The 223,193-nt window shown below is 42.5% G+C and overlaps 28 protein-coding genes, 1 long non-coding RNA gene, 12 other non-coding genes and 3 pseudogenes across 54 annotated transcripts; 22 read left to right on the top strand and 22 right to left on the bottom strand.

Annotated features, from left to right (window-relative positions):
* Window positions 1-4,390: 4,390 nt before the first annotated feature.
* LOC115866073 (histone H4) lies at window positions 4,391-4,702 on the top strand. The gene has a single exon (XM_030881243.3). The coding sequence runs from the start codon at window positions 4,391-4,393 to the stop codon at window positions 4,700-4,702; it is 312 nt and encodes a 103-aa protein (XP_030737103.2).
* A 1,541-nt stretch (window positions 4,703-6,243) lies between these two features.
* Window positions 6,244-11,010, bottom strand: H1-6 (H1.6 linker histone, cluster member). Its single transcript, XM_070046772.1, has 2 exons — window positions 10,911-11,010; window positions 6,244-7,574 (listed from the first exon to the last, which is right to left on the bottom strand). Exon 2 carries the CDS (start codon window positions 7,405-7,407, stop codon window positions 6,727-6,729), a length of 681 nt encoding a protein of 226 aa, XP_069902873.1. The 5' UTR covers window positions 7,408-7,574; window positions 10,911-11,010; the 3' UTR covers window positions 6,244-6,726.
* Window positions 10,882-21,570, bottom strand: LOC115866062 (histone H2B type 1-C/E/F/G/I-like). The gene is made up of 2 exons (XM_030881231.2): window positions 21,178-21,570; window positions 10,882-11,021 (listed from the first exon to the last, which is right to left on the bottom strand). The coding sequence occupies exon 1, from the start codon at window positions 21,565-21,567 to the stop codon at window positions 21,187-21,189; it is 381 nt and encodes a 126-aa protein (XP_030737091.1). The 5' UTR covers window positions 21,568-21,570; the 3' UTR covers window positions 10,882-11,021; window positions 21,178-21,186.
* Window positions 21,571-21,854: 284 nt separating this feature from the next.
* Window positions 21,855-29,890, top strand: LOC115866051 (histone H2A type 1-C). Of its 2 annotated transcripts, none has more exons than XM_030881216.2 (2): window positions 21,855-22,410; window positions 29,735-29,890. In XM_030881216.2, the coding sequence occupies exon 1, from the start codon at window positions 21,903-21,905 to the stop codon at window positions 22,293-22,295; it is 393 nt and encodes a 130-aa protein (XP_030737076.1). In that variant the 5' UTR covers window positions 21,855-21,902; the 3' UTR covers window positions 22,296-22,410; window positions 29,735-29,890. The 2 variants fall into 2 exon arrangements, with proteins under 2 accessions (XP_030737076.1, XP_060164199.1); XM_060308216.1 differs by having other exon boundaries at window positions 26,981-29,890.
* An 18,344-nt stretch (window positions 29,891-48,234) lies between these two features.
* H1-4 (H1.4 linker histone, cluster member) lies at window positions 48,235-49,892 on the top strand. Its single transcript, XM_030881210.2, has one exon. It carries the CDS (start codon window positions 48,235-48,237, stop codon window positions 48,892-48,894), a length of 660 nt encoding a protein of 219 aa, XP_030737070.1. The 3' UTR covers window positions 48,895-49,892.
* A 91-nt stretch (window positions 49,893-49,983) lies between these two features.
* LOC115866061 (histone H2B type 1-M) lies at window positions 49,984-58,953 on the top strand. Its single transcript, XM_030881230.3, has 2 exons — window positions 49,984-50,435; window positions 58,560-58,953. Exon 1 carries the CDS (start codon window positions 50,046-50,048, stop codon window positions 50,424-50,426), a length of 381 nt encoding a protein of 126 aa, XP_030737090.1. The 5' UTR covers window positions 49,984-50,045; the 3' UTR covers window positions 50,427-50,435; window positions 58,560-58,953.
* An 874-nt stretch (window positions 58,954-59,827) lies between these two features.
* LOC115866068 (histone H2B type 1-L-like) lies at window positions 59,828-70,165 on the top strand. The gene is made up of 3 exons (XM_030881237.2): window positions 59,828-60,026; window positions 61,974-61,999; window positions 64,816-70,165. The coding sequence occupies exon 3, from the start codon at window positions 64,833-64,835 to the stop codon at window positions 65,208-65,210; it is 378 nt and encodes a 125-aa protein (XP_030737097.1). The 5' UTR covers window positions 59,828-60,026; window positions 61,974-61,999; window positions 64,816-64,832; the 3' UTR covers window positions 65,211-70,165.
* Window positions 70,166-71,796: 1,631 nt separating this feature from the next.
* LOC138842897 (histone H4) lies at window positions 71,797-72,699 on the bottom strand. Its single transcript, XM_070046801.1, has one exon. The coding sequence runs from the start codon at window positions 72,429-72,431 to the stop codon at window positions 72,120-72,122; it is 312 nt and encodes a 103-aa protein (XP_069902902.1). The 5' UTR covers window positions 72,432-72,699; the 3' UTR covers window positions 71,797-72,119.
* A 2,479-nt stretch (window positions 72,700-75,178) lies between these two features.
* On the top strand, window positions 75,179-76,419 carry LOC115866049 (histone H1.4-like). The gene has a single exon (XM_030881215.2). The coding sequence runs from the start codon at window positions 75,285-75,287 to the stop codon at window positions 75,918-75,920; it is 636 nt and encodes a 211-aa protein (XP_030737075.1). The 5' UTR covers window positions 75,179-75,284; the 3' UTR covers window positions 75,921-76,419.
* Window positions 75,876-76,558, bottom strand: LOC115866054 (histone H3.1). Its single transcript, XM_030881222.2, has one exon. The coding sequence runs from the start codon at window positions 76,556-76,558 to the stop codon at window positions 76,148-76,150; it is 411 nt and encodes a 136-aa protein (XP_030737082.1). The 3' UTR covers window positions 75,876-76,147.
* Window positions 76,559-78,224: 1,666 nt separating this feature from the next.
* Window positions 78,225-79,742, bottom strand: LOC115866058 (histone H2A type 1). The gene has a single exon (XM_030881226.3). It carries the CDS (start codon window positions 79,708-79,710, stop codon window positions 79,318-79,320), a length of 393 nt encoding a protein of 130 aa, XP_030737086.1. The 5' UTR covers window positions 79,711-79,742; the 3' UTR covers window positions 78,225-79,317.
* A 277-nt stretch (window positions 79,743-80,019) lies between these two features.
* LOC115866066 (histone H2B type 1-C/E/F/G/I-like) lies at window positions 80,020-80,516 on the top strand. Its single transcript, XM_030881235.2, has one exon. The coding sequence runs from the start codon at window positions 80,028-80,030 to the stop codon at window positions 80,406-80,408; it is 381 nt and encodes a 126-aa protein (XP_030737095.1). The 5' UTR covers window positions 80,020-80,027; the 3' UTR covers window positions 80,409-80,516.
* A 2,400-nt stretch (window positions 80,517-82,916) lies between these two features.
* Window positions 82,917-107,501, bottom strand: LOC115866069 (histone H4). Of its 2 annotated transcripts, none has more exons than XM_060308229.1 (2): window positions 107,077-107,501; window positions 82,917-82,996 (listed from the first exon to the last, which is right to left on the bottom strand). In XM_060308229.1, exon 1 carries the CDS (start codon window positions 107,499-107,501, stop codon window positions 107,190-107,192), a length of 312 nt encoding a protein of 103 aa, XP_060164212.1. In that variant the 3' UTR covers window positions 82,917-82,996; window positions 107,077-107,189. The 2 variants fall into 2 exon arrangements, with proteins under 2 accessions (XP_060164212.1, XP_030737098.1); XM_030881238.2 differs by lacking the exon at window positions 82,917-82,996 and adding an exon at window positions 105,320-105,809.
* LOC115866063 (histone H2B type 1-C/E/F/G/I-like) lies at window positions 85,018-85,398 on the bottom strand. The gene has a single exon (XM_030881232.2). The coding sequence runs from the start codon at window positions 85,396-85,398 to the stop codon at window positions 85,018-85,020; it is 381 nt and encodes a 126-aa protein (XP_030737092.1).
* On the top strand, window positions 85,637-86,117 carry LOC115866060 (histone H2A type 1-B). The gene has a single exon (XM_060308221.2). It carries the CDS (start codon window positions 85,725-85,727, stop codon window positions 86,115-86,117), a length of 393 nt encoding a protein of 130 aa, XP_060164204.1. The 5' UTR covers window positions 85,637-85,724.
* On the top strand, window positions 87,045-87,631 carry LOC138842879 (histone H3.1-like). Its single transcript, XM_070046771.1, has one exon. It carries the CDS (start codon window positions 87,045-87,047, stop codon window positions 87,453-87,455), a length of 411 nt encoding a protein of 136 aa, XP_069902872.1. The 3' UTR covers window positions 87,456-87,631.
* LOC115865991 (histone H4) lies at window positions 92,751-93,062 on the top strand. The gene has a single exon (XM_060308240.2). The coding sequence runs from the start codon at window positions 92,751-92,753 to the stop codon at window positions 93,060-93,062; it is 312 nt and encodes a 103-aa protein (XP_060164223.1).
* Window positions 95,867-96,249, bottom strand: LOC132598133 (histone H2B type 2-E-like; annotated as a pseudogene).
* On the top strand, window positions 97,653-98,063 carry LOC115866056 (histone H3.1). The gene has a single exon (XM_060307809.2). It carries the CDS (start codon window positions 97,653-97,655, stop codon window positions 98,061-98,063), a length of 411 nt encoding a protein of 136 aa, XP_060163792.2.
* Window positions 101,759-102,070, top strand: LOC132598135 (histone H4). Its single transcript, XM_060308238.2, has one exon. It carries the CDS (start codon window positions 101,759-101,761, stop codon window positions 102,068-102,070), a length of 312 nt encoding a protein of 103 aa, XP_060164221.1.
* A 297-nt stretch (window positions 107,502-107,798) lies between the features above and the next one.
* LOC115866045 (histone H1.3) lies at window positions 107,799-118,393 on the top strand. The gene is made up of 2 exons (XM_030881209.2): window positions 107,799-107,902; window positions 112,044-118,393. The coding sequence occupies exon 2, from the start codon at window positions 112,223-112,225 to the stop codon at window positions 112,886-112,888; it is 666 nt and encodes a 221-aa protein (XP_030737069.1). The 5' UTR covers window positions 107,799-107,902; window positions 112,044-112,222; the 3' UTR covers window positions 112,889-118,393.
* Window positions 112,029-114,053, bottom strand: LOC115866050 (histone H2A type 1-H-like; annotated as a pseudogene).
* Window positions 118,394-120,203: 1,810 nt separating the features above from the next.
* LOC115865990 (histone H3.1) lies at window positions 120,204-121,022 on the bottom strand. Its single transcript, XM_030881160.3, has one exon. It carries the CDS (start codon window positions 120,781-120,783, stop codon window positions 120,373-120,375), a length of 411 nt encoding a protein of 136 aa, XP_030737020.3. The 5' UTR covers window positions 120,784-121,022; the 3' UTR covers window positions 120,204-120,372.
* A 734-nt stretch (window positions 121,023-121,756) lies between these two features.
* LOC138842896 (histone H2B type 1-L-like) lies at window positions 121,757-122,201 on the top strand. Its single transcript, XM_070046800.1, has one exon. The coding sequence runs from the start codon at window positions 121,821-121,823 to the stop codon at window positions 122,199-122,201; it is 381 nt and encodes a 126-aa protein (XP_069902901.1). The 5' UTR covers window positions 121,757-121,820.
* A 2,442-nt stretch (window positions 122,202-124,643) lies between these two features.
* Window positions 124,644-131,599, bottom strand: LOC138842878 (histone H3.1). Its single transcript, XM_070046770.1, has one exon. The coding sequence runs from the start codon at window positions 131,596-131,598 to the stop codon at window positions 131,188-131,190; it is 411 nt and encodes a 136-aa protein (XP_069902871.1). The 5' UTR covers window position 131,599; the 3' UTR covers window positions 124,644-131,187.
* On the bottom strand, window positions 131,441-133,631 carry LOC115866052 (histone H2A type 1-like). 2 transcript variants are annotated; one of them, XM_060308219.1, is made up of 2 exons: window positions 133,118-133,631; window positions 131,441-131,576 (listed from the first exon to the last, which is right to left on the bottom strand). In XM_060308219.1, exon 1 carries the CDS (start codon window positions 133,524-133,526, stop codon window positions 133,134-133,136), a length of 393 nt encoding a protein of 130 aa, XP_060164202.1. In that variant the 5' UTR covers window positions 133,527-133,631; the 3' UTR covers window positions 131,441-131,576; window positions 133,118-133,133. The 2 variants fall into 2 exon arrangements, with proteins under 2 accessions (XP_060164202.1, XP_030737078.1); XM_030881218.3 differs by lacking the exon at window positions 131,441-131,576 and adding an exon at window positions 132,305-132,439.
* A 292-nt stretch (window positions 133,632-133,923) lies between these two features.
* LOC115866067 (histone H2B type 1-C/E/F/G/I-like) lies at window positions 133,924-134,304 on the top strand. Its single transcript, XM_030881236.2, has one exon. The coding sequence runs from the start codon at window positions 133,924-133,926 to the stop codon at window positions 134,302-134,304; it is 381 nt and encodes a 126-aa protein (XP_030737096.1).
* Window positions 134,305-137,482: 3,178 nt separating this feature from the next.
* Window positions 137,483-137,831, bottom strand: LOC115866071 (histone H4). The gene has a single exon (XM_030881240.3). It carries the CDS (start codon window positions 137,829-137,831, stop codon window positions 137,520-137,522), a length of 312 nt encoding a protein of 103 aa, XP_030737100.1. The 3' UTR covers window positions 137,483-137,519.
* A 911-nt stretch (window positions 137,832-138,742) lies between these two features.
* On the top strand, window positions 138,743-138,814 carry TRNAM-CAU (transfer RNA methionine (anticodon CAU)). The gene has a single exon. It is a non-coding gene; the product is annotated as a tRNA-Met (tRNA).
* A 2,688-nt stretch (window positions 138,815-141,502) lies between these two features.
* On the top strand, window positions 141,503-141,575 carry TRNAR-UCG (transfer RNA arginine (anticodon UCG)). The gene has a single exon. It is a non-coding gene; the product is annotated as a tRNA-Arg (tRNA).
* Window positions 141,576-144,366: 2,791 nt separating this feature from the next.
* Window positions 144,367-144,448, bottom strand: TRNAS-GCU (transfer RNA serine (anticodon GCU)). Its single transcript has one exon. It is a non-coding gene; the product is annotated as a tRNA-Ser (tRNA).
* A 2,808-nt stretch (window positions 144,449-147,256) lies between these two features.
* TRNAQ-UUG (transfer RNA glutamine (anticodon UUG)) lies at window positions 147,257-147,328 on the bottom strand. The gene has a single exon. It is a non-coding gene; the product is annotated as a tRNA-Gln (tRNA).
* A 494-nt stretch (window positions 147,329-147,822) lies between these two features.
* TRNAQ-UUG (transfer RNA glutamine (anticodon UUG)) lies at window positions 147,823-147,894 on the bottom strand. The gene has a single exon. It is a non-coding gene; the product is annotated as a tRNA-Gln (tRNA).
* A 1,078-nt stretch (window positions 147,895-148,972) lies between these two features.
* Window positions 148,973-149,054, bottom strand: TRNAS-UGA (transfer RNA serine (anticodon UGA)). The gene has a single exon. It is a non-coding gene; the product is annotated as a tRNA-Ser (tRNA).
* Window positions 149,055-149,489: 435 nt separating this feature from the next.
* Window positions 149,490-149,561, bottom strand: TRNAM-CAU (transfer RNA methionine (anticodon CAU)). Its single transcript has one exon. It is a non-coding gene; the product is annotated as a tRNA-Met (tRNA).
* A 411-nt stretch (window positions 149,562-149,972) lies between these two features.
* Window positions 149,973-150,043, bottom strand: TRNAG-GCC (transfer RNA glycine (anticodon GCC)). Its single transcript has one exon. It is a non-coding gene; the product is annotated as a tRNA-Gly (tRNA).
* A 2,082-nt stretch (window positions 150,044-152,125) lies between these two features.
* On the bottom strand, window positions 152,126-153,139 carry LOC115865989 (histone PARylation factor 1 pseudogene; annotated as a pseudogene).
* A 2,350-nt stretch (window positions 153,140-155,489) lies between these two features.
* On the bottom strand, window positions 155,490-155,561 carry TRNAW-CCA (transfer RNA tryptophan (anticodon CCA)). The gene has a single exon. It is a non-coding gene; the product is annotated as a tRNA-Trp (tRNA).
* A 6,169-nt stretch (window positions 155,562-161,730) lies between these two features.
* TRNAS-AGA (transfer RNA serine (anticodon AGA)) lies at window positions 161,731-161,812 on the top strand. The gene has a single exon. It is a non-coding gene; the product is annotated as a tRNA-Ser (tRNA).
* A 314-nt stretch (window positions 161,813-162,126) lies between these two features.
* On the top strand, window positions 162,127-162,199 carry TRNAR-ACG (transfer RNA arginine (anticodon ACG)). The gene has a single exon. It is a non-coding gene; the product is annotated as a tRNA-Arg (tRNA).
* A 2,594-nt stretch (window positions 162,200-164,793) lies between these two features.
* On the bottom strand, window positions 164,794-164,865 carry TRNAW-CCA (transfer RNA tryptophan (anticodon CCA)). The gene has a single exon. It is a non-coding gene; the product is annotated as a tRNA-Trp (tRNA).
* A 13,396-nt stretch (window positions 164,866-178,261) lies between these two features.
* LOC138842895 (uncharacterized) lies at window positions 178,262-185,146 on the top strand. Of its 3 annotated transcripts, XR_011377861.1 has the most exons (4): window positions 178,262-178,459; window positions 178,789-178,815; window positions 182,905-183,084; window positions 184,942-185,146. It is a non-coding gene; the product is annotated as an uncharacterized lncRNA (long non-coding RNA). The 3 variants fall into 3 exon arrangements; XR_011377859.1 differs by lacking the exon at window positions 184,942-185,146 and having other exon boundaries at window positions 182,905-183,672; XR_011377860.1 differs by lacking the exon at window positions 184,942-185,146 and having other exon boundaries at window positions 178,679-178,815; window positions 182,905-183,672.
* A 5,479-nt stretch (window positions 185,147-190,625) lies between these two features.
* Window positions 190,626-203,314, top strand: BTN3A3 (butyrophilin subfamily 3 member A3). Of its 3 annotated transcripts, none has more exons than XM_060308186.1 (10): window positions 190,626-190,751; window positions 195,171-195,260; window positions 195,498-195,845; window positions 197,284-197,565; window positions 199,396-199,596; window positions 199,778-199,798; window positions 199,886-199,912; window positions 200,315-200,341; window positions 200,790-200,816; window positions 202,346-203,314. In XM_060308186.1, exons 2-10 carry the CDS (start codon window positions 195,176-195,178, stop codon window positions 203,047-203,049), a joined length of 1,722 nt encoding a protein of 573 aa, XP_060164169.1. In that variant the 5' UTR covers window positions 190,626-190,751; window positions 195,171-195,175; the 3' UTR covers window positions 203,050-203,314. The 3 variants fall into 3 exon arrangements, with proteins under 3 accessions (XP_060164169.1, XP_069902870.1, XP_060164170.1); XM_060308187.1 differs by having other exon boundaries at window positions 190,632-190,751; window positions 195,176-195,260; XM_070046769.1 differs by lacking the exon at window positions 195,498-195,845.
* Window positions 203,315-205,905: 2,591 nt separating this feature from the next.
* Window positions 205,906-218,511, top strand: LOC115866038 (butyrophilin subfamily 2 member A2-like). 7 transcript variants are annotated; one of them, XM_070046768.1, is made up of 8 exons: window positions 205,906-206,272; window positions 206,771-206,885; window positions 207,637-207,984; window positions 212,672-212,953; window positions 214,371-214,538; window positions 215,002-215,022; window positions 215,117-215,143; window positions 217,143-218,511. In XM_070046768.1, exons 2-8 carry the CDS (start codon window positions 206,801-206,803, stop codon window positions 217,250-217,252), a joined length of 1,041 nt encoding a protein of 346 aa, XP_069902869.1. In that variant the 5' UTR covers window positions 205,906-206,272; window positions 206,771-206,800; the 3' UTR covers window positions 217,253-218,511. The 7 variants fall into 7 exon arrangements, with proteins under 7 accessions (XP_069902869.1, XP_030737051.1, XP_069902868.1 ...); XM_030881191.3 differs by having other exon boundaries at window positions 216,630-218,511; XM_070046767.1 differs by having other exon boundaries at window positions 214,371-214,592.
* Window positions 218,512-223,193: the final 4,682 nt, after the last annotated feature.

Below are 223,193 nucleotides of genomic sequence, written 5' to 3'. Positions count from 1 at the left end.
AAGGCTGCTGGGCGGTACAGGCAAAACTTCGGCTTCAGTTATAATAATATAGTCTTAGAGTACCGTGTACTTGATACATTCTTCAGGTACACACACACACTTAAAAACAAAAGACCTTCTCTAAAATGCTGCAAGTTTCTTATAAATTACACACTCTAATAATAACTAGAATTTTAAAATGCATGACTTTAATCATGGAAGATTTTCACATGCGTGGAGTGATATTTTTAATTTTGATTTCTTTCTGTGGACTTTGGGTCATCATATTTTCTTCTCCCTTTTGGAATCAGTGATTAACATGTAGAATATTAATACAATATTAAATCATTTCATGTGACAATTTGATTAAAAAGCCTGGGTTGCCTTGACATCCTGCGTGCATTTGTTACTTGGCCTGGCATGCATGCTGGTATCTCACATATGCTGATTCTGAGTAATTCTCTAAGGTGTTTACTCATGTGTGAGAGATACATATGATGTGTTTTAAGCAGATGCTTCTGTAGCTTCTATTTCTTGGCTGAATGAATTTTCATTCTCAGAAAAATCTTCTTAGGCTTAAATATTTTCTAAAACTAATTTTTTTCAGCTAATAATTATCAAGTACTTACTAGATGCCAGGCCCTTCTCTAAATATTAATTTAATTCTTCGGAAGAATCCTGTGAGGTAGAAACTCTTGTTATTCTGCTACCCTTATTTTGCTGTATGGAAACCAAGGCACAGAGAGGTTGGTTAACTTGCTGAAGGTTACACAGCTGGAAAATGATTGTATTGATTTTTTTCCCAGCTAGCCTGGCTCATCTTCATAGCCACTACACAATCCCTCTCTCTGAATCAAGAAAACGTGTGGTTGGCATTGTTCCATCTTTTTAGGATGCTCCTTTGAGTATCCATTCTGCTGCCTAGTGGCAGCACCTCTGATTATTTCCTGAGTGAGGAGAGAACCTGTTTTAACATTTCAGAATATACTCTATAGTTATTTCATAAATATTTGAAACATTTGGGAATTCTTTTTTCTGTTCACACACAAAATTCTAACTATCAAATTCACATTTTTATTAATTCTATTTATCATTCAGGGAGGTATTATGGGATAGGTAGCATTGAAGCGCCTGTGAATCATTTTTCACCAGATTTGCATAGAAAGTATTGTAAATAAAGTAATTAAGTAAAAAAAAAAATTCTGGCTTTTGACCCAAAGATTCTAAAATAGAATTTTGGAGCTTTCAGTGCATTTGTGTGTGGAGGGGGAGGTGAGGATAATACCAATATTTGCATAAACTTCAGTGAAAGTCTTGTCAGTTAACGTTACCCTATGAGTTGATGAAATATCCTGGATCTTATTCTGTAAACAGAGTGACCACAATGGCATTTTCATAAGATAGTCAGCAAGCAACTTGGATACTGCCAAAGGAGCCTCGCTATGTGTGCAAGAAAGCACCTGTTTTAAACATGGATGTAACAGTTAATGATCTTTGCTTTGCGTACTTTTGTGTTCAGTTTTCACCATTAAAACAAATGCAAAATCCTTTCTTTGGGCTTTGTGTGTGTGATTAAGGAAGTATTCAATGGAACTTTGAGAATCAAATTTAACTACAAACGTGTTTATAAAAATTTTGAAGCAAATGTTTAAGAAAGGATACTGTTAGAAATTCTCTTTCCAAATAACATTTTCTTTAGTAGGTCAAAATATATTACGAATATTTAAGGGAGAAAACCCACACAAGGACAGCAGGCCTAGAAAGTGCAAGTGCCAAAAACTTTTAGTAAAAGAGTTTGAACTAAAGAGAAAAAGCAGGGAGTTCCCTGGTGGCCTAGTGGTCAGGATTCAGCACTTTCACTGCTGTGGCCCGGGTTCAATCCCTGGATGGGGAACTGAGATCGCGCAAGCTGCATGGCACAGCCAAAATTAAAAAATAAAATAAAATAAGGAGAAAAAGCAGGAACGTTTTCCTAGAAGGATAAGGAGAGGAAATGAGAAAAATATGGAGAGACACAGTATATGTATGTTATGGAAGCAAAAACATGCCAGTGGGAATGACAGTTTAATTCAGGAAAAATGAATAAGAAAATAGATCATACCAAAGTAAAGATTAGGTGGCTGAAAAAGAGAAATGCATTTAAGACTTAGATGGGAAGGAGATAAATCAGCCAGGGGTCAGAAGAGCTGTCTGCCCCAGACCAGGATTGGTGTCCCCAAATGCCCAGAGTAACTACTGTCATGTTATAAATCCCTGTCAGGCTAAGTGGGGCGAGATTGTACTTATGTATTTCTGCAACTATAATATTGCTCAAAAGTATTTCTACCCTGGGATTTCTTTTTCCTAAAGTACAACTGTACCCTGAAAAGTGTTGGTATATTCTGGTAGTTTTCAACCCTGGCTAAGTATCGGAATTGTCTTTTGAATACATATATATTCCATGGGATGATATGTGTACATATATTCTATATATATATATATATTCCTCAACGGTGATATTCTGATTGAGTTAGTTTGTGGAGAGTGGTTCTGGGCATTTTATATTTTTAGAAGACTTTTGTTTAACATCACAGTTTTATTTGTGTGAATATTTCATGTGTCCATTTAGCCACAACTTGTTTGCAGGGTTTTTATTTGAAGAGCCTCACTCACATGAATGGGGCTCTGTGAAGCCAGGTTCACTCTGAGAATGAGAGTTCTAGGGTGACCCACCCTTTCCCAAGCTACAGGACCAAGGAATACCTGAACTCTTCCTAGAGTGGAAGAATCCATTTTTAATATAAATCTATAATTGTATACCTCTTAAATATTCCTGTTTTGACATTCATGATTTTTGAGTCAATGTCATTGAGAAAAAATTAGAAAAGAAGAAATTAGGAGAAGGGAATAAGAAAAAAAGAACCATGTCATACACATTATTTTAAATTTATTTTCATGAATTAAAAAGCATGTTGAGATTTCATGTTTACCTGTGAACGCTGACCTTGCACTTTTCCTCTGTAATGAATGGCATTTCTTCCTAGCTAAGTCTCTGCTTATAAGGTGCATGTTTGTGGTGGGAAAGGGTAGTGAAAGTCAGGAGCCTAAAAACACTCACTTTGGGGCAGAAGAATATAACCGTCTAATTATTTCAGAAGTGATACAAACCATATGTCATCCAGAGCTTTCCTGCCCTCTCCTGGGTCTTTTGTCTCCATCTTTGGGTCTCTTCTCCCTTTTTACCTAAGTCTGAGGTTATTATATGAGGTCTCTCTCAGACCATAATCTCATTCTAAATCTCTCCAACAGACATTTATTTATTAACCAGGATGGGGGGGAGGGGTGTCTTTTTTTTTTTTTTTCAATTTAACTAGAGTGACTCTTACTGTGGAAATTTTTTAAAGTTGTCAGGAAGCCAGAGAAACTTTTTGATTTGAGAAATCCTTCTCTTCAAACCATATTCAGATCCAGTTCTGTTCTATTCGGCTTTTTTTAAACAAAGAATGAAAACAAAAATGGGATTAACCTGTTCAAAACACCCATAATCTCATCATAGGCCTCCCAGGGGAGGGCCCTGTAGACTTTGTAATGACCTTAATCAAGTATTAGCCCTATCTTACTATTAATCCTGGACTCTACAAAACAAACGTATGTTCTTGTCTCTAAAACTAGAGAAGGTTGAGAAAGGATTAATGAAAGAAGGAAAGGAGCTTTTAGGAAATGCAGGCCAATCAGGCGCAGGCCAGGAAGAGGGTCCAGAGGTAACTGATTACCCAAGCCTAGTTTTAAATTCCTTCTCTCACGTGCATTTGCAGAAAAAGGAGTCACCCAGTACATGTTTGAATTGAGGAAGAGAAGAAAAGGAAGAAGTTTTAATTTGCAGTCGTTTGTCTACCTTTTTGTCTTTCCAAACACAGGTCTTTTAGGACGAGAGCCTCTTCATGGCCAGGCTTATATTTCGCCCCATCAAAATGCGTCCTTTAAAACTGAAACATTAAAAGGACTGAAAGGGAAAGTCCCTTGACCTATAACTCTATCTTCCTTTACACATTATTTTTACCTTCCCCAAGGAACCATTATCTAACATTAGTTACCAAGTTACCAAAAGGAAATGTGGAGTGAAGCTCTTTGCTCCGTGTCCTTGAGCTGAATATACTCAACTTGCAAACGCGCACAGAAGAAAAATAGTGCAGGGCAAAAGAGAAACTAAAGCTCTTCAGCTGATTGAAGGCCACCTCACATTACGGCCCGCCAGACGAAGAGCTAGGTATTCCGACCAATCAAAACATTGAAATGTTAATAAGCCCCTCCTTGCCCCACCCCTTGATGACCTAATGTGGAAAAGCCACCAGGGCTCTCGTTTTCAATCAGGTCCGCAAGAATGCTATTTAAAGAGCAGTGCTAAGTTCAAAAAGTTACTGTGACAGCAGCCATGTCTGGTCGCGGAAAGGGTGGTAAGGGCCTCGGCAAAGGCGGCGCTAAGCGTCACCGCAAGGTCTTACGGGACAACATCCAGGGCATCACCAAGCCAGCTATTCGTCGCCTGGCCCGCCGTGGTGGTGTCAAGCGCATTTCTGGGCTAATTTACGAGGAGACTCGCGGGGTGTTGAAAGTGTTTTTGGAGAACGTGATTCGGGACGCTGTTACCTACACCGAGCACGCCAAGCGGAAGACTGTCACCGCTATGGACGTGGTTTACGCACTCAAACGCCAGGGCCGCACCCTTTACGGCTTCGGTGGTTGATCACGGTATCGGCCGAGACAGACTTCGACATCTTCTAAAAAAACCAAAAAGGCCCTTTTCAGGGCCGCCCACAAACTCGCTGAAGGGCTGTTGGACGTTGCGGAGGTGTGTGAAAGCCAAATGTCAGAGCTAATTTAACATGCGAAGTATGGTCGGAAGCTGCATTAACACGGCAGTTATGTAACTAAATACTTAGGGCCTTGCGCTTCACTAAGGTGTTAAAACTTGGGTCTTTATGAAGAAAGGCTTTCACAAACGGTGAAACGCGAAGTGATGTATAAGATTGGACCCATGAGAGAAATGTGCCTATTTTATGCATCTGGAAATATTAGAACTGTCCTTAAGTGGACGGCTGGAGGCATCCATGGCACAAAAGTTCACAGTATCACCCACACAACAGAGAGCTATGCAAATGAAGGCTCTTTGGGGACAAGCTTTCATTGGCCGGTTCTCAGTGTGGCGAAGAAACCACTGTTTAATTGCGGAGGGTGGTGTTACAAGGCTGTTTTCCTATTGGCCAAAACAAGGGGTTTCATACCGGTACCCGGAACTTAAGGGAAAACCTTCATTGGTTAACTTTTTAATCCGATGCAATCCAGGCGCTAATGGGCCCGAGGAACAAAGGCGCAGAGTGGCCGAGCCGCTTCTACACAGGTTGGAGTAGTGCCGGGAGGTCGGCTGGCTTCTGGACGGGATGAAGCCAGTTGTTCCTCCTTTCTCTTTGCGGTGATAGTCTGGGGTCAGTCCACTGATGGACACAGAGAAGTAGCTCACTGCCTTGTCCAGCAAGTGAAGAATTTTCCTGCACTATCCCAACTCCAGCCTCAGAGGGAAACAGTGGCCACCTTATCCAAGCAAAGCAGGGCTGTGGCTGATTCTGTACAAATTGAAACCATTGTATTTAGTCATTTTCCATATAGGATACAATTAATTTTTTTTTCTGTGGCCCGATTATACAAATGAATTCAGACAGGATATAGAACATGTTTGTATGTGTGACTGCATTAATTACGTAGTTTTGCAATGGGCTTTGTTCGAAGTCGCCCCCAATACCAAGGCCCAAAATAAGATTAACAGTATAAATTTATTTTATGAGGATCTTTAAGAACGCTAAATTACAAACTAAGTGAAAACAAACAACTGTTTAAAGCGGAAAAGATGCTTTAACTCCGACCCTAAGCGTTTCCTAGTACAAGCAGGTTTGTGATTTAAAGGTCACACCCTAATATTTGAACCTCCAACATCTCCACACGTTTTAGAGTTAACGTTTTTCAGCCTGTGTAGCACAATCTGAACAAGCCTATCATTCTCTTCATAGAGAACAATTATATCAAGACTAATATTATCAAACCAAATTTTAATGTAACAGTATGTGCTTAATATATAGTCACCTGGTAACCACTTGCAAACTAATGAAGGTGAAAGGCATTTCAATATTCTTGCAAATGTAAAACGGAAACATCTGTGATTTATGCAACTAATCACTCATAGTGGAAAGAAATCTGTTTAACGAGAGGTAAACTTCTCACTAATCCAAACTGAGACCTTGGTTTCTGTATATTAACCCCTGTAAAGTCCATGGAGACTGAGTTCAGAAATCTTACATGGAAAGGCACATTAAGTCATATACTAGAGTATCATTAGGTGAAAAAACATGGTCAGGTATGGTTGGGCACGGAGCTGATCTCCTCTCCTCTCTCGGCTTAAAATCCAGCACTTTTCTAAGCATTTAGGAACTTACATACAAGGAATGTGCCTTATTTTTATTAGGATGGACAACCTAACTTTCTGGAACTGGGCAGTCAGCATACCATTAAGTATCCAAAGCTCTTCAGAGTCTGTACCGTTTGTCTGACAAGACACTTATCACCACATCACAATCTTGCTTATTGTCAAGTGATAAAGTTGACTAATAGTCTTTTCTTCCGGGGTCTTCTGAAAATGCAATGTCACACCCTCAAAATCATTTGAGTGGCTCTTAAAAGAGCCGTTGGGTTCTATGAAAACTGGCCGTTGCCGAAATGTTACTTCTTGGTTGTTGCTTTCCTAGGATTAGTCTTCAGCTGGATCAGTTTAGAATTCCCAGCCTTGGGCTTCCCTGCTCTGGCCTTCGCTGGACTTTGCCGTTGTTGTTTGCCCTTGGCGCCTTTAGCTTTTCTGCCACTCGAACCTGCTTTCTCAGCCATTGTTTTCCTCGGCGTCCTTGCTTTTTTGTTGGTCTTAGCTTTCTGCGGAGATTTGGAGTCTCCGGCCAAGACCTGCTTCTTCGTCTTGGTAGAAACAGGCTTCTTGACCTTTCCCTTGGTGGGCTCAGCAGCAACCTTCTTGCTGAGCTTGAAAGAGCCGGAAGCACCGGTACCCCTGGTCTGCACCAGAATTCCTTTGCTAACCAGGCTCTTGAGACCCAGCTTGATGCGGCTGTTGTTCTTCTCCACGTCATAGCCCACGGCTGCTAGCGCCTTTTTCAGTGCTACCACAGACATGCCAGCTCTGTCTTGAGAAATGGAAAGGGCCTCGATGATCAACTTGGACAATGAGGCGCTTGTGGTCTTGCGACTTTCACCCGTCAAACCAACCGGCTTCTTGCCCCTTTTTTGGGGGGGAGGTTTTTCCATGGACGGTGGAACCTGGTCCGCTAGAGCGACGGGCACCATCTCAGACATTACATTAGAGTAGAGCAATACGTACCACCTAGCAAATAGCATAAACTACTGCACGGGCCTCAGGGCCTTATATAGGGCAGGGCGCGCTGTGATTGGTGCGTCGCTCAGGCACCGCCCCCGCCCTTGGGGAAGGAGCATTTGTGTTTGTTTCACGGCCAAAAGTTGAATGCCTCGAATACCCTCTGCACGGAATCGCCCAGGTTCCACTGCTGAATAAACCATAGAGATACAGATTTCAGATGCCTTTTTGCCTTTTAATGAAAAATGACCCTGCATGCCAAAACTGTTCAATAAAGCCCTCGATTTTCAACAAAATTCAAAGGGAAGCACAAAACTTCCTCTTTTCCGTGTAAATATAAAAGTAATTTTTAACGAATGACTTATCTCATCTCTTCTAACTGGTCTTCCAAATGGTTGGCTTTCAGTTGGTGGAGAAAATAAATTATTCACGCCCTGATTTTTATTGAAAATTATTTATGTATATGAGGGAAGTAACACAGATATCTTAGATGTCTCACTGCAGAGTTGGAAGATGCTTTTAGAATTGTCAAAAAACTTCAGGATAACACCTTATTTGAGCAAACAATCTAATAAACAATGATCTACAGGCATGTGGATTGCTTGTGACTAAAACCACTTCTCAGTCCCTAAGGCTTGATAGCAGACCCTCAAGCATGGAGTAAATTACCTGGATTTCACACATGATATCTGCTTGGCCAAAATCAGGTCCCCCTTGTAGAGGGCATCTTGAACTGAGTTTTGCTTCTGGTTTCATTAGTTCAAACCTTACCCCTATACCCACACCCACCCCCTTCACCCTCCACCCTCAAAAAGAATATGTAAGGAAACAGATACAATCCCTGCACTTAATTAACTATAAAATATGAGGCAGGAACCCTGGTCTGAAGAGCTCAGTGGAAACGACAGACCCAGATCTCTAACAGGACTGGGCTGGCAGGTGTCCTGCAGAGCTGTGGGAAAAGAGTTATTGGAATAATGTCTAGGATGTTTCTCTGGGCTTGTTCTAGGACTCAGCTTTCTCAGAGGTGTATAAGAGTTTCAAGGCCTGGCCTTCCAGGAGGATGTTGAGGGAACGGTGTAATATGACCAGAGTCCAGGGTTCAGCAAAGGAAAATCCCATAAAGACCATCTTGCAAAGATCCGCAAATGCCTGCGTGAGAAATTTGGTGACATTCTACAGACTGGGCAACCACTGGAGGCTTTTAAGGAGAGAGCTTGTGTATTTTTGTAGTAGTTGTCTTCTTGTATGGTTGTTGTAGTTGCCTTGATTTTCGATTTTTCACATAAACAATTATTGTGGAAAGCCTAATGTCAGAGGTTGGTAGTCTGTTGTAATAGTCTCAGAAGAAAGACAAGAGCTTCATTTGAGGAGAGAGTGTGGGAAAAGAGAGAGTCTACATTTGAAATCTTCTGAAGAGGAAATGAGATGATGAGACTTTCAAACTTCTGATTGCAAAGTGAGGTAGAAAAGTCTCTTTCACTCTCTCTGTCTCACATACATGCTCACATGTGCACTTACACACACATTTGAAACATAAATTCTGAAAACAATACTACCTTAAGTGCATTCTGATATATTTTCATCTAGTTTATTTTATTTTTTAAAAAATGCTGGTTGCAAATCATGAGATTGATTTCACAGCCTACTAATACATTGTGACCCTCAGTTTGAAAATTCTTTTCTCCTTAGAGATATTACGGGTGCATCTTACCAAGGGCTCTGTTTTAACGTGTATTTGGTTTCTCTGAACCTCGGTGATCCTGAGAGGTCGTACCATTAAACGTCAGTGGCTTAGGGTCGGGTATGAGTGGATTGATACTTATATTTACAGGTTGACAGAACATATCACTCATTGCTGTAAAAGTAACAGAGAATTGGCTAGTTTTCTAAAATTCTTAGATTCCATAATTTAAGATCCAGAGAAAACACCATGATTCATATTTTGCATTATAATTCGAAAAGATACCATAAAAACAAGCTCACACACATATACACCATATATATGTGCCAGTCATTGTCCCAAGTATTTTCCCCTCAAAAAATTTTTTTAAAAAATGTATGAAATCATTTTATAGATGAGGAAACTGAGTCACAGAAAGTCACACAACTTGCCCAAAGTCTTAGAGCTAGTGAGCAGGAAGGCTGGGCTTTGATTTCAAGAAGTCTGGCTTCAAAAGTCTCTCCTTCTCCCATCTCACACTTAGTCTGCTCAGGCAACTCAAACAAAATACTCTAGAGTGCATGGCTTAAACAATAGAAATTTATTTCCTCAAAGCTCTGGAGTCTAGAAATCCGAGGTCAGGGTGCCAGAATGGTCAGGTTCTGGTGAGACATCTTTTCCTACCCTATAGACGGCTGCCTTCTTGCTGTGTCCTTACATGGCCTTTCATGAGTGCATGCACACCAGGAGAGTGATGGCTCTCTCTTTCTCTTCTTATAAGGCCATGAATCCTATTGGATTAGGGCCCCACCTCTATGACCTCTGTAGCCTAAATTACCTCCTAAAAGCCCTGTCTCCAAATATAGTCACATTGGGGATTAGGGCTTCAGCATATGAATTTTGGAGGAGGGGTGGGCATAAATCAATCCATAGCAGATACTTTTCTCATGGAATGATTAGGAGGCTTATTAGAGACAACCTAGATAAAAGTAGTTTTAGTTACACATAGCAAACATGGTTCATTATTCCAACACAGTCCTGGGCAAAGGAGGCACCTGATAAATATTCCCTTTTTTGGTCTTAACCTAAGATCCTACTTATTCTTTACAGAGTGCTTTCCCGTGGAACTGTTGCAATCCTGTTCATTGTTTTGCAGCAGTTTATTTCTTATGGGATCATGGCTAATAAAAATATGGGGAAAAAACTACCTTCACTCATGATGAAGGAAATTACATTTCAATATTTTTTTGGTCTCTCTGATTAAGTGTTTTAAAAATATTCTCAGTAAATATGACTGCCGTAAAATAGGAATTATTGTATTATGTTGGTGTTATAAGTTGGCATGGTCCTTCTGAATAGCAATTTGATGAATGTATACATTAAGGGCCTTAAAAAATGGTTTTACCTTGTGATTTAGGATTTCTACTTCTAGAAGTCCGTCCCAAGGAAATAATCAAATATTTAAACAAAGATTTATGTAAAAAGAAGTGTGATCTGTATGATTTATAATGCATAAAAATGGAACTCCTTCTAAATAGCCAGTAACAGGACTAATTAATAAGTAATCATACATCTATAAAAAATGTGCATTTCTAGGCATGTTACCTAGAAAATTAGCTGTGTATATGTAGCATGATACCTAAATTTGCTTGATATATGATATATACTTATTAAAGATGGATCTCATATATATGTTCATATTCATATATACATATAGAAAAGAGATACTAAGATTTATTTTAATTTTCTTTGTTATATATTTCTCTTCTTACAAATTTCTGCAATTATCATTTAATATTTTTATACTCAAAATAAATGTTTTAGCCAAGTTCTTATTGATCCTTCCGTGATTGTTAAAAATACCTCCTTTTATCTTCTTCTAGTATCATTTTCATTGACTTATTTGTGAGATGCAACAGTGTCCAGCAGTGACCAGTGGTGAGAAAATACATTTCTAAAGCCCATTTGCTCCTCCTGTAAAAAGAGAGATTGATTGATTAATTCACTTCTATAATTCATCAAATATCTGATATTGTACTTGATTCTGAGAACAGTAATTATGGCGATGGCTAATGTTCATTGGTGTTTGTTCTGTGCCAGGCAGTGCTCTAAGCACTGTAGATACCAATGCATTTAATCTTGCAACAACCTTCTGAGGTACGTATGATGGTCCTCCTTGCTTTATACATGAGGAAATTAAGGCTCAGAGAGACTGAGTTTCCCAGATGGCACAGCTGTTGGATGGTGAACCATCCTCTACAGTAAAACCACACCGTCTAGCATTTGAGTCTACGTGCACTTGTAAATAAAAGATGAGCATGATCTAGTCAGTGTCCTATAAATTACATTTGAGCTACGTCTTGAAGGGCGGGTAGGAATTTGTCAGGTGAGGAAAGGGTATTAGGGCTTTTCACAAAGGAGACATAGTGACAAAGGCCAGGTGGTGGGGATTGTCTAGGGTGAGGTGCTTGGGGGTAAGCCTTGTAGAACCGGTTGTGAAGGATGAGGAAGGCCCTTGCATGACGACAGGTTGAAGAGTTCAGCTTGTTATTCCCACATGAAGCAGTTTTAACAGATCCCAGAAGCCTCCCTTCTCTTACATGCTCATCTCTCTGGGCTGCTGGCAGATGAAATCATTCCCCATTTTCAAATAAACAAAATCAAACATCTAATGGAAATGTACCCAAATAAATGCTTAGTCTTTTTCCTGGGTTGTTTTGAAATGCATTTTTCCAACTCTTCTTCACAGGTAGGCAGAGGCAAACCTAATTTTATGCTCTCTTGGTGTCCAGATTCAGTGCAAGGAAATAGGGTTTGCTTACTAAGGAGTCCTCTTTACTACCTGTGGGCTGACACATTAGTGGGGCGGGGACATATGGGTTTCTGTGAAAATTGGTCGCACGTTTGCGTAATATGAATACTCGTAATTATAAGCCACGCTTGACACAGCTTACACTCAGGCCGTCACTCCACTTTACAGAGAGAGGTTCTTGCTACATGGTTTGTGTGTGCTTGTAAAAATATAGTCACAATTACATAGTTATTTAAGTTTTGAGAAAGCTCTGCCTGGAAGCAGATCCTGGTGGTAGTGGCGGGTGGGCAAGGGGGAAGCAGTCCTCTCTTTAGCTGCTGAAGGCCACAGTCTCCCACACAAGCCATTGACCATCTCTACTGACTCATGGTGTGATCTCTGATGTTCCAGTAGTTTAACAAACTCACTGTTGCTTCAGATGTAGCAGCCTTAACAATTGCAAGTGGCACATGTTATCTTAAACACTGTTGAAAATGCACCAGATTGAAGGACTGTGCTGGAGGGAAGCACAGCTCTTCTCACCAGCTCACGCCCAGAATGAGGGCAGTGATGGTGGTGCTAGAAAAAGAGGGACAGGTACTCAAGGTAGAACCAATAGGGCTTTGATTTCTCTTCTTTTCTTCATTGCTGGGTCTTCCTCCAAGAGTTTTGTATGTGCTTTCCAACTAACATTTTATTGTCTGAGAATAAATTGAGTTAATAGTGTAAAGCACTCAGAACAGTACCTGGCCCATACTGAGTGCTACACTAGTGTTAGCTACTCTTGTTATATTAAGCATTTTAATTAGTGCTAATGTGAAAATTATATCTACCACTCCTCTTGATCCCCCCCTTTCCTGTTTTCCATTTTCCCTTTCCATAGCATTTATTCCTTTCTCATATTCTATGTAATTACTCATAGTAACGATTGTTTGTTGTCTCTCTTCCCCAGCTGAGATGTAAGCTCCAAGAGGATAGTGACTTTGTCCTTTTCCAAGGAGACAGTCACTGAAGATAGCTGGAGGAACAAGAACCAGAAGGTGGTCCTTAGGACCAGAGGAGAAAGGGCAGAAATCCCCTCCTTAGACCATCCCAAAACTCTGTCTTCATTCCCTCTGTGGTGAAAATATCAAAGACGAGGTCCAGCATATATGGGAGGATGAAAACCAGGAAAAGCAGAGTGTGTGCAAATCTGGCTGCAGTACAGAACATGAGAGAAAGAGGCCACAGACAGTGGGCAGGGGAAGAGTCCGTCAAACCGTGTTTCAGGTCTTTGGAGTATCCTAAAGGAAGATACAGCTCTTTCAGACCCATTCCAGACCATCCATGATGCCCCAGCTCACATGCGAGAAGGATAAAGACCCCACAGCCCCTTCCCCTCATTTCCAGCTTATTAAAATTTCCGATCATTTTAGGACAGTAAAAAATTCTGTATGATATTATAACAATGAATATAAGTCATTATACATTTGACCAAACTCATAGAATGTACAACATCAAGAATGAACCCTAAGGTCAACTATGGACTTTGGGTGATTATGCTGTGTCAATATAGGTTCATCCTTGGTTTAAAAAAAAAAAAAAAAAGTACCATTCTGGTGAGTGATGCTGGTAATGCGAAAGGCTATGCATGTGTGGGTGTGTGGGTGTAGGGAGTATTTGAGGAATCTCCGTACCTCCCTCTCAATTTTGTTGTAAACCTAAAACTGCTCTAAAAAAAAAAAAACATAAAAAATGTATATAGGAAAAACAATTCCAATCCACTCAGCATTATTTATGTCTAGAATCGATGCAGCCAGGCTCAGTCTCTGATGCTTAGAGTCAGGGAGGCCAAGCGCTTTCCAAAACCTCCAAAAAGCTCTTACCCTGGTGCTTGCTGAGTATCCTTGACCCACCTTTGAGGCTAGCAGCCTTTCTTCCATTCAAGATCTCAGAACTTGCATCTTCTCTGTAGAATTCTTAAACACACAATCATATTTGTTTGTTTATTTCAATTTTAAAAAATATATGTATTTCAGTGCATTAAAGCCCAAATGCATGTGTTTAAAAATCTAGTGACCAGCATCTAACACCTCAATTGTTTAAGCAAATCTAACAATAAAAGGGGCACATTTTTTTTTTTTTAATGTGGACCATTTTTTAAAGTCTTTATTGAATTTGTTACAATATTGCTTCTGTCTCTTGTTTTGTTTTTTTGGCCACGAGGCATGTGGGATCTTAGCTCCCTGACCAGGGATCGAACCAACACCCCCTGCATTGGAAGGCGAAGTCTTAACCACTGGACCACCAGGGGAGTCCCAAAACAGGCACATTTTAATCTTTGATATTTTTATATCCTGTCCTACAGCTGAGTTTGGGCCAATTATAGTAGGGAAAAAAAAGTGAAAAGAAAATAAAGGAAAAAAAGAAAAGAAAAGAAGGGAGGAGGGGAGGAGAGGAGAGAGAAAAGAAAATGAGAACAAAGTTTCTTCCTTATTGCTTTTGAAGCCAATTCTTTTACTGTTGGAGAACTCGATCTTGTCGGAAGACAAGTTTAGAGCTATAAGTGATGAAGTCAAGGTTTTACCCCAGTGTTGCCTCCTCTAAGTATATCAGTCTCCTCATAGAATGAGACAAGTCCCATCATTTCTGTTCCTTCATCCCTTGGAGCCTGCAGCTGGGGAGATCTAATACCATGAATACCCATAGCAAGATGAAGCCAGCTCTTTCCATTAATTACTATACAAATTGCTTATTGGATGATAAGGTTATGTAAGTCTTTAAATGAGCAAACCAAAGCTTCATTTTCCTTCCTCAGAACTGAGGTGGGACAATAAGAAAGTGGTTGATTCTCTAAATTTACTCTAAATTTATAAATTCCTAATTTATAATAAACCCATAGTACTTGAAGATATGTCAAGCTGATTTTCAGAGTCCAAAGAGTTTAGTCAGAGCCTAGAACGTCTTGCTGGCAAGGTCAAAGGCAACTGTGTATTTGGCCCAATTAATTTTACGCTTAGTCATCCAGGATTGCACAGGGTGAAATTTTGGAAAAGCTAAATAATTTTTAATACCTTTTAAATTTAGGACTGTTGGACTGCAAAGTACTGAATCTACACACCCTTCGAAATCTGGACGCTTCAAGACAAGTGATAGCTATCATGTCCTTAGGTATACGCCTAGAGAGCTAATTAAGTACAAGTATGGGAAAAATAATGCACTTTCTGTCAACCTGTTGGACCAATGTAAATGCAAAGGAATCCGTTGGCAATCTTTTTATATCACTTGTGAAATTCCTATCATTTAAGAAAGACCAGCTCCTACCGACTGAGGTCTTCAGTCACAAGCTGCCTTAGTTCCCTTTAGGGCATAAAGAAGGTTATAAATGAAACTTGTCAAACATCACACAAAAACTGAGTACCTACCATGTACCAGGCACCCTTCAAAGTGTGTTCTATGCATTAAAGGTCTTTGATCATCACAAACATCTAGAAGGTAGGTGCTATTACCATCATCCTCAAGATATAGAAGAGGCACAGAGAGATTAATGACTTGCATCAGTCTTACAGCTAATAGGTGGCAAGCTGAGCGTCAAACCGAGAGGTTTTATCTCCAGGGGCTCCACTTCTGTCAACAGGGAGCAATGCTGTGCAGCCATTTTACTGGCACCCATACCATTTCTAGGACAAATATTTTATATTTTCTATTTCATTTAATCCTCACCCCATCTTCTCAAGTAGGTAATTACTATCACCCCACAGGCTCAGAGTACTACGTTTGTCAAACAGTAACTCAAAGACATTTAGTTAATTATTAGCACACTGTTAACTTGTGTATAAGGTATGCCAAGCAATAGATTGATTTCATCCAAGTCAAAAAAGATGACTATGAAAGAGAAAGAGGGGAGGAAATACCTTTGGACTGTCTAGGAACAGGATATCATGTTTGTACATTATTTTCAGTAGGAAAGAGTTCAGTGTGGACAATCTGTTCTTACACAGACCAAAGAGGATTAAAAAAAAAAGAAAAATAGTGATTGTCTAAAAACTCTCAAGATTGGCTGTGAAGAATATGTGACAGGCTGCCTCTGTATAATATGGTCCACTGACTCTCAGTCAGCATTTCCATCTTAGGTAGGTCATATCTTCACCATTTCTGGCATCAGAGTCTCTCAACTTCACCACTTTGGTCAAGACTCTCATAATAGAGTAGCAGGTTTTAGTCTCCTGTTTGTAACACTTGGTCATCTGCATATTAGACAGAGGAGGAAGACAAAAACGTTATGAGGACAATCACAAACATAATAAGAAATATTTGAAACCTCTATTATCTTCAAGTACTTAATTGGCATGTCTTAATTAGAAGAACAGGCCTCAAAGATTACCTTGATGGATTTAAGTTAAATAAGTGTCATTTTTCCTAACCATAGTTGTAACCCTAATTTGAGCCATACTCAGAAAGAAATTATGTAGTACACATTCTTTTGTTCAGGAACTTTTAGTCAAGGGATAGATAGAGGGCTAGGCTCTGAGGATTTTTAATTTTTTTCTAATACTTGAGAAGAACAAATCTGAGATCTAATCATTGGAAAAACTGATAATGGAGAAAAGGACAAAGAATAACACAACGGGAAGGAGAAGGAAAAAGCTATCTCTCTAGATCTCATCTTGATCTGTAGAATCTTAGGAGGAAGCTTCCTACTTCCAAAATTCTGGAAATCTTTTAATGTGTCACGATTGGCTTTCCAATGAGAGTGTATATCCAAGTGGTAGGATTCTAAACATGTTTATGCTGTGAAAAAAAAGAAAAAATCCATTTGTCCTGAACTACAACCTTTGTAGTTAAAAATACTGGAAATGGCCTTTTCTAGCATTGTTAAAAGTTGACACTTTGGGGAGTCTCTTTTAATACAATCTTTAATTGTATATTATGTAGAGGTGTGTCTGTTGAAGTCTTTTTTTGAAATGTAGATTGCATTTGTTGTATATATGACAGTGTAGCCTACATTAGTTTTAGATAATATCTGACACCTGAAAATGTCAAAAGAGAAGAAAAGTCACATGGATCTTGTGGTACAATTTCAAATGATGAGAATTTATGGGAATATTTAGATGTAGGTCATATTATCATTATTATTAAGGTTAGAAGTAAAATTTTTGCACAGTAAGTTTATGTTCTTTTGGGAATTTTACTTTAAATTATTTGTATTATCTTCTCAGCAGTTAGGGGGTGATATAGATTGATATGTTTTGATAAGAATAGTTTTATATTTTATCCATGATCTCATTTTTTATTATTTAAAACTATTACAAGTATTCCCAGGTGGCAAAAAAGATCCATATATTTCAAAACAATAACATGAAATTGATTTGTTAATGCTGTGGTTTTTGAGATATGGTTGAAGCACTGTCCCACCTTTATTATTTTTCAATTTGTACTAATTGGATATATAGCAAGATTCAATCACTTGCCAAGTTTTTGAGATAATCAACATCTTTGTAAAACTTGAACTAGTTTGTGCTTATGTTGGAGTTATTTTTTGTTACATGACCATTAAGTCTGGAGGTGGTTGGGCTACAGAGAGATGAGAGATTTGGATAGTCAATTTTTATTGAGGGGTGGTTGATAAATTAATATAGTTATAAATTCAGACTTTAATGGCAGCTCTAAAGTATTATTACCTTGTCAGCATAAATAAGACAATACATATAAAATTGAATTTACTACATTAATGAACAGTAACAACTTTCTAATAAATAAACAGACCAAACATAGCCATTGCTTGTGTACATATTTGTGTTTCTCTGCAGCTATAGTACTTGGTAGAGTCAGAGCCGTTTGTATTAACGACAGCCCTTTAGAAAAACAGGCAACTGTGTTCCCTCATAGGCATAAGGAAACCAGGAGGCTGTCCAAAACCTGCCTTGTCCTCTGGGCCCACATATACACTTTACATATCCCTTCTACATATATAAAGTAGCAAAAACAAGCATAGCTATTTCTATTCTCCTACGGCATCTATATGTTTTCTAACCTGTTAATCTATGGTCATTCTCAACTGTGTGAAAATAAAAGACTTGCATAGATCTGTTTTTAGTGATGTGTATTTTGTACCCTCCAACTTATTTAATTTACCCAATTTAATATTTATCTAAATTTTTAAAGTTATCTATAGACTTTGAACTCAGTATTTAAGCTGACACAATGAGTCCTTATGATTTGTAACATTAGAAAAATTAATTCCATTTTAAAAATGACATTACCTATCTACCTTATCACTATTTTGTGATAATTTAGTTCAATGCATAATTTACGTAATGTAAAATTTTAAATAAAGTGATGATAACTCATCTAATCAGTAGAGTTAAAGAAATTTTGTAATTTTAACTTAGTTTTTTTTTTAAAGAAAATAACTTGTGTAAACTAGAATACTATACTAACATTATTCTTACATTATAACAATAATAAAGAAAAAGATGTAGAGCCAGTTTGTAAGGCAGAATTGTTAAGCCAGCAAATTTATCCAAAGGGTTAACTTGATTAGAAATATGTGATTTTTAAATTTCCTATAGAATTACATGCCATGTATTAAAATATTTAAGTTGTTCAAAAATAATGGAGTAGTTCTGTTTTGTTTCTTACCTTGTAATGTGTTAACTAAGACCACTAATTAAATTCAGTTAAACTTTCTTTTCTGTCTGAGTTACAACTTAAAGAGGTAGCACGTTTAAAGCATCTGGAGAATTTGATTTTGCTCTTATTTTAAATTGATGTATGTTTTTTAGTCTTTATATAAGCTATTTAAGTTTACATTATAACTTTTAAAATTTTCTGCTGAGGTAGATAATTTGCTCAAAATTATTTGTATTCATAAAGCAGAAAACATTCTCAATCATTTTACAAGTTAGAGGAGCTAATTGTGAAACTGGAACAAAACTTAAAGAGATTTAATTTAAAAGCAACCAAGATTTAAGTATGTTGATCAGTTAAAGAAACAAATGTGATTAAGATCAGAGATCCCTCAGGGTACACCACTGCTGGGAATATGAGTAAATTCTCTGATATCCTTCTAAGTTTGGTAGGAAATTCTAGTTTCCAGTGCCATATCCCTCACAATGAACTCATTAAGGTTAATAAACTATTTAACGTTTGTTCTGTACAGGTATTGGAAGCCCTCTCTTTTTTCTGACTCAATAGCTTTATTTATAATGACATATTTCTTCTCTCTCCTCTCTGACCTTACTTAAAGAGCAAGAAGGGACAATATTTTTTTGGAATTATTGAATAATAAACTTTAGAGGCTTCGGCATAGCAAGAGACAGGCCAATTGTAGGCTGGAGATGCTGTTTCCTTGTTTTCTTTCTTGTCTTAAGTCTCCTGTTAGGTCTAACGCTTTATTAAAGTTAAAAGTTTTAGGCGGCCATTTTATATTCATTTATCTTTGAAGCAGGAATGTTATTTTTGCAGATACTGACAATTATTTGGACTTATACTGAGTAATCACGATAACAGACAGTTTTGAAAGGAAGAAAGAAACTCTGATTTTTAGTTAAAAGAACCCACAGTATACAAACACCAAACACCAAACACAGTGGATCCCATCAAAGGCCAGAAAGAAAAACACCAACTTCCTCGTCCTGTGTTCTCAAATGCCAGAGATGACCAGAATCCTCAGACAAACACAAGCAACCAAAAAAAGATGAACAGATGAACAGATTCCAGATACCCTGTCCTCTGCCACCAACTAATTAATGATCTAGCGATAAAACCACTAATGTGTATCCAATCGACAAAGTACAATCTAAGAACCAAAATAAGAAGCAGACTTGGGCAAAAATAAATTTTAGCATACAAGAGCCAAGGGAAGATGAACAGAAAACTCAAAGTGCCCAGGGCTAGACAAGGTACATTTTCAGTTCACTTTTCTATTGATTCCTAAGGTAGGGCTCGGGTAAACAATGTTTTGGTGGAATCTTCAGAAATAAATGGTCCAAGGTGTTAATGATTAGGCAGCCTGCTCTTGTATTGAAGAGAAATCAAGCAATAGTTGTTATTTCATCCAACAAAGGCAAACCAGAATTTATATGTGAGGAAAAGAGGGGAAGAGAAGGAGAAAACAAAAACAAAACAAAACCTTGTAGTCAGCCTGGGATAGTGAATGTTTGCACATTTTTGGAGTAAACTGATCAGTTGGCAGTGAGGAGAGGTTAGTCTGCTTTGGATCATCAGTCCTTGCGCAGGCTCACTAGGGGTATAGAAAAAAATCCAATTTCAGTTGTTGAAGGACTTGGGAAACTTTATAGTTTGGCTGAAGAGCTTGTGTGATAAGCATGTGCCATTGTCCTATATTTGCACTTCTACCTTAATTAAGCCAGGGCTGCACCTCATTTCTCAGGTAACTTCCAGGTTAGGCAGCCAGTAACTGTGGAGCCGTGTTCCAATGGACGCCTGTCTAGCGCCAGACAGGCCTTAGTATTTTTCCCAGGATCAAAGAAAACTGCACATTTCGAATCACGGGGTCTTAATGTTAAGTAATCTAAATCACATTGTATCTTACCTCAAATCGTTAAACAACAACAAAAAAACCTGTTTTCCTTGTAACATAAATTTTATTCCTGTAGTCTCCCACTTTTTTACAGAGAAAGCAAAGTTTACTCCTAGGTGCTGACAATGTGTTCTAGACTTGGATAAATTAAATGGAAAATGCGTTTCTTTCACCTTAAAATCTTCCCCTGGAACAAAGATTAAACTGCTTAAGGGAAGGTGGAACTTGCCAGCTCCCCCCACCCCCTCCCCGCCGCGCGACTACCTGGTTTGGGAAGGTTCTCTCCTAGAGACTCTGTATGCCAAGTTCAATAGCCTCCTTTCTCTTCCCGCCTAGTTTCCCCGCCTTTCGGTGCCAGCCCTCGGTTCAACCTCCATGGAAACTTGCCAAGTTGCAAGCATCTCTTAAAGCAGTTCGTCAACCCCGACTACGTATTACAAACCACCAGCCGCCTACGCAGTTAATTTTCATGTTCAGATAGCTGTAGGCCAATTACAGTACATTGATCACTGGGACTCAAAAAATAGCTGACTTTATACTTGCGGTGACCCCCTAACTGCAACGGGCAATGGATAACATTTGACACAACAATGCCAAAACCCAACAACCTGGCAATGCTTTTAACGGCTTCACTTGTCATTCCTTAGACCCATTAATAGGACTTACAAATTTTTCTACCTTTGTTTTCCAATTAATGCACAGTACTTTTGGCCAAACTTCAACTTATAGAAAATAAGCAGCAGGTTACAACTCTCTTTGTGGACATGTGGGTGGCTCTTAAAAGAGCCTTTGGGGTTAGGTGTAAAGACGCTTACTTGGCAAGTTTACTTGGAGCTAGTGTACTTGGTGACAGCCTTGGTGCCCTCAGACACAGCGTGCTTGGCCAGCTCCCCGGGCAGCAGCAGGCGCACGGCCGTTTGGATCTCCCTGGACGTGATGGTCGAGCGCTTGTTATAATGCGCCAGGCGCGACGCCTCGCCCGCAATGCGCTCGAAGATGTCGTTGACGAACGAGTTCATGATGCCCATGGCCTTGGACGAGATGCCGGTGTCCGGGTGGACCTGCTTCAGCACCTTGTACACGTACACAGAATAACTCTCTTTGCGGCTGCGCTTGCGCTTCTTGCCATCCTTCTTCTGCGCCTTGGTCACTGCCTTCTTAGAGCCCTTCTTCGGGGCAGGAACGGACTTGGCTGACTCTGGCATTTTAAAACCTCAAAACACGAAAAATAAAATGAAAGTAGAAAGAGGATTTCTGCTATTTATAGGGCCTTTATGCTAATGAAGGATGCAGACTGCGTCTTAGTTAATTGGAAGACAAACAGCAAGGCTGTCATCTATGGGCAGAACTATGTAAATGAGGCATGGAAACAAAGCTTTTCTATTGGCTACTTAGGTGAATCTTGGTACTAACCAATCAGACAATCGGATTTACTCCCCAGGAAATGCCTATAAAAGCCGCAGTGTTCTATCTGCTTTCAGACTTGGTTTGTTTTGAGAAGTACTCTTTTTTTGTTTGTTTCTTTTCTGTTTATTTTGCGATGTCTGGACGTGGCAAGCAAGGTGGTAAGGCTCGGGCTAAAGCGAAGTCTCGCTCCTCGCGGGCCGGTCTCCAGTTTCCCGTGGGCAGAGTGCATCGCCTACTTCGTAAGGGCAACTACGCTGAGCGGGTCGGGGCTGGCGCGCCGGTGTACTTGGCAGCGGTATTGGAGTACTTGACGGCTGAGATACTGGAGTTGGCTGGTAATGCGGCGCGCGACAACAAGAAGACTCGCATCATCCCACGCCACCTGCAGCTGGCCATCCGCAACGATGAGGAGCTTAACAAACTGTTGGGCCGCGTGACCATCGCTCAGGGCGGGGTCTTGCCGAACATCCAGGCGGTGCTGTTGCCTAAGAAGACCGAGAGCCATCACAAGGCCAAGGGCAAGTGATTTGACAGGGATTTGAGTTTCCGGAAGTGCTTTCAAACCCAAAGGCTCTTTTCAGAGCCCCCCACTGTTTCAAAGGAAGAGCTAACACCACTTGGACTATTAAAGAAAAAGGAAGGTAAGTGAATTTTTATCCAAGATAACAAGAAATGGAAAAAAAATCTCCCTAGATATTTAGAAAAGGCTCTCATTGTTACTAGAAATCTGCCTCTCTGCAGAACGCGGTAAATCGGTTAAGGTCTAATGATCCACGAAGTGGTTAGGCATTTCAGACAGTCGAGTGATCTGCCTTTAGTCAGTAAAGCCTAAGCACGGTTTAACTGCAGGGGTGGATATACGGTGGTCTCAAATGAACATGCCGAGTGAAATAGCCAGAACCTCTTAGACGCCTCGTTCTAGGCTGCAGACAACCCGTCTTTCCTAATCCCGCAAGGGAGTTAGACTCTGCTCCCGCTAACTTTCAACGTATCATCTGAAATTTACCACGTACTGAAAGGGGCTTTTGAAAAATTGATTACCTGGAGTTAACATAATGGTAGCTTAGAACAGACCGAATCTAGACTCTAATTGTGGCTTCTCCCCACATTTACAAATTGTGAGATTTGGGGCCAATTTCTAACCTGGTAGTTTTGTTGTATGTAAATTGGGGATAGAGTGATGGTGTTTCCATTGATTTTTTTTTTTTTTTCTTTTGACAAACCGCTTAACACCCGTAACCTAGATTAGTGCCTGACATTCAACGAACTATAGTTAATAGAGGTTCAAACGCCTAGGTCCCTAACGCAGCCCCAAAAGGGATAGAGTAGGGCTGCAGGCCTCCCTAAAATAGTTAACTACTAGGGATCTGGTAAATTAGCTGCTCCAACCCAAAAGTGTCGATCTGGTACTGTGCAAAAATTCCTAGGATCCTATTTTCCGGGATTGAGTCTCATCAAGTAAGCATTTCTTCTGCATGACTCAGTTTGTCCTTGGATGAGTAGGCAAGGAGGCTGAGTAGGCCAAAACTTGGGACCTGTGCGGCCCAGGGAGACGCACCCTCATTCAAACATCTCTGGAGCTTCACTGAAGCATTTTGCGTGGCATCAGTTCTTTTGGAGCATTCAGATCCGAGTGTGTGGGGAAAGAGAATCTAAACAGAAGCTGGTTCCCGTGAACGCACTTTTCTCATTCTCATGTTGGCACAGACACTTTGCGGTCTTGAGGCAGCCTCCATCCCTCTCTTGCCCTCCTCCCGCGCATCCCCCTACCCCCCACCCCCACCCCGACCTTGAAACTACCAGCCAAAGAACCGGGGCTAGAGGGTCTGGGTGTTTGGTGAAGGCAAATAGGCGGAAAAAGAAGTGAGCACCTTGATGGCCGCACGTTAGAATTTCCTTAATTTTTAAGGATAGCCGGAATGAAAATCAGTTTGGGGAAGGTCCGGCCTCACAGCATTTCAGGTAGGGGTCCACTGAGAGGACCGGGTTCTTTACGCCCAGCATTTCTTGTATGTTGGAGAACTTGGATCCTTAGGTTGCAATTGCTTTATATAAGCCTTGGGATACTTTTCATTGACTTTCCAGGTTGCCTTTGAACCCAGCTCCAACACTTAACTAGGTGGGTGACCTTGGGCTAGGTGCTTAACTTCTCCCTGCGTCCATTTCTTCCTGTATGCCTTTGCTTGTCTTGTGATGAAAAGAGTGGATTCAGCAGTGTGGGTTCTGAAATTAGAACGCGGGGTGCTCGAGTAATGGCCAACACTTAGTAAGCACTTACTGTGTGTCAACATGCTTCCAGCATATTAATTTAACCCAACAATCTTAGAGATAAGTACTATTCCTATCCCAATTTTAAAGATGAAGAGACAGGAAGACAGCATAAAAAACTTGTCTAAGCCCCAAGGTCAGGAAGTCAGTACTTCTAACCACTGGCAATTTTATAACCAACTGCTCCCTAAGAGGTTGTCAGAATAATGAAAGGAGTAAAAATTCAATACATAATGGATTTAACCTTGCCCACATACCAGAATGTTACTAATTGTATCCTAAACTCTGTGAAAAATTTAAGAGAAGGAGGAGAGGTAATCTCCCTGGAATCTACATAAGGGAGGGAGGTAAATCCTGACAGTGTGCTAGCCACATATTTTTGTGTTAACCAATACACTTTTGATTTAGTATGTGACAAGTGAAACAAGGCGACAAGTGGGGAGATGGTTCAGTAAAGAACCAAAGGAAAAAAAAAAAAAGAACCAAAGGACTTGATAAACTAATTTATTGTGGTAGGTGAAGAAAGGAGTTAGCGAGGACTTGAATTCTCCCCTCTGGGCTCCAATAACAAAACTTTGTATTGGATTACTTAAGAGTGAATGATACATCGTGTTAATTTCGTGTGTTTCACTGAGACCTCCTTAAAGTCAAGGACCACATCTTGTTAAATTGTTGATAGTCAGCATAGACCCTGGCATACAATAAACACTTGATAATCAGACATTGAGTAAATGTTGAGCTGAGTCAGTGGCTGGGCCATCAGGAAGTACTTTGTTCTAGAGGGTCAGTTTATTACCAGAGGAGACATTAATTACATGCCAGACTAAAGGCTGCTAATAATATCTTCTCTTACCAGTAGAAAATCCCTTCTGAAAAATCCAATTTGCATTGGCAACTTATTTTGGGAGCTTCAAAGAAACACAGAAGGTGCCAATTGATAACCTCTTACCTAAGAGGTACTGCTAAGAGGCTATTCCCCAAGCAGAGGACATTCCTCACAGCTCTGGCCTAGCTTCCCCTCTCCAACATAGTTCTTCACCTCCTACTTTGAAACGTCACTGTTTATATCCAAAAGCCCTAGTTACCACTTGGGAAAATTCTCTAGTGGGCAATAAACTCTCAGTAGCTTTAGTTGGTTTCCAGCCCTTGAGTAGGTCTCCATCTACCATGCCTCAAGGGTCCTGGAGAGAACCATTTAAATTGGGGCAAGTTGATGTGAATCGTAAACCCTGGGCTTCCAGTTACTGAAGACACCTGGCCACCAGGGACAAGATATGTGTTAAAGGGATTTATTGAGATGTGAGGCTGAGACAGAATCATCATTCAATTATATAGCATATTTCAAACAACACAGATCACTTTGATACAGCATCGCCAAATATAAAATCTTCTTTAAAATTTCCAAATAATCTATGCAGCAATATCGTTTCCTTTACTCCATCCATTATCCATTCACATTCTATTTTTTAAATGTATCACTTGAACTCTTTTTTACAAGTGTGATACATTTTATAACCAGTTGTAAAAAAAAAATTGTATATTTTAAGGTTGGAAGTAGGTTACCTTCTAGGGGTTTGTCACCTGTTGAGCCTGAATTATAATTATAAATGTAAATACTCCTGTTAAGTATAATGCATGTGGGTTACTAGGAAACATTAGGAATTTAATTGAGGAATCCCCAAACATACCAAAATTGAGAATAAGGGCTCACATGTAGCCCCAGTATTCTTCCCTCTCTATTTTATTTCAGTACCTTGATCTTGTAGCAAAATAAGATTAGCATCACCAGGAGATCTACCAAAAGGCAGATTATAGTCTATATTTATACCCATAAAACTGTATCATTAATAAGTAGACAAATTTATGAAAAAACTCAATAAGTATAATCATCATAACACCAAAAGAATTTGGAACGTAACATGTATACTTTAAAATAAAACGAATTCTAGGACATGGAATTAATGTAGTCATATTGAAAAAATATCAGAAATTCATTGGACTTAATTAGATTACAGTTGTTAGTTAAGTTGTAGTTTAGGCAGGGTGATAGAACAAGCATCTGTTAAGACTTAGACTTACACGTGTTACTTATAGTTGAGGTTCTTTCTGAAAGAAGCAAGTGTGTAAGTTTCGGGGTCTCTGCTGTATGTTGCTTGTCTGCCAGTTGGAGCTTAAACTTTTACCACATTCCTCACTCTCGCAGCACCAGGCAGCAGCAGCTGAGCATGTCTATTCTTTCCTGTACTCAGTGATAGCCTGAGCTGAAAGTACAGGCCCTGACTTTACGCCATGACAAATTGCCCTTGCATTCAAAATCTATCTCAAAATGGCTCTATCTGAAAATGCTCTAAATTTTAGAACCTTGGAGCTCAGTACTAGCCCCTGTTCACTCTGTCTCCTTGATGATTTTATCAGTACTGTAGTTTCAAAGTCTGTCTATATGCAATAAACTTCCAATTTTACGTCTCCAGTCCTGCTGTCTTCCCTGAAATGCAAATGTGTGCATACAAATTTCTACTTGACACCTTCACCTGAAGCCCTAACAGACCTCTCAGCCTAAATACATTCAAGACACAAGAGTTTACATTATGCTTCCTAAGCCTGTTATGCCCTCCAATCCTCCCCAGCTCAGTAAATGACATTACTGTAAGTCCATTTACTCGAGCGAAAATTCTAGGAATGAGCCTTGCTCCCTTTCCTTCATCTCCACGAATCCAAACTATCTGTAAGTCACTTCACCTATACCTTTAATACATATCTTAATTTATTTACCATACTCCTTCCCATGACCTGAAGAGCCATCCATGACCACCCTGGCCTCTGCCCACCTCCCTGATTTCATCTCCATCTCCATCTCCCTGTCCAGCTACACTGATCTCTCTTCCACCTGCCAAGCCCTTTGCTGCTTCAAGACATTTGTACTGTTGGTCTCTTTCTCTGCAGTGCCCATCCTCTGATTTTTCTTCTGGCGAGCGTGTTCTCAGCTCTTCTCCAGACAGGCCTATCTGAAATAGACCTACCCAGATGGATTAAAGAGCTAAGTATAAAATACAAATACTAGATGAAATTTTAGGGACACACTTTTTATAACTTCAGTTTTGTATGTGTATATTTTAAGGGGGAGGTGTCATTATTAAGCCAGGCAGTAAACACAAATGCCATATAGGAAGGGACACAGACCACATAGGACAAAAATAAACTTAAGATGCAATATTCCATAAAAAGAGTAGAAAACAAGCAGTAAATTGGGATAAAGGAGTTGTAAAACATTATACACAAAAGGTTAATGACTTTAATTTACAAGGAAGACCTGCAAGCTGCTAAGAAAAGGGCAAACAATAATAGAAAAAAATTACTGAACAGAATATTTTATACCTTTTATGAAATTCAAATAGACAGTGCATATGAGAAAAAACAAACCAAAATACATAGAACTGTTCACCTTCCTAAAAGTTAGGTTATGCATATCATAGCAACTAATGAATAGCATTTCTCACCTATGGATAGACAACCACTAAAACCAATAATACTTAGGATGCTGAGGATGAGGAAGGAGTGCCACAGTCATATTATCTTTTGAGAAAATTTCCTGGCAATATATATTAAAATTTATTAAGAGACACTTAACCTTTTGTAAAGCAAAGCAATATCAGATAGATAGATAGATAGATAGACAGATAGTAGAAACTAGGGAAGAGAGGGTGTCTACCATCTAGAAATAAAAGCCCCATTATGTGAGGTTATATGAGGAGAGATTGTTAACCTGTATAAACATGTGTGTAAAGTGTTAAAAGGAGCATGAATTAAGTTTGTAACTTCAAGTATAGAAAGTAAAATAAAAAAGTAATCTCCCGGGCTTCCCTGGTGGCGCAGTGGTTGAGACTCCGCCTGCCGATGCAGGGGACACGGGTTCGTGCCCCGGTCCGGGAAGATCCCACGTACCGCGGAGCGGCTGGGCCCGTGAGCCAGGGCCACTGAGCCTGCACGTCCGGAGCCTGTGCTCCGCAACGGGAGAGGACACGACAGTGAGAGGCCCGCGTACCGCAAAAAAAAACAAAAATAAAAAAAATAAGTAACCTCCCTCTGCTCACGTCTCACTCCAAGTTACTTTCTATCAATCATCTTGTTGAGATTCTTTAAAATACATTCTAATATTTTATTTATCAGCTCCCTTGTTGTTTGCCTCTCCCCATTATACTCTCTGTTTCATGAAGTGGGACCTGGTCTGTGACATCCTAACATCTAACAGAAGGCCTGGGACTCAACTCGCTGGTGAATGAACCAGGGAATGGATATTGTAGCCCCAAAAGCCCTCTCAGAGCCCAGAAAGCACATGGTTATCTGAATTTCTGTATAAAAATGCCCACTAACCATTGTTAATGCACTGCCTACTGCCCTATGCAGCTACCAGGACCGCAGTGAAATTTGGAAGTACCATATACACCATTTGTTTTCCACACTCTACCTTTTGCCAGGTTTCTGCACTAACCTCACCAGACTTAATGTCTCCTGATAAGCCTCAGTGACCCAGGAAGCTCAGTTTCCTTTAAGGGCCTGTCTTCTCTGCTGGCTGATACCGTGTATAAAAGAATCCTCCTTAACACCCTACTGGGTCTGTGGTTACTAATGCTTGCTTAGAGTCATGGAAGGAAAAGGGTCACACAGCTGATGTGTGTGACCAAATCAATGCTGTTTCATCCCCTTACAATGCCTGCTCTGCACATAGGGCACCTTGGTGGCTTTTACAGTCTAATGCTGGATTATACAGTTAACACGATCATCTACAGGGTAAGTTTGTTGAAAAATTCTATCATACATCTCCACTCCCTGGCATGTCACATCCTCAGTAAATACTCAGAATGAATACTCAGAATTAATGTGTTGGCAACAGAACTTATATCTGCATGGAAACGGAATAATCACTAAGCTGCAGGGATTTGTGGGTTTATTTCCGGGTGATGTACCTTTTTAGCCACCATTCGGTTTTAAATTCCAGTTGCTACATTTGGAGGGAGATACATGACTGGTACTTGAGCTACTTTGTCCAAGATAGGCCACTGGCCACATGTGACATTTTAAATTTAAATAAAATAATGAAATTAAAAATTCAGGTACTCAGTTGCACTAACCATATTTCAAGTTGCTGGTGGCTTCTACATTGGACAGATAGATGTAGAACATGTCTGTCAATGCAGAAAGTTCTACTGGTAGCACACCGGGCTAGGTACTTTTTGTCCCTCTGGGCTAACATGTTCAAGTGCACTTAACCAGCTCCCTTCAGGTAGCATCTGAGGATACAGTTGCCTGATAAAATATAGGATGCTCAGTTAAATTTGAATTTCAGTTAAGTGACAAGTAATTGTTTTAGTATAAGTATGCCCCCAAATATGGCATGAGACATGCTGTAATTCAACAAAAGATGTTGTTTATCTGAAATTCAGATTTAACTAGGCATCTTGTATTTTTATTTGCCAAATCTGGCAACCCTATCTGAAGAGCGAAATTAGAGCATTTCCCGGGGAGGCTGGGTCCTCTTACCATGGGGAGTGTGTATATGAGGAAATGAAAAGGGCTGATATACAGAATGAACCAAACTCATTCTGAGGGAAGAGGTTTGTAAGTTCTTCTGCATATGTTGAGGAAGGTTAAGAAAGAAGTTCCCAAATACATTTACTTTGGTTTCTTCTCTCCCCTTAGGTTTCAAAAGCTTCTCACTACAAAGAGATGCCTAGATCCAGAGTGTCTGTCAAACTCATCAATTCTCAGAAATAAATGGATTGGCATCTGTGTTCTGACATCATTGATTGATTCTGTACCTGCCAATTTTTTCCTATTAAAAACTTACTTGGGTTTCTTTCTTCGTGTGCACTGTGTGTCTTCGGGATAAGGAGAGTAAAAGGGAAGGGGTGGTAAATATTATTGTGGAGAAGCTCTCTCTAGTACCAAATGTACCTAATTTCTTGAATAAGTAATACATTCACAGGGTTCAACCAAATCAAAATCACAAGGTATACGCTGAGAATCCACTCCTCACTGGTTTACCCCACTCTCCCTAGGTAACATTATTTTCCTTGTGTATTTGCCTATTGTTAATTCATGCTGATGTGAGTCAAGAATGAACGCATGTTTTATCTCCCCCAGTTTTCATTCTTAAAAGATAGCAGACTGTATACACTTACTCTTTTCTATAACAGTATATCTTGGAAAACTTTCCAGATATGAACATAGGGGACATCCTGTACACTGTCTCATGGTATTGTACTGTGAACGCATCACAAGTACATCACAGTTCATGTAACCTGTCTCCTGTTGGTAGGCACATAAAGCAATTCCAGAATAACAAACCCTGATGTACAGCAAAATGGAAATTGTTCTCATATTCCTCTGGGATGGTGGAAAATGAACAGAAATTCAAGTCACCCTTGGCTTGGACTCAAGGTTCTTCTCCTTAAAAACTGTGGCTTGGGGCTTCCCTGGTGGCGCAGTGGTTGAGAGTCCGCCTGCCGATGCAGGGGACACGGGTTCATGCCCCGGTCCGGGAAGATCCCACATGCCGCGGAGCGGCTGGGCCCGTGAGCCATGGCCGCTGGGCCTGCGCGTCCGGAGCCTGTGCTCCGCAACGGGAGAGGCCACGACAGTGAGAGGCCCGCGTACCGCAAAAAAGAAAACTGTGGCTTTAGCCAAGCTCATTTTGAACTCCAGTTTCTTCATCTGTATAATGGAGGTAATACGTACCTTAATTAACTACGAAAATGGAAAAAAAAAAAGTTTGGAATTCTAAAGAAGAGCACAAACAAAATTATTTAATTTTTCAACACTACTTCTTTTGTGAGAGTTATATATATTGTAATAGGATCAGGCTCCCCAAATTCCAGCCTGGCATGAAGAAATGAAATATGGTACCAAGACAGAGGAAGATAGTTTCATTAATTACCTGGTTAAATGGCCATTTCCTCACACAGGAGTTAGAAGGCACACCCTCCCAATCTGCCTGCCACTTTGCCCCTTCTGCTCTTTCCTCTTAAGTTAAGGTCAGGTTTTAAGAATGTTTCTGCTACTCTAGTGTCTGTGTGTTGGGGACTGGGGGTCTGGATGGTCCACTGCTGTATTGCCAGCTCTCAGCTGGTGTCTGATATTGCCTGGCATGTACTAATCACTCAGGAAATAGCTGATAAATTCCTAAGGCTGGGTTGTAAGAAGGACACACCCAACTTAGTCTTAAAAAATACCTATATAAGTCTATACAAAGTGGTTTGTGTGTGTACACACGTACATATACATATGCATGTACACACAGCACAGACATGCAGTGAAATATTCTGGAAAGACGTGCGAATCTGGAATGAAAATACTTGGGTCTGTATTCCAGCTCTGCCATTTACCAAGTGTCTGACTGGGGGTGAGTCACCTGCCATCCCTGAAAAATCAGGCTTTTCATCTGTAAAATGGGATAATAGCACGTCCCAGAGTTTTGAAAAACCAGTCAAATGAGAGCACGTGAGAAAGCACCTTGTTCCTTGTAAAACCTAACATAAACATGTGCAAGCTTATATAAAGATAGAAGTAGAGATAGAAATGATCTCTCACCTGTTGATCCATTCACAAATGTGGGCAGTTGAAGAGGATGTTGGGATTTCCAAGTTGGGATTTGCCAGCTTCCACCTGCAGAGATTGAGATGACTTAGGTTGTGATAAGCCAGATCACTGCCTGCTTCGGGCAGCCACTCCCCCATGGCCGGAGGAAGCTTCCAGAGGAGTGGGCCTGGCAGACATGTGGTGTTGAAATGGCAGTGGACGCACCCACTCACCTGCCACCAGGTCTCTTCCAGGTGCAGAAGCAGCAGCCCCAGTGGACTGGGTGGGCATTTCGAACTCAGCTGAGCCACCTTTCCAAGAGCAGAGACACCTAAGACAGGGACGCTGCAAGTTGTGCCTACTCCATTTGGGGCTCAGCTTGACTCTCTGGATATGGAGAATCACCCCTACTGGGTACCTGTGCAACTTTGGCAGAGAAAAGAAATATGTGGAAGGCCGTTAAGGAAAGGGGCCCTAGATACAGTGGCTCTTTGGGAGGAAAGAATAAAGGAAGGGGAGAGCACAGAAGGAAACTTCGATTTCCTTTAGCTCAGTCCTTCAGGCTGGGGATGAAGAGACTGGGGCCCTGAGCAGCTGGTCTCTGTGTGGTCACAGAGCAGATCAGTGGCTTGTGCACATCGCCCACAGAGTTATATTTCTGCCCTCGCCGTCTTCATCCTCTCAGGCCTCCACTGGAAAATCTACATGTCATTTTGAACCTTCCTTGCGTTCTGTTCCGTGTTCAGGGTAACATCGGTAGCCTGGAATTGGCCATAGCGGCAGTATTTACACAACAAGAACTGGCTACAAATCAGTATTTGGGGAGTTTTCCTGGAGAATCAGTTGTTAAACATTTACCAGCACACCACTACCTTAAACGTCCTTTGTTTCTACCCCATAAAGATACTCTCATACCGCTCATGACTCTCTCTGTCTCTGTCTCTCTCTCATGCACACACATTGGCTCACGCTATTGTGCTGTTTTCCTACCTAAAAGGGTTCTCTCTCACCTCCCAAATGAGCCCCATGTCTCTGGGCTGATTTAATTCCCACAGTCCTATGATCCACACCTATTGTGGATTCTTCTGCATTGTTTCCCATCTGCTGGGTTCTCATATCGACTTTCCAAATTTTATGAGGAACCCTGACACACTCTTCTCACACATCCTCACCTGCCTCACCCCTCACTTCCTTCAAGCTTTTGCTCAAATGTCACCTTCTCAGTGAGACCCTCCCTAGCCTTCCTCCTACTCCCAGAGGGGAGAGATCCCTGCTGGGAGGGTGGCCAAGGTCTGGCAGAGAGTGATGCTGGGAGTGTGGACCGTCAGTACAGCGTGGCTAGGAATGCCATGAGCAAAGGCACTGCTAGGACACAAGCAGGGCTGTTTAACCAGTGACCCCAGGGATTTCCTCTGGGTTGCCTGGCAATGAACTGGGAACAATGGCTGCTTCTCCCCCTGTGGGAGAATCAGCCAATGTTCTCAGGTGCTGGGAGGCTGGTGCTCCCAGCTGAAACCCACACAGAAAAGGTTTCTTCTCCTATTCAAGTCTGGTCTCATGCTTTCTCTATGAAAAGGAACAGCACAGGCACTGGGTCCCCTTCTGGAGCACAGCCCCTCTGTGCATCAGGCTGTCCCCTTCCCTGGCACGTGACTCAGAGCTGCAGGAGAGCAGGCACTGCGCATCTGCCGACTTCTGCCCACGAGTTCCAGCAGACACAACAGACACTGTGCCTGCCAACCAGACAGAAGCCCAAAGTACGAAGACCTGTTAGGAGGAGTTAATGACCTCTAGAGGAGGGAGTCGGTGGGAAGGAGTGGCTATAAACAGCTTTCATTATGGGCTCAGATCGAACTTTTTAATCATTATTCTAATCACCTTGTGTCTCATCTTCTCAAATGTTCTTCATGAACGCTACAAACCAACAGCTCTTTCTGAAATTTCTTATTTATCCCTTTGTATTCCTCCCCCACCCCACCCCCACCCCCGCCACCCTTTCTTTTGCCCAATGTTTTCCCGCTCTCTTTCCTCTCCATTTAGCATCAGCTGTTTTTTAAGGAGCACTTTTTAAAAGTACCTTGTTTTCACACTAGGTGGTCAGTGTTGAAATACGTGGAGACTCTGCCACCGCTGCACTCCGCGGATGCCCCAGTGGGACCCAGTCACGCCGGAACTAAGGGCTCAGCTCGGACTTCCGGTGCCGGTCCCGGCATCTGTGTTATGGAGCCGCAGAACGGTCCTCTGGCTCCATCAGTAAGAACCACGACGCTCGGATCTCACCTGTGACTCAGAAGCTGTGCCTCAGAATCAGACAAATATTCCTTGTTATCCAAATTTACTGCTATCTAAACTAGAGTTGGGGGCTTCCCTGGTGGTGCAGTGGTTGAGAGTCCGCCTGCTGATGCGGGGGACGCGGGTTCGCGTCCCGGTCCGGGAGGATCCCACATGCCGCGGAGCGGCTGGGCCCGTGAGCCATGGCCACTGAACTTGCGCGTCCGGAGCCTGTGCTCCGCAACGGGAGAGGCCACAACAGTGAGAGGCCCGCATGCCGCAAATAAATAAATAAATAAATAAACTAGAGTTGGATTGGGAGGAATGTGGTTCTTACCTCACTTCATTAGATTATAATGCTCACTCAAGCACTAACTTATTTTATTTAATCTTCATAATGTCATGAGGTAAGTGCTATTATTGTCCCATTTTGTAGATTGGGAGACCAAGGCACAGAGAGATTACCTAACTTGCCCAGGTCATGTACCTGGTAAAAAGGACGGATGGGGGAAGTGTGCAGATGAGAATAAGACACACACAGGGAATCAGCTTCATAGTGTTATTGGGAAGGCAAATGAGGTAATACAGGTAAAGACCTCAGAAGAGCGCCCAATCCGAAGGGAACCCTCGACAAATGCGAGTTGCTGTTTGCTGCTATTACCATAAAAGTAATTATCTAATTACACAATGCAACCAGTGGTCTAGTAGCCCAAAGAGCTAAAAACTGCCTGTCTCTTTGGAGGCTTTGTTTGCTTTAATTTGGTTATTTGTTACACGAATTTTATATTGTTCTCTGGCCTTTAGTCTTTAAGAAATACCCTGGCCTCATCAACCTGTTCCACCGGGGCCTCCCATTGGTCAAATCTACTGGAAGCCAGAGAGCAAGGGAGCCTGGGAATTGTAGTTTCCAGTGACAGCGGCTTCGGAGAGTAAACAGGCAAATGAGGGAAACAATCAGAAATTCAAACAAATATTTCTGCAAATCTGATGCCTGAGCATGAGACCTTGTATCTGCACTCAACCAGAGGTACACTTCCATCTTTAAGTGCAGAAAGGAGCAGAAATAAGGCCCTGCTCCTTTTTTTTAAATTTTTAGGTGAGTTATGATATTCTGTGAGAGAAAGAAGTGGGTATACAATTTTCAGAAAGCAAGAAGGCATTTGACTTTAAACAATTTACTCTTTTTATTTGTACTTAATCCAAATGAAGTGACTGCAACTTTGAAGGCTGTTTGTTTTGAGTTCTGGAACAATGTGAAATAATGAAAATAAAAACCCAGATATGGCCATCCATCAGACCCTACTCTGCAACCCTACAATTGCAACCCTACAATGCGACCTTGAGCAAATTATTTTCCCTTTTCATCTTCAGTTTCCTTGTCTGGAAAATGGAACCAATGATGATCACCGACCTCAGAGGATAGATGCAAAGATTAAGTGGGGATAATGTGCTTGGTACATAATAGACACTGAAAACCATGCCCTCTCTTCCCTTTATTTCCCCTTGTATGTCTTTGGCTTATCTCTGGATGTATCCGTTATCTATTGCTGCATCACAAATTATCCTCAAACTTAGCAGCTTCAGGATCTGAGCGTGGCTGAACTGGGTTCTCTGGGTCTCTCACAAGGCTGCATTTAGGATGTGGCCAGGACTGCCATCATCTCAAAGCTCAATTTGGGACTGATCCGCTTCCAAACCCGTGCACATGGTTGTTGGAGGGACTCAGTTCCTCAAGGGCTGTTTGTTAGACTGAAGTCCTCAAGTCCTTGTTTCTTGTCATGTCGGTGGCTTACTGACTTTCTTCTGAGGAAATGAGCAAGTGAGAGAGTGCAAGTGGGGGCCCAAGATAGAAGCTACACCTTTTGTAAACTAATCTCAAAAATGACACACCAGGGCCTTCCCTGGTGGCGCAGAGGTTGAGAATCTGCCTGCTAATGCAGGGGACACGGGTTCGAGCCCTGGTCTGGGAAGATCCCACATGCCGTGGAGCAACTAGGCCCATGAGCCACAACTACTGAGCCTGTGCATCTGAAGCCTGTGCTCCGCAACAGGAGAGGCCGTGACAGTGAGAGGCCCGCGCACTGCGATGAAGAGTGGCCCCCACTTGCCACAACTAGAGAAAGCCCTTGCACGGAAACGAAGACCCAACACAGCAAAAATTAATTAATTAATTAATAAACTCCTAGCCCCAACATCCAAAAAAAAAAAAGGCTTTAAAAAAAAAATGACACACCATAGCTTTTGACATATTCTCTCTTTTTTTTTTTTTACGAGTCTGTGCTTTTTTTAATTTTTTATTTATTGATTGATTATTTTTGGCGGCGTTGGGTCTTCGTTGCTGCGCGCGGGCTTTCTTTAGTTGCGGCAGTGGTAGCTACTCTTCCTTGTGGTGCTCGGGCTTCTCATTGCAGTGGCTTCATCTTGTTCCGGAGCACAGGCTCTAGGTGCGTGGGCTTCATTAGTTGCAGCACGTGGGCTCAAGCTGCTCCGTGGCACGTAGGATCTTCCAGGTGCAGGGCTCGAACCCGTGTCCCCTGCATCGGCAGGCAGAGTCTTAACCACTGCGCCACCAGGGAAGTCCCGACATATTCTCTTTGTTAGAAGCAAGTCACCAGGTGCAGCACACACTCAAGAAAAGGGGATAACTTAGGGATATGAACCCTCAGAGTCAGGGATCGTTTTGATTCTGTCAGAGGATCCCCACCACACTGGATATATCACAACCTGATTAAAAGAAGGTGAAACTGTCTTCTTGACCCCTTGTCTTTAAAGATGGAAGTGTACCTCTGGTTGAGTTCAGATACAAGGACTCATGCTCAGGCATCAGATTCGCAGAAATATTTGAATTTCTGATTGTTTCGGTCATTTGCCTGTTTATTCTCTGAAGCTGCTGTATGTCACTGGAAACTACAATTCCCAGGCTCCCTTGCTCTCTGGCTTCCAGTAGATATGACCAATGGGAGGCCCCAGTGGAACATGTTGGTGAGACCAAGTTATTTCTGCCCTTCCTGCCTTTGCTTCCTGGGGTTTCTCCAGCCTCACTGGCACTCTTTGGCTCCAGTCCCACCAGATAGCTGGTCTCTTGGTGGTCTCCACTCCTGTCTTACCAGCCTGTGTTGTTCCAGCTTCACTGGAGACTGGATCTCCAGTTGGGGCTGGCCCCAACTCCTAAATGATAGCAGCACCTCTTTTTCCTTTGTCCTAGCTCTTGGAGAAGTGGCAACTTCTTGCTGCTGCTTATCTTTGGTTACTCTTCATCTCTCTTTTGGTTTCTTAACTCTTTCATGATCTGTTTCACTGATTACCTCTATTAAATTCATCCTATATAAAATCCCTGGAGCAGTTTTTAATACACTGACAAACAGTGGGACTGAACCCAACTGATAAACATTGGTCTTCCCTGAGCAACTCATGTACAGAGCAGTATTTGCAGCAAAAGTTTTCTAAAGCATTTGCGATGCTAAATATCTGCCCTAGTGCTCATGCTGCTGGAAGTCCAGAGGGTGATTGCTTATTCAGGATGTAACTTCACCACTCTGGGCTTAAGTTTCCTATTTTACAAAGTGGGAGGCTTTGTGACATCTGTGGTCTCTTAAATCCCTGAATATTAGGGGCTGCAGAATTTCTCCACAGGGAAAGTTTAGGAACCATATTTTGGGAAGTGGGTGGAGACACTTTATATGAGACCAAAGTTGGGGTGAAGGGGAAGAAAAGAAAATAAACAAAAACCCAAAAGCCTAAGTTGTCCGTGTCACAGAAGAGGGGCGTCACTGGTGGAGACTGTGGGGGAAGTTAATGAGGATTGTACTATGACTTCATAAACTAAGTATGTTGTCCTACAAATTGCTTCCTATTTCCTACTCCAGCCCCTGCTTTCTACCCCACCCCAAATCAAAGAATAGTGCTTAGAAATAAAGTTTCAGGGCTTCCATGGTGGTGCAGTGGTTAAGAATCCGCCTGCCAATGCAGGGAACACGGGTTCGAGCCCTGGTCCAGGAAGATCCCACATGTCACGGAGCAACTAAGCCCGTGCTCCACAACTACTGAGCCTGCACTCTAGACCCCGCGAGCCACAACTACTGAGTCCAAGAGCCACAGCTACTGAGCCCACGTGCCACAACTACTGAAGCCCGCAGGCCTAGAGTCCGTGCTCTGCAACAAGAGAAGCCACCGCAATGAGAAGCCCGCGCACCGCAACGAAGAGGAGACCCCGCTCGCCGCAACTAGAGAAAGCCCGTGTGCAGCAACGAAGACCCAACGCAGCCGAAATAAATAAATAAATAAAATAAATCTATTTTAAAAAAAAAGAAATAAAGTTTCAAAACATGAGAATAAAATTTTACTGTACTTGGTATAACAATAATTTATAAAGGATGGCAGAATTAGTCACTGTTACAAGGCGGAGAGACAGTACAGGAAAGCTCTCTTAGTTTAAGTCCTTGGGCAAGTTACTTAACATCTTTGGATGCAGTTTTGTCTTTTGGAAAATGGTGTAATAATAGCACCATTGTGCCAGTGACTCGTAATAATCCTTGTTATTACAAGGATTAAGTGAGTAAGTATTTGAAAAGTGCTTAGAACATATTGCATTTACTGGCATATTGTATTTACTCTATGGTAAACTTTATAAATATATTGCAATATTCTAAATTGTAACTGACTGTATTTGTACTGTAACTGATATAAATTATATTGGAGTATCATGGTTACTGTAAGTCTGGAGAATTCATATCAGAGCAACTGTGAGAAAACTGTGAGAAAAAGGAGGTTGATGATCACCTAGAAAAAGAAGAGTTTGTAGAATGGTAACTTGTTCAGTGTGTCTTTTCCACAAAACAAAACACTGTACACAGGTGTCCTCAGGGTGGTGGAGCTGATTGATTGGGTAACCACTTCTTGATAAAAATATCTCTTATTCGAACTATATGCTCAAAAAGCATCCTCTAATCTGTATCTTGGTCTCCTGACCAGAAAGTATGTACACCTCTGATACTTATTTTCAATATCAAGTGCATCTCTTATTATAAATTAATTAATAGCATTGCTTATTAACTCATTTCATGTGAATTTAGGTTTGTATAATCATAGTAATAGGTAATAGATAATATGTAATATGCAGGGTTGTTTACTATGTCTCAGTATTATAAGCACTTCAAAAATATTTTATCAAATCTCAGCATACTCCTAGTGAGTAGATAATAGCTGTATCCGTTAGATTTTGCTAAATTATATAACAAAACCCCCCAAAATCTAAGTGGATGACAATGGCAAGGGTTATTTCAGGCTCACATTGCATTTTTTTATAGATCGGTTGTGGTTCTGCTCCACATTTTCTTCATGGAGGGACCCAGACTAAAGGAACATGACATGAAAAGATTTCATTGCTCCTAACGATTCTACTGGAAAGTGAGTACACCTCACTTCTACTCACATTTGATCTACCAAAGCAACTCCCATGGCAGGGACTGATATCAAGTTGGAGTGGAAGTGTACTCCTCACATAGGTAGGCATGTCATAAATCGATATTAGTGGGCAGGGATGTATAATTCTCCCAAAAAGGGCAGCAAAAAATTGGGAGTAAAAGTGAAATCTACCTCACTATCCTCATTCAAATTTTAGACATGAGAAACTTGAGAAATAGAGTTTAGTAAATTTCTTAAAGTTGCAAACCTGGTAAGTGATAGGATTGGGATCTGAAATAGAGCTGTTCATCTCCAGAACTGTGATAGCCAGACTCCAACATGGCCCTGGTAATTCTCATCCTCTGACATGCACGCACATGTGCAGACTCCCAAACTAAATAGGACTGATCTATGGAACTAATAGAATATTGTGATTTCTGAAGTTATGTCATAAAGGATATTGTGACTCCTGTTTTGCGCTCTCTTGGATCACTCATTCTTGGGGAAGCCAGCTGTGATGGAGTGAGCTCTCAAGGAGCCCGATGAACAGGTACACATGCCAAGGAACTGAGGCTTTCTGCCAATAGCCAACACTGACTTGCCAGCCATGTGAGCCATATGAGACATCTGGGATTGGATCTTCTATTCTCAGTCAAGTTTTCAGATGACTGCAGCCAGAGTACCATCTTGACTGCAATCTTATCAGAGATCCCAAGTCAAAACCACCCAGTTAAGTCACCCCCAAATTCCTGACCCATGGAAACTGTGTGAGATAATAAATGCTCATTACTATTGTAAGCCGCTAAATTCTGGGATAATTTGTTACACAGCAATGGATAACTATGCCAAACTGCCACTGCCAGGTATGAATTAACAATATTGTGTAAGTGGATGGAACTTATATTTACAAACCAGCAAATTCATATAATTTAGGGGGAACAGAGAGGGAAATGTAAAAGGATGCTGAGGGAATAATAGGAAGTAGGATAGACAAAGAGAGAAAAGTCAAGAACAGAGAAAATATACACAGGCTCAAATGCAATCTATTCTTGTTCATTGAACCATCTCTTTTGAAGACACCAGCAACATCTTTGAATAAATTGATGTTGAAGAGATTGATTCGGAAAATGATTATGAGTTCAATATTAAGGTTAATGGAAAGGTAGTTAATATCTCTGAAGTCATTCTTTCTCACAGGGTCCACTTACTAGACAGAAGAGAATACTTCTCAAGCTCTTGCCAGAATTAAGGGATCTGTGTTTTGACTCTTAAGAGTATATATGTAGACACTTATGTTTTATATTCTTAAGCTCTTCTGGGCCAAGAAAGGATACCCAATCCTCCATCCCAACCCCAGATCTAAACTACTCGCCACCTGCACCTTCTGCAAGGACCCTTCCTCCTTCCAGATGCCACAGGATTCCCTTCCTGACAGCCCAGGGGACAAATCACTAACCTCTCTCAGGCTTTCATTTTGAAACAATAATGGGTTCTTGGAGTTTCCATATACTTCAACATCCAAATTAAGTTTAGAATCATTTATTAGATTCACTCTTTTCATATTTTTTTGTTTCGGTTTTATTGATTTATTTAGACTTAGGCCAGTGAACAATTTAACTGAGTTTAGAGCGTAAAATGTGCATGAGCTTGTGTATAGTGCAAAATACATAAGATATCAAAATATATACATACTCTGCAAGATATAAAGATAAAGAGATTAAGATCACCTCTTAAACTATACCTTCAATCTGCTGATGAAGACTATTATTTATTAAATCAATTTATTTGGTTGTGATAAGAAATCAATAGATTTCTCTACTGAAATTAAAGAGAAAAGAGGAGAAGGAAGAGATGAGAAGAAGAAATAGCAGAGCAAATTGCATTGAAAAGGAAGATCTATTACTTCCTCAAAATTTTGTTTCAGTAAGGGCAAGCATGAGTGCACGTGAGTGTGAGCGTATGATGTAAAATGTGTTTCCTAGTGTAGGTTACAGTCAAAAAGAGTTCTTAAAAAAATAAATAACTGGCCAGCTAATGAACATTTGAAAATAAACTGAAACCATTACTGTTTAGGCTACAAAGCACCCAACACTTAGTGGCTTAAAACAACTATTTTATTATACCCATAGATTCTTCAAATCAGGATTTCTGATAGAGCAGAGTGGAGTTGGTTTGTCTCTTTGCCAGGATGTTTGGGACTTCACCTGAAAAGACTTGACCACTGGAAGCTGGAATCAGCTGGAGACTCCTTCCCTCACATTGCTGGTCCTTGTATTAGGATGGTTCAAAAACTGCTATGACTAACCAGAGTGCCCAAACGTGGTCTCCACAGGCAGCTTGACTTTCTCACAACGTGGTCTCAGAACTACCGAAATTCTCATGAGATAGATAGTTCAGAAACAGAAGCCTAAGTGTTCCAGCAAATCAGGCAGAAGCACCATTGCTTTTTAAGACCTAGCGGTGGAGGTCACACAGCCTCCCTTCCTTCACATTCTATTGGTGCAAGCTGTCACAAGGTCACTCAGATTCAAGGGGACCAGAATTAGACTTGATGCGGGAGTGACAAGACACATTGGAGAAGGGAATGTGGGTCAGGAGAAATAGTTGCGACCATTTTTGAGAAGCTAAATTTGCCATATTATATAACCACGAGAATGTCCAGGACTGGTAGACTAGATAAGTAAATACATTGGGCCACATGTATAAAAGAAATATTAAACTGCAGTGCAAATCACCAAACTAGAGCTCTCCGCACCAGTATAATACAGAGGGATGGATCTTGTTCAGGGAAAAAAAACAAGACATGAAAGATTAAATACATTGTGATTTTCCACATATACATAACAAAATCAGGCCAAACTAAAGCATTGTTTATGGATACACAGATAAATGATGAATCTGTAAATGAAAAAACACGTATATAATTTCTGTGAAAGTCCAGATAAAGAGCAGAAAGAGGAGACAGATAGTACCTGAATGTCTGAGAAACTCAGCACCCATATATTTTTTTTTTAATAAGCTTCATCATATTTTAAAGAGAAACATGTTGTTTACTAATAATAAAGTAATTGTGCTTATGGTAGAAGCTTTGAAAAACTATTAAAGTTTGGACACAAGAATAAAAATCACCTACATTTCCGCCACTTTGGCAAACCTATGTCACATTTAGGTATGTTTCCCCCTTCTATGAAAAGTGGTATAACACGGTGAGATATGAAGAGAAACTTTTTTTTAGGAAACTTTTTATTTTGAACTAATTTTATATTTACAAGAAAGTTGCAAAAACAGTACAAAAAGTTTCTTTATATCCCTCAACTGGCTTCCCCTAATGTTAATGTCTTACATAACCATTGTACACTTATGGAGAACAAGAAATGGACCTTGGTGCAATATTGTTAACTAAACTTTATTTATTTTTCAATTCTTCTTTAAAATTTAATTCAAGGGGCTTCCCTGGTGGCGCAGTGGTTGAGAGTCTGCCTGCCAATGCAGGGGATACAGGTTCGTGCCCTGGTCTGGGAAGATCCCACATGCCGCGGAGCGACTGGGCCCGTGAGCCACAATTACTGAGCCTGCGCGTCTGGAGCCTGTGCTCCGCAACAAGAGAGGCCGCGATAGTGAGAGGCCCGCGCATCGCGATGAAGAGTGGCCTCCGCTTGCCACAACTAGAGAAAGCCCTCGCAAAGAAACGAAGACCCAACACAGTCATAAATAAATAATTTTTTTTTAAATTTAATTCAATTTTTTTATACAGCAGGTTCTTATTAGTTATCTATCTTATACATATTAGTGTATATATGTCAATCCCAATCTCCCAGTTCATCCCACCACCACCCACCCACCCCATCCCCACCCCCATGTTAACTAAACTTTAGACTTTATTCAAATTTCACAAACTTTTCCACCAAGTCCTTTTTCTTTTCCAGGATCTTATTCAGGATCGCACATTGATTTTACTTAATGCTTTTCCTTAGTCTCCTCCAGTCTGTAACAATTCCTTAGTCTGTCTTTCCTTTCATGGCCTTCACATTTTTGGAGTATTGATCAGTTATTTTTTTAAATGTTCCTTGGGTGGAATTTGTCTGATGTTTTCTCATCCCTGGAATGAGTTTATGCCTTTTGCCAGGAAATAGCACAAAAACGATGAAGTATCCTTCTCAATGCAAGGAGTTCATGATGTTGATATGTCTTACTATTTGTGGGGTTTACCCTGCTCACTTAGTTAAGGTGGTGTCTGGGTTTCTCCACTGTAAATTCATTACCTTTCTCTTTGTAGTAGGTAGATATCTTGGGGAAGATACTTTGAGACTATGCAAATCCTGATTGTCCTTCAAATTTCACTCAGTGATTTTAGTATCCTCCTGTGGATTTCATCTGCAACAAGGAAAAGTTGTCCATTTTCCTTATGTATGTATGTATTTATTTACGGGTATATATTTTATCTATGAGTTAAAATCCAGTATTATCAATTTTTATTTTGTTGCTCAAATGGTACCAGCTTTAGCAATTAGTAGCTCCTTGAGAGTGGCTTGCATGGTGTTTCAACAAATTCTCATTTTATTTTAAGCATCTTCCTTTTCTGGCACCACAAGATATTCCAGGCTCACCCTGTATTATCCCTGCTCCAGCCTTGGAGCCACTCACTTCTCCAGGTAGTCCTGGTTCCTTTGATTAGAGAATGATGCTTAAAAACCAAAGATTGTCTTCCAGGTGTGCTAATTGCTACTAGGGTGTCACTGCTTTTAGTTCCACTCCGCTGACAGAGCAAGGAAGTATATTTGTATGTTAACCCAATCACATACACACACTTCTAGGTGTCTATATCTATTAAACTGGAGATGTATTTTAAAATATGAGTTTATATTAATACTTCTGATTCTAATCCAGTACAAGTTTCATTTTAGCCAAATACTTCTTTTTGCACTAGTGAGAACACTGGATCTCATTTTCTACACTGTGTTTACTTCTTTGTTCAATTCTAAACACATAAGTAGTTTCAGAATTGTTAACCCATAACCCTGAGAAAAACACTTTTATTAGATTACAACCTTTATGTGTAGTTGCTTTTGTCTTTAGCCTTATAGTATCCAATCAAGATACTGTTTTCTACAGTTACTTAAGTTAATTTTTATCTTCCCCAATCCCTTTAGTGTTATTATGTAATAACTGTAACTTAATATAGTTTGGTTAATTTGTTAGTGCTTGTATTCCATTCTGAGTTCCCCCATCTCTACTGCTTTTAATAGTGTGACTATTTTGCTGGTATATGAAGCATTACTATAGTTTTAAGAGTCAGAGTTATACAAAAAGACATACTCAGAAAACTGTCACTCCCTTCTCATCCCTGCAACTCTGTTCCCATTCCTTCCTTCTTTCCATTCCTTTCTAATCCCCACCCCCACAGATAACAAATCCCTTTCATTTTTGGTTTATTCTTCCTGTGTATCTTTTGCACAAATGAGAAAAAAAATGTATTTTCTTATATCTTCATCTTTCTCTTACAGAGGGTATCATACTATAGATACTCTTCTGCACTTGGCTTTTTCACTTAACCCTCTATCCTGGAATTCATTCCTTAATAACTCATAGAGATCTTCCTCATTCATTTTTGTAGCTATATATTACCCAATTGTACATATGTGTTCTAGTTTATTCAATCGCTTTTATACATGGATATTAAAGTTTGCTCCAATATTTTACAGTTCCAAAGAGTGCTGCAATTAATAACCTTGAGTATGCACCATGCCCCAGCTTTATTTGTTGAATTAAATAAAAATAATAACAATTTCTGAAATAATATATAGCCCATTTTAAGAAGTTTTCCAGAAATGCTCTACACCAAAAGCCAAGATAGAGTGCCTCTTAAAAGAGCCTACAAAGGGGAGGCTGTCCCAACAGATAGAGATCTACAGGTGGTCTTCATAGCGTCACCATGGCTGCGATCATACAACACGCCTGCTATGAGGAAGCTGGAGAAGGGCTAATTTGTTTAGCAAAAAAGCGCCTCTTCCCCAAACTCTGTCTTGACTTTTCTACTGAAATAGAAAAGTCCAGAATCAAGTGCTTGATTCTGGAGCCCAGAATTTTGGAGTAAAAGGAACTAAGTATAAGCCTCACTTTCCTTTCAGCTTTTCCACAAATCTCATCATTACTCTTAGCACAGTTGCTACCGTGTTCAAAATGGAAATGTTTGCAGAGTGCTCCCCATTTTTTATGACTTGGGGTTTCTTAGAGGCTTAAAAACGCCAATAATAGGAAATTACTTTTTGTAGATCATTAGCGATTAACACACTTGAGAATATTTCATGGCTATAAAAGTTCAAGAAATGCATGAGGAAGACTCCTCCCACTCTGGCCATATGAGATTGTACTGTAAGAAATACATTTTACACGGTGGCACCCAGCACACCATCAAAAAGCTATGCAGAAAACTGAAACTACCTGCTTTGGGCTCTGATACTTTGTATTCTATTCTAGTTCATTAAAAAGGAAACATTTTGGCCTTGTGCTACAAAATTGATTTTGCAACCTTTAATGATTGTTCAGACCTGCAGCCTGAAAAACACTGAGCAAATGCTTTGAAGTCAAACAGATGTGAGCTGAAATCCTGGATGCACCTCTTACCAGCAGTCTTCTTGGGAGAATTCAGAATTATCTGCGGCAAGACTTTGGAATCTATATTTAAAGCACAGGTACAACACACACATACACACACACACACACACACAAACACCCTAGGTAGTTCTGATATAACTGACAGATCAATAGGAAAATAGAGCCTTTGGTGTTACTTCTATTTCAAATAAATGCTTGATGTAACAGTGGCATATCCTCTACGTCTTCTTTAAGTCTGTCAAATAGTTTTATTTATAGAAAACACACTGCAACATAGGAGATGAGCATAGATGAGTTAAAAGATCCCAGAATTTGAAGAATTTAAGTACCTCCAAATCAGAAGTCGTTAGGAATACATAGAAAAAAGTGAGGTATTTGAGAGAAAATTCCAGTGTGCTCTGCAAATTTCAACTACGTAGGGGAGTGGTTTTGTTTGTCATTGCAAATGAGCATAACCCCACTGCCCTGGGATTAAAGTGCCCATAAAATCAATTTCTGTAGTAACCATCAAGTGGTCTGTTTTGGAGCCTAATCCCCTCCCTTTTTATTTTAATATATAACAAAGCGCATATTTATTTTTCACTAGCATGCACAAATTACATTGAAAATGTTTACATATTAAGGCTTTAAAAAATATTGATAATTTATATGTCTTTTATACCAGATTCAGCATTAATTTAAACAAGACTCTTTTGAGACATTTCATTCATGTTGAATCAAAGATCTGTATTCTTTTATTTCAGTAGTAGAGTCTGTTGTGTGTGGAGAAAATTGGGGGAATGGAACTAAAAATTAATGTGATGTCAAATGCCATGTTACAACCAGCTACACCCACAGAATTGTATCCTATCACCTTATAGCACTGGCCAAAATTTCAAGTCTTTCAAGTACATGGCTTGTAGTTTTTAAAGACAATTCCGTCCAGATCATTTTCCAGGAATAATTCCTTTAGTTGGGTTTTCATTGCCAACGTGTACACTTTGGTGATTGCCAATATGTACTACCTAAATAAAACCACTTTTTCAAAGACCTTGCAAAGGGTGTCTTCAGAGGACAAAAACTTAACGTGGATGGTCCCTCAAAGCTCTGCTTCCGAGCTGGAAATCTGAACTTGTCATTCGATCCTACACGGAACTTATTTTCTTTTTGATGGAGCTCCAGGAAGCATAGGACCATAATCTTCATGAGTGAAGCCATATTTGCTGTGTGGACTAGTCATTCATCAGTTATTCAGTGATAACAGGGTCTGGGTTTCTCCGGTAAAGGGAATAGATATGTTATAATCTACAGTTTCCATTTAGTTCCCCTTATGATCAACGCTTGAATTCCAACTCTAAAGAGTATATTTCTATTTGATCCTGAAGCATATGCCAAAAGAACTCACCAAGACTGCAAACAAATTCTTCCAAGTGCGCCTCCGCTTCCAGTGACTTCATAGAAAACATCTGCGTGTTATTTGAAAATTAATCCTTTTCCATCTGTGTATCCTGTGTTTTGGACTCCCTTTCCTTCCCAAATATCCTGAATTCAAGGTATCTAAACTCATGGAGCAGTTGTCCAGAGGAGGAGAAGCAACCGCCCCTCCCCCAACCCCTGGGAGCAGACAGGAAAAGAATTATCCTAAGGAATTGTTTAAAAACCCAGACGCAACAGAAAGAAATAAAACCATGGCTGCATACGTTGATGTCCCAGGGGTCCAACATTTCACCTCATATGGGCAATAATTTGTTTAGCATTAAACTAAACCAGTTTGATGAACTCAAATGCCCTCGGCTCAATAGACAGGACTCTCAGAGGAGCCTGTGTTACTTCCCTCACTTAAGTGCAGATTTGTAATAAAAATCCTAATGCCAGTTACATGCTTTTTGGACCTATAAGAACCTAACCACTTGGAGAATCATATTTGAGAGGTCAGAAAACTCCACAGTTAAAGATCGGTTTATAATTTACGAAGAAAATAGAAAGTTTTGTTTCTCTGAGTTGAAATTTGACAAGCACGGCGGGAAATATTGCTGGGTTTTGGCATAAGGTTTTGTGCTTTCCTCATAATTTGAGACCTGAGTGAAGCCTGAGACTTCGGGGATCATTTTCTGGGAAAAATCGGGCAATTCAGTGCAGAGAATTTTGATATTTTTGGCATTTTTTGAGGTGTAACAAACACAACTCGGGATCCGAGAGGACACTCTGAGGCTGCCAGCGAGGCGGGCTGGACAGCGCACCAATCACGGCGCAGCTCCGCCCTATATAAACGGGCGGGCGCAGCGGCGCGGCCCGAGTCCCGGCCAGTGCCTCTGCTTCCGGCTCGAATTGCTTTCCCAGCAATCGCCTTCAACATGTCCGAGACTGCGCCCGCCGCGCCTGCTGCACCGGCCCCTGCCGAGAAGACGCCGGTGAAAAAGAAGGCCCGTAAGGCTGCAGGTGCCGCAAAGCGCAAAGCGTCTGGGCCCCCGGTGTCCGAGCTCATCACCAAGGCTGTCGCCGCCTCCAAGGAGCGCAGCGGCGTGTCTCTGGCTGCGCTCAAGAAGGCGCTGGCGGCCGCGGGCTACGATGTAGAGAAGAATAACAGTCGGATCAAGCTGGGTCTCAAGAGCTTGGTGAGCAAGGGCACTCTGGTACAGACCAAGGGCACCGGCGCCTCGGGTTCTTTCAAGCTGAACAGGAAGGCGGCCACCGGGGAGGCTAAGCCCAAAGCCAAGAAGGCGGGCGCGGCCAAGCCCAAGAAGCCCGCAGGAGGGGCTAAGAAGCCCAAGAAGGCGACGGGGGCGGCCACCCCCAAGAAGAGCGCCAAGAAGACCCCAAAGAAGGCGAAGAAGCCTGCCGCGGCTGCAGGAGCCAAAAAAGCAAAGAGTCCGAAAAAAGCGAAAGCAGCCAAGCCGAAGAAGGTGCCCAAGAGCCCAGCGAAAGCTAAGGCGGTGAAGCCCAAGGCGGCTAAACCAAAGACCGCCAAACCTAAGGCAGCCAAGCCAAAGAAGGCGGCAGCCAAGAAGAAATAGGAAGTTGCTTTGGCTTAAGGCTTAGAAGCTCGACACAACCCAAAGGCTCTTTTCAGAGCCACCCAAAGATATCAGGAAAAGAGCTGTTGGCACGTTTTAAGGGGGCGTGGTTAGGAAGTGAAAGGCTGCAAGTGAGGGGCGGCCCTCCCTGGGGTGGGTATTGATGGCCTCGGCTGTAGTACAATGTGACAGTCCCTTTAGGAAACTGGTAAGAGTGCGGTTAGACTGACCAGGGAACAGGCCTGAGCGTAAGCTTGTTTTAGGCTCCAGTGTGCGGAGAGTGGAGACCGCTGGTTGAAAGTCCCCACTTCGCCCCAAAGGGCGCGGTAAGGGAGAGCACAAACTCAGGGGCAGGAAGTCTCCCCCCACCGTATCAGGCACTACGTTCTGTAGGTGTCTGGAGACCACTAAAGTGAAATTTAAATGTTTACCCCATTGCACGAAAGATGGTTTATCATTTAATGAGCCACTTGCATTTTCTTTGCTTAACAAGGGCATGCCGACAGGCAAAACTGGCAAGTTTGCGGGAAAAATACTCCCAAGTATTTTAAACATCATGGTTAATAAGTAACAAAAATAATCAGGACTTCTGATAGAGGACGAAGAGGTTAAGAATTGTGAACTTTTAAGAGGGTGACCCAGCCCAGCACGTTAGGTGCAGGTAGTGGCTACTTATTGGTTAGCTGCCCAGGGCGCGGAGTAATGCGTTTACGAGTTTGTCCACCAGCTCCAGCTGGACATTAACACGGTGACTAGTTGCGGGGCCCGAACCAATGCACGAAGTTATCCAAAGGAACAGAGAAGTTGCTTTCAGTTACTAACTTAAAGCTAGCATGTTATCATTTCCTTTCATCTGCTTGCTGTGAAATACACAGTGCAGGTGCTTCAAAAGGCTATTTGTACTAGCTATGGGTAGTCTAGTCTAGGCCCGTCTGATTGGGTCAAAGCACACTAACTAAACAGCCAATGAAAAGGTAGACCTGCTAGTATCATTTACATTCCTGTTTGTGACGCCACAATAAAATTAATCCAATCATGAGCGAAATCTTACTAACCTAATTTGAATACCGCATCTATAAGTAAATGTGGCCTCAGCGGGGGCGACTCTTTTCCCAGGTGTTAGCGTTAGTGTTCGAATTTTTAACGCTACAATGCCTGAACCCACCAAGTCTGCTCCGGCCCCGAAGAAGGGCTCCAAGAAGGCGGTGACCAAGGCGCAGAAGAAGGATGGCAAGAAGCGCAAGCGCAGTCGCAAGGAGAGTTACTCCGTGTACGTGTACAAGGTGCTGAAGCAGGTCCACCCGGACACTGGCATCTCGTCCAAGGCTATGGGCATCATGAACTCGTTCGTCAACGACATCTTCGAGCGCATTGCGGGCGAGGCGTCGCGCCTGGCGCATTATAACAAGCGCTCGACCATCACTTCCAGAGAGATCCAGACGGCTGTGCGCCTGCTGCTGCCCGGGGAGCTGGCCAAGCACGCCGTGTCCGAGGGCACCAAGGCTGTCACCAAGTACACCAGCTCCAAGTAAACTTGCCAAGTAAGCGTCTTTACACCTAACCCCAAAGGCTCTTTTAAGAGCCACGCATGCTTTCAGCAGATGAGTTGTAATCCTTTCATTCCAAAGGCTATTTCCGGATGTCTCCTGCCAAATTTAAAGCTTCACTACTGTTCTTTAACTAATACAGCCGCGTAGAAAATACTTATGAGGAACTTAGAAAATAACAATATGTGCTGTTAATTGCGCGCTCACTATGGGCAAGTACACTTCCATAGAGCCATGATACCACATAACCAGATACCAATTTGCACTGAAAATGCCATTTCAAGTGTGCAGCTTTCCTCTTCGTGTGTAGGTCTCCAAGTTGATCCTAAGGTTGATCCGGAATTTGGCGATGACCCCTTGCCCAGAGCACGAAGGCGCATGCTCTGACTTCATTCTGCTCGGAGCTTTTCCATTTCTTTCCTTTTTAAAAAAAAAATATATATATATATAGACATGTATTTCTGGAAAAAATGCTGAAGGAAATGGGAGTTTTCACTGAAATGTTACACAGGTTTTTCTGGTTTTCTTGCTTTGTAATTGGTGCAGTTTCTGCTTGAAGCTCTGAGCAGCGGGTGGGGGAGGGAGAGGAGGAGCCTAGGCACCGAGGAAAGGGAAAGGGAAGCCTTCAAACCCTGTCAGCTACTGTATCTTCTTTCCCAGAAAGTCATATTTAATTTATAGTCCTTTGGGAGCAGCATTCAGCTTTAAAGTCCTCTGGGTCACAAGAGGGAAGCACAGTACTCAATCAGTTAAGGCGCCTGATTGAGGTCTGAGGCCCCCTTTTCAGCACCCTCTCCGCTTTACCGGATGTCCCAGAGCGTCAAGGACGGAGAGGAAGTAGAATGAGAAGGAAAGCCTTTTCTGGCCGGTAGGATAGGGGTAAAGGTTTTCACTGCTGAGGAATAGATTCTGTCGGGAAGCTAAATCTCTGAAAAGAGGTCCAGAGGGGCTGGGAGGAAGTGGCTGGGAGGAGAGGAATCAATGGTCAGAGGTCACCAAGAAAATTGCCAGGTAGATGAGGCTGGGCTGGGAATGAAGTGCTGGTTGAGATGGAAAATTTAGGTGGAGGGTATTGTTGGCTGAGGGAGGAATGAATTTAGAAACTCTAGGGTTCTCACGATCTCCCAAAGAAACAGGGATTCATGGATTATGGGGATAGATTTTTCCATAATATGGCAAGCTGGGTACTTGGATGAACGATTAAAATCCAGAATAATATATTTTTTAATTTATAAAAGCAAGGAAGAGCCACCACAAAACTAAGGAACTCTCGGTTCCAGGGGCTTGGCCCACGTGAAACCCCAAGCACCACAGCCGACTTCACCCAAACTTGCGCTTTGTTTTTTAGGGTGTTATGTGACGCCTGGCCATGGTGGGGAGCATGATAAGAACTCTTTCCCAGTGAAGCTGAGACACCAGACCAAAATGAACTAGAAATAAACACACAAACACACTCACCATAGATGATGGCAAACAGTCTGCCCTGAACGTTGGTGCTGAGTAGATTCCACTGCTGAGAATTCGGACTACAAGCCAGACTTCACACTTAGTTGTTTCAGCTTTAATACCACAAGGATTCAAAACACCCACGCTGAGAATTTAATTTAGGGATATCCCAAACTGGTCTGGTGCCCCTGAGCACCTGGTAAAAGCAAATACAAATCCTCTCTGGAAGCATAAGCTTCACTTTAGGCCTCAATAAATCTTCACAGATAAATACCCAAGAAAATGAACGAGCAGCTTCACAACCGAAATTAACCAAACACACCATGAAATAAGGCACCATGACCAAAAGCAACAGACAATGAAAGCAAAAGCACAAATTAACAGATACAGACTTCAAGTGCCTAACTTTAATATCTTAAAAAAATATATATGTGCGGGATTAAGAGAATACAAAGAATGATCACATAGATTTGAAAAAAACAAATAGAAATTCTAGAAATATATATACATTTATTTCTAGAATTTCTATTTGTTTTCTATAGAAACAAATGTTACTATTCTATAATTAATTATATATATAATTATATATAATATATATAAATATAATATAAACATAAATTTATATAATACATATAAAATTATATATATAACAAGTTATACATATACATATAAAATTATAACAGAACTGAAATTAAAAGCTTACTGAATGATTTTAATAGCCAATTGGACCCAGCTGAAGAATTTTCATGAATTATATAACCAGAACACAAGGAATTATCCAAAATGAAAAGAGACGAATGTATAAGTGAGTTTAAGAGATCTGGAATTACTAGTAAAATTGTCTGGCATGCATCTAATCATAGTAGCAGGACACGCAGAAAATGATGCAGATGTGAGATTCAAATGATCATGGCTGACAGTTTTTTAGAATTGATGGATTACTCATACAATGAAAAATAAATGTAGTGAAAAATGATACAACAGAAAGGGTTACTGTGTGACACTAGACTAAGCCATATACATTCTTACAACAAATATAATGCTGATTTTCATAGGGTTGTGCCTTCTAATCTGTGTGGACACGTGGCATCAGACCAAAGCACTGTTTGAAATTCGTGGGGGGAGAGGACTTGAGTGAGTGATTATTTATATGCATTTTGTATCTAGCTAAAAATTCTGTCAATGCTAATCCATATTTAATGGGCTATCTTGATTTTCATTGCATATAATACTGTCATTAGCAAATAAAAAATCTTTGATATTCTTTCCAATAACAATTTCTCTTAATCTTTTATCTTGTTATTGTGTTAACTAAAATCACAAACTATTTCATATTAGACATGCTATTAGATGTCACCATCTTTTTTCTCCTTTTCATGGAAATAGCTTTGTTAGTTCATTATTTATAATAATACCTGTGTGTGTGAGCACGTGTGTGTGTGAGAGAGTAGTCTTTATTGTGCTAATGTAGTTTCCTTTTAATTCTTTTTTAAGAGTTTTTATTAGGAATGATTTATGAAGTTTTGTCACCTGATGAAATAATGTCCTTTTACTCCTTTAACCTTTTGCAGTAAAGTACATGTAGATTTTCTAATGTTAATCCATGCTTCCAGTCCTAAGACAAATCTTATTTGGTCATGTTGTATTATTATCTTAAATAATGGCTGGATAAATTTTAATATTTTACGTGGATTTTTAAAATCTCTACTATTCATATATAAAATCATTCTATGATTTTCTCTTTTGGGTTTACCTTCATCAGATTTTGTCCTTAAGGTTATGGTAGCTTCATAAACTTCACTGTAGGGCTCTCCTTTATTATTTACTGCTTTATAATAAATTATCCCCAAACTGAGCAGCTTAAATCAATGGACATTTATTATCTCATTCAGTTTCTGTGATCAGGAATCCAGAAGTGACTTAGCTGGGTGGTTATGACTCAGGGTCTCTCAGGAGGTTGAAGTCAAGATGTAAGCATAGGCTGCAGTCATCTGGAGCATAGGCTCCAGACTGTAGCTGGAGGATTCCCTTCCAAGATGGCTTGAATGCCATGTTGGATGCCAGACAAGTTCCTGGTGGCTGGTGGCAGGAGGAACTCAGCTCCTTGCCACATGGACCTCTCTGGAGGGCTAAATGACGCTTCAAAACACGTTAGCTGTTATCCCACAGAAAGAGAAATTATATAGAGAAAGAGAGTGCCAGGAATGCCTTCTGCGACCTAGTTTCGAACATCATACACTGACGCTTCTGCCACTTTCTATTCTTTAGAAGCAAGTCACTTAAACCTAGCATATATTCAGAAGGGGAATTAGAATCCACTTTTGAGGTAAGGATATTTTAAAAATTTGCGGACATATTTTAAAACCACCACGTCATTCTTTTTATGCTTTAAATACTTGAATGTAAAAAGTATTTGTGCTTTAAAGATTAGATAGAAATAAGTTGTAAAATCACCTGAACTTAATACCTTTATACTTGGTAGATTTTTAGGAATTCCAGCAACTTAGACTGTAATAGACCACTATCCACAGAGACAAAGTCAATAAAACTCCCACATGATGTCCTGATGGACTTTTCTCTGAGATTGTAAAGGACAAAATAGCGGCCTCTGCAGTTAAATAAAACATTATCTCAGCACATAGCAGGTTTTTTTTTTTTTTTTTTTTTTGCGTTACGCGGGCCTCTCACTGTTGTGGCCTCTCCCGTTGCGGAGCACAGGCTCCGGACGCGCAGGCCCAGTGGCCATAGCTCACGGGCCCAGCCACTCCGCGGCACGTGGGATCCTCCCGGACCGGGGCACGAACCCGTGTCCCCTGCATCGGCAGGTGGACTCTCAACCACTGCGCCACCAGGGAAGCCCAGCAGGTACTTTTTAAAATATTGAATGAATTGAATTAATTCATCTGAGAAATCCTAAACTGCAATCAGGAAAGCAAATCTCTGGTGCACGATTGTTTTGGAATGTCCAACAAACTAATACGTTTGGTCTTTTTGAAAAAGAAAACAAATTAAAGAAGAAAATAAATATAGTAAAAAATTAAAATTTCAGAAAATACTGTGGTATATGAAAATAGGAGAAAATAGAGCTTCCCTGGTGGTGCAATGGTTGGGAGTCTGCCTGCTGGTTCAGGGGACACGGGTTCGAGCCCTGGTCCGGGAAGATCCCACATGCCAAGGAGCAGCTAGGCCCATGCGCCACAACTGCTGAGTCTGTGCTCTACAGCCCGCAAGCCACAACTGCTGAAGCCCGCTCGCTTAGAGCTGGTGCTCCGCAGTGGGAGAAGCCACCGCAATGAGAAGCCCGTGCACGGCAAGGAAGACCCAACACAGCCAAAAATAAATAAATTAAAATAAAAAAGAAAATAGGAGAAAGTAATAATAAAGAAAATGGTAATGAAATTTAAAATTGACAAGAAATTAAAGGTAACATAAAAATTTATTTAAAATATAGGAGTGAAGATTGATGATGAGTAAAAAAATACAATGTTTCAAGTGTAAGGTAACAGATTAAGAGTTAGCAGAAACTCCATAAAAGAAGAAACTAAAGTGAAGAATTCAGTTATGAAGGTTTATAAGGAGATTCTTTTTTTGTGTGTGTGTGGTACACGGGCCTCTCACCGTTGCGGCCTCTCCAGTTGCGGAGCACAGGCTCCGGACGCATAGGCCCAGCGGCCATGGCTCACGGACCTAGCCACTCCGCATCATGTGGGATCCTCCCGGACCGGGGCACGAACCCACGTCCCCTGCATCGGCAGGCGGACAGTCAACCACTGCACCACCAGGGAAGCCCTATAAGGAGATTCTTGATGTGTGTCAAAATGTCCTAGCAAATTGTGCCATGCAGTAGTTAGCATATTTATTTATAAATCAATTTATTTAAGTAAGAGATAGTCATTGAATGTGTCTGGGCTAGTCACTGGCATGGGCACTGGAGATACAAAGAGAAATAAGGTTGTCCTTGACTTCCAGGAGCCCTCAGTTTTGTAAGATCGTCAAGGAAGCTTACAGTTAACTGCTTTCATTTCCCTTTATCTTTCACTAAGGCCCAAACAAGTGTTTATCACTCTTTGGAAGTCTGCAGTTAGGTGAATAGACTTAGGCTCATGTGGGAACTACCAAATTCATTAAATTAAGGCAAAAAAAATCATCCCAATATTTGAGTGATAAAAAAATATAGTAATATTAATACCATTGTGGGGCTTCCCTGGTGGCGCAGTGGATAAGACTCCACGCTTCCAATGCAGGGGGACTGGGTTCGATCTCTGGTCAGGGAACTAGGTCCCACATGCATGCCGCAACTAAGAAGCCAGCAAGTCACAACTAAGAAGCCCACCTGCCGCAACTAAGACCTGGTATAACCAAATAAATATTAAAAACATAAAAACTGCATATAAAAATAATAATAATACCATTTTGACATAGCGCAGAGCTAAGAACAGTCCATAAGGCTGCACTCACACATCTGACACCAACTTCAGGGTTCAGAGGTCTCTCCAAAACTACTCTCAGATTAGATAATTGATTAGAAGGACCCACAGAATTCACTAAAAGCTATTATACTCAAGGTTAGGGTTTATTATAGCAAAAGAACACAAAGCAAAATCAGCAAAGGGAGGAGACACATGGAGCAGAATCTAGGACGGTTCCAAACTCAGAGCTTTCGGTAACCCTTTCCCAGTGGAGTCATGGAGTGTTAACAACACCTTCCTGCAACAATGTGTGACAACACAATATGTATGGCCAACTAGGGAAACTCACCCAAGCCTTGGTGTCCAGACTGGATCTTTAGTATCCACTTCCTCTGGATCTAGTACAGATATGGCATGGCCCAAAGCACCCAACATAAATGATCCTATTACACTATGCAGTGTAGCTCAATGCCTCCTGGTAAACAAAGATAATTCTTATCATGCAGGACATTCCAAGGGCCTACAGATCACATTCCATCAAAGGGCAAAGGCCATACCCCCTTGGATAAGGTTAATTCTGAACAAAGTCATAAGAAAAACTATATTTTTACAATTTTGAATTAGATATCTATCGACTGTAACTTGAGTTCTACAACTATTTGCTTTTTATGATTCTCCTGTCACATATTTCTGCATACTTAGATCAACTGTGAACCCAGAAATTATAAGGAGATTTCTTTTGGAAGACTAATTTTTGTACTTTATTCAGATGAACAACTTCAGCAGTCTTCTCGATTCATACTCCCAACTTCCCTCCAAACCCTAGCTGCAGGAAAAGAAGACTTAGGAGAGGTAGAGTTCAACTTTGGGAAAAGTTTGGGGAAAGTTTCATGTTGGTGGCATGGGCATTTAGTGCTAAATAGAAGAAAAGGCTCCTTTACATGAAAAGCAGCATTTGAGTGGCTCTTCCTTTCATAAACCATGAAATTTGCCATCATGCACAGGGAACAGGAATTGTAGAAAACTAAAGGAGTTATGCTTTAGAGTTTTGTTTAAAAGTTTTAACAGTGAATGTTAAGCTGTATTTCATAAATACAAAACAATATCACAGCCAAATTATAGCTATTTTTTTTAGGAAAGAAGGAGGAGGAGCATGGGGAAAAGAAGAAAGGTGAGAGAAAATGAGGAGTCAGAAAAAGAATGGAAGAAGCAAACTACTACAAAAGGGAGGGAAAGGGCCCAGCGACCAAAGAGAAGCCTATAAAAGACTGTGATAGGAGAGAGGCAGTGGGTGGACAGGCTTAGTCATGTGTTTGGTATTTCAGCTGGGTGTAATACCTGTTACATAACTGAAATATTCTCCACATTTCTTGGGTTTTAGGTTGAGTGGATTAATTAAAATGGTATCATATCTGGGACACTTTCTCTGACCAGCAGATGTAAAATGATACCTCCCTATCCCATTTTTTACTTTCCTCCATTCATTCTTCTTTGTTATACTTAGTACTTATTGACATAAGTTTGTTTATTATTTGTTTCCCCTCCCCATTCTCAAGATTGTAAGCTCATTGGAGCAGGGTTAGTCTTTTTTGCTACTGACTCCCTAATGCCTTGACTGTTTCAGACACAGTAGGCTCTCAGTAACCATTTGCAGCACGACATAATTAATTAATTAATTAAAATACACATACGTCTGCAACAACAGGAATAGAGGCCAGATCTGGTTGTTGAAATGGTTCAATTGAATGAGTGACTCTTCTGGGTCTCACTTTCTTCATCTATACAAGGAGAATAATAATAACGCATTACTTCTTAGAGTTATATTAAGGATTGAGATAATTTGTGTAAAGCTCTTAAAACAGTTATAGTCATTTCGTAAGCACTTAGCAGTTGTTAGCAATTGTTATATTTTCCTTAATCTCTGAATTAAAATGAAAATCAGAGTGACTAATTCTCTTCAGGTCAAAAACTAAAGGGAGAGAATATAAGCTTTTGAACTATTTGAATTCCACCCCAGTAAGGGTAGTTGGGAGACTTGAAACAAAGATTACATTATTGAGAAATATCTCTTGACTGAGTATGGTTTGAGTCATTACCTGTTAATGCTAATAATGACTAAAGTGTAGGTAACACTGGAGCAGAGATTCCTCATAGCACATTATACAAGTGTATGTAAACAGAACCCTCTTCTTTGTATAGCAGATATTAATGTTGATGGCAAAATGGCACCTAATATATAAACCTTTCTTATTTCTTCAATCAGGGGAGAGACATGAGTGCAGAGAAGAAATGAATGCAAACAGTAACTGAAAATGAGAATCTGGCCGTAGAAGTTATGAAGTATGATGTCTGACCTGCCTGAGATGATAGATTAGTGTGTATGTCCCACCAAAATCCTACCCATCCTGATTTGCTGCACACTGACTTATCAAAAGGAGATCACTACCCGAGTGGAAGAACCTAAACAAGGTGTTTTAGCTTTTTCATTTTATTTTTATTTACATAATAAAAACAGAATTTACTTCTGTTACAGGCGTAATTACTGGGAACTCATTATTTACCGTGGACTACCTTTGCTGGGGGAAGTCTGAAAGGATAGCAAAACATTTGTAAATGAGACGCTATATTTAATAAACTCTATGGATAATTGAAATTCCGCTTTCATTGTTGATTCAAATTCTTCTCCTAAGACCTTCCCTTTCTGGAAAGACAATTTATTTATATTTCAGTTTATTTTCTGGCATTAAGTTCTGAGTGGGTAAGATCTAAGAACTGTTTTGGCTTTGTTAACAATCTCGAAGGTAAAAACTTAGTTTAGCTAAGCTGACATTTAAGAGGTCACCTTCAACATCTGAATTAAGGGGAACACATTACTTCTCACCTGAAGGATTTTTTTTCTTTTTTTTTTGGCCGCGCCTCGCGGCTTGCGGGATCTTAGTTCCCCAATCAGGGACTGAACGCGGCCCTCGGCAGTGAAAGCTCGAAGCTCTAACCATTGGACTGCCAGGGAATTCCCTTGAGGGATTTTTAAAAACAGATTGCTGGGCCCCACCTCACAGTTTCTGTTTCACTAGACCTGGAGTAGGATCCAGTAATTTGCATTTCTAAATTATCAAGGTGGTGCTGATGCTGCTGGTCGGAGATCACACCTAGAGAACTGTGCTTTAAATTACGACTTGGGATGTCCCTGAAATGATACTACCAAATAGCCGCACAAAACTGAAAAATCACCTTGAGGTTTAAACTGGAAGCGTCAAGTCCTGAAAATGGGCACCTCCTTCCGGTACAGCCACGCAAGGGTGGAAAGAATAACGTGGCGTTCCACGCCGCCTCTGTCTGCTCCCGCCCGTAGCCACGCCCCCCCACGCAGGGTCTGTCCAAGGGCCGTCCCGCCTCGCCGCTCCACGCCGGCTCCCTCATTGGATCGTCTCACCCAACCTCACGTTCCGCGGCTTCTCCCAGAGCTCCACGTTACGCATACGCCACGTTACGTCACTTCGGCTCCCCCCACCTCCCCGCCGCCCCGGGGTCTCCAGTCAGCTGCAGGCTTCCGCCAGCCGCTTGCGCGCGCGAGATTTCGCGTGGCAGCCACCTGCTGATGCGCAGGCTTTGCCAACCCAGCTTTTCACCGCTGGATACTGGAGAGTCCCAACAGTCCATGAGGACGTGCGCAGATTAAAACGGGGAACCGAGCAGTTTGAAGACCGAGAAACAGGGCAGCAGCCCTCCGGTAGTTTTTTTCTCCTCTCTCGACTTTTTCTGAGCTGACGCTTTCTCTCATAACTAATCCCCTGGACACCTTTCTTGCACCACCCCTATTTATTATCAACACATTTCTAGGGCACTTTGTGTGAGGATTAAGTGCGTGTATATGTATGTGTGTGTGAATTATTACTTCCCACTTGAATAACTATATGTGTTTTAAATTTCATCTTGAGATGCACGCGGGGCCTACATTTATTAGGCTACGGTAGAGACAGACCCTACGGCCCACAGTACTTTTAGAGGCTCACGAAAATATTTTAATTTCTTCTAAAATCAGAATTTAAAATAAACTTTTAGGTCGATGAAAGCGTTCTGTGTAATACTAATATTTTACTGTTTATATAATTTTAATAATGTTATTATTTTTCTTATAATTTTTACGGAGGAGAGGGCCCAGGAAGGCAAAAGTGCATAGGGCCCGCAAAACAGAATGCAGCCCTGGGTGCAGTTTGCACACAACCATCTCCAGTTATTTACTTAAAAATTTTTTTTCTTTTGGCATACACCTAGACACATTTCCAAGTGCTTTCCAGATGTTAACTCCTTTAATACTTGTAACACACCTATGAACTATTGTTATCCCAATTTTATCCAGATAGACTGAGTCACTTAGAGCTTAAAATAATTTATCCAATGTCATCTAATTAATAAATGACAAAGGGGATTCTGACCCAAGCAGCTTAGCTCCACCGTCCCTGCTCTAAACCATTGCACTAGAGACATTATCTCTTGGTAACTCTAAGCAATCCGAATCAATCATAGCAGGTAAAATTTAAAGCAAACTAGCCAGGCTACTTTGAGCCCTCTTCTTGCCTTTGCCTACAAAGATTTGAACAAATGCTTAATATAGTTTCTGACAGCTCAAGGTCTGATGATCCTAGCCTCTCTTAGGTTCCCTGCCCCACTATTTCTTTTTTTTTCTTTTCTTTTTCATTTGTTTTATTTTGTTTCGGAGAATCATCTTCACTATTTTTGCTCATTAACATGAATTTTACAGTGCTTTACCAAAAATACAGTGCTGTTTTGTGGCATAACATTGAATTTTTAGCTTATTTTTGAGTTTATAAACATTTTAGCATATTGAGTCACCACAAAACAAACATAGTATAGTGTATGTCTCTTAATTTGAGTGAATCTTGTTTTGTATCCTCAAATCGCATTTCATAGTTTTATTCATACAGATGTGGAATATTTTTTCCTGGACTTAGAATCCTTAGAAAGTGTTGTTCTGTTGTAAATGATTTCTGGTTTTTCTGTTTCAATTCCAGAAAAGCCATAAATTTTTATGTGGTGCTCATGTAGCAACCAACACTCTTAAGCTCTGTAAGGTCTAATTGTTTGTTCATAGATTTTCATGAATTTTTACAATGACATATTATTGTCAGACAATAAAGATAACATCTTTTCTTGTTGCATCCTTACCCTTCTTACTTGTACTTGTCTCATGATATTGGCCAGACCCTTGGTGCCATGTTGAATAGACTCGTAGTACCACCAAACTTTTGTCTTTCTTTTGACTCTTTGGTAATCATTCTAAAATTACACTATTAAATGTTGTGCTCACTGTAGCTACTCCTTATGAAGTAAGTAGCTACTCCTTATTCTTCTAGTTTGGTAAAAATGTTTATAAAGGCGGAGTGTCATATTCTAACAAATATTTTCCCAGTACCTATGCAAATGATAACAGTTTTTCTCTATTAATTTCTTACACTGGCAGATTTGATGTTAAACTTTTCCTCCATCCTTGGAATAAACCCTATACGATATACTATTTTTTTTTTAATAATATGGTCTCTTGGTTTCCATTTGCTTGCATTTCAAATAGAGCTTTTAAAAAAAAAAGTGAATTTCATGAGTAAAGTGAGACTATAATTTTCTCTTGTCTCTCTCTTCCTTTCTCCCTTTGTTCTAGGTCTGTGTTGTTCCTGTCCAGTTTAGGTAAGTGTACACAATTGCAAAAGAAAAAAAAGGAGAGCTATTTTTCTATTGAAATGGCTTCTGTAAAATAGGGATTATCAATTACTTAAATTCATTAATAATTAAATTCATTAATTAAATTAAATTAAATTCATTAATAGCTGTAAAACCCAGTTATGCTTGATATCATTTAGATTGAAGAGTACAGGAGAGTTTTTTTTTTAACTGCCTGTCATATTTCCATAATCATAACTTGTTTATTCAACCCATTACTTAATTTTTTTCTTGAAAATTATCCTTTTCTGTTAAGTTTAATTTTTTGTAAAAGTTATTCATAGCATTCTTGTGGTTCTTTATATCTCTTTTTTGGTAGCTACTTTCCCTTTTCTATTCCTATGATTTATTCACACACACACTCTCTTCTTTTTTCCTCATTAGTTTTTCTAGATGTTTGTCTATTGTTGTAAGGTTTTTCAAAGAACAAGCTTGTGGTTTATGGATTATCTCCATTTTTTTCTTTAATTTTTTTTTTTTTTTTAAATTTCAGGTCAGGGTTGACATATTTAAAATAATATGTCAATGTGAAAATCCATGAGAATCTATAAACAATGAGATCTAATAAGAGCTCAAGAGGGTTGGTAAATATGTGCACCACATAAAAATTCATGACCTTTCTATATATTAGCAATGACCTATCTGGAATTGAAATAGAACATCATTCACAACAGTACAACACATTTTAAGAATTCTAAGGCTGATTCTTTCTACTTTGATTTATTTTCCTCTTCTTTTTTTAGCTTTTTTTGTTGAACACCTAGTTTGCATATCTTTAGTGTTTCTTGTTCCTTAATATATGCATATAATATTATATATTTCCCTTTTAGTACAGCTTCAGATACATCCAACAAATTTTATATGTATTATTCATATTTCTCTCATAATATTACATAATTTCCCTTATGATATTCTAATCCATGGTATTTAGAAGTGCACTTTTAGTTTCCAAGCATATGGGAAGATTGTTTTATTTTTACTATCTTAAAAAAAATATTTTCTATTGCTCTTTAATTAGCTGATAAAAGAGTGCCGTATATATGAAACTGTTTTTTTTGTATCCATTGTGACTTTTTCTAAACTCGGTGTTGAATTTTTGAAATTATTAAATGTGTGCTTTTAAAAATTGGACAGTCTCTTTGTGTTAAGTGCAAGAATCACAGATAGATCAAGTTTGTTCACTGTGTTGTCCAAATCTTCTATAACCATACCTGTTTTTCTTTGCTTGTTATGTGAATTTATAAGAGTAGTATAGGAAAGCTTGCCCTACAGCTGTAAACTTGAAGTTCTCTTGCTGATTCTTCCAGTTGTTGCTTATATAGTTAGTGGTTGTGTGGTCAGGTGCATATAAGGTCCTGAATGTTACATCTTATCAGTGGATTTTTATTTTATCATTATGGAATATAGCTCTTTTTTATTTCTAGTTCTATTTTATTATTTTTTAAAATTTAGCCTGGTTTTGTTGGTCCCTTGTTCCTTGATTGTATTATTACATTTTTATTTCTTCAAACTTCCAGTAAATAGTTATTTTATAGTCTCGGTAATTTCAATATCTGAAATTCACTGCCCGAGGGAAAGAGAGGGAATCTAAGGCTCTTCTTTGTTTGGATGCCTGACCCTCCACAGTGTCTGTTTTCCTCTTCGATTTGACAACATTTACTATAAGCTTATATTTGGACATTCCAAGTTCCTGGTAGAATGCCTGGCACGTAACAGATGCTAAATAATTACTGAATAAATAAATCACAATCAATCTGTGTACAGTATATCTAGAGAACTTGGGTTCACGATGCTTCCTTCCTGAAGGGGTTTATGTTTGCCTTCACAAGTCACTAGGAGGCGCTATGAACCTAGGTTACTAATTTCAGGAAGCTTTCACTGAAACACGGCGGGGGGGGGGGCGGGGGGCGGAAGGTTGGGGAGCCTGAGGAATGTTAGGAAAAAATGTCAAATTCAGGGAGGACACCTCTCTGCAGAAAGGAAAGGTGGTACTGAAAGAACTAAGAAGCCGGTTTCAGACAAAGATGATGATGATGGTGGTAATAATAAAAATAAAGTTAAAATAAATGTGTTAAACACCGGATTCTTAATTTTTAGTAAGTTTTTGGGTTTTTTGTTTGTTTTATCATTTCAGTAGTTAGACTGAATAACTATTTCTGACCCTCTTTTGTGGCTAAACTGGATGTGATTTTCTCCTTTCCAATTCGAAGGTTTTTAGCCCTATAGGCTATGAAATTCTTTTCTTTCTTATCTCCCTTCAAGTGATGTAATTTTATTTCCCTGCCCTTTGTTTTTACGCTGCATTTCTGCATTTTCTGTACAGTGGGAAACACTGTACTCGGAATTGTCTGGATCACCGCCTATTTTTTTCTCAGTTCTTCCTTTCCCTCTCACTGGATTCAAATGTAAAGATACAGCTTTTCCAGGAGCTGTAAACGGGCCTTGCAAATCAGAGACTAACCGTGCCACGAGCTTTGCCTCCTTGATATTTCAAAACACTGGAGAGAGTTACTTTTAGTTTTTAAAATTAACAAACTATTCTGAATTGTTATAAACGAATCAGAACTCATTATAAAATAGGTTAACTAGATTAAAGAAGGTGGCCTGATTGCTGGAAAACTCTCAGGATATGACCAGTGAGACAGTATATCTGGAATGATTTATTTGCGTGCAGACCTCAAGACGAACGAATCAGCAATTGCATAACTAAGTCTTCATTTGCATAACGTTGTCTACAAATAAGCAGGATCCGGTGGAACGGACACCGTTTTCTTTTCTTTTAGAAGACATCGACGGTACAATGCCTGAACTAGTGAAGTCTCTGGCCCCAAAGAAGGGCTCCAAGAAGGCGGTGACCGAGGCCCAGGAAAGAGATGGGAAGAAGCGCAAGTGTAGCCGTAAGGAGAGCTACTCCGTGTACGTGTACAAGGTGCTGAATCAGGGCCACCCGGACCCTGGCATCTGGTGCAAGGCCATGGGCATCATGAACTCGTTCGGCAGTGACATCTTGGAGTGCATCGCGGGAGAAGCGTCGCGCCTGGCGCATTACAACAAGCGCTCGCCCATCACTTCCAGGGAGATCCAGACGGCCATATGTCTGCTGCTGCCCGGGGAGCTGGCCAAGCACGCTGTGTCCGGGGGTACCAAGGCTGTCACCAAGTATACCAGCTCCAAGTAAATGTTTATAGCCACTTTTCAGAGCCATTTCACATTTTCACAATCAGAGCTGCGCACTAGCTTGTGTGGTTTCGTGAACTCTGGGATTTAAATTAGTGTCAGGGGTAACGCTTAGCAAAGTACTTAAAAAGCAAGAGATCCTCGGGTGGCAAATCTACTGTATATGGTTTCTGACAACTGTTGCGCGTACGAGGGTTCCCAACGGCTAAAGTGAACGTGCACTGAAACCACTTAGTGCTAACCCCAATCCTTGGAGCTCTAGGTCACCTTTATAAAATTTGTACAGGGTGCTCTCTGGGCTGGAATCGGTGCTTTGTGAAGCTCTGGTCTTGGTTTTATGTAAAGCGTCAGGCTGTAACGTCCAGGAGACCACAGTTATGTTTGAAAATCCCACCGTCTAAAACCGAAACTTTCTTAGTATGACTTTGGAGGGTCTTCCGCCTAGGTTCATTTGTGTGGATCTAATTCCTTTTCCTCACACTCCCTCACCCCCAGCCCTTTGCCTAGGGCTTTCAAGTCCTGGCTGAACATTTTATCTAAGATTCTTTACAAGCATATTATGTTGGGTGGCTGCAGCTCTCCAGTAAGGGGGAAATAGTTACTAACTTTTTATTTTCTTTTATCTCTTTCCTGGTCATTAGATTTTTGTTTGAAGAATGCAGTCTTCTCCCCACTCTCCTGACTCGTTTTACAAACTAGACCTGTAAAATTCACAGAATTCTGTATTCAGCCGCCTGTCTTCTCACTAGAGTAGCCGCATAATATAAAGATTGGCTCTGCCGCCTCCAATCTGTCCTTTTCTGTCCCTGGTGAGCTCCCTTCTGAGCCCATCGCCCTATCCTGCCTCCATATCTCCTCCCTCTGCTCGGTTCAGAAACTGTGGAGGGATCCTGGCAAGGAAGAAGAGAGGGACCCAGGGTCGGCTCAGAACGCAGAGAGGAAGAACTGTGGAAGTAGAGATGCTTTTTAATGTTGTGAGCTGAACACTGAGGTTTGGAAGCCTACGGTTTGTGATCGCATAGTGCCCAAGAGATTAAACCCCGGGAAATAAAGAGCAGGGCTCTTCCCTCATTTGTCCGGAAACTGCAAGGTAGAGGTGTCCTTCAGGAAGTCAGGAGAAAAAGGTTCAGTTGAGGGTACTTCACCCATAAATGGAAATGCCAAATCCACCCAAGCATTGCTATCAGTGTCCTTGAGAAACACTCCTAGCCAGCCTCCAGGGCCAGTCTATCTGGTCTCCATTTTATTGTCTCAAAAAGGTAGATAATAAAATAAGCACGAAGATACAAACAAGTCTTTATTTTCAGGTTACTGAATTACAATTCGACTGTTTCTGATCACCTTGACTTTAGTCTGAGGTAATTCTGAAACTCCTCTGTTCATAGGGTATTTAGTTTCCATTCCAGAGTCACTGTGAGGGCTTTTTGTTTTTTACCTGCTCACAGCCTTTGGATAATCACCCACCTCACAAAAATCAAAAATCTGTGCTATGGCCCCAAGCCCTGAAAAGTCTGGCCCTCACCTAACTCTCCAACCCAACCTCAGAGGATTCTTTTTCTCCCTTTTGTTTTGTGTTGCTTCATTGTTTTTTGGTTGTTTGTTTTTTTTCCAGACCTTTGCCGTTTTTCTCTGTCTGAAGTGCCCCTGATTCCACATCCATCCCCAGCACACACACAGTTTATTGATCAACAACTTCAATTTCAGCTTAATCATTATTATATCCTTGGGGAAGTTGGCCTCCATTGTTAAAGGCTCTCACAGTCACAAACAACTGGATGTATACCCAGCCCCCCAAATTAATCATTACTAAGAGGACATGGGACCCTTAGGATTGATGTGGTTGAATCAGAACCCCATTCCTGAGGCTAAGAGAGGGACTCTGCCTTCCCTGGAGCACAAGACAGGGAGGAAAGGGACACCTCAACAAAATTAAGTCCGTATTAGAAAGGAAGAGGGCAAATGACTTCGGGCAAGGCACTTGCACTGCCTGATGTAAGGGCCTTCTAGGCAGACAGAAGGGGCACCCACCAAGTTCATTCATATTCAAGTGCCAAGCACTAAATTATGTACTGAGGACATAAAGCACTTGAGTGTGCATCAGAATCACCCAGAGGGCTTGTTAAAGGACAGATTGCTGGTCCCATTCCCAAGTTCTGGTTCATTAGCTCTGGGGGAGATCTGAGAACTCGGCTTACTAAAAAGTGCCCAGCAGATACAGTGCTGCTTGTTTGGTAGGAGGCTTTGAGAACATCTAATATATGGTGAAGAACAAGCTACCAAAGCCCCTGCCCACATGAGCTTTCTGGTGACAAAGATAATTGTATGATAGAAGAAGGTGAAGGGTGTAGATTCCACATTGTTTGTAGACGCCAAACAATGAAGTTTAAATTTATTTTGCAGATGACAAAAATTTATAGAAAGCTTCTGAGCAGGGACTGACATAATTGGCTCCAGTGTTAGGAAGGTGTCTCTAATGGCAGTAGAGAAGCGATTCCATTCAGTATTTTGTCAAATATTGATTGGATTTCCTCTGTGAGAGGCCTTAGTTACAGTGGTGAGACAGACAGGCTGATCTTCTGGGGCTGATATCCAAGTGGGAGGAGAGAGATAATCAACACATTGATAACTCAGCAAGATATTTCAAAAGAAGTTCTGAGGCCTGTGAAATTATTTGAAATAAAACCAGGTGCTGTGGTAGTAACTACGTGATGCTTTAGATAAGGGAACCCACAACCCAGGGAATAAAAGTTCCAGGCCAAGGCAGGGAGGAGTTTGTGCTCAAGGAATATAAGGTCTGTATGCTAGGAGATTAGCAAGGTAAAGGGGTAAAAATGAGGCTGGGGATTAAACAGGTACCTGAACATGTTGGACCTTATAGGCCAAAAGAAGGCACCCAGATTCTTATTGTGTCATGGGAAACTCTTAGAATTTTTAATAACTCTAGCCACTATGGGGAGAATGAATTTTATGGGATCAAAAGTAGAAAGAAGCAGGGAATAAAATTGAAAGCTTATTGCAATAATTCTGGTGAAATTATTAGAATTAGATTTAGGAGGAGAAAGTCAAAAGGATTTATTGAAGAGTTAGGTTTTATGGGTGAAGAATCAAGTAGCTAACATTTGTTAGCCCTTTATATGTTTAGGAAACTATGCCAAGCTCTTTAGAAACATAAACTCACTTCATCTGCTCAACATACACATCATCTAGATGCAACTTTTCTCTCCTTTTAATTGAGCAAAGTGTGGGGCTGTTGTTAGACCCAAGGCAGTGTGCCTCCAGAGGTTCTGTGCTTAGCTACTCCCCTGCAGTGCTAAGAAAGTTCTTGGATAATCACGAATTCTAGGAGAGGATGAGTTTTCTGAGACTGGAACATGACAATTTTTAAATCCCCTTAGCAACTCCATTGTAGATGTCAAGTGAGTAGTTGTATATGTGAGTCTGGAATTCAAAGGCAAATGGGGACTGGGCATAGAAATTTTTGGAAATTTTGGAAATAGAGATTTTAATGTTGTCAGCATGGCATGAGATAGGAGATTACCCATGGAGGAAGTGAGTTTATCCTGGAGGCATTCCAAACTTTAGAGAAAAAGAGACAGCAAAAGATTCTAAAGAGTGACGAGTGAGTTTGGGAGAAAATCAGGAGAGCGGAGTCAAAAAAGTCAAGAAAATCATGTATTTCACCAAGGAGGACATGACCAAGTTGGTGTGATGTCTAGAAGGCTAAGAACAAACATGAGCTTTGGATATAGTTAATAGAGATTCCTGGGAACTCGGGTTATGGGACTGAAGGGAGGCCCAGACACCATCTGGGACAACTTCAGTACTCAATTATTACTTCTTTCCTAGGAACAGCTCCACTCAGGGCTGAGCGCCATGTGTGGCCATTATGTTTTTACCCTCTGTCTTGGGCCATCATATTTGATCGATGCAGGCATCTGCCCAGCTGGATCAATCAGATTTGTTTTCCTAGAAATTAGGAAAAGGACCTGAAGAAAAAGACAGGACCGAGTATTCACTAATTGCTTAAGTGTGGTCAGCAAACTTAACTTTCAAGAGAATTTTTTTTTTGTTTAAATAATCTGGAATTGTTTTTTTTTTTTATGTTTACATCCAAAAGAACTTCCATTAATGCACTTGCAACTTCTTAAGAATATATGTAAGCTATATTTGTCAAACATATGCATAAACACATAATCCTATGTTTTCACTCAGTCCTCACGAAAATACGAATTTTCACCTACATTACAGATAAGGGAACAGTGGTTAGTAATTTACCACAGACCACAAAGATAGAAAATGGTAATTCAAGACTTCAAGTGTATGTCTTCATGGTTCAAAATGCCACTTTCTTTTTCTCTGGGCCTCTGAGAAATGTCATGAGAAATAAGAATGCTTATAATAGCAATAATAATAGCCCAAACATGGAGCATTAACCATGTGCCATGCACTGGCCAAAATGCTTAACAAATATTTAATGTTATTCACCCCCAAACATGTAAGATAGGAACTACTGTTATCTCCATTTATGAGGAAAGAGAGGCATAGAGCGGTTGGTTAAGACACAGAGACAAAGAATAAGCATCCCTCTGTACAAGCTTTCCAGCTCCTTTTTATCTCTGAAAAGGGGTGTTGGGAATGTTTCTTGTAAACTTAATAAATGATTTATTCAATGACATAGACCCTGTTGAATATATTTATCAAGACTAGCAATGGAAGACAAGTTCAAAGGGCCTTAAGAAGAAATTCATGGACTTCCTCCTTAATCAGGCTAAAAAATAAACACCCCAGTGTTTTTATTTACTTTTGAATCTCATGAGATACAGTCATTTTGGGCCTTCAGGCCTCTGAGAATCAAAATTTTTCCAAATGGGCTATCTTGCGTTCTGAGTTATGAAGTGTTAAGACGTGATCTAACTTCTCGAGAGTATATAGGTCTATTGCACATAGTGAATAAATGGTGACAAATTTACTCTTTTTCAATGTGTTCTTTATGCGTTTTGTCTGTCCTTTCCTCTCTAGCCTTAAATTTTGGATCTTTATACCTCAGACTCTAAAATCCTAGACTCCAAGCTGTTGACAGGAATCCATGGAGCTCTGGGAATTCCTTTTATGAGCCCCATGAAATATCTATGTCCAATATGTGTACTTTTTACCAGTTTCTCAAAGGAGCTTCTGATCCACATGTTAAGAACTACTCTCCTCGGGGAAACAGTACTCTGAAATATCCAGATTACAACTGCTTAAGACATATGGATAGCCCACCCACCCATCTCTAACGTGTAATGAGCCCCTATTCCGTGTTCTGTCTAGCATGGAACACAGTGGAAGAGATGTCAAGGAGAGAGGCTCACTTGGCATTAGCTTTCTTTGAAAGAGCTTTCTGGCCAATGGAAGGACAGTCATACTGGTAAATAAGTTGAGAAAACCGTATTTGGTATGATAAAGTTAAGTTGCTGTAACAGAGACTGAAAAATAAGTTAGCTTAAAGACAGTCTTGTTCATGGAACAGATACACTATGATTAGTCCAGCTGTGTGAGGCAGCTCTGCCCCTCCTGATCAATCAGGAACTCTTGTTCCTTACAAGTCATTGTTCTGCCACCCCTAGAGCCTGATGGTCTCTGCTGGGTCAAACAAGATCAGCACCTTCATAGCTGGCAGGAAGAGGAAAGGTTTTAAAGTCTGGGAGTGTCTTCTACTTACACTCCAAAAAGAGCACTTAGTCACATACTCCCGTCTGCTCCTAGACAAGCCAGGAATGTTATCTCACACTAGGGAGCCACCTGTCCAGCTATACCTTATTATAATACAGTGAACCACTTTCACTGGAAAGAAATACCAGTTGTAGCACAATAAACCAAGAAGTTTTCACAGAATAAAGCCCATTCTGAGGACACCAAAGAATACAGTGGCATGCTGACAATCCTGAGACGGTAGAAAGTTTACAGTAGGTAAGAAAAGGAAATGGGTAACCCACTTGAGAACTGCTCATTTTGCCTCATTTCCTGATGTGTAGAGAACAAGGTGGGGTTTGACTCAGGAAGACCTGGATTTGAAAGGCCCAGTCCAGCACTTTTTGTCAGGATATGTGTTATGCAACTCTCTTCTATAATTTAAGGTAAATGTGCTTGTAATCACGTCTAAGAATATTCAAGATAAAGAATCAACATAATAAGTTGGTAAACATAAACCTGTATATTTATATCAAGCATTTATATCAACCTTAATAAAAGCTTCTGTTGGATTGAGAAACCAGTAGCTTTGGACATGGGAAGACAGCTCAGAGAAGCAGAGACAAGTTGTCCTGTCTCCATTCCACTTTTAAACAAGAGGAAACCCCAAGTACTCTTTTATTTTACTTAAGTATAGTTGATTCACAATGTTAATTTCCAAGTACTCTTATTGTTTCTCTGGTAGAACTTGACTGCCTTCGACGTATTTCATGTTGATTGATCATCCCTCTTTCTCCTCCACCATTTATCATGTGATATCCAAGAAAGCAGACTGTTTTAATGTCTTCAGCCCACAGAAGTGTCTACGTTCCATTTTCCATTTTCCTAGCATCAGGGTTTACCTCTTACCTCTTCTGTGATGTTCTCCACCTTTTTTCACTGACAGTTGTGCAAAATGTCACCTGCAGTTTACTGTCCTGTTGGTCTCCTAGCTACACTAAATACATTGAATATACAGTTCGACCTGAGGTTATGGACCAGCTTTAGCGACCTATCTGAAACATACAAGAAAAGAATCAGATAAAATCAACTTAAATTTACAGATTGTAAACAGTATTTGACCCAAACATCTTAACAAAATATTAGAACAGAAAGCGCAAAACTCTTTTGAGTGAAAGAATAGGTGGCCCTGAAAAGGGCCTTTGGTTTTAGTAGGCTCAGAGAGATAGCCAACAGGAGTTCAGCCACCAAAGCCATAAAGAGTGCGGCCCTGCCGCTTGAGCGCGTAGACCACGTCCATGGCGGTGACAGTCTTGCGCTTGGCGTGCTCGGTGTAGGTTACAGCGTCCCGGATCACGTTCTCCAAAAACACTTTCAACACCCCACGGGTCTCCTCGTAGATAAGACCGGAGATACGCTTGACGCCACCACGTCGGGCTAAGCGACGGATAGCAGGCTTAGTGATGCCCTGGATGTTATCTCGCAGAACTTTGCGGTGGCGCTTGGCGCCACCCTTCCCCAGCCCCTTTCCACCTTTACCACGCCCAGACATCCCGAAAGTACAGCGATCACACCCGCAGCGAAGTGATCTCCACAGCGCCACTTAGGAGTTTTATAGTAATGTGACGGACCTGTTTGAAAACTGCAAGAGCAGGGGCGGTGACCACATTCAGTTCCCACCCTTCGCTTATTTGTCCCTTGCTCAGAGCTGTAGCAACTATGAGGGGCGCCTGAAGCGACAGTGGATCCTGGAGTTGGGATTTAATAAATGCTCCTATATATGGATACGTGTGTTTGTGCATCCGTACAATACGGGCAGCCGTTAAGTGGGGCAACAGATCATACACTTTCCACAAAGAAGCCTGATACTTGTTCTTCAGTCTTTCCAAAATATGAAATAATCAGTTAGTACACGCTGTTGTCCCTTATAAAATGCTTTAAATACGGTTTTAAATAAATCATATCTTTATTGTTTAAGCTTCCATTAGTTTTGTCCATTTATGTTTGGTTAACTAAGCAGAGCTCTTTGGTATGCAGGCTGGATGACCCCACAGAGGGAACTAAAAATATAAGAAGGTTACACGTTTAAGAGGTCAAGTCAGGTTAAAAATCACTGAGCGCTACATTGGAGGTTTATAAATATGTATATCCCAAAGTGATAAAAAAAAACCTTGTTCTGCTGTAAGTCTAAGATTTATGGTTTGATTATATATTTAATTGTGGACAGTTTGTATCTGGCATTGTATCTGTCACCGCATTCTATTTCTGCAACCAGGTGGCATTACAGTGGCCAGTCAAGCTCTGGAGACAGCCTTCTCTACATACTAGCTTGTGACCTTGGGCAGCTTACACTCAGTTCTTTTCCTTTTATCGATAAATGTATAAGAAAGTGTAAATTATAGAGCACTTGAATTTAAAAGAGATAATCCAAATTTCTTAAAATAATATCTGTAAATAAGTAATCACTCAGCATTATTTATTATGACATATTATAGTATCATGTCTGCTCCCAACTCCTCCACTCAAGATTCACTCCTCTAAAGTGAAAGTCTAAGTGATTATCTAATTTACTAAAACATTCTTTTTGAGGACTCCTCAAAATAATAAATACCTAAAGATTTAATTTATGGTTAATTCCCTTGAGTTCCAGCTGACTTGGAAAGCCTTGGCTTTTTCTCCATGGTCTGTGAAGAGGCCCAAGTTCGTCAAAGCAGTTCTATGAGTTTACACTGCACAGAAACAAATTCCAGAATGGCATTCTTAACCTGGGCTATATAGATGGATTCAGAGCATCTGGAAACTTGTATTGAGCAAAACGTCTCTCTTTGTCTTTACTTTATACTCCAAGTGAACCTTAGCATTTCCTCCACTTGTGAATGCAGGCAACAAACAGTGTGAGTGGCAGGACCTGTGCTATATTCATAACCATGTTGCAGTTGCAGCCGTCAATATCTCAATCTCTAATATTGTTTAAATATATTACACCTTCTAAACTGTAGTAATTCTTGGTCATATGGGTAATCTTGTTATTTAATGTATTAATAAAGAAACACATGTGAATACTTCACCAATTTGGATTTTTGATAAATTTGATAATGGTATTTTAATACAACTGTTTTCCTTTGTAATCCTATGTATATTATCTTAAGCACTGAAAAGCATTATTCTGGGAAGGGACTCATAAGGTTTATCAGAAATACAAAGAAGTCCATGGCTGCTTCAAAATAAACCTATGTTAAAGACAAACAGTCAGGCCTGAAGAAGAAAATCAAAGCACTTTCTACCATCAATCTATTTCCTACTGAACATAACGCATAACCTATAATGTGTTTCCTATAAACCTATATCCTTGCTTAAATAAGAAATGTAGTAATGAATATAAATGCTTTTCAATTTCCCTCTCTTAAGGGAATTCTATATAAGTATGTGTGGGAGTATTGTGCATGTGTATATTCCTTAATTCTTTCACTTGGATACTTTGCCAAAGTTTATCTTCCAAAGCATGACAGAACCCTGAACCCAAGAGCTTGTGAACATTTTAATAACTGATCCTTCCTAATAAAGTCAATGTAAATAAGTGAATCTTTAAAGCCCCATAAAGCGGTCCAACTCTATTTTATGTACCTGGACCTCCTCTGCCATCAGCTAGTGCAACACAAGCCCAACTACCAGATCAAGAGGATCATTGATTATTGCTTTTGCTATTTTCCTACATAAATTTTGAATGCTTAAAGCTCCCAAATTAACTAACCCTCTAAATAGTCACAAAAAGCTATGATAAAACTTTTCCAAGCTAAATAATGACTTTTCTTATCAGATATTGCTGTTATTCCAAGCAGCCTTTACCACAGTTCTTGTACAGAAATCCTGAAAGAGCCTGTGTTATTTCTCCTCATATGAAACAGATTTTCCAGGTAAATGTCAATGAGAATCAAGCAGTTGTTGAAGGCATGAAAAGCCAAGAATGTATACTTGAGAATGTCACTTGAGAGCAAGGATTGAAGACACAAAGAGAAGAATTTATATTTTAAAGGAAACTCAAAAAGTTGTCTCTCTGACCTGTGAATCTGTAGGAGTGTCGGGATTTTGAAAAAGGCTGAGACCAAAGTGATAAAAACTGGAAGAAGGAACTGTAAAGGTCTCAAAGCTTGAGCTGTCCCGATTCATTGTAGAATATAACTGGTGTGGTTCCTCCACAGGAGATTTTTAATTTTTTGCTTTCCTGAATTGTAACAAACACAACTCCGAGACAGAGCTGAGACTAGGTTGCTTTCAAGCTGGAAGCCAGCTGGGAACGAATCAGCGCGCAGTGGCGCTGTGTGTATATATAACACACACATTCTCGGTCTGGGTACTCAACTCTGAGTCTTTAATTTTTTACTGTTAGGCATCCACACCAACAACCATGTCTGAATCCGTACCTGCTGCGCCTCCTGTTACTTCTGCGGAAAAGACGCCTGTGAAGAAGAAGGCTCGCAAGTCTGCTGGTGCCGTGAAGCGCAAGGCGTCCAGGCCCCCGGTGTCCGAGCTCATCATCAAGGCTGTCGGCGATTCCAAGGAGCGCAGCGGCGTGTCCCTGGCTGCGCTCAAGAAGGCGCTGGCAGCTGGCGGCTACGACGTGGAGAAGAACAACAGTCGGATCAAGCTGGGTCTCAAGAGCCTGGTGAGTAAGGGCACCCTGGTGCAGACCAAGGGCACTGGCGCCTCGGGCTCTTTCAAGCTCAACAAGAAGTCGGCCACCGGGGAAGCCAAGCCCAAAGCCAAGAAAGCGAGCGCGACCAACCCCAAGAAGGCTACTGGGGCAAAGAAGCCCAAGAAGGCCACAGGCGCTGCCAGTCCGAAAAAAACCGCTAAGCAGACCCCGAAGGCAAAGAAACCATTAGCAGGTACCGGGGCCAAGAAAGTGGTCAAGAGCCCGAAAAAGGTGAAGACAGCCAAACCGAAGATGGCCAAGAGTCCAGCCAAGGCCAGAATTCATAAGCACAAGGTAGCCAAGCTTAAAGCGGTCAAGCCAAAAAAGGCGACCCCCAAAAAGAAGTAAGAAAAAAAGACTTGAGTACCTTAAAGGCTCTTTTCAGAGCCACCCAATTAATCTTAAAGAACTTGTAACACCATTTTTGCCAGAGGCGGAGGTTGGGAGGAGCAGTTTTATTTCCTCGCTCGGAATGGAGGTCCCAGTGCACAGGAATCTTTCACAGAAAAGGTGGTTGGCTCTGAAAAGAGCCTTTGGGTTTTTCAGAGGTTGGCACTTAATCGGGAGAAACAAATCTACGCCCTTTCCCCGCGGATGCGACGGGCGAGCTGGATGTCCTTGGGCATGATGGTGACGCGCTTGGCGTGGATGGCACACAGGTTGGTGTCCTCGAAGAGCCCCACCAGGTAGGCCTCGCACGCCTCCTGCAGCGCCATCACAGCCGAGCTCTGGAAGCGCAGGTCGGTCTTGAAGTCCTGCGCGATCTCGCGCACCAGGCGCTGGAACGGCAGCTTGCGGATCAGCAGCTCCGTGGACTTCTGGTAGCGGCGGATCTCGCGCAGGGCCACCGTGCCGGGCCGGTAGCGGTGCGGCTTCTTCACGCCGCCCGTGGCCGGCGCGCTCTTGCGGGCCGCCTTGGTGGCCAGCTGCTTGCGCGGCGCCTTGCCGCCGGTGGACTTGCGAGCGGTCTGCTTAGTACGAGCCATGACAGATTTCCCGAAAGCAGCTAGCTGGTGGAAAAATGAAAGCCTGCCGCCCGCCCCCCCCCTCCCCACTGGTGTATATAAAGAGTTCCATTTTGATTGGACAAGGCATTTGTTCCTTGCGGCTCGCAGTGAAGGTATTGGTAGCGAGGTTCACTCTCCGACATCAGCCTCCCTTTGAATGGCTGTTTTCAACCCTTTCTCACCTTTATCTTCCTTATGCTGTTTCTTTACAATGTTCTTTGGCTTTTCTCCGCAGAACTTAACACAAATTATTACAATGCTTAATCTTGTTTGCAGAATAAAATTTTTAAACTTTGGTACCTGAAACTGGCTTTCTTTTGATCAACTTTTTGAAAAGGCGTGTTGGATGTGATTGGCCAAGAGATTTTTATACCCTCATTCAAATGTAGTAAGGCTAATTTTACGTCAATTTCTTGTTTTCTCTTTTTAAACTCTTAGAGATTTTTTAAAATAACAAAATACTTTCCTTTTATTTCCCCTTTTATATTACAGGTAAGTCGTGTTTTGATAGATTATATTATCTATGAATTTCATTTCAGGATAGTAAAGGGGGTAGTTACAGTATTTGTTATAGAAAAAGAGTGTTGGGTCTGATAGAATTGAGAACCATCAGTTTAGGGGTCCAGAGATCATATGAAAGCAGAACTCCAGCCCCCTGAATACATCCTCCTCTACCTTCCCCATAAGACTTAACGTGGCTTGCCCTTAAGTCTTATGATGAGCCCTTGCACTGCATTCCAAACTATCATGCACCAGTGTCAGTTTTCTGGCTTGGGGTAAGAGCTGTGGCCACAGGAGGAGAAAGGAATCTCTACTATTAAGATGCATTGTGTTTTAAAGATATATGTAAGTTTCAGATTTTACAAAAACTAAAGAATTTACACCTATATACCTTGTGATCTTATCATATGTCTGAGGGTTCTTTAGGGCCATATTCAAAAAGAGAGGGAGGGGAGACAGGAAAGGAGAAAGAAATAAAACTTTTTGGAAACTATTATTATTATTTACTATTAAGGAATCTACTTGTATGACTACCATGAATCCCAGACTGGGTTAACAGTGAAAAGTTCTGGAGGTAACTACACCCCACTCTGGACAGAAGACTGTGGTTATAACCACAGTCTTCTCTCTCTACCTCAAATGAAAGCCCAGCTGCATGAGTCCTCCATCTCTGAAGTCCTCTTCATGGAAGATGCCAAAGCCAGCTGTGTGAGAGGTTTTATCAGAGGAGAGGACGACTTTGTCCTCCCAGAAGACAAACCCTCTGCTTTCTGAGGCAGGTAGCAACCCCAAACCTGCACAGGCCTCAATTCTTGGAGATTTTCGGAATGCACTAAAACCATTAACTCTGATTAATTTCATGCTTGCTATTATATTAACAAATGTTTACTTTTCACTAACTATAACATTCTCACATAAAAACACCCCACTACGTTTCACAATGTCAACTGAGCTTCGTGTAAAATGGTGTTAAGAAAAACTCAAAACTTGTAAATGGTACACAAGTGTGTCCCGTAAAGTCATGCTGAAGCCTTTGTTAAGCTCTGCCTAAACAAATTCTAGCTCCAGGCTATGCAGTATTGTATTCTTTTTTTTTTTTGTATTGGAAACAATTTATTAGGAAAAAATAATAATATGTTATTTTTTAATAACAATTTTGATAAATACAAATGTTGACAAATCAGAGTGTATAGAGAGCATATTGGTTATTTGGGAAATTGTATCATAAAATGGATGGGCTCCACAAATTCTTCGATGTACTTGAAAAAAAAGAGTGCTAAGTCAGTTTGGGCTGTTGTCACAAAGTACCATAAACGGGACGGGGTGGGGGCTTGTAAACAACAGAAATGTATTTCTCAGTCCTGGAGGCTGGAAGTCTGAGATCTAGGTGCCGGGATCATCGCCTTCTGGTGAGGACTCTCTTCCGGGTTGCAGACTGTCAGCTTCTCATTGTGTCCGGCTGTTCGGCCACGTCCCAGTCGGGCAGCGGTAGGTCAGTGGAGCGGAGTCGGCCCGGGTCTCCTCCACCCTGAGGAGGGGTCGACCGGCACCGCGCACGAAGCGGCCCTGGCGGGAGGGAGACCAGGGGGGAGGGGGCCGGTGGGGAGCTTGACTCGCAGTCACTTCCGAGGGGACGCTGAGCCGCCAGAGCTGGGGGCTGACTGGCCTCGGCACTCCAACGAGGGGGTGGTCAGGAAGGAGGGACGCTGTCCCTGGGGCCCAGTATTTACAATTAATTAGGGCCCAGCTCAGTAGAGTTGAGACTGGCTATTAAAAACAAGTATGAATTACAGATCAACTTGTCCCATTAGGATGCAAAACAATTCGTTTCAACATGAGATAGTACTAAAGGAGTGGTTTAAATGATCTTGTAGGTCACCAACTAGATTTGCACCTAAACTTTCAACATTTACCAAGTATTATTGTACCATTATCTTTTTCTGAGGGTTAACAACTGAGGACTTGCAGCATTGATGGACTTAATTACTTGTGATACAAGGTCTCTCTATATCATTTTTACTTAGCTAAAGAGTACTTTGATTACTTTAAAGAGTATGATTAGTTTGCATTTCATAGAAAATACATCTTCTAAGTTGACAAAATGTGATGAGAATCACTTTCAACAACCTGCTTAAATAAGGAAAATGTAAGCCCTTTTAATGAATACGTGGGTGGCTCTGAAAAGAGCCTTTGGTTAAGATTGATTCCTCAAAGATCAAGAATTTGAATACTGCAGTTTACTTGCCCTTGGCCTTGTGGTGGCTCTCAGTCTTCTTAGGCAGCAGCACGGCCTGGATGTTGGGCAGGACGCCGCCCTGAGCGATTGTGACTTTGCCCAGCAGCTTGTTGAGCTCCTCGTCGTTGCGGATAGCCAGCTGCAAATGACGCGGAATGATACGCGTCTTCTTGTTGTCGCGGGCCGCGTTGCCCGCCAGCTCCAAGATCTCGGCCGTCAGGTACTCCAGCACCGCCGCCAGGTACACCGGCGCGCCGGCCCCAACCCGCTCGGCGTAGTTGCCCTTCCGGAGCAGGCGGTGCACTCGGCCCACAGGAAACTGAAGCCCAGCCCGAGAAGAACGGGTCTTAGCCTTGGCACGAGCCTTCCCACCTTGTTTTCCGCGTCCCGACATCTCATCAATCTAATCAAGGTGCTTAGCAAAGAAGCAGCGAAACGAAAGTACAAATTTTCTTAACAAATGAGAAGCAATTATACTTCGAAGCCGAATTGTAAATTACACTGTTTGATTGGTTAAAAGGGTCTAAAAGCTTGCAACCAATTAAAAAGGAGACCTGCTGTCACATAATTTGCATACCACCGAACAACGTGGAAAATTTATCCAATCAAAGTGTAAAGTTTTAAATACCATATTTGCATACTAGCTCTACAAATACCCTGAGTGATGTTTCCACGACATACTTTTTTCTTTAACTTGGCGTAGTGTTCATCATGCCTGAGCCGGCCAAGTCCGTTCCCGCCCCGAAGAAGGGCTCCAAGAAAGCGGTGACCAAAGCCCAGAAGAAAGATGGCAAGAAGCGGAAGCGCAGCCGCAAGGAGAGCTATTCTGTGTACGTGTACAAGGTCCTGAAGCAGGTCCACCCGGACACTGGCATCTCGTCCAAGGCCATGGGCATCATGAACTCCTTCGTCAATGACATCTTCGAGCGCATCGCGGGCGAGGCGTCGCGCCTGGCACATTACAACAAGCGCTCGACCATCACGTCCAGGGAGATCCAGACGGCCGTGCGCCTGCTGCTGCCTGGGGAGCTGGCCAAGCACGCCGTGTCCGAGGGCACCAAGGCTGTCACCAAGTACACCAGCTCCAAGTGACCCCAGCAAAAAAGTACTTTTCGTGGTTAGTCTCAAAGGCTCTTTTAAGAGCCACCCACTTTTTCAGCACAGGAGCTGTAATGATTCGTCTCTAATATAACTGCAATAATAGACTCAATTTTATTTTATTGAAACGAATTTGTTGCTGTATGGTGCTAACACTTGAAGTACACAACATATTGTTATGAAAATAAAATATGTATTTACTTTCTAGGTAAATGGTAGCATAGCCTTCTCTTGCTTTCACTGCTCACTTTGGCTACAAGGCTAGCCAAGTGTGGACATGTAAGTATCATTTGAACTGCTGTGATGTGTGCTCTACGAACTGACTCCATGAAAAGTGAAGAGGATTTAAAAAATCCTCTTAAATCCTTGGCAATGCCTTGTTAGTGCTGTGTGGTAGTAAGAAAAATATGTACATGCATTCGATTTGAATAAAGCAATATAACTTCTATATTAATGGGAGCAGCACAGTTAATGTGCATAGAAATTGAAAAACGAATATCACTGGTTCCAGGATAGGACCATTTAATTGTAAGGAGAATTTTTCCAAGGTTTGGCTAATGAAAAGTTAGACCATTGCCGAACCCACTGGCAGTTCAGGAAAGAAATACCCTTAAAATATTTTGGTGCCTCCTCTCCCTTAAATTATGTTATTTTCTCTCAGGGTGGATGTTATGATTATTTTGCCCTAGTCAGAAAAAAAAAAAACTTTTTTTTTTTTTTTTTTTTTTTTTTTTTTTTTTCCGGTACGCGGGCCTCTCACTGTTGTGGCCTCTCCCGTTGCGGAGCACAGGCTCCGGACGCGCAGGCTCAGCGGCCATGGCTCACAGGCCCAGCCGCTCCGCGGCATGTGGGATCCTCCCAGACCAGGGCACGAACCCGTGTCCCCTGCATCGGCAGGCGGACTCTCAATCACTGCGCCACCAGGGAAGCCCAAAAAAAACTTTTTAAGTGAAAATAATTCATACCACCACTCTTCTGTCCTATGTATACATGTATAACAGTCATGAAAATTGACACTTTTCTCATAATCACAAACCTGCTTAAGTTTATAAACTGCCATAAATGGCATCCCATATGGAACAAATACTAAGAATGTATTTACAACATATTTTTAGGATTTCAACCCTGGTAGGAAAAAAGTACTAATAGTCTATAATCTTGTGTAATTAATGACTACCAGGCTTCCCATTCCCAACACAACACATAAATATGCACACACAACATACACCAAAAAATGCATAAACATTCAAATAATACATATAAAGAACAAAAGCAAAAATTTTTTTAATGTAAAAGAATGAAAACTAAAAATAACAGATAGCTGTATTTGAGAGTTTATGTTATTGTAAACAGTCAATTTTTGCTTTCTGTAGTCCCAGAGGTAAACATCTACACCAGGTCTATATGAGCTTTAGGGGAGTATATGAAATCCAAGAAATTACATACAGTAGTGTGTCCATATGTTCGTCTTCCCACCAGAACAGAAAGTATATAGCATTCTGTTAAATTCTAAAAATACTGTCACTTACTGTGCTAGGCAGAATGATGCCTCCCCACTTACGTCTACCTTTTAATCTCTGGAGTCTGTGAATATGTTAGGATACATAACAAATGGGAATTAAGGTGGCAGATGGCACTGACTTTAAATAGGATTATCCTAGGGAATTCCCTGGAGGTCCAGCGGTTAGGGCTCCGTGCTTCCACTGCAGGGGACATGGGTTCAATCCCTGTTCGGGGAATTAAGATCCCGCATGCTGTGCTTGGCCAAATAAATAAATAGGATTATCCTAGATAATCCAAGTGAACCCAATATAATTACAAGGGCCCTTAACAATGGAAGAGGGAATCAGAGTACAGAACCAGAGATGGCAATGTGAGAAGAATTTGGCCAGATACTGCTGGCTTTCAAATCTAGCAAAGGACTGTGAGCCAAGGAACAAGGAAAATCCTCCAGGAGCTGGAAAAGACAGGAAACAGATTTCCACTGTTAGGCCCAAGCCCTCTGACACCATTTTAGTTCAATGAAATTCATTTCAGAATATTGATCTAAAGTACCATAAAATTATAAATGTATTGTTGTAAGCCACTGTATTTGTGATAATTTGTCAGACCACCAATTGAAAAGGCACTCACGTTTAAGAATTATTGATTAATGTATTCAATGAGCTTTAAGATTATAACTACATATGTTTAAATTTAAGTGTAAATATAAAAATGACTATAGATAGAAGTAAATTCTTCCTAAAGTTGCAGGCTCACGTAATTTTGACATTGTTTTAATTTTAACAGAGGCAATTTACATTTCATTTTTTTTCTTCAATTTTTATTTACTTTTGGCTGCGTTGGGTCTTCGCTGCCGCGGGCTGCGCGTGGGCTTTCTCTAGTTGCGGTGATCGGGGGCTACGCTTTGTTGCTGTGCGCAGGCTTCTCATTGCGGTGGCTTCTCTTGTTGCAGAGCACGTAGGTTTCGGTAGTTGTGGCTCACAGGCTCTAGAGTTCAGGCTCAGGCTCAGTAGTTGTGGTGCACGGGCTTGGTTCCTCCGTGTAGGATCTTACAGGACCGGGGCTCAAACCCGTGTCTCCTGCAGTGAGAGGCGGATTCTTAACCACTGAGCCACCAGGGAAGTCCCCTATGTTTCCCTTTCTGCTAGTGTGTCTAGGGTGTCTGATTTTAACAGCAGAAAGTCTAATTTCATGGAGCAGCACTTTGTTCATTCATTATAGTATTATTACTTCTGATTATAATATTATATCAAAAAGCTTGTCTTCATTATATGTAAAGTGTAGGAGTAATGGGAAAATTTACCTCATAATGTCCATAAATAACTTCATGAATTGCAAATCAAATTGTAATGTTTGCTTTCATTGTAACTACTGCATTTGTTTAGACAAAACTGTCAATGAGTTGGTTTCAGTAATATCCTTTTTTGTTTGTTTTTTGTTTTGTTTTTGGCCGTACCACGTGGCTTCTGGGATCTTTATTCCCCGACCAGGGATTGAACCAGGGGTCAAGGCAGTTGGAAGCGCAGATACCTAACCATTGGACAGCCTGGGAACTCCTATAACATTCCCTCTTTCTCTCTTTTTTTTTAAATAAATTTATTTTATTTTATTTTTGGCTGCTTTGGGTCTTCACCGCTGCACGCGGGCTTTTCTCTGGTTGTGGCGAGGGGGACTACTCTTCGTTGCGGTGCGCGGGCCTCTTATTGTGGTGGATTTTCTTGTTGCAGAGCACGGGCTCTAGTAGTTGTGACACACGGGCTCAGTAGTTGTGGCTCGCGGGCTCTAGAGCGCAGGCTCAGTAGTTGTGGCACACTGGCTTAGTTGCTCCGAGGCATGTGAGATCTTCCCGGACCAGGGCTCTAACCCGTGTCCCCTGCATTTGGCAGGCGGATTTCCTAACCACTGCGCCACCAGGGAAGCCCAACATTCTCATTTTTAAAGTAAGGAACAGAGGCTGTGAGAACCAAAGATTATTTACCTCACAGAACTCAAATTCCAACCAATGTCTTCTGATGCAATTTTCTTTCCAAGATGTCTAGATAGAATTCAAAAACACTTCACATGTACAGATTTCTCAACACTTTAGGAAGTATTTTTGCATGAATTACCTCCTCTCCCAGCACTAGGCTACATCCCTTTTCTTGGTGCATTTCTTATTCATCTTTCATGATGTGTCCCGAATCAGCCAAAAAGGAAGACATGGTTAGGCTAGGAGATGAAGCTCCAGATCCCAAAGGCCTGCATGCTGCACTCCAATTCGACTCACTTCTTTTGTCTCCTGGAATAAATGCTTTACCTACCTGGGAGAACTGATGGTGATAAACCCTTCCGAGATCGAGAGTAAGGAAAATGTATGATCATCAAAGTGCCTGATGCTGAAACGAAGTGAAATAAGCAAAAGGTTTAAATCAAGGGAGACTTGACACCATGCATTAGTCAGTGTCCAGTCAGGAAAAGAGAAAACTCTTGGTTATTTTTACAAAGATAATTTAATAAAAGTTGCACAGGTTTTGGAAGGAAGAGCAAAACCCGAGCTGAAGTGTTTCAGAAACAACTGAAACTGGACCACATATAGGGGTCTGGGCACACTGGAGAAGGCAGAGGTACTAGAATGTCGAAGTTTGGAGCGGAGGCCGGGTGGAGGTAAGGCTCTGAATTCTGTGGGGTGGGGCATGATTCTGGGAGTGTAGGATCCATTCTGGGGAAAGGGCCGGAGGAAGCTGGGAACTGAAACCAATTCCTGGTACCAGAGCGCCAAACCATGGCTAGGATGGAAGAGTTCCCTTTCCTAATCCCACCCAGCCAGCCTCCCTTGCTTTCGTAATTGAAAATAAGGCGTGGTGGACAGAAACTCTTGGCTTTTTTAGTACAGAATATAGGAAGGTTTGGGAAAGAGGTGAAACAGAAAGAGCCTGTTTTAATAAGCACAAGGGCTTCTCTATACATAGGCTTATTTGCAGAAACAACTCAGCCAACTCCAGTATGTAACTGCGTTTAGATAACATGCCCAAAACGGGCAACAAGAGGGAATCACAACTCCTCACATGAAAATGTAAGTGGCTCTGAAAAGAGCCTTTGTTTTAACAGAACCTATAAACATTTACTTGGAGCTGGTGTACTTGGTGACAGCCTTGGTGCCCTCAGACACAGCGTGCTTGGCCAGCTCCCCGGGCAGCAGCAGGCGCACGGCCGTCTGGATCTCCCTGGACGTGATGGTCGAGCGCTTGTTATAATGCGCCAGGCGCGACGCCTCGCCCGCAATGCGCTCGAAGATATCATTGACAAACGAATTCATGATGCCCATAGCCTTGGACGAGATGCCGGTGTCCGGGTGGACCTGCTTCAGCACCTTGTACACATACACGGAATAGCTCTCCTTGCGGCTGCGCTTGCGCTTTTTACCATCTTTCTTCTGGGCTTTGGTCACCGCCTTCTTGGAACCCTTCTTCGGGGCAAGAGCAGACTTAGCCGGTTCAGGCATACTTGCTGAATTCGAAACGCACACTAAACTATGATTCTCATATGCCTGCTTACGTCTAGAATCTCGTCTTTTATAGGCGACCTATGCAAATAAGGTGTTCAAGAATATCCAGAACTGATTTGATAATGCATTAGTGACGAGATTATGTAAATTTACTTGCATCACATCTCCTTTCTTATTGGTTGTCTAGTAAAAAGACGATTTTAACCAATCCTACCTCGCATTTGACAATTCCACCCAGCTCTATAACTGTCATCTTGTTGCTCCTTATAGAACATTTCTTTTTCGCTTTTCTTGTGGCTGTTTTTCCCCTGCTAGCACTCAGTATGTCTGGGCGCGGGAAGCAAGGAGGCAAAGCTCGCGCCAAGGCTAAGACCCGGTCATCGCGAGCCGGGCTCCAGTTCCCCGTGGGCCGAGTGCACCGCCTGCTCCGAAAGGGCAACTACTCCGAGCGGGTCGGTGCCGGGGCCCCCGTGTACCTGGCGGCGGTGCTGGAGTACCTGACGGCTGAGATCCTGGAGCTGGCGGGCAACGCGGCCCGCGACAACAAGAAGACGCGTATCATCCCGCGCCACCTGCAGCTGGCCATCCGCAACGACGAGGAGCTCAACAAGCTCCTGGGTCGCGTGACCATCGCTCAGGGTGGCGTCCTGCCCAACATCCAGGCTGTGCTGCTGCCTAAGAAGACCGAGAGCCACCACAAGGCCAAGGGCAAGTGAAACGTTTAGCAGTTCTTCAGTACCCGTTCCGAAAATCAAAGGCTCTTTTCAGAGCCACCCACTTTTCTCCCGGAAAGCGCTGAAATACTTCGTAAGTGTAGGAGACGTGTTCAAGTCTTAATGTGTAGTTCCGCTTAATTTTATTTTAGGCTGTTAAAAGTTTTGCGTTTAAAAATGGGAAACCGCTCCCATGTTTGCCACAAAGGGGCTAAATTGTTAGCCGTTGGTCACATTTTATGCACCGTAAATTCTTAGAAAAATTCATGAAACTAGCTTTCTGCCATCCCTTTAACTGAAAAGATGCAATACGTTTGTAAACTCACATAAAGAACCCCTGTTAAGGGAATTCTGTGTCAGGACATAAATTAGGGCTTTTAGGTTTGGATAACGTATATGTATGTAAATGACAGGATACAGACCATAATGCCTCATGTTGAGTGGTGGTTTTGCATGTACACGAGGTATATACATTATTACATATAATGTATAGTCAAACGAACTTGGTGTCAAAAAGTAAAATATGAATAAAATAAATGAGAGAACAAAGGAGGAATAGCTGACCAATGACATGTCTGGGCGGGCTTTTTAAATTCTGCGAATGACGGCATTATTAGTGAGAATTGTTTAGTCCATAGGTCGTTTCTCCTTTCAGAAAAATTCAATGAATGAAGTACACTAAAATCTCTACTAAGTGAAACCTTACTGTTATGGACTCAATTCAAAGTGGACTATAAACTTGAAATAAAATTTCGATAACTCATTTAATCTTTAATGGAATCCAACCGTATTTCTCCTAAAGGCAACGTGAGAACCAATTAGATCACAGCGCGGGAACTAGGAATCAGACTGATCTGCACCCATACATAAGGTCAGAACCGGCACCAGCACCACACTACTCTCCAGCCAGTTTCCTTTTCTGTTATCGTCATGGCTCGTACAAAGCAGACCGCTCGCAAGTCCACCGGCGGCAAGGCCCCGCGCAAGCAGCTGGCCACCAAGGCGGCCCGCAAGAGCGCGCCGGCCACGGGCGGCGTGAAGAAGCCGCACCGCTACCGGCCCGGCACGGTGGCCCTGCGCGAGATCCGCCGCTACCAGAAGTCCACGGAGCTGCTGGTCCGCAAGCTGCCGTTCCAGCGCCTGGTGCGCGAGATCGCGCAGGACTTCAAGACCGACCTGCGCTTCCAGAGCTCGGCTGTGATGGCGCTGCAGGAGGCGTGCGAGGCCTACCTGGTGGGGCTCTTCGAGGACACCAACCTGTGTGCCATCCACGCCAAGCGCGTCACCATCATGCCCAAGGACATCCAGCTCGCCCGCCGCATCCGCGGGGAGAGGGCGTAACCCAAGGCTATTGCTTACTCTGAACTGAAAAAGGCTCTTTTTAGAGCCACCTACTTTGTCGATAAGAACTGTTGTAATGCTTTTCCTTATTTTACCTCCCTAGGCAGTTAATAAACAACAATCGGAAGAAAAACCTCTCTCTACTCTTTTTTTTTTCTGCCTTATATAAATTCTGTACTGGAGACTGCACAGGCTGTTCAGACCAGAGAGGCTCCAGAGGACTCTTAACAAACCTCGCTGTTAGTTTCCTCCCATATATTTACCTTCTCACAGTTTGCTGCCCTTAGAAGCCTAAAAGTGCTTTTCTTTGTCCTGTCATTTCTCTACAAATCTAGTCTTTGTTGAAGATGCTATGTAAGCTGGAGTTATAAGCCACCTCTTTGGATTACTTTCTCCTGGGTCTCTGCTACTGTATGTATGAAATATACATGTTAATAAACCTGTTTATTTTTCCTTTGCTAATCTGTGTTTTGTTACAGGGGTCCCAGCTGAGAACCAAGATGTACAGCGGGAAAGTTCTCGACCACCCACCACCCACCCTCCACCTGGGAAAAAGAAAGAAGATTGAATTAAAATCAAACGAGCAAATTTAGATGGAAAAGGTTTATTGTCCTATGGTACAATTATATTATTACCTTTACGTTATCTTTTCTACTGGAAAGAGATAATAGTCACCTCTAATAGACAAAAATCATTGAAATTTTCAATATCCTATAAATTAGCATCTAAATTCATAGACACTTCACAGATATTAGACCCTAATAAATAGTTAAACAGAAACGCCTTCCCGTAGAATAACTAAAAAACACTTGGGCAGGCTTTTTAGACTATGTTCTCATATGACAACAAAATGAAATTCAGTCGGTTCCTTTACCTTAATTTGACATTTATATATATCTTAACAGATTTCAGAGCTGTTCTGTAGTGACCAGAGCCTTTCCTTTATCCTCAGTGAGCCCATGCCTTATAAATTTCCACCTTCCTGTATGCTGCTTACCAATGATGATTTGCCATGATGTTGAGTGACAAGTGTTCAATTTCCCGGGCCTAAAGGAAAAGGTGAAAAGAACCAGCACCTCTCCTAAATCCCCCTTTATTTCCAATCAAGTCACAATTACATGATATCTCACTTACATTTTTTTTCAAAAAGGCAAAATCATGATTCAGCAAATAAAAATGAGAATGTGTCAAAGAACTTCACTTTTCAATAAATGAACCAACAGGTAAATGTTCAAAGAACATTTAAGAAATTAGGATATTTACAGAAAATGTAACAAAGAAATGTTAGAACAGGATTGTTAAATTAGTTTAAAATAAAATTATTTTATTATCCAATAGGTCATAAATCTTCTACTGGATAGAAATTATTTGCCTCTCTGCCAGTTAAGTAACTTCACTAATTTTGGTACCTACAGTCAATAGTAAATAGTTAGATGGTCTAAGTACATTTTTATAGAATCCTTGTGTGGCCTATAACCTTGTATATTGGACATCATGGCCCCTCCCTTTTTCCTTACTTCCAAGTCTCAGACAATTTTTCTCACACTGAGGCAGGAGATAGATGAGCCCCAGGCTGAGCAGCTGGAGTTTGTCGCCTGTGGCCAGATACTCCAAGACAAAGGTAATAGCTGGAGCAGAGAGGAGCTGAGTCGTGCCCAGATAAAAGATAAAGAGACCACATATACCTCATTCTCAAGGTCAAGGAAACCTTCCAGACTACACATGCGCAGAAACACTCCTTGGAGGTCAAATAAGGAGGGGGCACCACCCCATAGTAAGTGATGTCAACCTACCCATAAGCCTCTTTGCTAGAATCCATCTTGGCTAAGAGATGCAGGAGCACACGTGGCAGGACCCTGAGATAATCCAAATACGACTTAGAACCAAGAAAAGCAAGATGATTGGTCAAAAGAAACCTGGAAGAGATGCCCCATATAAGTGATTTAAACTACTGCAAGCACTCAACATTCTGAGTTCACCCAGGTGTACCTATTGAGAAATGGAATATTTCCTGCCATATCAGTAAACAAAGGATGTCACAGCAGAGCTTGTAGCCCTCCAGTGTGAGCTGGTGAGCCCTGAGGGAACTTAGGAAGGAAAGAATACCTGCCATCTAACAGCCATCAGACTGCAGCCACTCCATACAGTGAGCCCTGAGGAAACTCAGGATGTGAAAATACAGGATACTGGCCCCAGACAGCTGAGGTGCATATCAAAGGAATGAGTTCAGTGAGCCCAGACTCTTGCATCTTCCCATACATAGAAAAGAGCTAAATTCCTTAATTTGAGATATCTAGTTTCCTTTAATTAACAATAATCTTTTGATGTTCCTGACTACCTGCCCTTTGTTGCAAAATGTCTATAAAACCTGGCTCTCCCCTAGCCTCCTAGGAGCAGTTCTCTCAGGGTTACTTGAGATGCTGGCCTCCCAGGCTTTTAAGTCCTAAAAATCTCCACCGGATAAAACATAACTCTCAATTTTTAGGTTGTGAATAATTTTTTAAGTCCACACTATTCACAAGTACTCTTTTTCCTCCTCATAAACACTTTAGTTGTTTCACTACTTTCCATCTCTTTGTGGGAATTCATTTCTGCAAAGCCAGGGGGCCAGGGGCCTTGTCACTGGCCACTGTCCCTGGTGGTCTGGTGGCTAGGATTCAGCACTCTCACTACCGTGGCCTGACTTCAGTCTCTAGCCCAGGAACTGAAATCCTGCAGGCTGAGGCCACCCAAGATCAACACAGTGAATCGTTACCAAAAAAAAAAAGAAATATATATATATATATATATATATATATATATATATATACACACACACACACACATATGTATGTATATAAATATATATATAAACTTTCAAGATAAATTTCTATGACACATCATGGTGTAACTCCTTGACATTCTTATTTTACTCATGCATCAAATAATGGACACTTTAACTTTTTATTCTTTCTAGACTCCAAAGTAATTTACCTGATTTTTTAACCTCATTCTCTCTTAGTCTTTACCTACTTTCCAGGAATAGTAAATTGTTTTCTGGCCTTCCTTCTTTTAAGGAAACGCTTTTGTACTTCTACTAAATGATTTATTTTCTTCTTTTGTTTTATAAAACCACTGAGTGCACAATCTATCAAACAATCTATCAATCAAAGAACACTCATTGCTTTCATAATCAGTTCTGAATGTTCCCTCTCAAGAAACACACTTTTGGGGAAAAAAAAATAAGCATAAATTTTCAGGTACTCTCCATTTCCTGATATTCTGCCCTTGAAGAATTCTAAGGTCAACAATTTTTCTAGTATTCATCTTTTCTTGCCTTGATAAGTAATGGTTTATTCCACAAGGCTGCCTTAGTTCTCTAATGTGATTTTATTTTTAAATTTATTTTTGCAATGCTTCATTCTAGTTGAGACGTGTATCTGTAATTGGGTTTCTTAGAAATACATTGAACGTCCACTGTGTTCCAAAGCCCATGATAGCAAGGTTGGATACAGATCAAGAAACAGAGAGGGAAAAGGAAAAATTCTAGAGCACCACTGACCAAAGAAAACAATGCAAGGCAAACATTTAATGAAAAAATTTTCAGTAGCCACATTTTAAAAAGCAAAGAGATGCAATATTTTAAATAATACATTGCATTTAACCCAAAACATCCAAGATATGTTCATTTCAACATGTAATAAATATAGAGATATTATTAATGCAATATCTTACATTCTTTTTTTCAATCTAAATCTACCAAATTGGGTTTATATTTTAGTCAATTTGACACTAATTTTTTTTACTGGAAACGATTTGTATTTAAATTCCATACAGTTTATTGTTTAAAATTAAGTTCACATGCCCAGGTTGTTCAAACATACCTAAAAATTTCCAATAACTGAAATGGAGTATCAGCCTTTAAATTTAAATTAAGTAAAATTAAAAATTCTGCTCCTCAGCAACATCAATGCCATTCCAAAAAAATATTTTTTATATATATATGAATATATTATATATATCATATATAATAACGGCTCAAAAGTTATTCCTGACTACTTTATCAGACAATACAGTCTTAGGCGGAATTGTGTTCGGAGCGTGGAGATGGCAATGGAGACTGCTGGTTAAATTGGGGGAGTTATATAAATTTAAATGTAATGATGTAAGTTTAGCACTGACTTCTTAAATAAAAAGTTTCCTCACAAAAAGATATGGAGATTAGGAAAGCAACTGAACATAGGCCCAGATGGCAAAATACCAGATTGAGAGATTTAAGAATATTGGCGAGAAAGTCAATCTTTGGAGCATGAAGATGGAATTTCCGCAGGTAATTACAGTAGTCCTCAATGACTGTGTTGAGCATTTGACCAGAAATTTACTTTTTGATTTTCAGAACACCTTTGTGATGTCGGGGTTAACATTTCCATTCTACAAATGAAGAAAACAAAGTAAAAATAAGAAAACACCTGCCACAAAACCGGTCCTGGACGTCAGAAGGTGAAAGATAGCAAATACTGAGGGCACAAGCAATGGAGTCATACCTCCCAAAAACAAACACGCCAGCGGGAAAGCCTTGTTGCCCAATGGATTTCAGAAATTTCCTCGCTCCCTAAGACAAGTTTACCACCATAATTATTTCACATTCATTTAAAGTATACAAAAATGCTTCTCTGCGGGTTTGCCTGGTGGCGCAGTGGTTGGGGGTCCGCCTACCAATGTGGGGGACGCGGGTTCGTGCCCCGGTCCGGGAGGGTCCCGCGTGCCGCGGAGCGGCTGGGCCCGTGGGCCATGGCCGCTGGGCCTGCGCGTACGGAGCCTGTGCTCCGAAACGGGAGAGGCCACAACAGTGAGAGGCCCGTGTACCGCAAAAAAAAAAAAAAAAAAAAAAAATGCTTCTCTGGGAAGAGAGAACCCAGGGACTCGTTTGCATTTCAGATATGCGTTTAAAATGAGAGGCAATGTATAATTTCGGTTAATGACTTGGCCTAAATATCCAAACTTGAAAAACAGATGCTGGCTTAATAGGCACAATTATTTCATTCCCTTGATAAACAAGAGAATTTTTTTAAATGCCCTTAAACAGAACGTGTTAAACTGAATTCTGAGAATGAGCAGACAAAGCAACCTTCTCTTTTCGGCTCCGCCCCACTGACTCTTGGGCCTGGTGGGCGGGGATAAATTAGCTTACGAACTAACCCCACCCCCTACCCACCCTCATTTGTAGTTTTCAAAAAGGTCCGCTTCCGGATTTTAAATAGGAATTTCGGTGTGCTCTCCCTGTTTGTGAGTACAGTACTTCATCTAGTCTTAGTGATGTCTGGACGTGGCAAAGGCGGGAAGGGCTTGGGTAAAGGAGGCGCCAAGCGCCACCGCAAAGTCCTGCGGGATAACATTCAAGGGATCACAAAACCTGCAATCCGTCGCCTGGCTCGTCGCGGTGGAGTAAAGCGCATCTCAGGTCTTATTTATGAGGAGACCCGCGGGGTTCTGAAAGTGTTTCTGGAGAACGTAATTCGGGACGCGGTCACCTATACCGAGCACGCCAAGCGCAAGACTGTCACGGCCATGGACGTGGTCTACGCGCTCAAGCGCCAGGGACGCACTCTCTACGGATTTGGCGGTTAAGTCGGCACCCACAAACTAATTTTCTGTAGCAATGCCCAAGGCCCTTTTCAGGGCCACCTAACTACTCGCTTGAAAGAGCTTGTTACCCTGAACTGGTGTTTTCAGGTTTTTTTGTAAGGAACTTGAGTTCCGAAGTTTGTTAGATTTTTGGGGTGCAGTTGCTTTAATGCAGCTCATGTTTGCTTAGGTTTGAGTGCATCAAACGTTTACACCGTGTTGCAGTTTTAATGCCACACGATGGCTTTTCCAGTGTAGAACCCTTAAGCGTCCCCCATTGTTTGAATAGCACTTCTGATTCTTAGGAATTCTCGGTCTTGCAAAATTAACCAGTGAACTTTAAGATTTTACTAATTTATTAGATTTTCCGAAACACGGAATTACTGTTTGACAGTAAGCTATGAATAGTGTTGAGGGACAAATATAGGTAATGCCTTATTGGCCTGCTCAAATCTCACTCAAAACTTTAGTAAATTTTAAATATTCAGCCCCTAGTAGGGCAACTCAAGGGACAAGGTATAATGAAAGAAGCTAAGACTGAACTGTAGAGAGTGAAGGCACTCATGAGGAGGCCCAGGTGGCACATGGGCTGTTTCTTCTCTCCCTTAAAAGCATTTATATTTGGATTATATAAACTGATTACCAGATGTTTTTTAATCTACAAAGAATTTGGGATTTGTCTCCTGCCTTTTCAAATCTATTCCCTGGTAGTCTGTAATAAAGCAACAACTTTAATTCATCTCAAGAACCCTCAGGTTTCTTTTCTCAACTATAATGTCAGAAACCGAGCTACATGGACATCTAGCCCTGTGCTGGGACTCCGCCACACCAAAGGTTTTCTCATGTTGTCAGTATTTGCAAAGGAAAAGGGGAAAGAAGTCCCCAAAGTATAAATGAACAAATTCTGTGTCTTGGCTTCAAAAGAAAGTCACTGGCAGAGGCCTGTTTAAAAGGACTTCAAGGTATTAGGTGCCTTTTCCTTACATAGGTTTCCTGCCTGCAGGCCATTTGAACCAATCCCAGTACTGTGGCGGCAGGGGTGTGGGGAGGGGATTGGGAAAGAAGGAGCAATTGTTAGTTAACTGTCTTTTGGTCCTGCTGGGTTCTGTGATGGTCTCTTAAGGTGGCCCCCAGGATTTCCCCTCTTGAGGTTCACTCTTGTGTGATGAAGTCCCTTGAGTGTGGATGTGACCTGTGACTTGCTTTTAACCATCAAAACAGGTGACCATAGGTGACAGGATGTAAAAAATTTTGTGTATATGACTATGTTATCTAGGATTGTAACATCCTTGACTCTCACATGATGGTTTTGGTGAATCAAGTATCCCTGTTGTCAGGCCCAAATGACAAGAAACTCACAGGGCTATTTAGGAACTGAGGGACGCCTTCAACTAACAGCCCATAAGGGCTTCAAGCCAACAGCCAACAAGAAAATAAGACCCTCAGTCTTAAAACTACAAGGAACCAACCAGTAAATTAGTTTGGAAGTGGATATTTCCCCAAACATCCAAGAGACCTCAGTCCTGCATAACACCTCAATAGCATCCTCACAGAGGACCCAGCTAAACCCTGCCCAGACCCACAGAACCTGTGAGATAATACATGTGTGTTGTCTGAAGCTAGAAATTTCAAGGCAATCTGTTATGCAGCAGTAAAGACAGCCAACACATTTGGCATCTTCATCAATCCATGTCATCGAAAATAACAGATATGATGAACTGAAACTTCAATCTTTATCTAAAGGAAGACCTACATTTAAACAAAAAAACTTTAATGTGAACATTGTTTCACAACTATGTGAACCTCTACTCACACACCCAATACTGACCTGGCACATACATTGGTAGTGTCTTGCTGGCCGCCCAAATACCAACTCTATAAGCCGTGAAAAGTACTAAAAGCAATTTATCAGTCATTTTGCTTTCAGCAATACAGAAACTATCAAAATATTAACTCAGGAAAACTACATTTCATTCCATATTCTCTGTTCTCCCTGCACTTGTACATCTTCTCTTACTCCTGTTTTTTGTTTCTTCTTTTTTTTTCCTCCTGTGTAAATGAATACAGAACCTAACACTGACTGAAGGCAAGGAATACAAAAATGAAATATAAAATAAAAATTAGTCAAATTGAGGATTTCAGACCCCACTTCAGCACCATGTAGGGTTGATTATATAAATAATAGCCTCAAGACAAAATAAAGTGAAAATCTTTTCTTTTTAATGCAAATTTGAAAATTCACCTTTGAAAGCGTATACTTGTAGTTGAGATTAAACTCTGAGGTTCCAGTAAATACCCCAGGCCTAGTCCAGTATATACTGTATAACTGAGATTCCGACCCTTTGTAAAGTATGAACACCTTCTCATGAGTTAATATTTGTGAAGCACATAAAATTACTTTGTTGTAACATGGGCATTATATTTAAAACAAGGAACCCAAATACATTTACTAGCATTACACAACTTTAAGTCCACAGATACTCACGCTAAAATTTTCAATCTAAGCAGTGACTGGCTACAAGAACAATTTAAAGATTTTAAGAAATAAAAACACAAAACCCAGAATACTACAACTTTCTACTGGTTCCTACAACACACATTTCAAATTCTTTGCTGCACTGAAGAACAAAAATTCAAATAAACCTCTCATACTGCAATACTGTTTCCTGCACTTTAAAGAATGACTAAAAAAAAAAGAAAAAACATGTTTTAAAAATACTGACAAATCTTCATATTATAGCTCTCAATATGCAAAAAAGAGTGGCTCTAAAAAGAACCATTGAGAAATGCTAGAGGCATAGAAAAATTTACTTGGAGATGGTGTACTTGGTGACAGCCTTGGTGCCCTCGGACACGGCGTGCTTGGCCAGCACCCCGGGCAGCAGCAGGCCCACGGCCTTCTGAATCTCCCTGAATGTGATGGACAAGTGCTTGTTTTAATGCTCCAGGAGCGACGCCTCGCCCGCGATGCAAAGATGTTATTGACAAACGAGTTCATGATGCCCATGGCCTTGGACGAGATGCTGGGGTCCGAGTGGACCTACTTGCAGCACTTTACAGACATAGATAAAGATAGAATAGCTCTCCTTATGGCCGCACTTGCGTTTCTTGCCATTTTTCTTCTGAACCTGAGTCACTGCCTTTTTGGAGCCGTTTTTTGAGTTGGGGCAGAGTTAGCCGGCTCTGACATGGTAAACAAAGTAAGCAAAATTGGGGGATTAAAAGAACGAGAACAAAAGGAACATCGCGAGTAGTTATATCAAGGATATACAAACGAACACTCACAAAGCTAAACTTTGATTGGACGAAAGCTGACCAATAGGTTACTAGTATGTAAACTAGGATTCAAAAACTCCCTTTTTTATTGGATCAAAAACGAATACTTTTGTATATTCCTATAGGTTGATTTACAGCACTGTTATGAGACTATAAATTCATTCACACAAAACAATCAATTTCTTTTTAATTAAACGAAAGTCTTCGCGTTTGGATGCGGAAACCAGGTAAGGAAATCCTGTTATCTAGCCCAGTCCAGTCCTGACCGCAGCTCTGTCGGGTTTGTCCGGGACACCTTGGGACCCTCGGAAGGAGTCCCGAAATGCCGGCCCATTGCAGTGTTATCAAGAAAGACTCGATCGCCGCCATCTTTTTTAAGGTTCCACATTGCAAAGCTTTTCATGACGGCTCTCACCGTTAGACCCAAGGTGACATTTTAAAAATGCATCAAAACCAAACAACAGAGCCAAATTACCAGTTGTTTTGTTTGTTTCTTTCTTTTTTTTTTTTTTGCGGGCCTCTCACTGTTGTGGCCTCTCCCGTTTCGGAGCATAGGCTCCGGACGCGCAGGCCCAGCGGCCATGGCTCACGGGCGCAGCCGCTCCGCGGCATGTGAGATCCTCCCGAACCGGGGTATGAACCCGTGTCCCCTGCATCGGCAGGCGGACTCTCAACCACTAGCGCCACCAGGGAAGCCCCAAATTACCCGTTTTGAGTCAAACACACTAAAGATCCAGGGATTCCAGGATATTGGGATTTTGCTGCGTGTCCCCTGAATAATACAAAATTCCTTACATCTTAACAGTATTTCCTAGAAGACGATGTTACAGTGAACTAGATGTTTACGGTCAATGTGGAATAGGATTCATGAGATGCTTAGACGATGGATTTTTAAATAGGGGGAAGGTCTGGGACTAAGATCCGATGAAAACGGGTTAACTGCAGAAAATGGCGGGTGTCTAAAGTCTAAACTTTTCCGAACACATTCTATTTTGTATATCCAAACAGGAAAAAAGTTGAAGAATATTAAATGAGTAATGTGTTTTTGGACAATACTTGAGTGTGTGGGTATTATCGATAAAACAACTCGGAAAAAAAAATTTTTTTTAAGGGGCTGGGAAGATGTCTGCTAATTGAAATTCACCAATCCCAAACTTTCACCTAATGGATAAACCAATCCTAAATCGCTCGGAGCACTTCCGGAATTTAGCAGCGGATGACTAACAGGAATTGCCCACAATCCAATCAGAGTGATTCTGTTCCTGTATAAATATAGAAGCAAATCTACCAGTTTAGTCTCTATTTTGGAGATAAGTAATGGCGCGTACAAAGCAAACTGCTCGTAAGTCGACCGGCGGCAAGGCGCCGCGCAAGCAGCTGGCCACCAAGGCGGCCCGCAAGAGCGCGCCGGCCACGGGCGGCGTGAAGAAGCCGCACCGCTACCGGCCCGGCACGGTGGCCCTGCGCGAGATCCGCCGCTACCAGAAGTCCACGGAGCTGCTGATCCGCAAGCTGCCGTTCCAGCGCCTGGTGCGCGAGATCGCGCAGGACTTCAAGACCGACCTGCGCTTCCAGAGCTCGGCCGTGATGGCGCTGCAGGAGGCGTGCGAGGCCTACCTGGTGGGGCTCTTCGAGGACACCAACCTGTGTGCCATCCACGCCAAGCGTGTCACCATCATGCCCAAGGACATCCAGCTTGCCCGCCGCATCCGCGGCGAGAGAGCATAAATTATTAATGCCGACAAGTGCCAACTTAAAACCCAAAGGCTCTTTTCAGAGCCACCTATAATTTCACTTTGAGGAGCTGTATCACAAGGGAGTAGAAAATCCCCCCGACCCCCACCAAGGCAAGGCTGGAGGAGGGCAGAACTCCCTTCTCCCCCAAGTATTCCATGTACCAACCCCAGGAAAGGATAGTCACCCCTGCACGCTCTGTCTTCCATATAAGAACAGGACATTGATTCCTGAAACTACTTTTCCTCTGCAATCCTTAAAGTTATTTGAGAAACAGCCAGGGGAAAATAGGTGATATATAAATATTTTTATCCTCTTAACCCCTAAAAGAGAAATAAACCTCCCATGTGAAGATATCTTTATCCCAGTATGAGAATAGAAAGTATCCTTAACAGAATTTGGGAATTCAACACTAAGAAAGCTGTATAAGCAAACTTCATTTGTCTGCTACCCCAAGTACAAGCCATATATATATATGTGTGTGTGTGTGTGTGTGTGTGTGTATATATATATATATATATACATATATATATATAGCCTGCTTTGGTTACTTCGGTGGTCTCATTTCTGAATGACCTCTGTGCGTACAAATTGTTTTTTTCCTCCGTTAATCTATGTCAATTTAATTATTAGACCAGGCAAAATAATTCAAATTTCCCTCCCTGATACAAGAAGTCCAAGGATGACGTCAGGTATGAGAAAAAGGGTGGGTCCTTGAGTAACCTGGAAAGCATCCTAGGCATGCTTTATGTGGCATGCACACACATACACGTGTGTGCACATGAACATGAACATATTCAAGGACCCAGGCTGAGTACTACTGGAGAACAGTTTGGTGTTAACTTATTTGCTTCTGTGCTGAGCAATACATCCTCTGGTGAAGGTCGTCATACTTTCTGTACTGAAAATAGAGACCTGGTACCCAAAACATGGGTTCCATGGGATTTCCAGAGTTCAACTTCCAGCAGCACCACCGGCAGAGTGGGCAGCAGCGCTGTCAGTGATACAGTTGGGCATAGCACTAGTGCACCAAATCTGGGGCCTGAACTAAATAAGTATGTTCAGCACATCAGGAATTCATAGGTTGTTGCAGCATATAACTGAAAATTCAGATTGTGCAGAATGTGTCTGCACCCTGCATGAGAAACATAATATAGTCACTAAGGCAGAACTTAGGCTTTGCCATAATCACCTATTATTCATCCTCAAAGAGCCAATGAGACAACAGCTCCCAACTTTCCTCTAACAAATGCAGAACCCTAGAACAAACCCTAGAGCAATGCCAGGTTTGTGGATTCAGGCAGGTTTTACAGATGTTGGCAGTGGGAACGCCCAGCCTTATTCCTGGGTTTACTCCCGGTCGGGGGGGATTAGGCAACACTGGAGGCTCTCCAGGAGCTAAGTGAATAGCTCTGCAGAAAAGTGAGAACACACGTCCCACGGCAGGAACCAAAGACACTGGACACCAACAGTTTAACAAACGTTGCAGACTGTTACTGGAGCAAATCCTCAGCTACAGAAACCAGAAGTCACCTTCAGAAACAGTGGGGATAGCGCAGTGCAATGTTTTTGAAACTTGAAGCAAAACTGCAAGTGTTAATGGCAATGCAATGTGATTTCTATGTGACTATTGAAAGGCTTATTAGGCTCCCAGTCATCATCGCAGAACTTCTGCCATTTTAAAAAATGTAATTTTCAGGTGGAACGCAGGAAATACAAAAAGCAAACCAAAACGGGGTGGGGGGGCAGCTGGGGAGAAACAACAAAAATCCTCTGCATGAAAGTCCATAACAGCTTTATTTATAAATTAGAAACAACTTAATATCTTTCAACTGGTGAATGGTTAAATAAATTCTCATACACAATGCAATGCAATCCTACTCAGCAATAAAAAGGGAGGCCATTGATACATGCAACTACCTAGATGGGTAATGCTTAGTGAAAAAAGCCAGTCTCAAAATGTTGCATTTTGTATTTATTCCATGTATATAACATTCTCAAAATGGCAATTCTAGAGGTGGATAACAGATTAGTGATTGCCCCAGGACAGGGAAGAAGTGAGTGGATGTGAATTACAAAAGTGTTACATTAAAGAGTTCGTTGGTGATGATGGAACAGTTCTGTGTCAGCGTTGAGATGGTAGTGACACATAAAATTGCACAGGGCTACACACACACACACACACACACAAATGAGTGCATGGAAAAATTGGTGAGAGCTGAGTAAGGCCTGTAGGCTAGTTAAAAGTACTTTGCCGATGTCAATTACCTGGCTTTGATATTATAAGATAATAAGATTTCACCATTAGGGGAAACTGCGTTCGAGGAACTCTAGGTACTATTGGAGCAACTTTTGTGAATTTAGTTATTTCAAAATAACAATGTAAAAAAAGCTGTGATCTTTCTTTAGCAGTTGCTATTGTGTATTGCTTTGGATTCCAAGGCTTGTTTAACAAATTTTGGTGTGTTTTGGTTTGTTTTTGCATAAATAGCAGTGTTTTCCTTTCTTCTGGCTGTTCTAGTGATGACGTGTCCACTGAACAGCAGTTTGGTTCGTTCATGTTGGTGTGTGATTTTTTAGCTATTGCTGTCACTACCTCAAAAGTAAATTGAGTTTTCAAATTTGATATTTGTAATCTCAAATTTACTGATGGGGTAATTGGTTGAGCTACTGCTCAGCTCTTAGGACGGTGTGCTTGGTATATCATAGTGTGAAGTAAAAATAATCTCTTATTTTGAACATTCTATTTATTCCAAGGACATCATTTAAATCATAGTGCTCGACAATTTTTTTAAAATAATATAATAATCTAGGAAAGATCACATTTTTACTTCTGGAACTTGCATAAAATCTCTTTGCCTAACATTGGTGTTTATGATAACTTTGCATGAATTCCATGCACCAACCACAGTAAAGGACAATCACCCCTCCACCCTCTGTCCTCTATATGAGAACAGGGTATTATTAGCCCCTGACAATTTACATTCTTTTCCTCTGCAATCCTTCATTGTTCAAATTTATATGCTTAATCTGTATAAGTGAAAGCACACTGTACAAACTGGTGTTATATTAGAAATGTTTTGAAATCTTTCCATGTGCCTTAGGCCTGTCTGTATTATAAATACTTTGTTTTTAAGAACAAAGTCCAGGGCGATAGAAATTTATTGTTCACGAACTAGATGCTATTTTGTTTACAATAACTCCATTATCAATAGTATTGATCCTATTTTATGGATAAGGCCACTGAGTCTCAGATAGATTAATAAACATGCCCAATAATAGTTTGAGAGCAGCTTGCTTATGGATTCCAAACCCAAAGCCTGGCGTGGTTGCTTGTCAATGTATTTATAAATTACTTTGTTTTGGGAATTTGGGCTTAAAGGCCAGTGGCAAAGATCCAAGAATATATGGAATGGATAAATCTTTAAACACATACAAGCATACTTAAACGAGGCAATTCCCTTTGTGTATACGTTTGATGCTTCTGTTTAAAGATTCTTATTTTCTGAATACCAGTAAAACGCCCTAGCCCTTGTTCATTTCAGGTCTTAGAAGCAAGGGGCGGGGACTCAGTACGGTTTCCCGCCTTTCTGGTCTTGCAGTTTTCGCAAAGGTCCGCACAATCGCTACATAAGGGGCTGCAGTTTGCTAGCGTTAGACTCAGTCGGCGTGCTTAGCTTTTCTCTGTTATGTCTGGTCGGGGCAAGGGCGGGAAAGGCCTTGGAAAAGGGGGCGCTAAGCGTCACCGCAAGGTTCTGCGTGATAACATCCAGGGCATCACCAAGCCCGCCATTCGCCGTCTGGCTCGGCGTGGCGGTGTGAAGCGCATTTCCGGCCTCATCTACGAGGAGACCCGCGGGGTGCTGAAGGTGTTCCTGGAAAACGTAATACGGGACGCTGTCACCTACACTGAGCACGCCAAGCGCAAGACTGTTACCGCCATGGACGTAGTCTATGCGCTCAAGCGCCAGGGACGCACTCTCTATGGTTTCGGCGGCTAAGATTGACCTTTGTAAGGTTTATTCTGTTTTCTACAGCAAAGGTAAAGGCCCTTTTAAGGGCCACCTACCTTTTCTATGAAAGAGCTCACACTTACCATTTCGTGGTCTGTAGGGTAGTTTGGTACAGATGGGAGAAGTGAAGCACTAAAATGTTGCTTAGAGATAGTTTGGTCTTCAGTCCCTAAGGTGTTTTCACAATGCTGGAGGTGTTACTATCGCTGTTCCTGATGTATAGATTAACTGAGGACCAACAGGTGGCTAGTGGCTAAATGTGGCCACGCAGCTGGTAAGTAAAGCGTCATGGGTTCTTTGAGTAGAAATAAATATTTGGGGTGTCCACAGACACTAGAGTACAGCTCTTACATGGCTTATATACTAAATTAAATGATGAAAATGTGACAAGACAAAGGAGTTTGGGCTAGGATAGTTAATGGTAGAAAAGGAAATAGGAAGATAAAGGCTAGTTTAACAATGCAGAGTTCTCTCTGTTTTAAGCTTCCTATCTGGTGATAATGCTATTTTCTTCCTGGTACAGGAAGGGAATCTTCCATATGGGAGTTTGATTTCCTGTTTTCAGAAGGAAAATAGGTCAGAGTGCTCTTTTGCACCTGCTGTTTTTCAAGTGCCTTTAGCTCAAAATAACTCAAGCCAAAGTGGCATATTTTAGGGTGGCATATTCTGCCACGCTTCACCTCCAAGCACACTACCAGGCAACTTTCCCAGAGGTCACAGAGCAGAAAGGGTCACAGACCAAACTAAAATGCTTAGAAATTTTAATCAATTTAAACCATGTTGCAAAAAGCATGGGGAAATAGATGGACAGCACAGCATACTTAGGATAAGACAAACAAGTGGAAGGTCCTCGCTAGATGAATCCGTTATTTACACAATGTTCATATAATCTCCTTTGCTCTCTGCCACATCAGCCTTCCTTCCTGATGATGAGCCTCTGAGGACCAGAGTTAAGTTGAACAAGAGGACTGAGCAGGTGGAAGGTAGCTGGGCCAATCACACACAGTTGCTCTATTAAACAGATCTAGGGGTATATTTGGTTGGTCTATAGTTGTCACTCACCAATGGGTTTTATCTGCATCCTATGGGCAGAGGTCAAGTGGGTGGCTGACTAAAGATATCAAGTATGAGATGCCTCATAGATGCTGAGAATTTTATGTGCCTCGTGAATGTGTGGTGCCCACTTGGTCCTTCAATCCCATCCTCTCTGTTCAGCACACGTTTATCTCTAGTCTCTGAGTCTAACGTATACTTAGATGTAACTTAACGTGTACTCAGTCCTTCGCAGAACTGAGCACTCTTCAATAACATAGTGAATCCCCCTTACACCTGCCTCCTCTCCCCTCACTCTTCCCTGCTCTTTCCTCAGCCAAATACCTGCTACTCCTTCTGGGCCCGGCTGTCATATTGAAACGGAGCAGGACAGTATGGTCTATGCCCCCATGTTCTCAGCCTGACTTTTGTCTGTGTAAAACCTTTAGCCAAAGAATAAGTTTAATCAGAGAAGTGAGAAAATACAGAAACAAAGGAAAACTGTCAAAGAAGACCAAATAATAATAGTTTAGTCCTTAAGCATAGTCAAGGACCTTTAGTTCCTCCTCAAGGGCTATAGTTAATGTTCTGAGCCACATCCTGTGAGCTGCCTTGTAGGTACTGAAACCCCCGCCAGGTGGAAGAAGTTAACTACATGATGACCAGACTGCAGCCATGACATAAGATGCCACAAATCCGAGAAATGGCCTAAAAGAAATGGGAACAAACCGACCCTGGAAGTAAAGACTAACTGTACTTAATAATCAAGATGATGCTGGTCAGACCACCACATGACCAATTTCAAGATGACTGTGAGAGCTGACTGGACTGTTTCTGCATGTAGCGCCCTCCCTCAGCCTGGAAAAGCTCTTGCCCACTGATTGTCAGTGGACAGGCGTTTGCCCTCCCCCTCCCCCCACTCCAGTTGCTGGCATCCAAAATAAAGCAAACTTTCCTTTCCACCAACCTTGCCTCTTTATTGGCTTCTGAGCAGCGAGCAGCCAGACCCCACTTCCGGTTACAATATGACCTTCTTCCTCATATCCTCATCGTTTCCTTGCCTGCAAAGGGCTCTAAGAATGAAATTTCTGACCATAAGTGTTCCTACTTGAATATAGTCTATCTTTTATTATTTTTTCTAATTGTTTTTGTTTAACCTTCTGGTTCAACCAAGCTATAAATTACTGGAAGTTAGAACTAAGCTTTCTTCTTTCCTGGTGTCACTCATATATCAATGCATAGACTGAATATTCAAGGAGGATCCACTAACTTGGGGCAAAACACAATTACACCCTTATTGTGTAGCCTTTGAGCCCAGCGTTGGCAGAGGCAATCTGCCACGGGCTCTGAGGGTGTGCCAAGAATGCCATTTATCAGAGTTGAGGAACCTTAAAGAATGGGATAGTGGCTGTCCCCAGACAAAGAGCGGATTTGCTTAGTACACTCAAGTTCAATCCCCCAAGCTGTACCCTGGCTGTGATGCAAACCCACTGTGTGTGCAGTATCCATCTGGGCCCCTCCAGGTCGCCCCTGTGGGACCTGATGGACAAGGGGATCCAATGCAAAATTGCTGCTTGATGTGCTGTGCTGTAATAAAGCCTCTTGTCTCTGACCTAGGAGTGTTGTGTCTACTGCCAGCAGCCATGAAAGACTTACAGGTTATCTTATTATCTTGTAAGTAGGGTAAGATCCCAGACTCTTCACAAACTCTGACACAAAGTGAAGAAGAAGGAGAAGAAGGAGAAGGAGAAGGAGAGGAAGAGGAAGGGGAAGGAGAAAGAAGGAGAAGGCAGCGAGGTGGAGAGGGAGAGGCGGGAGGAGGAGAAGGGGGCGGAGACAGAGAGGGTACAGTGCAGCATTTTATTCCAGGGAGCTCCTCAATAGCTGTCTGCCCCTCTTGGTGGCACTATCAGGCCTGGAATAAGTGTTAGGCTTGTCCAGCCTCAGAATCTCTCTTTCTTTCTTTATCTCTCTCTCTCTCTTTTTTCCTACACGGCATGATGAAATTTGCAACTCACTCAGATTTCTGCAGTGGGAGGGACTGATTGTAGATTGGGAATAATGCAGGCAGAGAGACCTGTCAGGCCACTATAGGGATTAGAAAGCTGTATAGGAGAAACAAAACTTTCCTCTACCCTTTTAGGGTCTCTAGCTGGGCTTGAGAATTAAGTTGACATAAGACAGGTTAACATGAGAAAAGCACACAAATTTTATTTAATCTTTTTACATGTACATGGGAGTCTTCACGGGAAAATGAAGACCCAAAAAGCAGTTAAGCCTAAGTGCTTATATACTAGGTTGAACAAAGAGTAGTAACTGTGAAATAGCAATTAAAATATATGGGGAGACTAAAGGAAGATAAGGATTATTTTAACAAGGTCTGTTTGTATAGATTCTCTCATCCTGGACTCCCCATTTCTGGTGATAAGAATGTTCATTTCCTCCTGGTATAGGGATGGCACGTTTCACATGGGATAATTATCTGCTTTCGGGAAGAAAAGGGGAGATCACAGCCCCATTTTTTCATTAGCTGTTTTTCAAGCGCCTTAGCTCAAAATAATCCTTATGCCAAAGTGGCATATTTTGGGGCAGCATATTCTGCTCCATTTCAGCTGATATTCAATTTCCGGGGTGCCAAGATGTCTCACCATTTACGGCACACTCTGGAAGAGACGGCTCAAGGAGGATCTATGAACTGATAATGGAGAACAAGGGTTTGTTAATTGAGTGGAACCACAGAACAGAGGAATAGGACCCAAAGAAGCAAACTGAGAAGGATCATGGAGAACAATAGGATCTGGGTTAGGAAGAAAGGTACCACAAAACACTGAGAAGATTGTGAAGGCAGGAGTAATAAACAGGGTCAGATGTGCATGGTTTTGGCCATTCGAAGGTCACTGGTAACTATACCAAGGATATATTTAGTGAGTGATTTGTGAAGACGTCATATAATCAGGAAAAGACATGAGGATAGTGACTCCAGATTACCCAAGGCTTGGAGATTTGATAAATGGAAAGGATCTAGTAATTGACAGAGGTATGGATTAAACTGAGAGACACTGACACATATTTATATGTAGATGGGAAAGAGCCAGTAGAAAGAGGAATAAAACTTTAAGCTGGGATATCACTATGATTAGATCAGGATGACCAACTAATCTATTGTGCAAATAAGTTATTGATAGTGGAAGTGGGCTCCATTAATAACTATCTTAAGATAACAGGGACAGAATGAAACTGTCCCTGGGTGTGTGTTCACCCACACACCAGGGTGTGTTTTCACTGACACAAACACAAAGCTTCTGGGAGTGAAAGATTTAGAACACAGGTGGCAGGATGAGCATGAGAAGGCCTGAAGAGCACCTCTTCCGCCTGATGGGAAAATGGAGAGGTAAGGATGCAGTCAGAGGTGGGATGGCCATAAGAAAGGTCACATTATCAACGTTTTGGAAACAAAGCATTAAGAGTGATGACCTCTTAGTCATGTTAAGAGTTCCAACGCGTCCTCAGGAGTCCACTAGATAAGACAAAATTTTACAATGTCTCTTCCACCCGATTTGAGTTCACTATCTATGGCTCCATCTATCCAGAGCTATCTGCGACGTTTTCTGTAGAAAGAAGGCTGCTTAAAGGCCTCAGGTGCCCTCTTCAGGACACTAAGTCCTGGTCACTGGGACATTCTGGACAAGTTAATTTAAATGTTTTGGGGGGTAAAATGAACTCAAACATGTTGAAATTCGAAAACTGATGCTATGTCAAATGCAATTCACTTCTGTTGAGTAAAAACTCCAGCAGTTCCACTGCACGATTTTGTTTTTGGCATGTCTGAGAGCCGCCATCTTGAGATGATATCTAACTCGGAAAAAAGACCAAAAAAACGCGACAGCCGGAGTCTACAAAGAGAAAGCGACTGCCTTAATTAAAATCGGCACCCAATATTAATATAAAACATTAAATATTACCTTTGTTTCTCCTTTGTGCTAGTTAGCAGCCCTTCATGTGACCAAGTGGGTGGCCCTGAGAAGGGCCTTTTGTGAGTAAACAAGAGCTTCACAGCCGAAGACCGCAATGAAACTTAGCCGCCGAAGCCGTAGAGAGTGCGTCCCTGGCGTTTGAGCGCGTAAACCACGTCCATGGCGGTGACAGTCTTGCGCTTGGCGTGCTCGGTGTAGGTGACAGCATCGCGGATTACATTCTCCAAGAACACCTTCAGCACCCCGCGGGTCTCCTCGTAGATAAGGCCAGAAATGCGCTTCACACCACCACGCCGGGCGAGACGGCGGATAGCAGGTTTGGTGATGCCCTGGATGTTGTCACGGAGAACTTTACGATGACGCTTGGCGCCCCCCTTTCCCAGGCCCTTTCCACCTTTGCCACGACCAGACATGACTAACAGCGACTTCTAATCTCTTACAGCGCTTAACCCTGGGCTGCAGCCTCTTATATATCAGTTTTACGGACCTATTAGGAAACTGAAACGGCGGGGGCGGGAACGAGACCTCTGCCCCCGCCTCTTCCCTTCCTCACTGGCCGTCTGCTATTGCCTAGCAGGGAAGGGGGCGGGGAAATGCGACTCAGTATCTGTTTCCTGTTTCCTGGTTGGGGTCCAGAGTCGCTGGTTTTGTGGACTCTAGTTGTGTGCCTGTGGGTTTTCTCAATTAATATTGTACAAGTCTCCTCACCACTTTTATTATTTAACAAAAGGAGGCAGTACCGCCACATTTGTCTGCAAAAGGGAGAGAAAGCAGAATAAAATTAATTTGAAAACATGAAGATACTTTAAAAAATGTAAGTATTCTTAAAAACTCTAGTAATGCTTATTAAGTTTGGCTGATCCTGAACATTTCCGTTTGGCGAAGCGTTTACATAACAATCGTTTTTCAGCATTCCTGGTAAAGAGGGATGTCTAGTAAGGGGAGCCAACATTAATTGAATTTCCACTCTTTTCTCCCCAATTTATAAAGCATTATTTACATTGTGAGGATGAAGAATCCCAGGATTGAAGACCTAATCCTGTTCTAATAAATGGTATTGTGGGGGGTAGAACTGAGGTCTTCTGATTCTGTGGTCTTATGTCCTTGCCACCTACCACCGAGCTATGTCATTAAAGCATTGAAGATACATCAGGATGAATAAGTTTGCAAATTAACAGAATATTTAAAAAATAACAAAAGAGTGAAATACTGTCCAAGTAAAAAGGGTAACTGAAGTTCTACACACAGATAAGTATTGGTTAATAGACAAATGCCAACATTACTCACAGTCCACAAATTCACATTGAGTGCCTTCTATGTAACTACAGAGGTGATTTAAAAAAAAAAAAAAAAAGCCTTCTCTGCTGGTGCTTACCATATAAGCGGTCAGAGGACTATTAACTTCCTTGAGTCACAAACTTTTTGAGATTTCGTTCAGGTGCAGTTACCTGTGGATTTAGACATGGTGATCTCCCCTGCTCTCCTTTTTGAGAAAGTCACTGAACAAGAATCATTGATTCATTGCATTTATTCATTCAACAATTTAGGGTCTACTATACGCCAAGAGTGGTGTACAAATACCAGATTTACAAAGACAATCACACATTCTTTTAAAGAACTTAAACTCTAGCTGAAGAAAGAGAAAAGTAAACTCGGGGTGAGGGGCCATGTAATCAGCCCACCATCCTCCTAGATTCATCCTGGTAGTGATGGGTTGAGCAGTCATATCCCAGCAACATTAGCGTCACCTGGGAGCTTGTTAGACATACAGAATTTCAGGACCAGTCCCAAATCTACTGAACTGATACGACATTTTTAAGATCCTCAAGTGAGTGGTTTGCTCATTCAAGTTTGAGAAGAATTGTTTTAGAGCTGTGCTTTCCTATATTTGTATTAGCTACTAGCCACATATGCCCATTTAAATTAATTAAAATTAAATAAAATTAAAAATTAATTTCTTCAGTCACTCTACCTTTAAGTAAGTGCTCAATAACCACAGGCAAGTGTAGTTGTTGTCTGTTCTACAGTGCAGATACGGAACATTTCCATCATTGCAATAGGTTGCATTGGGCTGTATTGTGATAGAGAACTTCTGGAGAACTTGTAGCCCAGACTGGGAAAGAGAGTGTGGTAGGTACCTGAGAATGAGGCTTGCTGCAGGAAATGAGGATTGGAGTATTTCTGAGGTATAATAGAAATTAGTCACCTTCTGCGTGTACCAGATATTACAGATACACAGAGGGACACGTAAAAATGAAAGTGGCAGTTTGAGAGTAGTAGTGTCCTTTTTAGGAAGTAAAATGAATAATATTGATATATAGTTGTGCTTGAAGGGGAGTTTCAAGTGGTAGAGTGTCCTCAGGTGAGACCATCTGATAGGAAATTAAAATAGATGTGATTTCTCATCACCCTTCTGAACACATTACATTGTAAAACAATGCTCTATTTGCTCTATAGCCCTTATTTTTAATTTGGCCTTTTTGATATTTAGTCAACATAGTCACTCTTCTCCTTAAATGTTTGAAATTTACTGAATTTTGGAACACTTAAGTACAGCCCCTGTGGATTGCCCTGGTGAGCCCTACCTATCTCTTTCACAGTCATTTACTATGGTGAGTGGGGGCTTGACACCAAAATTGAGAGAACATGAAGTTGTGAGACATCCATCACTTGTTTAACTTTAGTTTTTCTTATTTATTTTTTACATCTATAAAGTAAAAATAGTTCAAATCTTAGTCTAGCAGAAAGTCAATGGTTTTAGAATATATACAGATTTAGGATTCAAAAGAAATACAGATAACTTTTTTGTGGGCTACCAAGTAATAGGTGAAACGTTTCAACTTTATAGTCCCATGGGGTGATCCAGCTTTCAAGCACCTTGTCCATGCTACAGTTAGAGCATAAATACCTGGATCTCAAGAGATAACAGTACCTACACACAGTATAGCTCCAACCTCCTATACACATCTAGGGCAGAACTTTTCAGGTGAAATCAAGTCTCAATTATTGCCCTCCAGGAATGGCAGAGATTACCTATAAACAATTAAGCAGATGACCCTGAGCCCCAATGCCTTCTCACTTATTTGGGACCTAAATAGCCATGGGAACCGGTAACAGTTGCACAAGAAAGAAATGGTGGCATCTGCTGTAGAAAGAACTTTTCACCTATCTTAAATTGAGTACATACAACTTAGGGAACAATTCCAACAAGTATTCAACAACTGATATCATGACTACAATGATCATCAAAATAGTAAAGGTTTAAAAATCTGAATTTTAATTTTATCTTTAGGTCTAGATAGTATTAGGCTCTGGGCTGAAAAGGAAAAGGGCGTTATATAATGTTTGTTACTATTGCTATTGACAGTGATGATACTGAGGATGACAAGTAGCCCCATCCTCCAGACAGATGTAAAATGCCTTCCCTGGGGAAATTGGAATGTTCTAGATCCAATCCTATAAGCTTCCCTCTTTATACACTGTATTTGTAATTGGTATATAACATGGTCTCAAGTCCCAGAGACTTAGTTACAGACAGTGCCAGCCAATAATGACTATTTAAAAACAAGCCAAGTCATTTTTATGGAATTAGTTCAGTGCAAAGAGATGACATCTTTTAAGTTGATTATCCTGTCTTGGAGTTATATGAAAAAATTCTCAAGTCACTATTGAATGTAGGCCAGAATAAATAGATTTTAGGAAGTAGGGGTATTTATTTAAAAAAAAACACAACACCAAAATAGTTTTCTTGTTTATTTATTTTGACAAACATGAGGTTTAATTTCAGTATCTGATTATTTGGTGGATATTAATTTTGTGCTTAATTATCCAATATTTATCGAATTCCATTAGCTCTCTGTGTTACAAAGAGATGGAGTAGGAAATCAGTCATGTTTGCTATGAAATATTTATTCAATTCCTTAGTGGACACATTCAGCCAATTAATTTAGGTCATGATAGCCTAGTTCATATTTTGTTAGTAAAAATCCCAGGGAAACTTATGAAGATTCAGTAAGTGAGTTTAATGAGAATTTTTTTTTTACTTTCTAGTCCTCTGTGTCCCTATTTGCAATGTTGAAAAAAGATAAATCAAATTTGTATTTTAAGTATCATTTTGAAATATAGGAAATATGTACATAATTCTGTGCTAAATAATGGAGGAAGAAAATCTTATGGACGGAATATCATTAGGCAATATACAATTTTAACCCACTTGATCTTACAGAGTTCTTGAGCTCAGAGCTGGTAAAATGATGTAGAACTGCCAATCTGTTGCTTCATGATTCACTTTTCTTCTTTGTAGATGGTGTGATTGATCTCTAATGCCCATTCTAGGTCAGAAAAATCTATTATACTAATTTTTAGAGCAGGTTGGTGACTCTATTTGGAGCTGTTTATCTAGAAAATAAATGGAGCAGCCTCACACCCCATCCTTCCAAAAATGTTTAAATCACCGAAACACTGGGAGCAAACCCAGTTTACACACTGGTCACTCAAATACTTTTTTAAAAAATCTATCCTTTTAAAAATACTTATCCATCTTGTACGTAGAATTTTCTACCCCAGTGCCAATTCCCAGTGCTTAGAGCAAACAAGTTGCAGGAGAGCTGTGCTATTGCTCCCGCGAAAAAACCGATTTTCCTTGTATATTTGAGTAAAAATGAGGTTATTTATATAAGGTTGAAAAGAAAACAATGTGTATGACAATGCCCTGGAAGAAAGATTTGCAAAGGAAGCAGAGAGAACTAGTAATTTTAAGGAAAATCTGAAAGTTGTCTCAATTTGACCGAAGTTTCCAAGGGAGTTGGGGGAATCAGGAAAGTTTCAGGGGGCCGGCTTTGAAACTAGGTATAGCAAATAAGGCAGGAATGAAGCCTGAAGAGTCTCGGATCAGTTTCCCCCAAATCCCTAATTATTTCGTGCCCAGACTTCTTATATTTTTCTTCTTTTTTAAGGGGCAAAAAACACAGCCATTCGGCAGAGCCGAGGAGCCCTTCGTAGCAGCGCGGCGCACGGAAAAGGCAACCAATCATCACGCAGCGACTCTCTATATAAACCCCCAGCCGGCGGTTCCCGGAACACGCCGTTCTGACAGTTTAAGCTTACTTTTTGTCTTTCCTGGCTAAACAGAAAAATGTCGGAGACTGCTCCAGTTGTTCCTGCTGTTCCCGCACCTACAGAGAAAACACCTGTTAAGAAGAAGACGAAGAAAACGGGCGCAGCTGCTGGAAAACGCAAGGCGTCCGGGCCCCCGGTGTCCGAGCTCATCACCAAGGCTGTCGCCGCCTCCAAGGAGCGCAGCGGCGTGTCCTTGGCCGCGCTGAAGAAAGCGCTGGCGGTCGCTGGTTATGACGTGGAGAAGAACAACAGCCGCATCAAGCTGGGTCTTAAGAACTTGGTGAGCAAGGGCACCCTGGTGCAGACCAAGGGCACTGGCGCTTCAGGTTCTTTCAAGTTCAACAAAAAGGCGGCCACCGGGGAAACCAAGCCCAAGGCTAAGAAGGCAGGCGCGGCCAAGCCCAAGAAGGCTGCTGGGGCAGCTAAGAAGCCCAAGAAGGCCACGGGCGCGGCTACCCCCAAGAAGGCCGCTAAGAAGACCCCTAAGAAAACCAAGAAACCGGGGGTGGCTGCTGGGGCCAAGAAGGTGGCCAAGAGCCCGAAAAAGGCGAAGGCAGCCAAGCCGAAGAAGGCGGCTAAGAGTCCGGCCAAGGCCAAGGCCCCCAAAGCCAAGGCAGCCAAGCCTAAAGCTACCAAACCCAAGGCTACAAAGGCGAAGAAGGCGGCCTCCAAGAAGAAGTAAATCGGTAGCGGGACGTCCTACTTTGCAAATCTCAAAGGCTCTTTTCAGAGCCACCCACTAATTTCAGATAAAAGAGCTTAGCCGGATATGTTTCCGTAGGTAACCAACTAGCCTTGTAATAAGGTAAAATTCTTTTTTAAACTTAAGCAATTTTTTTAAACTTGCCGCCCTAACGTGATTGGCTATGCGTCAGGGTGCGCGCGCACCGCCACGTACAAAGCTCTCCGAATGTTGTGATCACAGTCCTCTAATGAGAGTTTAGTGGCTCTCAAAAGAGCCTTTGCGGCAGATTCACTTGCCCTTGGCCCTGTGGTGGCTCTCGGTCTTCTTGGGCAGCAGCACGGTCTGGATGTTAGGCAGTACGCCGCCCTGAGCGATGGTGACTTTGCCCAGCAGCTTGTTGAGCTCCTCGTCGTTGCGGATGGCCAGCTGCCAATGACGCGGGATGATACGCGTCTTCTTGTCACGGGCCGCGTTGCCCGCCAGCTCCAGGATCTCGGCCGTCAGGTGCTCCAGCACCGCCGTCAGGTACACCGGCGCGCCGGTCCCGACCCGCTCGGCATAGTTACCCTTGCGAAGCAGGCCGTGGACTCGACCCACGGGGAACTGGAGCCCGCCCCGCGAGGAGCGGGTCTTGGCCTTTGCTCGCGCTTTGCCGCCCTCTTTTCCTCGTCCAGACATGTTAGGAAAGAAATAGTGCAGCTTGAGGAAAGGGTTATTATAGTCTCTGGATGTTTCTAAAATTTCTATTCCCATTGGTTTGCAGAGGCTATTGAGAGAGTTAACCAATCAGAACGCACTTCTGGAGTTACTTGCATGGGCTCCAGGAGAAAATACTGCACCAATTAGAGGCTGAGATATTAAGACTTGTATTGATACATACTTGGAAGCAGTTGGAAAGCTTGGATTTTTCCGCTTGATAAATGTAGTCCTATTTGGGGGGAGTATTCATGCTATTGTTATTCTGCCTAAATCTGCATAATTGTTGCTACCACCCTGACACCAAGGGATAGAAAAAAGTAAGCTACCCCTGGCGGTTTATAATTTACCCTTTTCTTTGCCAGATTTTTTTCCCCCTCAGATGTTGACAAGATCCAGGGAGCTGGGTTGGTGGTCTAATATCTTTTGGTGAATAGGCAACAAACAGGGAGGCAGAAACAAGTAAAAACCGTTGATAAAGGGAACGAGATTGCTTAGAGAGCACCTTGAGCTGGAATAACCAGGGCAAAATAAATGCCTCTAGGAAGATGGGTTGACCTGATATTACATCATTTCCCCTTCATCCCTGTTTTTGTTGTTGTTATTTTCTGAGGAAGGCCACTCGATTTTATTGGCAAATCTTGACCAAAATCTGAGTTCTGCAGACCATTAGGGGGTTGTAAACATGGATGGGGAAAAATTACATCTTTATTTTACCAAACTGTAAATGCAGCTAAGCATTTCCTTCAAGTGTATCTGTAGGCAGCTAATCACAATGGATTTTGCAGTGCCTCTGACTTTTTCAACAGTGGCCATCACAGATGTTCTTGGATCACTTTGAAGATATTGCAGATATCTTGAAATAAAATTTACATCATTCTGATTCCTTGAAACTGACATTTGTTATTCCACCTCTTGTTCCTTGTTATTTGATGTGACTAATGAAACACATTTTACGTAAAAGAAATACATTTTGACAGCTGTATTTTAATGTGGCTAATTTTCTTATCCTGTATGCTTTAAGTATTTTAAAACATTGTATTCAGAAGATATTTGTTTACAGGTTTCTCCAGACTATCCATAGAGTCCACTATACAAAACAAGTCATGAGTCCCTGAGCAGATCTTCAGTGGCAAACACCTCATGGTTGAAAGACTTCATCTTATTTCTTTGTTTACAACATACCCAGCGGCCCCCGCCCCCCGCCCCCAGCTACACATACACACACACACACAACTTACTGGTTAATAGTTTATTAAACTTTACTATTTAAACTTTCTTTAAAAGACAAAAGGAGGTAGCCTGTGATTACCTTTCTAGCTTTTCTAAGCAGGAGTTCATCTTTTCCCCATCACAACTGTATTCCATACTTTCTTCTTTCTAGAAAGGGCCAAAAAACCCTCCTCTTAGAAGACTGGTTTGGTTGAGAAGGCGATTTGCATAAATGGGAAGATGTGAAATGGTTACTTAGAAGAATCTTTTTGAAAATAAGAGATTGCATCAAGGGGGAAAGATAAGGAAGGGGGAAGAGACCTGTGAGGTCTTTAATACCCAGAATGAGAGAGTTTGGCTTTTGATTATGAGTGATGAGGAATAAGTGTTATGTGGGAATGTGACAGTCAGCAAGAGTGGTTACTATATAGTATCTCTGTAGTTCGTTACATTTTACAAACCACTTCTATGCCTGCCTCACTATAAAGCATTTGCAGTAGGTATAGCTAAGCTGCTTGATTATTATTAGACTGCACCGCGTGGCTTGTGGGATCTTAGTTCCCCAACCAGGGATTGAACCCAGTCCATGGCAGTGAAAGTCCTAACCACTGCACTGCCAGGGAATTCCCTAAGCTACTTGTTTTAAAGTTAAGAAAATTGTGGCTTAGAAAGATGAAATGGCCAGAATCACCTTGTCAATAAATGGTGGACCTGGGTCTCAAACACAAGTTTCTTTATTCCTAGTGTCATTTTCTGAGCACTGCTGCCCATCTATTATGTCAACTGGAAAAGGAGTAGAGTTCTCTATTTCCTTTTTAGGCTCATCCAGAAAAAAATAACATTCATGTATTTCTATTTTAGGCCCTTTATGAGCTATCCAATTCACAATCCCTTTGGAATGCACCAGAAGGGATTAAACACGATTCAATCAATGCTCTTCTAGTTTTACACTGGTTTATGTAAATTAATATTCATATTCCTTTGCTTGGGACATCTTCTAATTTACAAGGAAATCAGAACTTGTTTAACTCTTTCTCTATCTCCCAAAATTTTTGTTGCAGTTAAAGCAGGTTAAAATGAACCTCTCGGGATGGTCTTGATATTCTGCAGCAGGATGATGAGGGATCAGGAAGCTCATTCCTAGTCCCTGTATTTATTTCATCAGTAAACCACATCCCTAGGAGGGTCTCCTGAAACACTCATCCTTGCATTTCTTATGTTCTTTTGCTAAACAAAGGTGGTCTGTCAATCACAGTGGCAAAAACCCAGGTTTAGAAAAACTCAACAGATCTACACTTAAAGATGGCAAATATCAAGCAGGAGCCTGTGTGAGTAGTTGTCTCCAAAATATACCAAAAAAAAAAGAAAGAAAGAAAAAAGGACGTCTTAGCATGGAAGGTGTGAAGGGCATGTTCATATTTTCTTAGCTGCAGGAGGGTACTTATGCATATGGCATAGGTGTAAGCCAAAAGTAATTTGGGGGCCAGGCTGAAGTCGCTACTGTCTCCCTTCTACTTAGTAATTGCCTGACTCCTTTTAACTGGAGGAGGCAGATGGAATTCATGTCACTGTGTGGAGGCCTTGATTACTCATGTCACTCAGTCACTAAATCAGGTAGATGTTTAAATAAGTTTCAGTAACTAACAGTTTCTCCCCTCTCACATTCTCTCCTTATCCTCTCATACCTGGATGATTCCATTGTTTCTTAACCAGCATCCTAAACAGTTTCTTCCTAACTGGTTCTTCCTAAGAGGTTCTCCAGCCCCTAATTCCTAAATTCTGGTCATTCTGTCTTATAAAAATTGTCACTCTTGGGCTTCCCTGGTGGCGCAGTGGTTGAGAGTCCGCCTGACGATGCAGGGGGTGCGGGTTCGTGCCCCGGCCCGGGAAGATCCCACATGCCACGGAGCAGCTGGGCCCGTGAGCCATGGCCGCTGAGCCTGAGCGTCCGGAGCCTGTGCTCCGCAATGGGAGAGGCCACAACAGTGAGAGGCCCGTGTACCAAAAAAAAAAAAAAAAAATTGTCACTCTTGCCTTAGGTTCAAGTGAGAACTTTGTAGCCTTTTTTCATAATGATACTTTCTGCTCACACTAACCAGCACTAATAACTGAAATTTACCTTTCTATTCCTTTTTGTTGTTGTTTGTTTTTTGGACAACTTTACTCATCTGCAATTCCTTCTCTCCTTCTACCTGGGAGAATCTTTCCAATTTCATCTCAAGTTCCAACTCCATGAGTAAATTCCCCTAATTAGAAAAATCTAGTTTCTCTGATAATGTGCTTTGATGATATTAATAATTGGGTACCATTATTATCAATGGAAAATTTATAATGCATCTATTCTTTTCTGTCATTAAACTAAACCCTAGGTCGTTAGTCTTCTTTATCTTGTTTTCCCACTACTCTAGGTGTTTTTTAATTGACTGAGCTTTAAAATCCTGTCAAATGGGTAGGATTACCCCCATAATAATCAGATACAGTGATTTTCTGTTTTTCTGTGGAAAGCTAAGGGTAATAAATCTCTCTGCCCCTTCTATGACCCTCCTCATGGCTTGATTTAGGCACTAGGTCCCTTACTTTCTGAGGTATGCCATCCAAGGTGTTGGGGCTACTAAAAAAAAAAAAAACACCTTTGCAGTATAAAAGTCTTCAGATGTAAAATATCAGTATTTACCTGTGTACATATGAGGTAGGCAGGATGTGGAAAAAGAATGGCATTTCTGAATTATCTTGATTTTTAGTTATCACTTCTATAAAATAAAGCTACTGGTCATTAGAGATTATATACTTGTTTGTTTTTAAATTACATGTACTTATACGCAACCAGGTAAGCCTGAAATGGTTATACAACTTAATTTTCCAACAGGTACAAATAAAATGTGACATGATTTAGATTTGTGATATTTCCCCAAGAAAATCAAAATTCATTAAAAAAAAAATCTCATGTTAAGCACTACCATTTCAATGTATGCCTTTAAAATTAAAAAAAAAAAGTGTGTGTGTGTGTGTGTGTGTGTGTGTGTGTGTATGTGTCTTAACAATCAAGATCATTGTTTGGATGATGGACAGAAAGGCTAAAAATTGTCCAAGTTAATGTTATAATTTTATTGCTGTGCATCAATTATATTTCTGTGCAATTGGCTGTAATAATTGTAGCATAATAGAACACAGTTTTATATGATCCTGTACATTTTCAAAATCCACCCATTTCCTTTAACATATTATGAAAATGTTAAAATAAACATATCAGTCTTCCTATGACAGCTCTTCCAAGGAATAAAGCCTCAGGGGTAACTGTTGAGGATCATACTGATGCTATTGTTTAATATAGCAATGCCAAAGGGAAAAGTTTTGGCTCTATCCTTTTTTTTATTATTATTTTTTATTTTGTGTTTTTTTTTTTTTGGCTCTATCCTTTTTAACTGAAACTTTCTTAGTTTCAGTTTCCTCATCTGTAAAGAACTAATAGAATAATAATTATGTATATTAGTAGAGAACTATTGAATTTACCTTATATTTTGGAGACTTCATAGACTAATACATGACTTCTGGCCGACTCAGTAATGCAACCGCTCAATTAATGTTGATTATTTCTACGTGGTAATACTATATAGTATTAAAGTTACATGAACTCTATCAATCTTTTATTTCTGTAATCAGGAATAAACTGAATGGTAATTCCTGTTTGTTCAATAATTTTTATTTTAAATGCCACTTTGACTAATTTCCTGAGGGTTTGTTTTAGGCAGAGGACTGTTCTAGATGTTCTGATGGATTTAATAATACAACTAGGTGTTTTCTGTGCCCCCTTGGTCCTCATATCTTGACATCAACCATCTGGTGAGACAGAAACAGACATTTAAAAACTTACTGTGCTAGAATCTCAAAGAAAGTACAGGATATGGGCAAGTACGTTCTAATATGGAATGCCTTTATGTAGCGTTACAAATATCTAACACTCCATTATTGGAATTATGAATAGCTAAACTTTTTTCCTTAAATGGGTCCAGGCTCCCCAGTTCTCAGCACCCGAGTCTCAATGCCTGACAGACTTCCAAGAACAAAGATTTCTTTTATAAAACCTTTAGGACTTACAATGGCTAACTTGGCCTGTGTATTTATTTACAGCTTTGTTTCTGTTAAATTTACCACCTGACCTCTTTCCTTACTGATCCTCAAGGGGAAACAGCCCATTAAAAAACCATAGATTAATAGAAGGATCTCAATTTTATAGTTAAGGATACCTCACCCATCTTGAACCTGAAATTTGCTGAAGTGTTTGAATAGACATAAAATCCTTCCAAACGGTCTACAGTAACCCAATTAGTAACAACCTTTCTACATTTCCAAATAACAGACTGTATAGTTTCAGAAAAAAATTCCTTACTTTTTTCCCTTCAGCTACCAGTTTAGAAATAGTGAAGAATTTGTTACTTCCACAAGAAGGGAATATCGTTTCAATACAGAATAACATAACACTGCTGTTTTGTAGGAATGAGAAGAAAGCGAAGAAAATATTTTCTGCAATAGAGAACTGTCAAGCTTACAGCTGATTTTCATGTTTTACTGACAAATATGAGGTACTTTCATAAGATTTGATTTAGAGATTAAGATAGGGAATTTAGGAAAACAGAAAAAGACCCCTGTAATGGCGTCTGCTGAAAGGCTCATGATTCCTATTCGAGTTCATTCCATTTTTTCCTACTCAGAGACCCACCCAGCTGCCCCTGTTGGTTGCTTTGGCCCTTTGTAGAGAAGACCTGGTGCGTAGAGACCGCCACCAAGTTCTCAGGAGCTGTCAAGGTCTTCCCTTTGGTGATAAAGCTAATAACCTAAGCCTTGGCTCCGTTTTAGGGGTGGTCGTGGTATATCCGTGACAATTCTCAACAGGTCCTTGTGGTTGCTAGCGAGCTGGGCCTCACAATTCTGGTGAGCAAGGGAACCCTAGTGTAGACCAAGCGTTTAGCCACGCCTAAATGTACCAAACCTACACAAAATACACCAAACGGGAGTGTGCAAGTAAAGCCGTGGAGGCAGTTCCTACACTGAAAACTTAAAAATAACATAGGCTTTTTAGGACTTCCCTGGTGGTGCAGTGGTTAAGACTGCCTGCCAATACAGGGGACACGGGCTTGAGCCCTGGTCCAGGAATATCCCACATTCCACGGAGCAACTAAGCCTGTGCGCCAGAACTGCTGAGTCCACGCACTGCAACTACTGAGTCCAGTGCTGCAACTACTGAAACCCTCAAGCCTAGAGCTCGTGCTCTGCAAGAGAAGCCACTGCAATGAGAAGCCCGCGCACCACAACGAAGAGTAGCCCCCGCTCGCCGCAACTAGAGAAAGTCCATATGCAGCACTGAAGACACAACGCAACCCCCCCCCCAAAAAAAACCCCACACCATAGGCTTTTTAAAGAGCTTAATTCCGAGACTCTCTCCACAAAGGTCTCTCGGGGCTGCGCAAAATTTGTGCTCTTAATGACCAAGTACTACGGCACCTTTTATATGATCAAGTGATTGGCTCTGAAAAGAGCCTTTGGGTTTCAGTTATCACTCGATTAAGAAGGCCAATTTACGCCCTCTCCCCACGGATGCGGCGAGCAAGCTGGATGTCCTTGGGCATGATAGTGACGCGCTTGGCGTGGATAGCACACAGGTTGGTATCCTCGAAGAGCCCCACCAGGTAGGCCTCGCACGCCTCCTGCAGCGCCATCACGGCCGAGCTCTGGAAGCGCAGGTCGGTCTTGAAGTCCTGCGCGATCTCGCGCACCAGGCGCTGGAACGGCAGCTTGCGGATCAGCAGCTCCGTGGACTTCTGGTAGCGGCGGATCTCGCGCAGGGCCACCGTGCCGGGCCGGTAGCGGTGCGGCTTCTTCACGCCGCCCGTGGCCGGCGCGCTTTTGCGGGCCGCCTTGGTGGCCAGCTGCTTGCGCGGCGCCTTGCCGCCGGTGGACTTGCGAGCGGTCTGCTTAGTACGAGCCATAATGAGAGATTGCAAACACAGCTACAACTACAAGCCGTGCTGTTCTTGCTCATATTTATACAGGCGAAGTCCTCCTGATTGGTCCGAATCTTCAAATTCCGCGCCGTGAATTAAGTAACTGGATAGGCCTTGTGATTGGATACCAGGTCTCACTTTAGAAAATCTAGATCTATTGCAGTACGCTCTATATTTTCTCGCTTAAAGTCCTCCGCCATTTATTCACCCTGTATGTTACATGTTTTATATATACCTTAATTGGTTTTGTTTTAATCCCTTTGTTCGGGATTAAGTTTGGGAAGAGACGAAAATGAACGTTCCCGAGTTCTGAGCCCTTTCAAAAACTACGGTTTTGAATGTAATTGATCGAGTCCAGTTTCGTCACTTATCAAAGGTTCTGATTTTGAATAAACGTTTTATTTTAGCAATGCAAGCACCATATTACATAATTCCCAGCTCTCCAACAAACGCTGGCATCACTTCCAGACACTGTTCCTAGAAAACATGAAAATACTACCGCCGTTGAAATGTGACGATCCTTAATTCTTCGTAAAGCTTAAGTGTTGCCGACTTTGATCAAGCCGAACTGGAAATGCCAATGGCATAATTTTGAAAACATTTATATGTTTAGCTAATTTCTATGTTCTCTTTTCTAGAATTACTAACCCGGTAACTGAATTTTGGCAGAAAACTAGTCATAAATTTGTATCGGGCGTTTGTCTCTTTAGGTCCGGATCTAGAGAGAAACAAGGCTCACAAGTAGATACTTACGGACAAGACATTAATTTTTTGCCCTATTCTGAAAACGAAAGTTATTTTTTCTGATGGTGGGGGGTGATGTCGAGTGTTAGTTCCACTTAAACAGCCAATCAAAAAGCAGATTTGAAATCACCTTATTTGCATAAAAGGTTTCTACTGGCTGATTTGACCCAATCAGGAATTGAGATAGATTAAGCACCTATTTGCATAGAAGCCCTACAAAAATAGGCCAACATTGTAACAGGTGTTGTCAGTTTTCGTCTGTTTGATAACTTTACACCATGCCTGAGCTGGCTAAATCTGCTCCTGCTTCCAAGAAGGGATCTAAGAAGGCGGTGACTAAGGCGCAGAAGAAGGATGGCAAGAAGCGCAAGCGCAGCCGGAAAGAGAGCTACTCCGTATATGTGTATAAGGTGCTGAAGCAGGTCCACCCGGACACCGGTATCTCGTCTAAGGCCATGGGCATCATGAACTCGTTCGTCAATGACATCTTTGAGCGCATCGCGGGCGAGGCGTCGCGCCTGGCGCATTACAACAAACGCTCGACCATCACCTCCAGGGAGATCCAGACTGCCGTACGTCTGCTGCTGCCTGGGGAGCTGGCCAAGCACGCCGTGTCCGAGGGTACCAAGGCTGTCACCAAGTACACCAGCTCCAAGTAAATGTTTCCAGGCGCTGTTAAACCCAAAGGCTCTTTTCAGAGCCACTCACACTTTCAAAAGGGGCTCTAATGCTGCATACTATTCGTTTCTAGAGAGAAGTAAGGTCAGGTTTGAAAATTGACTAATTAGGCATCTTTACCATTCTAATTTTTTCAGAAATCGGGCTCCTTTTACTGAGCAGAAATAATTTTAGCGAGCACAGAGCAGAGAAACGGTTTTATATTAAGAACTGAGAAGTCAGTTTTAGTTGCTGACCTATTAAGAATTTTAGCAGTCAGACCATCAAATGACTGTGAAATCTTTAGTTATTCATGTAATAGAGAAAAGGAAGGGGTAAGAAACCTCAAGTATCCTGGAAATATAAAACCTTGATTTTTGATTACAGTTCTTGGCTGGCAGCCCAGTGAGTCAGTCAGTCTTCCCTTAAGGCTGATTGGAATTAGCAACAATACAATTTCAGCTACAGATTTTCATAATACCATGAGACTAAGGATCATACACGACAGGCTACCTGCAATGTCGATCAGAGCTCTTTAGTTGCTATCCTTATCAAAAGTGGACTTTTGATAAGTCCACTGTCATGGCCATTTCTCTGCTGGATTGGGGAGGGTGGGGGGGAGTTGCAGAGTATTGTGAGATCATAGATCTGAGTGTGCCCAAGATTCTTCTCTAAATGAACTCTTGAGTGGAAAAACTAGGACTCTGAGTTTATTCATTCATTCATTGAGAGCCTATTAAGTTTCTCAAAAAGTGACAGGTACTAGGGACAGAGCAATGAGCAGGATAGAAACAATCTCTCTCCTCACAGGGTACACTCTTTAGACAGTACCCAAATGAACAGAAGGGAAGTATCAGTCTAAATGTCACTTTAGCATTGCCAAAAGCTGAACTGACTCAACCTTAAATTTTTAATTTCCCTGGAGGCAGTTCTGGAAGGGAGGTGGAGTAAGAGAGATGGCAAGGGAAGAGGAGACAGTAAAAGAGAGAAAGGAATTACAAAAATGTGTGGAGTTCAAGTTTGTATTTGTGGACTATGGTTAACAACAGATGTTATATATTTACATTTTCAGGTTACCATGTTTTATCATTGGTCCACAAGAATTTTGTATTGGTCCTAGCGCTGTGACTTACTGAAATGTAGGATCTTACTGAAATGTAGAAAGGAATACTATACTAATAAATCTTGTCCATTATTCCTCTTAAAGATTCTCCTTAATAAGATTTCTTCTTTTTTTAATGTGCACCTGTATGACTTAGTATTAGATACCCCTAGAAGTGACAGACAGCCTAAAATAGTCAGTGGTTAAGCAAAATTAAAGTCTTTTTCTCTCTATGTAGCTCAGGCCTGGAATGGGCGCTCCACTCTCCTTAGGGAACTCATCCCTTTCTATGTATAAGGTATGTTCTCTCTATTATTTGAGAATATTCTCAAATATATTCTGCTATTCAATTCTACTATGGAGAGCCTACCGAGAACAAACTGGATGGATGAAATTCATAAATATTAAGTAGGTAATTCATAAGTAGGAAACGTATAAGAAATGTTGGATAGGTAAGCAAGGCATTTATGAGATACAAAATTCAGAAGCTGTATTTACTGTAAATCATTAAGTTAGTACCTCGTGAGATGTTAGAGGGAAAGTAGAGCTTGTGTGTGCTACATGGAGATATAAAGTGATGAAAGAACCAAGAAGTGCCAAATCTTTGTAAGACACTAAGTATTTATGAGTTCCCCAATATTTATGAGTTCTTAAACTGACCACCCACTGGTGACTCCCACTTTGGTACCATTTGCCCTCTACAGACAACATGCACATAAAAGACATGTTTCCTTGGTATGTCACTGGTGACCTCCCTAGATGGGAGGCTGTATACTCAGCCCTGCATCTCTCCAACAGAGCAAGCATGTGTTGGCTCCAAATCACTTCCATCTGCTGGACCCCTTTGCTCAAAGTCCAACCTAGTTCTCAGCAGAGAAGAAATTCAAAGGAAGGCAGGGAGTGAGAGGAGAGAGAGGGAGAGGGGAGGGTCAGAGAGAGATAGGAGAGAGGGAGGGGGAGGAGAAGGGGTGAAGAGGAGGAAAGGGAGGTTTCACATGAAAAGTGAAACCAAGGATTCAACTGATCTTTTGCAACCTATCTGAAATGTGTTCATTTGTCCAGTATCTTTTCCCTTGTTTCTTGCTATATATTTAAAATTGATTCAATCAAATTAATCAGGGAACTTAAATTGGCCTGTGAGACTTTATGTTCTATGACCTTGGAAATGGCCTGCCTGGTAGTGTATTGGGAGGCTACCACTGCATTAAGGTAATTTCTCACTTGTCATTCTAGCTGTCATTCTTAATAAGATATGGTCCCTGTTACCTAGGACATATAACATTGTCCTATAGAGCAAATAATAATGTATACAAATATAGAACAGTAATGAAATATGCTTAAAATTGAAGGGCTTTGAGGTTCACTACCTGGGAAATTTGTTGTCACCATTTACTAGCCAGGTGACCTTGGGCATTACGCAGAATCACTCAGCATGCTTCCCCATCTGTAGAGATAATACAGTAACTCTTATAGGTGACTTGCTCAAGCATATTTAGTGTTGGGACTGCCCCAGAACTCTGTTGTTTCAATGCTCTGTCTACCACTATCAGGAAAGAACAGAGGACCTGTGCATAGTGATTTTAGAAAATACACAGGTTTTCTGGAAAGAGAATTAGAGCAAGTGTGGATATCTGAGGTGACAGATACATGATACTAACTTCAGGGCCCCAGTTCTGCACAGATAAACTCTATAAACCTTCAGAGGCAGAGGCACACTGGCTGTTAACCTCTCCTTCCTGAGCCCTCAGAGACCTTGTTTCCCAGCTTCCCTTGTAGTTGGGTGTGACCTTCTTAGCCCACATAGCTGAGTTCCTAACAATGGAATGTAAATAAAAGTAAAGTTTGAATTTTCAGGTCTGGGGCATAATAACCTCCCACGAAGACTTTCCAAGCTCTTCCCCTCCCAAGACAAAAGTGTCTTAGAAACAAAAGAGGCCCAAAATAGAGTTATGTCATCAGACCAAGACTTAATTACAGTTTTGGCTTCCCCAGAAATGAAATCTTAAACTAGTCAAACAGGAATTCCTGCTCAGCACCAGTCAGGTAATCAGCCGGACAGACCCCTGCCAACCCCTACAGGAAAGCAACCTTGCAATAAGCTACCCACTTTTTTCCCTAGTGTAACTTCCCTGTTCCTGCTCCCTTCTGCCTAGAAAAATCTTTTATTTTGTACAGCTCCTCACAGCTCTCTTCTATCTGCTAGCCTGGATTTTGCCTGATTCATGAATCACTGAATAAAGCCAATAAGATCTTTAAAATTTACTCCATTGAATTTTATTTTTTAACATGGGAAAGCAATGTGTTTAGGATGATTGAGACACAGATATAAAAGTGCACCTGGGCTCCAGAACCACTGCTTGGAAGAAAGAGCTACTTGCTGATCTAGAACACCCTTTTTGGACCTCATAAAAGCAGAGAATAAACTTGCAATAAGCCGTAAGGTTGTCAATTGGAAAAATAATAATAACCTAAAAGTTGAGAATTATGTTATATTCAGCAGGTATATGGAGGACTTAAGCCCAGGAGACAGCCTCTCAGATAGCTCTGTGGGACTGGTCCTGAAGAGGTAAAGGAGGATCCAGGATATATAGGAGTTTTTGGAGAAAAAACAACAACAACAACACAAAAAAGCATGTAGTTGGAACGTCAAAGAAACTGTTAAAGAAAACAGCCATCTCAAGTTAATGAAGTTAGTTAGCCCTTTTCTATATCTGGGAAGATGCAAGAGTCTGGACTCATTGAAATCATTCCTTTGATATATATGTAGCTTAACTATCTAGGGCCAGTATCCTGTTTTTCTCCATCCTGAATCCCCTCGGGGTGCACAGACGGGGGCGGTTGCAGGAGCTGATGGCTTGATGGCCGCCACATCCTTAGTTTACTGATATGGCAGGTGACATTCTTCGTCCACAGGTTTGGGGGTTTATCTTAATATACCCTCCACCAAGGCAGGGTCCCAATCTCTATTTTCTAAAAGGAAGTTCTGTTACTTGCTGGATCTCAAACCTTGTAGAACCAGATAGCTAGCTACATTCTTTAGTTGGCAAAGGATAGAGGACATTTTCTTCCTCCCCGACAGCTTCAGTTATCTGGCAAAACCTGAAGGACACCAGTTTTCCATTCTTTCCTTGAACACTACTTATTAAAAATGAAAGTAATTAATAGTTTACACTCCATAATGAAAATCCCTGCATTTGGACTGCAGTGTCTCCCAATAGGAAGGGTTCAGAAGAGATGTGATCTCTTAGTTCTGTGCCAAGACACAGCTATAGCTCAAGATCTGCAGCTGAGAACATGTAACACCTTTATCATAAATAAATAAATGTATTTTAATTTTGTTTTATTTTTAAAATCATGGGTTTGGCCATCAAATCATCACCATTTTGAAGGTTTTAATATAGAGTTCTATTAGCCATGAGCCAACAGATGAGCAGTCTTATTTATATTTGGCGACTTATCCATAATTATGCAATGTAATCTCAGAAAATTTACTTGTTAGAGTGTATAAAGCCTTTTTAGGAATATTACATTTGGATTCTCTTTTTTCTGAAAAGTAAAACGATGATGGTGATTATTTGGAACCTCAAAATATCTTACTTTTTATTTTAAATAAATTATCAAATAATTAATGGTCTTTCCTTAATGACTGGTATCCTTGAATCAGGCTGGCAGTCCTCCCTGGGATTAGTACTCATCTCTTCCTGCCCCGGCCTCAGTTTACCATCTGAATTGGGTGTGCTCAGGAAACTAGAACAATACTTTTGGGAAAAAAAAAAAATGTGTAAAATCGCTGCTGAGCTTGAGACTTGAAACTCCAGTTTGAGAAAACAGAAGAGGAACCTGGTTCTATCTAGTTGGTTATCAGACCTGCGACCATCATTCCAAGTGATGCTCCCAACATAGGACCTTCGCAATCACGGTTTCTTCTCTATGGAATGATCTTCTTACAGATGTATGAAGACCCCTCTCCCTTCCAAGCTTCATGACACTGGCTTTCATGTCTCATCTCAGTCGTGAAGTTTTCCCCACCCACCTTATTTAAAATGACAACTATCCACCACCCATCTCCTACTCTGTGGCAGTCCTTAATCCCCTTGGTCTGTTTTCTTTATCCTCTTTACCTACCATAAGACTGTTTATCTTTGTTTATTTTCTGTCTCCCACAATAATCGTCGGTGAGCTCCGCACAGTAGGATCTTTGCCACGTTACGCATTGCTCTTTCCAACACCTGGAACATTGTTGAGCACACAGTAAGCACTCAAAAAGTTTTTGATGAGTGGATGGATGGATGAAGTAAAATGGACATATGCACATAACACAAAATGTCCATCCATTCTCTAGTGATGGAGATAAAGTCCATGACAGTTTTATCCAAATGAACCCCTGTGAGCGGTAGTTCCCCTCACTATGCTTCCATTTCTTCATCATCATATTTGAGCTGATAATGGCCCCCCCAACCCACAGAGTTATTGTGAGGATTAAATTAACTAATCCATATAGGCACTGATTTACAGACTTTGAATTGATAAAATCACGAATCTGGACAGTTCCCAAGGCCGGCATTGTTAACATCTCTACTTGGCAAATGACATAATAAAGACCAAGAGTGCTACATGAACCTTGCAACACAGGGGGCTTGTATTCAGCCAGAAGGTCACTACTGACTGACCCAGTGATATAAAGCTGGATAGCTCACCACTGTTCCTGATACAAAAACCCCTTACCTGGTTCCTGAAGACATTTGATTTTCAATTCAAATAAATCGTTTGTTACCTGAGGGTAAACAATTTGCCTGTGTCCATAAAACTAGTAAATGGAAGTACTATGCTATGAGTCACCTTTAACCCCAAATGTTTATATTTTATAAATGATTTTCTCTTTTCTCCCTAACTATAAATCCTCCAGGTCAGCTTCTATTTTCAAGATTTGAATAGCACAAAATAAAGAAAAATGGGCCTTGATTTTTGTGCTGGAGCACAACTGAGACCACCTGAAAATAAAGCAGAACCTGATTAAATGAGAGAGAGGGACACAAAAACTCCTATGTGCAACTCCTCTCAAGACCTTCCGTCTCACTCAGAGCAAAAGCCTAATTCCTTACCGTGACTTACAAGCCCCTGCATGATCTGGCTTCCTTTCATTTCTCTGACATTATTTCCTCCTACAGAGCCCAGCCCACTCCACTCCACATAGCCCCCCTGGCATCTCAACATTCCTCCTCCTCTCCCTCTTTTTTTTTTTTATAATTTATTGATTGATTGATTTTTGGCTGCGTTGCGTCTTTGTTGCTGCATGCGGGCTTTCTCTAGTTGCGGCGAGCAGGGGCTACTTTTTTTGTTGCCGTGTGTGGGCTTCTCATTGCGGTGGCTTCTCTTGTTGCGGAGCACGGGCTCTAGGCGTGCGGGCTTCAGTAGTTGTGACACGCAGGCTCAGTAGTTGCAGCACGCGGACTCAAGAGCACAGGCTCAGTAGTAGTGGCACACAGGTTTAGTTGCTCCGCGGCATGTGGGATTTTCCCAGACCAGGGCTCGAACCCGCATTCCCTGCATTGGCAGGCGGATTCTTAACCACTGCGGCACTCACCAGGGAAGGCTCCCTTTTTCTCTTTCCACAACCTCTTCCTCACAACCCTTTACTGAAATAACTACCTCCATACTGCCGTCTTCATTGGTCACCTTATCTAAATTTCAACTCCCCATGACAATCCTTATTCTTGCTTTATTGTTCTTCTCGCCATCTAACATATTACATATGATACTGATTTATTGTCTATCCCAGGGTCAAATGTAAATTCCATGAGAGCAAAGAATCTTGTCTGTTTTGTTCTCCAAGTATATTCCCAGTGCACAGAACAGCAACTGGCACATTGTAAACTCAACAAATGTATGTGGAATAAATAAATTTAAAAAGTCATCAATGTTAAATGTTGTTTGTTGGGGGAGTAATCATGACATCACAATTAGGTTTTAAAGTAGATGTATATTAAAATGTTGAGAGAGGAAATGATATGATTTGCTTGACAATAATCAAGGTAGAAGAGGTATAAATTTGGCCAGTGTTGATGTTGAGGCTGGGTGAGGAGTACGTAGGGTCTGTTAAACTATTATCTCTACCTCCATATATTCTCAAATGTTGCATAATAAAAAAAAAAAATCTTTTTTAAGTTTTAAAAAATGAAACAATATCCAGGGTGGGGGGTGGGGGTAGGGAGATAAATTCCTAAATAATTTTATTTTTTTAAAGGCTATGGAGAAAGTCCACCTGAAAGACCAAACAAGACCTTGTGCTAATCTGTACAGGAAAGCACAATGTGAAGACAGAGGTATCCACTCTCCAGGATGTTCCTCCTTGTAGCATCCCTGAAAACCTAGTAATGTCAACCACTGAAAGCAGCTGCATTTCTCGATACAGACTCACATTAGCCCTGTCCTCAGAAATTGCTATAAAAGCCAAATACTATTTGATTCATTGCAGTGAGATAAACTGTCATCAAGCAAGCCAGAAAGTCCTCCTTTGGAACTACAAGGAAAGCCTGATTCAGTTAGGTAACTCCTTGCTAAGCCTGGAGTCCAACAGGAGCTAACCACAAGATTGGAATTTATTCAATATTTAGTCCTGGCCCTAGCTACCTATTGAAAGCACCTGAGTTTTAATAATTACTGTTGCCTGGGCCCACCTCATACAATTATAGTCATACTGATTGGACCCCAAGCAAAAATATTTTAATAAAAGCTCCAATTGACTGTAATGTGCAGTCACCACTGAGACCACTGATCCATAATGAAATCAAACTCTAGAGGCACCTTGTTATGTGTAACTGCTTGACAGAAATTTCATTCTATTACATAAATAAGTGTAGTTTGCAAATGCTTTCTCCTGGTAAGAGTTCAGACAGGCTGCTTTTCTTGATGAGACCAAAAACACCATTTTAAAAAATAGACTTCTTAATCTAGCGTTCATAAGAATCACCTGGGGTGAACTGGGTACAACGTAGATTCTGACTCAGTAGACCTGGGTTGGGTCTGAAAATCTACGTTTCTAGCAAATTCCCAAGTGATGTACATGCTGCTGGTGGTGGACCACACTTTGAGTAGTGAAACTGTAGAAGCCAGCAGGGTTCTCTGTCTTGGGTTCTGCTACCAATAAGTTTATTAGAAATCCTGACTGAGAGGTCTAATTTTTTTTTTTATAGAAGTCTACTATCAGCAAAATAACGCCCTCATTGTTCTCTGTGTAAAAGGTCAAACATTTCACGGGAAAGCCAAAACTGTTTCACCTTTAACTTGGCAGAGATTGGAACTGAGCAAATTGAGGTCTCAGAGACATTAGAAAGCAACGACAAACGCTCTAGCTTCTCAATTGTCAATACCCAAACATGTGGGAACACAGCTTTAGAAGGGGTAAGCAGCAAATCCACACCCACCTTCACCCAAATTCAACCTTTTGTGGGTAAAGCAGCTCACTTTCCATACATAATCCACGTACTCCAATAACCCGACCTTCACATCACACCGATTACTGCCCTTTCCAAATTACCTAAAACACGGCTTATTCTATTGCCAAATCTACCAATCCCCCACTCCACCTGCATGTTTATATTACATTTCCCACGAGACAGCATTGAGGAAATTTTGCACATAACCTACGAATTGAAGATATGCAAAGCTGCCAGAATTTAATTAACTGAAATAGTACAAACACTTGTAAAGTTGCACGACACTCCCAAAACACAAGTTTACCCAGTAACTCGTGAGGAAATTTCCACTTTAACATCCCGAACCAAAACTCTCCGAAACAGAACAGACTAAATGACAGCTACTTTAAAGAAAACGTGGGTGGCTCTTAGAAGAGCCTTTTTAGTTGGATTGAGATAGCTGAGAAAGCTTTACGCCCTCTCCCCGCGGATGCGGCGAGCAAGCTGGATGTCCTTGGGCATAATGGTGACGCGCTTGGCATGGATGGCACACAGGTTGGTGTCCTCGAAGAGCCCCACCAAGTAGGCCTCGCACGCCTCCTGCAGCGCCATCACGGCCGAGCTCTGGAAGCGCAGGTCGGTCTTGAAGTCCTGCGCGATCTCGCGCACCAGGCGCTGGAACGGCAGCTTGCGGATCAGCAGCTCCGTGGACTTCTGGTAGCGGCGGATCTCGCGCAGGGCCACCGTGCCGGGCCGGTAGCGGTGCGGCTTCTTCACGCCGCCCGTGGCCGGCGCGCTCTTGCGGGCCGCCTTGGTGGCCAGCTGCTTGCGCGGCGCCTTGCCGCCGGTCGACTTCCGCGCTGTTTGTTTCGTTCGAGCCATAGTAAGAAACCAAACAAAAATGAAACCAAGTAGGCAAATAAGCAGGAAGAGGTCCCCTTTATATATACTCAGAAACGTTCCGATTGGCCTTGCGCTATTTCAAAAGCCCCGCGAAACAAAACCATTGGCTGAAGAGTCAACGCAGTGATTGGTGAAGAACTAGAGACTCTGATTGGATGAAATACTCCACATTTCAATCCCTCTTTTTGTTATACTCTGCGACCCAAAGGAACTAATTTTCTAATGTTCTACTTCAGCGCATCTCACATTATAAGTAAGGAACCACTTGGGGATCGTGGACGATGCCAATTCTGATTCAAATCTATGTAATGGGGCCTAGAATTCCGAGGACTACGCTTTAAGAACAGATTTACTTGTATTCTTTTTCCTCCGTGGTTACTTTTTCTGAACTGAACTTAGATTCCCCTGGGCTGCCACTTCCTATCTCCACTGGGAAACCACGGGGAAAGCGACGGGCCGGGGACGACCAGCAAACAGTGCGCAACAAATGATTGACTTTCCTATGGTGGCCAAATGGGATTTTGCTTCAGTTTGTTACAGCAGAAATTAGTTAAGATAGCCGCCATCATGTTTAACTCTTCTTTTAGCCCAGTCAGCCAGTCTCTCAGAGATCTTTTCTTTCTTGCTTAATTTCACTTTGAAACTGATTATTTTCTAGTTAGAATTGTACTATGCACCTGGTGTTTATTTCTCCGAGAAAACACTCCCTTCCTCTGTGAACATTTTTCATTCCAGAAAGGAGATCACAGTGCGATAACCTCAAGCACCACCAGAGCCAGTCCCAGGACCGCCGGACGCCATCTTTGATTTTGAAATTTTCCTGAAGTAAAAAAGAACGCAAAATTGCATTCTTATCTGCGACCCTATTTTCCACTCCTAGACTGTATAAGATAACTTCCTACTCTCTCAAGGGAGGGCACAGTCTTGAGGGCACTAGTCTGCTGTGGTCTCCATTGCCTGGCAAAGCAATGAAAGCTACTCTTTTCTACTTCCCCAAAACTATGTCGCCGCTTACTATTCGGCACGGGTGAACAGAGGCCGAGTTTCGGCAACAAGTTCAGAACTTGAAAAGCCCGCGCTGATCTGATTTGCCAGCTGTTCTTTCGTTTGGCTGTTTCAAACGTCTTAGTGACATTCTAAGCTACCACCCCCAACCTGCCTTCTCCTCAGGATAGAATGTTTTCCTCCTCGCTAAATAACCAAACTACCCCAGGTTTTTAAAACGTTACCAAAACCTGCTTCTTCACCACTACTAAAAGCCCTTGCTTACGGTACTAACCACTTTTTTGTAAAAGTTCTGTTTCCCTTTGTCACATTTCAATCAGTCCCGTTAGATAGCGAAGATAACTTGCGATAATAAACTGTGGCGATTATCCAGTGGCTTTAACCGCGCGTAAGCTTCATAGACCCAGCCCAGGTTTAGTTACAAGCTTTTTTAAGTGTGAAAATGTGGACGGCTCTGAAAAGAGCCTTTGGGTAAAAAGTTATAGACACGCACTGATATTGGGATTGGTTCACTTGCCCTTGGCCTTGTGGTGGCTCTCGGTCTTCTTGGGCAGCAGTACAGCCTGGATGTTGGGCAGGACGCCGCCCTGAGCGATGGTGACTTTGCCCAGCAGCTTGTTGAGCTCCTCGTCGTTGCGGATAGCCAGCTGCAAATGACGCGGAATGATACGCGTCTTCTTGTTGTCGCGGGCCGCGTTGCCCGCCAGCTCCAGGATCTCGGCCGTCAGGTACTCCAGCACTGCCGCCAGGTACACCGGAGCGCCGGCCCCGACCCGCTCGGCGTAGTTGCCCTTGCGAAGCAGGCGGTGCACACGTCCCACGGGGAACTGGAGCCCGGCGCGCGAAGAGCGGGTCTTCGCCTTGGCACGTACCTTACCGCCCTGTTTCCCCCGGCCAGACATGACAAAACACTAATGTCAAAACAAAAACCAAAGAAAATAACCCTCAGAATACAAGAAACTAGACTATTATACTCTGCGGCGGTTTGGTAAAACAGCCTGTGCGATTGGCCGAACACAAGCCTTAGCCAATCAAAAGCTAGTTCTAAAACAACAACGTTACTAATTTACATAGAGAGTTTGTAATTGAAAAGTCAAATTATGTAAGGTTGAGCTAAGGGAAGAGCCAATGAGACTTTGTAATAAAGAGCCTATCAGAGATTAGGATGCTGAAAAGACCAATCACAAATCGCAATTCTGCCATCTCTAATTTGCATACAGACCAAGCAAATACTGAGGCCGGTTGCTGGTGGGCGTATTTGTTTCTCTTTCGCTACTTGGTGGTTTTGTGGGTCTTGCGATGCCTGAGCCAGCTAAGTCTGCTTCTGCTCCGAAGAAGGGCTCCAAAAAGGCGGTGGCCAAGGCCCAGAAAAAGGACGGCAAGAAGCGCAAGCGCAGCCGCAAGGAGAGCTACTCCGTGTATGTGTACAAGGTGTTGAAGCAGGTTCACCCGGATACCGGTATTTCCTCCAAGGCCATGGGTATCATGAATTCATTTGTCAACGACATCTTCGAGCGCATCGCGGGCGAGGCGTCGCGTCTGGCGCATTACAACAAACGCTCGACCATCACGTCCAGGGAGATCCAGACGGCCGTGCGCCTGTTGTTGCCCGGGGAGCTGGCCAAGCACGCCGTGTCCGAGGGCACCAAGGCTGTTACCAAGTACACCAGCTCCAAATAAGCTCGCTCCCTCTCCAATAACTCAAGGCTCTTTTAAGAGCCACCCACATTGTCTCTTAAGGGTCTGTAACTCCAGACTTCAAAATTATATTTATATATGACCTAGGAAAGAGAAAAAGCTCTGAAGGATTCGGAAAGTTACTCTTTCGTAAGAGATGTTTACCTTTGTAAGAGAAATACCCCTTTTGTATGGGTGTCTGTTACTCTACCAGGAAGAGGAGGATGGCCGAATGTGTTATCTATGGAAAAGCCCACAACTTACATCTGCCTAACAACGTTACCCTTGTTTCCTGTGCTTTGACCTGGCTGCCCATTCCCATCGTTTTTAGTTTTTAGCTGAAGAGGTATTTAAGGTGGTAGCCGCAGCCATTTTGTAGATTTTGTTTTACTGGGGCTCTCCAATGTATACAGGAGGTACATCATTGTTACGTTTGGTTTTTCTCCTGTCAATGTGTCTTCTATCAATTATTAGGCCAACCAAAGAATCTAGAAGGGAAGAAGGAAAAAAATTTTCTTCCCTACATCTACACAGTGAGTTTTGTGAACATGAAATAAGTTACTATATTTTGAATGGTGCTTGTGAAGAAAATTCCCTAAACTCCACATATAATTAAGGCATTCATTTCTTGCTTTCCGAAGTTAATTTTAAGTACATTTTAAAATAATGTATTCTTGAAAACAAATACATAAGTATATTTGAGAAATGGATAAGCATGGTTTAAGGGGAAATCCCCCAGCATATGATACAGTCCCGACTGCCTCTTTGAATGTTAAATTTGAGCATCTTACTTAAACCCTCTGTGAGCATTTCTTTCTAAAATGGGAATAATAATTAGCAACTACTCTGTGGCACTGCTGGGGTGATCAATAAAAGAGCACAAGTAAAGTACTCAGGGTGGTGACTGCACAGAGAGGGTCTTCTAAAGTATTAGCTGTTGGCTAAAGCCTCTGGTTGAAGTGCTGGGAAGCTGCTCTTAGTCCTGCCCACTTTGGAGTCTCAGAATCTTGAAGCCATAAACAAGGCAGTAGGCCGGAAAGCCTACTAGCATTTAACACCAATTAGGATTCCTTGTCTGGCAGTGTGAACAATCCAAACCACTTCTAACAGTCCAAGCCCCTCTTTGAAACCAGTTCGTTCCCCTGAACTGTTCTGAGGACAACCTAGTGCCTGTGACTGTAAGTCTTCCCTGCGTTTGATGGCCAATTCATGCAACATGTGCCTTACTTTCCAAGGACTTTCTCATGCCTCACTAGGATTAGAGGTACCTCTTTTAATAAGGTGTTGGGTTATAAGGAAGGCCATATAAGAACTACTCACCTCCCTCCACCCAACCACAATACTTCCTTTCTGCATCCAGACTTTCCTTCTTGGTCTTCCTTCCATTTGGAGCTTCACTTTCTCAATCTTTTTTGCCCTCAAGCATCACTTATGAATAAAGCCTTCTATGACCATATCATTTAAAATGTCACCTCCTTCCTCCATACTTTAATGCTTTTCCCAGCTTCAGCGGTCCTCATAGCACCATCTTACTTACTGTTTTACCTGTTTTGTTTGTGCCCCCTCCAACAAAATATAAGCTCCATGAATATAGATATATTGTTTTGTTCACAGTTGTTCACTGCTATAATTCCATAGCATCAGACAGTGCCTGGTATATGCCATGTGCTCAATTTTGTTTGTTTATTAAATTAACATCGTCATATGAATTTGTTTCCTCAAACCAGTGCCTTAGCTCAAATAACATCTGATCCTTTTCATATTTAAGCACCAGAGCCCGTATCTTTAAAACAGATGAGATTCCAAATGACTGCATTGATTTCTGGCTCGCAAAGTATCACCCTACAAATTACTTGCAGGCCACAAGGAGGAAAAACCTGCTTTTACAAAGACACTAATCACCCTAAACCAGTAATTGATCTATCATATCGAATCTGGATAACCCCGACATCAAGTGCCTCTGATGTACAATAGTATTTACATACAATCATCTGTAACTGTTCCTTGACAAGAAAATTAACATGATTTCAGTCAAGTCTAGGGAAAATCACTTGTAGGGCATTCAGGGTACAGAAGTCAAGGGAAATAACCCCATCAGGAAACAAGCCAAAGCAAGACATCCTATAGGCCAGGTCTACAGCAAATCAATATCAAAAAACTAAATGAGATCAAGGAGAAGAAAACTTGTAGATTAAAAGACCTGAGACAAAAAAAAGACAGAAACCTGAGACTGAGAAGGCGTGATTGGATCCTCCTAAGCAAACCAGATCTCTAAGACATTTTGGGGCATAACTGGGATTTGTTACTGTGAACCCAGTATTAGATATTAGGGAATCTGGTTTTAGTTTGGCAGTGATTATATGGGAGCTTTTTTAAAAAATAAAATAGTGCGTACTTAATTTGAGGTAAAATATACTGATGCCTGTGTAGCATTTTTTTAAAATCATGTCAGCTGTAAAGCTTAGGTGACATTTATGTTGTTCATTAAGTAACAGACTTCCTATCGGCTTTTTAAAATTTTAACAGAAAGTCAGAATACAGTGTTCTCTATGACTAGAAACACGTGCTAGCTCTCCCCGCCTGTGCATTTTAATTTTACCCCCAAAGCACTGGTACAAGGGTTTTAAGTTTGCAGAGCCCAGCAGCAGGACCACACTCCAGCAGAGCTCAGGATCGCGCCCCGCACAGGGGACGCCCCGCCCCATGTTCCGGGCCCCGCTTTCCGCCACGGGCGCGGGCTTTCTTTGTTCCTCGTCCTCGCCGCCATTTTGAGCACGGACCACAGGCGGGGGAAGGGAGCCTCGCATTACTACATCTGGGGCAGTGTAAGCCGACTTCTCTCCAGTATTCAAGCACTATGCATACACGACTCCAAACTTGAAATACACCAGAACTTAAGCGGAATCTTCCTAGGGAAGACAGTCCTCTGTTTCTTCACTGCCCCACGAAACGTTAAAATGCTCAAACTTATACCCGAAACCACTTCCACAAAGCAGAAACATACACAAATCAGCCAACTTCTGCCCTCCTAAAATATGAACTAGAAATTAAAAAGCACGAAAAATAGCTTTTGACTAATTAAAAGTAAATGAAGTACACCTCATAAAAAGCAAGGAAAAAGAACAGCAGAAAGTGCTAGCTCTTTCACCGAAACATTTGGGCGGCCCTGAAAAGGGCCTTTGGTAGTAAAAGATGTTAAATCGCTGAAAACGGGAGACCTAACCGCCGAAACCGTAGAGAGTGCGTCCCTGGCGCTTGAGAGCGTACACTACGTCCATGGCGGTGACGGTCTTCCGCTTGGCGTGCTCCGTGTAAGTGACCGCGTCTCGGATCACATTCTCCAAGAAGACCTTCAGTACCCCACGGGTCTCTTCATAAATCAGACCAGATATGCGCTTGACCCCACCTCGCCGGGCCAAACGCCGGATGGCGGGCTTGGTGATACCCTGGATGTTGTCGCGCAAAACCTTACGATGCCGCTTAGCGCCCCCCTTCCCTAATCCCTTACCACCTTTGCCTCGTCCGGACATGGTAATACTGCTCTGACAATACTCAAAACAGCGAGAAAAACCCCGAGGCAATTCCCTTATATGAACGGGTTTCGGACCGAATTGAAGACTGAAAGCGCGCTCGCCCGCACTTTCCTTTACCCCGCCGGCCCCTCTCCTCGCGGCCCAGTCTCGATGACGTCATGATGACTTAGTCCCCGCCCGCCGAATGTGCCCTTCACGAAGGAGTCTACAGCAGGTCCTCCGGCCCTAAGTGGGACTTCTAGGACCTATTTAACAGCTGCGTCAGACTAAAAATGTTAACATTTTTTTTTACTAATTATCTTTTGCTGTTTGGGATGCTTTGGAACGGTTGCTCAGGAGCCTTGGCCCACACGACCGGAACTGCTGCAACCTTCGCTGGAATGCGGAGCCCCGCTTTGCCCCCAAGTTTACGGTGCTTCCAGCATTACTCCTCCCTACAACAAAATCCCTTCAAACCGAACCCCCCGCTCCGGAGGACTTTAAAAACTGCAGGACTTCACCCTCTCCATCACGAAGCCAAGGGAAATCTGACCAAAAGGATTTTCTTCCCAAAGGCGAATACATGGTTGGTTAGTGATTTTGTGGTAGAATTCTCGCCCGCCGCGCGGACGCCCGTGTTCCTTTCCCTCTTGTTTTCGTTTCCTTCCCTGTTTACTAAAACCTGTAATTCTCATTTAATTATCTAACCACCCCTCACCTCTGCGCCCAGTAACTTAACTCTGTTAATGTTTACTTTTCTACTCCTCGTCGTTTCCTCTGATTCTGGTAGCGATATTATTCCAGAGACTTGGCAACTTGTAGCCAAGGAATTGAAATAAATAGGCGCCTCCTTACATTTTTTATATTTAGAGGCCAAGTCGCATGTGAGTAGACTTAAGAGTATTATTAGGAAACGTTTTCGAAGAGAGAGCAGAGTGGCGCAGCGGAAGCGTGCTGGGCCCATAACCCAGAGGTCGATGGATCGAAACCATCCTCTGCTATTTTCCTTCTGTCGTTAAAATTGTGTAACCTTGTTTCACAGTAAGGAAAAAAAATAAAATGGCGTCCCACCCTTTTTTTTTTTAAATTCTGGAGCTAAAATGACTCCCTGAAAATAAGCGTGAAACCGTTTAAGTGATTTCTTCTGGTTGCCAAAGTAACCGTGCTATTTTATCACGACAGTTCTCGTTGCCCTATGAAGCTGCGAAAATACTGAATTAAACTGAGGGCAGGGGTGGAAGCCAAGATCTTGAGTTACATTTCCTTCTATAACATAATTCGGAAAGCACTACTTTTAGGTAATTGTGGCCATGTGGTTAAGCTGATAGACTAGAAATCTCCTGGGCCATCCCGGCGCAGATTCTTTGCAACTACTAGAGTTTTAATCTTTGGAGTAAATAAGTAGCAGTTTGGGACAGAGTGCAGAGTTTGGGAGGCCATGATTGTACTTTGACCTGAGAAAACCACTTCGGCGGCTACTGGTAAAATGTGTCTCTACCCTTTTACCTTGCTTTACAATCTCTAACAGAACTATTCTCTATGCTCATTTTTTAAATATATGTGTGGACTGTTTTATAGTTTTCTCTCTCTCAGAAAGGATTCCTATTCATATATTTATGTGTTAGATACTGTCCTAGGCGCTAAGAAAAGGCATTAAGTAGCCTACAGTGTAGAAATGCTTTTAAACAAGTAAATACGTATATACAGTACAAGTTGTTTCCCGGTAGCCCTATGACCACCCAGTAGTTGGTGATTCGCTGGAAGGAGTCACATGAATCAACATTTACCCAAGGTTAAGATTTATTACAGCAAAGGAAAAAGTGCAGACACACAAAAAAAGATATACACAAGGAAATACTAGAGAAGGCTTTCTTGTCCTCCATCTTCAGGTATGGCACGGATGCTCTTTATTACTTGAGGAGAAAAGTCATGGAAAGCAACACACCAGTCATGGTCAAAAATTATTTTGGCTGGATTTCATTGCCGATAATCTTCTCAAAGATGGAGTCTTCAACAGACTGGAGATATATATATATATATATGCACTTCAACATGTATATTCACAATGTTATGTATGTATACATATAGAATCCTAATTTGACCACTCCAAACTTGGATGTTAAGTGCACAACTCAAACTTAACATGTCCAAACAGAACTTATCCTAACCCCACACACACCACCCCCAAAATGCTCCTTCCTCTCCTGTGGTGGTCCCCATCTCAGTAAATGCAAACGTGTTAAAGCAAAAAATCGTGGAGCTATGTATGACTTCTCTATTTCTCTCACACCCTCAATCCAATCAGCAAATCCTTCAAAACATATCCAGAATTCAACCACTTCTTACCACTTCCACCAACACTACCCATGATGGTTTAGCCACCATCTTCCTGCTTCCAGGAAGAGAGAAAGAGAGAAAACAAGTCCACGTTCAAATATTTTCAGGAGATAAGGATCTTTTTGTTAAATAATCTCCACCTTAAAGATAATCTCAAAATTCAAAAACATATGTATATGAGAAATTCAGCACATTTTTATTGAGCTCCTACTATTTGCCACATGTTATTCCGTGGACAGGGAAGAAAGACTGTGTGAAAGGGCCTATTTCTGTACTCCAGAAAGCTGCTAATTTACTAGTCAAGAAAAGCCAAGACCTACCACAAATAAGCCAGGAAGGCCAATGCTCCCAGGGTCTAGAATTTAAGAAAATTAAGGAAATGCCTAATGTGTAGACTAATAATGTTGACATTATCTTCAAACGAGGTGCATGAGGTCGCAGAGATTCACTGACAAGCTTAAAAGAAGCCATCCAAAATATAACTTTATATCACATCATTGGGCCAAGCCCTCTACCATACATTATAAATTCTATAAATATTTTGACCATAGAATGATTTTATTGTAACACGTTTTTGTGTTGATTCATTTATTAAATGTAAAAACTGTCACAATCAAAATTTTTGTAATTCTACCGTAGTGCTTATTTCTTAATATATGGAAGCCTCAAATAATAGTAATGGCACTGGACTCCCCTAAACCCTGAGAAACGCCAAAAAAAAGAAAAAAAGCATTCTCTTTTCAAACAGATAGAAATATACTGTGAAAAGTGCTTTGATGTCACGTTATGACAATCAGGGAAAATACCAGAAAACATGGGAAAGGGGAAATTGTTATGCCTGGGGGCCTGCAGATATCCATGCCGGGTGACAAGAAAGACAATCGTGTAGATAGATGCTGCCTTATGTAGTAAGACTGCCTTCTTACTGACAACTGTCCAGGCAGACATCCCAAGTACCTAGAGTTTGAAAATTGCGAGCGTGACTGAATATTAATAGGGAAGAAACTCTGAGTTCTCTTATTTAAAAATATCCCTCGATGCCGGCAATATGCAATATTTTGGCATCCTTTGGGTGCCATAAACTCCAGTTTTTCTGCTCGGGAGTCGTACAGTCAATGACTTTTCCCTCCATGGAGTACCCAAGACCGAAATAATTGTCAATTCTTACCCTTCACAAGCCCCTGCTCCTTGGCCCGAGATAACCCCCGTAATCTCGAGTTTCTATTTTTCCAATGACAGAGAGCGCCGGCGGCGTGGGGGCCATTGCCTTTTTGTCATTACGTAACTGTCACAACTCAGAACGGGGCAGAAAACTTACTTCCTAAGTGTCACAGCAAGACCGTATGTTCGGCGACCACGTGGCCTAACGGATAAGGCGTCTGACTTCGGATCAGAAGATTGAGGGTTCGAATCCCTTCGTGGTTAGTGTCACCTTTTATGCCCTTTTCTACTAATCGATAGCCACATCTCATGGGTAGGTGGTAGGAAATCATGTGTTTTTCGAACCCTTTTCTTCCTGCCCTATTTTAAAGAGGTTATTCTCAAAAGCCTTGGGAGAACCAGTGTAAAGAGTGGCTGGAAGTCAAAACCGAAATAAGGCCTTCCAATAATTTGGGGCTCTCAAGCTCTCCCCATATTTGGATTTGAGCTCCTGAGTTTCATTTTCACAGGCTCGGCTTGTCCTTGAAAAGGGAATTCCTATCTGTAAACGGAGCTCTCTCGAACTGAGCCCCCAGTGGGTAGCACGGGGGGAAACCTGCTGCTTCTCCTTCCCCATGGCTTCGCCCAAGGCCACAACCTCTTCACAGTTCTCTTCTCGTTTGAGTTCCGGGTGCTGGAATCTGTCACTGGTTTCCACTCTTCCCCTATCTTTTCCATCTTAACTTTCTTGTTTTCCTTTGGTTTTGCTGCCGTCAAAAGGATGAGAACAGCTTATATTCAAACCTAAATTACAGAACAGAATACTAAGGTCATTGAAATAGCCGGACTGTTTGCGGAGTGTGTATACAAACAGGAAGGCAGAGAACATAGCTGGGCAAAATATACAAAAACATTTTTCCGGGCTTAAATAACTGAATTGATTAATAATTTAGGATGAAGAAAATCTCATTTCCAATTGATGACTTCCTGGTGAAACATATGGTGTTTTCAGATTCAAACGTTGGTTCAAATCACACGGAGGCTTAACTCTTTTCTACTTAACGTATTCCTCTTTGCTTCTCTCTTTGGTAGTTAAGGAAAAAACATACCCTTTGGGTTTAAAAGCTGTGAGGGGCAGAGGCAAAATTGCTCCAGATCTACCTCCCTATTTTGGAAACAATACAAGAGATTAGCACATTTAAAATTATCCTTTAATGTGTATTAAAAGGAGTGACAAATACCCTAAGGTATATTCTGCCTGGACAAAGTTTCAGTCCCTACCATGTCACCATCATGCTCACACACACACATACACATACACACATGTACAATATGCCTGTGTTTATTTTATAACTATCTGTTGAATGTTTACAGTGTGCAAAGTTGGAAGGACAAGGATATAAAAGGGTGGTACCCCTACAACCTTATTTTCAAACAAGGTAACATGGGGTTGAAGGGAAAAGAGGGATAAGACTGTTCAGGCATCCAATATCTCTGATTCTTTTTTGGAGAAAATTCAAAAATACAAAGAGCATATCACCCAATTCCTCAAGACCCCACTTTGGCATCCAATCTGGATCAGCATTTCCTGAGTTTTTATTTTCAAGATAAAATGAGTTAAAATTTGTGAACTATCTTTGAATCACAGGTACTACATAAGTCATATATTTTTAGGTAAAATTCAAAAACAGATTTTACTTCAAAATTTGTGCGTCATCTCAGTCCTCAGGAGCCTTTGGATCTCTGCTGATCTATGACAAGTGTACTTCAGAAGGATTTTCCAGGTATGAAAAGTCACAATCCCAGTCACTGGATTTGAACATGTTAGAAAGATCTTATCACCTTAACCACTTGATCTTAAAGAACTTGGTTCCCATGAACCTTAATAAGGAAACGTTGGTTATATGATTTTTTTTAAACAATTAATTTGTCTGGTCTCTACCTCAGTTTTCTCATCTGTAAAATAGAGACAGGTGATGGGGGGGGTGGGAATTTTCAGAGAGATCATCTTTACGGTCCCTTCAAATTTTGTTATTCTACACCGTGCACTCAGCCATTTGCTGTAGTTTACTATAAGGTGAAAAGAGGGAACTGGTGAGATTTTATGGTATTATGTGCTAAAATTAAGATATAAGTGGCAGAAGATGATCAAAGAAGGAAGAAACTAACAGAGACTGGAACACCTGGAAAAGATCTTTGATTAAATTCATTCATGTAAAATACAAAGAGGAGAGTGATGCTTTCATCTGAGGATTCACAGAAAAGGTACATTTGATGTGGGTCTTGCAAAAGGATTTTGCAGCAAGGGAGCAGAGACTCTCCAGGCAGAAGGAACTACTTGAGCAAAAGCAGAGCATGTGAACAGCTTCTGCTCCTGAAGACAGGGACCAGTGGTCAGATAAAACTAGAGTTTGATGAAGAGTTTGGGAGGATAGGGAGTGATAAGGGGTAAAGAGGGAGCGTCTTGGACCTGAATTTAAGAGGCAAAAAAAAAAAAAATTAACAAAAACTGCCGAGACAGGGAACCAAAGCTGGGGAGCGGGTGGGAGCAGGGAGTGAAGAGAAGCGAATGGACAGTGGTTCTCAGCCCAAGAAACCCATCAGAATCACCTGTGGCCCCTGCAGCCACGCCTGGACGTCACCCTCGGAGATACTGATTCAACTGTGCTGAGGGGTGGAGGAAAGGTGGACATCTTGAGAAAACTCCCTAGTTGCTTGTAATTTGCTACCAGTGTTAGGAACGCAGGCAGGAAGATGGGCTGGGTGGGGAGGGGGTCAACAAGCGTAACGGAAGTCAGAGGGCCAGAAATCAGTTTTTGACAACGGTGGAGAAGCTGGGGAATACGTGAGCACACCTGTGTCTGACCGGAGGCAGCAGAGTTTGATTTTTGACTGTCATCCACGTGACGTGACTCAAATTCTAATCTCTCTATAAAAGGGGCTAAAAGTAACGTTATTGGAAGTTACTCGTCACCTCAGTGCGTCTCTAACAGAGCATCTACCGACACGTTCTGGGGAAATACCTTCTTTACAAGGTACTAAAACCACAGTCCCACAGTAAAGCGGGGAAACCAAACGACGAGGATGGGATTCGAACCCACGCGTGCAGAGCACAATGGATTAGCAGTCCATCGCCTTAACCACTCGGCCACCTCGTCACCTGTGCGGGGGGTTTTGGTTGAAAATTGTATTTCTTTACTCAGCAGCGTTCTATTTGCCAAATTATATTATTATTTAGCTTTTTTTATTATTATTAATGAAGATAATGTCTTTTCTCCCTATAAATGGCCCTCTTGCTTTGATAAAGGAAGAAAAAATAAAGAAGGGACTGAGGTCCAGCCACTGAGGAAAATAGCATGAAGGATCCTCAAAAAATTAAAAATAGATCTACTGTATGATCCAGCAATCCCAGTTCTAGGTATTTATCCAAAAGAAATGAAAACAGGATACTAAAAAGATATCTGCACTCCCATGTTTATTGCAGCATTTTTCACAATAGCCAAGATATGGAAAGAAATTGTGTCTGTCAACAGATGAATAGATAAAGAAAATGTGGTTGTATATATACACAAAGGAATATTATTCAGCCATGAGAATGAAGGAAACCCCTGCCATTCACAACAACATGGACCTTGAGGGCATTATGCTAAAAGAGGTAAGTCATACAGAGAAAGACAAATACTATATGATGTCACTTATATGTGGAATCTAAAAATATGTTGCCTTACATGGTAAAAGTGATTTTGCAGATATGGTTAAATTGAGGATTTCGAGATGGAAGGTTATCCGGGATTATCTAAGTGAACCTAAAGGAGGATCATATTCATTAGTAGGAAACATGACTGCAGAAGCAAGAGGCGATACAAGGAAGAGGCCACTAGGTGAAAAAAAGCGAGGAAACATTCTTCCCTGAAGTCTCCAGAGGGAACACAGCCATGCTGACAACTTGACTTGTAATCTTTTGAACTTCAGAACTGTAAGAGAGTAAATCTGTGTTGTTTTAAGTCACTAAATTTGTGGTAATTTGCTACAGCAGCAATAGGAAGCTAAGACAGGTTCTAAGGCATTGATATGACTGGGGCTTAATAGGTGGAAGGAAGCTTGCAGGGCTTTTTCTGAAACAATTTTTAGAAACCAGAGGCATTCATGGGGGCTCTTGTTTTGCTGTCACAGAGCACTGAAGGATACATGTTCAAACTGTGGAGAGAGTCAACAGAAAGAATTTAGAGTCCCACTGACAGCTGGGACTGCTGTATTCAGAGACCAGAGGGTTAGCCATCACACCATGGGACCTTGGTATAACAAACCTTCAAGGTTAAGACTTGTATACTAATGCATCTGGTCTGTTGATCTTTAAAATGTTTCAGCATAGATTCAATCTAAGGAATATTAAGAGAGAGCCTCCTCCAAGGGCACAGTGGAGGCTCTCAGATGACTATGACAGCTAGGGTCTCACTCTATGGTTTGAATATTTTCAGGTCTGTGTTCAGAGTTCTGCAGCCTACAGAGCATTTGCCTGAGTTCCAGAGGAGAAAAAAGTCACAGGTGGGGCCTGTGACATATGAACTCTTAATCACCCAAGCACATAATTGACTTATAGGGATCTGATTGACTTTAGGCCGGCACCAGGCAAAGCAAAAAGCATCAAGAGGAGAGATTTTAGGGGGGAGGTGAGGGTGAGGGGGAGAGGGAAATTTTCAGTAGCCAGAGGAAAGAGCAAGGAGTTGGACGTTGATGGGAGAGAAGAAATGCAAGTTTAAGGGAGTGTCTATACATCAGAGTGTACTCCTGGTTAGGGAAAACGTGAGGGCACGGTCACCAAAACTGAGACAAGTCCACTGAGATTTGAAGTCCAGGCGCTAACCATTACATCATGAGGCCCTTGAAGTTAGGTCTCTACCAAAAGACTGATGTGTACTCCTAACAGGTCAGTTTATCTTCAAAATAAAGTAGGCAACACATAAGCTTGTGGAGTTTGAACAGAGCCTCCTCTCATGGGTACAACTCTAAGATGTACTCAACAAGGGTACTGCTGTGTAGTAGGAACTTTCTCAGGACAGTGTTAGTGTTTGGAAGCCGCTGGAGCACTTTAAGTAGGCTCCAGGAAAGGAGGGACCTGAGTTAGAGGGACTGTAAAACATGAACACCTAATCATTGGAACCAGGATTCTAATTTAGCAGAATCTGAGGAACTCTGGGCAAAAGGCAAAAAGGGCCATCAGGTGTAAGGGGAAGTAGGGCTAGAATTCCGGAGGAAGGTAATCAGAGACAATCTTCTCTTGGCCAGTGGTTCTATGTTGCTTTGGTTGTTGACTTGGAAGTAACTAACAGCGCCTACAGCTAGATATGTACATCTGGCTAACGATTTAGCAGAACCGATTTAGGAGAACCGTAGGGGGAAAATTGCTAAGATGTTGCTGAGGTCCCAGAGAGATTTGGACTCAAACTGCTGGATTCAGAGCCCAGAGTGCTAACCGTGGGGTCCTTACATGAGGAACTTTCTACTTGCTACTGCAATTTATATATATATATATATATATATATAATATATATATACAAATTATATATATTACATATAAATTATATATATTGTTATATATAATATATATTATATATGTTATATATTATTATATATAACATACATATTATATATAATTTATATATATAATTTATATAGATATATATTCCTACATTAGGCTGATACGTTTTGAGGAGGCTTCAGAGAAGAGAAGATTTGCGAGAGGGGCCTCTGAGACATGAAGTGTTAAGACCCTGAGCATGCAAATTACTTAGGATCTGACTGTCTTCAGGAACCCAGGCAAGAGTAGTTGTCGAGAGAGTGAATGGTGTTCCAAGGGGCTCCTCGGGAGAAGGAAGCCTGAGTGGGAAGGTTATGCCCAGAAACCAGTATACATTATCGACTTGAGGGAAACACGGAGGAAATAGGCTGGCGACCAAAACAAAAGTAGGTCCCACCGAGATTTGAACTCGGATCGCTGGATTCAAAGTCCAGAGTGCTGACCATTACACCATGGGACCACCACTTGCTGGGGGATTTATGAATATTTATTGAAGAGTCTGTCATTCCATTCAGGGTTTTATGGACTATCGTTTTCATTTAAAAAATATTCATAGAGAATCTGCTGTATGCCAATCAGCAGAAGCTCCAAGTGAAACGCGACGACCAGGGTTCAGGGTTCACAGGCACTACGAACTTCTCAGGACCCCGTTCGTGTTAGAAACTGATGGAACTTGAACCCAGGACTGAGATCAGGGGTGGAAAACGTGAATAGTTACCCAGGGGGTAATCTAAATGACGAGGATCGGAGGAGATTCTGTGGCCTAGAGAAGGAGGAGGAGCAAGAGAGGACAAGTGTGGAATCCCAGAGGCAAGGGTAAGGAAAGCTGTTTTGCAGGACAGTGTCTCCTTGCTGACGGGGATGGGGTATCTTGCGCAAGTGCTTAGGTGTCTAGCCTCCTCGAGGTGCCACGGTGATTTAAGAGACGAGGAGGGAAGACACTAAAAGACTAACAGGTCCCACCGAGATTTGAACTCGGATCGCTGGATTCAAAGTCCAGAGTGCTAACCATTACACCATGGGGCCTCTGCCATTTTCTCGCCCCACGCTTTTAGGAACGTGTCTGCTGTGCGTCGTATGCGCTTCATTGGAAAGATTTGTCTTAGATGAGCGAAAGCCTCACCTTCATTGCTCCGCAATGCGAAAAGCCTAGCAGAGCTCACTCTGCTTGGAATTTTTTCTCAGGGCCCCCGGAGGGTTTGAGTACCGGCGTTCCTTGCAAAATCAAAACTGTGCCTTTACTGAATTTCTAACCTGGGCCATGAACGTTTGTCTACATATGGTGTCAACACTTAAAAATCCCTTAGGACATGTGTGAATATAGAAAACGCAAGAAGAAAAAACAAGTTCAAGATAAGATAGGAAATTACTGGTAATTTCGGGAATAAGAAAAACCTTTTTCCTTTTTGAGTATTTTTACATCCTTCTTTTTGCTTATCCGCATTTCCTAATGGATCGACTGCAAGTTTAATACAAGATGAATTTTTGTTATATTTACTCTTATTTATGTTGCATATACTGTATGTTTATGTATTAGAGTTTTAGCGAGCAAAACAGTTTTGTTGTTGTTGTTGTTGTTTTGAAATTAAGCCCGAATCAGAAAACAGTTTTGAAAATTCTGTAACTGGTACTTCCTCCCTACAGTCTGGCCTCCTAAGTGGAATGATAAGAGGGCTCCAGAAGGAGGAAATATTGGAAATTTCTGTTTGAGATACTGATTCCCAAACATAAAAATACTCACGAGTGGAATAGTGATGCACTGGATATACCCAAATTCTTGGAAGAACATCGAAAAAATAGAGGCAGGCGACGTTCGGAAGTCAGACCTGAGCTGAATTTCAGATAGGGAGATAGCAATGCAAAATGAACTAAAGCCTGAGCATTTTTTCAGCATATTTATGATGGTCTCAGAAATCCCTAGCGTTTACCAAAGTAATTTTCAAAGATTTTCTCTACATACAGTTATACTAAAGGACTAGAACTACCTGCTTCCAGTTTTATGGAGAAAGATAATAATAATCAGTAAAACAGTATATTCCGTGTTGTTTCACCGTTTCTGTAGCTGGTACAGCAAGTATTTCGACCTGGAGGGAAAACAAAACTCCGTAGCCGGCAGGATTCGAACCTGCGCGGGGAGACCCCAATGGATTTCAAGTCCATCGCCTTAACCACTCGGCCACGACTACATAACTGACTAAATTGTCTACATATATTCCCATGAGGAATAATATCTTTCCTCTTACAAACGTTCTTTAATTTCGACAACAGTTCTGGAATGCCTGTCATAATGGTAAAAAGCTCAGCAGATTGAGATGTTGGTTACAGACGTAATTACAAATTGTAACACTTGTCTGACTTACAAGATACCAAAGACTTTACCAAGGTCACATTCCAATCCCTAAGAGGTGTAGTGGTCTCCAAATCTGAGAGATCAAGTTACCAGACATAATGAATACGATTTATCTCTGTCAAAAACGGGAAATATGTATTTTTAACAAACCACTTTGGGGATTCTTACACATCCCGAACTGTCCCACAAGCTCCAGCTGATGGTCTCTTGTAATCTTTATTCAATCCCTTTCTTTCTAAAATCAAGTTTCAATCAAGAAAATCGCCGATGCTAGCAGAGGATGGTTTCGATCCATCGACCTCTGGGTTATGGGCCCAGCACGCTTCCGCTGCGCCACTCTGCTAACGTACAACCACGCGTTTTTCAATTCATATTTCAAGGGGATAAATTTTGGCACTTTCTTGGCTCTCAGAGATTGTGAATATCTTCCTATGGCTGTAAGAGTAGGAATACTATATTTATGTCCACACGTGGCTACACTCCACCTCCAAATACTACTGACTTAGAATTCACCTTCGAAAGACTTCTATCAATTGAGGTAGCAGTTTCCTTGAGCTCGGACAAGATGACTTTCCAGGTTATTGGAAAACCAAATGCACGCCAACGGGTACAATTTATAAAGGTGAAATTATACAAGGAGGATTAACTTTTGCTTCTCTCAGCCACACTCGGATACCAGAAGCGTAATTATCTTAAAATGTTTGTTGTTTTTCAGTGAAAATATTTTACTCCGCAGCCGGGGGAAAAGGAGAGTTGCATTGGCCGGGAATCGAACCCGGGCCTCCCGCGTGGCAGGCGAGAATTCTACCACTGAACCACCAATGCCCTATCTGTTCACGGTTTTTTACTTGGCTTCATATAGTTATAATTATATTGTCCCTAAATCGTTAGTAAAAGAGTGAAGATGTATGTTCTTTTCCCTAGGATTTTCTTAAATCCAGTTAAATAAAAGATGATATCTAAATTTTCTAGGAAAACCTGTGAACTAGAAGGAAGCTGAAACTGCTGATATGTGACTCTTGGAGGCTTTTGAAAATGAAAAACACCTATAAATACCCGACATATAAAAATATCTTTCTCCATCCCTCCCTCAATTTATATCTTTAATGAAAACACTTTCTGAAAATCTCTCATTTAGGATGCAAGCAAGTTCGGTTAATTACTAGGCCAAAGTGCTCAATTCAAGTTTGAAACACCAAGTTACTTCATTTTGGAAAAAAGACCTTCTATTGTCCTTCTGTTTATGAAGACACAAGTTTGGCACGGAGGGTATTATTGTCAACGGAAGCAGGATAACAAAGAAAATAATAAAGGAAAAATATAATTCTCCCAATTCCTTCTCCTTACTTGCCTCTGGAGAGGATGACCACCAGTTGCCGAGGTCGCTGTGGCCCTTTGGAACAAAAAGCCAAAAGGGGCCTGGAAATAAATAAGAGTTATCATCTCTGTTTTTCAGGACTTTTCAGTTCGTTTGGAGAAAAAACCAACAAGAGAAAACCACTGACGATCAATGAAAATAATCTACTGAAATGAGTCTTGAGTTTGGGCTTTAGGAAAGTAATGGACTCTGATAGCCTGGATTATAAAGCATGTGAAAGCCAGGAGGTTTTTCACTCTAGTTTCTATCTCTTCACCTCTTCTTCAGAATAAAGAAGTTGTAGTATTTATTTGGCAGCTGTGATTAGGATGCTTTGAAGGGAAAGAATTGCAGAAAGACTTTTAGCAAATTACGAGGTTATTAATGTTGCTCTTAAAGGAAGAATTTGGGCCATAAATTAGGTTTCAACAAATCCTAGCAACAGAATAATACATAACTGAACAGTATGAGAGATATAACTAAACTTGGTCAAGTTACCTAATTTGTTTGTTTACTCATACATAAATAGGCCTAGCAGTAGTTGATTTACATTCCTCTAAGGACTGTAAAGGTATTGTAAATTTAAATGATGCCTATGAAAGCCTTGAAAAATAGTATAAAACCACCAGATAAATATTAGCTACTGATTTTTTATTTCATGGAACTTTTTAATGAACCACTGAAAGTCAGAAGTTGTATCTTCTATTATAAACAGAAATCTTCAGTATAATGATCATAGATGGTGCTCATGTTAGTTGTACTGAATTGGTTGCATAGTGTAGGCTCTTCTAAAACAAATATCTAAAGTATGTTCTTTGTGTATGATATAAAAATAATCTTTGCAATGTTCACTCTATTTCCTCAGATTTTATTTACCATTTCTCAAATGCTACCGCCTCAAAAATGTCACCAGAAACCGAAAGAACAAAGCTAAGTTTATTGGACAAGAGAGAACACTATCTCAGAAGTCTTAATAGTGTCTCAGAGGGGAGAGGAAAAAGTTTAGCTATTCAGTGAGATTTTCAAAATCTGGATTTTTTGGTGAGTCAAAGTAGTAAGGACTGGATAAGGATCATGGTATATTTTAGGATTGGTAGACACAGTTAGGAGGTGATTTTGAGGTAGAATGTTGTATTTATTATCTATTGCTGTATAACACATTGCCCTAAAACTTAGTGGCTTAAAACAACAAAAATCTACTATCTCATATTTTCTGTGGGTCTTAAATTCAGGAGTGGCTTACCCAGGTAGGGTGTCTCTTACAAGGTTACAAACAAGATGTTGACAGAAGTTGCAGACATCTGCTTACTTGGGGCTAGAGAATTTTCTCCTCCCCCTCCCCTCCCCCTCCCCCTCCCCCTCCCCCTCCCCCTCCCCTCCCCCTCCCCCTCCTCCTCCTCCTCCTCCTTCTCCTTCTCCTTCTCCTTCTCCTCCTCCTCCTCCTCCTCCTCCTTCTCCTTCTCCTTCCCCTTCCTCTTCCTCTTCCTCTTCCTCTTCTTCAATGTGTCCATCAATTTACTCCTCTGTATTCCTTAAAAACAAAATAAATATCACAAATTTAATACCAATGCTTTAAGTTGGTCTATATTTTCTTTACTTCTATTTGCCAGATGATCTTCAATGATTTCTGGGAAGAGATTCCTCTTCAACAGATTACATACAGGAGGGAAAAGCTGGCCAGCAACTTTATGAAAATAGTGTGAACTCTAGCAAAAGAGGTCCATTCCCAACTCAAGCCCCATGCCATAATCACATTCATCATTAGCAAAATGCACAGAAGTCATCACTTCCTGAATGGGGGCAAAAAATTTTTCTCTCTCTTCATCACTTGCTGCCTCGACAGTTGTCTTGCAAATTCTCTTGAGGTTGGCATCTGTTTCAGGGAGCTCTCTGTACCCAACATCATTTTTATTTACTGGGTCAATCAAGCCAGCACCAGGAATGGTCTTTGTCACAACTTTCTTATCTCCCTGGTTTCTTATCTCTCTGGCTGCTTCTGTGAGCTTTTCATCTGTGTTTTTCAAGACACTAGTTTTCTTTTTATCTGTTACTTCTTTAAGCCTTTTCATCAAAAATAATTGACTGCAACAAACACTTTATCTTCATTTTGAACAATTATGTAATTTTTCTTTGCTTCATTTGTGCCCACATATACAGGAGGTTCATCAGAATTCTTGAATTACCTCCTGTGGGACTGAGTTTTATTATCTCCAATAAATGGTGTGGTACTCAGGAGTATTATAGTACTATTCCCACTTACGGTTAAAATTCAGCCTTGCTGATTTTTTCTTCATTTTATGTTTTTTAGCAAGGACATCATAAGGACCCAGTAATTGAATACAAGGCTTGCAGACAGTGAAGCAGCTGGTTTTTCAGGACCAAGTTCTTCATAGAACTTCCAGAAGTGATAGCAATCATGAAGCAGAGAAAGCGTATAATGCTTTTCTAGTTCTTTTTAAAGATCACCAGAGATATAAGCTTTATTTACTCATCTTCACACCAACTGCTTTTTCACACTGTTGCCCCTCCCCAACCTGCCTGTGCTTCCTGCTGCTGCCAACCATTCTGGAGAATTCTCTGCTAAACTCAGTCACTTGGCTATTGAATTGAAACTTCAGTTCTTCACCACATGGGCCTCTCCATGGGAGTATCCTCCTGACAGGGCAGCTGGCTTCCATCAGATCAAGTGGTCCAAGACAGAAACTTGAAGAAGCTGCAACCTCTTAGTACTTAGTATGACAATGCCAACCTCCACATTATTCTATTCACTCAAAGCAAGTCACCAAGTCCAGTCCACACACAAGCGAGGAAAATTAGTCGCCATGTCTTGAAGGAGTGAACATGTTTGAAAGCAAAGCAAGGGCTGAAAGAGTACTGCAGGTAGTCTGGTAAACTGTCATCTGATCCCTTCTATTAAGAAGCTGATGGATCTTTCAAGAGATTCCTGGAATAAACAACAGAGTTCTTGGAATAAACAAAGTTAGGTGCAATTTTTATCTTCTGAGCAAGAGTCCCCTTCTACTGGGTGTTAAAACCTACTTCCTAGTATTCTGAATTTTTTAATGAAGGTTTGGTTTGACATTTTATGGAAATGATATGTTGGCTTCTACATCGAAACAGATGAGAATATAACATGCCCTTATCAAATAAATATTGGAGTCAATAAATATGGTTATAATATATAAATATGTCAGATACTCTAACTAGATGATATGCTGGGGATTGAGGTGGAGAATGAGACTCAAATGCTTGGCTCAAGATAAATCTAGTGAAAAGAGAAGAGCATATAGAAAATCTAAAATTGGGAAATCCATGTGTGAGACAGAGTAAAAATGTCATTTAGGAAAATCAGTCATCCAGACCTGATTACTACCTTGTGACCACCTGTTATAAGGTGTGGCCCTCAGATTTACTGGTAGAGCAAACTCAGTGAAATTACCACCTGAAGGGAATTAGGCCCTAGAAACTGATTCTCACTAGTAAGACTCACAGGATCCTGATGTTACAAATCAGAATACAATTTATTAATATAGAAGGGAGTTTATAACTTTTCAAGACTGAAATACTCATAGCCACAGTTCAGATCGCCTTGATCCTGGCCCTGAGGCTCTCCAGAGGCCAACTTAGCAATAAGAAGGAGGGCTTATGACATACCATTGACAAGGACTGCCTCTTTGACCAAACTTTACTCAGGCTCCTCTGAGCCCTCCTCTCTGCTAGGCCTTAACCTTGGCCTACTGAGTCCAATTTTAGCAAGAATCCTGCTAAGCCAGTTTATTGAGAATCCCTCTACCCTTGATAACTAATCAAGCTCCTGTTTGTAATTTTCCATCCTCTGACCCCCCTCACCCTGCCCACTTGCTATAAATCCCCAGCTATCCTGCTATTATTCAGAGCTGAGTTCAGTTGTGTACTGGAGTCTCTTACTATCCTAGCTTGAATACAAATCTGTCAGATCCTTTTTAACAAGTGTTCAGTGCAATTTCTCTTTAACACTATCAGAGGAAAAGAAAGTGAGGCCCTGCCCTGGGACGGAGCAACACCATTTGAGGAACTGAAAGAAGACCTCTGTGACAGGGTTAATCAGAACGGTTGCTTATTATTTTGTTTTAAGCTGGGGAATGTCAGGATAAGATTTGCATTTTTTAAAAAAAGCATAATAAGGACACTGATCAAACTGAGAAAGAGGAGGTCTGGGAAGAAGACTAAAGAGGTTCATGTCAATACCCGGGCAAGACGTATGATGGAAGGAAGGAGGCCATGTGGTAACAAAGAGAAGAGGATACATGGGATATAACATTTTAGGAGGTAAAACTCCCAACTCCCTGATCGGATTGGGAAAAGGAGGGGCGGGGTGGGGGGAGGAGGAGGGAGGGGGAGGGAGGAGGAGGAGGAGGAGGAGAAGAAGAAGTGTCCAGGATGGTTCCAGGTTCCAGGCTCAGCGGGGTAGTGGCGGGCAATGAATCTGAGAAAAACGCACGACTTCTTGTAGGCAGATAGGCAAAGGAACAGTCAGGAGGCAAAAGAGCGCCGAGGGTGAGCCTGGGAAAACGCCAACATTTTAGGGCCTTAGTGGTCCTCAGCAGTTAAAGACGCGGAAAGAAACAATCATAGAAGATAGGGAAACCAGAAGACTATGCATTCTCTGGTGCCAAAAAGGAGAGTGTTTAAATTAAATCTCTCGGTTAAAGGAAGTTGCCCATTAGGGGAATTCGTCCTCGTTCTAGAATTCCAATGGCAAATTAAGGGCAAACGTATGCCACTGAAACTCTGTTAGAGCAGCTACTCTGTCTTCTTTATCTCATCTTGGGCTTAGAAGCCTTAACTGGTCTCAAGGCCGACTACACATGCCCAAGAGGAAAGAAGCCGCATGCTCTTCATTTCTCCGCCTACCCAAAAGACAACCCAAGATCCTGACCCCGACGTGATTTGAACACGCAACCTTCTGATCTGGAGTCAGATGCGCTACCGTTGCGCCACGAGGTCACAGAAATAAGTAGCCTTTCTCCTACATTAGAATTTAAAAAATACTTTCTCCTCGCCCCAGGCTCTAAAGGTTTATTCCTTTTTATTGGTCGATTTGATCATTTTTCTCGCCACTATTCATAGCTTCGCTAATGCTTGGTGGAAAAAGATAAGGGATTAACCAGATTAAATATTAATCCAAAAAGCCCAAGTGCTCCATGTAGGGGAAACTCAGTGGTTTCTCGCGTTCGATCTTTCCACTTGTCGGAATTTTCCTGTTTTGAGAAAAACTGTGTACGTACTGAGTTTAGATCCGCAATGAAACAGGAGTAAGAATTGCCACGATGTTCGAACTACCACTTTTCCTATAAATTCACTAGACTTCTCCTCTTCTGAAAAAGACTACTAGCCTTGCCCTGCCCTGCGGTGTCAGGCCTCGCCCCCCACTCCCCCTCCCCTCTTTTCTCAGCGCTCGCCTGACCTCATTCTCAACCTGGTGAAAAGCTGCTTTATCCTCAAAGCCTAGCGTAGATGGCATGTCTTCCCGAAACCCTCACTTCTCAGTGGGATTTCGTGGGCCTTCGGGTCTCTACAGTGTACACGTGCCATTCATTTCACAACAACTCGAAGCAAATTGCTAATATTCACTGAGTTCTTGCCATTTTCTGCCAGCCCTGTGCTCATAGATCTTCCTCCAGCCAGTGATTCTTAAAACGTGCATCCGTCGGGAACTTGTTAGCAATACAAGTCCTCGGCCAAACCCCAGGCCTACAGAATCGGAAACTCTGGAGGCAGACCCCAGCACTCTGTGTTTTAACAAGTCCTCCCTGATTGTGATGCAGGGAAAAGTTTGAGAATACTGCCCCAGCCTAGCCACCCGAAACTTTGCTCACTCCAAAAAAAAAAAAAAGATTAACTTTCAGTCTTCTTCCAGGATGGTGGAGGGGCAATGTGGTATTAGTTTGCTGCCCTAGCAAAGGACCCCAGATTGAGTGGCTTAAGCAACAAGTTTATTTTCTCACAGTTCTGGAGGCTAGAAGTCCGAGAACAACCCTGTCAACAGGTTTGTAGATGGCGGTCTTCTCCCTGCATCTTCACGTGGTCTTTCCTCTGTGTGTCTGTGTCCTGTTCTTTTTTTGATAAGGACACCAGTCATAGTATCAGGGTCCACCCATATGACCTCATTTTACTTTAATTACCTTTTTAAAAGCCCTATCTCCAAACAAAGTCACACTCTGAGGTACTGGGAGTTAGAACTTCGACATATTTGGGGTAGCGGGGGGAGACACGAGGACACAATTCAGCTCCTAACGGGCAGTTCCCAGGTGAAGCTACTGCTGACAGTTCCTGAGCCTGGCATGGAGTGTGAGGATGGAGGTTCTGTGGTGTAAATCTCATAGCCTCTTCGCTTTTCCTACACGACCTCTTTAGGATTCAGCTTTCTCGGGTCTGACAAGTCAGCTATCACACTTCAATCGGCTCTCCAGATTACATAATTTTGTTGCTATTATCTCCTCTCCCGAACTTTTGGTTCAATTTGAATTTATGTTTTAGAGTTGTTTTGAGTGGGATTTCTGGAGTGCACAGAAGTGAATTCTTGCCTTTCATCCACAATCTTTACCTGAAAGCACCGCAAAGCAGCGGTGGTTCCCTGAGTATATAAAGCAATCCGGCTCTATCTTTTCCTCTCCTTCAGCTCTCAGCTCAAGCGCTCCTTCCCTGCTGTGGCCTTTCTCCCTGATTTCCATCAAAAGGTAAACTGAGGAACTGAAAGAAGATAAAGCACTAATAAAGCACTCTATTATTTGTTATTATTAGTTACAACTTCTTGGTAGTTACGTCGGTTGTAACTTTGCCGTACTTTTGACCGTTAGGTTCAATTTGTTTCCCCAGCTAGACTGTAAGATTTTTGAGGCGTTGGAAATGCTTTCGTTTGCGATAGTAATTTCAGTGTTACAATTATAGTTGAGATTATTTTCTTTGAACAAATTACCCAGAGCACTATTACTGTGGCAAGACCACGTGGCCTAATGGATAAGGCGTCTGACTTCGGATCGGAAAATTGAGGGTTCGAATCCCTTCGTGGTTGCTATGGGGTTAACCTATTGCTACTCAGAAACTACCTGAGGACATGCATGGTGGTCATTCTAAATAAAACAATTTTCTTAGTTTTTCTTAGTTAAAGCCGGTAATCAGAAATCTCCTGCATGGTTATAATTCTTAATAAAACAATTTTCTCAGTTATACCTGAGGACATGCGTGGTGATCATTCTTAATAACACAATTTTCTTAAAGTCGGTAATCAGAAATCTTGATAGTTTTATACTCCATGTACCTCCGCTCCACACCCTTTCCTTTGTTTTTGTTTCTTTTTACCCGTCCAGTGTCTGCTTATCTCTGTCTCCACAGTATCCACCAAACAGTCGGTTCTCGGTTCTCCCGGTCTGCTCTCAGCAAAATTTGGTCTGCGGACCAGTGGCAACATCCGGGAGCTTCTTAGAAATGCAAGGTTTCCCAGCCAGTCCCAGTTCCGTCTCAGCACTACGCCTGAACTACAAAATTAGAATTTGGGGAGGGGGGCTCAGGAATCTGTGTTTTAACCAACTACCCAAAACTGAGTTCTATACACACTCGAGTGTGAAAACCATTCTGGACCTTATAGCTGCATAACGTCTCTCAGGTTCTTCCAGCCCACTCGACGATGGTGCAAATACCTCAGACACAGCCTTTCATGATTTAGCGCGAACTACCTGCGTTCTTTTTTTTCCTTTTCTTTTTTCTTTTTTTTTTTTTTCTTTTTTTTTTTTTTTTGCAGGTGCAGTTTGCTTCCTCGGAGATGGGGTTGATTTAGTTATCTTCACAACGAGATTTCTCCATTGGACACTTAGTCCATCAGCTTACTTTATTTTTTGAATGTACATATTTTTTGTTGTTGAGATATAGTTGATTTACAATATTATATTAGTTTCAGGTGTACAACATAGTGATTAAAAAATTTTATAGGTTATACTCCATTTAAAGTATAAAATATTGACTATGTTACCTGTGCTGTACAACATATCTTTGTAGCTTATTTGCTTTATACATAGAAGTTTGTACTACCTGCGTTCTAAGACTGTTACAACAGGGGAAATGTGAAGCTGCCATAGAACCCCGAGGGAAGTCCGGGCTGCAGGGAAAGGCAAGAAAAACGTCAACAAATTTGCCAAACTGCCTTCTAACAAATGCAGCAAAATGGTAGAAGGTTCACCATCTGTAATCCTTAGAGAAATAATAGACCCAGGAAAAGAGCATTAATGATCTTAAAACCCTTAGGAATAGGTTATTGGGAAACAATATGTGTGTAGTCAAGTATCACCCCAAGATTATTTGCTAGTTGCAAAGAGAAAAAGAAAGAGCCCTGGGGGCACTACTTTAGCTTCACCATTAGTGGGGTGTCCTGACAAGTGCCTCCTGATGTGAAGTACTTTATAAAGTGCACAGTGTCAAGCCCACAATTTTTAATCTAATGTAAGCCATCAAAGGGTTCTAACCAATCATTTAGACTTAACTTCTAGTTTAGAGGAATAAACTAAAAGTTGCCATGAGGAGTCAGTGAGACAAATTCAGAATGTGGGACGTTCTGGAAGAGGCTTGGACTTTTTAAAAAGTCAATGTCAAAACAATAACAACATCAACAGAAAGCTGGAAGCCTGTTCTAAACTAAAGGGAACTAAGGAAACATTACAACCCAAAACAGTGAATGAACTTTGGTGGGATCCGGGTAAGAGAAACTGGCTCCAAAAGACATATTAAAGAAATTGAAATAAGGACAGGGTATGAGATGTTTTTATAAAGAATTGCTAGATTTTTTTATTTATGATAATGGTATTGTGGTTATATGAGACATGTTTAGATGATACATGTTTATGTGTATAGGGTATGATGTCTTCAAATGAATTTCGTATGATTCAACAGAAAAAGGCAGATAAGACTAAGAGGGCAAAATGTTAACAATTATTGAATCTGGGTGGTGGCTATACACAGAATTCCCTATTCTTTCAATTTTTTTAAATGTTTGAAAATTTTTATAATAAAAGTTTAATTTTTAAAAAAAAAGCTTGACAGAAGCTGTCCTGTTTAAAGAAAAGCTCGGCTCCTAGGAGACAAAACAGAGGATCAGCAGCAAGAAACCAGCACCCTGTGAGGAAGGGCAGATCCTTTATGCTTCAGGAGTCCAGGCTCCCTTGACAGAGTGGCCAGAAAGAGAGCTGAGAAGGTTAGATAGATGCCCGTGACGAGGGCCTCCTATGCCATCTGTGATCTTCCCCGCCGGCTACAGAGTAATTTTAAAGACTTTAAAGGAGGGAAGGGACCCAATCTGATTTACGTTCTCAGATGAACACAGCAGTTAGTGTTGACATAGCCCTACCTACGTAATGTGCCCTAAACTACGTCTCTCGTGTTATCTCTCGTTGCTGCCCCTCTCTGTACGCCTCCAAAAAGCAACGTTCCAGCCAGACAGCACTTTCTTCCATTCTCCCCTTTTCTGTGAGGTTTAAGTCTAGACCACCGCTTCCCTCTCCAATCTGGCTCACTCCCACACATCCTTCAGATCTGAGTTTAAATATGATTCATTCCACATATATTTACTGAGTGTCCATTTGCCCATTCAAAAGTAATAAAGGTATAACAGGAATATTTCTTTGTGAAACTTGGAGTCTAATGAGTGACTCTCTCCAGGCAGCCACCTAAGACATTCATGACTGGGATCTTCACTCTTCCTGTGGGCTACTACGGCACAGTGGACCTCTCACTTGTCATACTCAATGGTAAGTGTTTACTTCTGTAATTGTTTATTCTAGAAATCCCTCAGAAGAGTGGCCACACTTTTCTTGCTCTCCACTGAGTGAGCAGCACCTAGCCAAGTGTCTGGCATGAGATTGTGCCCAGAATAAAAATTTTGAAACAATGAAGAAATGAATGAATCTGTTCAGGGACAAGGGACCGGAGGCCAAAAGACTTCCAAGAAGTCGTTGCAGTAACTCCTATGAGAAACTGTTAGAACCCTATCTAAGAAAGTGGGTCTGACGGTTGATCTGAGAAAAAATTAGGAGGTTGAACCAGAGACCTGGTAACCTGTGGGCTGTGGAGAGAAAATCAGAGAGAGGACGGATAAGGGGAATTCTGAGTCTTTGGGTTTGGTACCTGGGTGCTCCTGTCAAAAATTTGGGTTGTTGGAGGAGTTTCAAGTTTTGGGGGAAAGGATAGAGCATTCGTTTGGGGATGTATTGCTTTTGAGATGCCTATTGACATGCAAAAAGAAATAACTAGGACAATTGTGTCCAATTCTGGAGCCCAGAAGAGAGGTCTGGGCTGGAGATAATTTTCAATCCATCACACATAAGCTGTGGTTTATCCATCATGCCCTGTCCTTCTTCTGTTCATGGAATGAAGCTGTTGATGAAAAACAAAATCTTCTACTCGCACATTAATACAACCACATGCATACACATACAGATAAGATTGTGATAATGGTTGTGTAGTTTCAGAAAAGTGGAGATCCTGGGGTTATGTTCTTGCTTTGGAGGTGGTCTTTGCAAATATTTTTAAACATTATCCATAGAGTATCAGATAAAGTTGTTTTTCCTCTTGTGAGAAAAGGCCCCGTGCAATGAAGTGGATCTGATTCTCAGAAATATTTTCTAATTTCCTATTTTATTCAAAAATATTCTATCTACTGCTTTAAAATATTTTTAGCTTTACAGAGAGACAGAAGATGGGGTTCCCTGTAGAACATTTTGATAGATCCTCATTCTTGAATTTTAAAATGAGGGTTACAATAGCTGCTGACATTTGTTGAGCCCTTACTATATTCCAGGCACTAGACTAAATGTCTGAAGACATAGGGTACCTGTAAGGAGCAGCTTTGTCGGATTATTTATTGAGGATAAATCTCCTGAGATAAATCTTCAAAAATAGGGATTTTTGAAGTATTGCAATATATGGTGATTTGCTTTCTAGAAAAGACCAAAGAGCATTCTCAGTTTACCACATGCTGGAATTGAAGTTGGTTGAATCCTCTTCGGTTCCATCAACTATTAATAGAACTTAGCCTCCTCTGTTTTGCCCTTTTTAATTACTAAATACTGAAGTAGCTTAGAATAAATGATATATAGTAACATGAAGAAGAATAAATATGCTCGTGTGTGTAGTCGTGGCCGAGTGGTTAAGGCGATGGACTAGAAATCCATTGGGGTCTCCCCGCGCAGGTTCGAATCCTGCCGACTACGCTTTGTCTTCTTTACAACGTTCAAGGTCTGTGTATCCTACCTGCCTGGTAGGACTGACCTTCAAGTTACTTTTTAAAATATTAAACATTCTCTCAGACCTTTTACAAGCTACATCAAAACAGAGTTCGCATAGACCACGAAGGAATCCTACTGCATGAGTGAGAAAGAAGAACCAGTAAGACTTTCTTTTAGTTCAGTTCTGAGGTTTTGAGGTTCGCAAGCTGAAAGGAAAGATTTCACACATTCATATTTAGAGCAACAGTAATGCCGCTACTTCCTTTTTCTAAAAGTGTAAGCCACCCATCGCCGCGGTTGGGCCAGTGGCGCAATGGATAACGCGTCTGACTACGGATCAGAAGATTCCAGGTTCGACTCCTGGCTGGCTCGTCACTTTTGTAACTCTTCGAAGTTCCACAAATTCCCATCTTTCCCAGGCCTCTGCGTTAATTTTTTTTAATTTAAAAATGTATTTATTTTATAATATCACTTTATACAAAATGACAAAAATGTTAATAAACAGACTTCAGCTATAGTTCGCTACTCTTCTTTTACATACACGCATTTTCTTTAAATCACATCCCTAAACTGATTGTTTTCGAAGCTGATGAATCCTTACATTAGATGTGTGAGGGAAATTAAAAGAGACCTTTCAAATGCATCATTCTTTTGAGAGTTAAGATTGGAAGTCTCACAAAGAGAAGACTTCTAGATAGCAATTTTTTCTTCTCTCTTTTTTTAAGATTTAGTTTTTTAGATCAGTTACTGGTTCACAGCAAAATTGAGAGGAAAGCACACACACCTTCACACATGCATATCCTCCCCCATTATCAACAGAGCAGGTACATTTGCTACAATCGATGAATCTACTATGGACCAAAGTCCACAGTTTTCATTATTGTTTGCCCTCAATGTTGTACATTCTATGGGTCTGAACAAATGTAGAATGACATGTACCCAGCGTTACAGTATCACGCAGAGGATTTTCACTGCCTGAAAAATCCTCTGTGCTTTGCCTATTCATCCTTCTTCCCCTCACCAACCCCTAGCAACCAATGATCATTTTACTGTTTCTATAGTTTTGCCTTTTCCAGAATGTCATATATTGGAATGATACAGTATGTAGCCTTTCAGATAGGCTTGTTTCACTTAGTAATATGCATTTAAGTTTCCTCCATGTTTCTCATGGCTTGGTAGCTCATTTCTTTTTAATGCTGAATAATATTCCATTGTCTGCACGTACCACAGTTTATCTATCCATTCACCTACTGAAAGGCATCTTGGTTGCTTCCAAGTTTTTGCAATTACGAATAAAGCTGTTATAAACATCTGTGTGCGGGTTTTTGTGTGGACGTAAGTTTCAACTCCTTTGGGCAATCTAACAAGGAGGGCAATTGCTGGATGGTATGAATTGCCAAACCATCTTCCACAGTGGCTCTAACATTTTGCATTCCCACCAGCAAAGAATGAGAGTTCCTGTTGTTCCTCCTCCTCACCAGCATTTGGTGTTCAGTGTCCTGGATTTTGGCTCTTCTAATAGATGCGTAGTGGTATCTCATTGTTGTATTAATTTGTATTCTTCTCAAGATATATGCTTTTCATATGCTTAAAAAATGGGCCAAAGATCTCAACAGACACCTCACCAAAGAGGATGTACAGAAGGCAAATTTTCTTAATAAACTCTCTTCTCCCAAAGGTCTCTTCAGGAGGAAAAGTAACCGCCTTTAGCAGAGGATGGTTTCGATCCATTGACCTCTAGGTTATGGGCCCAGCACGCTCCCGCTGCGCCACTCTGCGGTAAACAAACACAGCCGCACACAGACGCGCGCACGCGCGCACACACACACACACACACACACACACACACACACACCCTCACATAATTAGTATTCAGCTTTTTTCAGACTTTTTTTTTCCCAACCTGCAGAATTAAATGTGTTCTCGCTCTGTCTCTCTCTCTGTTTCTGTCTCTCTTTCTCTTCCCCCATACCAGGAATCTGTCTTGTGTGATGTGATGGCCAAGGCCCTGAACTAACTACTAAGCATAGGGCTAATAAGAAATGGATAAAGATTACTTTGGATACTCTTCCCCATGCACAAAGGCATGCTTAGATGTAATGTCTGTTACTAGGTGCTATGTGAATGTGTACATTACATCTATAACAAAATATCTGCTGATATTCCATGTCATGTTTTAAAGTCATTCTGTTATACAAAATAATAGGCTCTGATGAAATAACTGTGCTTTCCCTTTCTTCCATGCTGTCATGTGACCGTTCATAATCTGTTGGAGGGTTCTCGAGTCCCAGGTAAGAAAAAATGCACATTCCTGTACATTTTTTTTTAACATAGAGTTTTAGGGGGTTCAGGGAACTTCTAGCCCAGAGGATTAACTTTCTCTGATGTAATGGTTCATTTCCTCTAGTCTCAATTTGGCAAAAGAAAACAAACCAAACAAAAAACTACGTTCAGGTTTTCTGCAAGCGGAAATGAACTGACTCTTTCCATGGTTTGCAGGAGCAGGGGAATCGCAGAGAGCCACGAATCCGCTCGCTATGTAAGCTCTCTAGCGAGGAAAAGCTGACCCAGGTGTGAAGCAGGTGAGCTGAGGTCACCCCCTCGAATCTGACTAGTTGTCTGAGAAGATCTGCTAAGCTTCTGACGGTTAGAGAGAGACGTGGGTCAGGAGATGGGTCGGGGAGCACAGAAGTGAGCGTGGAGAGAAGGCTGGGAGTTAGTGAAGAGTGAAATTCAGAACGTTTGCAATGAAAGAAAAATGTCTTTTGCAACAAAAGAATAAAAATGTCTTTATGGGCCCAGAGAAAAACCCCCAAAGCACGTAACAGTAGTGTACACCTACGTATTTATTTACTTTCTAAAGGTGTCTTAAGGGTATCCAACTTTGGAGAAAGCAGGGAAGGAATTTTTGTCGTTCTCTACGTTTCACTTCATAGACCAGTACACCCCACAGACACTAAAACAGTTGACCCCGACGTGATTTGAACACGCAACCTTCTGATCTGGAGTCAGACGCGCTACCGTTGCGCCACGAGGTCCTGCGGGAGCCCCCCTTTTCCTTTACCTGTCAACCTGATCTATGAAATTAATCATCTGTACCAAGTAAGTGAAGTTTAATTGTGCCGCATCCCATCTGCGCGACAGCGGCGTCTCCTTACACCCGCTCTTGTCCTTAGTTGAAATGATCGATTTCATACTGCGAGAGTTCTTTCTAATCTGATCACTGGATCTGAAACTGCCCCTAAGAAGAGGAGGAAATCTTTTTTGCCGGAGGAAGCAAGTGATCCCGCCACCATGGTTTGACTGGTTAAAGCGCCTGTCTGGGAAACTGCAGGCGGGTTTCGAATCTCAATGAGATTTTTTCCCCAGATGTAAATAAGGGAGAGGTCGCTTTGAACTCCTAGAAAAAGATATTCTGAAAAATGAATCCTGAGCTCTGGACCCATTTTTCAAGATTAAGAACTGGAAATTTTAATTTTCAGAGAGAGGTGTGTCTGTTTTCCAGTAGTGGATCATTTTTCAGAATATCCTGTCCAGTAGTCTCAAAATTGTGTACCTCTGATTCTCCTTATCTCTTTTCCTTGCTTTTCCTAGGCTAGGTGCTGCATACTATGTATCAGCATCTAGTATACCATATATTTTACTTATATATTTATTGATTACCTATTGAAAATAACTAAACTAAAAGCTAAGGCACAGCCTCTTTGGGGGCCCGTCTGAGAGGTTAGCTTGCCCTCCACATAACATATCCTCTTTGGCTACCACAGCCACCTCACCATAGCATGGCTACCACTCCCTGCTAAGAACAAACACCAGGAAGTTGACCCAGAGGGATGGTGGCCTCTCTAAGAAATCAGACTCTCAGACTTGATATGTGTCCCTCATTTTGGTTGTGGATCCCCTGTGACACAGAACACGTGATAAATTATTGCAGCAGAGGCTGCTAGAGTAGTTATCAAAGTCTGTTTCCTTTTCTTGGAAATACAATTGTCTTGGTCTGTTTGGGGTGCTATCACAAGATATCATAGGCTAGGTGGCTTAAACAAAAAAAACATTTCTTTCTCACAGTTCTGGAGGCTGGGAAGTCCAAGATCAAGGCATTAGCAGTTCAGTATGGCTGTGTCCTCACGTGGTGGCAGGGGCCAGGGAGTCCTCTGGGGTCTCTTTTATAAGGACACTAATCCCGTTCATGAGGGTTCCACTGAATCACCTCCCGAAGAAGGCCCCACCTCCAAATACCATCACACTGGGGATTAGGTTTCAACATATGAATTTGGGGGGAGACCCAAACATTCAGTCTAAACTCCATTTCCTAGCCTCCCTTGCAATTAGTTTCGGCCATGTGGCTGAGATCTGGACAATGGAATGTGGAAAGAATTGTAACCGGCCAGTTTGAAACTTTAAAGCTTGACCCAGGAAAGCCTCTCCTTGGGGGGTTCCTCTCTATGTCCCTTTGCTTCTATCTGTCAAACGCAGAGGACTCCATGGTCCTAGACTCCAAAGTCACACGGTAGTCTCTCAGCGACCATGTGAAGACCAGCCAGACAATCTGCACTAAATGTTGCCTGAGAGAAAAACATTTATTGAGGTGAAAAACTGAGATTTATGGGGGTTTTTTTATGGTTTTTTTATGGGTGCTATAAAGCAGCTGGTATCACTAATACAATACTGTTTTACTATTGCTTGCTTATTAATGTCCCATATTTTAGTGCTTAACTCTAAATATCATAATTACATCTTTCTCATAATACACCAAGTGATAAATGGGAGTCATTGGCACACACATGCTACACATATGGCAGAAAATACACAAATTTCTCCAAAATTCTAAAAATTATTACCTCGTTAATAATGTATAATTATTTTGTAAACTAATTTAGGATTCTTCCTGCACTTCACTTCCTCACCTTATAAATCCAAGCTGGGCAGAAATATAGAAACGTGCAACTAGAGATTATCATACTAAGTGAAGTAAGTCAGAAAGAGAAAGACAAATACCGTATGATATCACTTATATGTGGAATCTAAAATATGACACAAATGAACCTAATTATGAAACAAAAACAGAATCACAGACATAGAGAACAGACTGGTGGTTGCCAAGGGAGAGGGGGTTGGGAGAGGGATGGAGTGGGAGGTTGAGGTCAGCAGATGTAAGCTTTTATATATAGAATGCATAAACAACAAGGTCCTACTGTATAGCACAGAGAACTATATTCCATAGCCTATGATAAACCATAATGGGAAAGAATATTTTTGAAAAAGAATGTATATATATATGTGTGTGTGTGTGTGTGTGTGTGTGTGTGTGTGTGTGTGTATAACAATGACTTTGCTATACAGCAGAAACTAACACATTGTAAATCAACTATACTTCAATGAAAATATATTGATCAAGAAAAAATAAAGCTTTGTACACATTAAAAAAAAAGAAATGTAGAAATGGCTAGTGGTGCTCTGCAAATGTTATACTACCCTAAAATTCTCATAATAATGTGGACTTCATATTAGGTATGACTTTACTTTAGACTGACTTTCCAATTTCTTCTGACTCCAATCAAAACAAATACTTTTCTTAAGTGCCCTTCCATTTCCACATTCATTTCTCACTGGGCTATTGAGGCTCCTGGTCATCCCAGGCAGTGGTATGTTGATATGCTTAATAACCAGCTCTCCAGGGAAAAACACTGTTCTGGTATAGATTCTCCTACCATAGCTGACTCAAGCTACAGCTGTGAAGTCACTGAAATCATTGAATGTTGAGCTAGGTAGAGATGTGTACAGTTGGCTCCTGCAAACCAGTACAAGCTGGCTCCAGGGTCTAGTCTATCACTGCTTAGCAATAACGACAATAAGAAGAAGCTAATATTTATTTTAAGCACTTACTATGTGCCCGAAAACATTTCTCTGAATTTTCATATGGTGTTATATAATTATATTCAATCTTCTCAATATGTCTGTGAGGTTGGCGTCACAACTATTAAAAAAAAAAAAATTCCAGGAGCTGGAAGCTAAATGCCAGGACACTTGAACACAATGTTTTACAGTATCAACAATAATCAGAAAAGGCCACTCTGTTACCTGTGATAGAACAAGGTGGAGACAAGGTCCCTCCATAACTATGTCTGGAACAGGAGAGAGATAAGAATACTCTGCAATCACAGAGATAAGTAACCCCCTTTCCAGCTTAAGTGACTGTGCTTTCTGACCAGTAACAGCTCCAGCCCCACTTTAATCCTCCTTCCTCCTACATAAAGATTACTGAAATACCTACTCACTGAATTGCCCTGCTTCCTGACAACACCCAATCCATAACTGATGTCTGATTTCCTCACACCCTCCTCAGAATAATAAGCTTCTCCCAACTCCCTTTTAGCTAGATGCCCCAAGATTCCTCCAGTGTGCTCTCTCCCCAAACCTAACTTTGACTACGAGTGTATTCCTGGAGGTCTTTGGTCAGCGGACTTTAACAGTGTCAGTAACCTGACTTTTCAGGAGAGAAAATTAAAGTTTACACTTAAGAGTCCTTAGGCGTCTGTCTTTTGAGTTATGATTTCATATCAGAGATTGCCTTCCCAACCTTCAAGGAGCAGATGGTCTGGGCCATATTTAAGAGACATTGTAAGAGAGAGCAAAATGAACTGGCTGTCAGTATAGGGACTCACAGGAGGGTAATGCAGAGATTATCAACAGCAAGAAGCTGTTATGCTCCTAAAGATGGAGGGACAATGGGAAGAGGTGGTGTTAGAGCCCAGAGCGGGGGCTAGAACAGAGGATGACCCAGGGATGAGTAGCAGGAACTAGGATGCCAGAGGGAGGAGCTCTAGTCTGAGAACAGATGCAGCTGCAGCAGAAAATGCTATAGGAAGCAGAGAGATGGAGAAATGCCCTGGATTCTGCCTTCCTCCCGCATTCCAATCTTTTGTCAGTCCTCCCATTGGCTACGCCTACCCAGAAGCCAGAGGGGAAGGAAGCCTGGGAAATGTAGTTCCTTGTGGTACAGAGCAGAGCGAGAGAAGGGTAGGGGATGAACCTGACAACAGGCAACTTGACACAGTATCCACACACCCCGCCACCCCCTCAGCTATGATCAAAGTATGAAATCTACAAAAAAAATTTTTGTAATAAACCTATAAATGAATCTTCTCATTAGAGTTTGCCCTTTGGATCAATTCCTTTTAGTATGCAGTAACACTTATAAGAACTCTAGTATCACACACATTTACATTTTATATGTATTTATAGAAGTGCCTAAGTTTTATAGCATAAACATCATAGAGAACAACAAATTACAAATATTCCACTAAATAGAAAGTTTTCCTTTTTAAGATATAAGCATCCAGTATATAAAACACACAGTAGATCGCAGGTATAGAAATGCTAATAATTCACTTACGCATTTTGATTTGTATTAAATATAAAGCACTTTAACAAAGAGTCAAGCTATGATTTAAGGTCAGTTCCTTCACCAGATTTCCTTCAGTTGAGTAAATCACTTCCCAATTTTTTTGTAGAATTTTACAACCAGGCCTTGGGAAAGTTCTCAACTGTCAAGTCGTTAGATTAAAGCAGGAGTCGGCAAGCATAGTCCTTGAGCCAAATCTAGCCCATCATCTGTTTTTGTATCACTCACAGCTGTTTTTACATTTTTAGTTGGTTGAATATAAATGGAAAGAAGAAGAATATTCTGTGACACATCGAAATTATATAATATTCAAATTTTAGCGCCCATAAATAAATAAGGTTTCATTGGGACACGGCCATGTCCATTCATCTATGGCTGCAACACAAGTGTAGTTATGACAGAGACCACATGGCCAGAAAAGCCAAAAATATATAATATTCAGCCTTTTACAGAAAAAATTCCAGATCCCTCGTGTAGGCGTGGAACAATTTTCCTTTACCCTTCTAGTTTATTTTGGCTGGTCTAACCATCAAATTGTTATAAGACAGATTAACAGGAGAAAAAGAAATTTAATTTGGTGTATATGGAAGCCCCTTAGGCATAGGACCTAAGAAGTGACCAAAGCAGGCTGTTTATGTTCCTTTTTAGACACAAATAATCAATTATTTGTGAAGATTTGACAAAACACAGGGTTTTTTGCTTGGGGTAGCAAATTAATGAAGAAGTAACAAGTTTGTGTATACAGCTTTCTCAGCCTCCAGTTCCCTGTCTCCCCAGATAAGGATGTCCTCCATCCTCTCGGCATAGGGAGGATACCTTTCCATGGAAACTTTCTCAGTGAGAAAAAGGAGAGTCAGAGTATTCTTCTTGTACTGAACGTTTCTCAAGTAACTTTAATGCAAAATAATCAATATGCCACCTTGGCATGTTTGGGAGAAGGTGTAGGCAAGAAAATATTAAGAAATGTTAACTCATGTATTTATCCTTTTGCATCAGAAAACTCTGCTCGGCCTCATGCCAGAGTAAAAGTGTTCTTACAGCATTAATATGATGAGACATAAGCGCATCTTTACTTTCAAAATCATTTTAAAATATCCATGTCAAAAACTGTAATTTGAAAGTAAACTTTCGAGCCTCAAAATCCTGTCTTTTGGGTAACAAAGCAGAGCCCTGCAGGACTTGAGGCATAAAGTTTATGCCACAGACAATAATCACAGGACAGTGCTTTTCAACCTCTTTTCAACCTGCAGGTCCTGGTTCATTAATGGATTGTAAAATCAATACATTGAGTAGCGACCCACATTTTAAAAATATCAAATAGAACAAAAAGATATAAGAGCAAATGGTATCTATATAAATATGGATGCTGTCTTGAGTTACAATATAAAATGTATTTCTTACTGTGGATCACAGTAAAAAAAAAAAAAAAATCAAGATTACTTTAGAAAAAAAGATGCAGGAACCCAGTGGACCCGGCTTCCGGAGGAGCTGAGGCAGAACCACAGCGTGGAACGGAAGCTCCACTGAAGCAGGTTTCCGGGTCCCGCTCGGTGTGCATGTGGCTGAGAGGCGCACAGTCCCCCCGGACACCTCGCCAGGATGTAGAGGAAAGACGCGGGGTTTGCGGGGTTCCACGCTGAGAAACCAGCGCACAAGGATGTAGCGGCAGATCTCCTAGTGGGCAGATATCAGTTGACAGCCAGCAACTCTTCCGGGTACCTGGACAAAGAGCTCTTCTCTTCATGCGCAAACTGACATAAAATTCCGAAAAAACGTGGAGTCCCCAAGTTAGTTGATAAAGTCCTGGACTAAGACAAAGCCCACTGACTTAGATGTAGCCCGATTTGGCTAAGGTCCTGCCACTAAGCAGAAAAGGGCTGGGGACTGAGATATACCTCAGTTTATATTGTATATTAAATAAGCATACAGAATTAACTCCTGAATTTGTGGCCTACAGAATCCTAATCTATTCATGGGACCTTCTAAATCTTTTATAATGTTCTTGCGGGAAAACACCACGTCTTTCGGCTTTTGGGATTCTGCACAGCACAGCCCTTGGCTTGCCTGTTTATTACCCACTCCTTTCATACTGGTAGAGAGACGGAGACTGTTTCCCAGGCACGTAGCACATGCACTGATGCATATTGGCCACCAGGAGGCGGAAAAGCCTAAAGATAATTATCAGAAGTCAGAGGTGGCGGAGGGGGCAGAAGGAGACGTGGGGGAAGGGACTAGAGCCCAGGAGAGGGAGAGGGAGGAGGAGGGAGGAGGAAAGAGCGGGGGTGGGGGGTGGAGAATGGGAAGGAAGGGGAGGAAGGAAGAAGAGGTGGCGTAGGAGGGCTGGAAGGAGGAATGAGAGGTAGAGCAGAGGAGAGGGACAAGCAAGTTACTGAAGGGAAAAAATAATTTTCTGGACAGCGGTTAGTGACATACATAGGGACCTTACATTTTACAACGTGTTATAGATACTGTTTCATTTTTGCCTCACAGAAACAACCCAGCTGGATAATGATTCCTACCCACATTTTTTTCTGAGATTTTTTTTTGAAGTATAGTTAATTTACAATGTTGTGTTAGTTTCAAGTTTACAGCAAAGTGATCTGGTTATATACATATATATGTATATATATTCTTTTTCAGATTCTTTTCCATTATATGTTATTACAAGATATTGAGTATAGTTCCCTGTGCTATACAATAGGTCCTTGTTGTTTATCTATTTTATATATAGTAGTATGTATATGTTAATATTGATACATTTTATTTTATCTCATCCTGAAATGTTGAGGATCAAAAAAAAATAAGCATGCTTTATACATGACAAAATGAAGAGACACATGCGAGTGGGGTATCAAGAGTAATGGACCTTTATCTTACAGTTTTATTAAATCCATTTCTGTGGTAATGCTGAAAAACCCGTCACCCATGGGTCCTCATGTCCGAGCTCAGTTGAGACAAAAAGAGCAGTACTCAAAATGTAACAAAAGTCTGCCCTCAGGGAGTGGCATGCTAGTGAGAGGGAGAGAGAAAATAAATAACATATACAATATGTCAGATGGTGACCTAAATATTATGGAGAAAAATTAAGCACAGAAGAGAGATAAAGAAAGGCAGAGGGGGCTTCCCTGGTGCCGCAGTGGTTGAGAGTCCGGCTGCAGATGCAGGGGACGCGGGTTCGTGCCCCCCCGGTCTGGGAGGATCCCACGTGCCGCGCAGCGGCTGGGCCCGTGAGCCATGGCTGCTGAGCCTGCGTGTCCGGAGCCTGTGCTCCGCAACAGGGGAGGCCACAACAGTGAGAGGCTCGCGTACCGCAAAAAAAAAAGAAAGAAAGACAGAGGAGGAGGGAGTGGTCAGGGAAGGTTTTGAGCCACCTCCTCACCTGTAAAATGTGGACAGTAGCCCTCACCTCCTAAGGTGAGGAACAAATGAGTTACAGGCCTTAGCAACTGCTCTGCAAACGTGAACAGCTCTTCTCCCGCCCTCTCTCTGACTGCTCCCTGAAAGGCTTTGACCATTTAACCCGAGGCCCGCCTCTCATGAATAATCCATCTCTCTCTTAGGCACCAGGCTTGCCTCTCCAGCTGAGGATTGTTCTGCCTAAACGTCCCCCAGGCACCTCCAACGCAAGAGGTGCTGAGCTGCCATCACCATGCATCACCTGCGCTGCCTCCTGGCTGCCCTGTCACTAGTAGTAGTAGAAGTACTACTGCCTTCCTCAGTCACCAAACCATGACCTTGGAATAAGCCAGCAAAGTCATTCTCTCTACCCCCTCCTCCAGCAGGTGCCATTTCTACCCAGAGCTGAGGCAATGGACTTTGCAGGACACAATGAAAATGTGGAGCCCGTTGTTCAAAACGCAGGGAAAGAGCCTTTAAAAATACTAAACTAGAAAGCTTTTCTCTTCCCTCTACAGTCTGTCTTTCCCTCAACTCATCATAGTGGCTTTTGTTAGTTAATACTGTTCTGAGTAAAGAAAGATTAGATTTTTAATTCTTAACGTGAATTTCACTGTCCATCTTTATAATGTGCAATGTCAGTTGTAAAGGCAAATATCAGAGCATTTAACTCCGGAGCAGAATCACTAAAATTACACCATTTGTATCTCATAGAGTGTACATGTATTTCACTCTTACCAGAACAATGGAAACCATGCACAAAACTAACTCCACTGTTTTTATTTCTCTTCTTCATATATGTACATCCTACCAACACACTCTTTGACTTATCGATAAATGAGGAAGGACTGAGAAAAAAGGAATGATGTGTTGCCCTATCTTTTCCTGACCTTCTCTGTCATCATTTTAAGCATAAGTGGTTGGCAAATACAAGGAAGTAACACACGAAAGGGTATGATAGGATTGTGTTTCTTAGGACTTCATTGGCTTTTTTTGCATCTGAAGCAAAGTTTGCTTCAAAAGGGAAGCATGGTCCCTAGGGGCTGTCAGCGCCGCATTTACTCAGTTGTATGTGTAACTTGCTTACCTTGTACTCACTCTGAGTCTCACTGAATTCACACGCTTCGTGGGCCCCCCGGAATTCTGTGCTCATGGGGCATCACAAAGACTGTAACTGGAATGGAGCTGCCGAAATGGTGGACACACATATTCTGATTATATCCTTTCCTCATGAGCGTGCTCTGGTGGCCCATTGGACTTCACTTAAAATACACAAGTTCAAAGATAAAATTATTAAGAATTTCAAGATGGCAACAGCAGAGCATTAACCCAAGAGTGGCGCCCTACTGAGTCTGGATCCCGTGCCCCTGCATAGGTGATGCGCCTCTCAAGCCAGCCTAGTCACCTTACACTCTCCTGGACCTGCCCTCTCCTTTTCAGCCCCTGGGTCTCCATCCAAGTCACTGGAGCCTCTCTCGCAGCTGTTACAATAGTTTCCCTACTTCCTGTTGCCTTCCCTGTCCTTCCTCCATGTGGTCCTGAGAGAGACCTTCATAAAGCACGCATTTAATCTGGTCCTTCTAACCCCTCTCCTTTTACATCCTTTTATAACAATAAAGTATAAAATGCTAAGCGTGGCATCCAAGGCCCTCAGTGACCGTCCCCGTCAGCCCTGCAGTTTCACCTCCTCCAACACTCAACCCCTGACAAAGTAGTCTTTATCCAAGCAAACATTTGACTGATGAGTATTGTTGCCAGATTTCACAAATAAAAATCCAGGATGCCCATTTAAATTTGTCTCATCCATATTTGGGACATATTAACCAAAAATATTATTTGTTATTTATCTGACATTCAAATTTGAACTGGATGTTAACTGTATTAGCCACTGGATCTCTCTTTTTCTCCAAGTTACACCTCAGAGGCTGCCCCCTCCTGGAAGTCTCCCTAGGTTTCCTATCACTTCCCTCATCACAACACCAACACATTGCTCTCTTTGGTCCATGATGTTTGGCCCCCAGCAGACCTGGGGCCAAGCAGCCTGATTTCAAAGTCTAGAGTCACTCTCCTCTAATTGTGACAAGTCACTGAATCTCTTTCTGCCTCACTTCCTGCATCTATAAAGTGAGCATGATGAGGATGGTGGTGATGGGGTAACAGTGCCTACTTCCCAGGGTTCTTGTAAGGACTCAGAAGTTCGTACATGTGTAAACCACTTAGAATGATGGCTGGCACATAATAAATGGTAATTCTTTGCTGAGGATTCCCGGCCAGCAGAACCTGTGTTCTAGTTATTGCACCCTTGGCTCCTAATACAATACCTGACACACAAATGAGGAGTGCTTGTTGAATGAACGCACCTGCTTTAAATGCCAACCTGAACTTTGAGAAGGAAGATTATAAAAACTTTCCTGGCCTAAGGTTTTATCCCGGGACCAGGAAGGCTCCTGTTGACAGGGCTGTTTCCTCCCCAGGCCCCTGGGGGTCCTCCTGGGGCAGCTCTCCACCCTGGTTTCTGTTACTTCCACACACTCCCTGTTTCTAGGCCTCGTCACCGCCCTGGCTCTTCCCTTCTTCTGTCTCAGCAGCCGTGTTGCTGGATATGCAGCTGAGCCCCGCTCTGCAGGCGGTGGCGGTTGGGGGGGGGGGCGATATTGTGCACCCCCCTGCCTGGCCTCTCCTGGTCCAGCAACTGGGCCAGACTCTTCTGCTCCTGTGACCCAATTCTGACAAACTCCGGAGAAGAAAGTTTTCCTATCACTGAAGCCAAGGTGCTAGAAACGGGGAGCAGAGGAGAAAGGGGAGATGGGCAGGGACATGTGTGGGAGGTAAGTGTAGATAAAAGTCTGAGAGAAGGAACAAGAAAACCATAGTATCCCTTTCATGTTGTTCTCTGGCCAAATAAACTCTGTTCGGGCAGGAAAAATAGCCGTTGGGCTTGAACCAAGGAACTTTGCACTGTTGTGTGACACTTCTCAGCTGGCCAGAGCTTCCTCTCCTGCCCTCGCTGGCTGGCTCATGGGCCTGCACAGAAGCAGATTTGCCCCCTAACTGGCTGGTCTGAGCTGAGGTCCCGTTCCTCGGGGTCAGCGCAGGCGGCCACAGCAACAGGGCAGGCCTGCCGCACAGCTGAATCGGTTTAGAGGTCAGGCTTTGTGCCAGACTGAGCCAGGTTCACTCTGGCATTGCTACTCGCTGGCTGAGTGACTTTGCTCCATTATTCAACTTCTCTCAGCCTCAATTTTATGCAGAAATTGGGACCATAATACCTCCCTGGCAGGTTTGGTGCAAAGAGAAGAATAAACAGAAACTCGCACCCCTGGGGCTTCCTTGAGCCCTGGGGATGCACACAGCTCCTAGAGCAGGGAGAGCACTGGGTAACTCTCGGCTTTTGTGATTGGTGTCTTAGAAAGAGGGTACAGTAGGATTCTGAAATGTGATCTGCTCCTAAAAAGGAGCAAAGTTGGAATGAATGAGATTCTTCCCTCCTTTTCTGTGATCTGATTCACTTCAGAGAACCCTAGTTTTCTTGTGAGAAAGCGAGGGGAGGCTTCAGAATTCTATATAGAGGGCAGATGTGTGTATATGTCCTGGGGGGCCTGAAGCTGCATCTGCACAGACCTTCTCATACTATTGAAAAAAAAATCAAGAATGTAAAAGATGTTGAAGGTTTGGGAGTCACAGTCCCAAATATGTTAGTCCCCAGTAGTCCCCAAATTTGTTAACTATGTTTTCACATTAAAAATTATTAGGGCTTCCCTGGTGGCGCAGTGGTTGAGAGTCCGCCTGCCGATGCAGGGGACACGGGTTCGTGCCCCGGTCCGGGAAGATCCCACATGCCGCGGAGCGGCTGGGCCCATGAGCCATGGTCGCTGAGCCTGCGCGTCTGGAGCCTGTGCTCCGCAACAGGAGAGGCCACAACAGTGAGAGGCCCGCGTACTAACCACAAAAAAAAAAAAAAAAAAAAAAAGATTACTGGGTATCTCTTCAATGGAATACTGACACTGTCTAGCAGACCTCACACTGGAGATCTCTGATTCTGTAGGACTGAGCCCTTGTTTCTTTTTCTAGACCATTTACAACTTTGTAGACGCAGATGTTAACTTATAGAACAGTGAGAGTAATACAAATGGTTCTTGTGCTTGGTGACGCAGACGACTTCTCTCTGATAGAGAATATAAGATTTTATAAATCAAATCCTCATTTGAACCACTTTTAACATTTTTACTGGTTTTCTTATTAATTAATAAGTTAAATAAATCATTGACACTTTCTTTTTATATATTTACCTTTTTAAAAAATTATCCTTTATTAGGACATACAGGGTTTTCACTGTAAAGCCATTACCAGTACAAAATAGCTAGGAAATGGTACAAAACAGTATACAATCTAGGGTTAAATTTTATGGAGGGAAGAACAAAAATACAGAAACGGGGAAGTCCTCTGTAGGTTGCTGTGGGAAATAATGACTAGTCAAACAAAAAAACATGATGCTTTAGTTTCAGGAAAAATTGCTAGAACCTACTCTGTCAATAAAAATTCTACTGTATTAGGAAGGTGACAACAACTGACTTTTCACTGTTCCTTTAGTCCTCACGACAATGACATTTGTCAGATATTGGGAGGAAATTTGGTTATGCTCCATGCATTGACCTTAGGCTGTTACATTTATGTCCAGTTATGACTCTGTTCTGGCTGTACAGGTAGTTTTTTATTTTGTTAATTTAACTTTTTCTACACATATAATGTGTCACTGAATTTGTAAAACCTCTTTGGAAAGGCTCTCTGTTCACATGGAATCCTTTTTCTGATAGAGAAATAAAGGGTTTACACTCTCTCTTTTCTTTTTCAACTCAGTGGTGTTTATTGGATGCTAACTAAATGAATTGCATGGGCTGGGTGCTAAGGGAGATTGAAAAGAAACACATGCATAAAAGTTCATATAGATAGCCGAGTTCTCTTCTCACAATGTTTTTATTGAGCTGGTGGTGTTGATGGCACAGGTAATACTATTGAACTCTCCACTTTATAGGAAATCAAGACAGAGGGACACTGCATGGCTTGGCTGAAACCACAGGTGGAATAAGCAGTGGGGGTGGGACTAGGACCCAGGGCTTCTGATTCCCAGCAGCATCCACTTCCCTACCATAAATATACTTCTCTCAACTATTGCAAGTAACTTGAGGGGCTCCCACATTCGGGGTGATTCTCAGTGGAAGGCTCCTCTTCTCATGATCTGAGGAAAAGGGAATAATTTCCATCCCTTCCTCGGGATCCCAGTTTCAGTTCCATATTTCAGGAGTGATTTGAGCCTCCTTGATTTAACACTGGGTCCCAGAGCCTTTATGTTTATTTGTTGTTGTTGTTTTCCATGATGACCCTCAAGGTATCTTGGTTTCCCAACCATCCTGTGGGAGAGAATGGGGCAAAGCTGGAGTCACTCTCCCAGCCAGGCCCCTCTGCCACTGGGCTGGCCCAGGAATCTCGGAGAGTCCGGAGACAGCCTCTGTGTGCTCCAGTACCCACAGTCCTTGGCCGTTTCCTGCTTTTCTCTGCAGGAATAACGCCCAGCACTTCCGGCTCAGGCACCCTCTTGCTGAAGGACTTTCCTTGGGCAGCAGCTCAGACTTCGCTCTTGCTTCTTCTGGGACTTCTGCTGGCTGCTCTTGGTTTCATCTGGAAGCTTCGCCAGGAGAAAGAGCGAGAATGCTGGACCAAATGTAAAGCAATCAGAAGACCGAGGCAGTGAGGTCCAAAGAAGACTGTGGAAAAGGGATTGGACAGAGGGGAAGGGAGAGGACAAGGACGAAGAGGATTAAGGGGATTTGAAGGTGAGGTTTTTAATTCAGTCCTTCCTCCCTCAAAACCAGCAACCCTACTCATTATTTCCCTCACCCTGTGACGCTGACCGTGCCCTAGCTTTCCTAGTTCTAGGACAGCTCACAGGACTCACTGCACACATGATGCAGGAAGGGGTCTCCCCGAGGCCCATTCCACGTAAACCTGGCTCGTCTCTTGGGGACGGTGATTCATTTCTTGTCCTTTCGCAGAGAAACTCCAAAGAGAGCTCCGTAAGTTCTGTGCTTCCCTCTCCTGTGTATACGATTTGAGACCCTCTCATGTGCCATTTATCTCACGAGGTTTCTTTGTCCTACTTCAGGCTGGAGAAAAGCCCAGAAAGTGGATGGTGAGTAAATTGGATTTTTTCTTTTTCCTCTAAGACTTTATGTGCTTCACTTAATAGGTGCCTTTCTCCTGATTCTTTCCCCTGAGGCCTTGCTTACTCTTACACTATCTGGACTTACGCCATAGAATCCCAATAGTTCTGTTCATACCTCATGGATGCCCCAAAGGTTTTTCTTCTTTTTTTTCTTTTTGGCTGCATTGGGTCTTCGTTGCGGAGCGCGGGGTTCTTATTGCACCGGCTTCTCTTGTTTCAGCGCTCGCTCGGGCTTCTGAGGTTGCCACACGCGGGCTTAGTTGCTCGTTAGTTGCTCCGCGGCAAGTAGGGATCTTCTCGGACCAGGGCTCGAACCCGTGTTCCCTGCATTGGCAGGCAGATTCTTAACCACTGCGCCATCAGGGAAGTTCCCCAAAGGTGTTCAAACCTGTGGCCAAAACTGAACTCCATCTCCTTTGCTGTCAACTTGCCCTTCCTCCTGGACCCCCTGCTGCACAATGCTGCCAGCACCCACCCAAGGAGCCTCCTCTCCTCCCCTCAGGGCAAGTCCTGTTACTGCTTAGCCCAGGACCCCTTCTGAGGCATAGAATACCTCCCCCAGTTTTTCTTCTTTTAACACAGATCCCTGGGATTAGGTTACCAAGACCCTTCTCTTAACAGCAAGCTGCTTCCATTCCCCCAAGAGCTGCTGCTGCCCTTTTCCTTTCAAGACTTTTAGTATAAATAAATATTAGGAAACAGACAAGAAATCTGAAAAACAACCAGGATAAGCAAGACATTGCTTCTGAAAAGTTTACCATTGTCTAGAGTTTCAAAGTAGACTTGCTAAAATAGAAACCCAATTACATTCTTCTCAAGTCCCAAACCTTCTGTGGCTTCCCATTGCCTTCTGCGGTCTTACTGGGGTGGGGGATGCTACGGACATTTGTAATCCTAAAAGGATTTTCAATATTTTTTTTGAAAAATTGTCTTAATGTTAATTTTAATCAAAACAAACACAACCTAAGCAGATCCTATGTCACCTGCTTAACATCCTTGTAATCAGTTATTGCTGAGTGGTTCCAGTTTCCAAGCTAACTGCTATGTTCATAATTGCATTAGTGACAAAGGAACTCCCTAATGACACATTTTAACTTTTAATGCTACATTTTTTAATTGGCTCCCTCAGGACTTTGAAGGTATATTTTCAGATGTATTTGGAAATTAATCTTTGCCTGACCAAGGTTCTTACCTAACTCAGTTGAAGAAACACTACACGAAAAGATAAAGTCCAGTCTGTGCACTTTTTAACCCCGCAATGCAGTCACTCGATGGTCCAGTCCTACTTCTGCGCCATCCCTGGACACTCCCTGACACGCACCGCCCTACGCTGGCCTGACCACACCACCTGCAGTGCCCCAAATCCATCATTCGGTTTCCTACTTCTGTGCCCATTTCCTCTGCCTGTTCACCACACCTGGTTGGCCTTGTTTATTCTACTCATTCAGACAAACTGGGACAGGCTTCTTAACCTCTCTGAAGTTCTATTTTTCCCACCCAGAAATTGATTTAATTACAACTACTACTTTGAGCAGATGTTAGAAAATGAGATAAAGGTGTGGAGGACACCCAGTACAGACGTAGCACGTAGCTAAGTTCAGTGAACATTAGCTGTGATCCTTCATCACCACATCCTTTCCCCACATCTCTGAAGGTAATGCAACCTCAGAGAGAAAGAGAAGGGGGAGTTGCCAAACTTCCTGCCCCACGACCTGCATCTGCCCTTTCTAATCTGTTTGTTCTGATTTCAACAGAGCAGATGTCTTTTTTCCTTTCTGAGGCTATTTTCCCATTCTCATCCTAGACCCCTCACTTTCCAGCTTCCCTCAGGGATTCCCTATTCATTTCATTCATTCATTCATCAACTCAGCAAAGATCCATGACTATTAACTATGTGCCAGTTACTCTTCTAAGTGCCCAGGGCACAGAAATGAACACCACAGAACTTTCCCATTCACAAAGAACCTACCTTCCAGTGGAAGAAGACAGAAAAAAAAAGAAATAGTAAAATATACAGTTTGGCACACGTTAGTATGTACTCAGGAGATAACAGAATATTGCATTGGAAGGTATAGTTTAAAATAGCGTGATGAATTGTACACCTTGAACTTACAAAATATTGTACATCAACTATATTTCAATTTAAAAAATTAACCGCGATGAAGAGTGGTCCCCGCTTGCGGCAACTGGAGAAAGCCCACGCACAGAAACAAGGACCCAACACAGCCAAAAGTAAATAAATAAATTTATAAAAAAATTAAAATTAAAATAAAATAGGGTGATGATGAAGTAGGGGAGCAAGCCACAGGAATAGCTGGGGGAAAAGCATTCCAATAAGGGAGAAGCGCAGTGCCAAAGCCCAGAGGCAGAAGCACACTGGTTTGTTTGAAGAGTAGCAAAGGAGCCAGGGTAGCCAGAGGGCAGGGAGTGACGAGGAGAATCAGAAGGGGTAGGATCAGAGGGGCCTGGAGGGCCAGATCACACACGCCTCGAAAGTCATCATGCTGGCCTTGGTTTTGCCTCTGAGAAAGGAGCCACCAGTGAGTGTTGAGCTGAGGAGGAACTGAGCTTGACTTAACATTTTGAGAAGTTACTTTAGATGCTAAACTGAGACTGGGCTGGGGGGGAAAGTGGGGAGGCTAGGAGGGGCAGGATAGAAGCCTGAAGACCAGCTGGGAGCTGCTGCAGAGATCAAGGGGAGAAATGAGGATGGCTTATACCTAGAGGGAGTGTTGGAAGTGGTGAGAAGGGCTCAGTGCTGGATTTATTTTAAAAATAGAGAAGGTCTTGCTGATAGACTTCAATGTGGCGTGCAAATAAAGGAGTGGATCAAGGATGACGCCAAGGTCCAAGGTCTAAGAAGCTGTAAAGATGGAATTGCCATTTTCTGCGATAAGAAACCGAGAGAGAAACAGGTAGTGGGGTCAAGGGGAGTAGTAGCACGGAATGGAAAGGTGCAAGAGGGTAGTAGTGATCCAATGGAGATGCAGAGTAGGCAGTTGGATAACCAAGTGTGCAGTCCATACAGGAGGTCAGGGCTAGAAATATAACTTACTCTTTTTGCTCCTCTGTATCTTTTTCTTTTTCTGGTGATCTTGCATAACTTAAAATGCCTTTTTCTAGATTAAAAAATTGTATTAATTGGAGTATAGTTTGTTTACAAAATTGTGTTAGTTTCAGATGTGCAACATGGCCATTCAGTATTTTTGCAGGTGTTATTCTAAGTCCTCCCCAGATAACTTAAGTAGCAAGTGTTAGTCTGATCTCCAACCTACAGATGAAGAAACAGGAACATTGAATAGTTAATTGAACTGGCTTTGGGTTTCATGGCTAATGTGTTGTGGCTAATAACATATTGGGACCGACAGAAGAGCCGTGAGCTAATAGCCAATAAGACACAGGGCCCAGAACACACTAGCAGCTCCCCAGGTGAAGGTACAAAAAAATGTGTGGGAGTCCCTAATCACAGCAAGAGGGAACATATTAGCTATGAAAAAGAGATGCTCCCTGCGGAGACTAACTAAATAAAAGAGACAGATTTCCAGGCAGCTGACCATCCTTCCTGCATGCAGGACAGTAAACTAGGTCATGGAAAAGATGCAGGAGAAGATGAGGTCAGGTGCCTGACCGTGGGAATGAGTGAAGCATGATCACAGTGAGGAAAGGAGTGAATCCAGCAGAGTTCTGTCCTGTGTCCAGGGCTGTGTCCTGTGTCCCAAGCAATGGCAGCCTTCACATGAGTTTGCAGAAGCTGGTGCCTTTCAGCCACTAAGCCGTCTAATTTGGGGAATGAGGAGAGATGAGTAAAGAGCTCCCCGTGGCGTCCAAGCCCATGCTTAGGAACCGAGAAGGGGAAATAGAAGAGTGCATTTCGTCCAGCCTCCCTCTTCCTAGACACCGTCCTTGTGAGGAACATGAGGGAATCAGCCAGACAAGTGCTAGAGATGAGTGAAGAGGGTGCCCAGGACGGGAAGGAGAGGCAGCCAGAACACAGAAAGGGCCAAGAAATGTATGGCTCTGGCCGGAGAGCGCTCACCTCTCTTTTTTCTATTGCAGATCGGAGAACAGCTTGGTCCTATTCTGGCGAGTGGCTGTCTAATTCTTATGGCCTCAGGCCCAGGACTCCATAAAAGAAGATCTTAGTTGTCTTTCTCCGTCTTCCAGCTCTAAATAGTGGCCTGGCTGGGCGGGCAATGAATGGAGACCCAGGGAGAATCCACATAGCATCAAGATCAGGTGCTGCCCAATCTCAGTTCAGCACCTGCACCTACTGCCTTTCCAGCAGTTTCGACTGTTTTTTTTTCTTTTCTCTTCTTAAAGTGCTGCTCATCCACTTTCTCTCTTGGGTTTTTCTACTCTTCAATATCTTTAGCATCATGGACCTGAGGGTACAACTAGAAAGGCTTCATTCAAATGACGGTCGGTCTCTAGTGGGTTATGTGCATCTTAGAGGAGATCTGGCGACTCTGTCCACCTAAACTCCTCTCCCCTCAGAGCAGAGGTGCCACTTGGTACCCAGTTCCCCCATGGAGAATCCTAGAAAGAGGAGGGATAAATAAAACCTAGTAAATTGTCTTTCAAAATTGCTAACGTTTATTGAGCAGCTACTACCGTGCACCAGAAGCAGCTCTGAGTGCTTAACGTATATTCTTCCATTTATGGATCCTCACAACAGCCCTAAGAGTTAAGTGCTATTATTATGCCCATTTACAGTGGAAGAAATTAATCCACAGAGAAGGCAAAAACCTTGGCTTCAAATCACACATCCAGGAAGTGGTGACACTGGGATACAAGCCCAAGGAGTCTGGTCCCGCCAGCTATGCTCCGTCCCCTCATTATGTGGCGTAGGGTTGTAATAGATCTGCTCTGATCCCTTATCCTTAACATGAAGGAGGCTCAGTAATTTCAAATAACCGGTTCAACTGAAAGACTTTCTCTTTGAAGTGATATTGCTTGTTTCTTTTTTTGTCTCAAGACTGAGTTCCTTGACGGGGCATGGCCTGTGTTTTACCATCTGGGAGTGCTCGGTATCTAGGACATGGAAGAAATGTCCACAGAAACAGTATATGCAGGGAACTGACTTTGGGTCATGGCTTGTATTCGTCAGGGTAGGCTAACTGTTGCAACAAACAGCCCCAACAGCTCATTAGGTAAACACAATGAAAGTGTACTTCTCCGTCTCTTCAGTGTTCAGGACAGATCATATGGGGATGCGGGAGCTTTGCTCGACATGGGCCCAGGGCCTCACTCTACTCGGTACTGAGCCAGCAAATGGCAGAAAAAGGAGTGGAAATAATGTGCAGAAGGTTTCTCATCGGCCAGGCCCGAAGTAGCCAACTCTTCTCCTGATACGCAAGGGAGGCTGGGAAATGTCGTCTAGCTCTGTCCCCAGGAGGAAAAGGAACCAATGTTTGGTGACACGTAAAAGTTTCCCCCATATGACTCTTCTAAGCTAGGGGATTCAGGGAAAGTCTATTAAAGACGGGTATTGATGAGATCAGACATTTTACACAGTTGGCCATAAAGCTCTGGCCAAGTGGTCCTCCACGCAGTCTCCTGGGGCTTCAGGATGGCAGAGAGGCATGGCTGAAGGCTGTCCGTGGGACCTTCCCCAGCCCTTCATTCTGCAAGTATTATTAAGCCCCAGTTGTGAGGCAGTGTCTGACAATGCTAGACAGTGGGGATGCAAAGATGAACAAACATAGTCTCTACCTTTTGGGGTCCTAGTCTAGCAGAGGAGAGAAACGCGAAATAAACAATAATAGTACAGTGACATGAGAGGGGGGTGTACAAAATGCTGTGGGAGATGAGAGAAATGTGATTGGCCACCCCCTGCTCCTGGGGTCCAGGAACCTCCGGATTTGGGGAATCTGGATTTTCTCCTCCTTGTAAGCTTCTGAGCTCTCCTAGTAGCTCTTTGAAGCATGTTCTTGAGGACATTTGGGGGAGATACTTATCACTCCAGCTATTTTGTAGAGGAAGCAAGGGAACTTCATGGGTTAGAACCAGCTCCTTTTCCCCCTCTTCCCAGTCACTGAGGGCCCTGGGATGCCAGAGATGACGGGCCTCTCTTCTCTCTCGCTCTTTCTGCAGCTCATGTGACTCTGGATCCAGACACTGCCTACTCTGAACTCTTTCTGTCTGAAGATCACCGAAGTGTTAGGCGGAGAAAATCGTGGCAGCATCTCCCAAAAAAACCTGAGAGCTTTTCTTTTGAGTCTTGTGTGCTGGGCCACGAGTCCTTCTCTTCGGGGAGACATTACTGGGAGGCGGAAGTGGGTGACAGGACTTACTGGGAGCTGGGGGTTTGTGAGGAAAACATAGAAAGGATGTGGGGGAATCACAGAGTCACCTCAGAATGGGTTCTGGGCCATGGAACTCTATGCTGGGAAGTACCAGGCCCTCACCTCCCCTTGGACTGTCCTCCCCGTGAGCAAGGCCCCCAGCCGGGTGGGGATGTTCTCGGACTATGAGGCTGGGGATGTCTCCTTCCATAGTGTGGCCGATGGGTCCCACATGTACACTTTCCCCCAGGCCACCTTCTCTGGGTCTCTTCGGCCTTCGTTCTGCCTCTGATTCTATCACCCAAACCCTCTGACTATCTGCCACTGAGGCCATCTGTCTCCAGGCTTTCTCTCGGTTAAACGTCCAGGGGAGAACTTGGCACTGGGGTTGAGGTGCCGTATTTCTGGGGACAACGCCCCCAAGGCTCCAGCTGAGCCAGCAGTGGTGGTTGAGCCCCTCTGACTTTTGCTGCAGATAAAGACTAGGGACAGTTTATAATTCTCCAAGGCTGAGTGGTGCAGAGGCCAAGAAAGGACAATGCGACCCTACAGAATCTTGTCAAGAGAGTCTGTCTGGTGTTGCCTCCCAGCTGGAAACTGAAAAAGGAACCCCAAAAGGAAGCAGAGACAAGATACTGATGGAAAGGCTAGCTGGGTGGAGAGTGATCTCTGATCTTGAGCTCCTTGTCATTAATGTCTGCATAATAGAACGGCAGGAAGCTGGATCTGGAAGGGCCTTGGCTGTCTTCTGAGTCTTTTCATACAAAGACATTATTTCATTTTGACGCATGTACAACCCAGGGAGAGACTGAATAAAGTGCACAGAGAAAAGTCACTTCTCCAGGTCACCCTGATGCTCTGGGAATCGATGCTGCCTTCAACATTCTTACATCTAATGCCAATCATAGCACCTCTCAGAGTCCAGTCATTCTTTATAAAGCAGCTGCACTGGTCCTTTCAGTGACACTTTTCACCCCAGATCCAAGATTTCTTTTCCAGTTTGTGAATTTGTTTACTGCTCCTTTCCCTAAATATCTTCCTACCTTTAGAATATTTTACTTCATCAACAGTTAAGTGCATATTCTTTAACTTTTTTCTATGCTTATACAAATACATACACACATACACACACAGTTTTTCTAATGAAAATCGAGCCTTGTTATATTTGTCCCACGATATGCTTCTTTTACGTAACACCAAATCTTAAATACAAATCTTATATTTTTCATAATCAACGTGGTTTTCTTTCTTCCCTGTTACAAATAATGCTACTATAAACATCTTTGTATGTAAATCGTTTTGCACAGCTCTGGTCACTTCCACGGAATAAATTTCCAAACTGTATTTGTCATTAGGATAAATTCTTAAAAGTACAATTGCCATACAAAAGGGACTTGAAATATTATTAGGTACAGGGCTACCTATTTCCTGCAAAAGAAGTATCTGCCTACAGTTTGGTATCTATCAAGCTCATTTTCCTAAAGTCAACAGTAGAAGCCCGCCCTTCGGTTTTGCATTCCTTCAGCTTCAAACCCAGCCATCTCATCATCCTCAAAGGACAATCCAATCTATCAACCTTAAGAAGGAGGACCAAATCTACCTTTTACTGCACATACGTTTGTTTTTTTGTTTGTTTTTTTGCGGTACGCAGGCCTCTCCCTGTTGTGGCCTTTCCCGTTGCGGAGCACAGGCTCCAGACGCGCAGGTTCAGCGGCCATGGCTCACGGGCATAGCCGCTCCGCAGCATGTGGGATCTTCCCGGACCGGAGCACAAACCCGTGTCCCCCGCATCAGCAGGCGGACTCTCAACCACTGCGCCACCAGGGAAGCCCTACTGCACATACATTTTTATGTCTTAATCTCTATGAAGCATGGTTGTAAGCAAATTGCCTGAATGATCTCATTTCATCCTCACAACAATAACCCAAAAGATAGGTGCTGTTATTACCCTTATTTTACATATAGGACAACTAAGGCACAGAGAAGTTAAGTGATTGGCCCAAGGTCACACAGCTAGTTAAGTTCACCCAGGCAACCTGGCCTCCAAGTCTATGGTTTACCCATTCCAATATTAACTGCAATGCCTGATACCTACTAGACTGTAGGTTCTCAATAATAGTGTGCTGAATCAATGAATTCTTTCCTGCAAATGAATTCTTTCCTGCTCCATTTTATATGCATTTCTCTCCCCAGGCTTTATGTAAAGGTCTGGATGAGAAGTGGATCTGGAGCCTATTTCTTTGGAAACCATAAAGTTAAGAGGTACAAAATGTTGTGCCTAGAAACCCCTTCTCTGAAGTTTAGCATCTAGGCTTGAAATCAAGTTTGCTTCTCTGTGTCAAAGTAGGTTGGATCCTCCAGACAAGAGGGGAATATTTCATTCTCATTGATATGATTTCCAGCAGCAAATCTTTTTGACAGACTGTGAATTTTAAAAACGAAATTTCCCAGTGAGTCAGAAAGCAGGAAGCACTCAGAGAAGGGTTTTGCAGCTGCAACATGACCTTGAGAGAAATACTATTTCCTGTTAAGTATGGAGTTGGCTTTATCAGGCATGTCGGTTAGCCCAGCCTGATGACCGGGAGGGCAGATTTTTACTTTCTGAGCTAAGCTTTACCTTCTCACCTCTCTGTGATATCATGCCCACTCTTCGATTTTATTTTATTTATTTTATTTTATTTCTGAACTCAATCCCATGCCTTTCCTCAGTTTCCTTTATAAGTGGTTTTATGCCTGCCCTTCTTCATGTGATTTGGGGGCCTAAATCCTACAGGTCCTCAAGAACCTCAAGTCCCTTCTTGTGGTATCAGCAGAGAAAGGAGCATTTCTCTGAGTAGGTGCCAGGGAAGGGACAAAAGGGACCTGAGGCACTGCTTGTCCCTGCCGAGGTTGTTCCTGAGAGGCAGTCCTGGAGCCCTCCTGCTTACACATAGCCTGTTGGAGGTAGCCCTGACTTTTAGTAAGAGTGGCCAGGTAGCTGGGGCCAGACCATCAATGTCTTTGGGGATGGCTGGGCATTTAGGAGCTAGGGATAGCCAGATAAAAATAAGCCCCTGATCATTTTAGAACATATAACTTAAAGATACTCCTACATTTATATTTCAGACATAGCATTGGTGCCTCAAGCATTTCAGAACTATGTTCTGCCTGATAGTCTGCTGAAGTCTCCAAGGGAAAGTGCTGGTGTTTGTAACTTACTTTAGAAGGTACCAAATAAATCAATAAATATTGGAATAAGTAATAAATAAGGATGGATAGGGGTGTGAACAGAAGGATAGATTATAATAAAGCAAGTATAGTAAAATGTTCACTGTAGAGTCTAGACCATAGGTGTATTAGACGTTCACTGAAAAATTCTTGCAACTTTGCTATCCGTTTGAAAAGTTTCAAGATAAAGTGTTGATAAGTGGGGACTGGGGAGGGATGAATTGTATTTTGCTGCTGAGGATAGAGACCAGAAGTACTTCTGGCTCAAATAAAACAAGATTTATTTTCCTTTCACATAAAGTGAAATCAGAGGGCAGCTGTCCAGAGCTGGTCCAGCAGCTCAGAGATGCATCCACGCCCCAGCCTCCTTCTGTCTTTATTCTCTGCCCTCTCAGCATGTAGTTTCCATTCTCAAGGTTGCCTCATGGTCACAAGTTGGTCACTGCACTCCAGCTCCAAAGACCATGTTCTAGGCAAGAGGAAGAAAGAGGTAGAAGATCGTAGACCTGTCTTGAGAAACATAACCCAACAACTTCCGCCTTCAAATCATTGGCTCAGGGCTTCCCTGGTGGCGCAGTGGTTGAGAGTCCGCCTACCGATGCAGGGGACACGGGATCGTGCCCCGGTCCGGGAAGATCCCACATGCCGCGGAGCGGCTGGGCCCGTGAGCCATGGCCGCTGAGCCTGCGCGTCCGGAGCCTGTGCTCCGCAACGGGAGAGGCCACAACAGTGAGAGGCCCGCGTACTGCAAAAAAGAAAAAAAAAAAATCATTGGCTCAAACTTAGTCCCTTGGCCTCTCTTATCTATAAGGATGGGCACATTGCACTACTCCCCAAAATTCGGTTTGAGTACTAAGAAGCAGGGACCTTTTGCCTCATTGGAAATGAGAAAGCAAGGTGGGTCACCACCAGCTCTACTGGAGCCATCTGAGAAAATTTGGCCAGGGTTGTCTTGCCGTGTCTCCTCAAACCCTCACAGTCTGATCCAGAAATACTGCCTCAATATGGGCTACCAGTATTCCATCAGGATGCGAGGTGTGTAGGTTTTATTAAGCTGGACTCCGTGAACTTCCTTGGATGGGCCATCCAAGACATCTACCTTACCACAGAAAGAATGCTAGCTCTTTGTACATTAAAAAATGAACAAAAAAAAAAAAAAACAGGAAATAGAGCTTGCACAAGCAAACAGCCATCTCCACCACAGAGCCTAAATTCAAACTGTTGTAATATAATTAAATTCCGGGAATTCCCTGGAGGTCCAGTGGTTGGGATTCCATGCTTTCACTGCTGTGGGCTCGGGTTCAATCCCTGGTCGGGGGGGGGGGGGGGGGAAGGAAAATACACACACACACACACACACACACACACAGTTGGTTCAGGTTTTTTCCATAATATCTTACAGAAAAACCCGAACAAACTTTTTGGCCAGGCCAATATATCATTAAATTCCATCAGCCAAGTCATATCAAAGTCCTTTGAGCTTTAATCATTGTCTCAAGAGGCAAATAAATTGTCTTGGGAGGCTCTAGGCCACAGGTAAGACCACTTTGTCCCAAAGACCCCTTATAGAAACAGTATCCACAGACTATCCAGAATCTAACCTCGGAAAATACAGAATCCTGCTGGCAGAGTAGAAAGAAATACGCGTGAAAATACAAACGTAGCACAAATAAGGTTCAGAAGGTGAATGAGGCTTCTGAGCAACACCCCAAATAAGAATTTTTCTGAAAAATGTAAAACATGCCAATCGGTCACCGGCAACACTGCTTTGGGAAATCTGAAAATTATGTTATTTGGTGATGGATCCGAGACCTGAATTTCAGAGGTGCTAAAAAAGGTGGAGTGGGTCTGGTTTTCTGTTCATACTCTCATTTGGCTCTGTTGTAAAAGATAAATCCTCCTCCACGTGCCTGTGTACATGCAAACAGATGTTAGCAAATAGCCACAGAAGCATTTTAATTAATGCACATCTTCCTCTCTTCACATGTTAAAATCTTTTATTTCGCTACTCAGTAAATCCTTTCTGATATAAAATAAATCTATTATCATATAGAAGATGTAAAACAGGTATATATAATGAAAGACTGATTATACACATACATATACATAAGTGGTTCAATTAGGAAAACACAGAGTGACACAGTGTGAGAATTAGGCTGGAATTTTTCTTCACCGTGTACAATCCAATACAGTTTCAGTTTTCATTTTAAACTTCCTCACTGGTTTCTGCCCAGCAACTGATGAGAAACACCCCTCTGAGCCAATCCAAAAACTAATTCTTCCACAGAATGACCCTGTTACTGCTTTTCATAGTGAGCAGGCATATTTCTTTTTCCTTTCTTCCAGGTAACAGAGCCTCTATTGATTACCTTTATTCTGAGGGCTGTGATTTTCAGATTGGATAGCCAAGAGGTAAGTGTGGGAAAATGGGTAAAAGCCAGGGCCACGAGCCCTAGAGGGAGAGAGACTGAAGAGCTGAGAGTGGGCCTCCAGGGAGGCCCTCATCCAGAGAAAGGGATTGGTGCCTGTGTGTGAGGATGAGGGGGTGGAGGCAACAGGACAATGCAAAGGCTAAAGACCTGAATTGGAAAATGTAAGGGAAGGAGACAATGTGAATGAAAAAACTCGACAACTGCATGTTCTTAGGAGCTTACTGTGGTCAGAAAGGAGCAAAGGACTCTTATCTCTCTCAGTCATCTCTAGGAATCTGTTCTAAGAGATTTTAAAAAGAGATGTGCCTTAAAGATTTATATGTAAAGCTGTGCATTACAGAATTATTTGCAATTACGAAAATCTGAACCAAGCTACATATACAAGAGTTGGAGAATGGATACAAACACACTGTCCAATCATAAAAGGGATTTTCATATAGTCATTAGGAATCATATTTTTAATAAAGAGTTTTTATTTCTAATCGTAACAAAACTGGATCGAATTTGGACATTTAAATTGTATCTACATTTTGCAGTTGTAGATCTTACTTATGATGAACCGCTTTAAACATGAATGTTTGTGTTAATACCTGATTTTTTTTTTTTAGCAGTAATTTCTACAAGTGGAATTTCTGGGTCAAATTATAATTTTGACAATTTTCAGGCATTTAGTATATATCTATGGCCAAAATACTTCCAGAAATAGTTATATTCCCATGAAGCAAAGTATATGATTACCATCACAGATTATTTAAATTTTATTCCTTCATATTTTTCTCCATTTTGAAGTTGTCTATAATCAGGAACAAAACCCAATAAATATCCTAAAAAAATTAGTGAAAATATATTCCTCACTCTGAGGACAGCACTGAAATTGTTACCTATAGAATAATAATACTGTCCTCTCTCTAGCAGCTTAGGGAGTAGTTTTGAAGAGCAGAGGATATGGTGAAAGGCGGTCTTTTGTCCGAGAGTTGTCCGGGTTTCAGGCAGCCTCCAGGGAATTCCCAGCAGCACAGATTTCTGCTGTCGGCTCCTCTTCCACCCGCCCACCCGCCTCTGCGGGCCTTGTTCTCAAAGGCAGTTCCCGGTGCAGGTATCACGACAGCAGATACTATGAATGCGGGCCTCATGCTGGTTTGTTTTGGGGGGATTGGTGTGAAGAGTTGGTATTTTATTTTTATTTATTTATTTATTGACATACAGTTGATTTACAGGAGTCGGTATTTTCTGAACAACTAATATGTTACAGTCACAATAATTATTTGTAACAATTTTTAATTGTTAAGTAAAACGTGAAAACTTTTAAAATTGAAAACATCCAAACAATTTTCAAAGTATAGGGGGCAAAGGACAAGTGTCTCTCACTCAATCTCTGATTTTCATTTTAACATGTAGCCCTTCAGAACTCTTTTAAGGCGATCCCATAAAAATGTATATACAAATTTATAGCTTTGTTGTTATTTTTTAATAGGATCATTAGTATTTTTCTGCAGTGTTCTTTTTGTTTAATATATCTTGATTATCTGAGTTAGTGACTGTAAATCACTCTTAACTGCCATATCGAATTCCCTCATACAGATGAGCCTTTATTTAACTAACCAGTCTCCTGTTAGTGGTTAGAGTGGCTGGTTAGGTTGTTTATCTTTTTTTTTTTTTTCCTTTTAAAAATAATGCTTCAGTGTCATCCTTACACATAAGTCTCTCTGCACCCATGCAAGTGCTTTGCTGGACCAGATATCTGGAAGTGAAATTGCTGAGCCAATTATGTACGTTCTAAAGTTCCTATTTCACAATGTTTTATGAGTAACTGAAGTTCAGATAGGTTTTGTCACATGATTGAGATCACAAAGGTCGTGAATCATAGTGCCATGACTTACTTCCCACACCCTTTTTATTTCCAACACCTAACCTGTAGTGGGCCTGGCACACAGTGAGTGCTCAATAAACGTTTGTTGAATGAATGAAAACACACGGGTGAGACCTGGTCTTATTCCTAACTCTCCCATTCACTTGCCTTGGGATTAAGAAGTGGTAGGTTCATAGGAGTTCCCTGGCGGTCCAGTGGTTAGGTTTGGGCACTTTCACTGCCGTGGCCTGGATTCAGTCCCTGGTCGGGGAACTGAGATTCTGTAAACTGTGCAGCTTGGCCAAAATTAAAAAAAAGAAGTGGTAGGTTCAGCCTCTGGGTGACCCAGGGAATCTGCCAGGATCTTGACCAGAGTCTGATGGAAGAGTGATTTGAACTTGGTGATGGCCATGGGTTGGGTCCTAGAGGAGACGGCAGTGTTGCTCCGCAGACGGGCACCCTGAGTCATTTGTTGGCATACCATTCCATCTGACGTTTTCAGGGAAGGAAAGAATACATGATGGGAGAAGGGAGGGGGCTACTTCTCGAGTTCTCAGTCCTGTCTTGGAGTAATCCACCTAGGCCGACTCTCAGGGTCTCTACTATTTAGGGACGCAGCCAACTCTGGGGTGGCTGGGATGGAAGCCGAGTTAGAACTCCAGCTAGAATCAAGCCTGGCTAGTTGGCAAGGGCCACACACTTCCCTTAACACAAAAGTTCACAGTGATCCCACAGACCATGCCTAAAAGGAGGTAAAGGTGCTTTTCTGAGCCAAGATACATTTGGAAGCATTGGTCTGGGACTGGGGAGTTGCGGGGCCCTGCCTCTGAGCTGGAAGAACGCCAGCACTGCATAGAGGTCTGAGCTGTTGGGCTGCTGTGTGCTTCTCGGTTGACGTATTTGCCCCTTCTGTGCAAGTGCACATACATCTCCGCCCCTAAAAGGCGCTTCTCTAGCAGTGCAAAGACCAAGGTAGGAAAATTATCCATTGCTGGTGAGCCCAGAGGCAGGCCATCTGCCGAGGAGCGTTGGTGAACACATGAGGAAAGGGAAGAAAGGAAAGGAATCACTTCCTTTCCAGAAATGTTTCTCCCCCAAAGAACAGGTGTTTCTCCCCCAAAGAACAATTTTTGGGGGGCCACGCATGGGATTAGCTCCCCAACCAGGGATCGAACCCAGCAGTGAAAGCGCAGAGTACTAACCACCGGACCGCCAGGGAATTCCCAGAACAATTGTGAAAAGAGTGCGTTAAGGAACATCAAGTTGCAACACTTGCATGTCCAGGACAGGCTTGCTCCTTGAAACCACTTTATTGAAAAATAGGAACAAACACATTAATATAGGCAAGGCCCAGCGGGACCACAAGAGGCCAAGCTCTGCTCTCTAAGCCAGACCAAAAGAGCACTGTCATTATGGAGAAAAACACTTATCCTCATAAATTCTCCGCCTCCCCTCCTCTCCATCCATCAGTTGGATGACCACCAACTAATCTGATCATCTAAAGTGAACTAAAATGCTAGTGAGTATTGATGGTTTAATATGTAACTCCTCATCCATTCACTCATTCAACAAATATTTACTGAGGTTTCCATGTGAACCACCACCATGCTACAGGCTTCTTACACGTCAGGAAACAAAACAGACCAATATCATTGTTTTGTGGAGCTTACATTCTAGCAGGTGGAGACACACGATAAATGTATGAAATGTTCAGTGGTGAAAATTCAATGGGAAAAAGAGAGCAGATTCAGGGGGGTGGGAGCAGTTTGCCATAATTCTGTGGTCAGAGAAGGTCCCATAGAGGAACTGACTTTAAAGGAAAGATTTGAAGGAGGCAAGAGAGTGAGCTTGTGAATATGCAGGGAAGAGGGTTCCAGGTAGAGGGAAGAGTTGAGGTCAAGGTCCTCTGTCATGTCCTGGTCAAGGAGCGGCAGGAAGGGCAGTGTGGCCGGAGCAGAGACAGGGAGAGTACGGGAGATGAAATGAGGAGTGCAGGTCCTGGAGGACCATGCCAGCCACTGGAAGGACTTCAGCAGCTGCTCTGAGTGAAATGGGAGCCACTGGAAAGTGCTGAGCAGAGGAGTGACAGGATGTGACTCAAGGAATGTTCTGGATGTTGTGTTGAGACTGTAGGGGATACAAGCAGAATCAGGGGACCCAGAGAGGAAGGTCCAGTATTAATCAGAGTGTGACGGTGGAGGCTTGGACCTGGCGTAGCTGGGGAAGTGCAGGCACGGGTAAAGATTCTGAACATGTTCAGACCGCAGAGCCAAGGATTTCCTGATGGGTTAGGGTTACTGTCTGTACACTTAACATACATACTTTTATGGGAGATTTTCCATATTGGAACGCAAAGGTGAAGAAACTCCCAAGCAGACGTTTTGGCAGAGGAAGATCTTGGGTCATCACCCTAGCGATACTGTGTTTCGCCCTGAGTTGGCCCTGTTGAGGTGAAGAATTCTGCGTGGAAACCTCAGAATTCCACGCAGAATTATCCATCTTCTTCCAGGCCGTATTTCTGCCTGACTCCTTGACTCTCTCTATTTGCAGCACAGATGAAAATGGCGCCGTCCCTAGACTTCCGTCTGCCCCACCTCCTTGTCTGCATCATCTTGGTCCAGCTGCTCACCTCTTGCTCAGGTAGGGAACGATGCTGCTTTTATGTATCGGAAGCAGACAATTACCTGTTAGTGCCCAGTCAGAACCTTTGACTGTTCATTCCTGGAAGTCCCATCACAAACTGAAAGTACACATGCCATTAAGACAAATGTCCTTCTGTCAGGATCCTGTTCCTCTCTAGGTTTTTCTGCCTGAGACACCCCCTTACCATCATGGGCCCAACTCCCTCTCATGGAGTTTCCCCCTTTTGCTGACCAGCTCAGTTTGCTGTGATTGGACCCCCTGGGCCCATCCTGGCCATGGTGGGTGAAGACGCTGAGCTGCCCTGCCACCTGTTCCCGAAGATGAGCGCAGAGAACATGGAACTGACGTGGGTGAGATCCAGCCTCAGGCAGGTAGTTTTCATGTATGCACAAGGCAAGGAAGTAGAAGACAGACAGACAGCAGAGTATCGAGGGAGAACTGAGATTTTAAGAGATGGCATCACTGCAGGGAAGGCTGCTCTCCAAATTCACAGCGTCAGAGCCTCTGACAGTGGAAACTACCTGTGTTATTTCCAAGATGGCAACTTCTACGAAAAAGCCTTGGTGGAGCTGAAAGTTGCAGGTGAGCCTCCGGGTTTTGTTCTGAGCTCATTCCTCTGTGAGGCCTGGGGGCAGACACAGAGCTCATTCTCCAAATCCACCTCGCAGAGCTCCTGGTTGATCACCAGGTACTGCCTCCGCTGCCTTCCAACTTTGTTTATCTGAGGCCCTCGGGAAAGATGCAGGTCTTCCTCCAGGAAGACTCCCTCCTGTACCCTATCATATCAAGTAGAGAACTCCCTCCTGCTGGTGGCCAGGGTCTAAGCTGGAAAGTGGAAGGTCGGGGATGAGAAGGATAAGAAAACATCTCCTCAGAGATGGTGCGCAGTGGTTTGGGTTCAGCTGCATTCCCTGTGACTTCTGGCGCCCCACCAGGTACACCCTGCTGTGAGCCCTGGGAGGCTGACCTGTAGGGACAGCGTCTGTACAGCAACTGTTCTCCAACCCGAGTTCCCAGGAACACCCCTGCAGTTGTACCAGTTGACTTTAATCCTTGTTGCAGGAGGGGGAGTCCATGCCACGTGGGAACTGGGGGTCTCAGGAAGAGACTGTTAGAGGAGACTTGGTACAGACTTTGGGCTTCTGTTAGGGGATTTGGGGCAGCGTTTATGGAAGTAGGCTTTGCTCTGGATTGGATGCTGTCAGGGAGGAGGGGAGTGTAATTCTGTGGGTGGGTATCTTCATAAATCTTACCCAGGAGGAAGACTAGACTGAAGCTAAAGCTGGGACTGGTAAAGGAGCATCGTCACTCACGGCCAGGACAGGAGGATGTTTGGTCTTCGTTGTGTTTTGGACAGCGTTCGTGTTTTTCTCTATGTTCAGACATGATTGTTGTTGGCCTTGTTTTTGTCTTGACCCGTCACAGTGACAAAGGGCCCTTTGATGCTGACGTTCCATGAAATGGCTTGTGTTCCCCAGGAGAACACCAAGACCAGGCCCATGTCCAATGTCAAAGGTTGCATTTCTCTTTCTCAGAGCATTCCCTTGCACTGTGACTTCTGGCTGAGTTTGGTCAATGGGGAGCCATAGCTGAAGATAGAGGAGGGGAGGAGGAGAGAAGTCCGGGTACTTATGCCCCTGGCTTTCTCCCTGCAGGGCCACCTTTAGCTGGCTGCGTACTCTTCCCAAAGATCACAGCTCCTCTTATGAAAGTCCTCTCTACGTGACTCTCTCCTTTTAGGTCTTCAAAACGACTCTCTCCTTTTAGGTCTTCAAAACGGCTTCCTCTCCACCTCCCTTTGGGTTTAGGGGTGGGTGGTAACAGCTCTGTTTTTCCTGGCCCTGGGCTATTGCTCTGCCCCATATAGTTTTCTCCTCACTAATGACCACCCTTTTGTAAACAGCTTCTTAATGAAACCCTACTTTAATTATCTAACGTGGATGCGCCATACAGTTCCCGCTGAGACCCTCACTGATACTGGAGGCTCCCAAGAATTGAGGCTCATTTGTCCCTTCCACAGCTCTGGGTTCAGATCTTCACATTGAAATGAAGGGCCATGAGGATGGAGGGATCCACCTGGGGTGCACATCCACCAGCTGGTATCCCCAGCCCCAAATACAGTGGAGAGATGCCAAGGGCCAGAACATGCCAGCTGTGGAAACACCTCCAGCTACAGATGGAGCGGGCCTGTATGCAGTCACATCATCTCTAACGGTGAAAAGCAGCTCTGGAGAAGGGGTGTCCTGTATCATCAGAAATCCCCTCCTCAACCAGGAAAAGACAGCCCAGATTTCCATTGCAGGTCAGTACACTGCTTAGCCTCAGGTATACTGAGCTGTGGCTATTGGAAGAAGAAAGATGTGAACACCTGGAACTAATATAATATTATAAGTCAATTATACTTCAATTTTTAAAATTCCATTAAATGCACCTTAAAAGAGGCATATGTAAAATTTAATCTGTAGAAAACTTTAAAAAATGACAATTTAAACATTAACCAATTGAAATGTAGCATAGCCATATTAAAAAGAGAAAAGTATAAAAATAAATAAAATGAAATAAAAATGAATTTTAAAAAGGAAAAAAAGAAAAGAAAGAAGGAGGACGTGTGATTCTCTGTGCTGAGTTTGCAGTGAAAACGAGGCACTGAGCAGGGTTCCAGAGGTGTCTTCTTGCTCCGGGGATGTTTTCTTTTCCCTGTTATAATGTCACAAGTATTTACTGAGCATTTTCTATGTGCCAGAAACTGTGACAGGCAATGGGAATTGGGGGAGAAGTGGTAAAGATCAAATCCTTAAGCAAAGACAAATGACAAAATGAGGACGGGGGAATATGTACAACTCATAATTTAGAGAAAGCACTAATCTCCTTAAAATATGAAACAAACCAGTAGAAAAAAAGCAAAGGATATGAATTATTCATTCACAGAAAAGGAATGACATATGAAAGTGTCCAACCTCACTCAATAGAGAAATGTATATTAAAACATTTTCCACTTGTGAGACTGGCAACAAGATAAAACAAAACAAAACAGTGCTGGTTGATAAAACATTCTGATGGTAGGATTGTGGGGAGACAGTCACTCTTAGACATTTTTTGGTATACATAATTTGATATATTTTTGGTATGAATTGGCACAATTGCTATTGGGGGCAATATAGCAATATATATCCAAACTACCTACTTATTGATCCAAAATCCCATTTCTAGGAATTTATCTGACAGATATGCTTGCATGTGTAGAAAACTACCCATGTAAAAAGTTATTTCTTATGGCATTAACTATAAGAGCAACAAGTTAGCGACTATGCAAATATCCATTAATGGGGAATTTTTATGCAATGGAATATTGCCCAGCTCTGAAAGGAAACACAGGCATTCTGCCTGTACTAATATGGAAAGATTTGCAAGATACAATGTGAACAGAACAAGCAAGACACAGAGCAGTTTATACAGAATGTTATCTTTGGAGTAAACAAGAAAAAATAAGAATACATTTATATTTTTAAATTTAATATACTCTTGCATAGCACTCATGTGTTTATAATGCATTATAAACATTAATTTAATGCTTTAACCTTATGAGTTAGGTTTTATTATTCTATTATTATTATTATTAATTTTATTATCACCCCCATTTTACAGATGAGGACACCTGGAATAGAATGGTTAACTAATTAGTCCAAGGTCACACTGCTAGTCAGGTGGAGGAATCAGAATTTGAACCCAGGCCCCCCCAGCTCCCAAGTGCACATTCTTAGTCACCATACTAGGCTGATTAAATGAGTCTAATTAAAGGAGGCGGGCAGAGGAAGTGAAAAGGAGACTTGGGTGATGTTTTATGTTTTTTTAATTTGATATTTGAACCAAGTGAATATAACCTATTGTAAATTTTAATTAGAAAAAACTTGATTGCGACGCTCAAGTATCACATTTACATGTGAGAGGCAGACCTTTCGAGACAAGTAATGGTATTTGCTATTGCTATAACTACAAACCCTTACTAGGGTTTACTGCAGTCTTCCCTAAAGTTCTCTGAGAACTTAGGAAGAGAAAGATCATTTGACGGCAGGAGATAAACTCCACGAACCCTGTCCTGAGGGTGAGAGGCTGAGACTGTATCCCATTGCAGATCCCTTCTTCAGAAGGGCCCAGCTCTGGATCGCTGTCTTCGCGGGGACGCTGCCTGTCTGTCTGCTGCTCCTCGCAGGGGCTGGTTACTTCCTGTGGCTACAGAGGAAAGAAAAGGAGGCTCTATTCATGGAGAAAGAGAGAGCAGAAGAGGAAAAAGAAACAGCACGGGCAGAAAAAGAGCAGGAACAAAGAATAAAAGGTATCTGACCGCGAGAGGGAATCTAAGGCCTGTGCCTACAGGAGGGAGCCGGACTACCTCTCTGCATCCCCATCCTGTGCACCCAACCCGGCACTAGGTCATTTTTAAGGTTTATATTCTAGAGGTCCTCCTCCTTCCATCCCCATAACAGTACTTTTTTTTTTTTCTGCTTCTTTTCCAGAGACACTCGAGTATGAACTCAGTAAGTTCTGATGCCCCCAGGGACCCAAGCTCATCTTCCTATCCCCCGCTGGGCCTCTTAATGACTCATCACCTTCTTCCATTGCAGAGTGGAGAAAGATCCAGTACATGGCTCGTGAGTGGCTCTGACATTTTCTCCAAATTCTCATCCAAGACTGTCTCTGCCTGAGTATTTTCCAGCCAGTTTCCTCAGCCACTAACTCTGCCCTGGGCTGAAGGAATGTTCCGGATCCTTTCTCCCAAGAAAAGAAATATGGGAGGCTGATTGGGGGGAAGTGGTTGTTGGGGAGAAAGGAGGAGAGAATCATGAGTGTTTTGTTTGGTTTTTTAATGGAGAAAGGGGCCTTCATTCCCCCTCCCTCCCGCCCCTGTAAGGAAGAGAGGGGAGGAGAGAGTTGAACGGCAGAGGGAGGAAGTAGGAAGGGTAGGTGGTCAAAAAGAAGGAGAGATGGGTGCAAAAGGAGGAGAAAGGAAATGACAGAGTTCAGTTGACGTGTCTGCCTTCCTTCCCTTGTAGGTGGGAAGAAGTCTCAGGCCTATCCTGGTGAGTGACCTGGATGTCCTCTGAGTTTCCTGGCTCATGTGTATAAGCATTCAAACCTTTTCCCTGCTGTGTGACGCATTGGCATTCCCAGTAGGAATACTCGGATCTAACCAAGAGGCTCATTTTCTGTGAGGAATACCACCCCTGCTTTTCTGCAGCCTCAGAGAGGCCCTTCAGATACAGCATCTGGGCACTTTCAGCCACTCCCCACCCAGCTGGCACACAAGCACGCAGCCTACTATAGCCTGGCCATGTCACCTGCAGCCCCAGCGTGATGAGGAAGTCCACCATTTTTGAGACCTTTTATGCCTAGTCTGTCAGAGCTGTGGAGGAAGGAAGCTGGATACTGGAAGAGACTGAAGGGACACAGAAAAGGCTTATTGAGGAGAAAGGGTAAGGGAAAGATCAGAATTAATGACCTTTCCTTATTGTGTCTCCTTTCTTTCAGAGTGGAAGAAGGCCCTCTTCCAAGCTGGTGAGTGAATCACTATGTCCCCTAGGACAATAACCCGAGGGACCATATTCCCTTTTTCTTCTCCAAGTCTTGAGATTCTGGGACAAGTCCCCATGACTGGGAGAGTTCCGGGCAGATGACTTGAGGTCTCGATCTCAAGGCTGTGCCCATCTCCCATGCCCTGCCACTGAGAGCCCAGAGAACCAGGGAGAATTGCTCTCCTGGGCTTCTGTAGACCTTTATGGGAAGGAAGAGGCATCAGAGGTGGAGCTGAGGGGAAGGACAGGCAGAGCGAACTAATACTACAGGGAGAGCGAGGATGCTACGTGACCAAGGAGAGAAAGCAATGCTCAGAGATCTTGTCCTTTCCCAAGCTCCGTATGCCACCTCCTGCCGCTGTGTGTCCTCAGGTCACTTGATGTTTTGAGCTTCACTCTCCTCAATTTTAGACGATGATTGTAGTTCCTATTTATGTGAGAGTTGAGGTAAAGACTAAATGAGCTCATGAATGTGTATTTGGTCAAAAAAACAGCAAACAAGAGCTGGTATATTCAAAATGGGTGGTTGAAGAGGGTTTAAAGAAGGAACTATTTACAAAGGCAAAAAAGAGAGTAAAGGGAAGCCGACAAAGGAACATTCCGTCCCCCAGGACTCACAACAGTGGGGAGCTGTCACCACCCCTGGACCTGAAGAGATAGGGAGAGGGTGCAGCCCAGAGGAAGCTATAGCTCAAGGAGAGGGCTGCCTGAGAAGAGTCATCCTTTTGTTAGAGCATCACCATCTGAAGCTGGCAGGGAAGAAAGGGGGAAGAGTAAATGCTGTGCCTCTCTTCTTTCTCCTTCCAGTCTTCAGCTAGTACCTCCCCTTGGCCAAATCCAGCAGGTGACCAGAGGCAAGAGAACCCAGTGACACTGTCCATAGAGGACAGATTCCCGGGGCCCAGAAGAGGGTGGAGCAAGATGGAGAGTGGGTCTGGGAGCACATGAAGCCCCCAACATGGCCCTTAGCACAGAAAAGGCCTGGCAGCTTTTATAAGATCAGGCCACTTCCTCCATGCCCAGCCCTGAGCCAAATACACAACATGTGTTGTCTTCCTACCCTAGAGATTAGTATTTTTATCCCCATTTTTCAGTTAAGAAAGTTGAGGCTTAAAGATATTATATAGCTTAAGTCTACGGGAAAAGAGAAAAGGAAAAGACATTCAGTTCATGAGCAGTAGTGCAAGGATTGAAATTTAAACCTATGTGCCTATGAAGCACAGGTGGGCAGAGTCATTTCGGGGAGGGAAACAGGAAAAAGGCAGAAGGAAAGAGCCAGCTCCAGGTGTCAGTTAAGAAGACCCTGACCCTCATCACCCTCCTCTTTCCCACTGAACTTAAGACCCCTGATGGCTTTCTTTTGGTATTGCTAAGGGGGTCACATTTAGGGCAGGTTGGGGACACCCAGCTCTGGACTTGGGCTTCTTCAACCAGACCCAGGCCTTGAGGGCTGAGGCTCTGAGATCTAGGAACAATGGCTGACCCATGACCCCATCCCCAAACTTTCTGCAGCGGATGTGATATTGGATCCGAACACAGCAAACCCCATCCTGCTTGTTTCTGATGACCAGAGGAGCTTGCAGCGAGCAGACAAACGACAGAATCTGCCAGACAACCCCAAGAGATTTGATTGGCATTACTGTGTGCTTGGCTGCAAGAGCTTCACGTCAGGGAGACACTACTGGGAGGTCGAGGTTGGGGACAGGAAAGAGTGGCACGTCGGGGTGTGCAGGGAGAACGTGGAGAGAAAACGTTGGATTAAAATGACACCCGAGAATGGCTTCTGGACTATGGGGCTGTCTGATGGGAATGACTATCGGGCTCTCACTGACCCCCGGACCAAACTGACAATTGCCAACCCTCCTCAAAAAGTGGGGATTTTCCTGGACTACGAGACTGGTGAGGTCTCCTTCTACAACGCCGCAGATGGATCGCATGTGTACACCTTCCCGCACACCTCCTTCTCTGGGCCTCTGTGGCCCGTTTTCAGGATTTTGACCTTGGAGCCCACTGCCTTGACCATTTGCCCAGCATTGACAGGAGTGGGGCGTTCCAGTGTTCCTGACCTAGAGCCTGACCTTTCTCTGGAGACCCCCGTGGCCCTGGACTCAGCTGATGAGAATGGGGAGCCTCAGGCTGAAGTAACGTCCTTGCTTCTCCCTGCCCAGCCTGAAGCCGAGGGCCTCTTCCCTACCAGCAACAAATCACAACCGTAAAATACCAAAGACACACACTGTGTGAAGCACTTCACTAGTATTCATACAATTATTTATTCCATATGGACAGTTGAGTTTGATACTGCTTTATTGTCTCCTTTATATGGAGAAAGAAACCAGGGTGCAGAAAAGTGAATTCACTTCCCAAAGGTCACTCAGCTAGTAAATGACAGCTGTGATTTGAATATAAAACATTTACGGATGACGTAAGTGTACTGGGGGTTGTGTCAAAGCTTTAAATAAATGTTCTCCTTTAATCCTCACAGCAACCCTGTGATATAGCCTCATTGCGCAAGTGTGGAAACTGAGGTAGGGCCGAGTTAAGCGACTTATATAATTCATCAGTTTGTGCTGCCGGGGGATGTTTGGCCCCTGCCCCCCACCTCCACCCACCCTCTACCCGCTGGCCTGTTTTCCAGCCCGACTGCCCCTCTGGGGAAGGGATCATGTGCAGCCCTGAGTGTCCCCTCCCAGGGCCCCCCAGGGTAAGGATCACTGTAGGTGTCTATGGAGGCCACACCCCACTGGGTTCCTTCAAGGTCAACAGTCAGAGCCATAGGTCCAGCGCTTCGCTGGATTGGCTCTGCCGGGTGAGTTGGTCCAGAGAATGAATTCACAGTGACTGCATCACACAGGACTGCAAAGGGACTAAAGGCCAAAATCTTAACTACTAAAGGGCATGAGTACCACCACCGCCCCACCCCCATCCACCTCTCCACCCCCCCACCCCCACACCCCGGCCAATGTGATAAGTAATCCTGGAGCAGAAGCAGTCCTCCTAAGTTTAAGGTCTCTAGAAAGCCTAACTTAATACCTAAAGACTGCCTGTGGAACAAGAATTTGGGAGGAATGAAGCTAGATGAACTTTAGCAGTATTTTGATCACACTGTAGAGTCCATCTCCAGGAAAGGGATATTTCCACGCCTGATCAGTTACTGATGTTAACGAATGTTCCTTGCAGCTGACGGGTACCGGGCAGAAGTTACTCTTCATTATCATCACTATTTTGTTCACCAGTGTAGCCCCTCTACCGGGCTGTTGCGGTCTTGCACACACCTGCGAACTTCCCTAGGGGAGGAATCAGAACCAAGACAGAACACCCATATCCAGTGCAAATCAAAAGTAGATTAGTGATAGGCGTTTATTAAGCACAAAAGCACAAACCGATCGGGGCCTCACCCAAAGAAGGGTGAGACCCCGAGTCTTGTACAGGTGTGGTTTTTAAATCCCAGGGTAACAGGATGTTCGTTCTAATTTTGAACTATTGGGTCAGCCATCTGGAACCCAGTGTCTTCCTGTTCACATTATGCTGGGAAGCAAAGCTCAATTTCACAGCAGCCGAGTCAAGCGGTTAGCAATAAAAGCCGTTACAGTACAAACAGTTTTAAACCAAAACATTTCATCATTAATTCCAAGTATTACAATCGAAACGGTACGTTCTGGGACAGCGTGTCCCATCACAGGGCGTGTGGTTGTCAAGTTACCTTTGTTAAATAAATGTGTTAATAATCTTCACTCTTCAACTGAGCATTTTCTAGATTTTAAGCCCCTACAGTTTACTCACCACAGTTTCACAATTTACCTCACTGCAACATTTTCACAAAGTCCTTATTGTATTAGTTTTCTATTGCTGCCATAATAAATTACCATGAATTTTGTGACCTAAAACAAAATAAATGTACTATCTCACAGCTTTGTAGGTCAGAAGTCCAACATGGGTCTCAGCGGACTAAAATCAAGGTGTCTGCAGGCTGCATTCCTTTCTGGAGGCTCTTGGGAAGAATCTGTTTCCTTGCTCATTCAGACTGTTGGCAGAATTTAGTTTCTTGCAGTTGTAGGACTGAGGCTGTCATTTCCCGCTGGCTGTCAGCTGAGGGCTATTGCCGGTTTCTGGAGGCTGCCACGTTCCTCAGCTCGTGGTCCTCTTCCTCCAGCTTCAAAGCAGTAATGGCAGATTGAATCCCTCTCAGCCTTTGAATCACCCTGTTTCTTCTTCCACTGAATCTCTTTGACTCTCCTGCCTTTTTCCACTTTTAAGAATTTATGTAATTAGATATGTCCAACCAGATAATCCAGGATAATCTTCCTATGAATCCAGGATAATCTCTCTACATTAAGATCCATAACCTTAAGGTCTCTTTTGCCATGTAATGTGTCATAATCACAGGTTGTAAAGACTCTGGTGTGAACTCTTCAGGCTAGCACACGTAGTCACAGCCTCACTCACTCTGGAGGAGGCCTCTGTCCTGTATACACTAAGGGCCTCCACGATTGGAGATTCCCGTGAATCTCAATGAGTGACTCTTTGGAAATTTTATCTGTAGCCCTTCGTTCACTTACTAAACCCAGGTACACATTTCAGAGTGTCCTTTTGCAGAAAAGATAATTCTCAATGTTGATGATGTCTGGTGAACTTTCTACTGAATCCATCTCTTAGTTTGGGTTCCCCAAAAGCTGACTCTGAGTCAAGGACTCGGAGTCACGTTGTCTACTTGAGAACTGATCCCAGAAAACTCAAGTTCGAAAATAAATAAAAAGAGAAAAGCCAACTGAGAGAAAAATTACATAAAGGGTACATTAATCAGTTGGTTATCATGTGGGCAACTGGGCTCCATCCCACCCAAGACTAAGAAACATGTGAAGCTGTGAGATATGCTTATGCTTACGTCATCACACCCCCAACCCCAAACACTATACACACACACACACACACACACACACACACACACACACACACAGACTTCTACACACGGCAGGCCTCTCCTGGTGATTAGCAGCAACGCCAAAATCCTCGGGGAATCTCAAGGATTTTCAATAAAAAAATGAAAAGTATCTCGCTTCTGAAGAAAGAAAAAGGAAAGTTTTTTAAAGGCTCCGTGCAGCTGTGCGTTTTTAAGTCCTAAGCTGTTTCTGTGTATTCTACCCAGTAACTGGTGAGAAAGCAGGTTCAGGGATGCCATTGGCTGGCTGACCCACGGCCTGCTCTAAATCATTCATTGGAGATCTTGTGACTTTGTGGTCCCCGAGTGGACCGGGTCCCAGGGACCGCAGCCCCCAGGCCGCGACTAACAGGAGGTGAAGAAAAGTTCCTTCTCCGCTTTCGGGAAGGTTTGGTCTGGTTGTGCCTGTGCCCATGGGCGGGTTTAGGGGGAAGACGGACAACCGGAAAATCATCATTTGAGCGTCAGAGGAGAAAAGAAAACGCAGAAGTTAATTCTAGAAGGTAAGAAAGGGAGGGGACGCGCTACCGCTCGGGGGTGGGGCGGGGAGTGGGGGGCGGTAGGCGGGAGGAACAGAACCTGATAAGGGGAAAGTCGGGGTCCCGGGTAGGGGATGCTTCCGGGGGCGGGGGTGAGGGGAGGGAGGCTCTCCACCCCTGGCTTGACTTGGTGCCGAGCCAGATTCGCGGCGAGGAGGAAGGGACGGGAGGGAGGATGGGTTTGGAAGAATATCAAGTGACGTCTGAAGAAACTCAACTCTGGCCGGAGAAGTGAGCCGAGGAGGGCGGAAAACTGTAGTCCCGATCGTTGTATTGTTGGCTTATTCCCTGGAATGTTTAATGAAGCCATCTATCGGTAAATACCTGAACCGGGAGAGGAAGGGGGCTGCCCAAGACAGCAGTTGGGGCACTGATGATAACCAACACGGGTTACAGGAAAGTTTGACCTAGATCAGAACCGTAGTGCCGAGTCTCCCTGGCTGATTCTCCACGTCTCTCTAGGCTTCCCGTCCCTGCCTCTCGTGGGTGCTTATGGAGCGAGCTGCTTCTCTGCATTTCTCCCTGCCAGGCTCCCTTCTCTTCTTCCACCTCCTCAGCTTGTTTGCAGCGGTTTCAGGTAGGGGTGCATGCCACTAACTCCTATCAACTTCTCAGAAAGGAAAATCAGCACTTCACTCTGCAAAGAGGAAGGGTAAAGAAGGGCTGCAGTTGTGTTCGCTCACCTTTTCGTTCTGCACACGGTCTTCGAACGGATCCCAGCGCCCTCCATTTAGCAATCCAGTGAGAGCCACAAAAGGCGAGCTGCATATATAACTTAAAATTCTTAGTAGCTACGTTTAAAAAAGTAAAAAGAAACAGATCAAACAACCTTTCATAATCTATTTTAACTCCACATAACCAAAATATTATTATTTAAACTTTTAATTAATGTAAAATATGAACAGTGAGTTACTTAACATTTTTTTCTAAATTTTCAAAATTGTGTGTATTGTACATTTACAGCACACTCCAATTGGGACTAGCTAGTGGCTATCATATTGGACAGCTCAAGTTTATAGTATACTCCAGGCACTGTGCTGGTTTGGGAAATAGAAAAAGATCTGTGTAAGCTCAGGGTCCATGGGGGGTATCAGGGTATGCTTCTCCATGTGTTGTTCAAGAAGCATTAGCATCCTCAATAGACACCCCTCCTACCCCTGCTAGGTGTCTGTTACTATCGACCAGCCACATCTCTTGGCCCCCAGAATCCTGAGCCCAGGAAGCCCCTTAGAAAGAACATGTCTGTGCCCTGGCATATCCACTTCTTTTCCCACCTTAGAGAGTTGATGGCTGGTGCCCTTGTCTGACTCTACCGCTTTGTTGAACAGTCCAATTTACTGTCCTGGGACCAGCTGATCCAATTCAGGCCATGGTGGGAGAAGACACCAAGTTACACTGCCACCTGTCACCTGAGAAAAACGCTGAGGGCATGGAGGTGCGGTGGTTCCGGACGCAGTTCTCCCCTGCAGTGTTCGTGTACAAGGGCCATCGAGAGAGGACGGAGGAGCAGATGGAGGAGTACAGGGGAAGAACAACCTTTGTGAGCGAAGCTATCAGCAAAGGGAGCGTGGGGCTGATCATACACAACGTCACAGCCCACGATAACGGCATCTACCGCTGTTATTTCCAAGAAGGCAGATCCTACGACGAGGCCATCATGTACCTGATAGTGGCAGGTACGACCTTCCATTTTGCTCCATTGCTTTTTCACAGCCTGACTCTTAGGGAAAGTTTTTCTCCTCACCTCAGGCCCCCTGCAGACCAGCAGATTTTTGCCTAGAATCCCCTTTAAACAGGGAGGGTGGCTTTCCCCTGCTCAAGGACCCAGTGAGTGGGTTTGCTCTGCTAAACGGTGGGCATCAACTCTTGAGACGCACACACGGAACTCAGCTGTCACCTTGAGTAGGGGCGAATGCTTAATCCCTACAAATTATTCTTATGCCTACTTGTGAGAGATCTCTAAGCATCTTCCTCAGTAACATGTTTTAGAATTAGACATCTTTATTGTGAAGTATTATACAGAAAAACTCATAAAACATTAATGTACAGATTACTGAATTATTATGAGCTATAACCCATGTAACCACTACTCATGTCAAGAACTAGAACACTGCCTTCTACTGACCGAGTTAGTTTGCTAGGGCTGCCATAACAAAAGGACCACAGACTGGGTGGCTTAAACAACAGAAATGTATTTTCTCACAGTTCTGGAGGCTGGAAGTCCAAGATCAAGCTGTCAGCAGGTTTGGTTTCTTCTGAGGCCTCTCTCCCTGGCCTGCAGATGGCCACCTTCTCACTGGGTCCTCATGTGGTCTTCTCTCTGTGTCTTCATGTGGCCTTTCCTCTGTGGGTCCACGTTCCTGGTGTCTTTCCCTGTGTGTCCTAATCTCCTCTTCTTATAAGGACACCAGTCAGATTGGATTAGGGCCCACCCTAACAGCCTCATTTTAACTTAATTACCTCTTCAAAGGCCCTCTCTCCAAATACATGCACATTCTAAGGGCCTGGAGGTTAGGGCTTCAACATACGAATTTTGCGGGGGCACAGTTCAGTCCACCACATGCCACTTCTCAAAATCCCCAACTTAAACAGGTTCCTAGGAAGAGACATGCTGTGCAATGAGAAATATACATCCTTAATAGGGACTACACATTAGTTTTCCAAAGTGTTTGTACCAATATACACTCTCGCCAGTCATATATGATGCTCCATACCTTTTTCATTAAGTCCAAAGAGAAGTTTTTCACATGTGATTTCAATCTATTTTTTTCTTTTTCATAAGCTATTTTCCATGCGTGTGAGGATCAAACACCATCCTTGACCCTTTTTACCCTCCTTCCCTACTGTTTTCCTCAGCACCTCTCACCTTCTTACGTATATGCATTTTACGTATTTATCCAGATTATTATGGCTCTTCCACTAGAATGTAGCTTTCATAAGGGATTGTTTTCTATTTTTCTCCTGCTATATCCACACCTTTAGAACAGACCCTGGAGCATAACAGGTGCTCAACAAATATTATTGAAGGATTAAATGAATCTGCTCCATAAAGCTGTAAGTGGTCATCACATCGTGCCTGAGCTATCTCTATTCTAAGCCTGAGATCTGCTTTTTTTTAACCTTTTTCCATGAGCCTCTTACCAGTCCATGCTTTTAATCATCTTTGAAGTATGCATTAGTCAGGATTGTCAAGGTTATGCTCTGGTCACAAGCAGCCCTCAAATCTCAGTACGTTAAATCAACAAGGGTCTGTTTCTAACACGTGAAATATATCCTTCCTGAGTCTGGTGGGGCTCTACTTCATACAGATCTGCCTGGAGCTTTGTGGTTCACCTGAGCAGAGGGAAAGAGAGCCCGGCAAATTACTCACTGGTTTGTAAAGCTTCTGCCTGGGCAGTGCTACATGTTATTTATACTCACATTTCATTGACCAAAGCAAGTCACACGGTTATGCCTAACTATACAGGAGAGGGAAGTACAAGCCTAACCATGGGCCCAGGTGAACTGAAAATTTTTGTAGACAGCACTAAAAAGTACTCTTTCAGGTTTTTGTTACTAGACATTCTTTTAAAGCGTTAATAGTCCACATCACAATCAAAACCAGCAATTATTCACAACTATGTCTCCAGCATCTAGCAAATTGCTTGGCACCTAGCAGGTACTTAATAAGTAGTTGTAAAATGAAGGAGTGAAAAAGATGAATGGCTGATATCAAAATCAGAGTGGAAAAATTTACCCTTGCACACCCCTCATTGCGGACATTCATAAATTCATTCCACAAATACTTAACAAGCATCTCATGTTCAAGTCACTGTTTCAGAAACTGAGGATAAATCAGTGAACAAAGTACATGAAGATCCCTACCCTCGTGGAACTCACGTTCTGGAGGGTGCTCAGAGAAATAAATGAAATAATTAAACTGGATTTTATATCAGATGGCGATGAGTACTATAGAAAATAATAAAGCAGGGAAGAGATGGAAAGTTCTAGGAGGCAAGGAGGTAAGATAATTAGAAATAGAATGGTCAGGAAAAGCTTCACGGAAAAGATGGCGATCGAACAAAACGAGAATGAAGTGAGGACGTGAGCCATGCACGTCTAGGGCTACTGAGAGCATCCAGTGTGAAGTCCCATCTAGCACAACACAGGGCGTGTGGGCTCCTGATAGGGGACCATATAGTTTATCACTCAAACTGCACACTTTTGAGAGTGAGAGGAGGCACTGTCAATAATTGCACAGGGACAAGTGGAATCAACAAGGACTGCCCAGGAAACTACAGCATATATGGACATCTCATTTCTTGATAAACATTAAGTTTACCTTCTTTCCCTTTCCTCAAATACTAGTTGTCGTGTGAGTGACTGACATGTAAATTATATATTAAGCCTAGTGGTCCCGCAGAGAAAATGAGTGAGAATTCGGCCAGGCTTCAGGATAGAAGTGGCATTTAAACTGGGATTTCTATAAGTTTATTGGCTTTAAGGTATGACCTCACTTCTGGTGTCAGAGTATTATACTTTAAAAGAAATGTTTGAAGAACGGAAAAGCCTTTAAGACACACATAAATCAATGGCATTTCAGTCCACCAGACCAATGGAGGTTTGTGGACAGTGCGACCTGCCCAGTGGGCCTCAAACGTGACTGGCAGGAGATCCCATCTTCGTTACTCAGAAGGGCAGTTTTGTATTTGATTAATATAGAATATCATGGAAGAAGGGTTTCTCCACCCTTGTGTCCTGACTCTGTTCACAGCAGCACTACAGAGCTGACCACCATGTGTTTGTATGTGGCAGGAATTTTCCATTCTTCCCCTGTAAACAAGACCCTGACCTGCCCCACTCTGAAGCGAGTTGGTGTACACCTGTTTGCTTGTTTGCTTACTGTTTTTCAGTTTGGTTAATCGGCTGGCTGGTTCTGTCCTTAAGTCTATTGTCTCCTGCTTGCCCTTATCGAACCCCTCCGGAACATTCTGTAGGATTTCTTTCCATCTGGCCAAGTTCTTTTGACTCTTATCCCACTTCAAAGTTTCTGTGTGAGCCTTTCAATATGCCACTAGTTGTTTTTTATTTTCCATCTTGAAAAGATCAAATTGAGCAAGAAGCAGTAAGGCTTAAGTGACTGCTTTAATTTTGTCTTTGGTATAATTGGTTGGACAGGCTTAACAAAGGAACTCCTTAAAAGAAGTCTGGATGATTGCTGGACACCTGGCTAAAGGGGCAGAAGTCTCCCAGGACCATGCCTTTGCAGCTCTCTCCTACCCAGTATTCTCTTTTATTGAGGATTCTCTGAAAGATAGAATAAGTTAGGAAGAGTCTAGATTCTTAGGACTTTTGACGATGATCTGCTGACATTAAGGAGGTGATTTTTTTCTTTTTTTTTTTTTTGCGGTATGCGGGCCTCTCACTGTTGTGGCCTCCCCCGCCGCGGAGCACAGGCTCCGGATGCGCAGGCCCAGCGGCCAGGGCTCACGGGCCCAGCCGCTCCGCGGCACGTGGGATCCTCCCGGACCGGGGCACGAACCTGTGTCCCCTGCACTGGCAGGCGGACTCCCAACCACTGCGCCACCAGGGAAGCCCAAGGAGGTGATGTTTTTATCTTAAGGATCCCGGGAGCATCCAGATCTAATAGGGGAATGTTGTCAAGGGACTGTAAGAAAATTACCTAATTGACTGAGCCCAATTGACTGGAAGGTAAACATCTCTGAATTGGGGTAAGGGTTGGCTTTGCACACTGGCTCTGTCAATTTTCCTAAAAACCAACAGCTGCTTATGATTATCAGATAGCTGTGGCGATGTGAAGTCCTAAACCAGGAGAAGAGGGTCAGTGCCTTGAACTCAAAATGTTTCTTAAGATTCTGCCAGCCTGGCAGGTTTCTGTCCTTATTGTATTGACCTAGAACTTCAGGAAGCCAGAGCTACTGAGAAGTCCTCTCAGGGCAGAAAGTGAAAGCCTGCTTCTTTCTGGTCACAGTGGATACACCCACCCGGAAGTGAGAAAATTAAAATCTCTAGCTGAATGAATCAATCAACCAGTATCTATTAGGAGGCAGATAAATGCTTGCTCCTGTGATGGGGTCCGTAGGTGGAGCACAAAGAAAAGTACAATGTAATCCTTTCCCCACTTAGAGATCTCACAATTTTTTTGACATGTTGGTCACCTGGTGTTCTCCAACATCAAGGTTTTCTTCCCTCCTTTCCTTCCTTCCTTTCTCCCTTCACAGAATGGAATGTGCGTCATCAGTTTCTCTGGACACCAACCTCTTGCTCTCTCGTGGCTTCCCTTGGCTCTCATCACTAACAGCTGATCTGCTAAGACACTTCGGCTAAGACACCATTACCTCTTTAGCTGGTCTCTCTCCCCAGGCCTGGGTTCTAAGCCCGTTATTGAAATGAAGGGCCACGAGGATGGAGGCCTCCGGCTGGAATGCACATCTGTAGGGTGGTACCCAGAGCCCCATGCCGTGTGGAGGGACCCTTATGGTGAGATCATGCCCCCGCTGGAGGAGGCTTACACTACGAACGAAGACGGCCTCTTCATGGTCACCACGGCTGTGATCATCATGGACGAGTCTGTGAGGAACATGACCTGCTCCGTCAACAACACCCTGCTCAACCAGGAGAAGGAAACTGTGATTTTCATTCCAGGTTAGTTCCCCGCTCTCTGGAGGCTCATCTCATGGAGGCGGGATCCTCAGCAGACAGACCGGAGCCCAGCATGGGGATGGGAGTAGGGGCATGGAGTGGAAGGGTCCTGGGCCCTGAAGAACTAGAGGCTACAGCTGAGCTGAGGCCTCTCCCCTTGTCACAAGAGGAAAATCAAATCACCTCAAAACACAGGAGTAGGAAGCCTCTTCTCTGAGGGTAAATCTGATAGTTTTGTTTTGCTTTGTTTTTCTCTGTTATGGTCCTTATCCTGCAGCAATTTTCAAACATGTAGAACAATCATAAATCTATGGGCAGGTAGTATCTGCTGAAGCCCTTCCTTCCTGCCCAAGAGATTTCCCAAAGGACAGAGCTGGAGAAATTCTCTGTCTGTAGACATTCATAAATTCATTAAATACTGAACAAGCGTCTCATACGTTCAAGACACTGTTCTAGAAACCGAAGGTAAATCAGTGAACAAAATACATGAAGATACCTGCCCTCATGGGGCTCACATCCTAGAAGAGCAGAAGGCAGTAAATGAAATCATGAATTAAAACAAGGAGTGAAATAATTAATTAAACTGTGGATTATATCAGTTGGTGATAAGTACCGTAGAAAAAAATTAGTGAGGCGGGGATAGAGAGTGTCAGGGGCATGAGGCAGTTGTAATTGTAAATAGGACGATCGGGGAAAGCTTCACGGAAAAGATGGCAGTTGGGGAAGTGAGGAGTGAGCCATGCAGATGTTTGAGGACTGAGCAAGCCAGGTAGCAGGAACGGCATATGCAAAGGGCTGAGGCAGGAGCATATCTGGCAGTTTCAAGGACCCCCCCAAGACACAGGTATGACTGGAATGGATTGAGGGCAGGGAGAGTTGGAGGAGATGAATTCAGAGAGACAGTAGATCTGGATCATATGAGGCAGTGTAGGCCACAAATGGACTTTGGCTGTTAGTCTCAGTGAGGTAGGAAACACTGCAGGGTTTTGAGCAGAGAAACAACATGATCTCACTTAGGCTGCTGTGCTGAGGACAGACCGCAGAGGATATGGACAGAAGCAGGGAGAAGGCATTGCAAAATTCCAGGCAAGAAGGGATGATGGCTTATACCATGTGGTGGCCGTGCTGATTCAGTGTGGCTGGTTAGCTTTTAGTCACCCTGGTCTTACCCATGGTGACTCCAGATGTTACTGCTTTTTTGTCTTCTGGGGCCCCAACCCTGGCAATCACTGTGGGGCGAGCCAGTGCAGAGCCAAAGTCTCTTTCCCTAGCTGGGGTTTCTGAGAGAGAAGCTGACGGAGCAGGGACCTGGTGGGGGCCAGGGGTGCAGGGGAGGTGCTCTTCAGATCTGCGCCCGGAAGGGCTCTAATCCCAGGGCTCCTTTTTCTCACTAAATGGGACTTTGGGGCTCCCTTTTCAGAATCCTTTATTCCCAGCACATCTCCCTGGCTGGTGGCCCTGACTGTCATCCTGCCTTCTCTGCTCCTCATCATCGCTGGAAGCATCTGTATCGTCAAGAAACTCCAAATGGAAAAAAAGCTTCTGTCCATGCAAATAGAGATTGAAAATGAAGAGAAAGAAATTGCACGTAAGGAACTGGGGAAAGAACGTGTGGAAAAAGAGAAAGAACGTCAAATAAAAGGTAAAAGAGTAGGAACACAGTTCACTGTCTTACAAAAGGACACAGCTCGGGCAGCTAAAAGCCTGCGAAAGAGAGAGAGGACGTGAATAAAGGCAGCGGCAAGGGCTTAGAACTCTTCGTGTCCTAGTAATGAATCCCTCAGACCTCGCTTTCTTCCATTCTGCAAATGTTGCATCCATTCACCTGGCTACGTATAGCCCTATATTGTTGGACAAGAGCAAACCCAAATAAGTACTGATAATATCCAGCCACCTGATCATATGTTATTTCTGGTATCTTGACAATTCCCAAGGCAGCCGGGGAGGGGGACAGTGGTCAAATAGAAGACCAGCCATCATCATTTAAGACAAACTCTATTTCTCTTAGTTCTTCTCTTGAGGACATTCATTTGTTTCTGTTTCTTTTTCAGAGCAACTTCATGAAGAACTGCGTAAGTTGAGCATTTCCTGAACTACTCCCTGCATGATTTGCATTCTGCCCTGCATTATCTCCTGAAGCTCACCTCTCTGCCTGTCCCATTGCAGGATGGAGAAGAAGCCTCTTACATGCGGGTGAGCGCCTCTGACATTCCCTCAGATCCCGAGCTTTCTCCCCACCAGGCAGCGAACAGGACACATTAGAGGAGATGAACAAGGAGACCCAAGGCTGGCTAGCGGGGGCAGGAGCCTGGGGTCGATTCACCAGCAGTATCCTACCCAATGCCGGAGCCTACCTCTGCTGTCAGGGAAGCCCTGCAGCTCTTAACCAACTCTATAGCTTACTTCCCACCATCCTTTCTTTTTTAGAATAATTTCATCCATGATTACCAAAGGTCTACCATACATAATAGATGTCCCGAAAGCTTACCTTTTAGTAGCTGTTGCTCTTTGGATCCTGGCTTAATTTGAAAGAAGACAATACTGGCTTAGCTATTTATAACCTGGGCGGTGGTATAGACTGCACAGTGGAAGAGCCACGTGTGGGAAAAGCAATAAGCTTCCCAGGCCTGGCTGAGGGGTGTACAAATAGGGACCAGAAATGCCTTCCTGCTCCAAGAGAATGCTGATAACCCTGTGTATAGCCTGCCAGTGGAGAGGACCTGGGCAGGTGGGAGAACACAGGGTCCAATTGCCTGGTCCTAATGAGCACTTTGAGTTTTATGACTTGTCACGTTCTGCTCACAAGCATCAAAGAATGCAGGCTTTACTAGATCCCACAGCACGTGGACCTTTCCTCTTTCGAATTTCAAAATTATCACCATCAGACATAACAACTTGGAGAAAGAAGCAAATCATTTTAACACAGTGATTTTGTGTTCGATGTAGACTGACTAAGTAATAGTAACTGCAGATGGGAGAGGGCTGCAGAAAGTCGGGGGTCTGAGGCATTTCCTGTATGCAGAGAGGTCATAGCTATAGATGTCACACCAATGTTATTAAGGCAAAACTACCTTTTGCCATACTCACCTCTCAGGCAAGTATGGCAGGTAGACTTTGGGGGACATTATCCTTCTTTTTTACCCTTTGAGGGATACGCTTATTAGTCATTTAAATCAGTTGTCACCTGGTTAAACTGGTAGAACACAGAGGACCAGTGTAGGGACACTTTATCACCCTTATCTGTGTAGGGAAAAATTGGCCTTAATGGCTTAACTGGGGGAGGGGGAGGGGATAGGTCCTCTTTGCTGGTTTAAGCCATGTGGGAAACTTTTTAACTAAAGAGAGTCCCAGAGATCATATATTTTGAATAGAAAAGGGGGCGGATCTAAGAACATTGAGAGAAAGCGGGAGCCATTAATTTCAGCTCATTTGCTGAACTTTCTATATTTCTTAGAGCCCCAGTTCTCCTCGACCTGAGGCAGTGCTCCTGCCACTTAAGAGATAGAAGTGCAGCCTCAGGAATTTTCTGTGAGCTGCCTGGGATCTGGGATCGAGGGGCCTTCACGGAAAAGGCGGTCACATGGGGGAATCTCCCACCAGCTTTCTGGGATCTCTCTGGGGACCAGGAATCTCACAATCTCCTGAGATCCTAGGCCTAAACCTGAGACTTCCTCTGCAGCTGATGTGGTACTGGACCCAGACACCGCTCATCCCGAGCTCTTCCTGTCAGAGGACCGGAGAAGTGTGAGACGGGGTCCCTCCAGGCAGAGCTTGCCTGACAACCCAGAGAGATTTGACTGTCAGCCTTGTGTCCTGGGCCTAGAGAACTACACCTCAGGGAGACATTACTGGGAGGTGGAGGTCGAAAACGTGATGGTTTGGGCTGTGGGTGTTTGTAGAGACAGTGTTAAGAGGAAAGGGGAAACCCTACTGGTTCCTCAGAATGGCTTCTGGACCCTGGAGATGTTTGAGAACAAGTACCGCGTCCTGTCCTCCCCGAAGAAGATTCTCCCCGTGAAAGAGCGCCTTCGCCGGGTGGGCATTTTCCTGGATTATGAAGCTGGAGATGTGTCCTTCTATAACATGAGGGACAGGTCGCACATCTACACGTGTCCCCGTTCGCCCTTCTCTGGGCCCCTGAGGCCCTTCTTCAGGCTGGGGTCTGATGACAGCCCCCTCTTTATCTGTCCAGCGTTTACAGGGGCCCAGGGGGTCACAGTGCCTGCGGGCGGCCTGGTCCTTCACAGGGCAGAGACCCACCGCAGCCTCCAGGACCAATTCCCCGGTCTCAGAGCCAAGTAGAGAGCCCAGGCCACCTCTACTACCACAGCACAGCACCCCCCGGAGGAAAACCACCCTCCTTCCTTCTGGTCACGGAAGAAAATCTCCTCCAGAGGTCCCCTGGACACCTCCTCAAGCCCCAGCCCCATCTCTCCCTCATTAGGCCGTTGCTTTAGTAACTCATTTGCACGTAACGATGGGGCAGGGGCCAGTCTCAGGAACACAAGTGCTGCCACATAGCTCCCAACCAAGAAATGTGAGAACGTGACAGGCAGGAAACCGGTTGCTTTAACATCAGAGTGACACATTCAGCCTGAGACTGGAGTTGACGTCAGATACTGTGGACTGGGGCGAGAATGCACTAGGATGTAAGAGGGGAGCGGGAACCACAAATGGAAGTCAGAGATAGAGGAAGTGAGACCTGAGAGGTGGGCCGAGGCTATGGATGTGGTTAAGCCCCACCATTACAGCTAAGGGGTCCCAGGAGCTGATGGTCCATTTCCCACCCACCCCCAAGATTTCCAGGGCATACAGTAAAGCTCCCCAGGCCTAGATCCATATGAGGAAGGATGAAGGATGAGGATACTTCTGGACGTGGCCTGGCTCAGGTGTCCCTACAATAAACAAGGTGTCAGTACTTAGTTATTGAGAGTGGCCTAAGGTTTAAGGTCCCAGCTGAGCAGGTAAGCATTGGACCAAGTGGATCTCAAGGTTCAGGTTCAGTGGGGAGAGCAGTGCTTTTCTGCTTTTTGGCCTCAGGTTGCCTTTAGACACTTAAAAATTACTGAGGACCCTAAAGAGCTTTTGCTCATTTGGGTTATATGTCTATCAATATTTGTGGCATTAGAGATTGGAACTGAGAAATGTTTAAAATGTATTTATTTATTAATTTATATTAAAAATAGCAACAAGCCAATTACAGGTTAACATAAAAAATTTTTCATGAAAAATAACTGTTGTTTCCAATGCAAAATAAAGTTTATTGAGAAGTGTGGTATTCTTTAACGTTTTTGCAAATCTAATGTCTGGCTTCTCGAAGGTGGCTAGATCCTCACATCTGCCTCTGTATTCAGTGCTGGGATATCACAGGTCATGTAGGCTCTAAAAAATGTAACTGTAGGGCTTCCCTGGTGGCGCAGTGGTTGAGAGTCCGCCTGCCAATGCAGGGGACACGGGTTCGTGCCCCGGTCCGGGAAGATTCCACATGCCGCGGAGTGGCTGCGTCTGTGAGCCATGGCCGCTGAGGCTGCGCGTCCGGAGCCTGTGCTCCGCAACGGGAGAGACCACAACAGTGAGAGGCCCGCGTACCGCAAAAAAAAAAAAAAAAAAAAAAAAAGTAACTGTACACTAGTGAGAGAGTGAGAGCAAAAATGAAAAATAATATCTTAGTATTATTATGGAATAGTATTAATCTTGTAGACTGTTTGCAAGTATTACAGGGACCACCCAGAAATCTGCAAAACATCTTTTGAGAACCAGGATAGAGGATCCTGGAATTGAGTCAGTCATCTAAAATGATGACATAAATGGTAGTATTTTGGACTTTACATAATTCAGCCATCCAATTGTAAAACTTGGCTGAAAACGTTAAAAGGTATTTCAAAAGTTCAAAATTGTTTTACTGCAGTTTCAAATGGAGACATTCTGGAAAAAATCAGGAACATTGAAGTAAGTGATTTGTTGAGATGGAAGACTGGCTTATTAATGTGTATGTGCGTGTGTTGTTTTTATTTTTGGTATTGTTGTTATAATAATATTTGAACAGTTTTAACTAAAAGCACCAGACTGCGAGTCAGGAAACAAGTACTACTAATAACTGCCTATATTAATCTTAGGCAAGTTAGAGCTTTTCGGTGTTTTGGTATTCTGTAAAATAAGGCTTTGAGTGGGTTTGCATATCTTTTATTATAGTTTACAAAACACTTTCACTTATGCAGTATCCTTGCTTTCTCATAGCAAATATACTGATCCCCATTTCACAGTGAAATAGTGAGGTCTAGCAAGTTAAAGCAATTTTTTTGTTTGTTTGTTCAAGGAAAACAGAGTTTTCATTCATACTTTTTTTTTTGATAAATCATGCCTCATCCTTAAGGTGCCTTATAAACATAAATTTCAAATGTTTTAAGTATTTATTGAAACTAAGCATGAACCTAATGCTCTGCTAGTCACTGTATAAAATATGTAAATAGTGTAAAACTCGGCTCCTATCCTTTACTGTCTTCCTTCATATCTTTGCTTATTCATTCACTCTCAACAAATTTATCACCTTTAATGTGTCGACAATGTACGGTCTGTTGTGTCACGAAGGAAATAAACAGGGTGATATTATGGAGAGGAATGGGTGGGGGCTGAGGGGGACCACTTTAGATGGCAAAGTTAAGGAGGGCTTCCTGGAGGAAGTGATGGTTTTTCTGAGACTTGAGGACTAAGAAAGATTCCCGAGCATTGGGAATCTTGTGCATTACGAGCCCCAAAGCAGAAATAAACTAACTAGTTAAAGGAACATAAACCCCTACAGTCAGAGCAAAGATTGAGAATGGAACGGGCAGGAAACAAGTAGAAAGCAGACGATCTGGAGCCTCGCAGCAAAGTGCTGAGAATCAAACAGAGTCTTACTGAAAACCAGAGCTCAAATGAACAGATGTCTGGAGTCACCCGAGAATTATTTTTATTTCCTTTTCCGAGCAGGCAGCAGGATTACCTTTTTTTTTGGCTGCTCTGCATATCTTGCTGGATCCCCGATCTGGGACTGAACCCAGGCTCCGCCCCGGCAGTGAAAGCACTGAGCCCTAACCGCCGGACCGCCAGGCAATTCCTGGGTTACTCGTTCTTAGCAGCATGAGTAATTTAATTTTCCAGAATTTCCTTTTTCCTGGGTTTGGGGCCTGGGAGTGAAGTGGAGTAGAGTATGGAGAAAAGGGGAACGCCCCCCAGGGACTCTTCACCTTCTTTGGGTGTCACGACTCAGGCCTGGCGTAGTGATCCCAGCAGCCTCAGTGGCTGAGATCCACGGCATCTGTGATCCCACCTGCCCTCTTGGCTCTGTAACTTAGATCAACCCCAAGAGGAGGGGGAAAAATAAGAATTCTGAATCAAGACCTTCCAGTGGAAGTTTTTCAGATTTTGGCATGTTGGATTAAAAAGAGACTTTAATCTTTTACCTCGAATGGCCTGGAAGTTATCGTCAGTGGTTATTACTGGGCGACGGTTAATCTTGTTACCCTTTGATCCCCGTGTGGGAGAGAGTAGGCTGGGCCAAGGAGGGAGATGGGGTGGGGATATTGGAAGTTAGGTCTTCTTGGCATATCCTACCATAATTAGAAGTTTTCCCAACTTCTGGGACAGTGAAACTTACATATCCCTGGACTCATGAAGAGCTTTCCTTAATCATATATGAAACAGCCTGGCACATTGCTGCCAGGCTGGTTCACAGGATCATTTCATTTTCTCCCCAGCCTCCCCCATGCTTGGCCCCAAACCAACCCTTTTGTACCACAAGGCACATGTATAATTATCCCAGACCTTTCAATTACGGTTACTAATCAAACTTAGAGGACTTTGGTATCAGAGACAGAAGTAATCTGACACAGATAAGGTACATGTAAAATAATCAGTAAATAAGCTAACATTTATATCCACGCAGTTTCTGGTGCGTATGAGTCAACACACCTGCAGGTTATTCTTACATCCATGCAACAATCGCTGGCTGTTGGCCATGAGCCAAGCACTGTCTAGGCACTGAGGAAAATAACAGTGACTAGGACAGGTGACATGCGTGGAGTATTGCCAACCCAGGAAGTACACTCACGCTTCGATGGCCACACTTTCTATTGAGGCTTCATTATGTAGGCTTGATTGATTGAATCATTGACCACATAGTGATTGAACTCCATCTCCAGCCCCTCTCTCTTGCTGAGTCAAGCTGACAGCACATAGCCCAAAGCCCCAACCCCCTAATCACATGATTGGACTTTCTGGCTTGGTGATTGCCCATGAGTCATCTCATTAGAGTAAACGATCAGGTACAATCCAGAGAGCTCAGCAGGAATGACACAACACTCGGGAAATTCCAAGGGTTTAGGTTATTTCCCAGGAGCTGGACAAAGGCCAGACCTCTTACTACACAGTTTGAGAAAGAATGTCAAGGGCAAAGGACTAGGGTGCGATTGGATCTGGGGTACCACCTGAACAAAAAGGTGAGAGCAGCCAAAGGATGGTAGGAGAAAGAGTGGGCAGACCAGAGAAACAGGGAGAGCCAGATCAGTGGAGACTCGGGGCAGCGAAAGAAGTTTGTGTTTTCTTCTAAATATAATGGGAAGCCACTGTATGATTTTAAACAAGATAGAAACATAATGATTTCCGGTAATTCCCTGGTGGTCCAGTGGTTAGAACTCCGCTCTTTCACTGCCGAGGGAGGGGGTTCAATTCCTGGTTGTGCCGCAGCCAAAAACAAGAAAACAAAACAAAACAAAAAAACACCTAATGATTTCCTTCTAAGAGAGAGTCAGAGGAGACAGAACAACAGAAGCAGAGGATAGAGATAGAAAGATTTGAAGATGCTATGCCACTAGACTTGAAGTTGGAGAAATGGGTAGCCTCTAGAAGCTGGTATTGGGCACGCTCCTCCAAAAAGTCTGAGAAAACTGCAGGAGAAAGGCTTCCCACTCTCGCCTTTTTTCCCTGAAAGCAGGAAATAAATCTCGCATATGAAAGGTACCCTCCCTGTACCAGGAGGAAGGGAGATATCCTTATCACCAGAGAGAAGGCTATATAAACAAACCTTGCTACTTCACCATTTACTACCCCTAGCCCAAGCCCCTTTGCCATGTCAATTTTCCACAAATTTATTGTTTCTTTGCCTAAAATGTATTAAAGCTTCCTGCTCTGGTCATTTCTTCAGGTCTTCATCCTCTTGTGAGGGCTCTCATGTACATGTAAAAATTCAATAAAATGTGGATGCTTTTCTCCTGTTCATCTGTCTTTATCAGTTTAATTTTCACACCCAGCCAAAGACCCTCAGAGGGTTGTTTTTTTATTTTTTATTAAAAAAATTTTTTGTTGAAGTATAGTTGCTGTACAATATTATATAAGTTACAGGTGTACAATATAGTGATTCACAACTTTTGAAGGTTATACTCCATTTATAGTTATTATAAAACATTGGCTATATCCCTCATGTTGTACAATATATCCTTGTAGTTCATTTTATACCTAACAGCATACCCCAACCTCTATATTGCTCCTCTCCCCTAGAAGGTTGTTTTTTAATATGATAGCAATTCAGTAATTCAATCTTTCACACCATTGTTCAAGATCATATTAAGATGTAACCAAATTTCTATGTCCTCCTCAAAGCCTTCTCTTAGTATTTCCATCCACAGGACTCCTCCCATCTGTAGACATGTGCTGGGATGCCATACCCTCTGAGATGACTTCCACTCAAAAGTCATCCTAGTTTAGAAATTTAGAAATATGATTCTAGATTTTTCAAAGTTGGAAGGGACTCTAAAGGTTATAAAGCCCCAAATACCTTTAGATCTGAAGGAAAAGGCAGCCTCTGACTGAGGAAGAAAGAAACAAGCCTGGCAGTGGCTCCAGCGTTCTCCACTTAAACATTTCACCATTCTGTCATGTCAGAGCACAGACCAAAAATCAAGAACACCGTGCAAGCTACAAAAATGACCATACACCTCTCTCTCTCTCTCTCTCTCTCTCTCTCTCTCTCTCTCCTGACTGCAGTAATTGCTGTTTGTTTACCACTGAAATCTTTTTTTTTTTTTTTTTTTTTGGCCGTGCCCTGCGGCTTGTGGGATCTTATTTCCCCGACCAGGGATTGAACCCCGCCCCCTGCAGTGGAAGCATGGAGTCATAACCATTGGACCACCAGGAAATTCCAGCCCACTCTTTTCCTCCACTTCCTAATAAAAATTGGAATATTCAATCATACATCAGTCCACTGCTT

This window comes from Globicephala melas, chromosome 11 (genome assembly GCF_963455315.2).
Source record: "Globicephala melas chromosome 11, mGloMel1.2, whole genome shotgun sequence".
In the NCBI taxonomy this organism is placed as follows: Eukaryota; Metazoa; Chordata; class Mammalia; order Artiodactyla; family Delphinidae; genus Globicephala; species Globicephala melas.
The sequence above is the reverse complement of the archived record's forward strand: the minus strand, read 5'-3'. Positions and strand labels throughout refer to the sequence as shown.

What these genes read in the sequence shown, in the direction of transcription:
- LOC115866073 (XM_030881243.3), top strand. Translation starts at nt 4,391, where the DNA reads ATGTCTGGTCGCGGAAAGGGTGGTAAGGGCCTCGGCAAAGGCGGCGCT.
- H1-6 (XM_070046772.1), bottom strand. Translation starts at nt 7,407, where the DNA reads ATGCTATTTGCTAGGTGGTACGTATTGCTCTACTCTAATGTAATGTCT.
- LOC115866062 (XM_030881231.2), bottom strand. Translation starts at nt 21,567, where the DNA reads ATGCCAGAGTCAGCCAAGTCCGTTCCTGCCCCGAAGAAGGGCTCTAAG.
- LOC115866051 (XM_030881216.2), top strand. Translation starts at nt 21,903, where the DNA reads ATGTCTGGACGTGGCAAGCAAGGTGGTAAGGCTCGGGCTAAAGCGAAG.
- H1-4 (XM_030881210.2), top strand. Translation starts at nt 48,235, where the DNA reads ATGTCCGAGACTGCGCCCGCCGCGCCTGCTGCACCGGCCCCTGCCGAG.
- LOC115866061 (XM_030881230.3), top strand. Translation starts at nt 50,046, where the DNA reads ATGCCTGAACCCACCAAGTCTGCTCCGGCCCCGAAGAAGGGCTCCAAG.
- LOC115866068 (XM_030881237.2), top strand. Translation starts at nt 64,833, where the DNA reads ATGCCTGAACTAGTGAAGTCTCTGGCCCCAAAGAAGGGCTCCAAGAAG.
- LOC138842897 (XM_070046801.1), bottom strand. Translation starts at nt 72,431, where the DNA reads ATGTCTGGGCGTGGTAAAGGTGGAAAGGGGCTGGGGAAGGGTGGCGCC.
- LOC115866049 (XM_030881215.2), top strand. Translation starts at nt 75,285, where the DNA reads ATGTCTGAATCCGTACCTGCTGCGCCTCCTGTTACTTCTGCGGAAAAG.
- LOC115866054 (XM_030881222.2), bottom strand. Translation starts at nt 76,558, where the DNA reads ATGGCTCGTACTAAGCAGACCGCTCGCAAGTCCACCGGCGGCAAGGCG.
- LOC115866058 (XM_030881226.3), bottom strand. Translation starts at nt 79,710, where the DNA reads ATGTCGGGACGCGGAAAACAAGGTGGGAAGGCTCGTGCCAAGGCTAAG.
- LOC115866066 (XM_030881235.2), top strand. Translation starts at nt 80,028, where the DNA reads ATGCCTGAGCCGGCCAAGTCCGTTCCCGCCCCGAAGAAGGGCTCCAAG.
- LOC115866063 (XM_030881232.2), bottom strand. Translation starts at nt 85,398, where the DNA reads ATGCCTGAACCGGCTAAGTCTGCTCTTGCCCCGAAGAAGGGTTCCAAG.
- LOC115866060 (XM_060308221.2), top strand. Translation starts at nt 85,725, where the DNA reads ATGTCTGGGCGCGGGAAGCAAGGAGGCAAAGCTCGCGCCAAGGCTAAG.
- LOC138842879 (XM_070046771.1), top strand. Translation starts at nt 87,045, where the DNA reads ATGGCTCGTACAAAGCAGACCGCTCGCAAGTCCACCGGCGGCAAGGCC.
- LOC115865991 (XM_060308240.2), top strand. Translation starts at nt 92,751, where the DNA reads ATGTCTGGACGTGGCAAAGGCGGGAAGGGCTTGGGTAAAGGAGGCGCC.
- LOC115866056 (XM_060307809.2), top strand. Translation starts at nt 97,653, where the DNA reads ATGGCGCGTACAAAGCAAACTGCTCGTAAGTCGACCGGCGGCAAGGCG.
- LOC132598135 (XM_060308238.2), top strand. Translation starts at nt 101,759, where the DNA reads ATGTCTGGTCGGGGCAAGGGCGGGAAAGGCCTTGGAAAAGGGGGCGCT.
- LOC115866069 (XM_060308229.1), bottom strand. Translation starts at nt 107,501, where the DNA reads ATGTCTGGTCGTGGCAAAGGTGGAAAGGGCCTGGGAAAGGGGGGCGCC.
- LOC115866045 (XM_030881209.2), top strand. Translation starts at nt 112,223, where the DNA reads ATGTCGGAGACTGCTCCAGTTGTTCCTGCTGTTCCCGCACCTACAGAG.
- LOC115865990 (XM_030881160.3), bottom strand. Translation starts at nt 120,783, where the DNA reads ATGGCTCGTACTAAGCAGACCGCTCGCAAGTCCACCGGCGGCAAGGCG.
- LOC138842896 (XM_070046800.1), top strand. Translation starts at nt 121,821, where the DNA reads ATGCCTGAGCTGGCTAAATCTGCTCCTGCTTCCAAGAAGGGATCTAAG.
- LOC138842878 (XM_070046770.1), bottom strand. Translation starts at nt 131,598, where the DNA reads ATGGCTCGAACGAAACAAACAGCGCGGAAGTCGACCGGCGGCAAGGCG.
- LOC115866052 (XM_060308219.1), bottom strand. Translation starts at nt 133,526, where the DNA reads ATGTCTGGCCGGGGGAAACAGGGCGGTAAGGTACGTGCCAAGGCGAAG.
- LOC115866067 (XM_030881236.2), top strand. Translation starts at nt 133,924, where the DNA reads ATGCCTGAGCCAGCTAAGTCTGCTTCTGCTCCGAAGAAGGGCTCCAAA.
- LOC115866071 (XM_030881240.3), bottom strand. Translation starts at nt 137,831, where the DNA reads ATGTCCGGACGAGGCAAAGGTGGTAAGGGATTAGGGAAGGGGGGCGCT.
- BTN3A3 (XM_060308186.1), top strand. Translation starts at nt 195,176, where the DNA reads ATGAAAATGGCGCCGTCCCTAGACTTCCGTCTGCCCCACCTCCTTGTC. An exon ending in GAAGTCTCAGGCCTATCCTG is followed by an intron (nt 200,342 to 200,789) that starts GTGAGTGACCTG and finishes CCTTTCTTTCAG; the next exon opens with AGTGGAAGAAGGCCCTCTTC. An exon ending in GAAGGCCCTCTTCCAAGCTG is followed by an intron (nt 200,817 to 202,345) that starts GTGAGTGAATCA and finishes AACTTTCTGCAG; the next exon opens with CGGATGTGATATTGGATCCG.
- LOC115866038 (XM_030881189.3), top strand. Translation starts at nt 206,801, where the DNA reads ATGGAGCGAGCTGCTTCTCTGCATTTCTCCCTGCCAGGCTCCCTTCTC. An exon ending in CATGTACCTGATAGTGGCAG is followed by an intron (nt 207,985 to 212,671) that starts GTACGACCTTCC and finishes CTCTCTCCCCAG; the next exon opens with GCCTGGGTTCTAAGCCCGTT. An exon ending in AACTGTGATTTTCATTCCAG is followed by an intron (nt 212,954 to 214,370) that starts GTTAGTTCCCCG and finishes CTCCCTTTTCAG; the next exon opens with AATCCTTTATTCCCAGCACA.